Source organism: Ammospiza nelsoni, chromosome 2, assembly GCF_027579445.1.
Source record: "Ammospiza nelsoni isolate bAmmNel1 chromosome 2, bAmmNel1.pri, whole genome shotgun sequence".
In the NCBI taxonomy this organism is placed as follows: Eukaryota; Metazoa; Chordata; class Aves; order Passeriformes; family Passerellidae; genus Ammospiza; species Ammospiza nelsoni.
The window spans coordinates 86,814,018-87,079,061 of record NC_080634.1 but is presented as its reverse complement, the minus strand read 5'-3'; the positions used below and the strand labels follow the sequence as shown (position 1 = coordinate 87,079,061).

Here is a 265,044-nt window from a genome sequence, read left to right as displayed (position 1 = left end):
GAAACCATCCCAGGCTTCTCAAGACATTTAGCCAATTTCCCGTGGAAAAACAGAATGCTATCATACACATCATAAAAAGAGGCTTCATATACATAAATGGGAAACCCAAGATAAACAAAAGTGAAAGAAAATGTAGAGTTACAAAAGCAATACATACCAATATTTGCTAACCTGGGAATATTTTTTTCAGCTACTGCTGGATAAGGAAACAGACAAAATGTTGATTCAGAGCTCCTCACATCTTCTATTCCACAAGATTTCTTGTCAAGATTTTGTTTCAGTTCAAATCTTCTGGTATAGCCACCACCTGACATGCAAAACACAACGTTTAATAAGGAAGTTTTCACTAGAACAAAAGTTCACAATAAAAGGATGGAAGGCTAGGATGTTTCCTTTGTTTTGAGGTGAAGTAAATGTGAACATTTACATCAAATGTGTACAATTTGTTACTTGAGTGATTACAAAAAAGGGAAGTTGTATATAACATAACATAACATAACTTTCCTAAATATAATCTTTTATACAGATTTTTTCTCTATTAAATGCGCCAATTTTCCACGATTAAAAGTGAAATAAATATATATATATCCATTAGAAAGCATCTGGATACTTACCTAAAAATGTATAAAACCCCATAGATTAAATTATAAGGAAAATCTTGAATTATATTGGTACCTTATCCATAGGTACCTTTTCATGTATGTAGAAAAGATCCCTCATATGTTTCTAGATTTAGTGGAGGTTAAAGACATTCCTAGTGTGTATCAAAAATAATTTCTTATGTTAAGTGCTTTCTCTGCACCAAATCCTAAAATTGAAATATGAGTAGCATTACATCATTTTATCCTTCTGATGCTTACTGCCCAACAGTAAACATTATTTTGTTCACACATCACATATTTATATCATATTTACAGATGAATATTTCTTCAAGAGCTATCTGTCCCTTTTCCTTTTCACTACTGTAATCAATAAATACAAACTTTAGAGATGCTTAATTTTACACTCCAGTTAAAACAGTAATTGCTAGGAAGAGCTAGACTCGAAAATCAGGCACCATATAATCCTTGGCACAGAAGCTAGGAAAGCAAATGGAATTTTTAAAATTTTTAATATCCAGGCAAGGTCCTAAGACTGGGTTAATTTAAAACTATTTCTAACAGAACTTCAGATGTCTACAATAAAATAAACCTTGCAGAGGTTTCTAACATAGAATTATCCTTAAGTAAAACCAGAGGAGGCAGGATTTTTAATTTCGCTTTAGATTAAAAAAAAAAAAATGGGCATTTTAAGATACTACTTAACAAAATTTCACCTCTGTGAAAGTTTTTATTCATTGAAGATGTTTTTAATGCACAGGATGTTGGTGAAATGGACTTGCAAGTTGATGCACTTGCACTGTGTTTTAATATTCAACTAAATTAGAACAAAGCATACTGTAAGTTAAATGCAAAAGATGGTATTGATCTAATACAACACAGACATTGCACCTCAGTGAATGACTCTTCTCCTCTGTGGAGAACAGTCTGTGGAACTGCCTCTGTGGTTCACTTCATCCTAAATTAAACAATTCTATTTTCCAGAATTACTTTTACTCTAAAAGCACCCATTGTCTGAAAGGAATCCACAGGGAGCAAGCTCAGGGTTCTACACTAGATACACTTAAGAAACAGTGAAAATATCAGGAAATATCAGATCCTTTATCAGGAAATATACATTAGGGCTGATTTGGATGTCCCAGAAATGGAGCTTGGCTTGGTAAAGTCAGCCTGGAATTGTAGAATCATAGAACCATTTGGGTTGGAAGGGACCTTTAGAGGTCACCCAGTGAAGCCTCTCTGCAATGAGCAGGGGCACCTTCTATCAGGTCAGGTGTCTCAGAGCCCCTATCCAGCCAGTCCTTGAATGTTTCCAGGGATGGTGTATCTACCACCTTGCTGGACAACCTGCTCCTGTGTTCCAGCATCCTCACAGTAAAAAATATCTTCCTTTTATCTTATCAAAGTTTGTCTCTATCTCTCTTATAACCCACTTTCAGGTAGTGAAAGGATGCAATAAGGTCACAGTGAAGTCTTCGCTTCTCCAGGCTGAATAATCCCAATTCTCTCAGCCTTTCCTCATAAGAGCAATGCTCCATTCCTCTAATCATTCTTGTGGCCCTTCTCTGGACTTGCTTCAAAAGTTCTGTTTCTTTCTTTTGCTGAGGACTCCAGAGCTGGATGCAGGGTTCCAGGTGGGGTCTCACCAGAGCAGAGCAGAGGGGCAGAATCCCCTCCTTCTCCTTGCTGCCCACGCTGCTTTGGATGCAGCCCAGGACACGTTTGGCTCTCTGAGCTGGGAGTGCCCATGGCTGGATCATGTCCAGCCTCTCATCCACCAACACCCCTGAGTCTTTCTTGGCAGGGATGTTCCTGATCTGTTCATCCCCCAGCCTGTATTGATACTGATGGTTTTTCCAACACAGGTGTAGGACGCTGCAGTTAAATTTTTTAAACCTCATGACTTTCCTATGGACCTACTCCAAGCTTATGCAGGTCCCTCCAGGTGGCAATCTTGTCCTTCAGGTGTGTCAGCCTCACCCCTCAACTTGGTGTCATCTGCAGGTTAGCTGAGGTACACTCAGTTCCTTTACCTATGTCACTGATGAAGAGACTAAACAGCACTGGTCCCAGCACAGGCCCCTAAAGGGCCACCTCTTGTCATCCATCTCCATCTAGACATTGAGCCATCGACCATCATCCTCTGGATGCAACCATCCAAACAATTCCTCATCCACTAAACAGCCCACCGATCAAATCCATATCTTTCCAATTTACAGAGCAGGCTGTTGTAGGGGATCTTGTCAAAGGCCTTGCAAAAGTACAGATACATGAAATACAGCCATTCCCTGGCCCACTGGTTTAGTCACTTCATCATAGAAGATCACTAGGTTGGTCAGACAAGACAGTCACTTGATGATGTTGTGCTGGTTGTCTTGAATTATCTCCCTGTTCTCCATTTGCCTTTTTCTTGGAGGGTCTTTTCCATGATCTTCCAAGGCACAGAGGTGAGGCTGACAGGTCATTAGTTCCCAGGGCCCTCCTCTCTACCTTTTTATAAAATGGTGTAGTGTTTGCCTTTTTCCAGTCCCCTGGGACTTCACCTGACTGACATAACTGTTCAAATGTCATGGAGAGTGGTTTGGCAATTACATCATCCAATTCCCTCAGGACTCTGAGTTGCAGCTTGTCATGTCTCATAGACTTAAACACAATCAGGTTCTTCTCATCATCATGAACCTGATCTTCTCTTACGGAGAGGGACTTTCCTCCCCCAGTCCCTGCCTCGCAGTCCATCCACTTGAGAGGTGAGGGAGGAGAGATTGCCATTGAAGGCTGAGGCAAAAGACTTGAGTACCTCAGCCTTCTCCATTGTTACCAGTTTGCCAGTGGTGCTCATTGAGGGGTACACTTCTTCTGTCCTTCTCTTTCTGACTGACATAACTGTTATTCTTTACATCCTTCCCGAGTTCAGCTCCAGATGTATCTTGGCCTTCCATTTCCACACAAAGAGGTGGCATGCTCATTCTCCTCCCAAGATGCCCGTCCCTGATCCCCTTGCCTGTGCATTTCCTTCTTGGCCTTAAGTCTGTTGAGCAGGTCTTGACTTAGCCATGCTGAGCCTTCCTTGTCTGATTTCTTACACGTGGGGATCAAGAGTTCTTGTACTCTATGAAAAGGGTCTTTAAAGGTCTGCAAACTCTAGCATGCAGCTGCCAACTATCAGCTTGTCTATGTCTGATACCTGCATTATGCCACAGGGAATATGAAGACTTTTTTTTCAAATCTCAGAAAATAAGGTATCAGGAAATAAATCCTTTTTCATTTCCTGGTTTCCCATGAACAGTGAAATAAGGCGGCTTCCTGTTTGAGATGGGCTGTGGAACAGCTTATTACTCACACAAGCAAATAGCCTGTTGCACTTAATATCTCTCTGAGATAACAAAGCCTGAGTACTAACTAGGGAGAAAAGAGATAGATAGGTACACATCATGGTGTCCCTCTGTACATGAATGCTAGATAGGGGGAGGGGATAATTTGTGGTTTGGCAGTTCTTTGACCTCAGACCTCAGCTGGAGTGATGCAAAATACACCTCAATGCTTCAAAGTGGTGCAGAGCTGATTCATAGAGTGACTCACCCTGTTAAGGATGTTCCTTAGCTGTAGGCTGACCAGAAGTACCAGAGAAGCTGGGGGAGTTTGTGACCAATGCAAATAAATGAAAAACAATCTGTTCTGAAAGTCATAGTTTTTTCAAGAGATACTGCTCCTGATTTTTGTTGGCACAGCTGCTCTTGGGGTGCCCCATGACAAACAAAATGAGAAAGGATAATACAGGGACCTGAACAGCTCTCTAAGAGGGCAGGGAGGAGAACAGCAGACAGAGAGCAATGTGACAGGATGCTATTAGGTAGGACTTGCCTATATAACAAATATGTGGGAAACTTCAATTTTGGACATTCTTTTTAGTGCAAGGAGTGAAGGGGAATGGGGGACACAACCTCTGGGAGTCACAGCCCCTTAATCTCGTTGGGTATCAGCAAAAACAGCAAAGCCTGCCCCCATCTTTGCCAAAGCAAGCACCCAGAGTGCCTCGCTAGTCTGGTGATTCATTCACAGGAAGAGCACAACAGAGCACTAAGGGAGAGCTTTATCATGTGACAAGCTCATTTCCTTCGCAGTTTTCAGGTTTGATGTTTAGATGTTTTCAGGTTTGTTTGCTCTTTATTAATAGTCATGGCTTTCATGGCTCTTAAATGTCTCAATTCACTTTAATTAAACTCTAAGTGTACTAGATCAGAGACCCCATGAACTTTCTAATCCTGTAACTTGCTTGTATTTTTTCCTTGGACTTCACATTCTATTTTCAAATCCTACATTACAGGGCTTTAGAGTGGGATCTTTTTTACAATTCAAGTCATATTTTCTGTGTATAAAACACTGTTCCCCCTTTTCCCAGATCACAGGCAGTTTTCCTTGGCAGGGAAGGATAACATATTTTTATCGTGTTCTATACCATGAATACAATAGCTAAGGTATTAATATTCTGAAATGATAATCTAGAAAATAAGGAGTGAGCACCATAATAATTTGGCTACAGATTTGATTTATAAAGTAAAAAATCGGCATTTTCACAAAGCCACTTCAGAAATAATGTTGGGTTTTCCATTTTTATTCAGAAAAAGTGAAAGAGAAAAAAAGTAACAGCTGGCCCAATCTAGTAGTTTATTTATGTGTAAAAGGCTGGATGTGATTTTTGCTATATAAGAAACACATGGGTTTTCTACTAGTAGCATATGTATTGTACAGTTTGCAGCACCAAAGGCATTAAAAAAATCTTGAAAGCCATAAAGCTTCTGTTCTGCCTGCTGTTGCTCACCTATTGTTCTGTCAGAGAGAAGAATATATTATCCACTTCCCTATGAAGGAGCAGCAGTGGTTTGCACATGGAAGATTAGCGTTGCATGGGATGCTTCCCTGCTGGAAGGTGTTAATAATCTAAAGAGTATGAACAGCTGTTCTCTTTACAGTAATTAGCATAATATTTCCTGATTGACTACACTATGCATTAATTCCTTTTTTCTTAACAAACTTCCATAAGAGTGATCCATTTATTCTTTTGTTGTTGTTTTGTTGTAGAGATTGTTTCCAATTTATAGACTTAGAAAGTTCATAAAATGAATATAAAAATCAGAAAACAGATGCAGTGACTCACAAGTACTGTTTTCTAAGTTTTGATGTATTTTATCTTAATACAAACAATGTGAACAATAACATTAAAATGTAAAGGGCTACCTCCACACAAGAGTTAAGAATGAGAGCCAAAATAATAAAGTTTTTTATATAACCTCCCACTTATTTATGGCGACCTAAATACCAAGTCTGTATGTTCAGGTTCTCCAGACAAGAGCATGGAGCACCTTCAGGTTACTCATATTACCTGGTAGAAAATACAGAAGAAACAAGTGAATTCAACATTAGACATCTCTGAAGTTGCTACATGTCAAGTTTCAAGCCCAAAGAGCTCTTACTCTTACAAGAATTCTAATTTATTAAATTGCTCCATTGCCTCAAATAATGAATTTTGAAATAATTGAGTACGACGAAAACTTACAGTAAAAAGCCTTCTGTCATGGAATTGTGGAATCACTAAGTTTAGAAAAGACCTTTAAGATCATTGAGCCTGTCAGTTAACACAGCCCCACCGTGTTTACCTCTAAACCATCTGTTCAAGTGACACATCCACACACCTGTGCAACACTTCCAGGGACGGTGATTCCAGCACTTCCCTGGTCAGCCTGTTCCAATGCCTGGCCACTTGGTCAGTGAATTTTATCCTCTTATTGAGTCTTACCTTCTGCCCAGTGCAAAAGGAGGCAATCTCCCCTGTTCCTGGCTCTTTCTATTTATTATTGTAAACAGTCTTCATAAAAGGCATTTCCAGCAGGATATACAAATTTGTTAAAACCTACTGTTCTGTTGGTGTTTTGAGGGACATTTAGGAGGATGGACTCCACCTTTTAGAGTAAACACTGTAGAGTAGCTGAGAATGCAGTGCAGAAAGAATGTGCATGCAGAAATTTGAGTGAATAATTTATATTTCCCACTCCACGTATCTTTTCTCAAGGAATTTAAATTCGGTGCTGAATTAGCTTCATGTTTTTGCAATGGGTTGGAGAGTAGTAATCATTACTCCTCCCCAAAATGGCTCATTTTGCTGTTTCTTATTCTGGATAACTATCAATACCTTGCAATATTCTATTTTTCTTCTATGCAATCTGTGAGTCTTATTGTCTTGAAAATGTTTCCTTTTTAGCACATGGCTCAACAAAAAACTATACATCAGTTTAGGTTTGCAAACCTGAGAATAAATGGATTTAGTCCAGCTGGAACTGATTGAACTTATAGCGTGTATTTAAAGTGTGATATTGGAACTTGGAAGTACTTTATATGAGCACATACTAACACATTCTCTTTTTTCCCCCCTTATTCATCAACAACAATTCATCCTCAGTCTGTTTCTTATTTTTATTCTGATTAATCTCTTTAATTTCACAAAAAATGGACTTGCTACTTAGACCTACCCTTGGTTCATTCTGTCTCCTGCCTCCAGTTCTTGGAAGTTGTGCCTTGAATTACACTAAAAAGCACCATAAATCTTGTCCCAACCACTGAGTCCCATCTGGCAGGTTGCCCATACCACAAATTTCTCTTGAGATGCTGAGCTTGGATACTAGCTTGGACCTAGTACAATTGCTTTGGTGATATTTTGGATTGCATGACATGGAATATGACAGCAGAACTCAGGACTTACAAATCAGCCAGCACTAAAGTAATGAGAGAGGAAGATTTATTCTATTTCAGAGACTCACAGGTATTACAAAGCTCCAGTCTGCTCTCACTGAAGCCAACAGGATGCTTTCCTTTGATTTTAATAGGAGCTGCATCAGTAGAGAGAGTGGAAGCAGAGATGTAATTTCTCAAAGTAATAACCTTTCCTTTGCAGGGATAAACTATTCAGCTTCCTATCTCTCAGTGCACTCTTGTAGGTCTCAGCATTTTTGCTAGCTTGAATAGCATCTGTTTCCATTAAGTGCTGTATACAATGTAGGGCCATTTGATTATTCACAATGGTATCAATAATATAATTACTTTTTTTAAAATATAACCAACTTGCACAGAATTTAGACTGGTAGCAGACAGGCATACTAATGCAAAAAAATTATTAAATTAAGCAATCATTCATGTAGGGACAATCTGGAGGCAAAATACATTAGAGTTGTAGCTTTAAGCTAATAAAAGGTCATTTCCCAAATTATTATTCCTATAATTGACTTTAAAATATTTAATCTAATATTATAATAATTTTTACACTGCTAAATGTAAAGTTAAAAAAATAAATCATCTTCATACTGATTTATTTAAACTATCAACCTAATTCAACATAGTTTAGAGTCATGTTTCCACTAGAGCTTTGGAATAAACTTAAGAAAACTCATCAATAAAAGGAGTCAAATGATATCTTTTTTAAAAGCTATGTGTGCAGTGCTTCAATGCTTAAGGACTAGGAGAGACCAGAATAGGAAATGTCAGAGGACAAATTGCTGTGGCTCTTTCACTGGAAAAAAACTTGTTTTGCAGAAAGCCAGCAAGAAAAATAATACAGCCTGCAAACAAAATTGCTTTTTTTTTTTTTTTTGCTAGTTTCATTACTATTCCTCTCAACATCTCAGCTGAAGATAAGTGGCACATTATAGGAAAGAAATGAGGTAGTTTATTCTTGTAGGTTCGGAGTCTTCCCTTTAATTTATTGTTTCTCTTTAGGAATTGTGTTCTTCAATTTAGTGTTCCCACTGAAACTACTCCAAAGTCTCCCTGTTTGCTCACTCTCTCATCTCCTTCTCCCTTCCCTTGCAGGTGGCCTGAGAGGAAAATTGGAGGTACAAAAGGTAAAGGTCACAGGTTGAGATTAGAATAGTTAATTGGAATGAGCAATGAGGTAAGAAAATGAGCAGTATTTAGCAGCAATATTAATAGTAAAGTGTGCAAGAGAGGCAAATTATCCGTATTCTAGCAATCACCATGCAGACAGGCATACAATATCAGACTGTCACCACACTACCCCAGCCCAAAGGGGTATAAAAGCCCTTCTCCCATCTCCAGGAAATGCCAGGAGGTGTTATAGAATAAACTCTGGGTCCTCTGGCTGCTGCAAAAATGAATCCTGTCCTGGTTAGAACAGGACACCTTGTAATTTATAGGTTGTTCACCCTACAGCCATCTATGACTTTAAAAGAACTAAAAAATTTGTTTCAACCGTCCCAGACACTTAATGATAAACAGATATTGGCCTGTATTGTTTCTAAACATGTGAGAAAATGTCCCAAAAATATTGAAAGCCACAATGCCTGTGAACACAATTAGCAAAGACAGCAGGCCATCAGAGCTCTTACTGAGATGTTGTTTTAATATGGGTGTAATGATGGTGCAATTATTTTCTGAAATAACTGATGGTTAATGTAGAGAAGCTTTTAAAAAAGAATGTATAAAAGGTAAGCAAAGATATACCAGCAACAATTTATGTAAATCCATAATCTTTATAGCAAATGAGGCAAATATTTAAATCAGCGCCCACTCAGAAGTCCATAATGACCTCAGCAAAAGATAATAATTCAATGACCTTTCCTGTGAGAGTGACTTGCGTGTACTGAGGTTTTCAATTTCACATAACACATTTGCCATGATTCAGTGTCCATCCATTCAGTAACTACAGGACATGTACAGGACATCTACATATTCAGAAGGCAGCAAATACTGACATAGTTCTGCAGGAATCACACTTCAGTAAACTGTTTAAAGATGAGGTTAACTGTCAGCATGCAAATAAATTGCCTTCAGATTTACAGTCACACATGCAAATGAAGGCATTTGCATCTGAAATAATGTAAATTATTTGTTTTGCCACTGAAAATTTGATAGACTATATAAAGACACATAATAAAAGAGAAGGGGATCCCTCTACTCTTCTGCTGTGATTTCATTGGCCACATCAGAGTAGTATTTGATGTTTTACTTTAAGGTCTGGCTAATAAATAAAATTGCTTACTCTAGGGCTATTTATATGCAAGTCCTTATGACAATCTGAACTCCAGACAATAAAAACATTAAAGTAACACAAGATTTTCAACCTACCAGACAGATATGTTTATGTACACAGAGGCAGGACAAGCTCTGCATACAAATTTTATCTCACTAAAACCCTATTTTTAAGAGCTGAGGGACTTCATAAGTGTCAAGACCTTGGCTTAGAGTGATTTTATCTGAGAAGAAGAGTATATTGGCAAATGGGGATTATTTAAGAGTTCTGTATATCTTCAAGGATTTAGCCCTATGCCTATTGCCAGAATCAGATGCATTTATTATATTTATTTTGATTTTTCTCCAGATAATTGCATCAAACCAAACAAATTAGCATTTAGATAAGAGTTGTTCACATAGACCCAAATAGAAAAGACAAATTTATTGGATGAAGTAGAGAATAAGATAATTAGATAATCATGCATATCTTCAGTTAACTTATTTTTGTCAGAAAGAGAATGTGAACTTCAGGCTAAAAATTAAAAAATCTTTAAGTTCACTGAATATGTCTGTCCAAAGAAAGTCAAAAGATTCATTATCTATAGCAGAGGAAAAAGCAGGAAAGGTGCAGCATGAATAATGTTGAGTATGTTAAAGGCTTTCAGCTGATTGTGTATTTCTTCAATTACTTTGAGCAATAATTGGCACATCAAGTTAAAAATATAATTCAATTAGAACCATCCATTATTTCATCATTTTTTCTAAGTTTAATAAATTATTCAATGTCCATGGCCTGTTTCATATCACTTTACACAGTCCTATCATGTATTTATATTTCTCTCAGACCATAACATATTGGCACATACGAAATACAACTAGTTTCTGTTTCCACTTTACCGTTTAATCTCATTTGTTTAGAAAAACTTGTTAAGGTTTCATTTTTATATAATGTCCTTGACAAGATGAGTCTTACAGTTGTAGCCTGGAGAAATATTGGCCCAATCCTACCACATGCTGTCATTTTATTGTAATAAAATCCTTAAAAACATGTATACCCTTAACATGATTCAAACAGCCTGTGTCAAGGCTAAGCTCTTTTAAGAATTTTCTTCATTTTGGGTTTGGGCGTATGGCTGATTTAAAGACCAAAATAAATACTTGTTTTCCACTCAAGAATGGATAATTGCAACGTTTTTGTATTTTCCATGTATTTCCATTTTATCTCTAGTAAATACCCACAAGTCTTAAAACACTGGCAGCATTTAAATTCAGGTGTCTCATTTCAAGGTTCCCTGTAAACTTGCAGTAGCAACCTGCCCACTGCCACTTATTTACTGATCTGAGCATATGCAACAGTATAGAAGGCAGACAGAATCAGAGTCAACCATAACAACGTGTATTGAAAAATCTCTCAGCTGCCCAAGTCTTGTAGGACTGGCCTGTTCAGGCAAATTTGATTTTCCAAGAAAATTTATGCATATCAATGCAGCCATGACATCAAGAAGACACATACACAGTGTAAACCTGGCTGCTCCCATGGCTGAAATCACTTTTATTACACTAACATAGTTTTGGAGCAAAGTCATTGCCAATATGAATTTCATGTTACTCAGAAGCACAAAGAAGAGACAAATAGTCCCCTTCATTTGGTATCCTTTTACACCTACCTAATTCAAGATACCCCTTGTGTAAGACCTGTTGAATAGAGTGTGACCTAAGAACATGCTCGTTGATGAAGACACTGAATCTTCAGGAGCAGTTATTGATTCCCTCCAGGGCAGAGAGACCTCAACAAATTAGAGAGATGGACAATCACCAACCATATGAAGTTCAACAAGGGAAAATGCAGGATTCTGCAGCTGGGGTGGAGAACAGGTGGAAAGGGACCTGGGGATCCTGGTTGATAGCAGTTTGAATATCAATCAGCAGTGCCCTGGTGGCCGGGGAGGCCACCCATGTCCCAGGGGCATCAGCACAGCATGGCCAGCTGGGCAAGGCAGGGGAATTGTCCCCTCTGCTCTGCACTGGGGCAGCCTCACCTTGAATACTGTGTGCAGTTTTGGGTGCCACAGTTTTAAAAAGACATTAAGCTGTTAGAGAGGTTTCAAAGGAGGGACATTATGATGGTGAAGGGCCTTCAGGGGAAGCTGTGTGAGGAGTGTCTGAGGTCACTTGGTCTGTTCAGCCTGGAGAAGACTGAGGGGAGACCTCATTGTGGTCTTCAGCATCCTCCTGAGGGGAAGTGGAGAGGCAGGGACCATCTCTTCATCCTCATGACCAGAGACGGGGCCCAAGGAAATAACACAAAACTGAACAGGAGAAGTTTAGGTTAAAGAATATTAGTTAAAATTTTTCACACAGAGGGTGGCTGGCCACTGGAACAAGCTCCCCCAGGGAGGTGACCAGGGCACCAAGCCTGACAGAATTTAAGAAATATTTGGACAATACTCTCAGGCACATGGTGTGACTGTTGAGGTGTCCTGTGCAGGGCCAGGAGTTGGACTTGATGATCCTGATGTCCCTTCAGTTTATTTTGTGCTTCTATGATTCAGTGATATTTATGTGTACCCTTCAAAGGCTGAAAGGCATAAAATAAACAAGTCCTGGAAATACCACACAGGTAAAATGGTGAACAAATGATATAGCAAAGCATATATTGATTCTATCATAAGAAAATAACCAGTTCATATTAATGTGCTTCCAACAACAAAGATAGATAGATAAGTACTATCAAATTTTCCTCATGAAACCCTGAAGATGTGTATGAAAGGGTTAAAGGCAAAACTATACTCAGAATGGTTTTCTTTCTGTTCTCCTATTTGTCCATAAAGATAGCTTTAATTAGTACTTGCCTGGAAACAATTTTGGTATGTATTAAGTGTAATCAGTATGAGGAAAAGCTGATGAATAGTTACAAAAATAGCATCCAAACATCAAAGTTGCTTTCATAAGAAAAAATATTATTATATGAGATTGTACAGAAGTGTTGCCATGTCACAAAGTGCTCTATCTGCATGTCACATTAACATAGCAATGGAGCAGTGGTTAATTCATATTCAAAGAATCACAGATCTCAAAATCATTGGGGTTGGAAGGCACCTCTGAAGAGTCCAACCCCTTTGCCCAGGCAGGGCCACCTAAAGCAGGTTACACAGGAATATTTATTCAAGACAATTTTTCAAGATCCACACAGGGAAATCAGAGCTAAGCCTCTGTCTTGGATTAAATTTCTCTTTATTTAAAATTTGTATTTCAATTATATTCATCCCACTTTCACAAGAAAATTAAAAAAAAAAAAAAAAAAGAAAAAATAGCTACATTTTCTCAATGCTTTAACTACATTGCCAGATTTCAAAATATTATAATTTTTGTAATAGTGGGCATTGTCTTAATGTCCTGCTCCTATTACTAAGTGATCAAATGAGAGTCTACTATTTTTTTAATTTGCATGTTTCTTGCTTATGGTTGAGAGCTTATTTGAATACATGAAGCCATATTCCAAAAAGAAGAGGGTGAAAAACAAGAGTGTGTATACATAAAGAAAATCTTCAATGTATATGGGAATTTAGGGGGTGTGGAGTGGGGCAGTTTGTGGGACTTGGAAAACTGCAAATGTTAACAAAGAGTAGGCTCTCAGTATCAAGGCATCACTTAAGGAAATATCTGAGCCTACAGCTGTTTCAGCTTCCCTACAAAATGCCCTTTTTGGTAAGTGGGAAGGTATAGCAGACAAGGAGTGATGGGAGACAGGGAAGTGAACGAAGAAGACCATGGAAAGCGAGCAGAGGAGTAGAGCAGAAGGGAAATGCAAAGACATGACAGCACAGAAAGGGGGAGGAATGTGGTGGGCTGGCAGAAAACATAGAAAACTGTGTGTCCTGTCAAAAAAGGAAGGAGTAAGGCAAAGTAGGAGCAAAAGAGTGGGTATTGTGCATTACAATAGTCTCTGACAGGAGCAGTACCTGGAATGGTCCGTGGCAAAAGGTGTGGACTACTAATCTGAGAGTTGATGCCAATAATCCTAAAAAGCTGACAAGTGCCAGAGTGCCAAAGCAAGTCCCCTGATCCTCTCCACAAAACAGAAAAATTCAGAGTTAATACCTCTTATCTGAGCTCATAAAATATTACAGTACAGTAAACAAAAATAGTATTTGAAATATTAGTGCTTTCTGTGGACATGTGAAGAGGAAGTTGCAGAAAAATTAAATGGGACCTAGAAGATCAAGGTGTCATTGAACTGTGGCCTATCTTTTTTCTGTAGAATAGGAATTCAATGCAAACTTAGGTGGCTGTGAAGATGATATGAAAAAAGATGCTTATAAAGAGCTATAAAACAATGATTTTAGGTTTCTTCCAAGAATCCTGACACTGATGATGGGGAGAGGAATACATAAGTCCTGTTGGGTAGAGACATTTGATTATTTCTACTGAAGACCTGTGTTCATTAATGGCTCAAACTGTGCCTTGAAAAGATGGGAGGGGACCAAAATGAGCTACCTCTACCCTGCCTACTGCTTTTCACAAATAAAAGACTTTCAGAGATATGGAGTGAGGACTGGAGCTGGTTCTAGTCTGACAGCTGTATCTCTGTGTTAGTGCAAATTTTTGTTTGAACTCTCAGCCCACATAAAGGGCATATCATAAATTCTTTACTCAGGTCCAAAGTTAAATGGTGCATTTATATCCACAAGATGCTAAAACCAAGAGGAGAGGTAAGATCTGATTCTGTGCACATCCAGCTTGGGCTGTTGTGCACCATATTCCCCAGTGCCTGCAGGAGTGTCTGTGTTATCCAACAGTTGCAAACTCTAAAGCTTCATGGGTTTCAAGCCTCAAACAGTTACTCTTATAAGCCATGATTATGCTTTTGCTTGCCATTCTATGGAGTTTTCTGGATGCAAAAGGTAATGTTCTTGGGAGGGTACCAGGGACACACCCAGGATTTATTCCCTTTGAATTCCAGGGGGATGTCCTCTGCAGAATTTTTCCTCTTTTCAAGTTAAAAAGCATTTGAACCTACTTTGCAGAGAGATTCTTCAATTCCAACTCTGTAAAATGCAGCTCCTCATAAAAAACCCAAACAAATGAAAAAAAAAAAAAAAACAAACAAAAAAACCCCAAACCAAACCAAAACAAAGAAACCCCACCAACATTCAAACTGGATGCATTTTAATTACCTAGTCTTTTCAACTCTTGAGGAGAGTCATTACATTCAGTCCAGAGGCAAAATAAAGTTGTTTGCTATTCTAAAGAGAAATGAGGCAAAATTCTACAAAACATACATGTGAATTAGTCTGCTTAGACTTTATCTATTCCAGACATTTCTAGTCTCCATGTACTGATGGATTTTTCTACTATGGAAAACTTTCAGAGCTCTGTGTTCCTGGTTTTTCTTTTCATCAATGAATATCACAAGAAAATCCCAAAGTCTAGAACATGATGGAAACAGGACACCCCACTTGACAGACAGAATGGAAAGTAACTGTGTAGTCAAATAAAGAAAATATTAAAAAGCAAAAAACAAGTAACAAATAAAACCACCCAACCAACCCACCAAAAACAACCTGCATCATCTAACTTGGATGATAAATAAAAGCAAAAGAGCTTTTAGGGAGTTTGTAGATTACATTCAGGAGTCTAAAACACAGATTTTGCATTCTCTCCCTGAATTTACTATTTGGACTCAGTATACAAACAGCAGGCTCCTGTAAAAGATTGTTATTTCCCAAAATTTGGTTTGTGCCACTAAAGTGGAGTGCCACACCTTTTCAGAGACAAAATGTTTGGCATAATTAACATGATATAACAATTGTTTTTATTTTTTTAACAAGTGTAATTTCTGCATTTACCCACAGCCATTTTAGTAAAATTTATCCTGATTCCTATCAACACATTTTCTCCTGAAAAAAATTATTCTAGACACAGGGAGAAGAGCACAACAGGGTTTTTTGTCTGTGAAGCCATTGACATCAATAGCATTGAACTTGCTAGTTCCAAGATCCAGTCTCACCTGGGAAGTTAATGGTATGATGAAGTCTTGTGAAGTTAACAGACTATGATGAGCAAAAGAGCAAAAGCAAGGTCTGTGTCTTCCTCTTGCTTCTTTGTTCTTCATTATGTAACTGATATATTCTCAAAAAGAGTGTCAGGTTGAACAGAAGCTCTGCTGTCAGCAGGAAACTATGCAAAAAGAACATGAGTGGGCCTTCTAAAAGGAGCACTTAGTTGTTAGGAAACACCTATGACTACCTGCAACCCTCTTTCAAAATCTCCCTGTTTTGTTTTTCAGACATAAGAAGGTTGGGAACCCAAGTATTAAAAGTTATAGTCCCATCCCCCAGCCAATGTCCTCTGCTGCTGTGCTGGGTCACATAACCTTTTTGCTTCATTTCTCTCTCAGTGAATTATAATAATATTAGTTAATTTTTTTGCTTTTAAAGGATGCCAGAGACTTCATTAGAATAATTTTTCTGCAGCAGCATGAAAGGGAGCAGTATCTGAGATAATCCTTTCTTTTCCTGGACCATTTTTAAAGCATTATCTCCCTAAATTTGCATTCTTTTCAGTGTTAGTTCTTACGATTTCTGTTACTCCCTTGTGCCAAGTGTCAGGTTCCTTCATGTTAGTTCACATTCCCACTCTCTGTATTTCATTCATGTTCATTTCTCTACCAACTGGCAGACATTCCTGAATGTTAAACTGCAAAAGTTTAATTTACCTCTCACATTCCTCTTCCAGCATAGCCAGCACTACTGTAGTATTTCCATCAGAAGGAAGCCCTGGAAATTGTTTTTCCCTCAGCATTTCAACACTCCCTCTTTCTTCTCTGGGCATTCAGAGGTAGCTGTTCAGTAAAAGGTCTTTCATTTGCAACATTGTTTAATAAAAATAGTACAACATGGTGTTCATTCTGATGAGCAGCTTTGATTTTTCAGTCTGTCATGTTTTACCATGGGAAGTTAGAATCACCTTTGCAGTACAAAGAATGGAATTAATGTAAACAGAGAGGCTAGGTCTCGTTCTTAGACCCTGAGCAGTCCAGGGTGGAGAAGTCAAATCTTGCTCTGGTGCATCAGAGAGATATGAGAAAAAATAAGGAAAAATAGATTTATGGGGAAAAAAAACTTGCTGCTTTATTTTTGAAATGAAAATAAACAACAAAAAAAAAAAATTAACTGCAAGCAAGATGCTAGTATTGAAAATTCAGATTTACAAAAGCCAAGGGAAACAACCTACAATACTTGGAAGAATTAATTGGAGAAGAAAGGTGACCTCTGTAAGATTTGCCTACAGTAATTTTGGTGGAAAAGGAAACTGTCTCTCTAGGTAAGCTGTATTACCTGACAGTCAGGAGAATAGTATATCTGCTGTCCATCAGTTTATATCTGCTCATAATTGGTAAAGAGCAGCTGCTTTTCATTCTCCTCATGTTAAGGAAGCCAATGACAATACCCAGGATTTCCAGAGATGTTTATTAAACTGGCATTTGCAAATGTCATACAATTTATTATCTCTACTGGGCACCCAAGTGTTTCCTAAAGTCATGAAGACAAGATAGGACAATGAGAAAAAGGAGGAATATTTAAATGAAATATAAGGGAACTTGCTGGCCCCAGGATGTTTCTAAACAAGTTGTACTGGCATTAATTAAGACTCAGGGTTCCAGCCCAAGCCAAAGAATGTGGTGCACTTTATAAATCAGACTGAGAACATATTTCAAATAAATTGTAAGAGAAGCAATCTCATTCATTGGTCTTCTTTTCAGAGAACAAAAAACAATGTAAAGAGATTTTTCTTTTGCGTAGTGGATGGAGGTTTTCTTAGAAATACTAATTTTACTGTGCACTATATTAGCTGCACTGTAGTGGTGTTTTTCAACTTTTATTAAACTAACACTCCTTTCCAACTGCTGTTCCCTTTTAGGATCTTATTCCCTGCTGGGCTGTATCTGTAATTTTCCTCTCACTCAGCTAGATGGGAAACAAAATGCAATAAGGGTCTCCAGCTTGTAATCAGAGAAGGTCATGGAAGTCCCTTCTATATCTAACAGTTTCTGACAGGGTAGAAATGTTCTGCTTAGGTTCACAAATGAAAAGGGGTTAACCTCAGATTGCTTTCTATATGGCTCTGCAGAAAACAGACAGAACTGAAAAATTGTTGAGGAAAATCATCTCAGATATGTCTGTGTTGTTTGTAAGAAAATTTTCAGGTGGTCTGTCATGGCAACAGGATCCGCAGGGCAGTGGTCACAGTGCCAGAGGTCAAAGTGTGTCTGGATCATGCTTTTACTAGCATGGTTTACTTTTAGGCAGCCCTGCAAGGAGCAGGAAACTGTATTTAAAGATCCTTTTGTGTCCATTCCATCTTGAGAGATTCTATGATTATATAACATTCAAGCAACACAGTCACTCACACCCAGAAATCCTGCCATCTACTGTGTAAAAATACTCTGCTTCACACTGCTCTCACCTCATGCCTCACTAATGATGCTTGCTTAAACATCACCACAGAAACAAACTTTGGAGGAATGAAATCAAGAATAATCTTCACCTTTACACACAGTGCAGGCAACACAGTGGCATAATGTCAGTATAAGAAATGTCACTCTATCTTAGACTATTAAGCTTTATTAGCTCACTGTTTTAGAGGTTATTAACCTCTCCAGTGCATAATTGGCTCAACAGTAACATTTATATAGTCATGAAAACCATAGGTGATTCTTACATTATCATCTCTTCAGACATCTTTTTTCTTCTTTATCAAAGTAAATAGGTCTGGAGCTGCATTTGGAAACATCCTGTGAAAGCTCTTAGCCTATGTTTTGCATTTTAAAAAACCTTTACATGAAAGTACACCTAGGTTTGAACAAGCTGTAGGTATTGGTGTTATAAATGTGCACTTTTAATGTGTTTTTTCTTTTTATCAGAAAGCAGAATGCAGATGTAACCTTACTTCCTAGTAACATCTTTGCCTTACCTAGTTAAGGTGAACCTGAGTGGGAAACTGCAGCCACCTTAATTTTGCCTTGCTTTAGACAATTACAATGCATGTCAACATCTGAGCTTTGTGGGGCAGACATTTATATGTGGATTTAATATTTTTATCATGTCTCTAGGGGACTGTTTCCCTCTACAGCGTATAAAAGAAGTATGAGGTGGACAGTCTAGATTTAGACATCTAGGATGAAATTCAGTTACCTAAAAAGTATTATTATTTCTATTACCATTACCATTTCCTATTACCATTTCCTATTACCATTTCAGATCTACCAACTTATCTCACCTTGTTTTAAGACCTATTTTTCTGTAGGTTCTGCATTATACCTAGCTGAAGAAACTAGAAGAAATTTCAGATAATACTGGATGTCTGAAATGGTCCTAGAAAGCTCTGTCTGGAAACTGAAATCTTCTTCTACACTTGAAACCTCTGGGCATGATGAGATGAATCTAACAATTTGCTTTAGAATTGCACTGGTTGGACCCTTAGGGAATGGGTAAAAGGATATATGTGGAGCAAAACACTGGGTGCCATGGAGACCTCTGCCTGAACAGAGACATCCAGCTTCTATCAGATATCATGCAGAGTCCAAAACGTGCAGGTGAGGCTTGTGGAAATGGCAGGGCTGTGGGTGTAGGGCTGTATGTTGGTATGTAGCAGCCAGATGGATACCTCCAAAGAGCTGAAAGAGGAGTAGGTGCCAATATTTAGACAAGTAAATTATCACATGTGGGGACCATTAAGTCTAAGTTCCAGACAGCATCAGGTATCCTGACATAAATATCAACCTGTGTGCTGTACGTCTAAGTTCTCATTATCATCAGTGGTGAACTGTATCTTCATGTAGTTGTCTATATCAAGGTCACAGTAAAGACAGATATGCCTAAAGATGTCTGGTCAGGTGATAAAACATTGTACCATCCTTTAAGGATGAGGTGGATATGTCACTAGAGTAGACCCATTGTATTGTCTCCATCCTAGGAGCTTAGACATCTGTGTCAATTACAGAAAATTACAGTTCCTGAAACTCAGTGTCTCAATCCACAGCTGAACTTGACCCCTGCATTTGGGGGATTTCTGGGGTCTCTTTATAGTGTTTTGCCTCTAGAAATACATAAGAGATCAACTTGCTGCATCTAAATATTAATGCCGCCTCTCCCAAATCCTCCAAACTCCTGTGGAAACCTCTCAAGCCAAGAAAATGTCTCTCTTCAAGTTCCAGTGGAGTAAGTGTGTCATGCCTCATCCAGGGACTTCATTAGTTGATTTTTTCCTGTAGCTGTGGAGGAGCCAATCCTCTGGACTGCTGCTGGTGTCTTATGATGATGAGAAGGAGTTCTTGTGTGCTCTTGTTCAGCAGTTTGTGTCTTTGCTTTATTAGTCACTAGTTATCAGCACTGTAAATCCCTTTTCGGCATGAGATACATGATAGATAACATCTAGGACAGAAAAAGTTGATGATTACAAAAAAATAACCCTAAAATCAACCCTCAAAAACCCCCCAAAACGTATTTTGTAATTTGAAACACTGGTGTGCTCCATCTGATATACACACCTGCTCACACATTACAGCCCTGGCCACTGTAAATGAATCTTTGTGCAGAGCAGGAATGCTCATGTGTTGCTCAATTACACAGAGAATAAGTAACTATACAAAGTTCCAGCTCCTTTTTTTCACTTGAAGGCCTTGGGCACCCCCTCCCTTTCAACCCTATTGCTCTGCAAAATGAAAGAGAAATAATTTTAATTTTAAGAATGCAAGGAATTGTTGCTTGGCAACTCTATGGATAAAAGATGGTCTGTGTCTGCCTTATAGCATGCCTCTTCTGAAACACTTCATATAGAGAAAGCCCTTTATTAACAAGGATGGTTATTGAGATTTTTTTTACCCCCAGGCCATTTTAATGTGTAATTCCTTTTTCAAAAGAACGTAACAAGAATCTTTTGGCTTTATTTTAGGAAGAAAAGTGTTCATATTTCACAGAGAACTAATAAGGGGGAAAATTTGGTAGGAACTTACCAATGCACTAAGTTATTAGCACAACTATCACAGTAATTATCACATTCCTCAGTTGGGAACATTTACACCATTATGTTCTTTTGACTTCTAAAACCAGTATTTTTCATGCATTATTATCAATTAGTAATGCTGTAGTTTCTGTACAAAGTAAGGGACCCATCACACCTTTTGCCTCTACTGATAACACAGCCATTCCATTCTTCTTCCATTCTTCAACCATTTGTTAAAAAAAGGTGATGATTTATGCAAAAAAAAAAAAAGTCAGCATATTTATTTCAGTTGTTAATGAAAGTCTAGTTGTTATTGAAGTGTGTTTGTGAATTCCAGAAAATAATTCTGTGGGATCATTTTTTAAATCAACCTTGCAGAATTGCTCAAGTTGAAACAGATCATAGAGAGTGGCTTGTCTAGAGCTCCAGAGAAAAACTTTCAAGAACAGTGACAAAAGACAAAGGTGGTTTCTTCCATTTTGGATTTAAACTCAGGGAAGGTACATTCTCAGAGTGCAGATATTCACTCTTTCTAATGTGGCATGTGCACATATGCTAAGCTGGTCTGGGAATTTGAGCCTCCAATATGAACATAGAAGTAGATTAAACTAAGCAAGCAGGTCAGCAGACACTACAGGAAATACCTTGAGATGAAGACATTGGTATGTTTGAAAATGAAATCACTAAAGTCACAAACAGCATCCGTCTAAACCACTGGATTCAATAAATGGTTACTTTGCAGGCCCAGTCCTTAACTCATGAACTGTCTCAGTGTTAGCCAGATAACAACTTTTCCTTACTGAGTCTCTCCTCAGGCCACTGCCAAGCCCTCAGCAAGCTCTGTCTGAGCGAGGAAGTTTCCAGAGCAGAGCTCTGGGCCAGAGGTTGCAGATGTATTACCACAGGGTTTACAGTTTGAAACACCTTTCTGCTTTGTGAGTATAATCTTGCTTATTCTGTATTTATAATTTCTGCTACAGGATCAAGGTTGTTTCCATTCTTTTTGAAGAAGACAAATTTGGCCTAGAAAAACTTGGTGGTGCACACATATTCTCACTAAAGTTTCTTAATTCACAAATTGAAGATACAAAAAGATACACTTCTAGTGCAAAGTTCTATCTGCATATTGATTCACCATTCAAAAGGAGTTATTGTTACTGGATTACAGCATTTTTCAAAAGTCCATTATGAAATACTTTTTGCTGAATATATTTACTCTATGAATTTTCCAGCTTACAAACTGCACACAGCTGGAAACTGTGGACTTTGAATAAATGAGAATATTATTCTAAAGTTGAGGGTAGATTTAAATATCAGATTTGCACCAGTGTCTACTGAAACATCCTTAATGAGTCTCCAGGGCACAAGAAACTGCAGTTATTCTGTACAATTTTGAATGAAAATCCCCAACAATCAAGGCAAAATAGTCTTATTGAAAGACTGATATACTTTTGTCATTGTCCATCAGTTTCACTCAGAACCTCAGATAATCTTCACATGGAAGATAATATTACTTGCAAGTGTAAGTCATAATACAACTCGCTAAGGCAGCGTTATCTTCCGGAGGCTACACGCAATTGACCAGGCAAGAAAAAAATTTCTGTCAAACTCCTCTGACAGAAAGATTTTTCTGGTTTTCAAAGAGTTCGGACATTATCCGGTAAAGCCTACTAAAACAGCCACATATGAAAATTCTGGTCTTCTTAGCTATTATGACATACAATGCATGGTGATTAACACAAAGGAATATGCAAAGGGTCAGTGAGCCAATGGGATAAGTAGCCAAAATCAGCAAGTAATCATTATACCATTTTTACTGCATCCTCTTTTCCTCATTTTCCCTACAATTATTATTCCAGTTTCTTTCAAGCATCTGTGAGATTTTGGGAAGATATTAAGATTCATTTTTCTGAACAGATTTTTATTACTTTTATCACCACAACTTTATGTTTTCCAAGGGAACTATATGATGCAGTTCTCCTTGATCATTCATTCCTTACTAATTTGTGGGCAACAATCTGATCATGAGCCAGCAGTGTGTCCTGAACCCCAGGAACAGCACTGGCAGCAGGTCAAGAGAGATGATTCTGCCCCTTTACTCAGCTCTGGTGAGGTCACATCTGGAGTGCTGTGTCCAATTCTGGGCTCCCCAGCACAAGAGAGACATGGAGATATTCAGGAACCATCTGGATGCAATCCTGTGCCATGTTCTCTAGGACAACCTTGCTTGAGCTAGGAAGGTGGACTAGATGGCTCCTTGTGTTCTCTTCCAACCTTACCTGCTCTGTGATTCTGTGAAAAATATTGCAAAATATAAGACAGTTTCACACCTCCCCGCCCCATCTCTGACAGAAAGATTGACTGTAGTAGGAAGAGAGTCAGAGACAGAGTTCTGTAAAGTCTAGTCTCTATCACATAATTATGTGCAATCAATGCAAGGTTACATATAATAAAGAGAAGTTATGCCTTAAGGCATTTGAGGAGTAAGGGCAAAATAAGTACTATTGCAGTGCTGGCTACACAATTCATGAAATACATACATTTCTTATCAGCTATGATTAGAAAATATAAACTGACTTTGGAAAAGGTGCAGAAGAAAATGTTAAGATAGTAGGAAAATGAAGGCTAAGTTATCAAAGAGGAGATTAGAAAAATTATTGACCTGATTTGATGAAGTTTAGGCCAGAGGGAACAATGGTGAAAGCTTATCAGAGAGACAGAAGGACCTGTAAGGAAGACAATAAGGCAGCACTGGCACAAGAAAAAGATGGGTGCCAAATGACCATGAGCAGGTTGAGATCATCTCATGATGCCCATCTTACACCCAGCACCAGGGAATCTAGCCAGCTCCTCCAGGGGAGCACAGTGCAGGCGGGCACTTCCAAGGTTTACAGAATTATATAAATTCAGATTTTTCTCTAAATAATAAAGGTAATCCTGTAATATATTTTCATTAGAACCACTGGCATGGGTGAAGTAAGTTTACACAAACCAACAAGTATATAACTGTCAACTTTGAAAAAAAAGAGACTGCCTCTTCAGCTGACCTCACTGGCAAGGAGTGAGTTTAGCCATCCAAAGTCTAAACAGTATTTAAACATATTTTTACTGTTGTAAATATGAAAATAATAGACTTATACCTGAAATGAGCCAGAGAGTATGTTGCACTCTGCCAACACAGGTTGTTTTAGTGTCTCAGTTACATTTAAACATGCTCAAAGTGCTACTGTCATTCTATAAAAAAATGCCTGTGTAGGAGACAAACTCATTTGCCCTAAAAGCCATGAATAGAGGTGAGCACTGCATTCTACACTGTACATTATGTGTTTAATCTAAATCCACTCGGATTACAGTGTCCATCCAGATGCAGCCCATCATGTATTACACAGCCATGGACGGTCTTATGCAAGTTTGAATGCCTGAAGAGGGACTTAAAGGAACTGGGTTACTTGGCCACTGAGGGTTTTCCAAGAGGAATGACCAGAAGGGAAGAGGATTTGTCACATGGTAAGGCATTAAAAGAATAAATACAGGTGGATACAGTACCTTTTGACTTTTCCAGAAGGCAAAAATCCATCGTGAGACATTTGATCCCCAAAAAACAAAACAAACACCTTATGTGAAAGTAGATTGCACCGACGGACATCCTGCTACAGGACAACATTCCTGGGTTCATTTAATAAAGACAAATAATAACAATGCTTGGATAATAATTGGCCTAAACTACTTGTACAATCCAAACAAAATTGAGATCATAATTCTTAATTCACAACATATGATATGACATTGGATGGATGGATGGATGGATGGATGGATGGATGGATGGATGGATGGATGGATGGATGGGTTTTGTCTGCCTGTACTTGATCTCTCCCTTTGGTCAAAAGTAACACTGAACATCCGTGAATACAGAAGGTTTTTTTTAATGAGGATGCTAGTAAGAGTCCGCTGCAGAACACCCACAAGAAGGAAGATTAAAACCTTAAATAAGGTGTCATATATTTTTTACTGGATAGCTAAATTAAAATACACATTTAACTTTGGCTACTAATATTATTCTTCCTCTAACACAATTATCTATTTTAATAGATTAATATTTTAATCAAAGAAGCCTAATTTAATTGAAATTAGGTTAATAAAATTAACTGTTTAAAACTTATTTTTTAGCTATTTTAACAAAACTATAGGTGTCCAAGAAATTCCCTGCTTTTGGAGTTCAAAGGCTAGAACAAAGCCTGCACACCAGTCCAGATCTTCAAAAGAAGGTACTCATTTCAGACCAAGTGTCACACACCAGTTAGGGGAGCTTTGGCACAGAAGTAGAGCATGCCATCTCCTTGAGAAGTTAAAATGATAATGTAGTTATTTCTATAATTTTAATTAGTTAATGACAAGTTCTTATCAATTATTAACCTGTACATAAGTCTGTCTAAGAATATTTAAGTGCTTCTCGTTGAAGCTGTCTGAAGTATGGGACCATCCTTCTGCATGACTCCTCCTCACCTGCCTTGTAGATGTGCTACATGATCTGTCAGGATCTCTCTGTTTTACTATAAAAAAAACTCCCCAAGATTAAATCAGCTTGATCAGATTTTTGGCATAATTTTCACCCATTTTGTCTAAGCACCCATCTATTACCAATAGCATGGAGTTGAGTTATCTTTGTTAATCACTGTCATTTAGCTGTTCCTTGACCACGGTGTCCTAATGTTGCCACTTCACAAGTTACCAATGAATGATTCACTGTGAGCTTCACAAATATTTAACCTCCCAAGGAAGGCCCTTTTTGAAACATCTGATATATGACTTAAGTGTATCAGTACATACATACTACATATATATAGTATATTCTGTCTTCCTACTGTAACTCCTGATAAATCTGTGTTAGAACTAATTTTTAGTTTTTAAACCATTAACCATCCATTATTAATAGCACCCTCTGTTACAAATCAGACACAACCAGATTGTGACCACAGAGCAGGATGCGCAGAAATGGCAAAATTCATCTTCTCGATCATGTCCAAGTTAAAATCAAGGCAAATACTTCTTCTTTTATCACACCTATCAACAGTTTCTGTAACAGGCTTTGCTCAAGGTATGCCAAGAAAATATTCTTTTTATATTCTTTAATGAATCAGTTTCTAAAATATGAATCCATGAGCAACAGCTCCAGTGAACATGAGCAAAAGTGAACATCGAGGGTATCTAGGGATACATATCATTTACCTAAATTAAGTCTCTCTGAGACTTTATGTCACAAGCCAGAAATCAAGAAGCAAGGGTGTTAATTATACTCCTGTTTCAAGTCTCTCAAAATTGGAGGCAGAATTCGTTTAGCAGCCCTCAGGAACACCTGACCTTCCAGAAATATCACTGTGTCACTGCCCATGGTATAGGTCTTCCTTGTCAGAGATGAGATATAAAGCCCAAATTATTCATTGTTCTCCAAATTTCCACCAAGCATGTCTTGGCCAGAAATAGCTTTCCATAATTATTCCTATTTCCAAATATTTGTGAGATCATGACCATCACAGTGATGGGGACAATATAAGCAGAAAGATATTATAATATATACTATGCTATAATGTTAAACATACAGGGAAATTTAATTAGCTCATTACTCACTGGTACTTCATGTGCAATTTTTTCACACATTTCCTTTATACAACTGTGGCCTGTTTTCCCTCTTTTTCTTTTTTTTCTTCTGGCTGTCCACCAAAACACAGCACAAACAATGACAACAGACAGAAGGAACAAGCAGAGTTCATCCAAGCATGTTGAGAAAGGATTGGAAACACAAGCAGTGAGTACTGGCAACATTTTTCTGAGTTTTTTGCCCTAAGTTCAGCATTTTAATGAAGAAAAGCAAGTAAATCCTAGCTATTAAAAATTAGGGAAATAGCTGAAGCAAGCATAATGGGTACAAGGACATGCCTTTGACAATCTGTGGACAGCTTTGCACTATACCTTAGAAAAATTAAGTGTCCTTTTTCTGTGAGATGTCAAATCTGCTGTCCTTATGTGGATAGTACTCTGTCAGTCTTGTAAAAAGCTAAATTAGTCTTGCAAGATGGAAGGGGACATAAAAATCTGTCTTGTATGTTGTGATTTGTATCTCTTCTTAATGTCAGAACTTCAGTATTTGAAGAAAGAGAAGTAGGCACTTTTCTCTGCAGGGAAGATGACAAACTTAAGAACTCTCACATGGTCCCTGAGCATCTCAAAGCCACTGCAGACACAGCCACTAGGAAGGAAGTAACCAGCTCTGCAGTGTCTTAATTTTTATTATCTATGCTCAAAAAAGTACTATTTGATTCTGGTAAATTTCTCAAAGCTTATTTTTTCCACTTAAAAGCTGTTAAATAACTACAGCCCTCTTTCAGGTTTGTACTCTACATATCTTCAGACCAAAGAGGAAAAAAACTGGCTTTGGTCCTGTATCTTCCTTACGTATTTGAGGTTTTATTTCTAATTTGACTCATACAAAGCTTAAGTAAGACTGACTTACAAGAGATCATTCAGTTTCCCCCACAGCTGGGCTTGCTGGACCTATGTCATTCATGGCAGATGTTCATAAAGGTCTTCAGTAAAGAAGATTTAGTTACACGCCTAAGCAATCTCTTCCAGTGCTTATCTGCAAAGAGTGCCCAACAGTGGGTTTAGTCCCTTCAAAAGGATACCTTATAAGAGGTAGACTAACATCTGGAAAAAAATGAACTTTCTGTTTTTACCACAGCAAAATTTTAAAAATCCAAGTAGTAAAGAATGTATTAATACAGCATAAGTAAGCTAGAGTACAAAGATTTCCTAACCTGCCTGTTACCCTGTGCTGTTATCCTTATGATTCTGTTTTCTTTGCCTCAACACAGCACAAGAAATTTGAGAAATACCTGTTCAAAAGAACAACCTTTGTAAGGAACACAGAAAATATAGTGGGCAAAGGACCTTGTTGCATGCACAAGATCTCACAGCCTGGCTGAAACTCTGAGGTTTCCTGGTTGACACTTAGACCTAGCTGGGGTTCATCAACTCAATTTTCCTTCAAGCTCAACACCCTTCACACACAGCACCCCAGCAGGCACCTGAGCAGACACAGAACTGCAGCTACCCAGGGGTTAAAGCTTTGCTTGCAATAGATTGACAAATGTGATTCATTGGAGTGCAATGAGTTTGTCCCAAAGGAATACAGTCTGAATGAAAAATGAGAAGGGAGTAAAGTTCAGTCAGTTGGACATTGGTTGTGCAGGTAATTAAAAGAAGCTCCCAGCATTCCCTGAGGATGCATCTCTATGTCCATTAGCAGGATATGGCTGTCATAACTATGTTCCCCTTAGTGTTTTTTTTTTTTTTAACTTGATATCAAATCCTTTTAAAAATGAGCAGAAAAAGAAACCTAAACAATTTTGCTCTCAAGTGCTGGAAGACAGTGATAAATGAACAGTATAACTGCAGAATTACCAGCACCTTTAAATAGCCAGCAGGGACATACTCAATGAATCTCAGAAATGTGGTTCTTGACACACAGCACAAACTTGTGAAAAAAGGAAAGGTCTGTGTCAGTTGGTTTGGGGGATTTTTTAGGGGATTATACTTCAGTCTTTTCCACCATCCAATGAATTTGGCTCCTAGATCACTAAAATAATTATGGCAGTCAATAAAACACATATAGTAATTCCTACCACCTGTTTTAGCTTTTAAATTGGGGTTAAACATTGCCTATGTGTGATCTCTCCTCTTCAAAGTGCAAGTCTTTATTTGGAATGGAGAAAGGTTAGAGTCTTTGGCTGATCTTCAAGTAAAGACATGGACATGATTTTCGTGCAAAAATATAACAAAACTTCCTATTGTTAAATAATTTTTGTCCATTTAAAAATGTATACTTGCTGTGGAACCAGCTACATCACTCCTTATTTAAAATGTAGAACTGCCAGTAGTCAGGATAATTATATTTAGTGAAGATGAATTTTACTCAGTTGACAGGACTCTCCCTTCTGATTCAAGCTCTAATACTTTCCATAGTGCAGTGAACTAAAAGTGTTTTAGTGTGGGGTGTTTTCTCATGAAGAACCACAATCCTGAGCCATAGCCACTTATGATTATTAGAGATTCCTGGTAGTGTTCTAGGTAGTGTTCCAGCCAGTGGTGAGTGAGCCATGTTTTCACAATACCAGTGAAGTTTTTTCTGAATGTGCTACTCTTCATCTACTGTCCGGAGCAGCAAATGAGGAAATACAGGCTACAGCTTCTTGGGTTCTCTAGCTGATCAGAGTGACCCCAAGAAATGTTAGAAAGTTTCTTTTCCCAGCCTGATGCTTGAAGAAGGAGCCAGAGCTCTTCAGATCTCAGTCTCAAGGTTGTTTATTGTTCCTTATCTATAAATTTTTTTCTCCTCTCCAGCTGAGGTCCTCTCAGCAAGACAGTCAGAGGCACTCTGCCTGCCCTGGGATGGTGTTATCTTTTGATACAAAAAACCACGTATACAATATTTACAATTACTTTCCAATACCTGTCACGTATGTTAGACATTGAGCTTCTACTCTAAACCAGTCTAAAAGTGCCATTACAGCAGAAGATTGAGGCCAAGAAGAAGAAGGAGAAAGGCTGGACATGCCCAGTTCCCTCCATCTTGCCTCCTTAACCCCCATTCTAAAAACCCCAATAATCTACTTTTTCACCCCACGATAAATTCATTATAATTCTACTTAAACTGTTGTAGCTTGCAGATCTTCATATAGAGTTGGTAATTTTCTCCATGGGTCATAATCAAAACCACAGGGCTCTGTGCCAGGGTCTCTGAGCCACCTGGCAGGGCTCTTGGCAGTCCAGGACAGTCAGAGGGATGTCCTGAATTCCAATGACAGCTGACATTGACATCATGCCTGAGCCACCTGGGGCCTTCCCTGGGCACTCAAGGTGGAAACTGTGCTTGGTAGGAGGACTGGGCCAGGAAAGGACAAGCCTTTCCTCTGACCAACAGATACAAACCAGTATATTAGAGGAGCAATGAACAGAGTTTCTGTGAGTATCCAAACGTGCACAGGCAGCAGTATTCAGGCCTGCTTGTTCTCTTAATGTGTGGCTCTGCTGAGAACCATGCTGTGCCTGTGGTGTAATGTAAGCAGATCCCAATTACCCTTAAATTGGCTAGCCTGCACACCAAATCAAAGACACTGAGATTAACACTGGCTGCAAAGTTCACCCAAGAAGCTCTTTATAGCCCTGAGCATCCTATGTGACAGGCAGGTAGGCTGAAGCTGCTCCAGGTAGGACTGGGCTATGATTTAAACCAAAGTGAGCGAGGGCAGGTTAACAAAAGGCATGTGATTTCCTAACTCAAATACAGAGATCTGCCTATTGCACCATGGAATCCTGTGGCTGCCCTGGGTGTCAAGGCAAGAAGAGTATGCCCTGAAGCAAGATGCTCCAGACATAGGCCTGCAGGGCCAGCTGCAAGCTGCAGCACTGGTCCCCTGGCTGCCAGCCAGTGACAGGCACTGAGCACCATTTGTACAGATTTGCCAAGTGTTTTGTGACCTTAACGCTGCTGACTTGCTGAAAGTTTAAGGCAGCAAAACACCCAAATGATTTTTAAAATGGAAATTAAATTCTAAGGAACATATGGCCTGTCCACACCACAAAACAAATGTGGCAGATTTAATCTAGATAGCAGGGGCAGCAACAGTAACAGGAGGAGATAGTTCCAATGTCAGCATGTGCTGCTAGAAGGTCACATACAGAATCAGCTCCTGGAGTCAAGAGTTTGCACCTTAGCACCTACCTCAGATAAAGCCTGGGTTGATGCATCTTCACTACTTTTCTTATGCCAGTTATTTAAGCTACTAAACATAAATGTGCAAACAGTATGGATGTATTTATACTAGTGGGTAAAGCAGCACCGCCCTGTGACGGTGTTCACAGGGGTCTTAGGATGAGAGAAAAGACGAGGATCTGACTCCATGTTTCAGAAGGCTTGATTTATTATTTTATTATGTAAATTACATTAAAACTATACTAAAAGAATAGAAGAAAGAATTTCATCAGAAGGCTAGCTAAGAATAGAAGAGAAAGGAATGATAACAAAGGTTTGTGGTTCAGCTCTCTGTCCGAGCCAGCTGGGCTGTGATTGGCCATTAATTACAAACCAATCACAGATCCACCTGTTGCATTCCACAGCAGCAGATAATCAATGTTTACATTTTGTTCCTGAGGCCTCTCAGCTTCTCAGGAGGAAAAATACTAAGGAAAGGATTTTTCATAAAAAATGTCTGCTACACAGCCCTTTATATGGTTAAATAGGTGAACTCTGGGTTTGTTCTGGTCCAAAGGAGTCAGGGTGATACAAATAATTCCCAGGCATAGTTCAGGAGTCAGCACATGCGAGACAATTCCCCACACACATACAGTTTGCAGAAAGGAAAATCTGCTCTGGGAGATGTCATGGTTTAACCCCAGCTAATAATAATGGGCTTAACCCCATCACCATCATCATCATTATTATTATTATTGCTGTTGTCATTGTTATTGTTGTTGTTGTTATTAAATTGAAAGGAGAGAAAGAGAGGAATAGAGCCCAAGGGAGGCAAGTGATGCACAGTACTGTTGCTCACGACACATGCCCAGACAGAATAGGCCCCTTCCACGAGTTCCTATACTGAGCATGATGTTCTATGATATAGAAGAGCCCCTTGGGCAGTTGAGGTCAGCTGTCCTGGTCATGACTCCCCCCCCAGCTTCTTGTGAACCTGCTTGCCTGCAGAGGATGGGAAACTGGCAAGTCCTTGAGTTAGAGGAAACACTAGCCTGAAACACTTAAAACATCAATGTGCTTGTTTTGTTTTTCTCATACTAAATCCAAAAAACAACATTACACAAGAAGAAAATTAACTATCCCAACAGAAACCAGGCCAGGAGAGCGATATAATTTCTTTGCTGAGATGTACCTTGGTATCAGTCAATGCCCATGATTGCTCCTGGGCACATTTTTTTACTGCTATAAAAGTAGTCTTTGATGACAGCATTTTCACTTTACTCTCCAGTTATGCTTGACATTTCAGGCATCTTTTAAAGTATTTACTCCTTAATGTTTTCGCAGCTTTCCCACTTCAACACTTACTGCAACTCTGTTCCACCCTGAAGAGACAGCTGTGACTAGCTTTGTCCAAATAACTGTTTATTACAAACCTACAGCTGCAGAGGCAATTCAGTAACTCACCTCATATACACACACAGTGCTGTCAACAGAAGCACTTCTTATATACTATGAAATTTGTGAATGCTTTCCAAGGATTAAAATTCCTCACCATCCTCAGCAATACATTAAAGCAAGGTCTATGTACATGACCCACACAAGAATGACAGTGTACTCTTGCAAAGTGCTGGTTCAGACCAGTTGCAGATTGTGATTTCAGGTCTTGAAGCAACTTGCAATAAAACTAAAGAAGAGATCGAAGAGGATATATGTTCCTCTTTTTTTGTTTTTTTGTTGTTATTTGGAGGCCAGAAGAACTGTTTCTTGGTGTGTCCAAGCATAGAGGAAAATTAGGACTGCAAACTATTAATCATCTTAAACCTCCCAGAGACTCATGAAAAGCAAATTAGACTGCCTGAAAATGTAAAAATTGTCAACTTCTATTTTATGTGAGAGCATGGACATAAAAATGGAAATAATCCCCTCAGGGCTCAATCCAGGGAGAAAAAACAACATGATCCTGAGTTATAAACAGGAAGAGATTTTTAGTGTACTGCAGAGGATTTAGTGAAGGGATCCCCATTAATGCTAACAGGAGGCAGAGGGATGAATCTCTCGCACTGAAGTGGAAATTCAGCTCTTCACATCAAGTGTTCTGACAACCAAGCACTGCTTGCCACTGCCTATGCACCCAGCCAGAAGCAGGGATGAAAACAGTTAATTGCTCTCTGATGTTGGAGTTGAACTGAGGATACAATATAAGGATAAGGCATCTAGAAATAATGCTCCTTTTAAGAGCATTAAGAAATGTGCGAGGTAAGTGCCTGCTTTGCTACACGGGCATGGGATCCCTCACTCTGCAGCTCTCTGGCAAAGTCTAAAGTGAATGTCATTTAGATTAGATGAGATTAACCTTAAACTTCATTGCCCATGCAAATAAGACCATCTAAGTGAACTGACATATTTGCTAACTGTTTTTATGAAAACATAAATGATTCTCTCTGCAAAGCTTTTTAAAGCAAATCATAAGCCAAAATTACCAAAAGGCAAAATGAACTATTCTGTTGTAAGGACCTTGTGGTTTTTTTTGTAAAATATCTAATTTTTTATGTTTTGTAATGTTTAGAAATGTAAACTATGAAACGTACTGATGTAGTCTTCATTCACTGCATTTTCTTAGCCAAAATTTGTCTTTTTTATTACAGAAGACATATAAGAATCTACTGGACTAAATTACAGATTTCCCTCAATTTTGAAAGAAGTTCAGATTTCATTTGCATAAGAATTAAATCCAGTGAAGGAAATAATGGCAGTGCATACCAACTGGAGATTTATGCCTACTTGTCCATCTAAATTGTGTGGAGCCAGGAAGAATGGGAGGAGTTTTTCCCCTGAAGAGGAGGGAAGTTGCCAAGTCCAGTGAACTGACCACAACTGTCATTCCCCATCCCCCATGCCACCAATAGAGGAGGAGGTAGAGAAATTGTGAGTAAAGTTGAGCCAGAGGAGAAGGAAGAGTGGGAGAAAGGTGTTTTAAAATTTAGGTTTGTTTCTTATCATCCTACTCTGACTTGTTTAATAATACATTAAATCATTTCCCCAAGTTGAGTCTGTGTTGGCCGTGGTGGTAGTCTGCCCTTGCAGATTTTCATAACTGGGTCAGAGCTTTCTTTGAAGCCATCACTCTTTTGAACAGGGTCTGGACTAGAGATCTCCACAGTTCTCTTCAAACCTAAATTAGTCTCTGATCTTGTGTAAGGTTGAAAATATTGCTCAACTCCAAAAACAATTCTGCAGAAGAAGAGACAGTACTATAACCTTTGTGGAAAGATGGCTGGAGGCAAAATTAGAGGAAACTGAGAAGTTATATTCACATCCTAACAGAAGTACAGGAATTACAGGGTGAAATGCAACTGCTACTCCCTGGATGGAATGTGGTTGGCATGCTGGAAACCCGTTCCACAATGATTCCCCACACCCACAATCTGCCACCTTAAGCACCTGCTAAGGGATATGGAATGTGGAGCACTGTGGAGGAACCACAGCCAGGCTCTGTTGAAACCCTTGCAGGGAAGGGAACTCGGTGGTAACTTATGGTACTTTGCAGTTGAATAATCAAAAACACCAAGGGAGATAGGAGATGTCCTGCTGCTAAGCCAACTACACCCTCCTCAGATGGACTTGGTCCATTACAATCTCATGAAAATGTTAACTCACACCTTCATCCCAAAGTTTCCAGCCCCCCAGGTACAACCACCCCTCACTGCTTATATTTTTTTACTGTATCTTTCAGAGTGAAGCAAGGGAATTTTACACCAATCAGTAACAAAGGTTTGACTTAACAAAGGCATGTTTGACTAAAGTCACTCAAGCTCTAAACATAAAGGGCTAGTATAAAAGTGAGTAGAGAATGGGAAGAAGCAAGAGAAAACTCCATGATAGATTCTGGGATCTGATGGACTGAACCTATCTTCTGCTCCATAAGGATGTCTGGTGGGTAAGAATCATACTCTGTTCACACTGAATTGGGGATTAGAGCTTATCTGTGTATTGCTTTGAATACATTTTTGGAGTCAGACGCTATCACTAGCAATCCTTGAACCTTAACCTGTCACAATTTTCAAATTAAATTTTAAATGTTTCAAATTAAAGAGAGTTTTTCCATAAAATATTGATGTGGGTCCTTCACAGGCACTGACCACCACCAGTAGCAGGCAACATACTCAAATAATGTAGGAGACCTGCTGAGGGGTGTCCCTTAAGCTGTTGGTGTGTGTTCCTCAGTGAACAATTCAGTCGGCTGAGTCACCCTCTGGCCCAGCAAGGCTGCTCAGTGAAGGCTGCTCCTAATGGGACACTTGGCAGACTGGTAGAGCACAAGGGTCTCAGCTTTCCTGGGGCACTGACAGACAAGTCAAACACTAAAGGTCAAATGTATCTCCTTTTTTATATGCTAATCTTTATAAAGATCCAGTCTGAGCCAGGAAGGCACCAAAAGACCTGTGAGGCTCAAATTCACATGTGAGGATCATTCCTTATCTTTTTAATTGCACTGCACCTGTACTTCAGAATCACATTTCTAGTACAAAGTAATATATAACACCATTCTCTTTTGAAAGTGGTCAAGATTTATCCCAGAAGCTCTTTCAAATACCATTAAAAGCTGTGTTAAAGTGAAATTTTAGCATGTAGGAAAGTCTTTGCTGTAGTTTCTGTTCCTTGCTTCACTGTCCTTTTCCTGGTGCAGAATATGAAAGGCAAGGTGATGTAGCTCTCCCCCTCTTCACCCCTCTGTAACTTGTCCCAGGCACGCCAGGAATGTGAAGCCTCATAATGATGTGGCTGAATTGCACAATTTTGGCTCAGACTTCTCACTCAGACTGGTTTGAGATTGAGCTGTGAAAAAGTCTGTGGAGAAAAGATAAGGAAGATCAAGTTGCAGACAGGTAAGAATGCTGAGACAGGATCTTTAGTTACTCTAGGATTCAAGAAGGAAAGAACTCTCATGCAAGGTTATAAAACCAAAAAAACCAAAACAAACAAACAAACAAACAAAAAAAAGAAAAACAAAACCACTAAACCAAAAATAAAAAAAAAAAACAAACAGAGAAACCCAAATGCAATGCTGAAATGTAGCAACTCAGGAGCAGAATGTATGCCATGCAGCAAAGCAGTTCAACCCTCTTCCTGACTAATGCCTACCTGGCCTGCAAACACTCTTTCAGAGTCTTATTTGGGTGGAAAATATAATAAACCATGTGGCTTCATAAGCACAGCTAACTTTTGTGTGTGTTGACTGAGACATAATTGTTATATCCCTTGAAAGTGTGTATACCTTGATTACAGGGTTTGATTAAAGGGCTAAACTTGCAAGAAGAACAAGTGTCCCGAAGTGACACCTTCACAGGAGTGCAATTCTGAGCTGTGCAGAAATGTTTGGGTTGCATTTTGGGGCAGAAGAAAGAACTTGTGAATCTTTCATTTTATTAATCAACTTGATTAGATGTAAAACATGTGGATTGTGTGACAAACCCCTTAGGAGCATTAGTGCTGTTGTCAGGGACAGCTTTCTATGTCGTTTCCCTGCCTGGCTATTTTGTAATTAATGTCATTCCCAAACAGGCAATTCAAGGCCAGCATTTCTCAAGTGTTTTCAATGCAGTGTCACTCTTCTTTTTACAAACTTCGAGCACTGAGCCATGAAACCAAGAGTATCAGGATGGGTTTAGAAAATTATGTGTAGCTGATTACAGTTTTAAAATTATTATCCTGAAGTAAAACTGCTAGCCTTCAGTTCATAGTAGAGGAACTCCTAGAACTTGAAAGAAGAAAGAAGTAGCAGCAATGTAGTTTCAATTACTAGATACTGAAAAACCCACCAGTACCTACTGCACACTTCCAAGGACCACCACAGTCTGTGCCAAGGGCATCCCACCATCCTCCAGAAAAACCACTCTCTCTGTCTTCTACCAAATTCCTCAGGTTAGAAATTTCTTTGCCAGGTGCTTGTTCTTTGGGAAGAAACAGCATTACAAACACAGTTCTGGCTGTTTCCTCTTTTACTCAATCTTATTTACCTTTCCTGATTTTTGGCTTCCATACCCATTACAGCTATTGATGTTAAGCAGCTAGATATGGATTCTCTTCAGAGATATTTTTCACAAAACTTGAATAGGATAAGTGAGGATGCTCTGACTTATGAAATACTCCAATAGTCCCCTTCTTTGGTGTATCCTCAGAGGTCAAGAAAATAGAGGCTTTGCAAGAGCTGGCCTGAAGTCATTTACAGCTAAAGCTTGGCTGACCAAACAGCTGGGGCCCACAGTGGAAGGAGACACTTTTGCATGTCAGCAGATGATAGTTGTGATAGCATCATCAGGTCAGCAAGCCCTAAGAAACATAGAATTATTCCAGTTCCAAATCTCCTCAAAGAGGGTCCACTTCCATATCCATCACCCACAGCTGTTGGCATATTTGCCATACACCTGACAATTCCCTCTTTTTCTGCAGGAGTATCTTGTCCATGGAGGGGCTCTAAGCTGAAATCTAAACTCCTCAGTTGAAGCTGTCGAGCTGGCTTCTTAGCAGTGACTTACAGAGCCAGGTGTCATTATTTCTCTGAAAGACACAAAGGGAGGAAACTAAGCAATTAGAGGATCTTGTAAAATCCTGTCAAGCTGCAGAGTGGTCTATTTATTTTCCTATTGATCTTGCCTTTCTCTCTTTGAGGAATAATGACTGTCTCATCAAACGCCTCGAGTTCTCCCGTATCACACTGTGCCTTAACCTTTGTAATGCTAAAGATCTCAGATTTGCAATTCTGTAGCCTTTCACTGTGCAATCTTTCACCTAAACTGCTGGGGTGATATTTTTTCTGCCTCATCCTCCTGCTGTTATTCTCAAGTCCTTGCATCTCTAGACTCAGATATCAGATTTGTCACAGGAGATGATTGCTCTGGCATGACAATTGCTCGTTTTTACTGGTTTTCCCTGTATCATGTTGTTTGAATTTTAGTTTAGCTATATACCAGATATGTATTATTCATTATTATACATGGACATGGACAGTGCTCCAATGACTTTCCCTTTTCTGAAGACGTCCCAGAAATGAGCTTGAAGTCAAGGTTCACTTTGCAGGCTACTACATAAAGCCTGGTTTAAATTTATTTGGCAGTTCTAATTTTCAAGGCAGTTACAGCATATTATAAAGCACTTGAGAAAGGAATGGTGTTTTTCCATGAGCTAGTTGAACACTAAATGTTATGGACACTGAATGTTACCATAATTTTCTAACTGCCACCACTCTATTTGTCTATTCGTCTACAGTTAAAGGTATTGTTTTACTTTTATGTGCTTGGGTTTACAAAAGCTGAAAAAAAAATGGAACATTTTAAATGTGGAAGCCTTTCTTGCAGGCATAATTTTCAGCATAAACAGCACCTTGCACTTGTCTGTGAGAGCTCAGGTAGCTGAGATATTGCAGCTGTCTGTGCTGTGAGAAAACATTGTGCAGGAAAAGCTCAGCCCTTCCAGCCCAGCCACACTCAGTCAGCCACATGGGGTGCTTGCTCCTGCCATAAACTTTTGAATCCTGCTGAGCACATTTTGTGACAGACAATAAATCCCAGACAGGTTAAATGGGACACCCAACCTGGTTATTTACAGTCCTTAAAAATGCTCCAGGCCAGGTGTGGACGTGGGCAATGTCAGTGACCAGCACAGCCCCACAGCACACAACACCCTGCCTCTGGCATCCTGGGGCTGGAGCCAAAGGCATTTTCAGGAGGGCTGTGTCCTGCAGAACCTAAAGGTGCAGAGAGCAGAGTGTCACAAACATAAATTAGCCCCACTGGGGGTCAGAGAGCCACAGAAGGGAGATCAGGAAGCCTGTCTAAGCATTTCTGTGGGTCAGATCAGCTGGGATAATGTTATTTTTGACAAATGTGTGTCTAACATCATGCACAAATCTTTAATACATTAGTACTTTTTGATTTTTTTTCATCACTCAGAAAAGAATTGCTTAATTCAACCTTGGCAGACCCAACAGAACAATATAAAAAGGAAAATCTGAGTAGATTATTTGAGTTTGCATTTGAAAAATGAAATCTCATAGATGGCTTAAATATGCTTAGCTGGCAGCATTTTAGATGACCTCAAACCATGGCCTGATGCCAGACAGGAGGAGGTACTAAAAAAATAGATTTAAATCTAAATATAGGGACAGTAAATAATTTCCCTTTGCAATTACAATAAGTAACAAAAAATTCCAAACCCACTACTTTGATTTACAATGAAGTAAATTATTCTGATTGGCTTGCAATAACTTGCATAACTTGAGGGGAGGGGGAAACGTGTCTAAGCATAATTTAAAACAGTAAATAAATAAATAAGGAAATATATCTCTATCTTTTTTGAGTCTTGGACATCTCTTAAATTGTTTCTCAGTCACCAGAATGAAATGTCTGTAACTTTTCCAGTTACATTTCTGAATAAAATATTTATATTCTAGGAAAAGAAATCTAGCATAGAGTGGTCAAATCTTCTTCTAAAATTATATGTGCAATGAACAGAGTTTTTATCTGGAAACTTGTTTGCTAACCCACATTTTTTTCATTAATTGAAGCCTTATTTTTCTTACTGCCATCTGTGGATCAAGAGAGCTACTGTACCACAGCCAAGCTTTTCTTGTAATTCTACATAATGAGCAAGAATAAAACCAAAAAACCTTCTCTTTGTATGTATACATATATTAAATGGCAGATGCCCCCTGGCAACATGCAGAATTGTCTTTCACCACAAAAAATGGGCCAGATTCTCTGATCTGGTATCATCACCTTGCATTGCATTGCATTGCAAACGTAATCCGGACCTAAAGCCTTGTTCAAGATGACATGGTGAGGATTATCCCGTTGCTCAGATAATGCTTTGGAACAGAGACCAAGTCTGTTCTCCTGGGACTTCTTCCTTTGCCATTAAGTACAGCAAGGCATGGGGCTCTTGCTTAAGGACAAGAAAAATGAATTAGTCCCTTACCACCTCACACTGAGCAAAGCCTTACAATGACTTTTATCCTCTCTGTGATGGGATTGACAGAAGGACTTCCCCCAGATGCAGCCACATGTGTGCAAAGAGGTGGAGAGTATTGAGCTAGGTAGTGTAAGCCTAATTAGCTGCCTAATTATTTTCATTGTCTGGAGCTTTCATGTTTAAGTGATTCTTCATCTTGCCTGAGTACTCAGTGCCAATCTGCAAAGTAACAGCATGGCAAGGTTTATGCTATGCAGGAAGGAATTTAGGTTCCAGATGCTCTGAACATTTTTCAATATTTGTAAGCAGTATGTGTCATGGGATACTCACAGATAAAATAACTAGAGATCTATGTGTACTGAACAGACTCCAAAGGATTTTGACAGCAAAAGTTCAGGACATCGTAAGAGAGATCAAAAAATGTCAGCCAAAAATTATTAGGTACAATATATTGAATTAAGGAAGAAAAGAAAGGATAATAAGGTGATACCCAAACCCAAGGCAGTGTTCTCATACCCACTCAGGAGACAGCCAAGCTTGGAAAGAAAGGACAGTCCAGGTTGGTCTGACACTGCCTCAGCCCCTGCTCCCTGTCAGCAGGACTGGGCTGGGTTTACCACAGAAGCCCCTGGAAAACAGCCCCCTCTTCTCAAAATGCAGGAGAGGTGCTACCCCTGAGCTGCTAGAGGACTTTAGTAGCAGGAGGACTAAGTCACTCCTATCTTTATCTCTTTTACTATGTGAGTTGATGCCAGGCACTTGGAGAGCAGACGATCATTAGCAGAGAAATGAGTGAATCAGAGCTGAAATTGGATTCCCGGGTTGCAAGTTCCTCTGAATTTTCTCTTTGGAAAGGGATGAACTTGTGGATAGGTGATGAGAATAACATTGGAAGAGTTCAGCTCTCCCTGCTGATCCTGTGTGAGCTCCAGCAAGTCACTCAGTCTGTCCATTTGCCAGCTCTTTTATCTGTGACACAGAATGAGTAGTGCTTTGTTTCCCCCATCCTGAGATCATGCATCCTTCCCTTTTCTGAAACAAAGAGCAGCCCAGCTGTGAGCTGCACTGAACACAGGGACATTTTGTTTTCATTTACAGACATTCAAGTAATAGTGTTACAACTGACCAGACACCCCTGGAGGAGTTTAAAGCAGAGCCTTCAAAAAAACAAAACAAAACAAAATTCAAAACAACAAACGACCAAAATAAGAGAAAAAAAAAAAAACACAAAAAAAAAAAAAAAAAAAAAAAAAAACCTGTAAACAACCTATCTGTTGTATGGAAACCAGAATGCTCCCTATTGTAAGTGTAATTTTGTTCATTAAATGAATTTTTAAAACTATGCTTAGTCCGCCATTTTCTCATGTAACTACAGTTCAAAGCACTTGAACTAAAAAGTAGTTTTAATTAAAGCTAAGAGTATCTTAACCAATATTTCAATATTTTCAGGGGGCTATGGCAATATGTTTGAGCTGCTGTATGCATAACAGCAAAAGAGAGGGGATTTTTTTTATGCAGTATGGCTGAACCAAAAAAAAAAAAAAAAAAAAAAAAAAAAAAAAAGGTGAGGAATTGTTCTATGAAACCTACATACTACTTGTGCTGACAGGCAAAACCCAGCAACCTCCCCAGATGTGGTTTTGCACTAGTATTAAGTGCCTGTTTAGGAAAGCCTGGTGCAGCACACGCTGCCAGACCTTTGCTGCTGCTGAATCACTCTGGTTGTCACAGACATGTTTCTTTTCCCAATTATATGAGGAATTAATTGCTCTGTGCTAGCACCTCATTTTCTTTAGACACAGAGCTTCATAAGGTCAGCACGCCTGTGACATTTGAGATTTTCTGCTCATCACTTATTTCCTAGAGATGTATCTGTGAGTGAAATAGTGGATGGAAATATGTCTTTTGATCTTTACAGCACTGGTGTAGGACTGGTCTTGGAAATTTGTTTTGCATTTTCACACGAGTAATTACTGCATGAGTCCTGCAGATTAGTGGGGAATGTGTTTTGTTTGATAAATATTTGGCTTTGGATAAATAATGATAAATATCTGCATCCCATTCTTGCTGTTTTGCTTTTAAGACCCAGGACTGTGATGCCATCCACAAAAATCAATTGAGCTGAGTTGTCATCTCTCTCCCTTCCCAAACAGCCCCCAAATCCACCTCACTGAGTCAAGGCATTGGTCAGACGTGTGAGACACCAGATTCAAACCCTCACTCTGCCTGAATCAGAGCAGTGATTCAGAGCAACCCTCCCCAAAGACACCAAATCTATCAGGTAAGTACAGAGTATATCTTGTTATACTTTATGTAAAATTAATATTCATACAAGCAGAAATTCAAACTGACATTTGCAGCAAGCACCTTTATTAAATTACCTCCAAGATTTTCTTTCTCTTCTGAGACTAAAGAATATTTAGCAATGTGAACTGTAGCAAGCTGTAAGTGAAGAGCCTTATTCTGACAGTTTTTAAATGTTAGTAAATATTTCATTTTAGCGGCCAAATCAGAAATTTAAACACTAGTGCAGCTCAGATGTTATTATTCTCTCAGCTTTGTTGTGGTCTGATAAGCAAAAGGCAGTAACAATGGTTGATTCTGCAAAAGCTTGGCACGTTTATATGCAAAACATTCAGTATGAAGCTCTTCTGTATGGAAGTGCACTCAGTCCTCTGTAAAATTATGAGGTGTGCATTAGGAAGGAAAACAATTTTCCGTACCTATATATTTATTTAGTTTTTAGTATTCTATTGTAAAAGAGAATTCAACAAACCCTTCTGTTCTTTTTTTTTTTGTCCTTTTCTGAATTGTCTCAATTCTTTTGGCACAGTTGGTCTTAGTACCTACTGCCAATGGAAGGTGTCACCCTGAGGAAATATCTTACTGCATCCAATGGATTTATTATAGTCTGCATTCATTCTTCAAAAAACTAAAGAGAGGCCCTGAGGTATCTAAAGAAAGGATATATAAGGGCTTGTGGATCACATATAACATGCAAATCACATTTATCAACTTTCCAGTCTAAGGTCTACCAGGTTTCTCTGAATGACTCTATCTTGGTGTTTCACCAGAAGTGTTCTGAAGCTGATTTCCCTGCTGTGCCTTGGCTCACATTGATGATGTGTCACCAAAGTGCACAAACTACATTACCCACGGATTGAAGTGAACTAGAAGAGTGTCAGGATCACTCATAAAGCACTCCCACTGCTAAAGAGCATGCAGTCCACCAAGAAAGCAAGAACTAGTCCAAAATAAACTCCCCTGAAAGGCATGTCTCAGGTCTTCACAAACATCTGCTTTGATCTGCAGACACACTGTGCTATTTAATTGCTCATTCAGAGCAAATGCAAACTTTGCATCCTACCTGTGAAACAGCACACTCTTACTCTGGAGGGAGCAGGCAGTACTGAGGACACTATTGAGGTGTGTACTTGGGTAAGGGACTCTTGGTGTCACAGTGTGGGAAGAGGTGAAAACTCCTCCATGCCCCTGTGAGGAAGGGTGGAACCAATTGCACACAGGATGGGTTCTTCATTACCTGCCAAAATTCACTGTGCATTTAAGAGGCAGACGCAGGAATTGGTTGCTCCTCACAGAACTCAAGGAAACCAAGAGAGCAAAAAGGTACTGCCTGCCTCACCGGGAGGGACACAGATGGTTTTGAGAGCAGTAGGAAATGCTGCTGGACGTGGGGTCTGGGTCAGGGTGCAGCCCCCTGTGACAGCTCTGCCAGAGAGCTGAACACCAGACACATCCTGGGGGGTTGCATGGGTTGAGGGTGAGTGGCATGAATGGTTGTACTGTTCAGTCAAAGGCTCTGCAAAGGTCCCTTAGAGCAGTGACATCCCTGAGGCTCCTGGGAAACACACCTGGATGGCTTGCAAGAGCCCTGCTGCTGTTCTGCCTGGATGCCATGTGTCTCCACAGCTCTACCTCTGGCCTCCAGGTTACCAGCCAAGCAGCTCAGCGGCAGCCTTGTGCCTGTCAGTAAGCACAGCTCTTCTGAGCCCATGTCCACCACGCCAAACACAGCACAACTCACAAAGCCTGCAGCTCAGGACCAAGGCCTACAAACAGCATGGGAGGAGCAGTTACCCTATTTTGGGGCAATATTCAAACACTTTTCTCTTTCAAACCACATTTCTGCTTTGCAGAATACAATTTTCTCTCTCAGGTTTTCAGCTTGGCCATCACCAACGGCAAACCAAACACCTTTCTACTTTTACAAACCCAGTCTGTCATTTTCTGTGCTTCTACTTTCTAAATAACTGCAAATCCTTAATTTGGACCTAGATTAAAAGATTTGGTTTGCTTCCTTTGTTGTACAGAAACATATGGCACAGAGTGTGGCTGGGCTGCCAACCACACCATCCAATAGGAGCCTCCCATCCATTCTGCTCCATCCCTTCCATCAGCACTGCCCATCACAGTGCTGGGATCTCTTCAGGGTGAAGCTCAGAGTGTACTCAGGTACAGACACATCCAGCTGACACTGAATTCAATTCTGCCTTTTGGAGACATAAAAGTACATGAAGTAAAAGTAAAACTAACTTTCTAAAAGCAATCTGCTCTATGTACGGTTACTTACAGAATGAAACCCATTTCATTCTGAAGTAGGAGACAAACCCCATTTGAAACATTTCCCCTATTTGTTGTCTTCTTTTGAGGGAAAAAGAATGAAGCAGGAGAGTGCTAACATGTGGCAGTATTGAATTACTTTTCTGGCTTTCTTCTTTGTTCATCCATGAGAGGGAATGATGCCTGCAGCTTCTCAGATAACAAAAATCATATATTAAATTTATTGTATAGTACATATTTACTTTGAACAAGCACCCTCATTATTAGTGGTAATGGAGAAAGTCAGATATCTTTATTACATTTATTTATAAATGTACTGAGATGAACTCGGGGTTTTTTTATCAGCATCATATCCATCTACTAGGGGTTTTTCTCCAGAATTAAATTGTCTGCCAAATAACAACTTATCATTGATGGGCAGATTTAGGTGTAGGAGAAATCTTTGTTTAGACATAGGGAAGCCTCAAAGTAGGAGGACAGTAGATAACTTCCAAATGCTTTAGCTAAATAAAAGACTTCTGAAATAGCAAACATCCAATATTTTTAACTGTCAAGGGGAATTCAGTAGGCTGAAAAATGTGTCCAGTAATAAATTTCATCTATAAACTAAAGAAGGCTCTTGAAGCGAGCTATTGCAGAATTTAAATACGTTATGTCTAAACACATTTTGCTGCTCTCCTGTGAAATTACAGCAGGCACCTACACAAAAACCTGCAAAAAATTTAAATATCCTAATTAAAGGTTATTTCAATGCAAACCAGGAAATTTCCTTTCTTTCTTTCTTTCTTCTTTTTTTTTTTTTTTAATTTAATGTATACATTAATTAATTAGCAAACAAAAGGAAAGAACTAAGCAGCAAAATCACTTGGCTCTCTCTAATCAGTCTCTGGCTGCATGGTGCCAGTTGCATGGTGTTAGCTGCAATCTGCCGCTGACAGATGTACTCAGGTTTGGATGCTGTTACTTAACCTATGGGCTGTGACAGTGTTTGGATAATTCTGATGTTATCCTGAGAGGATTAGGATTCTAGATAAATTTAAACTCTCTTCTCCAATGCATATCTGAAGATGATGTGCATTTGCAGGAGACTGGCTGTCACAAGCCTAATTTAGCCTATGTTTTTATTTGAACATATGTGGTTTCTCAGAGGAAGGGAATTGTAGTCAGAGATGAAAGCCATTCAGTGCCTCTGATCTCTGCTATGGCACTTCCAAATGAGACCACCTTCACTGCACATTTTCTTTTCCTGGCAACAATCTGGGGGAATTTACAGAATTACAAACACAGTCTTTTATTTTCAGAGTTTCGAGAAATTAGAGTAGATCCTGATTGATTGCTTTTTCTTCAACATAAAATCAATGTTATAGAAAAAAATTTAGGGCTTTGTTGTTTTCAAGATAATATGATTTCCTGAGAACTGAAGGAATATAGACACAATACCACCAAAAAGATTGGTTTTTCCTCAGATGCACAACACCAAAAAATACACCTACAATCTTTTTGAACTCCTCTTATTGTGCCTAAAGAAAAACAGCAATGCAAGAAAACCATACTTTAAGTAATAAGAGCATCACCACTTTCAGAGGTGGCATGTAGAAGCTAGACTTGTAATTTTATACACAGTTCAGAAGGAAATCCTTAGACACTGGAAAGAGTGAATCTGGTATCAAGTTTTACCACATCAGAAAAGTCAAAAGACCTACTGCTGCTCTTGATAGAGATATGACAAAAGTGTTACCTTTTATTTCAGCTTCTTTTTGTTGGTACATTTTAATCAGAAACATCGCGGTAAGAGCCACCTTTCAAATGACAAATTGAGATAGAAAATATCATCTCTGTTGCTATATTGGCATTTCAGTACATATTCTAATTGTTAAATGCTTGATTTCTTGCATCTAGTAAATGTATTGTGACAGCTTCATGCATCTAATCTTCCTAGATCATTGAGGAAAGAGACAAAATATACATGTAGAAAGAAAAAAAGATAAAAAAGGTATGACATTTCTTACTCCTTAGAGTTTTGTCTTGTAAAACTTGCTATCTATATCTGTTGCTATCTATATATCTGCATCTATAAAAATTGCTGTCTATATGTCTATTACTTATAGCACACTTGAAATGTGAAACACCAACAAGAACATCCACATTTCCAGGTTGTGGTCAAAAGTTTCCAGAACACAGGGAGCTTACTGGATTGATAGATATCCCTGGTGTCTTGCTTATAGACCCATGTGGTTTTAAACTTTATTTTTAGTATGTTATTCCTTTTTCAAATAAAACAAAGAGATAGCATTTGTTACAAGGTTTCCAATGAAATATGGGTTTGCTGAAAAGAAAGATTAGCAAAGAGCACCTACATTCTATGCCTACAAGTCATCACTATTAAGCACCACTTGCAACTAGAAAAAAATGAGTGTTCTTAAGTTTTCGTAGAAACACGAACAATAGCTCGAGTAGAAAGAGTTGTTTAGTATTTACTAAGCTTTGAAAATGCTCTGCTTTTAAGTCTCTGTGTTCTGTCTTGAAATGCTATTTCTGTATGTAAAGCATAAATACCAATTGTGTAGTTCCACCAAGGACCATAAGTACAGAATACCAAAGTGGAAGAGTGAGAGAATTTGGATTTAGGATTAGGTGTTCTATAATTTAGGAAAACGGCTACCTTTTTTGTTCCTCAGCACTCTTTATTTCCAGTTAAAAAAAAATGTTATTTTTTAGATCTCATTGTAAGGATGCTGTCATAGTTTTTGAATTGCTTGTCCTTGGAATCTGTTGTAATTACCGAAAAATAATTTACATTCAAAATTTGTTATATTATCTCTCTACAACACTTTTGCTGCTATACCAAGGTTAAAACAGTGTGTTCTCATGTGAGTGTTCTGTATGTCTGTCTGTGATTTGTGTGGCCAACATGTATATAATGTACATCATGATGCATGTATGTGCTGTGTGTAACTGTGCTAATTGGAAATGCATCTTCAGCCTCACTGCTGGTTGCACATGGGACATGGAGCTGCTGTACCCTCACCCTCTCAGACCATTTTTGGATGCAAATCCAGTGCATTGTTTTTTTCTTAATATTTAGGTACTTCCTCATACAGGCACAAAAGTCATGCTCATTCTCCCTTTATTATTAAACAGACAAAAAAATAAAAGACTAATTTTAAAAAAAGGCACTAGAGCTTAATTTTAGCTAGCCAAGGAACCAGTAGTATTACCAGGTCCAGACAAAATGTTTAAGGTTCTTATGTGAAAATTAAATATCATACAATTAAAAGGAAATTAATTGTAATGTTGCAAAAGGACAATCAGTCTTTACACAAAAGTACTCAGAACCTTAGGGGCACGTGTCAGGGCTGTCTGCAGACTTGGTGTCATTCTGCTGCTCTAGTATTCACACCTTGAATCCCATGTCCAGTTCTGGGTCCCTCCCTCCAGGAAGGACTTTGAGGTCCCAGACCAAGTCCAGAGAACGATGACAGAGCTGGTGAAGGGGCTGGAGCACAAGTTCTGCACCCCAAAGAAATGGTTGAGGGAGCTGGGGTTGTTCAGCCTGGAGAAAAGGAGGCTCAGGGGTGACCTTATCACGTTCTACAACCACCTGAAAGAAGGCTGTAGTGAGAGTGGGAAGAGGGGGCTGAAAGTATCAGGCTTTTCTCCCAAGTAACAAGAGACAGGACAGGCCTCAAATTGCTCCAGGAGAGGTTTAGATTGGACATTTGGAAAAATTTCTTCACTGCAAAAGTGGTCAGGCATTGAAACAGGGAAGCATTTGAGTCACTGTCCCTGAAGAGATTTAAAAGACAAGTAGCTGTGGCACCTGGGGAGAGGGTTCAGTAGTGGACTGGGCAGCGCTGGGTTTACGATTGGACTTGATGATCTTAGGGGACTTTTCCAACCCAAATGATTCTACGATTCCCTCCTCATGTATGTTGGCTTCTGGGTGACCAGATGGCATCACAAGGGTCCCCTGCTTACCACCTGGGGCTCAGGAATGCAAGATTCCCCGTGTAGCCAGCAAAATTTATCCTCTTCAGCTCAAGCACTGCATGTCAGCTCTGCTTTTTTTCTTTTCTTTTATTTTCTTTTCTCAGAAGCAGCAGTGAAACATACAGAACCTTCTCCTGCCACTCATACAGAATCTGCCAACAAGTAGCCAAAAGAAACATCTTCCAGCCTTGCCCCAGCAGCATCTGCTGGTTGTGTTCTAGGTGCCCAGAAAGCCTCTATCTGACAAAAAGGAAAGGAAATAGAATAAAGACAAGTTGTTCCACTGGTGCTTAGGTGAGGGAGGTCTATGTTACAGCAGAAGTTTCTCCCAGCAGTAAATTTCCCCTTGAAAATCTCAGGAAAAAAAAATTCTCTATTCAAAAGCCAGCAAAAGTAAAAGAAAACTTGCCCAGGACTCATCATTCATCTGTATGAAAATGGATTAAGTATGGTAATATAACCCCTATTTTACTGAAGCAGAAATTGAGGCAGTGATTAGGTAACTCCCCTAAAACTTCAAATCTTGCTGTGAGGCAGAGAAAACGAAGAGGAATAAAACCTATGCATAGAATTAATCACAAATATTTGCCCAAAGGCCTAAGACTCATTATGATGCAAAATATTTCTTTATTATTATTTTTATTCAGGAAAAATGCAGGCCTTACCTAACTACATGTATTACTTCTTTTTCATATTCTTAATCATTAGGGGTTTTTTGGTTGTTTTGAATATAAATGAAGGCAATTCTTTAAAATGCTTTAAAAATATTTTACTAACATGGGATAATTTTGTTACAAAATACCACACTCTCTGGTGTCATACAGTAGGTCACAGGCCAAGGAATGGAAAAGACTAGTAGGAAGAAAGAGTCCCAATATATAACTTTATAAATCTTATTAATAAAGGCAAGGAAATGACATTCCTTGCAGCTGAGAAAGACTATAAATGTCTGTGTGCAACTTAAAGAAGCTTGACTCAGAAAAGCATGCAAAAGGTAAGCTCATCACATATTTCTTTGTGTTATAAACATTCAGTCCAAACTTTTTATATAAAGTGAAGTTGTGTGCTAGTTTTGGCTGGGGTAGAGTTAATTTTCTTCACAGAGGCTAGTATAGGGCTGTACTTAAGATTTGTGCTGGACACAGGGTTGATTAATATAGAGACATTTTTGTTATTCCTAAGCAGGGCTCCCACAGAGCCCAGGCCTTTTCTGCTTTCCATACTTCACACTGGTGAGGAAGCTGGGGATGCCTGGGAGGCTGGGAGGAGACACAGCCAGGGGAGGTGACCCCAACCGACCAGAGGGATATTCCAGAGCACACTGCATCATGCCCACTATACAGAGAGAGGTGGAGAAGGAGGAAGAGGGGGATGTTTGCAGTGATGGCATTTGTCTTCCCAAGCAACCTTTTTGCATGGTTGGGCCCTGCTCTCCTGGAGATGGCTGAACACCTGCCTTCACATGGGGAGCAGTGAATTAATTCCTTGCTTTGCACTGCTTCAATGTGCATATTTCCCTATTAAACTGTTTTTATCTAAACCCAGGAGTTTTCTGGCTTTTACCCTTTTCATTCTTTCCCTGATCCTGCTGATGGGGGAGCAAGTGAGTGAGGCTTGGTTGCCAGCTGGGGTTAAACCATGACCAGTTCTCGCTTAGATTGCGCCTGCTCTTCCTCTTTGTTGAGTCACTGAGCCAGTAAGCAAAAAAAATTCACTGCATTTGCAGGATGCCTATCCTTGAAATGTGTGATAAGGAGATCTTGTTTGTCCATGGAGCTGAACAATAGCTGGAAAAATACCAGTTTCTGAGTTTTAGTTTCAGGGAGATAATATGCTGGTAGCTTGGGGGAATGATAGCCCAACAGGGTATCAGAATGTATCTACTTCAAATTGTAATGTACACCTTATAATTTTAAAATTTCTTTCACTTATTGATAGGTTTTATAACATTTTCAAATTTTTCACTGAGTTTGGCTTTGCTTTTAATCACGTGTTAATATCTCATAATCTGTTGTTTCATCTGCATCTGTGCATGTCATCTCCCAGAAGTCTGAGAAATACCATCTATATATTTTCAGCATGAGTTTGTCCCTTTTGTTCAGCAACTTTGAAATTTCAGGATCATAATCTGTTCAGAAATAAAAGCAACTGTCTAAATTTGCAACTAATATTTTGAATAATTTGGGGTTTATTTCTTATAATTTTCTTGTGTTGAAACCCTGTTCAGCAAGATATTATCTGTTACTTAGCATTTGCATCAGAATTAGGCTTCTTTCTTCAGAAGGTTGTTGGAAATTTAAGATGTTGTTTGTATTCTCTGGATAAAGATCGACCTCTTCAGACAGAGTTTTAGTTCCTGTCTCAAGCATTTTTCAGCTAGGGAAACCAGACTATATGAAAACTTCCACTTATCGCCAGTCAGATGCAGTTTGTACCTAAATGCTCTCCAGCACTAGAACTGCTGGTGTCAGCTGATGTCACTGACACCAGAATGATGGAGACACTGAAATTGCTGAACCTGAATGAGCATATCCACCTTCCAAAGTGATTTACACAGAAGGATATGATGTGCTTGGGGAAACAAAAAAGTTAGCTTACTTGATGAAAAACAAGTTTTGGTTTCTTTTTTTAAATCTTTGTTTTCAGTTAGGCAAGATTTAAACTATTTTGCTTTAACACCTTGAAATACTTCATCTTCTTTGCAATCCACTAAATAACTACCCTGTCAGCAGAACTTGTGCAGGCTTGAAATACAGAAATACAGCCAACACTCTCTGAAAAGTGGAAAATTTTATGTGGCCTCTGGGTTTTGCAGCATTCTTTCTTTTTCTTTTATTTGAAGAACATAAAATTAAGGAATAGTCTAGATGCATTACTGGGAGGAGATGGAGCAGCATAAACATAATGCAGTAATAACTTGGATAACTGATTCTGCTAAGTAAAAATCCTCTGTCTCAAGATGCTCTAACAAAGAAATTATTGAAGTTTGACTAACAGGCATGACAGTCAAGTCAGAGACACCCCAAGCTTTGGGTCTTGCACAGTGTCTGGCTTTTCTTTTCTAAGTGAAAGAACAGCCTGGAGTCAGACAGAGATGGAAGGAAGAGAGAGGGGATAAAAGTCAGTGAGAAGACTTGGCAAGTCTCAAAGAAATGGCAAGGCAGTGTAAGATGTTCTCTGATATGAAAACACTGCCACACAGAGTGATGAAAACACATAGCAAAAATTACAAGTGAAGGAAAGAAAGTTTGCTGTGCTTCAGAAAGCTGGGGGACAGGCACAGAACACGCAGAAGTAGATGAAGAAAACCCAAAACAGCATCAAATGGGCCTCCTGGGGAGTGATTTTGCAGCCAGCGAGGGAAGAAAACAGGTTCCCCAGCAAACCAGTCTTCAGCCCAATCAGCAGCAAATGGATGGACATCTGTTCCTGCAGAAGCCCCATAGGACGTCATTTGCTCCACCAGAGTCAGGAACTTCAAAAAATTTTTCCCTTTTCTAATCTGTTCTCCTGTTCTCCTGAATCAGTAAAAAAGGTAGGAAGGCTATGTTTTTCTGCTACAGAGAGATCTTCCCTTAGAGCTGTTTCTCCTTTGTAACAGAGATGTGGACTTTATTACCTACAGAACACTGCTCATGTCCATGCTAAAGGTAACTGATTGTTCACATTAACCTGGTTTTAAGTGCCTCTTGCTTCTTGCTTTACTAAATTGTCTCAGTTTCCTCTAAGTTTGTTGATATGGCCTCTGAAAGGCCCAAATAATGATGACCCCCACATGAATAAGAGATTTTGACAGTAAATGTGGTAAGTGGAGTAAGGGAACCTGGCTAATTAAGTCTTTGGATAGCTTCATAGCTTCGGGTACCTGATCTAAAGTGTCAAATGTGAAAAAGAAAAGAAGAGGGAAAAAAGGAAGAAGGAGTCTTTGGAAGATCTTACACATCATGGAAAGGAAAATGCAAAGAAAAAAGCCATTTTTCTGATTTCCAGCCCACCTTTCAAGTATTTCAGCTACAGATTGTGCTTGATCTCCAGCTGCTCTCTTGACATGTCATGGAACAGTTATTTCTAAATCAACTGTCCTTAGAGGCAATAACAATTTTTTCTGAAAATCGCAGGTCTCCCTTCTTCACTGAATTTCTCTGCAGCATTCCCAACTGCATGACAGGTGTGCAATTATCATTATTGAAAACTATTATTTAAAGAGGTCCAGCTTGCTTCTGAAGCTGCTAAAGGATCTGAATTATAGGACCTGCAGTAAGAGAGCACCAGAGAACATTTCTGCCAGTGTGCAGCCAATTGTGAATTCTTTCAGCTTGATGGAAATGCTTGTACTGTATTCAAATGATGTGCTAGGCCCTTAATTTAAAATTTATAATTTAAGATTTTTTTAGTTTCCCAATCATTTATTTCTTTTAGAATTCTGACCTGGCAGTACAAGAATTCGGGGTGACAGAATAGGAGGAAATGCATTAGACTTACTTTTTCTCTTTTAAGAAAGAAAACTCATGAAAACTTAGTTCAGGAAAACTCATGAAAGCTTTGTTCAAAGAAGATGTTGTCAAAGAGGAAGAGATTGTTCTTTGATATGAAAAAAATTGTAGGCAATTTCAGATATGAAATAAATCTGTATTATCCACTCTAGGACATAACTTTGCTGCTAATGTAAAGAATTCTCTCAGGATAACTCATGTTCTACAGAAAAGATAAATAAAGGAGTCAAAGCTACAAGAGCTTTGACTCTTGTAGTGAGTGAGAAAATATAGAAAACAATGTTGAAGAATGGTAATTTCTACAATGGCTCTCAATAAACAGCAAGAGTGAAATCCTGTAGATTTGAAGATGGATGGGAGTCATCAGAAAGTCAGCAGCACTTGAAGATATCATACAGATTCAAAAGTCTGGGTTTTTCATCACCTCTGTTCCTTTTCTTCCTCTCTACTAAGCTTATGAACCACATTGTTGACTCTAAAGGCTGAAGAATCTCCCCTTAGAAAATGCACACATTTCCTGTTGCCAAGAAGTAGCTGCACCCATAAGAAGCTCAAGGACTTAGATGCTCAAAACCCTTGCTTGATCCTTTGGAACACATCTAGGATTAATGCAGAAATGCAGTGGAAATCTTTACAAGTGGTTTTCTGGTGACTCCACAAACTTTCCTCCTCTTATCTCAAAAGAGTTCTCTAAAACTTAACTGAAGAGCAGGTTGGAACAGTGTATGACTAAAACATGCAGAAGGAAAATTACTTTTCCTCTTGTAATGCCCAGTTACCCAAAGCATATAAATAACTAAAGAGCACTCAGGCAGATACATGGCTGTAAAGTAGGAGCTGAAAAGATCTATTGACCCCATCTGACATGCTCTGCAAAGCACAGCTACAGCTGAGCCAGTGCTGCCATTCAGAGGCTGCTGATAAGAGGCAGCACAGCAGCCCTGGGGGGACCACACTTTGTGAACACAGACAGTGATTATGCTGAAATAATTAACACCTCTAATCAAGCAGAGGATGCAAGGTCCAAAACACTGATTTTGTTCCTTTTGTTGAAGAGAAAGAACCAGTCCTTTTTTCTTAAACCTGGATCAGACCTTTGTTCACACTGCTATAAGTAACAAAGCTCTTATTTTCCTCACAATCCACTCTGAACACAGCAAACTGTGCACAGTATGAGCTGATAAAGCTTGACTTGAACATTTTTTCTGAATGTAAATTGCTGTAGGCTTTAAAGGACTCCAGATCTCCCCGGGGTAGGTACAAACTATTTTTAAAATAGTTTTGATAACACATCTGTTTTAAAAGTCAATTTGAAACAGAGTATGTCTGTGTGCTAATGGGAGTAAATGGGATTGTGAAACATATGCTTCAGGCCTTTTAAAAAAAAAATGCAAGAATGGATACAAATAATAATAGCAATTCTAATTCACTCTGTCTTCCAGTCATTGTCCATACACATCCAAGTGTATGGACATCACAACAGAGACATACTCATGTAAGTCAGCTGTTTGATGCAAACTGCAACTGAATGCCATGCTAACAGCAGCCAGGGCATAGCACGGGGGCAGGGAGGGCTTCCATATTGAAAAGGTTCTAAAAGCTATTTTTAATGTGGGTATACACATAAATATGTATCTATCAGAACATACTTTTTACATGTATCCATACATACATGTACACAGACACGATTTCTGGACAAGATGTCTGCAGAAGATTTCTGCTTACCTGCAGAGTGTCATAGCGCCAGTCCAGCCACTTGTATACTCCCACTTTGAAATGTCTCTTCCCTCATCCGAGCTCTCAGAGGGCACAAAGCATCCCGTGGGGCACACAGATGTCTCCAAGAGTAAGGCAAGGCAGGATAGTAGGGAGCTTTCCCATCTCCAAGGGAGACAGCGACTGTGAGAGGGAGCCCACGACCTACAGAGGGCAGGAGCCCCCCAGACTGACAGTGCTGTCACATTCTAGAACTATCTCATTCAAAGAGAACCTTTTGGGGGAGGGATGGAGAGGCAGGATAGTACCACCACAGAAAAGAAGAGTAAACAGATCAGTGCACTTTAAAATATGGTGGGAAAACTTCCATTATTTTATTGGAGTGAAGGATCTACCACCTTTATAAAACCACCATGGCTGAAGTATTTTCCCACTGGCTGTCTCAGCACAGTGGTGGCTGAAAGAGCAAGCAGCAGTCTCCCACAGTTATGACTTCTCTGCCCTTGAACAGCAACTGAGACAAGTGGAAATTGCAATTTTTATTTGTGATGATTGATTCTGGCTCCAAAACCATCCATGACTCCTTTTTCTGCCAGCATCTGCAATCACAGTTTGCCAAGATCAAGTCTCAATCAAAAAAAAAAAAAAAAAAAAAGTTGCCTTTTCTCAAATTAAAAAAAACAAATCTAAAGAAAAAAGGAAAAAGAGAAAAGGGCACTTTGGAATATCTTAGAGAATTAAATTGTCACATTTACTCTGAATCATTTATCTCATAGAAAATATCTACCTGCACTCATCACTTTGTTCATTTATGCCATTCCTACAAAACTATGCAACAAATCAGTGGGCTTAAAATGACTGTTTCAGTCAATGTTATGTGGAACTGCATGAAGCAGTCATTAAAAAGAGAAACTATATCATTTTGCTTTTTGTTTTTGGAAGAGAAAGCAAAGCTATGATTTAATTTATCTTTTTTTTAAGTTAAGTGCTTTAAATGTTTGAGGTAGGAGTAGAATTAACTTGTTGAAAATGTTATCTCTGTCCTCATGTGCAAGACTCTTGCTAGGTCTGTAGGTCTGGAAACTCCTTAGGCACTGTCCAACTTGGCTTGAAAATTCCCAGAGAGATTATTTTGACTTGTTTAGAATTCCATGGAACTGTCCATTGTGCAGACATGTCTTTTGTAATCTAAATGTCCCTTACAGTGTACACTGAAAATTATAAGGATCTGAGTGCTGTGTTTGTCACCAAGGCTTTAGAAGTGATCAGAGCTATAGCTCTTGCAGTAGCAATGGCAGCATTTAAGTGGTAATAGGAATATTTCCATGAAGAACCAAATTCTTTCTTTTTCTTTCTTTCTTTCTTTCTTTCTTTCTTTCTTTCTTTCTTTCTTTCTTTCTTTCTTTCTTTCTTTCTTTCTTTCTTTCTTTCTTTCTTTCTTTCTTTCTTTCTTTCTTTCTTTCTTTCTTTCTTTCTTTCTTTCTTTCTTTCTTTCTTTCTTTCTTTCTTTCTTTCTTTCTTTCTTTCTTTCTTTCTTTCTTTCTTTCTTTCTTTCTTTCTTTCTTTCTTTCTTTCTTTCTTTCTTTCTTTCTTTCTTTCTTTCTTTCTTTCTTTCTTTCTTTCTTTCTTTCTTTCTTTCTTTCCACAGAATTGAAATAAAAACTGTGGTGCTAAAACTTCAATTTCACAGTACCTAAAAGAGTTTGTGCTCCACCATGGGGGCAGGAGAGTAAAAATGCCTCCACTTCTGAAGTGTAAGGGGCTCAAGACTGGCAGCACCCCAAAGTGTGGTCTGTAGGAGTGTTGTACCACGAGTTACCTTTACTGGCAATACAGGAGAATTACTGAAGAACCTGATCTCAACAGAACAGACAGGTGCTTATGAAACCCTATGGTAAACCAGGAAAATATCCCTGTAGGCAAAGCTGTCAAGTCAACAAAAATCTGCAAGTAAAATTGGTATAAATAATTATCTGGAACCAATGAGGCAAGGAAGACAAATACTGTCAAGAGAGAATAAGACACAAATTTAAATCCCAGGCTGCAGGGAGACACGTGAAAGCCAACCATTGTCATAAAGTACAAGATAAGAGGAACAATGCTGTGGTGATTCTTTTCAGTTGAAAAACAGTAGTCTTAGTAACAGGTAATCAAGCCCAGAATATTTATACATTGCTAGTTAATCTAACTTTTCTTCTCAAGTGTTCTTGCTTTCCATTTTGAACACAACTGAAGAAGATGAATATGTAGATTAAACTCATCCTGGAATTAATTTTCATCATAGCTGCTGAATATTTGTACACAAATACCATATTGCTGCAACACATCCTACACTATTAATTTAATACTGTGAATCCAGGAATGCCTCTTTGGAATGAATGAGGGAAACTTTAAAAAGATTGGTACACTGATGTCAAACACTACACACAAATGTTTCCAAAGAGAATGCAAGAACTATCAAAGTGGGATTATTTTTGCTTCTCTTTCTAACTTTTCCTGGCTTATAAAACCCTTGCTTCTGCACAAGCATAGTAGATCCTAATGCATTGGTATCAGTAGACCATATTCATAAAAGAAACGGAAAATCTGCAGGGCAGGAATACAGCTAATAGCCATAAAAGCAAAGCAACACTCCAGCTGGAAAAGAAAGAGATAAGGAATTGCAGCAGTAGCCACAGAGAAGCTTTTTAATGGAGCCTCAAGTTGTATTGCAGAAAGGTTTCACTTCTACAATCAAAAAATAAATTCACCTTTCATACAAAAGTTTCCAGTCCCTGCATGGATCCTGTCATGCCAAGACACCTCAGATACAGACTTTAACTGCATGCTTTCTGATGAAAAAGGATACTTTTCCTTTGCAGAGAGCACTATTGTCAGTTTAGGCAATTTCATTTCCTCCTCACACACACAGTTACAGCTCTGAGGGACGACTTCAAGCTTTGGGCTCCTAACTTCAGTCCTCTTCACTGCATGTAAGCTCAGGTCCAAAGCAGATGGCAGAAGTACCCAGCCACACACTGTGCAGGGATCCACCACAGTCAGTGCTGGACTCTGGGGAGGTAACCTGCTACTTGCATATTTTGAACATCTTTCAAGTGCAGTTATGAATCACATCAAAGAGAACAAGACTTCTGCACAAACTAATCCTCCTTTCTCTTGAGTTTCATGGCAATTACTGTGCATTTGAGGCACAATGGATATCAGCTGACTGAACCAGTGCTTGCATGCCAAGGGCATCTTGGTAGATGAGATAAGCCAGATAATTCATGCACAGATGGACAGCAGCAACTGTTATGCTCATCCCTTCCTACTACTAATATTTTTGCAGCTGGATTGCTTTCTTAGATAGAGGATAATAAAGATTCACACGATAGAGACCAGAGTCTCTATTATTAGCATGCAAAAGCAAACTTCATTAATGTTTACTGACAGCATGACTACTTAAGTGATTCAGTCTGGTGTCCTTTAGTCACAGACTCTTGAGGACTGAGGCTTTCTACATAGCAGCAGGGACCACTTCCACAGTAAACACTTATGCTCAGTTAATCCAAGTTCTAATTAATTGGTTTTCTTCTACTGTGTATTCACATCTAAAAGGGATTTTTATATCAATTTATCACACTTAACAAACCAGCACAAATCAGAGATAGATCTGTTGTAGTTATTGTATCCTCACAGTTATTGTATCATCACAGAAACCAGTCTTGAGCCAGAAATTTGGAGCAAGATCTTCAGTAGTCAGTCTTAAAGGTGACAGGGCTATATTATGTAATAATGAACCCAGTCCAGCAGAGCCAGAGAGGTCTCTATATTAGAGAAAATTCCACAACAAAGCATAATCAGTGGAGTGAAGCACATTAATAACAGAGGAGCTGAGTGTATGCCAATGCAGTAGCAAGGAGACTATTAATTATTAGAGAAAAGATACTGATGGAAACACAGTATCTTTTTTTGCTTGCATCAGCTTGCTAACCAGCTGTTTTCTCAGAGATGTGTGTAGAAGTAGAGCTGCATCTCATCTGCTTTTTCTCAAAAACATGTGCATTGTAGCATAGGCTCAATAGATTTGCTAGCCAGGGTTTCTCGGGGCAGAAAATACAGGATGATCTTTCTGCATTTGGGTCACAGAAGTGTTACCATTACGGGTGACAAAGATAACCTCTGAGCAGACTTCTATGTGTCAACTTTCTCTGACCCTTCCTGTGAGTTATCTGTAGACGTATACACCATCAGTCCCTTTATGTTACCATATTGGTTTGCATATTCCATCAAAAGAGCTTCTTGATTTCTAGAAAAGGAACTAAATTTCAATTTCTCTTCATATTTTTTGGTTTCCAAGTGTAGTTTCATTAAACATTAGCACAAATTGCAACACTTCTGCACCTACTAGCTTATAGGATAATTTCTTTAGGAGACATTAAAGAGGTACCTATGTAATCTGTATAGGTGAGAAAGCTGCTGGAAAACTAGGGAGGGTTTCTCCTCCTCAGAAATAGACAAGAGGAATCAAAAAATCTTGCTCTATGGGGAGAAAAAGAACAGTTAGCAAAAATTTTCAACAGGACCACTTCATGTTTTCATCTAAAAACCCCAAACAACAAAGCATTCTAGTTTGATCAGAAAAGTTAGAATTAGAATTAAAATGAACCATAATATCTCTTCAAAGGAGAATGACAATGAGGAAGGGATTGCACTAAATTCTGTGCAAGGAAAGTACTGCCACAAAACTATTTACCCAGCTTATACTCATTTGTGCATAGTACACTTGCTAGGTTTATTTCCAGACCTAACATGGGCATAGGCTACAGACCATCCTTACACCACAGGATTCTCTTTCTCCTTCACACCTCCTTGGTTTTTCCTACTCTTTACATTGACCTGTTCCTAAATCCATGCACAGAAACAGAGACAATTATGCACAAGATTTAATGGGTGTCAAGTGAACTCTTTGCACAACCACCTATGCTTGCACAAAATCAGTATTAAACATCACTTAACAGTGTTTGCAATGACATAAACAACTGTAAGGTACCCTGCTGGCTTTTTGGTTGTGGTTCTGTTGCCCTTTCCTTTCCATATCAGTTGCAGCAGGAGAGAAATTGCCATACAAAACACTATTGCTGACAGTTGCTTACAGCAGTGAAGACTCATCCCATTCCCACTGGCCTCTATGACTACACTAACAACAAAGAACAGGTCCTGCCAGCAGCCAAAATGATGCAAATAATTTCTTTCCAGGAAGCGGAGATAGTTGTGCAGCCAGGAGTTTATTGGTGCTTCCCTTGCATCTGTCTTCTCCAGGGAGCTTTTCTTGTGTTCATTGTTTTTTGCTTTTGGTCGTGCAATGGCCCCCTTGGCTGCCCCAAGCAGATGTTTCCAGTTGTCATTGAAGGCAGTGACTAACCATGAAGTTCCAGCAAAACAGAATAACTCACTGTGAAATGAAGCTGAATTAAGAAGCCACTGGGATCTGTGACCCTCAGGATTATATGAGGGAGGTGTTATTTTCATGCTACCAGTCAGAATTGGTTCTTGAGCAGCCCACCAATGACAAAGTCCTACTTCTTGCTCCATTTCATCCCAGAAGAATTCATTGTGCAGCCCTAAAGCAGGTCTTCTGTGAGGAGGAGCTCTCAAAATGCAGGTGCAGGCATGTCTCATGTCAGAATCAATGGCTCCATCCTCAGGGGTAAGTTTGCCTCATGAGCAAGGCTGAAGAAATCCCTTCTCCTTCATTTCCTTCCTTGAGGTTTGCCATCCTTCAGTTACAAAAGTAAATATCTCTGCTGTGCTGTTTGAAGCAGCTCTGATTAATTCACCTCCCCGAGACATAATGATGATAACAAGAGAAGTGAAGAGCTCACACCCAGCTGCGAGGCACCAAATAACCAGAAATGTAGAAAAGAGAGCAGGTCTGACTTTAACTGCCCTGTTTAATGGCATGGAGATTGAAAATTCTCTTTTTTCATCTGCTTCATAAAGAAATCTCATGTCATCCCTTTTCTCTATCATCCTCTGAATTGTAATACAAGATGCAGCATCTTCAGGGCTGCTTACCTCCTGCCACTAAGAGACTTCTATTTTTAAGCATATTGAAAAGCTAAATGTGTATTTATGGTTCAAAAATACTTTGCTTAGCCTTATAGAGGAGAAAACTGTATGAATCCTTTTATGTTCTATCACTGAGATGTGTTTAGCATTCCAAAATCAAACATAATGCAAACTGGCATCAGTTTTACTAAGAATAATAAGCCAAAACATAATGTGAATACATAAAAAGTATTGTTGACAGCCTGTTTACAAAATCAAGGACTTTAATGCAGATTTTGTTTTAGCACAAAACCTACTAACATAATAAGAATACCGTGTTCATCAGACAACCTGTTATCGTCAGCTGCACTTTTTTTGAGAAATCTAACTTTCTCAGACACCCTGAAACTTGGCTCCCTCACTGTCCTCACTGCCCCTAATTCCATGTATTTCTGAAGATTTTATGAAGACTTTTCTACGGATAAATATGGATGATCTTCCCACTTCTCAGTACATATAGGTTTGCATTATTAAACACTTGCTCTTTGGGGACACATCATTTTGTAAACCTCCAAATTCAGATTTGCATGTACAAACAGGGCAAATAGACAAACAGTTCAGTAGTTCAGCACTTCTTCAGGGACAAACCCATTTTCTTTCTCCAAGTTATGAAGGTCATGGTAATAGAACCAAGATAAATAACCTTAAATATTCAATCTAAGCCCCAGTTCAGGAAAGCAGTTACACAAATGTTTCACCGTTCAAGAACACAGATGTCTTTTTAGAAACAAAATATCATTTAAATATTTCTATATAAAAATGTCTTCCCAAATTAAGGACTTTCTCTGAAGAACATATGCTTAATACCTCTGGCTGGAAGGAGATGTTTCACATGAACCTACCTGAACTTTGTATGAGGTCCAGTTTTCTGTGATACTTTAATAAATGTTGAAACAGAAAAAGAACCATATACATTTGAAATCCAAGGAGGACTTCTGCAGCAACAGTACACAAAGAGAACAAATGCAGCCATTTATTACAAAGGTGGTGTACAGGGCTCTGTTTTATCTATAAAACACATAGGAACAAGCTATGTTTATTTCAGTGTTCTCCCTCTCCCGAGTGCTTGCCTCTTTCAATGTTTGTGTATGCAGCAAGTACAGACATTGCCTGCATATATCTATCTCATCAATAGAAAAATTTGTTGATGGGTTAATTCTTAATTTCTTTTCCTGCGCAGAGATGCCAGGTTTGACAGATATTTCACATGGGTAACAAAATAGAAAAATAATTTCTAATTTGGACCACAGAAAATTCATGCAAAATTTAATGATATCTGGTAAAATTTACTATAAAAGTTTCAAAAACCCTTACAACAAATGCTAAACCTAAAAGATAAATATTTACAAATTTAAATATTTAAAAATCTCCAATCTGTTTATATGCAGTATATATAACAGATGTTCTCTGGATTTTGTTGCTATTAAAGGTGTTTATAGCAATTAAAATGCAAAAAAGAATATTAAATTCTCTGTAAATACAGAATATTTACATTAAATTAGAGTACTTATCTAGAAACAACTTTCCAGCTCTAACCTGCTTTGGAGAAAATCTAACCACCTACTTGTTTTTCCAATCTAACAGTGGGAACAAGAATACAGGAAGTATTTTATTGCAAGAGAAAGGATTGCGTGATTATCTGTTTAATATTCATCTTCCCTTAGTCTTGTTCTTGACAAATATCTTGAACTGCCAAGTGGCCTTATTTACTGGCAACACTGAAAACTGTGTCTATAATGACAATATTTATAATCTGGAATGTGCCTGACAAGACTTTGCTTGCAGTCACATCCATGTTGTGCATGTGCATGCCTTACATCATGTGTAGTCGTTAACTGAGGTCTTTGAGCTCAAGCAAATTACTTTTGGACTCTTCACTGACTTCAGCTGGTATAATACAAAAACTCAGCATACATTATTCATGTCCTTCGTCAGCCTGACATTAATATTTCTTCCCATTTTCACAAAATCAAGACAGAAAAATTTCCTCACATAAATTATTGCCAGTCAAGTCACACTGCTTGGGACCAGACCTGGTGGATCTAAAAACAAACATTTTGCACAGAGTTCAGAGTATTTGCTCACATTAATCCCCCAAGTTGTTTTTCCAACTAGATCTTAAAAATAAGCAGTCTTGTTTCCTGAGATCGTGGACTGATCTTTGGCTATGGCAATGCAGAGAATGTGTGGATTAGATTTCATTGCTCACAGCTTTAACCACCACTAAAAATCTAGATCAAAATTGAATAATTTATGTGCTATAATCAAACTAACAGCACTAACTTTGATACATTTCTATCTAGCTGGTAAGTTGCTTCTTATTTATAAAACCTTAAACTATTATGTACTCCACAGGTTTCCTTTTCTTGGGTGTTCTGGGAGCTTAATAAATGAATTCACTGGATATAATCTGTAGCCATCTGAGTTCAAAAGTGAATTCAGGTAAGATAAAGAGAAACAAGACATCCTGAACCATTAACACTTCTGGGTCAAGTAGAGGAAAATCTTAAGTTTTCAATTTATGTTCATGAGCCCCAGCACTGCCAGACTTGCTGTGATTTTTTACTTCAATTGAGTGTCTGTAATGATCTTCATGACCCACGCTTGAAACACACACAAGTGGTTATAGAGTGGAAAGTACAGTAGGTGTATATATTAAATAGAAGGAGACTATGACATTAGGAAAAAACACTTTTTCTTAACGTCCTTAAAATTTAAGTAAGTGGAGGTTTCTCTCCCTCATTAACTTTATTAAGGATAAGCAGACAGAGGCCACCCAGAGAAAAGTGGGGCAGGAAAAACAAATAAGTGAAAGTTTTATTTGACAAAGAGTGTGAATGAACAAGGAATAAGGTTTAAAATAGCAGATAAGTATGAAAATAAAAAATCTGGTGGACAATAAATGCAAGAGGAAAGAAGGAGGCATGAAAGGAAGCAGGAAAAAAAGAAAAATCTGCAGCTCCCTGCTAGATTATGTCTCTTGTTATAGCACTGTGCAGCAGCCTAACTCCCGTTATCTTGTACAGTTAGGCAGCTCATACACCATGGACAAACCAGTACGTGTTGATTTTCTTAAAAATAACAGCAAGTCTTTTAGTCCAGCCAGGATAATAGTAACAATGGCCAAGACCACATCTTGAGAGGGCTTTTTTCCCATTACTGATTCATTAGGCAAAGCACTAACTGAAACTACTGCTAATGAATCACTGCTGCCTATCAAAGTTGAAACAGCAACCTGAAAAGAGAAAATAACAGTATGTGGTCAACTTTAAATATAGTGCAAAACCCCTTTTGCTTTTTATTATTTCGAGTAGCTCCAGGATGTCAGTAATCCTATAATATTCCCCCTAATAAGAAATGTGTGAAGAAAGGTTTCTCCCTCATCCTCTCCCTTTAGAGCATCTATGGAGAAAGATTTTAATCCTTCTCTCAATAAATCACCAACACCTGTTGATTTTCAGTTGTCCTTAATAAATTGCTCAGATCTTAACATGCTGGCTTCATCTGCTCTGGTAAGCACTTATTCTGAATTGCCAGGATTTCATATCATAAATTCACTTCAGAAGTATTAATTTAATACTTCAGCTATTTCTCTTTTTTTTTTTTTTTTTTTTTTTTTTTTTTTTTTTTATTTGGTTCCAAATAATTCTCCTGGAATCCTATTGGAACAAACATAGAGGCTTATGCTTAGTATATTTATTTTTGGTCTACTTCAGGTGCCACTGATTTTCTGCTGTTTGAAACCTATGAATTCTCTAATGTGGGTAAATGTAGGGAATAACCATCTGATAGCTGTTACACTGATGTTTCCACATTTTTATTACTATCTAAAACAATAGATTGTGTTTGCATATAACTGCATATTTTGCTATGTGTTCAATAATAGTTATTTCTTTAGCAAAATTGAAAGCATCCATATAGAAAACGTACCTTTAGTAAGCGCTTCAGAAATCTGGATACAATGAGGAAACAAATACGTGAGCAAATCCATTGACTATGAAAAGTTACAAAGAAAGCCAGCAACACAGCAGGAAATCAAGGCATTTGATTCCTGGACCTGTTCCCATGTACTAGATCTAAAATCATGCTGAGTCACTGGAGGAAGTCTGCAGTCCCAGTTGTCCGAAGACAATTTTTGCAAATACATTGTAAATAATATTTGACTTTTTAGATGACACCTTTCTCTTCCTTTGTGGTCAAGCGATTTTAGTTTCTTACTATTCCTTTTAAATTTGGTGTCTTAAAAATAGCACGCTGTATTTCAACTTTTATTAAGAAAATCAGAATTGTTTTCTGGGACTAGACATAGTGTTAATGAAGACATGGTACCTGAAGCTTTAGCATGTTCTGAAATAAGTTTTATGAGTAGCTGTGAAAAAATCTCTGCAATTAGGCAAGTTTCCTTTTATAACTGTGATTTTTACTTGGCATATTTCCCAAAGAATAAATAAAAATATCTTTCTCAAGACAGTTGGCTGTTTCTAAATTCTACAGTTTAGTTCTATTATTCTAATAGAATTGAGAAACATTTTTTGAATCATACCTCAGTAACATCTTGCTAGCAAGGTGTTCATAAACTCACTGTGCCACAGAAGAAAACATTTCCAGCTTTTAAAGTAATTTTCATTTGACCTGTAGTTGCTATGGAGATTAAATATATCCAGTCTATCAGCTCTCAAAAATATTAAACTACCACAGTATAAGGGGTATGACCCTTCCATGAAGTTCTAGAAGGAATCAGGTTGGTTCTGCAATGCCAAAATATTTTTAAATGGTCTGGAGTTTTAAGTAAAAGGTTAAATGTGGAAGTCTAAGGGTTATTCAGAAGAATAAAATTAATAGTAAAGAATTACAAAAAGCGCTAACAAGAGCAAACAACTAGGAAAAATTGTTCTGTAGTATTCACTGTGGACACTTGTAAAGTAAAATTGACCTTAATTGACATGCTAAACCATGTGAGCTAATAATTATGACTCAGGAAATGCTGTTTCTTAGTGTAAGATGTTCTTCTATAAAAATATATTCCTCAGTTGTCAATACAGTCTTGCCAATATAGTCCAAGAAGGGATCTTAACAATTATTAGGAATAAAATGGAAAATCAGATTAAATAAGAAAGCTGCTGTGTAAATCCATGGTGTCTTGGCTAGCATTGATACTTCTCACCTTTTGAACTCAAAAAGGCCACAGTGAAACTTTGGAAGGTGGAAAAGGGAATGAGCAAAAATATGTGACCATTTCCTTATAGCAACTGAGCAAATAGACTATGATGTCCAGATTGAAAATAGATCTTTAGAATCATGATTCAGAAAAAAAGATGGCTATGTGTAACCCCTCCTCAACCAAAAAAAAACTTGGGAAAGGAATTGGGAGAGAAGTGTCATAAAAATAAATGAGCAAAGGACAGGTACAAAGCCAACATCTGGAATCATTTTCCCACGGTGTATAGTTTATCTATTGATAAACTATTCAACTGTTGAGACAGTTGAAATCACACAGGTTCAGCAAGGAGCTGGATAAGTTTGTGGAAGGACAATCCTTTGGCTGTAATTAATTCAGGTGCTGTCTCGCATTCAAGAAACTTTGGGTGACAGAGAATGCAGTTTTATGTTTGCTCTGCTATTTGCAAGAGGCAGCTGCTAAGCCAATTGCCAGGGCAAGTGCTGGGCTGGGCAGACCCTTGGCCACTCTCAGTGTTGTTGTTTGCTACACAGCTCACTATTTGGTGAAGCTCCAGTATTTTCTTGATTCTTTCCTAGCTTTCAGTGATTGCCTTGCTTATCTACTGGAGATGGCTTCTTTTACTCAGCATGGCTTACTTTGTCTGGTAGTGCTGTAACTAATATGTTGCTATCTTATTGCATTTTACACAGCTCAGAAAGGGCAAGTAGACCTCAGAGAATTATATCTTTATATTTACTATGTGTCTTTAAAAAAACATCACCAAATAGCCTAATAGGATGTCAATGAGAATGAGGAAACCATCCTCTGAGATCAGCCACTAGCATACTAAAGATAATACACTTGTACATTATTTATTACTTAAATAATATTTTATTAAATTATTTAGAGAGAATTTCACTGGAAAAATAACCTCCACCCACTCTTCAGATCCGATCCATTTTTATGGAATCCTGCACACTGATTTTGTCCAGGATGTAGCCACTGTAATTGTGCCCTTTTGATGTGCAGATTACATTGATAGCTATAATGGAAGGCAATGAAAAGTGTACTTCATTACCTTGAAATTATCTGAAGCACCTGGGTAATTTTCATTACACTCACATAAAGCTCTGTGTAAACAAACAATTTTATTTTTTTACAATTTGCTTTTTCATTTAAGGTCTTACTGAGCTCTTGGCTGTGCAAAAGAAGATAAAAGACTGTTGAAGGAAGGAAAGAGTTTATACTAAGAAAATCCTCAGCAAAACAATATGTCATTAAAAAAAATTCCTTGAAGCAGAAAAACTCAAGTTCAGTTGTCTAAAAGTGTTGTTATCAACATGATTTTGTACTCCCTGTGCATTACTTGTCTTCTTTCCACAGGACAAGTTACATAGCAGAAAGAAAATCTCATCTGAGTCCTGTTGATGTAGCACTTCTGAAGCCAGTGAGATCTCTCTTGCACCAAAGTGTTCAGAAGTATTTGCTGACATGAGTAAGTGGATAATATTTGCTGCATTTCTGCCTTCCTCCTTCCAGCAGACTGTAAATGCAAAATGCATTTTTGTACCAGCTAGTGTGATTGCATTATTAGCACAGTTTGGTCAAAATTTGCAGGAAAGTTTCAAGGGTTCAAAAGCAGGATATGGTTTTAGTTTAGTTTTTTCTTTTCTTAAAAACCACAATTAAATTAATTAGCACACTGTTTTGTGTGATCATAGTCTCATTTTTATGTTCATACATGCAAACTGGGTTTTAATGTAACAGAAAAGAAAAAAAAAACAAACTAAAAACGTTGTGTTTTAGCAGAAGCTGATTTTGCATTTTCTAGGGCTTCATACAACAGTTCTTGTGCAATCAATGACTGCACCAATATTGCCCCACTGTGAGAAATATTGAGATTTATAAAATTACCCTGTGGCTATTTTTGCTATTTTTAACCTGAGATCAATGTTAAGCTGATTAAAATAAATGTTTGTTTAATTGAAACAGAGTTCCAGTTATTACACAGTGAGCTACTCTTTGCATTTAGAGTAAGACAGGCCAAATTCAGTTGCAGAAAAACTGTATGAAGGAGTGTCTTTCAGGGTCATAATTTATTCTTTGTTCTGTTTTGTTTTGTTTTGATCCAGACATCACAGAAGTTTGGTGGGGTTTTTTTGGATTGGTTTTGCGGGATTTTGTTTTCTTTTGTTTTGTTTTATATCTATAAAAGGATACAGAAGTTATGCTGGTTCTGGGAGAAGATCTTCTGTTCTACAGGTGGTCACTGTTAGCACAGCCTTGGGGTTTCTCAACAGTGTTGCAAAATTCAGCTCCATCACAGGAGTTCTCACTGCTCTGGGGGCCTGAGCATGGGTGGGGATGGATATCTTGGTGAGGGGTCTGGAATCAGTGGAGACAGCTCTTCCCCTCTGGCTCCACGCACACACTCTGCTATCACTGAACCTGCTAGGAGAGGTGGCAGCCCTTGCTTAGAGTGGGCGCTGTGCCCCATTTGCATTGGCCTTTTACCATTTCCCATTTAAAACAGACCTGGTGAGGGATACAACCTATATATGAGTAAAACAGGATGTATGAATTATCTCACATCTCCTCACTTTGGTGGGAGAAATACTGCTTCTTTCTCACTTACCTGGTTACCTCAAGGACTAAGCAGAAGGAAAAGCCACATTTGATCATCTCTACTGGCTTCCTGTAATTCAGCCTCGTCCACCTGGTGGGGTTGCACTCACCAGGTTGCCAATTTTTCTGAATCAGTAAAATACACCCACCATTAATTCGGGCCAAATCCACAAAGATTTTGGAAGATTTGGAATTGAGCTCTTGAGTACCTCACAGGACTTAATACTCATAAAGACAATTTTGACCTGTTGTGGCAGCCAATTATATAAAACTATATAGGTGGTTTAAAACATTATCACCAGAGATAAGGGAATCAAAGCCACAGTATGAGCTCATTCTTCCATGTAGTGTATTAACCTATTAAAATATTCAGAGTACTCCTTCACAAAAGTGAATTAATGATTAAATGGAAGATGTCTGATGCTTTGTCACTATTTATGTTTGTCCTTTTGTAAGAGGAGTGGCATTGGTTTATTTTAAGAAAAAAAAAAAGTAGAGGTAGCATAACATTGTTTAGCAACTTTAAAATGAAAAACAAAGCCTCTGGGCAATACAATCCTGCTTCCAAAATAATAATTCCTTCCACAGCACATTTCCAGGACATGTGTTTATTTTTAATGTAGATAATGATACATCCTTCAAAGTGTACAGATATTCTGCTTAACTTTCAATTATTACAAGTTGAATATTAATTACTTTCATACAAATAGCTAAATATATTGACAAAGAAAAATGAAGCCCTAAAAAGAAATTACTGAACATCTGCTATTGTGAATGAGTTTTTCATCTGTGACTATACTCAGATTGTGTCAATGCAAACTTTCAGGCACAGCATATTCCCTTGAGATGGCTCCTTTTCATCTGCACAGTAATTGCATTCATAATTAAATATATGAATTCTTTTAATTTTGATTGTCTAATCCTCCATATTGTTCATAAAACAAAAGGTTAAGAATGACCATATCTGATGTTTATGCCAACAATCATTTTGATTGATACCATATGTTGGGATTTTACACATCTTTTTCCTTTCATATGTGTTCTTAACATTCTGATATAAGCTAAACATAAGGGAAAGCTTATCTGAGTCTTGAAAATATAAATTACTATGAGTTCCAACCTACTACAACATGAGCAACAAGAAGATAGCACATCCCAATGGTACAGGACACGATCATCATGGGGAAACCTAACCTGGAACAACAATAAAATAAAGCAAAGATTAATAAAGATACTCTAGTTTGCTCTCCAACCAATTTACAAAAAGGATAGTTTGAATTATCCTATACATTCCGAGCGAAAAAGGTGTTTATAGCAATACCAAAAGCAGAGATGTTCTGAGCATATAACAGTATCATATTCAAGCTCACCTTTCTACTTCCAACCTTAGAGATACAAGGTCAAAATTCACATAGTTTCATTGGTTTCAGAACATCTGTTCCAATTTACACTGTCTCAGAATCTTGCATGCTTTGCTCTTTTGGCCTTTTTCAAGTTTTTTCCCATGCACACAACATGCAATTATACAGGTAAAATAACAATTCTTACAAATTATGCAGCATTAGAAATTACTTTCAAGCTGCATCCCTTCAGATTAGGTGTGTGATCCTGGTATGGCACTTTGTAACACAATATTGGATCAAACCCATTAAATTGTTTTCCTGTTGATCTGAGCCACATACAGCTAGCACTCCTCTTTCATACCTCTCACCATGTCTAACAGACTTGAGTATTAACAGACTGCTGGAAATAAACCCCAGGCACTTGTAAAATTCCTAAAACCTTACTGCTCTACCTGAAAAACTATTTTTTTTCACCACAGGAAAAGATTTTCTGACAACACCCAGATTTAATACGTCTATTTAGACTGACAAATACAAAGAGTAGAGACAGTCAAGTGAAAAGGATGTTGTGGAGCTGGCCAAGTCCTGATGGCTAAATCTGCAGGTCTTTCAGATATGTGAAAAAGAACTTTTCTGAAACTCATTTTTGTATGATACCAGGAGTCTGTGAAAAAACACTGCTGTGGTCACACTATTTTATTTCATGTTACAAAATCACAAGTAGAGCTATCATCATGCCACAAATTATACCCTTATACACTTTCTTTTACCAGATTCAGACAAGCGTTTTCATAAAACAGAAAAGCACAGCAATGTTGTCCGAAGTTCAGCATTTTATTAATTCCTTTTCTTGAACTAAGACCAACTTACACATCTGGGCATATTAATTCTCCCTTTTTGCCTTACTTTGCCCTAAGGAAGTTACTTGAGCCTTTTCCCATCTCTCATTACTGACAGAGTAGTAAGAGATGACCATTTTGTAGGGAACAGGAGGACGTTGTTCGTTGTTCTCTGAGCTTGGTTGAATGAGCAGCTCCCTCCCTTAGCAAGCTACAGATAGAAGAGATGTCTTGGGGCATTAAACGTGGCCCCCACTTCCTCAGGCTAGGAAGCCCTTGCATAAAATGAAAACTAAACTTCCCAATTGCTCATTACCATCTGCTTCTACCTGCAGCTGCAACATTACCCTAAACTCATGAGATCCTCATGGGATGTTTCTTCCATTGCTGTTTCTCTGGAAAGCTGACTAGCAGGGGCATAGATGTGACCAGCAGATCAGAAGTGCCTTTAACAGTCACTGGTTTGAGTTTCTGAGAAAGGAATTCCAGCAGCAGTGAAGGTCACTGCAAACACAAAAATAATCAGCCCTAGCCTATAAAGTTTGTAGAATAACTGGGAAATTAATGAACACAAGCACTCTAAAAAATATGTTGGAATTATTTAGGAAAGAGCAAGTTTGTCCATAATGCCAGCTTCATGGTCACTCAACCCAGTATGGAAGTGTGCTCATCTCACACACCTACAGAAATCGATTCAATCCAAGAGAAGAAAGACAGAAAATGTGCAAAGAGGAGACCGTCAGACTGACAGATGATCTCATTTCTGTGTCCTTGACACCCCTCTGAGGAAGCTGGCCTGGATCCTTGTGTACAAGAATTGTCCCTGTGTCCATCACCCAATATTGCCTGCAAGATCTGCCTCAGAAGGACAGTTACCACCATGCCTGGCTCCAGAGGCTTTCTTCATCATCCCTCTAGGGTTATGGACCGGGTGAGCTGGCCTTTCTGCCATTTTGGCATCAGGCATCATTATTGCTCTTCTGGCTCTGAAAGCATTGATGTTAAGTTGCCATTTGGACTTGGGAAAAAAAATGAGATTAGAGAGAAGGGCCAGCTGAGTCCAAGAGGTGAATGGAGAAAAGTACAAAAGATTGCTAGAAAGGATTAGAGAATTGCCACAGCTTTCAAATATTTCCTGAAAAGTCTGAAATGCATTTGAAGGATTTTTTTGGGAAGTGGAAAGGATTTTTTTCTTATGAACATGCATAAATATACTGCCGAGAATTGTTATTTGTTTTCCAATCCAACTGGTCAGATCCTTGCTTTTGAATGACTTGTTTCTTGAAAGGACTGAACACTCTTCAACCACTAAACTATGATCAAGCTGATTATACTGTAAAACAGAAGAGCTAATGCTGCTCCTGGAGCTATTTTAGGAAAAAGATCCCCAAAAAATACATAAATTACTTTCCTGGCTAGCCAGCTGATTTGCAGACCCTTCCCATTCTTCTGTCAGCCAATCTGATCTGTGGCATTGCCTAATCTCACTTAGACAAAAGTGTCCTGATGGGACAAAAAAAAGCAAATCCAGCAATGGCTATAGGAATAAAATAGGTTAGCTAAAGCTCCCTTAGTGTATATATATATATTAGTATTTATATATATATAAAACTCCCTATACATCCTTTAGTATATTTAATGAATGCCCCCTGTGGCTCTATCTCCATGACAGGCTAGTGAGCTGGAGATTGCTGCAGCACTCTTAAGAGCTGCAGCTGCTGTTTGACAGAAAACATAGATCTCTTGACCTCACACTTGGCAAGCAATGAGCTGGCACTGGGAGGATTGGAGACAGAGCAGATCTTAGTCTGTATTAATGCCACCAAACAAACATCCCTGGAGAATGCACAGTAGCTCAGCAATGAATGGCAATATGATGCCTTTGTGAAGACTGGCAAGGGGAAGAAAGCATCCAAAAAGATTCAAGGGCTACTTGACCACTGAAAACAGAGCAAAAGGGTTTGTTCAAACCTGGAGCAGGCACAGGCAAGAAAATGGATTAATTATACAGGGCCACATGCAGGAATTGGGATCACACCCCCACTGTCACAGTGCCAGTCAAATGTGCAGCTGGAGGCAGAAGCAGCCGGCCTGGGGAGGAACCTCATTGCACATAGAGTGGATGCTTGCACAGGACACAATTGCAAAGCTGTTATTCTCATTGCATGGGCAATTACCCCACAACTTGGGGTCTGAATTTCAGGCTCACTGGCCTGAGCACTAATGTAATTGGATCAAATTCAATGTGGAATTTGTGTACCAGAGTGAGAAGAGATAAAGGCAGTAAGTATTAGTTACTGCAGAGTTAATAGAGTCCTTGAGTATCATGGGATCATGCTATTTACACTACCCATTGCTCTTCCCCAAGGTACAAAAAGTTCCTGTCTCAGGCTACATATGACACAACATACAACGAATGTTTTCTTTAGTTATATTAGGTCCAAAAATGCATATTAAATGATGTAAAAATTACTTCCAGCCACTCTTATTTCCAGCATACCTCTTGGAATCAAAAAGGGCCATGTCATTCTTTTGTTCCTCTCCAGGGAAAAGGATCAGTGGAGTTAAGAAATTACCAAAACCTTTTGTGTTCTAAAACTTCAAATTAATAAGAAACACTAATGATCATATTTGCATAAAAATACATTTTTGCATCCTGCACTGCCCTTTCCTTGTCTCTTCCTCTCTGCAGACAGGGATATACACAGAGCCTGCACGGTTCAAAAAGTGCATCTTGGCACTCTGCAGCCAGCTGAGGGAGGGTTTACCACTGCAGAGAGGAAGCAAGGTCAGATACAAGAGAGGGAAGGATGTCAGGACTCAGCAGTCACCCCTTTTTTCCCCTCCTCCCCTTCAGATTAGAGACTTACATGGAAAACTCCTATCTAAATGAAATCGCCCAGTCTAAATATACACAAAAAGCAGATGTTAGCTCAGTGTGAGATAGTGAGAATGTTTCAAGTGAGAGCCCCAGGGACCTGCCTTGGACAAAGTTTTACTTATTAATAACTTCAGTGATCCAGTAATGAAAAGCTTGCAAATTGTCCCAGTATGGGAGAGATGTCAGACTCTGTGGAGAGCAGAATTCAGCAAATCAAAATGAGAATTTAAAATGAACAAAATGAAACTCTGTGGAGGTAAGTGTGAAATATGTATTAGAAGTCAACTGTGGGCATAAAACTCACAAGAGAAGTGAACCTTTTAGCTGGAAATGACCTAGATATTTCTAATTCTGTCTCACTGCAAGATTTCTGGCCCCGTATTTACTTGGAAAAAAAAAACCACTATATGATTATTCTAGGAATAAAATCCATTTTTAATAAGTTTCTATGGAAGTGAATATTACAGTTTTCTTAGGTTATAAGTTTATCCAATATTATTTGCTAAATAATAATAGTGAAGCCTTTGGGGTTAGAATTGAGTTTTCTTGCACAAACTGGTGTCCTACATTACCTTGCAGCTCTATTTTGTGATGCTTCAAGAGCCAGTAGGATCCAGTCTGTATAAGACCCAGGTTCCTTGCCCTGTTCTGCTTGATCCGGGACACAAAATACAAGATGTTCTTGTGCAATAAAACCTTGCCTATATGCACTACCTTCATTGACACCTCATAACTTGCACAGCCTGTGCCTCCTTGGGGAAATCTGTGGAAGGAGCATGTCTCCTAAGAACTGAGGAACCTTCAGTGGATTCTCAGTGGAAAAGCAACAGCAGAAATTGCCCAAGATCAAACCACTGGCAGACTCGTGGTAGACAGGAGTAAGAGTTAAAAAAGAGTTAAAGTTAACTTCTACTTGTATTTGCAATTTAATGCAAAATTTAAATTCAACTGGTAGAGTTTCATCAGGCTTAAAATTTTAGTTTTTTCTCAATTTGTATCAGTTTCATGCCGCAGGTTTTACAGAGGTTATAACTCAGCTTTTGCAGAAACAGACAGGGCCTGGACAGATGGTGGACACTAATTGAACATGAACCATGAGCTTGTCTTTGCAATGAGGAAGGCTAATGGTATCTTGGGATGCATTAAGAAAATATTACCAGCAGGTCAAGAGAGGTGATTCTTTCCCTCTATTCAGCACTGCTGAGGCTACACCTGGAGGGCTGGATCCAGTTTTGGCTTTCCCAGTAAAAGAGACATGGACATAATGGAGAGAGTCCAGTGAAGGGCTACAGTGATTACAGGACTGGAAGATCAATAATACAAGGAAAGGCCTGAGGGCTGGGGCTGTGCAGCCTGGAGAAGAGAAGGCTCAGAGGGGATTTCATCAATGTGTATAAGTTTTTGAGGGGATTGTGTGAAGAGGACAGCACCAGGCTTTCCCCAGTGATGCCCAGGGAAAGGACCAGAGACAGCACAAAATGAAACACAGGAGGTTCTGTCTGAACATCAGGAAATGCTTTGTTTTTTACTGTGTTGGTGACCAAGCACTGACACAGGTTGCCCAGGGAGATTGTGAAGTCTCCATCCTTGGAGGTATTCAAAAGTCATATGGATATGGGCCAGGGAAATAGGATCTAGGTGGTCCTGCTTGAGAGAGACCCCAGAGGTCCCTTCCAACCTCAACCACTCTGTAATTCTCACACTTTTATTTGTTCCTCTCTTATTCAACACAGGATAAGTAGGCGTTATCTGCACACCTGAAGATTGACATCTTATCAGAAAATACTTAATGAAGAACAGAGGACAGATAATTCTTCTCAATCTTGGACAGTCTCTCACTTTCTGCAGTGTTTTGCTCTGGAATTCTGATAAATACAAACTCATTCTTAAAAGAGGATCTAAAAGTCTCTGGAAGCAGCCCCAACAAAGAGACTCAGGTGTGGGCATGCTTAGGATATACAAAAGGTTAATTCTGAACAAAAGGAAAGTTACACATTTTAATGAAATGTCATAATTCAATTTGCAAAGTAATTTTCTTTTCAACAAAAGGATGTAACCACAAGATTCATCCTATGTTTTCTTTCCCTTTCTATCCATGCAGACTACCTTCTGAGTGCCCTATCATTTCAATTGTATCAATTGAATATTCCATCATTGCTAGTCTTTGACATACTGATCCAGCTTATCTGAAAGGAACGTATGGACTTTCCTATCAGCTTAAAGAAAACATATTCAAAATGTTTATCATATACCCCTTCAAATCTAGACACCTGTTGTAGCTCAGAAAACAGGTGGCTAAAATAGCAAGTGATCATTAAGTTAACATTAAATTACTGTGAATTTCATATAGTCTGAAATTACATAAAATTACAGTGTAGTTACCTACTAGTCACCATACATAGGAGTTTCTGTGAAATTTAAAATACAGAACAAAACCTATAATTCTATATTCCTCTGCTTGGTAAATTTTTAACAATTTCTCATTATATTCTATCTGTTTGAATCTATGCCAAGATTTTCCATAGAATTACTGCCTGGAGTAGACTTAAGATAGGTAAAATCAGATGCTGAGTGAGAAAATAGAAAAGTTCTATCTAGAATATTCTCCTAGAGGTGTTTGGCTCTTATAGTTATATGCAGAGTTATATGCAGAACAAGCAACAGGCCTTTCCTTGGCCTTTCAGAATTCTGATTACAGAAAGAAAAATTTCAGACTTTAATTCTGAGAGAATAGTTGTTCTGCCAGCTCCACCTGGCAGTTTCAAATGACTGTTAATACAATATTTGTTGCAGTCTCTTTCTAGGTCTCTGTGGTGCAACTGAGATTAAATACAAGACTGTCAGAATAAGTGACTCTGATACTTATCTGAAGCCTATTCATATATGGTAAGTTAGTAGCCAGTAAGAAAAATCATGAAAAAAATTGGAAAACACATCACTTCTAGTAAAAAAGATACAGTAATTGGCAATTTAAAAATCAGCAAGACAATTGTTAGATGACAAGAGTATCTCATCTTTCTTTTAAAAATAAATCTACTATTCCAATAGAAAAATGTGAAATCTTGCAGACAGCCAGGGAAGAGCACAATCTCAAGTACAGAAAAAGACCTGAACACACAGAACTAGGGGTAATATTTTACTCAGAAAGACCAGCATAATACAGATAAATTTGTCTGTGCGGATCCACCTAGATGCACATAATGCACTTTGGTCAAACAATCCCATTCAATGCTACAGGTTTGGGAAAGAGTGGATGGAAATCTACCCTATGGAAAATCTAGCCTAGTGGCTGGTCAACAGCCACTGAACATGAGCCAAATGGTGTCCAGGTGACCAATGGCACCTTGGCCTGTATCGGAAATCGTGTGGCCAGCAGGACCAGGAGCGTAATTGTGCCCCTGTGCTGATGAGGCCACACCTCAAGTACTGCGTTCAGTTTGGGCCCCTCACTTTCATAAGGAAGACATTGAGGTGCTGGATTTTATCCAGAGAAACAGAACTGGGGAAAGGGCTGGAGCACAAGTCCTGTGAGGAGCGGCTGAGGAAGCTGGGGTTGTCTAGCTTGGAGAAGAGGAGTCTCAGGGGTGACCTTATTGCTCAACTACTACCTGAAAGGAGGTCGTAGCAAGGTGTCAGTTGGTCTCTTCTGGGCAGCCAGTGATAGGGCAAGATGAAACAGCCTCAAGTTTTGCCAGAAAAAGTTTAGGTTGGATGTTCAGAACAATTTCTTCACTGACAGGGTGGCTAGGCATCGGAACAGGCTGCTCAGGGAAGTGTGGAGTCACTATCCCTGGAGGTGGACTCTGCAGTGTTAGAGTAATGGTTGGACTTGATAATGTTCAGGGTCTTTTACAAGCTAAAGGATTCCAAGTTTCTATGACTATTAGGGGAAAGTCTTCTCTATAGACAGACTACTTCATACCCTACTAAATAAGTGCAACATGCCATGATAAACCGTGGCATTCAAGATAATCTGTTAGTGCTTTTTGTGACTTCATGTCACCCGTGGATCTATCATCACATATTAGCAATGTGTTTGCTCTCCACATCTTTTAGGCAGACCCCAAAACAAATTTTATCCTCAATTTGCGGCTTCTGGTTATGAAATCTTCATGCCATTCTAAAGTCTAGGAAATGCAAATGTATGTAATTGGTTCAGCTTCTTGGGAAAGCTATACTTATTTGTCTTCCACACATCTGGGTAATGAGGTGTGGTTGTGAGTCCGAGCTTAAGAAGATTAAAATCATCATGGCCAGCTAGAAGAGAAAATCAACGAAGTACATCTTATCTGACAGCACTTGTTCTCATTAATTGTTTGAAATGGGTTTTGCAATATTTGCAGTTACAGTTTCTGTATTTTATGAAACACTTAACATATTGTAAACTCACTTCTGACAATTATATGCTTTTCTGCCTTGCCAAAAGCAAATTCAAGGCTTAAGGACATTTTTCTTAAAATACCTTTTTATAGCTCAAATCTCCCTGCTATAGAAATGTCACATGAAATAAAACATTTTGCATGTTTTTAAAACAAACTGTATCTACCCATTTTTTTAGACTACAATGCATTTGTATATGGTTTAAACAAATAAAAGATAATGGGTATGGCAGAAATTTACTGTGATTTATTTTAGTCCCAAAATGGTTCAAATTAAATAACCTTTACTAACTCTTTATTATCTTGATTTTTCTTAGCAAGGATTCAGAAGAGGAAGTTGCTGGAATGTTATTTCCATTAATGTCCTTAATTCCAACTCTCACAAATGGTATCTTGGGGCACTTTTCTTAGGTTTTATTTTCTTCCAAATGGACTCTTTTATTTTGGTTAAAGCACAAGATAAAAGGAAATTACATTTTATGGTAGAGATTAATCAGCCCATTCTTTAATAATTTCATCAGAGCACACTCAACTATTTTTAAAACCCTAGACTTTGTTAAAAAGCCAGATGTTGCATAAAAAGGAATATGTTCCACCCTGTTCCCCTCTTTTTCTCTCCACTCTGTGATTCCCACAATGCCACACAATGTAATGATAGAGAACTCGTGTACAGAAGTTCACCAGGACAAAGGAGCAATGTAATTGCATTTTGAATTAAGAAGTAAAAGGATGTTTCCTGTGCACTAATGATTATTTTTCATTATGAATTCAGCAGCTGCCTCCTGATAAAAGTCTGTTAATGATGTAAGGCCAGTAAACTTTCCACCACAAGTCCTATGCTACAGGCTGTGCAGCCTAAGAGAAAGCAGAGAGTGGAGATTTTCATTCCAGCAGGGTGCACTTGGAGGTTTCCCTCCCACCCACCATGAAATGTTAACCAAAGGTGAATGAGGGGGCAGATGGAGCCTCACAAGCCCTCACTGCCATCATGGTGCACTGCAGTGTACAGGCCTTTCTGCCCCAGAGGAGCCACAGATTTGAGCTCTTATCTGCTCTTTACAGGGAAACTTTTATAAATAGGTCTAATTTTAAGTGCACTAGCAAACTAAGGTTAAATTAAATTAATCCTATTGTAAGAGCATCTATTCTACAGCATGTTAAAGCTCCCATATAAAAAGCATTAGAAAAATAAATAATATATAAATATACCCTCTGGATTGCCACAGATGTATTTACCAACATTTTTAACAAGATGAAAGAAAGTCATAGAATCATAGAATGGTCTGGGTTGGAAGGGACTGTAAAAATCATCTAGTTCCAACTCCCCTGCACTGGGTGGGGATAACACCTCACTAGACCAGGTTCCTCAGAGCTCCCTCCAGCCCAGCTTTAAGCACTTCCAGGGATGGGATATCCACAGCCTCTCTGGGCAATCTGTTCCAATGTCTCACCATCGTCACAGTAAAGATGTTTCTAATATCTAATCTAAGCCTGCTTTCTGTTTGGAGCCTTTATGGTCTTGTAAATAGTCTCTCTCCACCTTTCTCATAGGCTCCCTTCAGGTACTGAAAGGCCACAACAAGGTCACCCCATGGAGACCTAACAGATGGAGAAGATGGAAAAAGTGTAATGTGGGAAAGTACCACCAGCAGGATGATTAAACATGGGCTTAGCTACACGAGCAGTTCACAGCTATTGTAATCAATCAGGCAGAAGTGTCACAGTAATTGTTACAGATGGCCGACTTAGGCCTTAAGGCACTTCCAACAGATAGGGCAGAGCTTGAGAAAGTCCAGTTCTCAATTCCTTAAAACGTACTACGTTTTCAGAAATTATCTGAGAAAGACACATTAGTCCTGGTGCTGTCATCTAACCCACATTATTGTGAGTGTTACTCAGGCTTGTGTTGGGAATAGGAACTAGAGTGTCTGAAATGAGGGAAAAGCAGAAATAAAAGTACTGGATTTTTTTTTTTTAATTATGAAGATAGTATTTATCTTTTCAACAAGTGAGTGAAAACTAAGATGCTTGCTACACTGACTTTTGCCTCCCTCCTCCCACCTCTGACTCTGCAGTGGAAGAGAAGGAGTTGTACTCCTGTAATGCAAGCATGCAAATGGGCCTACACTTAACTGAGAACAGAACACAGGAGGGCAATAGAAGTTCACTAACTAGTGAGTTATGCAGGAGGTGGCCTGGGTCAGCAATTTACACCCAGGTATCCCAGTCTTCATCCTTTTTCTGTTTTAGTCCTTTGAAGAGCTTGGACAGTCAAACAGTTGATTTAAGTGTAATCAAGTAATTCTGAACTGTTTCTAAGTCCCACCATTGAAACACAAGGTTAACTTTCTAAAATATCAGGATTATTATTTCAGATATGTTTAAGATAATTTCCGTTAACTTACTTCTCTAAATTTGGCCTTTCAGCCTAAGGTTAACAGAGTTTTGAATTTTCTGTCTTAGAAAGAGAGGGTACAGTAACACACTTTAATGCATTTTTACTTAGCATCACGAAAAAATCTGGAACAAGCTAGGTATTAATATCCTTACAGTGCCAGAGATGGAATATGAGTATTTCTTGAGTGGAATATTTAGGGGTTATTTTCTTCTTTGCCTTTAGAAAATCTATTATTTAGATAGTTTCCATAATACTAGAAAAACAATTTATCCATATGATGACATTTATTTTGAACCTCTAATAAGTTTTTCGTTTATTATCATCAAGCAGTAAAGAAAATAACAAATGGCTTAATAACAAACACAGAAAAAGAAGAAAAAAAAAACCCCAACATAAATACTTTTAAAATTGTTTAGTAATATTTAGTAATATATGTCAAACAGTACCACAAAGGAGAAAAAAACAAACACAGAAATCCTCTAGCCCAGCACTCTTTTATAAACCTTCTTAGGAATAATCCTTTCCTTTTTCTTTACTGGTCTTTTTTAAGATATGGAATAAAACTGAAACCTTACAACAAAAAACAAGAAAAAACCAAACAAAGAAAACCACAAACAGACAAAACTCCCCAAGAACCCAAACAAACAGCCCCAAAGAAAGCTCCCCAAACCATCAAAATTTTATTTATTTTTCAGGAGTGAGTTTTGTACCTCCTCTCCTAAAAGCAGTTCTTAGTCACTATCAATTTAAAACCACTCTCATTACCTAACCACTATTGCTTTAGCCTATTGAGCTGCTATTTTTCTGTTTAAAACTTTGGACCAGCCCTATTTAAGTAACCTTCATTGCAGCTGAAAAACTGAAAGTAATGATCAGGAAGTTAGAATTCAAATGTTTTACTAGTGATGTTTACATTAATGCAGTTACACACCTGAGTGTAAATATAATCAGGAAGATAATTTTTTTAAGTTATCAAAATTCACTGCTAAGTTCAAGCAGCAAAAAAGCAAGGAATACAGTAAATACTACCACATCCTTTGTGTGAAAAATAGTGTCTGGTTTACACAAGAAAATAAAAATCTATTTCCTCTTCCATAAAAAGCGCTATTTCCTTTGAGCTGCTCTAAATTCAAATGCATTATAGTGAAAAGAATGTAAACAGTAAACCCTCCTTTCTTCTGATTGTGCTGGGAGACACCAGCATAGTCTACTTAACACATTATCTAGTAATAGGGAAAATAATTTTGCTAGTTCTATTAAAAATATCAAATTATTTGAGAAAATTAAATGCCTGGAAAATTATATTATGATGTGACTCCAAATGCCTGTATGATACTTTGGCAGGAAATCATAAACCATTGGATAAAGCAAACTCTAGCTGCAGAAAAAAAAATTATTTTCTCATAAGACGATATATTAATCAGTGTATAAATGGCAAATATATATAAGTTTCATACTGACAATGTTCTCTAAGTTTCCCAGATTTCATATCTCTTTCTTTCATCTAAGTTATCTTTTTGTTTGGATCTCTTGCAAATTGTTCTGCAAAACGGTGTTTGGAGATACAGAATTTCTCCAAGCAAGTATTCTCCAGCCAGCACTGAATAATTCTGGTAATTGCAAAAATACCCTATTTAATTAGAAAATAATTTTCTAATTTCAACAATGTTTGAATAACACTCTTCTTCAGCAACTATAGTGACTGTCTAATCAAATTGAGCATGTTGTAATTAACTAAAATTTTGGCATTTGATGAATCAGAATGAAGCTGAAAAATGTAGGAATTTTTGGGGGGGAAAAAAAGCAATTTATATCAGAATATAAGATATTACCTATTTGAGAATTTAAATATGTATTACTCAATACAAAAATACTGTGTGTGTACTTTATAAAATCTCCCAGGTGACACAGAAACAGAAACTAAGTTAAGGCAGTTTGGCTTTTTTTCTCTCCAAATCAAATAACAAAAATCATGGAAATGAGCAAGCACTTCACTTATTCTTCTCTTCTTAGAATCACCTCTGGTTGCCTGGACTTGTTCCCTTCTCAAGCTCCCTTTCCTCCCTGCTCCCACCAACTCATTCATCCACAGCTTTGGACACACCATTTGTGGGACAGGACTATCTTCTCTTATTTCTTTAGGAGCTCAAGCCCTGCTCCTCAGCACACAACTAACTCATACTCTGAAGTGAATGACCTTCCAAGAGCTGTTTCTCTCCAGAGACTACAATGAGAGCCAAGTATGGAAATAAAGATATCAACGCTGTAGAATGGAAAAGTGAGGTAAGATGAATCTTGCCTTTACTGACAAGCAGCTCCATCAACATCAGAAAATAATGAAGCCTTATTTCCTATCTATTTGTGTCTTAAGTTTGATTGACTTTCTGTCTAGGTAGAAATCTTTCTTCTGTAACATATAATGATGCAAACCTACATGGATTTTTTTCAGTGTGTAAAGAAGTGTGGCCTCAGACTGCTCTTTCCCTCAGTGAGAATATAAATAGGGTTTCTTCCCTCTTCCCAGCCACTAACTTTGATGAGATTTCAGGGGTTTTAATTATAGTTGAGAAATAAAGCCTCCTATCCCCATCATTCTCTCCCCTGCCAAAAGTGTTTGAAGTTGATAAGCACATTCAGAAGTTATTAGGTGGAAAACACAGTGACACATTCACAGCAATACAATTGTAGGAAAAGTTGGGCTTTGATGGAAAGAAAGGAACAAAAATCTTTTCAAAGGCTTTTTATTTTTCTGAAACATATTTGCTACAAGGTGAAAACTTGATATGAATCAAGAAGGATTAGAGCAAGGGACCTAGCTTAGCATGTGCTTCCATTACATAGTTCTAGTCTCCAATTTAATCAGAGTGCTGATAGACATGGGAAGGTAACAGGGAAGAGAAAGAAATGTGAAGTTAAAGTTTGGCATACATTTTGAAATTTCATGTAATTCCTAAGGAAGTGTTAAGTTATATAGGAAGACTAAAATTCTGTTATTAAAAAAAAAGAAAAAATATTATTACAATTTAATTTTAAATTACAATAAGATTTGATTAGTGCACTGCTGTTGATACCATCACAGCATATACTTCTGACCTTAACAGGAAGTAGAAAAGTGAAGTTCCATTTACTGAAATAGTTTTAAAAGCTGTAAGACTTAATGAATAATCTCTAACAAAGCTCAAAGGCTTTAAGATTTTAATCTGTTTACAACTCAGAGGTATACCTATCAAACATGAAAACATTACTAGAGTAGGGAATAATATATAATTATGGCTCAAAGCAATAATACTTCTGCATGCAATTTTCATTCTGAACAGTTACATATTCTGAATACTGTTCAGAAGTCTCACAAAGCCAAAAATTAATATTCCATCAGTGTACCTTAAACTTGAAAACTCCAATTATTCTTATGATGAAGAATATCTGCCAAAATGTAAAGAACAAGTGAACTATTTGCATGCATTGGTTGAAATTGTTAAGGACTAAAAGTGTATTTGAAGACTTTTTGCAAAGGCAAATACATTATTAAGTTTGCACAAAATATACCGTGCCTTGGTAGTTACAATGGAAATAACTTGCATGAATGTCCCTGTAGTAATTTATTTAATGATAAGCTTTAGCACATATTTAGTGTTTCAAAATCTTCCATGCATTGACATACTAATAGCTAGCACTTCAGAATATACACTGACTAAATATACTTTGTGCCAGAAGAATATAGTCAGATTTGTAGTACAATATTGAAAACCTGGGATAATCTTAGTAATCATTTAACTGAGGAGATATTTATTCTGAAGTTTGAATAGAATAATGAGACACCACCGATGGCCATGCAAACATGAGAAGTGGCTGAATACTTAACCAACAGCTTTTTGAATGTCAGTATACCAGATACAAATCTTCTTTTCCCTGGTATGCATGTGCATGCATTTCTGGCAGAGAAAGGAAATTAGTTCATGCTGTAAGTCAAAAATCTCTGTGGGGCCAATAAGAAGGATGTACATTACTTTCTGCCTATTTCTCCTTGTAAAGAGCATTAATCTTGTGCAATATTCACAGCATCTGGTGGCATCGGCTCCACAATCTAATGCAGACCATGCAGTTTTCCTCTATGTTAGTGTATATATATCAAAAAGGTTTTTCCTCAGTAAGCTGTAATGTAAACTACTACAACCAAGAGGAGATTTCATTTCAAGCCTCAGCTTGGTCCCCTTTTTTTTTTCTTCTAACAATGACAGAAACTTTAGAAATACTTGATAATAATAGAACATTTCATTTTATTGCCAACAAAATCACTCTCACTGGAGTCTCTTCCACTGACCTCTGAAGTGAAGGTAGAAGCAATGTTCCTTTCTCTTCCTCCCAGCAAGCCACTGGTTTTGACACATCTGCCTGTACTATTCTTGGCCTTGGAGGCCTCTTCTTCCAGCTCTCCACTGATCTCTTTTCACATCTATGTCACTGTACCCTCTTGCCAAAGAGATGCTCTTCTTGACCCTCTTCTCCCACTTCTCTTGCTTCTCACTCCAGATAATTTCACCACAGACTACATGCAATTCAGCAAAGTCTCCTGTCCTGACAATTCACTGATCTTGCTCTCTCCAATTAATCTAACCTGTCTCTCTTCAAATCAAAGTTCAGTCCATTCCTCTGCCAGGTCTTTACTGATGTCTAGCAGTTTACTCTACATGCCAGCCAGCTCCATTCTCTTTGTTTTTTACCCCTGCAAATCTTTCCATTAATATCCTTTTCTCATAGCACTATCACTGTACTCCTTATCCTCACATATAATTTTAGTCCATTTGGATTCACATTTCAAGTTACTTCTAAAGGTCTTACAGATTAGTTCTGCTTAATTGTTTCTTCCTGACTATTCACATAATTAAAATGCTAATTTATGGCTCTCCTAGACCAGTTTCTCAATGTTGTTTTCTTTGACTGCAAGAAATACCAAAGATTATCTTCCAGCTCCAAAAGTTTGGTCATTGCAGGACACTCTTTGAATCCCTTCACCAGTTCTCTTCTTACAAAAGCACAAGCATTGTCAGCTTACACAGACTAGTACTCCACTGTTTAGTGAAGGTGCAATGTTTCCAGCTGCCTCCTGGTGTTAGCCCTCATCACCATTTGTTATATTTCAAGTTAGTAGCTTACTCCCAAAAAGCTTCCTAGCACTGATAAGCACGTCCCAATCTGCCTGTAAAGTCACCCTGTCAGTATTCTTCCACTTTGTTTTGCCCCAGCACAACTGACGGTACCAGACATCTAGGCAGTTCAGTACTATATTTTTTTGCATTTCTCTCTCTACTAGACTAACATCACTGAACTTGGGGTGTCCACAGCCGAGTGTCGTGGGGTGACAGCCTTTATCCCAATATCGTGTGTTGTGTCTGGCAGCTGTGCCTTTTCTCTCTTCCCCCCCCCCCCCCGCGGCCGTCTTGCCGCGGCGGGGTGGGGAAGAGAGGAGGGAGGGTTTGACCAGGCCTCTTTGGCTTTTTGCTTTTGCTGCTTGGCTTGGCTAGCTGCTTTGCTTGCTTGCTTTCTGCTTTTTGCGCTGTTTTTTTTCTTTTCTCTTGTTCCCTCTTTCTTACCCTCCCCTGAAGATACTGGACCGGCTCCGGACCTGACCTGAGAGCTCCAGGACACCCGAAGCTTGCAAAGAAGAGCGGCGCCCTCTCAACACAGTCTGTTTTGGTTTTCTTTTCTTTTCTTGTGTTGGGGAGTGTTCTTTTGTTACTTGTAAATAAATAGGTTTTGTTTTCCACTTTGCTCCTCCGAGAAATTCCTTCCCGAACCCAGTATTGGGGGAGGGGTGGTTGGAGGTTTGTTTTGTTTTGGGGGGCTCCCTTTTGGAGATTTCCCCTAATTTGTCCTAAACCAGGACACCAAGGCACTCTGAACTGGGCAGCAATCTTGCAGCTAGCAGAAAGAGATATGCACATATACACACATGAGCACTGAGGTCCCTATCTATCTTCAGATCAACTCAGACATTTTTTCCCCCAGAAGTCAGTAAGTCATCTAATAAAAGAAATTACTTCTTTCTACAAACCTTGTAGCTGATATGGCCTTTAAACATGCAGCAACACCTCTCTTCTCCAAAGAGAACAAGCACAGGATGACAATGGAGTTCTCACACATACAGACACAAATCACAAAAGGTCAATTATTCCTGACTGAAGGGAAGCCACCTACAGTGCCAGGTAGAACTGGTTTCAAAGCAAAATAAAGAGAGCAAAAAAGATTTCCAGATATCTAATATATGTGAAACACTATATGTATGGTTAAAATGCAAAGGAGGTAAGAGAAGCTATAAAAAGAGCTACAGCTGGGTATGAACAATAGCAAATGAAGAACAGAAAGGAAACAGCTCCAACACATTGACCCCGTTTCTGGTCAATGACACGACATATCTGTACCAGATTCTTGCTCACTTTTCTTAGAGAAAATGTTTTTCTGTTTGCCATTCATAGATATTTTCTTGCAAATCTCCATTACCATTATCATTACCATTTGCAGTGTATCATCTTTTACTATAAAACGACAGTGCTTTAGGAGTGGTACTCCCCAGTTCAGTGCCCTCACTGAAACTTTCCACACCACAGGCCACTCATCTTTTCCCCACCACAGGACGTATAGGGCAGGTTAAACACCTCACCTCAGTAGCCTAAATTAGCCTTTGCTTTTTATTCACCACTGCTGAACAATCTTATGCCCAGACTACACGTTGGTTGGACAGGTATCTGGTTTTTGATCAGTACTTTACTCTGCCTTGTCTTTTTGACTGTGCTGGACATTGGCAAGAACTTGTGTCTGTGGCATCAGCAAGTGCTAAACTCAGGACAACTGACCCAGGTGGGGTAGGCAATTTGAGTTGAGAACATGCACATTAATGCCATCCTCATGGATGGAAACTATCTGCACAGTAACTGTGCCTTGTGCTAGCATGGCATAAACCAGAAGCACAGTATATTTCCAAATGAAGTTCTTACCAGAAGATACTGGACTCAAGAACTGAATAAGTATCAAAAGAACAATAAAAAATTTGCAGAAAATATTCTGCAATACTGAAAGATTTTGCCTTAACTGTTCCAGTTTACAATCCTGGCAATCAAGAGCAATTCAGCTACTTAACATTGCGCTAGCCTCAGGAACTGGTAGATAGCTCCTACAGCCTGGGGATATGCCCTTTTACATGAATTTATACACCTGCAACTTATGTGGTAATGTATGTTTCTGTGAATCCAATTTAAATTGAACAAGCATTGAAAGGAAAAAACAAAAAAGGTAGTATCAGCAAAAAACAGATGCAAATATTGCTAGATTAACCTGGTCATTTTGGTCCCAAAGCTAAACAAAAGGGCCAAGAGCCATTTGCTGTTCTATTAGCAGCCTTGTAAAAACCTCAGCAAGGCACAGCTCCATCTGGCAGAAGACATTATTTTGCATTAGAATTCAGGTATTACCTCCTGGCTTACACCATGCTGAGCCATCTCACAAGCTCTGTACATAATCCAACAGTGCCTACAGTAATGCTCTGAATGTTTGCAGTACGAAAAAAAATGTGTCCTTTCACAGGAAGAGATAAAACAAATGTACAAGACATTCTGGAAATATCATTAAAAGGCATAGGAAAGATTTTCCCTTGTTCAACAGTATAGTTAGAAGGACTCATATTTTCTGCATAAATGCCATCCTTTAAATAAGCATGAGCAATATCAGAGTTTATCAAAAGGGCATGGTCTGTTTAAATAGATTGACAGAGTTAAACCTGGAGGTTCTTATGTTGATTTATCAATTTTTTATAGTTAAATCCTGCCTTTCCTCCACTATGAGTTTGGATAAAGATGCCAAAAGCAGAGGCTGTCTCTTTGTAAAAAATCACCTTTCTATGGCAGCAACATTGAAAGATAAGCCAGACCAGTATATTCTCTCCCAGTGTCACCACATCCAGGTGCCCCCACTATTACCTAATACTTACTTGCAAGCCTGTCTCATTCATCACTCACCTCTAGAGTAAAAAACAACCTTTTCAAACTTGGATATTTTGATTCCTCTTTATGCAAGGATGTCTTCATTTTCAACTCTACATGTCAGGAATTTTCATGTGCTTACTGTGAAGTGTGTGCTCCCTGATCTTTTGTGATACATATATGTGGCCCGTGAATTGCAGGAAGACCAAAGGTTTTGTCATGTATTTTTCTTGGACTGCTAAATTATTTGCATCTTCATATAAATTCACAATTTCTAGGCCAATTCAAGTAAGTATGGGTATGTTAGAAGAGTTAGAAAAATCAGCTGTTCAATGGAAAGCTAGTTCCAATCTCAACCACTTTGTCATTACATTTCCTGAAACAAATGCTAATGAAAAATAAATCCTCTTCTGTACTTATGAAAATACTTTTAAACTATTCATTAATTTCTTGCTAGCAAGATAGCTCTGTTTTATTTCTAGCTAGGGAACTATAAATAAGGACTTTGCTTTTAATTAAATACAATGTTTTAAGAAATGAGGTGCCAAACTGAAATAATAAAACAAAGTTGATATATTAATATATCTCCATTGGATTCTCTAAAGGTATTTCTCCTTCAAAGCTAATAATGTAAACAGAAGTTATTGTCAAAGATTCTAGAAAGAACAGATGTTTTCATTTCAGATTACTATTTTTGTAATCCAAAATAGCTCAGCACCTAGGCTGTAAAACATACTTTGTGAACACTGGTATGTGGAAACATTTCCAGCTGAAGCAAATGTTAAGAGAATTTTTAAAAAACCAAAATTGGCTAAACAGACGAACATCATAAATTACATATGCTAAACCGCAAACTTTAGATTTATTTTAGTAAGATTCAGCACTAGCAATGCGAACCATGGCATACAAGGAAACTACTACTGAGGAAACAAAACGATCCTCTTACTGACTAACAGTTTCCTTTTTCTTTTGGAGCATTTTAGGAGGCTCTTTGAAGAGGTTGCAAAGCTGAAATTATCCTTCAGGAATCATTAGAAAAATGCAGGCTTTATGCAAAACATAAAAAAAAAATATATCTCACCAATGTGGCCAGCACACTGTGTAGGAAATAAAACTTTTAAATCAAATTATTTATATTTTTTGCTCCAGTTTAATGAAGTTCTTAACCCATCTGACTATTTTTTTATTTGAATGCATAAAATCAGAGATATTACTGGACAGCCATGGGATCTGGTTATTTTCTTTGTCTCCTGTTACTTCTGTGCATTGGTATGAATTTGAGGTATGAAGATAAGTGATATCATGTCATCTATATGAATAAGGTCATGAGAACAGAAGATAAGATTTCAAATTTACCTTTGAATTTCAGCAGAGCTTTTATTGAGTGGACTTGCTGATATTTTCAAATTCTTCCAATATGATATTCAGACTATTCTTTCATCAACTTTGAGAATTTATGGAAATATTTCTAGTTATGCTGCGTTTAATAAAAGCAAATTTCATTGTAGTCACAACCTGGCATGGGTCCTGAGATCCTAAACTACCTGTAACGAGTCTCGGCAATGGCAAACATACAGAAAGATCACACTTTACATCACAAAGACCCTGAGAAATAACCAGACAATATTTGATTTTTTATTCTTGCATGAGAAGGTTTTGATAATTTTAATGTTAAAGGTCATTAAATCCCTAACATCTCTGCTGCTGGAATCCATAGCTCTATGCATACAAAGGCAGAAATTGTTCCTTTCTAACACACACATGCTTCTATGAATTCTTTTATTTATTAAAATTATCAGCACATACATAGAAATGAGAATTCTTTCTTATCAAAATAGTGCATCACTTTCAACAGGAATTCAGTTATCCTAACCAAAAAATTTCTCTGGCTTTCAACCAAATATGTTATATAGAAATAGTCATATTTAATGGTGAAATTTGCAAACAGTAGGTTCATGTCTGGGGTGCAACTGACTAGGTGATCTTCATCTAAGGAAAATTATAGACCACTTCTTTAGGAATTGAACATAGGATGTAGGAAACCAGTCACAGAAGTATTAAAAAGGACATTCAGAGTAAAACTTATAAGATTATTTTGAGTCTCATTGAGAATAATTCCTCTGGAACCACAGGCGTCTCCAAGAACCATAAACAAAAACAACTAATCTTGTATTTCTTGTGCAGAAAAAATTGCCCCTAGTCAACAACTTTAAGATTTCCCTTTTGTACATGATCAGAGTTAAAGATCATGTATATCAGCAATGAATTATTCTCACAAACATTATTCTCACAGAATTTGCTGTATGTATCCAGCATGAGCTTTTAATTTTAATAAATAATAAATGACAAGTGCAGAACTTAAAGGTGAATCTGTTATGTGACAACAGAAGTGTCAAAACATATTCAAAATTTTCCCTGGAATGAGAATCTTAAGGTGAAGCAAACATAACTTTTGCTGAATTATTTTCAGCAGACTAAAAGGCTGACAGGTAAAGAATTGTAGTTTGTTAACAAAATAAACTTTACGTCTGAGAATGAAAAAACAAATCGGTGTCCTTCCACTTCTGTCTCCTAAATATACTGGATAAATGAGGCCTGCTTCCTGCACATATATTTTTAATGTAAATTGAAATGTCTGGGCACCTTTCCATGCACAACCTTCACCAAGAAGGTATCAATAAGGCACAGTAGAAGAATCCCTTTCAAATCCCCATATTCCCAGGGAATCAGATCTTGCTCAGCATATGGCTACACTTCACTGTGAACTGCCCTGGACATTCCAGGGTCAGGAGGGAAAGAGTACATGGAGAGGAGAAGGAGGGAAGGAGAGGGAACGATTACGTGGAGAGGGGAAGGAGGGAAGGAGAGGAAGGAGGGAAAGAGAGCCACCCAGACCTACTGAAACCATGGTTCTGTCTCGTCTCACCTCCACTCAGCCTTCCTAAGGACAGAGCCCTTCCCTCTGTCCTCTGCTCCCTAGAGAACCTGGCCCTGCCACCTGACATCAGAAATGCAAAACATCATAACAAGACCACCAAAGGCCCCAAAACAGCATGTGGCTGGCTAAAGAAGGAGGTTGCTGTTTAAAGTCCCTTTCACTAGCCAGATGAACTATAGATTTGAACCTGGCTAGGGCAGATCCTGGTGAAAAGTCCTGACCATTGACCTAGAAGCCACTCAGGAGCTTGGGAAGCTGTGCCTTGTCTCTGCCTTTCTCCTTATTCTCACACATCGGTGTGGGGGAGGAAAAGGTTACATGCCACTGGGCTGGAAATAACAGGGGAAGAGATATGAATAAAGAGACAGTTAAGGACAAGAAAAGAGACTAGAGACCAATGAAGGCAGATAAATGGATTGCAGTGTCTTAAATTTTCAGTGCATATATTATTTTTTCAGTATACAAAATTGCTATTAATATGTTTCTGTCCTAGTTACTGATTATTTCCTCTTTTGTATTTTCCTTTGAAGGATTTTTGCACAATATCAGGGTATGCCTGATGAGAAACTTATTCTGGTATTCAGCTCCAGATTCAGGCACATGTAGATGAGAACTATGTGAAAGAGGCTTTTTTGGTCTAAGTTCCCACAGCAGAAGGTGGAAAATGTAGAGTGTTTAGGCAAGTGAGTACAGGCTTACATACCCACCAGGAGCTTAGATGGGAGCTTAGACAATTATCTCTTATCAAATCAGGTATTGCAATTCAAGCTGAAGCCCATCTTGCTGTATTGAGGATCAAGATATTTTTGTCTGGCCAGAATAAAAATGGCCAGAATGAAAATCATATCAAGATAGTGCATTCATCCACCTTTTTTCTACATTTTTCTGGAATAAAAAATACCAAGAAAATTTAGTGCTTGATTTGGTCAATAACTGAAGATAGCATTAGGGTAGTTTGAAGACTAAATTATCTCAAAATTGATGTGGGTTTGATTTACTTGTTTTTCAAATGAAGTGTTAATTAAAAATTTTAAATATTAACTTTGAATTAAGTACAATATATTGATGCATAATTATGCTCATTTACTGCAGCATTCATGGACATATCCATACTGGTGTATAAATCATTAAAATTTGTAAATATAAATTGATAGTTTTTACCCTTTAACTCTCATAAATCAGGAAGTAGTAGAAATCAAAATTAGTATTTATTTTGTAATGTGCTCCAGTGAAACCTTTATTTTAGAGCTGCTAAAAATTAACTATATAAGTATGCATTACTTAAGATACAATATGCATTATTTAGCTTTGTAACACAACAGCATAGAGTTGGTTCTGGTCAGCTGAAAAAAGGGGACTTCAAGAAGCTAATTCTCCCTATCTCAGGATATCCCTTCAAAATGTCAGGACAATTCTTCCCTTTCCTTTCCACTGAATGCAGAAGGAATACAAATGAACAGGCTGAATTACATGGATGAACTCGAGTGTGATGAGTCATATTTGAAGTCAAGTATCCTATTTCTAACAGTTGTCTTGCTGCTTATGAGCAAAATGCAGAAAGTTCTGGAGTAACACCATCATAGGAAAAATCTATAACTTCTCTGTGGTGAAGGTGCCCCTCAAAGGTGAGCTAAAAAGCCGCTAATGAGGCTAAAAACCCCTTTAAAACATTATCATATAATTCACACTTATGAGTGTAGGTGTGCAGACTTTTGTGCTGTATCTGATGACCTGATACATACCAGGCAGAACAGCCTGCAGATGCTGCTCATGTTGGGAAATATCTGATTTTCAATTACACTTCAAATTGGCAAGTCCCTGAGGGCACCCACAGACCCCAGTGTCCCTGCACAACCTCCCTGGAGCTCCCTTCCACTCCTGGCCCAGGATCCCATTTCACTCCTCTCCCTGCCAGACAGTCTTAATGTTAGAAAAACACATTCAAATGAGGTAGCAGTGTATTTTAGCAAAGGGTGGATTTTTTTAATAGTCATCTGCATTAAAAAAAGAAATTTAATAATTTTTTTCTACACTAAAATAGTTCAGAAATTAGCTGCCTTTCTGAAAATTATTTTTGAAATTTCTGCATAATCAGAAAACTTAGATATTTCAAAACCTGTAATTCTACTCCACCTGCAACAGTAATTTTGACAAGCACTGGCTCACCACGCTTTTCTTAATTATTTCAGTAATGGCTGTTTATTGTATTTATTAATAGAATTCTATTCACTATCTCAAAACTTATGGAAAAGTTGACCACTCATTTTGAACTTGTTTCTATCTCTTCCTACAGAATAGACATAGAAATTATTATTTTTATGGCAGTTTATTCTGTGCATATAAAAGTGTCAATTATTTTTAACCTCTTAACTAAGAGAAGACATTTTATCTGTCACTGAACTTTTGAGTTTGACATCAATTAAAGTTCTTCCATTAAAAAGGAGTTATTAGAGCAACATCAAGACTTACACAATCAATCTGTCAAAATGATATTACTGCAAAACCTTCAAAAATAAAACCTTTCTTGTCAAACAGGCACAATTTGTAGGTGGCAGGCTTTAACCTCAAAATGGAAGCCCAGAGATCCCCAAAACCCTACTTTACTCTCAGACCTGTGATGAAAGAAGCAATATTTTAAAAATATAATATTTAAGGAGAAAACATGACAGACTTTATACAAGAGAATACTGCTCTGTTTCTCATCACATTCACCACTAAGCCAAATAATCCATATGGTGAGAGGTCTAAAAATGAGACATAATCTAAAGTGCTTTAAGTCTCATTAATTTTATTTATGAAAATATGAAAAAAATATTTTATTAATAGGCTAATGACTACATGCTGGCTGCAATAATCAATGGAAATGGTACATGGAAATATCAATATCAACAACAATCCAAATTCTTTCAAATTTAAATAAAAGATAGTACTGACTACAGTGAGTTTTCACCAAAGCACAAAAAGCAGAGGAAAAGACCTGTATTTTTTTTGACTGTTCTCCCAATCACTGCAAATAGTCTCTACTATAAACAGTCCTCACTGATATACTGTACTAAGAAATACAAAACAATTCTTCTGTTGTTTTGTTTTTGTTGTTGGGGTTTTTTAATTTTACTGGGTTTTGACCTTTGCTGGTTTGGAATGTTCTCAGTTTTCTTTCTTTGCTCCCTGGTTTGATTATTCAAAGCTACATTGCCCACCTTATTCTTTTAACATTTCATTTGTCACTATCATTATAAACTTCTGCTCCTGCTGAGAAAAGCACACTTTCCACCAATAAAAAGGTCCTTGTTAGGAGAAGCAAAAATGCCATTCAGTCTATTTCTAAGTGAATCCCCTTCAAGATACATTAATTCTCCGTCACAATGAAAAAAAAAAAAACAGTAAACAAGGTTTCAATTAATGGCAAGGACAGCAATAAAATTTTCAAAGAGTTCGGCCTGCACTTCAGTAAGACAAATTTTCACAGAAATTTAACAAACTAAGCAACAGTGTTTCAATACTGCTTCTGTATTTGGTTTTCAAAAGGCAAGGATTTAGGCACAAGGCATTAATTTAGAACCTCCCCAGAAAGGCCTACAGGAATAAATCAAAAAGGGTAAGATCAAGAGAAGCAAGTGTAGCAGCCAGTTTTTCTGACAGAGAAATTGGAAAATAGGTGTAAAAACCTAAAGCATGTGAAAGTCATTAAATACAAACAGCTGTGAAACTGGTGTAAAAACACAAGAACACTTCCAGCAAATCCTGTCACATGCACAAGTCTATACACAGAAAACTTGTAATATTTAGAAGGATTAATTTTAGCTCATATTTTTCTTCTTTACAGGTGGGCTATTTGACCTGGCCTTAATGGCCATGTGACCTGGCAGCCTGAAGGACAACAAACTCAGCTCTCAACCCCACAGCTAATCTCCATATGATTAACTACTTTTGGACCAGATACCACTCAAGACCAATTAACGAGACACCAACAGCCAAATTGTTTAGTTGCCTGTGAGAATATCTTTTAACCTACAGGAAGTACTGCCTATAACGCCCCAACAAAGATGGATTTTTTTCCCAGAAAGTCAACAGAAAAGGGCTTTACACAATACTAAACTGTGTCTAGCAGCAAAAATGTATGAGTACTGGAATAACAAATATCATGGAGGGAAAAATTACTTATACCCTAATTACAGGTAAACCAAGATTATCTCATACCCAAGAGAGAGTTCCAGTGAAAAAGAAAGCCAGTTTGGATTAGTTGAACCACAGAAAGGATGGAGCACAAAAGCTGATGTGATTTCAGAAATAAGTTGCGCATTTCAAAAACTGTGCTTATAGGGGCATGGACTTTTTTTTATAATGTATCTGTTCCATTTCTTATCATGTTTTACCTCTGTAGTCTAAAATGTATCAGTAGCTTCCCACATTGGTGGCAAATATCTCCTTTTGATAAATATTTTCTAAAAAAATTAATTAAGATTAAGACTCTGCATTAGATTTATCCTCCTTATATAATATGGAGATACACACAACACCCTGGTCAGTTGGGTAGTACATCTACCAAAAGCTTTTCCTTTTCCATGCACTGGATATACTGAGATGGTAACAAAAAGAAATTCAGCTCAATTGCTAACTCAAAGACATGGTGGAAGAAATCAGCAAGAGCTATTTCAGTCCTAATTCTTTTCTTGCCAGAAAATATACCTCTAATCTTAGCTAGGAAAACAAGTTGGAAATATCAGCCAGCATGACCATTAGAGTGGTATCACTCAAGAGAGACTGTAGACACTCCTTTCTTCTCACTCAGGCTTACTTATGGATCAGGTAAGGCACCATCAAACCTTTTATTTAAAGATCTGCAATGAAACATGAGTGCTAGACCACAGCAGAGCAGAGACAGGGACACAATAGCTCCTGACACATGGCCCACATTCTCGTTAGCACTGCTGACATTGATGAATTATCTTGGAGAATAATGCACTGACCTCTTTTAACTGCTTTCTGATTTAATAGGCTCCATTAAAAAAAAAAATTTAAGTCACAATCATGACAAGCTTAACAGCATAATGGTACATATGACCTTCAGTTTGTGCTTTTTAACATTTAACAAAAGCATATTTACCCCAATGCAAAAGCAAAATAGGCTACAAATTAACTCCTACCTTCTACTGTAGAAGTTTAATCAAATAGAGTTTCTTTTTATTTTCAGTCCAGAAATCCATAAAACTGGATAACACCTAGTTTAATTATCTTTTCTCTAACCATGAAATTCTGTGCATTTAGATACAGAACCTCTCACACTAGTTTGAGAGGATTTGGTAGAAATGAAATGCAGTGAAATGAAAAATGAGGTAATTTACTTGCCTTTTAAAAGCTTGCTGGAAAGGTGAATATTCTCAGCTATGATTTCAGCCCATATTAGTAAAATATGAAACCCTATGGCCAGACATGTCAGCAAAGAGGTTTTATTCAAATTTTCTCACCTCTCGGTGAAAAGTTGTTTTCTGCAGATTTTTCTAGTAATTAATTTTTCCAGTTTTTACATGACTGCTATTTAAAGAGACACTGAAGAAGCACTACACTGCTCTTTGGGGCAGACATTCTGATTTTCAAATCCACCTTTCAGCATAAATCATATCTGCTATAAAATCTTGGGCTTTAGAGATACTTCAAGAAATTTTTCATAAAAACACTATAATCCAAGATATCTTGAAATCTGTTGCATAAAATAGTTTCTATAGGAGTAGCACTGCACAACACAGCAGTATATCTGCTTTCTGACACTGCCAAAACCATCTAGAAATCATTACTCTTAAAATTATTTTCATTCCAAGTGTTTTTGGGAAGTTATTAGGTATTGATTTAGTTGGTAGCCTGTACTTATAAAAGGTAACCAAGAATGGGTTATGGTGTGTGTGAAGAAAATAGAGATATATATTACATTTACCACTCTCCTTGTTGTTCATTGATTTGTTTTTAAGGTGTTAAATTGCTTTATACATTTTGTGACTTATAAGATCCATGGCATACAATTTCTAACAGAATACTCTATAAATATGATCACTCCTATAACCTGTATATCTAGTAGGAACACTAGCATGATCATAAATTCCCAAGAGACCTAATTCTTCCATCCATACTGGATGCAAATATGGTTTTCAGAATAAATCAGGATCAGTATCCTGTGTTTCAGCTTAACAAGAAAAACTTAAATTCTCATTTGGTTTCAGTGTAATCCAAATCAGTTTTTCTTTCTATACTCTATTTTCATTTGGCTATTTCTTTTCCTTACTTAATTTAGTGATATGTGCCAGTAGACTAAAAATATCTGCAAGAATTTGATGGATAATTTAATGCATATTATGTATACATATTTTATTACTCAGAAAGAAAAAGGCATACCAGCAAATGCACCAGAAATGTGAGTAGTTGGCATCCATGCAACAGTTAGGGAAGACCTTGCAGAATTACATTACTCACTTGTATGACAGAGCAGTATTCTTTAGAACTTGTCATTTAATACTCCTGAGCATAACCTTTCAAATTTACGAATTTCTGAATACCTCAAAGACTCTATGTTCCAAAGAACTACTGATTTGAAGAAAAAAAGGCAACACCAAAAAAAAACCAAAAGAAAACAAAAAACAAACAAACAAACAAAAAAAAAAAAAAAAGAAAAAAAAAGAAAGGAAAAACCCCACAGACTTCTTCACATATCATCACTGTCCTATTTAATGTACACTTTCCCCCATTTTACACCTGGCTGGACTTGGGGGTGGCTTGGAGTTTTCTCTTTGTTTTTTTATAGCTTTATGCTAGTGAAAGGGAAAGATACTCCGAGACCCAAAAAGGCAATTCAGAAATTATATATGAGACATACTAAATGGCATATATCATTTCAGAATTTAAAATAAGAATATTTTTTAGCACCAAACCAGTTGATCTGGCTCTTAGATTGGTATAATTTGTGTTCACTCTTCAACTTGCAACTTGCTACCTTTTATTCCCTCTCCAAAAAAATTTTCTATCTGATAGCAATTCCACAGTCAAATATCTTGATGATAGAGTTTACATTTATTTTATTCACCTGAGCATTCATTCTTGACTGTTACCAACCTGAACACAAAATTTATGTCAATAAGATTTTAGTTTAACTTTTTTGTGTGTTTCATGGATATATACATGCACAAACTATACAATTTATAATCAATTTTAAACCAGTCTCTAAATCTTCACTATGAAAGATTTGAAACTGAGAATTTTATGAGCCAGTTCATTCAATTAATTTTGTTTCAATGAGAGCTATAATACAAATTGAACATTTTACTTTTATATATATTATATATACCTTAAACTATGTAATACTGTTGCATTTATCACATTTTACTATTATTTGTTTCCTTGCTTAAAACCTCACCTAATTAACTAATGCCAACATTTTGTAGTCAGATCTATTTCTTGGAAATTGTTTGAGGTATATTTAGGGTTTGGGTTTATTTAATTTTAAATGAGATCAACACAGAGGAGCAAGCAAGAAGAGTTACACATGAGACTGAATAAAATTTGCCATTTAAACACAAATAGATACTTGCAAAGTTCTTTTCTTAATTGGCACCATTTTGAATACTAATGGATATTATCATACCAAAACAATTGTGCAAAACGTCACTGGAATTACTACACTATAATCTCACATTGGTTGGAAAATGAGAGAAGGTAATGAAAGGTTGAAAAATGGTAGAAGGAAATTCCGCTATCCTGCAGGACTCGGACAAAAGGAAGCATTGGAGAAAAACAACCCAAACTTTTTAAACTTGAACAAGGAGAATTGCCAAATCCTGCCCGGGGGGAGAGAGGTCCCTGCAACAGCAACATCTGGGCACAGAGCAAGCGGGGAGCAGCTCAGAAAGGAAGGCTCTGGAGTGATGATCTTCATGTGAGCCAGTACCAGAGGCAGCCAACAGCCTCTGTGACTCTATGGAAAGGGGAAGATCTCCTCCCATCTGAATCTTTCTATGCCTTTTTCTATGATCCTGTGATTAAATACTGCTTCAATGACTTTACCCCATAATATTAATGTGACACATCTGAAGGATCACTGCTTCCTACGGAGTCCAACGAAACACTGGATCATTGCAATTGCATTTATCAAAATCTCTGAGGATGAAACACACATTTCACAGAGTTTAAAGGCTAAAACCATACTAAAATTTTAATACCTGAATCACATAGCCTTATTTTGCGATGAGTGAGACAAGTATTTAAATCCCATTTTCTTTATTGGAAACGAAAAGCTAATACAAAAGAATTCACAATAAGAGAAGAAAAAAAGCAATACTTGTATGTCCACAGGCCAAACAATTCAAAGTTATTAGTTCTCCTCAGAAGACATCAGAACATTATAAGATCCATGAAAACTTCACGGTAAAGATAAATGATGTTTCAAATTGGAAAAGGAAATGTCCTCTTACTTAAAGGCTCAAAATACTACTTTTCATCCTTTTTCTAAAAGTAAAAAAAAAATATAAATGCATATCCATTCACACCTCCATTTACACTGTTTGCATACCTTAAATAAAATCAGAAGAAATATTAAAAAACCAAGCCAACCCAATACTCAGGAATAAATGCTGTGCACCACTGTTGCAGGAATGCTTACTTTCATGAGGTTGCATGCCAGCCATGCAAATACTTAAAATAAGCAGCATTTATTTTATTGAACTTCCACAGATGTTAATATGCCATTTATTTCAGAGCAGTTATTAGATCAACTGTGAAGCTTTAAAATATTGCAATGATTGTTGCTGGATAGCTCAAAGAAAACTGGCATTTTTCTTAACAAAGCCAGCTTAGAACCTAATAATTTAAGATAAATACATACTGATACCACATTTCTCAATCAAATTCTCCATAAAAATTCATATCCAAAATGTAGAGTTGGTTTTATTTTGCTCAGAGTCAGCTTTAAAAGAGCAACAGCATAATTGTGGCATAGGGTGGTGTTAATAGCAAGAAAATAGAAAAAAAAGATACTAAATTATCAGGAATGAAAAGGACTAGAGTTGTCTAACACATAACCCAGTAGAGACATTTATGGGTTTTTTAAAGTGCTATTTTCCACAAGTTGTGTAAATAGGATACACAGGAAGTGGCAAAGAACATCATATTTGTCCTCCCACTTATATGAGTGACACTTCTCATGGGAAGTTCTATTTCACAGCCTTTGCATCTGAGTGCTCTCAAAAACAGATAAATAGGATATCCTACTGAAAATATTTTTGCTGTGAATGCCTCACAAAACAAATCCTATGATAGAACCAATTTTTTTCCTAAGCTATTATCAGAAACCAATATTTTTGACACTTTCAAATTATTCTTATCCCCAGAGAAGACAGAGGATATTAATTCAGCTCTGCAGGTGGTGTATGAAGGGAGGGCACTGACAGACAAATGCAAAACCTGAAAATACACACAATGCCTTCAGGATTATATCCAGTTAGCCCTACAACTGTAACTCTGCATTAGGTTCTTAAGCTCATAACCTCTTCCTCTGGGCAGACTGATTTCCTCATGTATCAAATTATTTCTCCCACATTCTTATCCACTACATAGTTATCCAATCCATTCTTCCCATGACCAGCACTGTAATATAGGCACAGTCGGCCAAAATTTGCTTGACATAAAATTGGAGTATGTCCCATAATACTCATTTTATATTTTTGTCAAATATGTTCATCATTTACCTGTGATTAATTTTTTCTATTGACATCACACATCATGGTCACAGAGGGGTGATTAATAATGAATTACAATAGGATGAAGGAACATAAGTTAGTTTATATTTGAAATACTATGTATCGTTATAAGGTTATAAATGCCTATCTTGCCGAGAAAATGAAAGTCAAGTTGTAAATTGTATTAGCAAGTTAAAAAAAAAAAAAAAAGGTCATTAAAGCCCCTACAGCAATGAGAACATCTTATGTTATGGAGCTGGAATCAATTTTTTAATTTGCAACAAAAAGAATTCTGTGCATCATTTTCATGTTCCACAGGGTGGTCTGACCTAGTCGAATGCTATATTGCAACAAACTCAGACATATATTAGTAAAAATTTTAAAACCTCTATGAAATGAAGCATCTAGATTGAGACATCTGCAATGTTATTTATCACTGAGAAAAAATAAAGAGAAAAAATTGAGAAAACCTTGAGAAAAAATAAAGCCCTGTTGATTATTTTACAGTCTGAATTTATATAAAATCATTGTATTAACCTCTAGAATTCAACCAAGCAACAAGACCACAATGTCTTTATCTGACCATTTGCCAAGAGAAAAGTACTCTCCTAGATTTGGGGTTTTCCTTTATGTTAAGCTCTTATTTAGGTGTAATAATTCTTTGATAACTAGACTAAAATCATAATAGGAATATTATAATTCCCTGCCTTCTGCTTACTCATAAATGCTGTCTCTGAGCAATTACCTTTGTATTATTAACATATCTGATGTTTTCTGAAGGGTCAAGACTATGAAAATAGTTACACTTCTGACTAGAGACATAATGATCACTTGTTTGCTCTGATATTTGCTTGCTCTAATGTTTACTCTTGACCACACACAGCAAATATCCCACTGCTCTCTATCTTCTTTTCCAAGCCCCATGGACTCACAATTTTTTCTATTTCTACCACTTAATTACTTGTCTTTGTGTCCACAATGTAGGAAAAGTATAAGAATTTGATGGGAGAACAGATATAATCACACTCATGTAAGTAACATGAGAACTGAAAGAGACTTGGATTTACACTGAATAGCAAATTGAACAGGAATTTGATATTGCCTAGATTAACAAATAAAAGGCAAATTGCTCCACATTCTGAATTAAATCTTATCTTTTTTAAATGTGAAAAAAATAGGAGGACTGTGACTGGAATAACACATTCAGCTCTATCATGTACAGCTCTAAATTACTAGAAGAATAAGGAAATATTATAGGAAGGAAATATTAATATAATAATTTATATTACTTTATTTAGATTACGTATGTTTCATATAGGTATATCCAACATATTTTTTTCAGGAGTAAAGATTGAACACATAAATACAGTTTGATGAGGAAGCTTTCAAAATGGAACAAGAGCATAATTTGGCTGTACTGATTCCAAAAATGCAAGAGAATCTTTAAGGAAATTATTATTCTGAACTTGCTCTTCTTGTGAATTTCAATTTTGTTTTTGTCATAACATTCCTTTCTTTCCTTTTGAATTAGACTTATTCCAGATTAATCATCCAGTGGCAGTCACTCACTATTTGCCTTCAGATTTGTGGGGCTGGTTAAAAAGTGGCTGAGCTTGGAAGGCACTACTGGGACACATAAGAAGCCTGGGGAGCAGCATTAGTGACTGGTCTCCAGCAGGCTTTTGTGCAGCTGATCACACTGGGAACTTCTGCCTTTTCCACATCCCTTGTCCTTTCCCCATTCAATGAGTCTCATATAAGCCCTATTCATCCTTTTGATGCTGATATATCAGTAGGAGATCCTTTCTCTTTTTCTACCAACATGTCTAACAGATTCAAGGATAAAAAATAATTCATGGTGATAAATTAAACTTTCTACAATATTGTATATTCTAAATGACATGTGAATCTTTTTATTGCAGGGGAACATAATGAATAATCAAAAAACCTAACAGGGCCTGAAAAACAGACGTAGAATTCACAGCAGCCAAATGATCTTTTCTCACAGGCAATTTTGCTCTTTCCCTTGTGAGCACTGTTCAGACAGAAGTGGTACAGGTGTCAATGGGTAATGTCAGAGAAGGGAACAAGATCTGAATGCATTCTGGGTGAGATATTTGGTGACACTTGCCAGCACATTCACAGCCAGGCATGCATGGATATGACCTGGTATCTCCTCATCCAGCAGTGTACTCTGAACACCAGGCTGCTTTAAGATGCTCTAACACAAGGAGGAAACCTTATTCTGTTCTCTCTTCTTTCTCAGTATAATCTTTCCCACCTAATTTCCATCCTACTGGAACACCTTGCAGGCACAGCACTTCCAGCACACGGGCCTGAATTGCTTGGATGGTGAGAATGGGACACCAGACCTGTCTTTCCCTTACATCCATCTGTGGAGGACCAGGTCCTTGAGGCAGTAGGACTCAGGGATGTGAGGGATCCAGGGAAAGAAGCAATTGGTTGTTGTTCTGACAGACACACAGAACTCCCCAGCACAGGATTTCTTCTGAGGAAGGCACTCTAGAGAGAAGCACATCAAGCTGGTAGGACCTCAGCACTCTATGCAAGTTGTCACACCTGGCCACCTCTGGCTCTGGCTGGGCAGCAGAATAGCATTGCACAACACATCTGCCAGGTTGCCTCTGCTACCTTCTTAAAAAGAGAAGAGAAACCTCGACCCACACCAAGTGCCACTGTGCAAAGACACGCAGAGGAAAGGTCATGGGCCCATAAACCCTCTTAGAGAGCAAGGAACCTGCTTCTTGCCTTTTTGTCTCCCTGCACAGAGAGGCATCGTGGTGCCTCTCACCAGGAAGAACCCACAGCTTCCGTAGAATCTCACCCTCAGTTCTATCGAGGTGTACTCACCAGACAAGCTTATCAACCCTCTCTGAAACTCCTCTTACAGACCACTGTGTCAAAACATGATTTTCAAAAAAGCTGCTTCTAGCAAAGGCCTGCCTTAAACGCGTTTGCATGATTTGGCATAGCATGCAGCTAGGAAGGAAGTGTATTATTGAAAGTAGAGTGCTCTGCTGTGTGACACCACTTGAGACAGACATGGCATGGATTTCCTGTGCAGAGACACTTGGGAAGGGCAGAACAACGCCAGCTCAGGCTGATAAAAGACATCTTAACAAAAGTCAGCCAGCAGAGGGTCATCATCTCCCCGCACAAGGTATCCATGCTTTTTCTCTGGTGACTCCCAGGGGTTTGCAAGATGAGAGGGTAAAGATCTGTGTGACTACTGGGAGAAGCACTGCAGAGGACCTTTCAATGGGGATGTGAAACCTATTGAGTAATCTTGGGCAAACAGGGAAATAATGCAGAAAATTCACTTTATTCTTTGAGGCAACCTTCATAAATAAAAGTAAGCAAAATCAAAATCCTCAAGGGATACACAAAACATCTCTTGATGCCGGGAGGAGACTTAAAATATATTCAATTTGTGAACATTTGACTGAAACAAATATTTTCCTAACACAAATAGTGAAGAATCTCATGGTCTGCCTGTTCAGTGGTTAAAAGGCAGCCAAAAAAAGTGAGCTTTTATGTTCATCCTGCTAATTAATATCCATTGCTATCTCTCTGAGACCACTATGTATTCTGTTCTCACATCTTTGTCAAGGTGGCTACAGTCTTTCCAGTATTCATTTCCACCAAAATCATAGGTATAGAAGGCAATTTCAGGGCATCTGTCTGCTGTCATCAGTACCAAAGAATACATTCCAGTAAACACTGCTGAAGAGATTAGCCAGGCTTTACATCTTTTTTTTTCCTCAGTCAGTCTCCAGGAAGTTTTAAGAACATTTCAATACAAAATCTACATAGAAGACACGCTGTAAATGCTACATACAAGTTAAATCCCCAAATGGCAAGGTCAAAATCTGTGAAACATGAACAGTGCAATCCACCTGCCCATTATTACTGCATCTCCTTTTTTTTTGTGCAAGGGCTTGATTTTCAGGAAATCTGTGAGCTATTACTATGTACTACATAAGAGTGTTCTGCAGTCTCAAAGATCCTGACAACCAAGACTTGGTTGATGAATCATATTAATAACGCGGGTTTGAGGGCTTTGAGGTAAACAGTTTAGAAAAAAGCTGATCAGCTGACATGCCATAATACACAATTTAAACAAAGTAAAGAGAAAAAACAAATTAGTGTAAGCTTAACAGTATCCTTTGCCCTAAATATGCAGAAAAAAGAAGCAAGGAATTATGTTTTAGCTAAATCAGCTACACTTTAAACTTGAACTTTGTGTTTTGTCCTTATTTACCAGTTTCCACTTACATCTTTCAACCACAGTCTCAAAAATGGGAATATTTGGGAAAATATTAAATTACTGTATGCATTAAGTACACCTTGTCCCTTAAAAACCTGCTGATGAATGACCTGCAATGAAAACTCCACTATTAAAAAAATTTATTAATTATTAATTATACAATTATTAGGCAACAACTAGAGTTGAGTCAAACTGGATGCTCATCACACTTTCATTCATAGTTGCTAAGAAGCTGGTCAAAAGTAATTACTTTTAAGTAAATAGTTTACTGGTGGGATAATGGAATAAAAATCAACTCAGTCTAAATTAGGACATTCCAGTATCTCCGATGATAGAACATCCATGAATATGTGAAGATGAGAAACTAGGTTTAAACTGCATTTTACAATAAAGCAACAATTTACAATTTCTACAAAGCTGAAGATTGAGGGTGATCAAAGCAGGAATTTCGAAGGCTTTGTTTCTCCTGGAATTCCACTGTGCTCCCACAAGCTTCATGCATTCTATCAACATTATACAAAAATAAAACGACTTGTCTTCCACCTGCATTTCAGTTGCCAAAACAGAATTAGGAACACAAGTATCTTTTATAGACCTTTTCTCTAGATTTTTTTCCTTAGAAGATTCATTGTTTGCCAAGAGAGAAAAAAAAAAAGGCAACAAAACCAGATTGGATGTGAGAAGTTTAAAAATGTACCTGAAGAACTCCATGAAAGAGAAGCCATAACCATGCTGTTCAGCAATTCCAGCACAAACAACATTTGCAGATGCTCCAATCAATGTTCCATTACCTGCAGTTCAGAAAACAAAGACCAGTTTATAGTTGTGGTGTCTTTCTTACTCCTACTCTTTTTATTCTGTGTTGAAGGCCTAAGATGTACTCATTACAAAATGAAAAATCAATTTCTGTTGTATATAGGTTTGGAAAGAAACATACAGTCAATACCTCCACATCCTATAAACAGTTTCATGCTTTGAAATATAAGCCTGGTATTACACCCTGGTTCTACTTAGGCCAAAAAAAAAGGAAAGGAACATAGCCCCAGTAAGAAAATAACACCAGAGACCTGCATTCAGATAAACATGTTGATTTTCAGTTTTACTTAACTAGAAGGTGCCATCAGATGAGGTGAAAAGATGAGATAGTTTGAGAATGCTAAGAAAAATGGATACCTTTTTCCTAAAGCCAACTTGATGTTGACACTGTAGTGCTTTTTTTATTGATAAATTAAGTAATTTGTAAGATTTGTTTGGAGTTTTTTAATAGAAAGTAAAACACCATAAGTGTGATAATGGAGGGAAATGGATCTCTTTCACCTCTCTCTCCTAAGGCAAAAGGATCAAAGACTTTGTTTACCCAATCACCATGGTTCTTCAATAAATAAGGAAACATAATTTTATTCAGTGAAGTTCACCAAATTAACCTATACAAGGCCCCACACGAGAGGAACACAATAAAGAAAAATAACAATAATTTGCCAATTTATAACACACATCTATCCTCACTTCTCTTCTCCCAAGCCTTTTCCAGAAATTAATTTTCTCTAAACTTTTAACAATCTCACAATGAAGTCAGGTATTCAGAGCTCAGAAAGACTGACCCATTTTCTATATCATTCCCATGAGTCATACCTCAGACTTATACATGCTGCATACTTGACTTCCACAAAGCAGATGGCTCCTGCAAATGTTTCTGATCTAAGGCACGACTCAGGAAGTGACAGGGACTCCTACATGCTTTTCTTTAAATGAAGTTTTGAACAAAGGTAACAATCTAAGAGATTTTTTATTATACTCAGTAAGTCATCTCTTTTGCCATACATCGCTACATTAACAATCCATTATTCTAAGCAGGAGCCTTCCTTTCCTCCCATTGGCATGTAGTTACTCTTCTTACTTTAGTTCTGTTAAAAATTTTAGCTCCATAGAAACTCTTCTGGTCTGACTTTGAGAGAAACAGATCATGATGTAATTAATGCTCCGGTTAATTGTTTTGATTCAGTAAATGTTTTGGGTCACCCAGAGATCAGTGTACCAAAAATCATCTCAGAATAAAGGCAGAAGAATTATTCCCTCAAAGTATTCACACATGATATTGTTCTGGCCTTCCATACCTGAAAGTGCACACAAAATTAGCAGATGTCTAAAACTATAATAAAAAAATAATATAACACTCTTAAATGAAAATAAAATAAAAATTAAGTGCTATAATCCAGATTGTTCTGACTGGTCATTATAGCGACAGAGTAACAAATCTGAGGGAAAAAAATAAACCCCAAAAGTCACTCCAGACTTTTTTATTATTATTTTTAGTTGACTTCTTGAAAGCCAAAGCTTTCCAATGAAAAGCCCTGATATGACAAAATTTTTTCCAACTGAGTCCAAAGAAAATACATGATTCTTTTTTATTCCAGCATGGTCAATTCTTATCAACACACATTAGGCAGCAAACTCAGATTTTCATCCTGGAGTAGAGATCTGAACAAAGGCATCTATTGTCTCAAGTGAGTGGCCTAAGCAACACCTATTAGGAGCAATAGACTGGTTTTATTTTCTCATCAGCAGCTCTTGAGCAGATGCCACTATGGAATAAGGAAGACACACATTGGAGATTTCTTGAGATGAGAAAACTCCTCCACTCCCACTCCCTCTAGTCCCAAATAGACATTTTATTTTGTATATTTAATTCTCCCTCTATGTTTTTTTTAAATTCCTTTTCTTTCTGCTCTCCTAGGAGCTGTGCTAGGTGACCTGCTTCCTACCTGTTGTTTTAAAGGTTTTTACACTGCAAAGAGCTGGAGCTCAGTGCAGAGATATCCTGCCTGTCTCTGAGGGGTTCTGCTGATGTTGCTGAAACTGCACATCAATACAAGGCTGTATCCTTATTGATCATAAAACTATTGTGATCATCCTTGTGAGAGACACCAAGAATTTTTTGTAACCTCAGCTTCTTTTCATACACAGAAAGCCACCTCCACAGGTGCTGTAGGTGTGGAGAAAAAAGAATGATTATCATCAAAAAAGAACAGAAACCTTTAAAAAATAGTGTCTAGCACTGGTCATTAGAAACATCACACAGCCTGTTTCCCATGCCCTCTCTCTTTTTGCCTCGAAGTATATCCAAATTACTTTACTGCACATTTTAAAATACAAAACTGAACTTGAACAACTTTCCTGGTAGGTAAGTGCCATGAGAAACCAAGGCACAAGGCGTGTGGCTTAATGTGAAAACAGAACAAATGAATACAACTGATGTAATTAGAGGAGTCAGGAAGGAACACTTCAGGAATTTTCAATTCCAAAATAATCACTAGTCTACAGCATCCAAACATTTCATAAGAGAGTTCTGCTCTATGTGTAGCACAACCAGTCATCAGTCTCAGAATAATGTTACTGCAGACAAGGAATATAGCTCTGGCTTCAAATTAAAGAAATGAGACTGAAACTGTGCTTGTCCCATGGCTCTGACTAGATACAGTCGAGATCTCCAAACAGCACGAGCTCTCCTATACTGCATGGGCTACAGTAATGCCTTCACATAATGAAGTATTATGGAAAGAGTTTCTGCTTCAGCAGTGAATTGATTTCCCCAAGTAGATTTCACTTGAGAAGAAATCGTCACCTTAAATGTTATCTGTGAGGAGCAGCATTACTTTTTCATTTGTTTGGAGCGTGTATGCAGTTTAATTAGGCACTGGCTCAGCAGGCTTCAAAGAACTGCACTCAAATTAACAACAGAAGCAAACTTTTGTTTCACCACCCAGGAACATCTGTCTCCATGGCACGGGTTTAACTCAGTAGTGAAATAGCAACACTAACCTTCTGAATCATGGAAAACTCAAGCCTAAGTTAATATACACAGAAACCTATACATTAAACTCATTCTGATTGATGCAAACTAAGAATAGACATTTTTTAGGACTTCACTCAGTCTTGACTTCATCTTCACATCACCTGCAATCTTAAGAACAAAAAATCAGCTTAAAAAGGCTTCCTTTTGCTTGTTTGTATGCTCAAAACGAAATAACACATGGGTCAACTGTATCAACACATTACAATAAACCAGCCTGGTTTGAGGACTCCTATTGTAACTTTGTTGATGACTCCTACTCGCCCTTTATCACAAGGCAGATGGTTACAGAGAAACTGGATTCACTACAATGGATTGTGATATGTCTAATGTCAGTAGTATGTTTTATCTATGAACTAAGCAGTGCATTTTATTCTGAATATCTTCTTCCTTTTTTCCTTGACAGACTACATGCACTGTTGCCAATACTAACTATGCTTAATAGTTCATATGCATGAAATCAAGAGAGACCTTTTTCTTAATGAAAAAAATAGTAATTCTAATTAACTGCTTATGCTATGACAGAGGAATCCTCACAGATGGTAATCCTTTTTCCACAGAGCTGCCCTAGCTCTGCACAATCATTTCAGAAACCAAGTAGAAGGTCTTCTACTGTTTCTGTCTGGAAAAGCTGATATAAGATCTTCTTTCTGATATTTTTCAAGGCAAATAGCTTCAAATATCTTTAGGGAATGTGGAATCAACCCCAAGTGTGAGACAGTATTTAAGTTTTAGTTAAGAATAAATCTATCAAGAAATATCCAAGCCCCACACATTAAAATGTGCCTTTTCATCCCCAGCTAACTTAGAGCTACAAGCAGGAAGATGTTGACCAGGTTTGGTAAGCCTGATTTGATACCTGCACTATCCACCTGCCCTGCTTCTTTCAGCCTTCTTCTTCCATTTGTAGCTACTTCTCCACAACCCAGCACTTTGATGCAGGGCTCCTTCAGAGACAGCCAAATCCAAACCCAGACCTTGCACACCACACACAATGCACCTCTCATGGGCCCAGACAGCCTTCTCCTCAGTAGAGGGAGTTTGCTCAAAAGTCACTGTGACCTGCAATGCACTGAAAATCAATGCTGGGAGAACCAACTAGGCTAACTGAAAAAGGGGCTGGGAAATCAGATTAGAATCACAGCAAGAAAAGGGAGAGAGTTTGAATCAATAATGTGCATCCTCTGACTTGAAGCCTCATTCTTGATGTTGATTTTTACTTGTCAGCAGCACATTTATTATATCTAAATGCTGTTAATTCTCATGACTCCCTTTGGTATTGCCCCCTCAAGAGCAAGCCTAACCCTTTTGTTTGCTGAGTTAATGTGTTTGCTTGGAGAATCACCTCAAAGTGCCTGGCAGGATTAGTGTTTATTACTCAAAGCACTGAGAAATCAAAGGGAAGGGATTATCACTAATAAAGCTGTTTGGCCTAGCATGAGCAACCATTATAACGGTAACTTCCTTGAATGTAAAGGAGATAATACCTTGGGTAACAACCAAATGGATGGCTAACAGAAAAGTTTGTTTTGCTGTGAAAATTACAGACCATTTCCCCTACACCTTAACCAAGAAGCCCTCTGCATTTTCTCTCTCCTGTATCTTAGGACAGCTAATGCAGAAGTAAAAAAATTACCCTATTTTTGTGCCAACACAAGCTGTGAGAAGAGCTTTTCCCTAGCCTCTAACAAGCATCTGTGACAGGCCCAGTTCTATACAGGACAACTGTTCTGCTTTGTCCAGACAAGGATTCTCTTTCTGAAAAAAGAAATTTTCCACAGTCATGAATAATTTTAGGGTGACGATTCTCAGCCCTGCTTTTTGCTGTAATGAACTGTTCCATTACAGTATCAAAGTAAAACTTACTGAAGGAATTCAGCTCCTTGCTTCCAAGGCATTTTTAAATGAAAATCCTGCGCACTCTCCCATATAATTTATGTTGTAAAAGAAAGGCAAACTGATGTGCCTGGCTTCCTTTCCACAGCATATTCTCTACTTAAAGCACAGGCTGAGCAAATGCAACAAATCTGTCTGCCAAAATGAACACTGACCAGTTCTGGTTTTGATTAGCCTTATAGAAGATAGTCTTCATAGCTTTGATAAATTTTCAGTTTCACACAAAAGTAATACAGATTTGCCTCATTAAAAAAAAAAAAAAGAAATCTACATTTATATTCATCTGTTCAATGTCCACAAGTCTTGAATACCTTCTAATAACAGGCAAGACTTGAATAACTTAATCTTTTTTATGTATAAAAACTAATAAGCCAGATAATCAAACATCGTCATCAATAAAGAGAATCAAGGCCAGTTGAAGAGTAGCAGTCCCTAAAAGGGACATCAAGTCATAGGCATGCATGAACTCACTTAATATTTTTATTTGTGATAAAATGCAGTCTTCTGATATCAACATTTTTGATTTTACTGTTTTGGAAACATTTTGAATGGTATATTTCTACATAAATGCCTAAACATGGACATTGTAGGCGAAAACATGAAAGAACATGAATGAAAGTTTTGAGTTCAGTTTTCAAAAAATGTCATTGAACTGCATTCAACCCAATGCTTTCAATCAGGTGAAATTTACCACTTTTTCTCTACAAACCACTACATTTACCACTACATCACCACCAGCAGGACAGCTGTATAAGAATTACACTGGTAAATGCTCATTGTTTCCTTTTTGCTAAGAGAGGAAAAGGTGAAATTTAAATTTGCCATTTTTCTATCAGAAGTGTGAAATAAATAAGGTGAGTTACTGAACATCCTGCACTTGTTACTTTAGTGACCTAAAGAAATTCATAAACTTCTATGAAATCCAGACATCTCTAAAAAATACATAAAATCTGGGGTGACCACTAAAGCCACTTTTCTCCTCAGAGTCAACCTACCCAGTGCAAGTGTAAAAAATACAATTATAATGATGGATAGTGCCAGCTGTCTGACACTCCATTCCCCAATGCCCTGAGATACATATTCAAGTAGCTTTCACTTAATGTTCTTAATACTGCACATATTTCAGATTTTTAATGCTGCACATATTTAATCTCTCATTTTTAGATTCAAAGACTAAAACTATGTCTCATTTTCATAGCTTTGCCACATGTCATGTTAATGGGGACAAATATTGAAAAAACATTTCATATACAGAAACCTGACATAAGAGTACATTATTCATTATTTATCATAATATACTTTGAAGATAACTGTGCTAAATAGATTTATCAATATCTATATAAATTATATCTAGACCGTGATTATAACATTCCTTAGTGTCATACAGATTCTCTGATTTGTCAATATAAATCAATATGAATATTGCAAGATTTTTTTTCCTCCTCAAGGTGCAGAAGAGGGGGCATTGCCTGGAAAGTGTCTGGAAAGGAAGAAAAGTAGATAATTCAGTATTATATTCTGCACCTAAGTGTTTTGAGTCCTGCTGTAGCTTCCCTGCCTTATTCTGTCTGATAGTCCAAGTGCTACCTTCTAACTGAATATAACTCTTCTGATGACAGTTATTCTCATACTGCAGCAACTCACTGATACAACAAAATCAGTTTGCCTATTCCATATAATTCTGAAAACAGAAGTGGCTAATGCTCCTGGAAAGAACTTTCTGTCATTTATAATAAAGAAATGCACAAAGCAGGTAAAGAAAATTAAAGACATCTCCATATATACTTTGTAGGAGCCCCAGTGCCATATCTGATCATTATCCTATCTCTAATTTGCAGAACTTTATAGCTTGAAGTTATTTTACACAGGTTGAAAACCATTAATTGAAGCATTTCAAAGTTATCAGTAATGCAAGCATTATAACCAAGTGAATTTGGTGTTTGGTATAAATTTATTTTCTAAATCAATATTACACATAGCTGTCTCATTTCCAATTTAAAGTCTAAGACCATCCAAACTACAAATTCTCATCAGTGCAGCTGAAACATTATCCTTTACCCCATAGGCTTCATATTTCACCCTTAATGGTATGCATATATCTACATATGAATGTCTGCTAAGGTAACTCTTTTCAAGCCTAGAAAAATGTCCTTGCTGAAAAAAATATTCTAGTTTCATTATGGGGATTATTTTCCATATTAACTCAGTATCTTAAAACCAAACTTGTCTCTGATAGTGCCTTCATACAGACAAAGGTATGTCTGTCAAATGGTCACGCTCAGTTTTTCCTGGTTTTATCTTTTAGGCTCAAATTTTTCTTCTGCATGCCTTCCATGGCCGAGGGGACAATCTTTGGCAATCTTAGATAATATCCTTTAGTTGCAAGGAATCTGGAAACAAGCCTGGGTCTCACACCAGGGACTTTTCAGCACTGCTGGGCTTTAAGAACTTCACACTAAAAAAGCATGAAGATATCTCAGAGCTTGAATGTAATTAAAGGTCTAAGGAAAAGAGCAACTGAATTTTTATAGAAGGTTACAGATTCTGGCTTTTACATAAAAAGAGGACAGTTTGGGCTCTCAGGTATTAATTGAGTGAAAAGAGTCCTCATGCTTATATCTAATGTTTTTCACACTACAACAAATCCCAAAAACTTTCAGGTTACGTCTCTGTGAGCTCAACATTAAGAAAAAGGAAAGAGCACTACCATTTAATGGACAGCAGTCACTGTTGGATTAATTTCCATCACTGCAAACATCATAGAAACAATGTAAAGTACATTTAGAAACCAAATTAGATATTAATGGAAAACATAAAAACATGCTTCTAGATATGTACAATTTAAAGGCATAATGCTGCTAAAGACTGGCCTGAGGTTTTCAAATAAAAACTATGATGTGTTTCTTAAATTTCCCTATTTGATTTGCCTGTCTTTCAAGGTCAAGAGCAGCAATATCCTTTATATTCTGAAAGATTGCTCTCATTCCTTACAATACCTCTCTTTGATTTGAATTGAGTTTTATATTGATAAAAAAATATTTATCAGAATCTGGACTGTCTTGCCCATAAGACATGGAACTGAGCCCCAGGATTTCTTGTCATTAAAAGACTATTTTAGAACCAATAGGATCTGCCAATATTCATGTCCTGGTTAAAATCAAGCTCAGGTAGGTATATTGTCTCTACCAGAAAAAATTTCCTACAGTTTCAGTTGCACATTTTATACAACAATAAAGTTCAAAACCAAAGCTGCTCCTCATAAATAACAGTTATATTTTTACACCATGCATTCATTTTTTGGTAGACATTTTAATCTTTCAAATTGAAAAGTGTTATACAAATTTGATCTATTATAACTATAAATGAACAGTAAAGTAGCTACAGTTTTTTATAATGTTAATTATCATACATTTATTACATTTTATGCTTTCTGAAGGATATAACTTTTCCTCATATTACAGAGAAGAAGGGTTGGTTTATGAATATAAACAATATTTTTAGCTTTATATCTTCAGTGTGTCTGAAGCTTTAAACCTAGTTTAGGATCTTATTGAGCAGAATCTGCAGGAATAATAAATCAGTGATACTCCACTGTGCAAGTCTCCATCTGCACCAGGGACCTAAGGAGGGCTGCTGAGAGGCAGAATAGCTATAGCACTGGACTATTGAGAGAAATCCCACTGTTTAGCTACACTGTGGGATAGCTGTAATAGCTGTAATTAGCACAATGTCCTGTGGATAATGAATTTTATTCACACCTGGGTTTTGACCCTGTAAGGTTAGAAGAAAAGTGCCAGCAATACTCTCTTCTTACCTTCTGTCTTGACATAGAGCCTACAACTGAATTGTGTGGACAGAATAGCACAACTGAATGCATCCTAGAAACTGCCTATTTCTGTGGAATTGTAACAAAAATGACTTTCAGGTATTGTCCTTCAGGAAAATATACAGAGAAGGAAAATAGTGCAAAACTATACATTGTAAAAAATATCCCCTCTGGACCACATTAATAGTCACTGCAGCAGAGTTTTTGCACTTTTCTATGCTAGCAACTGAGATCTCAGAAAGTAGGAACTTTCAAAAATTAATTTGATTTTTTTTTTTCCAAAAGCATACTGTTTATAAATCATGGGAAAAAAAAAATAAGAGAGAGAGAAAGAGATAAAAGGGCAAATAAATGCCAGTTCTTTAAATGTCAAATGTATAAAAACCCCTCAAATAATATTTTAGCTATAACCTCTCAGCTCAGTAAATAGTCTAGTTCTACACAATTGAACAATCTTAACAGGTGAATTTCTGACTGTACACTTAATAAATTTAAGTTGAATCCTTATTTTATGCTCTTTTAAAAGTCATGAGCCAAAATAAAAAGTGCAATTAAAGTTTCTCTTGTTCTGAAATTGCTGTAGCTAGCAACCTTCATTTGCTCTCCAGAATTTCAGCATTCCCTAGACACTATTGAAAGGTCTGCATAAAACTCAGTCTCCAGAGTGTTGTAATTCCATCAAGTACTAGAATACAAAACACTAATGAATGAAGCCTTAGTCAGAGCCCTCTCATGCTAAAGTAATACAGATTCATCAGAGCACCCCGTAAGTTTCTTCCTTGTATATTTCCTTTAGTACCTTTTATATTTCCTGTTTTCTTTCCCTTTATTGTTAACATGTAGTTGAAATACTGGTGGATCACACTTAAAAAAACTCCATGAGCAACACAATTTTTTCAGATACTTAGTCAACCTGACCTCTAACTCCCAGGAAGATGTGAATTAATAGGGTTGTTCAGTATCCAGAAGATTTGTCTAATCAAAGTCCCCAAAAGCCTGAATTCACTTGACTTGTCTTTGGGAACTCCTCTTAGTCACATGAGGGGCTCCAGTGTGCTCTGCAGAGATCATCTGGCAATTTCAGTGGATGAATGAATACCTTGGTTGTACCACTATCTCCATCACTAAATATGGATGCTGGGGAAGCCAGACTCCTAACTTAAGTACTAAGTTCTTAAAGATACCTGGGACAAATATAGATCTAAATTTCCAGAACCAGATCTCCTGGAAAATTATCATGTTTATTTCTTAACTGTATAAGATTGATCTGACCTAAACAAGAAAACTTCTGCCAAAAAGAACAGCCCAACTATGAGCAGTATCAAAAAAAATTTGAAATTGGGACACTCTCACCAGGAACTCAACATGGTCATCACTGCCCTTGGCTTTCTGGATTAAGAGACAGGATATTTTCTCCTTCTCACCTTCAGAGACATTTCACAGAACAAGGAGTATCTATGTGATTTCCTTTACTCCTTTTGTCTGAGCACCAGGCTATGAAAGACAGAAATTTAGCAGCAGCATCTCTCTTTCGGGAGACAATGACAACAACATGACAGTTACCATCAAAGGCCTTTTCATCTTCTTTGAGACTGACTCCATCCTTCTCTCATTTCCAGGGCAACAGCTAAAGCAATGAAGGAAAATTACTGCCTTTTCTCATCTTATCATCTTCCAAACATGTATCTGTCTGTGCACTTTGTGGCAATAGGAATAAAGTAATTGAAACCACTGGAAATTTTTTAGGAGAAAATGGATGCTGTTTTCCAAGACAGGCACAAATGCTGATGCTCCCTTTACTGACACATTAGCAGTGTTTACCCTACAGAAATGTTATCAAATTACTAGAAATGAAGTTCTGTATTATGTACTAAACAGCTAACTCTACAATATGTAGTTGTAATGTATTATTTCATAGGACTCTTCTACAAAATGTCTTGTTTCTCAAGTTCCATTGGTTGCATAAGCAGAGATAAGATCCAATCTTTTGCCCTAAGCACCAGGCAGTAATGATATCTTTGTCATCTACTCCGGCAACTGCATTAGCCTACCTTGAGGATTCCTTCATACACTTCAGGGATGATGGAGATTCTTTTCTGGAAATAATCTTTAAGGACCATCAACACTTCCTTTTTTAAGTAAGAAAAGCCTTTTCCCCCCCATTTTTCAATGCTGCATCTTTAAAAGCTAAAGCTTTCACACACTTATTCTCCAACCATAAGTTCCTGTCCATTAGCCTTTCGTCAATGGAAAATCAGAAGCACATGAAATGTGAGCCTAACACTCCTTAGAAGACATTTGCCAGTCTAACTCAGCATATGCTCAGCTTTATCCTAATGGAGAACAGTCAGGAAAGTTTAAGCTTTTGCTGATAATGATCTAACTTTTATCCAAATATTTGTATGGATCTGAGCACCTAGGCACCTTGTATGGATCTCTAATCTCTATAACTCAAATCATTCTCATGCTACTGTTATTTTTAATTTTGTCTCATAGTGTATACACACAGAAGTCTCTCAAAATCCAGGCAGCCCTTCAGCAAATCAAATTTAAGGAATTTGGGTTAAGATGATAACTGATAGTTTAGGAAAGTCAGCTGAAACTGGTAAAGGCTCCAAGGCTGGTAAAGCACATCCCATTCCGAATATGTCAGCATAATCTGACTAACTTTATATTCCTTATGCTTTTTTTTTAAATCTGGAATTTAATGAAATGAGAGTATGTTCAGTGATCAACAAATTCACAGAATCATAGTGTCATTTAGGTTGAAAAAGACCTCTAAGAAATCTGCGTTCTATAAAAAGGTGAAGAAGTATAATATTTTTCTGACAAACATCTATATGAAGATATGGTGATCATTCCAATCACTGATATTAAAGAGGAACAGATTAAAGTCACAATATAATGATGAGTAATGACAAGCCAAAGAGATATTCCTCAAATTAATAACTGGTGTGAAATTGTCCTGCCTTTGCAACATGCTCTTAAAATTCAATCTGTAAATTACATCACTGTAATCATTGTTAGGTATTAAGGTCACTTGTACTCACAATCACTTAGCTGAATAAACAAACCTGAACTTATATTGCACAAAAACTGGGTTTACTTATCCCTGTGGAGTCACAGGAACTGTTTGGAGGGGCATGGAGGGGAAGAAGGGGTGGATTCATGGTGGAACACGATGTTATTAATTTTAATTTTATATAACTTAACTACCTAAATATTTAGGGATCAGCCAATAGAATGTAATTAGCATTTAAATTCTAAGTAGTAAAAAAATAATACTAACTTTCTTTCTGATTTAAAACTCACACATTTTAACAGCACTTAGTGGACTTGTTATATGGAAACATTGTATTGTAACATCTTCACAAGCCATTTCCAAAATGTAAAAAAAATCCTTGCAAGAATTAATTTTAAAACTACTGGATTGTTATCCTCTTTTATTCTTAGAAAAAATAGAGACAAAATCAAGGGCCTACAGTACATACATGCTACCTTTTTAATTAAAAAAATTAAAAACAGTCATGAAAACATGTCCTTCTTTTGTGCTAATATACTGACAATACCCACAATCCCAGTTAACATCAAGATGGATACTAGAAGAATGGCTGTTAGATTCATTATTAAAGGTACATTTCCCAAAGACTTAAAAAGTATTTTCCTTACAATGACGAGTAATAAATAGGTCAGCAAATGGATACTGGAATAATTTCTGTATCCAAAACCAGCCAGAAAACCTTCCAGTGACTTCAGCAGATTTTGAATCAAGCATTCAGATCTTAGCTATTATACATTTTCTGCATCTTTTCAATGAGCAATGATGGCTTTCTGTTCTGAAAGCCAAATGTATCTTTGTCTTTTCTCTCACAAAAGATCAGAGCCATATAAGCACCATCTGGACTGTTTCTATGTCTGTAGATTATGCAGATACAGACTTCAAACACAGACTGCAAAAATCCTATTGTAGCAGCAGCAACTCAATGGGATCTTCATCCAGGAGTGCTTTGAAGTCAAAGGAGTTGAATCAGGCCCTCCATATGCCTTGCACAGTAAAATGATTGAACCAATTGTGCCAGTTTATACATGCAACAATTGTTACCTTATGTCAGCTTTCTCACATGAACTCTTACCTCCAAGGCATGCACCCATAGCCAATGAGAAGATTAATGGCTTCATAGGCAAGTTAACATCTGGATCTTTACTCAGATTGAGAAGCACAGGAATCTGTGTTCAAGAAGAAAAGAGAGAGACTCAGAAGACATAATCCAACTATCAGCACCACATAAGCAAAGTTCATTAAAAGAAACAGTTAATACCACCAGTAAGGCCAAAGAGTAATTGGGGGGGAGGAATTTTTTTGTTCTTGATGTTGTTTTTCTTAATTAGTTTCTTTGCAACATATGCTTGACCTTTGTTCATTTTTCCCCACTGACTGCGCTAGTCCCATACCTGAGGAGAAGCTATTGACATTAGGTCAAGCCTGACACAAGTACTGCTAACAAAACTGAGACTGTCTTCAGGGTTTTGAATGCCTTCCATGAGACCCTTCTAGGTCTACAGGGACCTGACAGTGACTATAAATCAATTCCCCTTTCATTCCATGAAAGCTAAAGCACAGAGACGCATCTCCTCTTCTCACTGGAGATGATGGTAAAGGATGCCCAGACCTTCACAGTGAAGATGGCTGTAGATCTTGAGTTAGTAACCAAAAAATTACAAATCCTTTTTAAATCAAAAATATCTGATTGATTAGGGAAAAATTGAGAAAACTCCATTTTGCAGGTGTCTGAATTCATAAGCAGATCAGAGTTATTTTACTTCTTATTTCAACATTATATTTACTAGAGAATGCAGATTTAGTTGACTGGGAAATATTTACAAATGGTCTAATGCCCACCAGCAACTAAGCACCATGTGGTTCCCATCTCATACTCCCCCCACATCTCCCCTTAGAGAGAAAGAATAATCAGGAAAAAACTTTAAACCTTATGGGGTGAGATAAAAACAGTTTAATGATTGTAAAAATATTATAGCAATAATTAATAATTATCACAATAGCAAATAAGATCATTATTTTTATTTTTATTGTTATTACTTATTATATTAATGAAAATGAGTGACAGAAAAAGGAGTACAGTGGAAGATAAATTAATTCTGTATAATACAATTGGGTCACTACCTGCTGACTGCTGGCCAGCCCATCTCTCAGAAGCAATTGGTGACAACTGGACAACTCCCTACTTAGTGTGTCATTGTGTGGCATGGAATAACCCTTTGGCCAGTTTGTGTCAGCTCTCCTGGTTATGGCCCCTCACCCACTCTCCAGTTTCTTGTGCTCCTGCTCCCTGGCACAGCATGGGAAAATGAGCAGTCCTTGACTGGGGATAAGCACTACTTAGCAATAACCAGAACATCAGTGTGTTATCAAAATAATTCTTGTAGTAAATCCAAAGCACTGCACTGTAGCAGCTATTACTAAGACAATTAATTCCATGCCAGTCAAAACCAGAACAGGCAGTTTTATGGATTTCATTTAATTGCTTTAGCAAATAAAATAAAATTTAAAAAAAAAAAAAAAGAGAAATATAAAAAAACCCTGAAAAGTGAAATAAGATTGGTAGGAAGGCATCATAGACTTCATTAGCCAATTGGTATAGAGCCGAAAAATACAGCAGGCAGGTTTTCTAGCCAGATCTAGCACCAGTTCTCAGCCAGTAACATTCTTCAAAGCTAAACAACTTCACCTTAGTTCAGAAAAATGGTTTGAGTTCAACATAATTTTGTGACTACTTGGTTTGAAAAAATGGTGTGACCAGTACCTGTAGAGAGAAAGTTATTGGGAAGGGGAGAGGTGACAATATCATTCTCCTGTTTTTAACATGTTCAGGGTTTATGGGGAAAAAAGGCAAAGAGAAAGAATAAGAAAATGTGGAACAGTAACATATGAAGCAGGAAAAGATTTGAGAAAATAACTGTGATATATCTTAAAATTAATGCTTTCTCAGAGTCTAGGAGTTTTGGTAGTGAATAGAGTTATGACTTTTAATCCTCCAATTTGTCATTTTAATGTATTTCACAGTTCATTCTCAAGGGGTATGATCTCTTCTGCTTCCTGAAAAATGCTTTCACTTTGATGGCTGAGTGATGCTCAGCTTTATTGACTGCATGTGTTCTTTTGGTATGGAGCAATATACAGGTTTAATGAAGAATTACGACCCTTTCCTCATTCCTCCCACCAGTGGTGCTACTCAGCCCTCTTAAACCCTCTTATCGATTAGCCTAGATAAGCTAATTTCTAAACAATTATTCTTTAATTTTACATTGCCTGAAGATGTCTATTTCTATTTTAAGGCCTAAAGAAGGTTCAGCATGCTCAATATCTTGCCTGTTCTGTGCATGAAACAGTAAATAAAGATGTCATTTCTTATCACAAACTTTATTCCTTTCAAACCATCACAGCTAGAACATGATAAGCAGTACAAAATTAAGTTATATTTAATTAAAAACAATTTAGTTCTCAATATTTACTATTGTTGAGATGAGTCCTAAAGCCATTGGCGGACAGCTCCTGAGTGCAGAGCAAATCATGCCCCACACCCCACCAGTGCACCAGATATGCAGAGAGACGACCAGAGGAGGGGCACTGGTACAGCTCTATCAGTGAGCATCTCCTCCTGGGATGAGCAGCAGGCTCACAAACAGGGAAACCCTCTCAGCTATTTCTGCTTTCCAAGGACAGCACTTGTACAAGAAATTGCACACACCCTCATTGTGCAAGAAGAGTCACCTAAGCAAGTTACCAGGTCCTATAGCTGTGCAGTAGAATTCAGCAGGTAAAGAGTGGCCCAAAAGCACTGGTTAATATTCAATGACCTCCTTCTCCAAGCTCAGAAGCACATCCTGACAAAGAAAAAATCAGGCAAAAATGCCAGGAGGCCTACATGGAACTCCTGGACAAACTCAAACACAGATAAAAAGAATCTTACAGAGGGTGGAAGCAGAGACAGGTATCCTGGGCGTAATAGAGAGAGATTGTACAAGCAGCCAGCAATCAGGTTAGAAAAGCTAAAGCTCTGAGAGATTGAAATCTGGTCAGGGACATCAAGATAAAGAAGAAAAGCTGCTATAGGTACCTCAGTAATGAAAGGAAGACTAGGGAAAATGTAGAGCAAGGAAATAGGAGACCCTGTTATCCAGGACATGTGGAAATGGCTGAGGTACTCAATAGCTTTTCTGTCTTGGTCTTCACCAGCAAGAGCTCCAGCCACATTGCTCAAGTCATGGAAGGCAAAGGTAGAGACTGGAGGAATGAAGAACCACCTGCTGTAGGCAAAGATTAGGTCTGAGACCATTCTAAGGAAACAGAAGGTGCCCAAATCCATGGGACCCGATGAGATAGATCTGCAGGTCCTCAGGAAACCAGCTGAGGAAGTGACTAAGCCACAATGCATCATATTTGGGAAGTCATGGCAGTCTAGTGAATCCCACTGATTGGAAAAGGGGAAACATAATCCTCATTTTTAAAAGAGAAAAAGAAAGACCTGGAGAACTACAGGCCAGCCAGTCTCACCTCAATACCTGGCAAGGTCATCCGGCAGATCCTCCTGGAAAGTATGCTAAGGCAAATGGAAAACAGGGAAATTATTTATGACATCCAATATGGCTTCACTAAATGCAAATGGTGCCTGGCAAATTTGATAGCTTGGGCCCAAATTGGAGAGGCATGGATCTGATGGACCATTTGGTGGATAAGAAATTGGCTGGATGGTCATACTTAAAGACTTGTGGTCAATGGCTCAATGTCTGAGGGGAGCCCATTGACAAGTGTCATTCCTCGGGAGTTGATATTGGGATTGGTGCCATTTAACACTTTTGTCTTCAATATGGACAAAGTGTAGAAGACCAGGTTACACAGGGCTTTGAAAAGCTTGGTCTGGTGGATGGAGTTCCTTCCCATGGCAGGAGGGTTGGAACTGGATGATCTTAAAAGATCTTTACACCTAAAGCATTCCATGTTCCTATGACATTTTCTGGTTTGTCTATTTGTGCATGTCTATGAAACAGCAATTCACGCTGTTGTTTTAGGAACTCATTGCAGCTCTACACCATGAGACTCTACTACACACACTTCACTAAGAACTGCCTGTGGCAAAGATGTCTTCTGTGAAAACTGCAGAGAATATGCATTAATAGAAAACAAACTATTTGTAGCTTCCCAAATTGTTGATGATTGCTCTGTCTCTGCAGACAGGTACAGCCTAGTCTTGCACTTTTACCGAGCAGTGAAATGCAGGACATTATAGATAATGCTGGAAGGGCAGAGGGCAAGGAAATTCCAAAAATAGAGCTGGCATTAAGAACATGAGATACAGGAGAAACATTCAGCACTGCAAGAGAAAAGCATCCAATAGTGTTAGAGACAATAAACAGTGGGCCAAAAATTATTTACTTTCTAAGACCTGTCAGAGACTAAGTCACCTTGTCAGCCAGATGATTCACAGAAATTGCTGCTCTATATTGAAGAAATAGTATTTAAAATCAGTTTTAAAAACAGGGATTTACTGTGGCTGTTTTTTTATTTCTGGTAATAAAAGAAAAATACAAAGAGATGGCTTCAGCATATATAGCTGATAAAACATGTAAATTAAACTAAAGAGCATACTGGTAATAACACCATGTCACTTAAAAATCTATGGCAGAAATTAATGGCTATTCAAACATGACAATACTAGGAAAGTCCAGGCCTTGAAAATCAGGAAGTCTGCCTGTCAAAGAATCATTGTGAGTTTAGCCTATTGATAAAGGAAAAGAAATATCAGAGGTTTAATAGAATGTCACATAGGGCATCAATAGAGCATCAATATGTTCATTCTGCAGACAAAGAAAGCTGGATATGCAACATTACAAAAACTCTTGCCATTCAAAAATTAAAATGTGAGAAATATAACAGCCAAGCTCCTGGTTTATGAATTTTTTTATGATAGAACATTATCATGGTGTTTCTTAAGCAATTCTCAGGTATAACTATATATACTGGATTTTCAGCTGGCAACACAGATTATATTTGCTGCTGGCAACACATCCTTTTACATGCAAAGTTCACAGAGTTTCACACAAAGTATTTCTCAAACTCAAAAGTTGGGACCCTGAAACTGTAAAAGGACCAGTCGTATCAGCTGAATGTTCATAGGTCCATGAAGCATGATGGGAATCATCCCAGAGTACTAAAGAAGCCAGCAGAGGTTATGGCAGAACCCTTCTTGATCACCTAAGGTCTTGGAAACCTGGGAAGTTCCCTGCTGGCTGGCAGCTTGTCAATGTTATTCCAGTTTAGAGAAAGAGCATGAACAAAGACCCAGAGAAATACAGACCTGTTAGTCTTACCTCAGATCATGGAAAAATACAGAAAAGATCATACTGGTTACTGTTGAAAGGCATTTAAAGAGCAATACAATCATCAGGCACAGTCAATAGGGGCTCACAGTGGGAAAGTCCGGTTTAACTAATTTGATATCCTTCTATAATAAAGTCACCCTCCTCATGGATGAAGGGAAGGTAGTGGATGTAGTTTTTCTGGATCCTAAGAAGGCTTTTGATACTGTTCCTCACAGCATGGACAAGCTGTCCAGCTGTGGGATGAGCAGGTTCGCGGTGCACTGGGTGAACCCCTGGCTGAAGGGCAGGGCCCAGAGGGCTGCAGCGTGTGGGGTTACAGCTGACTGGTGAGCAGGCACCAGAGATGTTCCTCAGGGTTCTAGGGCCAGTTCTGTTCAAAATATTTATCTGAATATTTAACAATCTGAAAGCAGGAGTTGAATGCACCATTAGCAAGTTTACTAATGATACTGTACTGGGAGGTGCTGTTGATTCTCTTGAGGGACTGTATGAAAGTCCTTGAGTGTGTCCAGAGGAGGGCAACAAAGCTGGTGACAGGGCTGGAAGCTGTGTCCTGTGAGGAGCAGCTGAGTTGGTCCAGTTTGGAGAGAAGAGGGCTGAGGGGGTGATTTCATTACTTTTTACAGCTTTCTGAGAAGGGGAAGTAGAGATGGATGTGCTGAGCTCCTCTGGGATCCGGTGACAAAATACGGAGCAATGGCTCAGAGATGCATCATAGCACATTCAGACTGGACATTAGGAAGCATTTCTGTACTGAGAGAGTGGTCAAATACAGGAAAAAGATTCCTAGAGAGGTGCTCAGTGTCCTAAGCCTGTCAGGGTTTAAGAGCCATTTGGACAATACCCTAAATAACAGGCTTTAATTTTTGGTCAGTACTGATTTGCTCAGGCAATTGTTTTGGATGATTGCTGTGGGTCTCTTCCAAGTGAAATAGTCTATTCTATAATTCTACAATACTTTTATACAGTATTTCTTTTACTTGGTGACAAGAAACAATTAATTGTCCTATCACTTGGAGATAGCTATCACAGTTGCCAGGCATGCTTATGCAAAGAAATGCAATAAACTCTCATGCAGACATGTATTTAATTAGGGAGCTGGATTTTCACTTTTCAATTTAGAGTGAAGAGGAAAGTCCTGGGATTACAGTTCATTGGGCAATTCTCAACTCCTCCCCTCCCATCTTGTTTTGAGGCAGTTCATTGTCTTTGCATACAGGACAAATTATTAGAAATAAGCAATTAGACGACATTTCAAAAACTGTTTTGTCTTCATGCAGTTCCAATGCTCTATTTTAATTTCTGAAAACACAGAATTTTGGCAAGACCGAAACAATAAAAGTACTCAACCTATGATGAGCTAAGTGCACTCAGAAACTCATTCAATTGTTTCTTTAGGCTATTATCTTTGTACAGCATCCGTTGTAGCAAAAATAGATGCTGGGTTCTGCCCTCTTCACAGAGTTTTCCATTTAGCAACTTCCGTACATGAATTCCATATGGTACTGACATTTTTGCTTGTAGGCTACACCAGATTTACCCTTGTATAGAGCAGAGAAGAATTTCACCAACAAGTGTTGCACTGTAAAGGTATTTTCAGGATAAGGCACTTCAGATAATACACTGATCTGACTTTTGTAATTTCAGAATATTTAGTAAGAGAGAAATTTTCTCTATGTTGCGGAAGGCTCCTGAAAATATGTTCACTCTGTTTAAAGACATGAATATTTTTCACTCTAAATTATACTCATCTTAAAATAACCAAAAATATTTGTGTTTTGTTCTTAAGACTGCAGATAATGTGTTGTGTTTTAGGATAAGGAAGAATCCTAATTTGCCTACATAGATACATAGAATCTCTTGGAAATGCCTTGAATTTCTTCTAGGAAATAATTTTCCTTATTGGTTTTCATTACTTCAAATCATAAAATAGTTTATTTCCTAGAATTCTGTGTAATGCTGGCTCAGGTAATTCTAATTCCCTTTTTAAAATATCAATCTACAATTTCCACTTTTCACATCCTCTTAAAGTAAGTTAACTGACTGTTAAGTCAGCTATACAGTTTCACGTTGTCAAACCTGAAACTTTACATGAAGCAGTCAAATTTAACCAAACACAGATAAAGTGAAACTTTCAGTCTCAAGATCCATTAATTAGGCATTAATATTTCTTCCTTTTTCTTTTCTATACACATAGGAAATCATTATGAATCTGATTATCTCACTAATTCAAAAACAGAGACTGAAAGAAAATTTTGGACGGCAATTTTGGACATCAGCTTGGTTTTTTAAAGGAAACACAACATCACAGTTACAGAGCTATTTGAAGGTTTTTTTGTTTTGATTCCCTTCAGCTATTCACCTAAGTCAAGACTCAGGCTCTAATGGAATTGTGTATTTCTTCCATTTCTCATGTAGTTCCTGGGTCAAAACACTACACACAACAGAAAATTGAAAGAGTTCACATCCACAGAGCCTCCAGCCTAGGGGGGCAGTCACCTCACATGGAAGACTGTCGCCTCCTCAATCCATTTCTGAGTTACTACTCTGGTTGTTCAGCCCATCTCCTCTCCCTGTTCCAAGTCTGGACAACATGCACAGCATATTGTTTTAGGGGATGAGGGGAAGACCTTATCCAACAGCACAGAGGCAGCATTGGGGGACACCTCACGTACAAATTGATGCCTGTCTTGAAGCTTCCCACCCCTAAGGAACAACACAGTGTAGCTTTCCAGACTCCCTCACCATCACAGTAGTTTTTCCCACAGTCATCTGGGGGCTCAAAATCAAAAGAACTGGCAAGACTGGCTCATTACTGAAACATGAGACAAAAATCATGGTATGCTTGTCTTTCTAATGTAGAAATGACACTATTAGCATCCTTGACTGTGAGCTGCCACCAGGCCTTTCATCATCTCTGTATGATAATTAAAGAATTCACGTACAAGTCAAGCAAGCCATTATCCCATGAGACTGGTTTCCCTTAACTCCTTCTGGTCTGTGGCAAAGCCAATGTAGGCAGAGGTCTGGGATGTCACCCTCCAAACACTTTAGTCATAGTACACAGCTGATATCTATGAAACTGCCCAGATATTTTGTATCTGAAAGAACTTGATGGATTCCACATCGCAAGCCAGCACCTGGTCCATCAAAGCTATAACTAATGAAAAATGCAGGAGAGATTGACCCATTGTCACGACATTGGTTCACCACTGAAGGAGACTTGTGGACACCTGGATGAATTCACTACGTCTGTCTTTCATTATGATGAGTGCAGGCTCATTTGTGGAGCTGGAATCTTTTCCCAGGAAAGGACAGGATCATTCATGGCTACATCACAGCAGGTGCCCCATACTCCTACATCACTAGGGGATGCCAAACCAAACTCACATATAGAAATTCCTGATTAGTGAAAAGTCATTCTACAAAAGAGTTGGGTTCAATATATTTTATACTCCTCATCAGGAGTTCATAACTTTGGTGCATACCCTGAAAAATAGCCTTCCAAAACTAAATACTGCTTGATTTAAGAGTATGAACATAGTATTAAAGAATCAAAAAGAATTTTAAATGGAGGTTTAAAGACCTTGGGACTTAGTTACTTAAGAACATTCTGTAAGTATTTTCTGATGCAGAATGACAAAGGCTAAAGTGCAAGCCTATTCACAGAAGTAGATCAGTCTCAACTCTAGTTTGCCAAGTAGCACATTAACATCTTAACACCTCAGCTAATGACTGCTTTTACATAGGTGAGAATATGCATGCATTTTTCTTCTTGTCTCTTCTCTCTGCCTATTAAAATAAAATTAGAATATTGTAGCAGTCTCTTATGTTCATCCTATAACAAAATTAGAAAAATACAAATTTTAAGTAGCTTAAAATGTTAAAAATGGTTCCCTTCCTGTCATTCTGTTTTTGCCACCTTCAAAGATACAAAAGAAATGGTCCTCAGGCATCCCAAAAGATTCTTGCACTTCAGTCCCATTTCCCAAAACACACTCATTTCATGGTGCTGTTTGGTACTACTCCAAGCCAATTTTTATGGACTAGCTGGGTATAAGACAAAAATCTTCTAAGTGAAGATTTCTGCATTATTGCTTAGTAGTCCTCAAGCATTTGCTGGGAGGTGACTTACCCCAAAACGATCTTTCCTTTCACGCCTGTTGCTCACAGTCTGTTGTGGTTAAATCAATATCATTTCACAGGAAACACCATGGTAATCAAAGCAAAATACCATAGCAATATATATTTATAGAGTGGTCACAAATCTGCCCAATTTGTCATATGCCCTACAAGAAATGTCTTAAACCTTAGCACAGGTTGAGAGTGGACATGAGCATCCAATAATGGACAAAGAAATGTGAAGAAAAGATATGCTGAGAAAGAGCTGTAACAATGAAATATTAGTATGGTATAATGAATGAATTATCACACTTTAAACAGAGAACTTGATTGAATAAACCTATCTGAGCATGCCATAATTTGTTATAACTTGATACTTTTCTGATGTTAAAGCTCAGCTGCTGACAAGCATTTGTTATGCTTAACATAATTTGGTGGTTTCTAAACTAATTACAGAAGTAAGGCAGCAATAAAAGGTATGGGTGTTAAAAAGGCATTAGCATAACTACTGAGCACATAGAGGAAAAACATTTATAGCAGTGGATGGATCACGACATCTTTTCTTTCCATCAAAAAGAAAATTCTGTTTTTCAAGTATATATGTGGATATAAGAGGAGAAAAAGCAGAAATGCAGCCAAAACAGTGCCTCTGGTCCCACAGCTACCTGCAGCTGCAGGGGTCAATGGCCAGCAAGATGCCTTAAGAGCATGAGCTAGTTTCTAATACTGATTCAATCTCACAGGATAAAGTAAGCTACAGCACAGCAGAGGTCAAAAAACCCAAGAAACCAAACAGCAAAGTGTAATCAGGAAGCTCAGCTCCCTTGCCAGCACCTGGAGGAGGATGTGCAGTGCTGCACAGAGCTTACCATTGTAGCTGTGAAGGGGATGTTGTCAATCACGGAGGAGGCCAGAGCAGACACCCAGAGCACTAAAATAATGGCCACTGCCAAGCGCTGATCCTCAGGAACCACCTGGAATTGAGAGAGAGAAAATTATAACTTTGAGATCAGCGTTGTTCTCCGTGTCCCCCATGGCGTAATTGCACGTTCTTTACAGTTTTAATTTATCGACAGTTATTATTCCTTTAGGCTCTGAGATAGGAAAGGCATCTTAGATAAAATAGCCTAACATTTAGTAACACAATTACAGTCCTTCTTCCAAGAAAACAAGGACAAATAGAAGTACAGAGATTGATATTTCTAATACTCAGATTTCACGCAAAAAATACACTGTACAACTGTGAATTTTGACCTTTAGATGTTTATACTTTTTTCACCTTTGCATGTTGGAGTTTTAGACTATAGAAAAAGCTTTTCTATTGCATTTATGGCTATATTTATTCTGGCTGTGGACAGATATATACATATTAAATATCATCCAGCCAAAGTATGACATTCTTTCTTGATAGTACTGATGCAGGAATGCAATCACTACCATCAAATTCAAAACAAAATTATTCTTTATTGTTCTACTGGAATAAAACTATTTTTCTTGCCTGTTAAAAATTATAAATATTTTAAACATACCTTTATCAACAAAGCTGTCTGCTCTCCTATATAGTCTATTAAGTGCAGATGAGCCAAAGCCTGGGGGAAAAAAAAAGGACATGGATATCAACTAATGAAGTACTTACTTTTTGCATTACGTACTTACTTTTTTTTCACTGGATGTAAAAAAAGGCAATAATTTAGTCTCATTTACAAAATATTTATATTCAACTCATGTTGCTTGTACAGAATTCATTTTAGGCAAGAAAAGATACAACAGAAATTGATGGATGTATTTGCAGAAGTGAGCAAAGGTTGCACTGAAATAACTTGTTGTGTCATTCAAGAGCATGGGACACAAGATCAGAGAATGGCTGAAATTTGATTACATTATTCAGTGGATACATGTCTTCCGAAAACCTGAAGACAACTGATTTTAAACCAACTTCCCCAAACCCACAATATAATAGAAGTATATCATGTGTTTCAAAGGCTGGATGAAATCAGGCATCTCATGTTCAGTCTCAGAAGAAGAAACAGGAAAACAAATTATATTTCTATTTTATGGCTATCTCTGACCCATTCAAAAAGAGACCCAAAAACCTACAACAAAAACAACCAAAACCAGTATCCATCAGCTAAAACCGGGACAGAGATATTGGGTCAATGGAAATTGGCACAGAGGCAGCAGCATCTGAAAGGCAGGAAATCCATCTCTCCAATGTCCAAGTTAGGCACATGGACTAAGGAGGTGATCCCGTAAGGCCAGAACCCCAGGACAGCCTGGTCAGAGTGCTCTGTCCTCCCTGTGAGAACCATTCCCAGTTGTACAGGACATTTAGACAGCATCCAGTGGTGCTACCACAGATGAAAAGATAAAGGAAGGCTTCAGCCTGGTGGTATTAACTCAGATCTCTCCTTGGGCACACAGAATACAGACTGAGTCTTCACACCCAAGGACAGTGACCCATGCCCTTGACCCACAAGGTAAAAGGGTGATTTTAACTTGTGAGTGCTAGCCCTTAATTCACTTTGGTTATGTTTTCTTTTCTTGTAGGCATGAAGAGCGAAGTACTATTTTCAGGTTTAATAAGGAATATCTATTTGATGATGTCTCAGTTTCTCAAGGGAGAAAATCACATCATTTTTTATTTAGCCTAGACCACGCTGGTTGCCTTGCTTTCTTTTTTTTTGTCAAGAAAAAGAAGCAGTCAGCTGCAATGCCTCCCTTACTGACATCAGTCCCTCACAGAGCTGCAGGAGTCAGTATTCACACAACACAAATCTGTATAATCCCCCCACCTGGCAGTCAGACAGAGACTGCAGTGGGGAAAAAAGCACTCAATTCACATGCTGTCAAATTCCATGACAGATGCAGACAAAGATCCCAATAGGCATCGAGTGGTGTGGCACAGGACACTGGCTTGTCAGTGACTAAGGTGCTTTCATTCAGACTGGCAATTCCTGTACCTGCAGCTCAATTGGACCACAGCAGAATAACAGTGGTTTGGGTATCACCAGATACCAGATACCAGATACCAAAAATTTGGTAAATTTGGTAAATTTGGCCCAGAAATATTAATTTTTTAACAATACATTGAACAAGAAAAGGTTTATCTACAATTAAAGATACAGCATGCAAAAACAAGCCGCAATATAGGCACATATCACTTACACTTAAAAAAAAAGAACATTTTTTCATTATTTTGTCTTCCAAGGAGAATGTTGCCTAAGAAGTTAATTCTTGTTGTTGATTTTGAGTTACCGTTTTCTTTCTAAGCTATTTGTGTTGCTTTATTAACTCAAAGGATATGACAGTGACTCTTTAAATGTATGTAAAAGCAATATTCTTAATGAACAGCAATAATTTTTGCATCGTTGCTGTGTTCATGCTTCAAAATAAACTTCTAAACAGATAGTTGCCAGCAATTAGGGCCCAGATTTACATTCAATTAATATTGCTGCCTTATTAATTATCTACTAACAGTAACAGTAACACTCCAAATTAATTCTGGAACTCAAAAAGAGACATTTAGGACACACACATCACTCCTGCAAGAGAGTCTGCAGGTAGCCCATGTCATTAGAGATGGTGACAATATTAATCACATAAATAATTTTAGGATGTCTCTATGATCTCCAGGCCAATCTCCTGCAAGCACCTAAGTGCAAGTCAGCAATTAGCACCCTGCCCTCCCCTACATGCAAACTGCACAGAGGGTCTCCTGGACATTCCTGTGTCTTTTAAGAGGAGTAAGCATTATTGCACTAATTGGTGTCTTCAGGCACACTAGTTCCTGTGGGGGAGTTCACAACAGAGCTTTTCTGCAGAAAGACATCTTGTGCCATTTTAAAACAAAGTCTAATTTATGCATAAAAATTTTCATTAATCCTCTTGTGGGCAGTATGTCATGATGACTCTTGTAAATAAACTCTGCCTGAAGGAATTAAGGTAACATGCCAATTTCTACTATAAAACTGAACAAAGAACTGTAATCCTGAGAAGCATAGGGACTTATTTTACAGAGAGAGAAGAAGCAGAAAGATTTTTATAGCATGTAACAGCCACTTGTGGATAAAGATTAAAAAGACAGTTGTAAAGATTAATTACCCAAGGGACACAATAGATAACAAGAGAGTTCCAAGGATTTCCAAGTTTTTAATTGTAAAAGATGCACCAGACTGGACTGATGGACTCCCAAAGGCAGAACCTTCAGGAGTTCCCCCATAGTTCAGGAACTCAAATAATGGTTTCCAAAATATCTGGAATTCAAATCACATTTTCCAAAATTACTTGCAGCCTAAGTCCCTCATAGGTTTTTAAATGTGCCTTTTAATAGGAAAGAGAACATTTACAGCAGCAGGACACAGCTTCAGACTGGGAACTATCCAAGCTGAAGGATCACCAAGGGTGAGCAGTATGAGCTGGCAATTTCTGGATACCCTAGACTATGGAAAGATTTCTTATACTTCAGTGTATGTCTTTGTTTTGACCAGTCTCTTCTTGACACTGGTAATCTAAAGGAAAGAAAAATACCTTGGAAAGGACTGCCACCTACTAATCCAATAGATTCAGATAAAAATTAGCAGTGATGATATACACAGAATATTTTCTCATTCATTGTGGGGAAGAATTTATTGTCTCATATTTTTGTCTTAATTATCTGGACAAGTTTCTTCCATTACCTTAAACTGCTATTATTCTAGAAAGCCAGAAAAATATTATTTCATTAGCAAACTGTACACTGGTGACATGAAAAACTGAAAAAATGAAGTTCAGTGAATTATAATAGTTGTATCCAAAGTCTGGCAGTAAATGGCAAATAACTTCCTGTGTATTTTACTATGGTATTGTGCAGAGCACAAAGCACTCAAATCAGCCAGTCAATCCAAGTTCAAAAAATAAGTACATCAGGGAACACAACTAATAAACTGTTACAACAGCAGTAGACAAAATAAACATGGCTTCAGCACTGATTGCCTATAAGAGGTAGAAATTCAAGGTTATATGGAACCTCATAAAATGGAGGACTAAAAATTTCCTGTTCTGGTGAGCATACAGTAAATCAATACTTCCTGATTAACTTTAGACTTAGTAGCTCGCAGAAAATTTCATAAAGATAATCAGAGTTTCCACTCATCTTCTTGAAGGTTACCAGATTTTGACTTCCAGCTTGGCATTAATTAGAGTCAGTCAGATTGGTTCTTGTTTCCATTTGCTTCAAATGTTGTCCCTGTTACTGCTCTTGATTTTTTAAAAGATTTCAATTTCCAGATTCTTGGGATCTTTACAATTATTGGGAGGGAAGAGGGGAGAAAAGGAGGCTATATGAGCAAATTAGTTACCGCAGGCTTTTCCCAGGCTTCTCACTCAGGCAATTCACTAGCCATGGCAGTGTCAGTGGTCACTTGGGTATTGTCAGTCATGTGTCTACATTATTACATCATTTAAACCCAACAATTAACAACTGAAAAACAGTCAGCATTCTAGAAGCCTAATTAAAAAGTTAATGTGAGCATCCACACCAAAAAAAAAAAAAAAAAATCCAAATATTTGGTGTAAGAATAAACCCTCTCAAGCCATGCAAAACATCAAATATGGAATAAAAGGGGATACAAACATGAATGGACATGGATGCTGTCAAGCAGACAAGCATACAGCAAATACACAGCAAGATATCAAGGCATTTCAAGAGCTGAATATTTTTTAAATTAGCATTGCAAACTGAAATTCAGTGTTATTTTCCTTTCAAATCACACTCCCATTAAATATCTTAGACCATTTGGTAGCCAGCATGTAGCAAGCAGACAGCACTAGAAGCATTTTTCAACTCTAGTTTAATCTTGTTCTATTATTTTTCCTATCATCTGTATAAATAATTGAAAACAAACACATAAATACACATAAAATATCTGCATACATGGACCAACAATAAACCCAGAAACTAAAATTTAAATTATAGAAAAATGATTGTGTCAGATACATTCAGCAAAAACAGAATATGGAAAGAGAATGAGATCAAGTTTATAATGAAAATTTAAATAGGAAAGTGGTCCAACTAACTTTCATTCTCTGCTATTCCTCCCTGTATTATCATAACTACATTTGATCAACAATATTCCAGTGGGATTGAACCAGCAGAGGCCTCTCTCCAGGACCATAATTCACATTTGAAATCTTTTTCAATTCTTCAGGCTTTAGAGAATATTACCTCCATGAGAACAAACAATGCTGCAAAGAAAAGAAGGGTTGCCCACTCAACTCTGTTCAATATCATCTCAAAATCATGGATGTCTGCTAGCACCAGCAGCCAAAGGGCTCCCAACATGGCAATCCAGCCTGCATGACAGAAAAAGAGAACAATACTTTACACTTTACAGACTTGTTATGTGCTAACAACATGTAAGTTACAGTATTGTGATTTTCAAAGATTTTCACCACATTCTCACTTTCAACAAGGAAAAGTTCACAGATATCACAGGATGAATGGTCTCTGCTTTCAAATTAAAATAAAATCTAAAATAAAAAGAACAATGCAAGTAAGAGAAAGTTGGGTTATCCCAATGATCAATGGGTTTGGATCACAGAGAAACCTTTAGGTATTTAGGAATAGTGAAAGATTCTGCAGCTCCTGAAAGGCTGGCTGCATCCCCTGGACCTTGAAGACTCAGTGGCTGCTTGCTTTAGAAGATAACCAGGAAAGGAAACTCTCCTTAGAAAGTAAGAGAGATTTGGAGCAAAAGAAGCTCTCAGAATGATCCTTCTGTACATCCTGAAGTATTTTAATACACATATTTAGGCAACTGACAGAAAATGCAAGTCAAATGCACAATTAGCCAGAAAATGTAAGTAGCAAATCTCCTGTCTGAGCAAGACTCACTTTCCCTCTGCACAGCTAAAATTCTTTCTAGAGCAGCTTGATCCCTCTGGTTCATTTATCTTATAACTCACAGAGTTCCCAAAGCAGCAGAGGAAAGAGAACTGTCAGTTCTATCTACCACAATTTTTCAATAGCAAAGTTGATTTGCTGTATTATAAAACAAAGCAAATCTCTTAATGAAAATTTAATTTATTTAGTCTGTACATAAAGGAAAGCTTTATGGAAATGCACTGCCTAATTTTCTTCTGACTGTTGTCTTGGCCATTTTTTGAATTCTGTTTAAAAACAGTGGGGCCAACTCCACCTTAAATAAATATGATGGCAATTCCTGCAAGGGAGAGTAGGTATGTGCTGATTTGAAGCTAAGTAGCAGAATTTTAAGTACTATTTTCTAAAAACCTACTTGACAACATAACATTTTCTCACATGCATTTTGAATGTAATTACAACAAAGTGAAGAATTAAAGAATTTCTCAGTACTTATGGGACAACCTGTGCAAATATCGTGGTATTATTCCGACCCTTCTGTCTCCAATAATAATGAATCAACTAGAACATGCTATATGGAGATAACAATTAATCACTAAAGTTAATGAAGTAATACAGAATTGCAGAAGAGGCGGATGGAGCCGGGCATTTTCTGTTACCATGAGTGTTATCAGCACACATTAGCTTCAAGCATGCAGCTTGGCATGGGGGAACAGTGCCTGGCCTTACAGCATTGTTCCCTGAGAATGCAGACAGGCAAGGGAGGTGTCATCCTGCCGTGCTTCAGCAAGTACAGCTCTCCAGGGGGAAGGGCAAACACATCAGCTGCCAGCTGTGGCTGCACAGGGCTGATTTCAGTCTGGGAGGGGAGAGGAGGGGAGGGGAGGGGAGAGGAGGGGAGGGGAGGGGAGGGGAGGGGAGGGGAGGAGAGGAGAGGAGAGGAGAGGAGAGGAGAGGAGAGGAGAGGAGAGGAGAGGAGAGGAGAGGAGAGGAGAGGAGAGGAGAGGAGAGGAGAGGAGAGGAGAGGAGAGGAGAGGAGAGGAGAGGAGAGGAGAGGAGAGGAGAGGAGAGGAGAGGAGAGGAGAGGAGAGGAGAGGAGAGGAGAGGAGACTTCATTGGAATTTTTTGTTCACTATGAAGAATTTTGAAAGGACTAGGACACATTAAAGACTGGCTTCTCTGTTTGTCTTTTTTTCCCCTAGCTTCCTGGATCACAAAAGATAGCCATGAGAAAGAGAAATAGAAATAATTTTTAAAAATAACTTCTCATTACTCTAGTGAAAACAAAGCCCATTTAGTGCTCCACAGACCACTTCCTTTACTGCCTTTTATTGCCTCTGCTTCATAACAATTGATGTCCCAGAAAGAGAGCTTAGACAGAAACTGAACCTAAATTCTATTTCTACCTGTTGAAGAGGATGACAGTTTCTATTTCTTTTAGGGGAAAGGAAATAAAATTTTATTATAAAATGCAGCTTGCAAATTTATAATGCATTCTTCATAAGAAAAGATTTCCATGTCTTCTGCCTGGTGCCAGGAGAAAAAAAAAAGTACAGTAGAAATTGCTTAAGGGTTTTGCTTTACTTATACCCAGTAGGCAAAACCACCTTTGGAATAATACTTAGCTCGTGCTGAGTGGAACACAATTGCAATCCTACTAAAAAAAAATATTTTTTTTTTTAAATAATCAAGTAAATGACCTTGAAAATATAAAACAATCTAATAGAGTAAAATAGAAGTTTAGAATTTGGAGGTAGGCAGGAGAAAGAGAAAGAAATTAGGGAGAAAAATTGCTGTGTAATTTGTAGGCCTTTCAAATGCTCATTAAGAAGAATGTGCATTCCTAAGCAAAAGTAATTTTGACCTACTACCTCATAGTAATAGGTCAGAAGCATAACAAGCTTCCTCTGAACAAAGTGAAAATGTGGACTCTGCATGTTCACTTTATATGCACAGAATTTGGGGTAATGCATTTAAGAAGACTGAGAAAATTTCACTTTTCTGGAAACTGAAATGGCACTTGAGACTTTGAACTGAAAACCAAAGTCAGGGTAACACTGCATGCTCCCTCTGATGGCCTGGGCAAATCAGCAGGCTACTCAAGATAGGTCAAGAGAATACATTTACATAGGAAGAGATAAAACTGCAAAAATCCAGGATGGGAAGCAACTGGATGCCAAATAGTCCTCCAGAAAAGACTTGAGGAAGACAGTGTATCACAACTAAATCTCATGGCCCACTGAAATACTGAACCAGGCTATAAATAGTAAATTCTGTGAAGCAGCCTCTGCTTTCCTCATCCCTGCAAAGCCTGAGAATGTATACTGTAAGGTGCATACCCATTAGGAAATCTGAGGCAGGGAAGGAAGCACAATCAACAGCCTGAAGAGCTGATTTTGAGGAAAAATGTAAACAATCCAGGCTACTTAGCTCAAAAATAAGATGATTTAAGAGGTCCTGACAAATCTTCGGGTAAATACCAGGCTTCCCCAAAGGGCAGAGAGCAACCCATTTGTGTCAGCAGTAGTGGGTAGGACAAGAAAGAGTAAAAAGATGTTAATAGCAGTGACAATGATTAGGCAACGCAATATTCAGGGTCACACGTTTATAGTAATTGAAAAATATTTTTTTTTAAAAAACATCTAGACCAGTTTCTGCCAGATGAAAATATAGTACCCTGCTCTGCAAACAGATGGGAGAGACACACTGATTTTTTATGTTTTTCTCAAAATATGATTTTAGTTTTCTGTGCTTTTTAAAGTTCTTTTTTTGTCATTGTAGCTTAAGGATGCATGCCAGTCCTTAATGTAGTATATGCTTCATCATCCTCTTATACAAGTCCATAAAAATATTGGGGTGAAAAAGTTAAATCAAAGACATATGTGCAGTAGTGCTTGCTCTTCTCATAGAATATGTTTTATCAATACTTCTAAATGTGAATTAAAATGTTCCATATTTTGGTTTATTCAAATGATGATTTATTTTATCAGGAATCCCTGAAAATATACATTCTAAAATCTTTCTGAGTATTTCTAAGAAGCACTTGCTGCCCCTGGTAAGTGCTCTTTTATCTTTAATATTATTTTTTTTTAATATAAAGTTACCCTCTCACAAAGCAAGTTGCTGGTCTTTTGAGCAGTCTCTTTTCACAGGCTTAGCTTCATGGAAATAATTTTATATTCTTTGCTATTTTTAGCATCATAGTTTAAGGCAACTCCTTGGGGGAGAGAACAGTGAAGGTGACAGTCCAAGACTTGCACCACACCAATAAATACTTGGTACAATACAAGAGGAATAAAAGGATATGGGAAAAAACGGTGGAAGCTATAACCCCATGCAAGGCAAAAGAAGCAGGATCCTATGCTGATACAAGGTAATTATACAATAAAAACCAGAAGCATTGTGTAAAACAAGGTAAAGAATTGACTTCTCTGTGATCCCAGATCATCCCATGTGCCTTAGGATGTGCTGGACTTTGTTCAATAGCTGTAATAGCATGAAGTCAGAATGTGAAACCATATTCAGCATTGCATTGTAATGCCAACCCCCAGCTTCATTAACTCTCCAAACACAATTTTATAGATGAGGCAGGATGGCTCTCAAACAGAGAACAGAACACTGTAAGAAAGAAACCTGGTTAGACATTTCTACAGCTGGGCACTCCATCTCCAGAGATGGGCTGACAGATATATAGCTGTCTATATCACACCAGTCTGTAAGTCTGAAAAATTACAGAGTCGTCTCAGTAAAGGTCACTGCAAACAAACATACTCTATTGCCATAGCCTTACTGACTCTAGTGAACAAAAAATAATTTGAGGGGCTGCAAATATCAAGATAAGGGAAAGGTCGGCTTCTCCAGAAGTGAGCAATAAAGATCAAAGGCTGCTCTAGCAGATGCAACTGTTACTGGTCCTTGGTTATGCTTGTCAAGTGTGTGGGCAGCTGCAGGGACAGGGGGTTTTGTATAATGCATGCATGATTATCTATTTTTAATGACAACCGTGATATTTCAAGGCAGAATTTTTGAAAACTATCCTAAAATAAATTAAGACTGCAAGGATCATGGACATCAGATCTCTTGTATGTTCACAAGCAAGGTGTTATGCTGACAGGAATGAATAACTAACATCTGGACCAGACTTTCTGAGTTCGAGTCAGTACTGACTGCATTGATGTAGCTTCGTTCCCATTCTCATTATTAAAATATTACCATCAAATTTATTTTTAATTCATGTTCATGTACACTCTAAGAGGAATGCTTTTGACACAACTATGAACAAAAGATGTATGGAGTCTCTCTGATACAGTTATGTCCATTCTCATTTTTAATAAACAGTTTCCATTTTCACAGTGCAGTCAAGTCTCTATGCCACATATCAGAGGCCAGCAGGTCAGTCCCATGCAGAGCTCTTCTTGACCTCAATGTAAAAGTACTAGACTACCTAAACTAACACCACCACATGCCATGACAGATAACAGAGTAAATGCATGAAGCACAGGGAGGGAGGTTAAAATCTCTGAACAAGGACAAATATATCAAACTCCACTGGAAATGGTAGCTGATGACACCTGGGGAAAAGAGCTGCAAGCAGCCCCAGCAAATACACCTACAAGGATCTGGAGGAGTCTCCAGAAAAGCCTGAAGACTTTGAAAGCGTACAGCTTAAAATGTTGGCTCTAATCTTATTATGTCTTTCTACCTTGTACTGGATGCTTTTATCAGAGGCTACAACACATTGCTTTATTTACTATTGTCAGGTCAGCAATTAAACAAAGAACTTTAGTCATGAAAAGCAGCATTACAGCTTCATTTAGGTGGAGCATTAATGGAAAATAGTAAAGGAAGAAAGAAATTGCCACAGACAAGAGTCCCTGAGTACCTGCAGCTAAAAGAAATACATTAGATGATAAAAAAGACTCCAGGTTTATCAGTAACTCAGCTGTGGTTAGTTATAGATGATTGAGTAAACCTATGAGGTAGTCAAAACCTGTTTTAGGGGTAACAAAAAGAACAAGAAAAAAAGCATATAATATACATCACATCTCATAAAGTAAAATCAGGTATAATGTAGAGCTGAAAACCAAATTTGAATGAGTAAAGTGTGACACTTCAAAAAATATATTAAAATGGGCTCAAGTGAACTGAAGCACAGGAACTAAGAAACCATCAACACCAACACTATTTACATTTTGGCAAAGAAGAGGAAGACACCCTTAACCTGTCATCTCATCCCAGCAAAAACCTCAAGTTATCATCACTGCGTTGTGACTCCTTCCAGCCTAAATGTGTGATGCTTAGCACCCTGGAGAACATCCAAGGGAGACCATAACAACAGGGGGGAACAGGGAGATTATACTGGGATTATTCTTTTGGGTTTTGAGTGGATTTTTGGATGGAGGGATTTGAGTTGGGTTTTTTTGTGGGGGGAGGAGGAGAAGTTGTTTTGTTGCTTTGTTGGTTTTTTACAGCAGTTTATACTGTATATTATTAATGAGGTGGGGATTTTTGTATTGATTAGATATATTAGACTCTAAGTGTTTGCATTATCAAAACATGAACAATAACTGCTTGCTTTGGTTGCACAGGTTACAACTTTTAACTTTTTACTGATAACAAATTCTCAGCTCCAGGTATAGGAGATATTCCCTTTTTTGCCCAGAATACCACAAGCTTAAGAAGACCATAGAGACTCTGAGAACAGGAGCCTTCCACCATGTACAGAGAAGGCAATCCAAACGTTTTGGAGGCCAAAGCCATTTACATTACTGAAATATGTGAAGGAGTTTCCAGGCAACTACAGATTATTCAGGATGGTATTTTTAGCTCTACAGAAAAGGTCCACAAATGTTACATCCCAAGCTTTGCATCTGTTTGCCTAGTTTATCAATTCATGTAAGAAAGCTTTCCAAAATAATGAAACAAAATTTAAATTAAAATGAGGGTGGGGGTGAAGAAGGGGGAAGAGAGACGAAGAAAAGAAAATAGTCATTGTGACAGCTGTAAATGCAGTTGACAATAAAGTATCATTTGAGCCATTACTTAGGAGTCAACACCTACAAGCTTTTATCAGCTAAAACTGATTCATTTCCTAGTCCTAGCTAATTTCTAGATAAATGTTAGCTTTAGTGACAAATTAAAGACCAAATATGCACTTTTCACAATGAAGATATAGTGACATAGGAAGTGAAATATAAGATGTGCTAAACTTAATGTCACTCTTGGCATCTGGCCGACGCTTCCTTAAATCTAAATTGTTCATCAGTTTTTATATCTTAATAGCTGTCTGTCTCAACAGGATTTCTTTTTTCTTAGACATTAAAAAATTATACATCAGCTTATTAAACTAGTCTATGGTTTTTGTCAGATATTTTATAAAACAACTCCTCAATAACACTGAGTAGCTCTATAATAAACATTGCATAATCACATAATTTAGTCAAAGATCCCTAAGTTAAAGACTTCTGCCATTGGTTGCAGCACTGCAACTCATGCAAGCTTTTACACACACACATACTGACCCTACAGATCTGTCTTAAAGCTGTTAGCAAAGAATCATCCCTGCAGTGAGCTCCTAATTTAAATGTTACAGAAAATAAATGGATTAACTAGTTGTTAAAATCTTAGCAGGCTGCAGTAATGGAGAACTGGCATCGTTGTTTCTAAGTAAATATTTGTTTGAAACTTCATACATTCTAAAACAAATGTAAGAAAGTTTGTGAGGCTCTCTAGGACTGTGCAGCCCTCTCTTCCTCACCAAGCAAGCTATCTGATAAGTGCCACTCAATTTCAACTCTATGATAATTATTGGTTCATCTATGTAAATTACAGTGTAAGCTGAAAATAGAGCATGTCCACTGAAACATGTGAAAATCAAAAGTACGACAAAAATCAAAAGCACATAAAGAGGAGAAACTTCAAATCTTATCCACTTCCCTTAATTTGAGAAATGAGTCCTCTCTCCAGTAAAGACAATATTTTTGTTATAATTTGCATAATAGTCTCTGTAGACATAAAGGAGCAGTGTTCGACTGAGGCCCTTTCCCATTGGGATATTTAATTTCTCATGTAAATGTGAACAAATTTTCTGTAAATTATGGAAATGAGTCAAAAAATATGGCAACTGGTATTCAAAGGAGTGACAATATAACAAGAGTCTTCCATATCTACACCGAGTACATTTCTCCTTTAATGCTCTGGCAATAAAATTAAGAGAAGTCTGCACAACATGGTGTACCAAAAAAACAGAAGTCAGTTTATATTAAATGAAAGCAGTTATTTTCCTACTTCTCCACTATTTCAATCACAGTTTTAAAACATTTCAAAAATGCAAGATACAACTAATTGCCACAAACAGTAAAAAGAGATCTTCAGACCCTCACAAGTAGCTGTAGCAGAATTTTCAGACTTAGTCAGAAGTTGAACCACATCAATATAGAGGACAAGAGAAAGTTTTGCAAGAGAAAGAAGTCTCATCAAACAAGATAACCTTTGTTTGTAAATATTGAGGAATTTTAGCTTTAGTGCAAGAATGATGAGGGAAATTTAGATCTAGGATGTTTACCTGACTGGAGTGACATAGAATATTGACTATACACCTTGTCATAGTGCCCAGAATGGTCATAGTGATCATGTTAGTTGCTTGAATGTCCCTAAAGTTAGTTATAAGTTCCTCAGCTTGGGGAGTTTGCTAAAACTGCTTTGGTTAATCATACAAAAGATGAAACCAGGCTGAATCACAGCTGTTGACCTCCTCCACTGATTAGTGACACCCCCCAAAGATAATTCTGAGGGCAGATGAAGGTAATTAGCTTAAATATTGATGGCTGAAGGATCACAGATGCCCATGGCACCAAAAATACCAGAATGGGCTCAGACAGTAGCATTAAGACACCACTCCTCTGTACAAGTGAAAAAAAATCCAAGACAGCTCCCTCCAGTGAGCAAATGGCAGTCCTTTGTTATGGAAGAATTCAGTGAATCCCAAAGATCTCTCCCTGTTCCCTTGCTTAAATAATTCATCAAAGGAACATGAGAAAAGCCATGGATGGTAACACCATAGGTTCACCTGTGCAAGAGTTGTGTCTTTAACAGGAAAAATGGTGGTGATAAGGCAGGAATTAATATACAAATAAGGCAAAACCACAATTGTACTTCAAATAAGGCATAAAGCACAACTGTATTTCTCCTGGCATTCCATCCCTATTTCCAGCAGCCAAAATTGAGGCAGCATCTCCTCTCTGAAACAGGAGCTATCTCATCTCTTTACTCTTGGGTTTTCACCTTGTTCCTTGAATATGAGAGCAATAGAGTTTGTTGCAACCTCTTAAAGGAGAAGAAGACATTCCCATGTCTCAGAAACTAGTGGGCCTGGCCTGGGAAAGAGGTGTCCAGAGGTGGAAGAGAGCAAGAGTGAGAGCGTCTGCAAGAGCAGGCTGCCTGCATTTCATGCAGAAAGCAGACAGGCTGGCAAAAGCAGGGCCATGGAGATAATGGGTCCCTCCTCACAGATACTAGAAGGAACTGCACAGAGTTCACAGCAGCTCAGCAACTCATTGAACTGACTAAAACCAAATCAAAGATAAAGCAGCTTCCCCACAGGAGAAGAAGGAATTGAGCTATAAATTGATTTTGGTATTTTTTTCTGACCCAGTCACTTTGAGCGCTCCCTTCAAAAAAATCTAGCTTAAAATTTCAGCAAAATCTTGCTTTATATTACTTTTTAAATCTTTTTTCGGGCATATGAGTATAGTCCAAAGCTCTAGACATGCTCCCCTAAAAGATAAAGTCAAAATAGTAGCCAGGTAAAATCCTCAAATGGGCTTTAATTTCATCCTTTGTTATCTTTTCTCAGATGTTTTAGTAATGCTTTATCAATAAAATAAAATCTCATGGGGGCAAGTGAAAGTAGTGTAGGAGTCTTACAGTTTTTACTATCTGGGTTTTTTTAAGTCTCAGTACTAATCTTTTATTAACATATGTATTTCATAGAATTACACTAAATAAATTAATGAACAGGCACAAGAAAACCGAATAGGAAAGATTTGTGCATTTCAAAAGGCAGTTAAGTATTCAAATTTTATTATTTAAATTAAAATGTCAGTACCTTCAAATTATATTAATGATTCCATGTTCATAATGAAAATTTGTATCAAGGCTTAGGACTGATACAGAATTTTAAAATCTTTCTAATTCTCTCTACTAACTGCAATTTAAAGTTATTAGATTTCTAATATTTCAACCTCTGTATAAACCAATATTCTGGTGGAAAATTAAACACTGAACTGCAATTTTTATGAGAAAACCATATTGAACAAATTTAGCCACCCAAGCCAACAGAGTACAAGATGTAGTGCACATTAGGAAGTATATTTCCATGCTTTGGAAGACTAAAATCCATAGAGCCTCACAGCAGCCCTACTTCAGTAATGATAAATAAGTGACAGCTATCATCAAGATAGTGAAATTCAGGAAACAAAAATGAGAACCTGTGAATTATGGGGCCTGTAAACTTATCAGTAGAAGTTTACAGGTTCAATTACTTTTCAGTAGAAATTATGTGCATGCTTTAGTAACATTTATTCATTAATATGACAGGTTTGCCATGAATGCAGAACAGGGAGAAATTATACAGAACACATACAGCCCTTATTTACTTTCAAGGTTGTTATTCGGCTACTGAACAGAAACCTATACTGCAAAACATTCTATTTATTTTCATTTATTTTACTGGCATAAAGCAGGACAAGCGAAAAAGATCAATAGTTACTATGTTTCCTCTAGCATTGACTCCTTTGCAGTATTGAAAAAAAATTCTTACCAGGAGCATACACAACTAGTACTGCTTAGTCTTTAATGACTGTCTGGCTTTTCAAAACCATTTAGAGCTGTTTGGCTTAATTCAAGAAGTTCTACATGGTTCAGTGCCACTTATCTGAGACACAAAAGTAAGAGTGTAAATTGATTTCTTAAATTGTCAATACAAAGGCCTTTTTTATGTTTTCAGCCACCGTGACTTCAAATGCATTCAAATATTTTCAGCTTCTGCATTTTCCCAGACCTTATTAGCATAGCACATTTTTCTGTTATAAAACAGCATTTTACCTTTTAACTTCTTGGCAGTAATTTTCATGGGCTAAAATTGCCCATTTGCATGGCAAATAGTCTGTCAGCAGCAGATATGGAAGGTCTTGCTTACAACCTGATCACCATTGTAGAGCTATAACTGGCTCTATATCTTGCACAGTAAAAATAAGTGTCAATGTAATATCTATGTATATGATTATTGATTTATTCATTATCAGCTCTTCCTCTTCAAGACTGCTCCATCTTTCAGCCACTGAGATAGAAGTATATAGTGTGTAAATTCAGATTGCATGGAAAAAAATTTATTTGAAATTCCATAATCTTGAAGAGCTAAGCAGCTAAAAAAATTTTCATTTTTTAATGGTCAATGGATAGGTAGGTTTTATGACTATCTTTAAGTTAAATGTGAGATTCTACTTGGTTCTGTTTTCAGGTTATGTGGAGCTTTTTCTCATAGAGATATACAACTACCTGTATAAAAACCTCCACATATAGATCTATATATAGAAATTACACACAGAGCTACTTTCTTTTCACCCATATGCAATGTCCTCCAGTTTTTATTTTTGGAAATGAATTACTATGGTGATAAGGTTATGGAGACTGTAAATTATACACAGAGCTTTCTATACTTAAGAAATGATGCCAAACTGCTTCTTTGTTCTCCCATTGAGTGATTATCTTCTGATCTCCCTGATGCATCTTGGTCATTCACTCAAACAGTGCAAATGATGCCAAGGTCAAATTTGCTCATTCTGTAATGTTTAGCCAGCTCATTAGTATTGGAAATCCAGAAAATGAAGTCATGAGCACTCTCTGTTACTCCTGCTGGACTAACTGGGATGTGACTGAATTTTTCAAACCTGCTCTTCTCTTCCCAGAGAAATTGCTGCTTAACCTGGTAAGATTATGAGGACAGAAACATATGAAAAATTACTTTCTGAAAAGATCAGGACTCAGAAAGATATGGCTGGCTTTTTTTCAGGGAGTTTGCTTATTTTACTTAGAACAAAACTAGGAAACTTACCAAGATCTAGGTAGATGCCTGGAACAAATGAGTTGAGAAAAAACATAAGAATAACACATCCCAGCACTGTCAGACATTTGATGAGCAGAATTTTGTCTGTTATTCGGTGCTGGAGACAGACAAGAAAATAGAATTAGCAATTGTATTAAAGAAGAAGCTATGTATTATGCATAGAGTTCAGAAAAGCATGCGTGAAGTGCAAACTTCTGTTCCTGTATTGTATATTCCTCTTTAGCATAAAAGACAGAACTACCTGAATAGTTTTTATAGGTGTGCTTCTTATGCATACCTATAAAAAACCATGAATATGTGGTCCAACAGGCTTTAAGAGATACAAGTATCTAGCACCTGCTGCATACATTCAGCTGTACTCAGGGACCCCCTTCACAGCTTCAGTCCAGAGGGTGAAGCACTGTTGAAATGCAACTCCTACCAAAGAGGGCATTCAGAGCACTCTGTGGTTGTGTGATCTGGGACAAAATCACCCTTCTTTTTTCAGGTGTGCTTTGAAAATCTGTAAACCACTCTAGAGGTCAAATCTTTCACACCTCCCGTACAGCTCTCATGTAATTGCCAAGCCCTTCATCTCTACAGAGTTTGTACACCTCTGTGCCCAGCTTCTGTTTCACTGTGTCAATCTCCTTGTGTCCTCAGCCCCCACACCCAGTGCTTTCTGTCGTGTCTCTGCTTTCACTATCACTCCCAGGAATCCCTTTCTCCCAGACTGAGTTTGCCTCCTGTTTCATGTAGTTTAAAGCTCTACTAAAATACAAGTAAATCTCTGTTCTTTAAAAAGTTTGCCTCTTATCCAATGCCTTGAAACAGGCGTAAAGAAAATCTGTTGGGTTTGGTCTAGGTTGGTGTGACACTTAGGACAGTGTTCTCGCAGTAAAGGACTTGCACACCAAGGAGTCCAATCAGGGACCTGAGCTCTCAGACACAGGCCTGATTCATTAATGATGCCGGTGAGGTAGAGAGAATTTAGATAGAGAGACCCTTGGATAATTAAATTAATCCCACTACAGAGTCTCCATCTTCTCAGTTTCAGCATAAAGACTTAAGCAGTGCTAGTGTGTGCACAGCTAGAAGAACAGGATTTATCAAGTGGTTTATCCCTATCTGAATAATAAAAGCAGTAGTGTCACCAAAATGCATTAAATTAGAGTCAGCATTGGGAACATTAGGAGGAGTGTACTGTATTATCATTCATCATGGTTACAATTTATTGACATCTCCTAAGCCTTTCTGATCATGGACTTAAAATTTGAGAAAACACCTCTAAGCCATTACTGCATTCTTTAAGTTATAGTTTTCTAAGGAACAAAAGTACAAAACCTCACCATGTGGTTCAGTGATCTTGTCTGACCAAGAAGACAACCACCCTGGCTGGCTGCTAACTTTTTGGCAGTCAAATTAGCTACTGAATTAGCTAATAAATTTCCATTAGATTTAAAGCACTATCTCTCTATAAAGGCACAGCTTCATTTACATGAATACTGGGGAAAAAAATGGTATCTACTTACGTTTTTCTGAAGTTCCTGTATATTTGTTTCCCAGTTTTTATCTTCTTGTGAAATTTGTCTGAAAGAAAATGACACCTACTTTTTTCCAGAGTGAAATCAGAGCTCAGCCAAGAGCATTGGAATAGATCCCTCTCATCACATATAGATCACCTCTTTCCCTGTGTGGAGTAACCCATACCACAAAGGAGTCGTGGCCATCTTACATCCAGCAGCAAAATTCCCATGAGCATTCACTTCAGACTCCACTTTTGTAACAAGCTCCGCTAATACACAAACCCTTCTGTTTATTAAGAAAGCCACAGGCTGAGAAGGAGCTGGACTTCAGGGTATGGACCTCAGTATAGGATCTGGCTATCTGCAATGTGTAGCTCCCTTAACAGTTTCAGGAGCTGGTGTGTGTGTGTCCCACTGTGATAAAACAAGGGTCGTGTGCTAACATCAGCAAGTCAGAACACACGTGTTGCACATTTGCATTTTATAATGAAGTTTCTAAGATCCAAATAACTTCACTGTGTTATCGGCGCAGTTAGGCCTCCAGCAAAAAGCCTTGGGCTTTGCACTTCAGGAGCTCTGTTGTTAATGCTAATGAATTTTTACATTTCTGTAAATGTGCTGTGCTGGAGGAATCCTGATTTTCAAGATTAAATATACAATTTTTATTTGTAAGTCAGTAGGATTCTCTTTAGAATATCATAAACTCTGAGAATCTTTAAATCTTTCGAAAAAGAGGCAATTTTAACAGCCTTATTTGTCTTGAAGTATTAATACTCTCACTCAATTCAAAATACACAATATCAGCAAAAATTATGCAAACAATCTTATTTTTGGAATAGTTCAAGTAATCATATTTACATTTTCTTGCTCAAATTCTTTAACAAAGTTATTAATTAAAATTAATTATTCCAATTTCACTTTAGGAAATTAACATCCAAAATATTTATCATTGCTATTTTCAATCATCAAATTCCATGGCATAACATCTGTTTTTACTAGAATCTAAACAAAACAAGGTTATTATTCTTTTTATCATAGTTTACGTAAACTTCTTTTCTATACATAAAAATATGTCTGCACTCAGGTTCACAATGAAATTTTGATTATTAAGTAATTGTAAACCACAGCAATTCACTGGTGAAATATTTTTCAAACTGACCCATTCACTGCAGACAATTTGAAATTTTCAGTAAAAAAAAAAAGAAACTCCAGCATCTTACTGTGCTGAAGCCACAACTGTAAGGGGAAATGTAGTTATATATTTGTGATCTTTTTAAACCGAAAGCTGCCTGAAATTTCTAGGCCTTTAATTTTGGGCCATATTGACAAATATATTTTCCAGGCCTTACACATCAGTTTTGTCCTAAAATAGTTTGTGTTTCACTGAGGCTGAGAGTGGCTGTTCCTATCGGTCCAGGCATCTGTCTCCTCAAGACAGAGCTAGGAATGCAGGTCTTGTTCCAGTGAAGATCCCTGAAATGGGAGATTAGACACACTGGTCCTTGCTTACCTGTGAAATGTCCTCAGCTTCTTCCTCAGGAGCATCTCCAGAGTCAGCACCTTCTGCATCAAGAGACATTTCACAGCAGTCTCCTCTCTGCTGGCTGGGTTGATGCGCTGAGCTGTCAGCCTCCAAACATAGATCTCATGTTTCAGCTCTGAAAAAAAGCAAAATTGCATCAATGTGGAGTCCAACACGTACAAAACCAGAGATGGGTAAAATATGTGTAATGTGCTCTGGACTCAAAGCTGTTAAAGTTATTGGGATGGTTTCCCAACACATTTCCACTCAGGAAGATGCTTTTGTCATTCATTTTGCAGAGCTGAAGTGAATGAAAAATTAATAGAAATCTTTCAAAATTTTAAATAAATGAACCACAAAGTCTTTTTTCAAAGAAAAAGAAGCACTGTCTTCAAATGCTTGCAAACATCTTCAACAAGCTTAAGGGCTAAAATTGTAGCCCATTCATTTTTCAACAGAAAACAAACTGTTAGTATCCATTATGATACTGCTAAGAGATACCAGTTCCCAGTGTAGTCAGGAATTACAGCAAATGCTCATTCACAGTATTCAAAATAGACAGCATGTTTCCACTCACTCTGTTCATACAAGAATTTTATCTATGTAAGGCAAAAGTGAAATTTGGCACTGTTATATGGATTAACATTCAATAGTATTTTAAAGGTTTCCTAAGAGGATTTAATTCTTAGGCACCGAAAATATGCGTAAACACAGCAACCATCAGTTTCCTGCTGAGCTGGATGATATCTGATCCTATGTAAATTCAGACAGACTGATAACACTTCAAAATCAGACTCTAGAATCTTCTCAGAAATTTCAGTCCTTTTTGATTATTTTTTTCCCTGTACTATTGAGGCCTTGGAGAATGACCAAAAAAAACATGTTTCTGTTGAAGAGGGATGTTAAACTGGGCATGCCAAAAAACCCTTTGAATTTTACAGGAAACCACTAATGAAATAAAATCAGAATACTCATTGAGAAACTATCTGTGAAAATGTTTCCTGTTGAAGCAATGGGATGTTTCCTCACCCTTCTTATCTGTTCCACTCAAATTTCATGTCATTGAAGAGAATATGTCAAGAATCTGAAGTTTTATATTTTTAGATTCCTGTTTAATCAGCAAGATGCTCTTGTTCTGAAAATGGATACGTAACTCTTTACATCATGTAAACAAGCAATTAGAATTATTTAAACAAAAATATTTAGTTACATAAGAAAAATTTAAACACGTTTTGATGTAGGCCATGTTAACATTTTATGCTGCAACCCTCTAGAGGGTGATGATATCTGCTATCAAACACGTTCAATTCACCAGTTTCCTTTACAACTATTCATAATGATAATGCAGAGTGAATCTGATAAAGATTGTCCATGAGAAGGAATTAGACTCAACAAAACTCAAACATTTAACAACAAAAGTGTGTCCAGAGTCTGATTGGTTGACACTGAAGAAAGGGATTTGCACAGCAATTGACATACATCTTGTATGGTTTGTGTCTATAGATCTGCACTCATCTCTCAAGGTGGTTGTGCTTGCCTAAATTTTACAGTGTAACACCACAAATATTAATTCACACTGTCAAAAGACAGTTTATACCTCAACCACAGATTCCAAAACTATGCCAAATCAACCACTTTCCTTTGTAATATATTTGGTGGTTCTTGCCAGAAGCATTATCTGAAACAAAATTATATTACAATACAGAAAGGTCTTGCTCAGCAAAGGATCCACATGACTTCTGGCCATCATTTATTTTTGCATAAACATTTGTGACACACACAGATATAACAGCAGTAATTTTCCACTCACAGAGGGGAAAAAAAGGCCTTTCTGTACTTCATTCTTATGTGATTTTTGAGTGACTATGACTGCAGCTTTGAAACTGTCATCAGTCCAAGGGAGTGTATTTGTCTTTTTCTCTGGCAAGGGCTCAAGAAGCATGAGCAACCAGTTTGCTGTTCTACTTCCCTACAGTTGTCTTTTCTGCAACAACTTTTCTGATGACATCTGCTCATCCTGCATTTCTCCCCATCTTTTCCAAGTGAAATTTCATCAAGGGTTTAGCTGATAGAGGGAAGTTGAATCATGTACCACCTAAATGAGATGCAAGTACTCCACAGTTATTTTCATACAGAGAATCTCTATCTTCTCTCCTTCAGAAAGAGGCAGCTATCTTCCCTGTATCTGTGCCACAAACAAATCCACAGAGTGGAAAGCACCATGACTCGTGTTGCAGATTCCTGTTCCACATCTGAAATGCCCTGGGGCTAATCTCCAGGTTGAGCAAAGTTGGACTGGTGCTTTGTGATCTGTGTTAAAAAATATATGTGTGTCTTCACATGGCTTTGATCGTGCCTTTATGTACAGCAAGTGCATGCTTGATTTTTCAGTCATTGGTTTTCCAAATCTCCCAAGAATGTGAACATCTGACCTGTGGAGTTAACTTCAGAGCAAACCGTACTTGGAAAATCAAAACTGTTGATATAACTTCTATACCACAACTCCTGTTGCAGTAATGATTTGTGCAGAGGTTTTCTAGGTCATCCACAGAATGTTTCTCCTACTTCTCTTTCATGAACACTCTTATAGCCCATCGTGGCATCGGGTGATACGCATTTATTAGAAATAGTGCTTTTTTTGAAGGAAAAATAATGCAGAACCTTGAAGTCAGCAACAACATTAACATGGCCAAAGTCCTTCGGGCCTTGCTATACTTTTCCTATTTCATAACTGCAAAACCATTTAGGCAGAAACCCCCAGAGACTGGGACCATCTGATATATTATGACATACTGTTTTAGACATGGACAGGGACTTAATGCTATCACAGAGTCTTATCAATCAATCTTTGAAATTACGGCCAAGACAGCACAAGGGCAGGATGTGGCTGCCACTGAACAGAATCACAGGATAGTCCCACACTCTGTTTCTCCATGTCCATAAGTTCCTGTGCCCCCCTCAGATGGGATCTAATGGTTATATAACACCAGAGTGAGCTCTCTCCACTCACTTTCCAGCCCAGTGTGCAGGGTTTTTGTAGGGTCAGCTTTATGGTGGATCAGCCTTCTATCCAATGTAACCTACCACTGTCAGGTCTGCTGCCAGTAACTGACATGGTGAGTCTGTGGCACGGCAGTTTCTCATTAAAGCAGCTAAATTAACATTTGACTGCAACCGTAGCACCAGTAGCCAAAGTGATAGAAGCAAAGCTGTTTAGTATGTAGTGATCTGGAGCACAAAAAGACAGGAGGGCTGCAGCTCAGCTCAGTCAGAGAATTCAGCTCATTATGATAACTAAAACCTTTGTGAACGCCATACATTCATAAAGCCCATGATTCACAACAGCAATACACCTAACATTATTATTTCCAACAAGAATATAGAAAAAACTCCATTTCTAACAAGAAAATAATAATTTTTTGCTTAGTTATAGGATCAGATAAAGGCTCCTCAAACATGTAAACCCTATGTTGCTAATCTGTTCTGACTTTGTTGTTGATCATATTTTGCCCTGGAAACCACAAACATTACATCCTGGACCCACTGAGTTTAACAAAATTTCAACTGTTGACCTGAACTATGACAGTTAAGATAAAATTTCTTCATTTTAGAAAATATTCTTTATTTGAAAACTGCATATTATTTCTGCAATCTGACAATTAATAGTCAGATTGATTTTCACTGGAGTAATCACGCATTCCCTCCCATCCAGCTGCCAATAACAAAGAAGACATCCTCAAAACCTGAGTGTAATTAATTCCCAGTCTCAGAATCTGAAAAGGCCAGGTTGGTTAATTGAAGATACTCAGAAGAGCATGACCAGCCTTGATGAGATGATAAGAATTATCATTAAATTACAATTTTCAATTTGCATGTGCACTAACTATGTAAACTATCTTTTTGCAAGAAACCCAAGTTTGCACTGCTGGGCTGTATCTAGCAGCATTCAAAGTACGTTCATCTGAATATTTGTTTAATTTTTTTCTCACATGTTACTGTAGCTTACCTATTTTCAGTAAAGCAATTATTTTTCATAGCCAAATTCTCAGAATGAGAATATTTCTGTTTAAATGTTAACTGTAAAGCAAATTAAGTATCATGAATTCTAGCTTAACTAGTGATAGTAATACCTATAACTTTTTATTATGTAACCAATCTTCTAAGCATTATTAGATGGTGTCATCTCCATTTTGTAAGTGCAGAAACTAAATCCAAAATTCAAAACCGATGAGTAGAAAAAAATCACCTTGAGGGATATTCCATTTCAAACACTTATGCCTCTCTCCTAGAGGCAGCACACCCCAACAGGACACAAGCATGAGGATCTAAATCTAGAAAAACCAACAAACAAAACAAAACAAACAAACAAAAACCCCACCCTGGAATATTCTTGTTTTTATTCCTTTGAATAGTGCAGTTGGTCAATAGTGTATAAGGTAAGCATAGGTATAAATATTGCAGAGTCTTCAAAACTACATCAAAACTTGTTTTGCCTTATTCACCTGAATACATGCAAAGGAACACAAGAAATGTGCACAATGCTGCATAAAGCAGTGCAGAGAATTTATATAAGCTTTTCAACTTAATGTGACACCTGAGGCCCCATTTGGTCATAAAGGCACCTAATGCCAGCTCAGCTACCCAGCATGGGATTGCATCCATCACATAGGAATTACAGGGCATCCTCATCCTGCAGCAAAGCAGCTGGAGCCTGGGCAGAAAATCACGTAGTTCATCATTTCAAACACCTAAATTACTCACCAGGAGTCATCTTCCAAGTAAGCTGGAGCAGGCTGCAGCAGGCCCACGAAAGAATCTACAACATTACAAGCCTAACCCTGATTTTATATGGAATAGTCAGTTTAGTATGTCTATGATGATCACTAAGGACTCGGAGTAATCCACAGATATTAAGGTGAATTAGAGTTCTCATTACATTTCAGGATGGTTGATAAAGATATACATTAACCTTCAGTTGGCTTGTTCCTAAATGACATGTTGGATATTTCTCTCTCAGGTAACATGGGCTCTGTTCTCATCTCTGGGCAAGTCAGGCTTTAGAGACACAAACTTATTTTGGTGCTACAGCAATTCCCCATCTTTTAAATACATCTCAATATATTTAGGTTCTCTGTGTGCTCATTAGTACTTACTTAATGTACTTAAAATTCTTTATTCTGTTACACTGAGAATGGCACAAGGAAGTCAAGAGCCAAGTATTTTGAGCATGCATTTATCTAAAATTCTACTCTAGTTTGTTTCAGGAAATTTTTCTCAGGTGTGAAATCTAGAAAGATGACTCCAGCTTATTATCAAATAGTTTTCATTCAGACTTGCCAATGAGAGCCAATTTTGCTGATGTCTTCCATTAAACTACAAGTCTCCCTTAGAAAAAACAACCTCTCTTAAATTCACTGTACTTTCCTCAAACACAACTAGATACATTCCAATCCCAAAACATTTAGCACAAAATTTAACTACTGCTGATGTCCTTTCAATATGAGAAAAGGGGCCACAAGCCACCACTTAGAGATGGCATTCCTAAGGATAAGGAAAAAAGAACCATAAAAATATAAAGCCTCAAGAGGACAACAGTCTTTTGGAAAATTTCAAAGGGTAGTGCCTCTTCTAATGCTTTTAAGAGGACAAGATGAAGAGCAATACAATGCAGCCTGCTTCAGACTCACCATAACTTTTATCAGTGGTTTAGAAGTAAAAATGGCAATATATTGAACACGCTTTGATAAATGAAAATAGCAGAGCAATTAAAAGTCTGTCAAGCTTACACTTGAATTTGAAATGCCATCACAGTGAAAGCTTTCTGCAACAAATAAACACAGATAATGTGTTGCATAGAACTAAACAGTTGTTTTAAGCTCTCTGTATGAGGAAGACCTTATGATCTTCAGAGCCATGAAAGTGGAAAAACTGTCATAGCTTCACTCAAACACCCCAATGGAAAGGCTCTGCCTTGCCAACCACTGTATACCTGTGCAATCCTTTCACAGCTGAGGTCTGGATCCAAAAACAGAGGGGCACAGAGGCTGTAAAAGAAACAGGAGCTAGCACTAAGTTTTTCCCTCCCATCAGTGATTTTCCAGTACTCATTCCTTATATGCAAAATGAGTATAATAAATTGTGAGGTGCTGCTCTATTGATTCAGAATGACACTATATTATACCTTCTTTCTGCATAAGACTGGTAAAGTAATATTACAGCTGCCTTCTTATGATGGCTGCATTATCAATGCACTAAGCAAATAATATGAGATTGTCATACTCTCCTTGTTTTGCAATGTCAGAATACTATTTTTATCATATAAAGACAAGAAGAGGCAGATCAATGTTTTTCTTTTTCCAAGGGGAATACTCCATCAACTCTAAAGCAGTTCAAAGGACATATACAGGAATTAAAGCATAAAATTATTGAAAATATTTTAAAATACAAAAATCTTCAATCTGTGGCAAGTAAATAGCTGTACTTCTTTTCATTCCTGATCACCAAGAGAGCTATTCAAGGTGCAAATAATTAAAGACAGCTTTTGCTTTTCATTTTCAAACATAAAGCCATGGCCCTGGTAGATTCTGATATATTATCCAAAAAGGACTAAATACGGTGTCTGAAGGGACATTGAGACTACCTATTTTGTTTGAAACTGATAGTCTTACTGTTCTTTCAAATAAAAGACACAATATGTACCAGAAATATATTATCATAGATACCAAGAGAATTCATAAGAAAGCTGCACCTTTTAGCTCAGCATGCTAACATTCACAGTAGGAGAGTTAAAATGTTAACTATTCACTATTTGGTGTTAATATCTACAACTGAATTGCAGAGAAGAGAGAAAAAGAGATCACACAAAAAAAACAAAACAACACACATTTTACTGTCCACATTGGTACTCAAAATTGAAAAATATTCCCCATAAAATCCAATTAAATTAGCATCTTCATCGAGGACAGTAGAGTGCAATGCATATTGCAAAACTTTCATTCAGACTGAGCCTAAAGTTGAATTCTTGAAATGAAAACATATTGAAATATTCCTTTCTTTGGACATTACTATCTTCATAAACTGCTTGCTGCTTTCCTCACTTGAACCAGCTTCCAACATCTAAAATAGTTGGACTATTTCCAACAACACATTAAATACCAACTATGCTTTACTGGCAGTTAGTAAAATACTTACATAGGCACAAATGCACCTCGGGACAGAGATTTGCCAATTTACTTAATTCAGCTACATCACTGATGTACCTTTCACTGATTCTAGTAAGAAATGGTTCCTGAAGTTACAAATATCTTACCAGCAAAAATAGGACTAAAGACTGTTCTTTGACCCTGAGCAGCACACATAGTGATGTTTCACTGCACCTTATCCTGGGTGCCCTCTGTGTCCCTGCAGTGTCCTTGTGGCCCTAGACTTAACTATTATTTTAAGTCAGCTTTTTGCATTTCAAAGTGTCTAGCATTAAGTATTGTAGGTTTTTTTGCAAGTCACCACAGTGATTCTTTCCCTCCTCCTCTCCCTTTTCTTCTCTTTGAGAACATCTGTAGAACTTCACGTGGAAGAAAGAAACAGATTTGCTCACTCATCTGGTTACTGCATTTCCCATTGTGGGAAACAGCTCTGTGTTTTTCACACATTAAGCACTTTACATATGACTATGATTAATTAATTCCTTCTGTTGTCAGCTTTACATGCTGACTCTCATACTACCATCAGTATTTTCCCAGCTGCTGCAGTCAGTGAGTTACACCAGAGGGAATAACACGCTCTCCCGTCTCCTGCTATTACCACTCCCACTTAAAGGGTGGATGTCTTTCAGCCTTGGAAAGTTGGAAAAAAAGAGCAAGCAACAAAGTAGAAATGGGGGGCTGGTGCCAAAGTTGTGCTAGGAGAAACATCTTCCTGTCTGGCAAAAATGGCCAGTATAATAATATTTGTCACCAGAACATGTGCCAGTCACTCTCCTGGGGATAGCAACCTTGCCAAACACTGAGGTCCATGTCTCCACAGCTTGACGGGTGAGATATAGTAGTGTATTGCTACACTTCCCAGGAACTAAATAATGTATTCTTAACCCTTAAAGGAAGAAAAAACTCTGGTTTCATCTTTTCAGAGTGGCAGTAGAAATGGTCAATTTAATTCCTTGTACACTCAGATATTATTTCCCTTACACATTCTTTTGTGAAAATGTAGATACATACCAACTTTTCAAACCTTCTCAGATTACTCTTCTAGCCCTAGCATCTTCTGCTGCATCACACAGAACAAGGAGCAGGTTTATCAGCTAAAAGACATTCTCAAAAAAGTCCTCAAAAATCCCTTAATTCTTGAAGAATATTCGATTTTCTCTCTCATGGATGAGTTCTTCAGAGTCTTTTTTTCTTTTGTTAGCTACCTCACCTAAAGCCACTGCAGACAGACAGTGGCTCCTGGGGAAAGAACAGGTATTTTTACTGCAGCAGAGGTGCTGCAAATCAGTCTGAAAGCCAACAGATTAAAAACACTGGTAACACATAGTGTTGAAATTAAGCTAAAAATGTATCTTCATAATAAGAACACTGTCCATTTTAAAATTCATACTAATCCATTTTAATAGTCTGTGTATCCTAAAGCAGCAGAAAAAAAAAAAAAAGCTTAAAGCACATAGTGCACAGGGATAAAAAAAAATCTGGGGAGAATAATATACCAATTAAATCTCACATCACTTGTTTAATTGCTAATTGAGGGCAAGGTGAGGAAAGACTGGTATTTAGTTGATTAAAACAGCTGCTTCAAACAAGGCATTTGAAGTTATCACAGAACCATTTCAACTGGAGATGAAAGGACCCCCAGAAGCACCTTGGAGGCTATTCTGCAAATCCAAACCATGACAGCTATCTCCAAATGGAGCTGTATTGGTCTCTTTCTTTCTCTTCCTCACTCACAGAAATTTTCAATGGAAAGAGTGGCTCTTCAGCTTTTGCTCTAATTGAACAGCTCCTGATTAGGTTTGCAGCCAAGGGCAAGCAGCTGATTACAAGAACACATGGTATAATGATTAGGAGACTGCTAAATCTGACCAGACTAAGGTGCAAGCAACAAGAATTACCAAGAAATTAATTGAAGGAAATAGGCTCACTAGAGTTTCACTGGAAAAAAATAATATGTCAGAGAATAAACAGTACTATTCAGATTAATTTGAAAAATTTTCATACATACTGTATTTCTTAAAAATCCAAAACATATGCTTTAAAATTTTATAGCCAAAAGGAAAAAAGTAGCAATTCCATGTTCTAAAAGATATATTTATAAAATAATGGTATTATATTGGGATCAATACTGTTTACATTTGGGAGAATTAATTTTCTTGATGGCTTTTTGAAAAATCATAATTTGTAGGGTGTCACTGGGAAAGAATCTAAGCATGTTAGGGTCTGAAATAATTTCTTTATTTCTCTTGCTCTCTGGATAAGACCTCTAAGGGTGCAGAAAGCCACAGCAGTTTTAAAATGAAAATGCCTACTTTGTACCAGACAGATATATAGGAGAAAGAGAAATTCTCCTTAAATGTCTTAGAAAATAGTTAATATAATATCTATAAAACCTTAAAAATATTTTTGATCTAAATTCTGGGAAGTACTTTGGCCTTTAGCAATACAGACAGGTAAACTGAATGCACCTCATGCTGAATAGACACCGAAGTCAAAACCACAAATCTTCAGAAGATCTTCCTAAGCAGGGAAATTTTTTCTCTGACTTTTCCATCAGATGGGATTTGAGACACATGGTATAATCTACTGAGGACAGAACTGTCACTTCTGGCTTTTAATAAAACCATAATCCTCAAGCAAATTTCCCCTGGAACAGGGCAAGGCACTACAGGTACTACTCCTTTTGCCTAAAGGAGATACCTATCATTAAAGTCTCTGCCACAGTTAGTCACCTTGGAGGCTCCTTATAAGAGAAAAGTAGACTTTTAAGGCCTGCAATATATCTCTTCTAGCACAGACAGCTCCATTAGTCTTGAAAAGCATTTATCTTTCTCCACAGATAACAAATGAAGCCAAGATATATCAGCAGCATCAGAAGTTGTCCTCTCCATGATAAACAGATGCCACACACACAGGTTGAGAGACATCATACAGGACATAAAAACATGTGTGGCATGGTCAGTGGAAGCCTAGATCTTAAGTCTTCTGCAGCCAAAGGTGAAACAAGCATCAGTCCCAGGGAAGAAACAGTTCTACTTGACTGTCTTTGTAAAAAGCTTGCTAACAAATTATACTTACTGAAGTATTTCTCACCTTGTAAAGAAATGGTGAACATTTTGGAGATTAGTATTAAATTTCAGCACTGAAAGAGAAGCCCTAGAACAATAATAAAAACTTCAAAATGACTGAATTGAAAAACATAAAAGCATGAAGACAAAGAGGGACTGACACAGTCGACAGTCATTGAAACAGCTTTAAGAAGACTTCTGGAGACTATTGAGGTGAGTGACATAAAAAGACATAGATTTAGTTCTACTGAATTGTAGAAATTATGCACCAGGGAAATTTAAGGTAGGAAGAGCCACAGAGGCAAGCTGGGGAGGACTTGAAAAGTTCTTCTTTGATGAAATGTCTTTCACTGACCACAGACCAGTAAAAGATTGCTGAAAAATTCAATGGAAGAAAATCATGAGCAAAGGAATACATCAGTGCCCTGTGTTTGTTGTAAGGGAAACCTGGAATATTTTTAAATCTGCCTGTGAACTCAGCACCTTGAGCAGATATCATCTGTTGCAACACAGAACATCCTGATACTCATACCTACGACTGTAATGAATGATGAAAAATATTCCTGCAAATTTTGTAAGATATTTAATAACTCATGTCAAAACCTCAGTCTTAGCACCAGAAAAACATCCAGTTGTAAAAATCAGAAAATACCACAACTAAAAATAAAATATTAATTATTAGTTGAAAAATTAATGTTCAGATAATGAGGGGGGTGGGCACTTCCATCTGAAGACATTGTAGAAGCCACTACTCGGTTTCCATTTAGCACATATTCTGTGTAACGATATAACTTTTTTTCACACTTACCAACAATTTCACTTGGCTCCTTATTGTAAAGTTTTTTGTTCCAGTAAAGAAGTCTGAGAAAAGGAAAGGAGACCAGAACAACAAGGCAGATACCCAAAAACATATGCCCTGTGAAGGCTGCAAAATCCAATCCCTGAAAATAAAAACAAAAACCTAAATTAAAAATCACTTATTTTTCTATATTACCTACAGGGAAAAGCATTCAGCTTTATGTATGTTAACAATCAATAATAAATATAAAGCAATACAGTAAGTTCCAAGTACAGTATCTGCTGTATTTCATCTGTTTCAAGGAGACAAGCCACATTAAAATTTAATTCAAAGAACATTGCATTACAAGTTACTCTGAAACACACCTAGTGTTCCTGAAATGTACAGTAAAAAATCCAAACTGAATCATTAACATTTACTTCTCACTTAAATTACTTTAAATTCATTTCAAATCACTCAAAGTCTCAGGAATAGTTGAATTTTAATTACCAGACTTTGTTTAAACTGGTGAAAACAGAAATGCTTACAATAATTCTATTTGAACCATTCTTCTACAACAAAAGTATTATATATCAATATTGTGTTTATTCCTCTTTCTGGTTAATAAATGAACCCAATTCTTTGTATTTTGCACAGTGAGACCTTAAAATGAAGGGGTTTTTAAAAAACAGAACGTATTAAAAGGCTGAACATATTAACTTCCAAGCAATAAGGATGCACAGTGACAGTTTGTCCTAAAACTTAGAAGTTTGCCATGCTGTGAGTAGGACATTGGACTAACTGACCTCTAGGGTCCCTTTCAATTGAGTTTTTACATTTTAACATGTTGCACACATTGTAGTGGATCAGGGTTAGCCTTTGGGCTGGGCTTTTCTGGAGCAGCCATGACTTGCCTGTCCAAAAGAAGTTACCCATGAAGCTCCAAGGAGGATCACATCCAAGGAGTTTGGTAGGAGGGAACTCTTTTATATCCAAAAACAGAGGCTGTCTGGTGATCCCAGCAGAGCAGACCTGTGACACCTGGAATAAAGCATGGCTCAAGGCCAGGATAGTCCAGGTTGTCCCAGCTGAAATTTCAGAGCAACCACTGATTTCCCAGAGACTCTGGAGAGTTAGTTGATTGTAGGATCTCCCTGTGACACACCACTATGTCTCTATTGTTCCCTGATTTTTAACTATGAGCTTCCTATAGGCCCTTTGGTAATTCCAATGCATATTAAAAACAGCTTCCCTTGTAGTATCAGCTGTTACCTCCAGTGTGTTAAGACTGTTGGAAACTTGCTGCTTTAAATATGTGTTCTTCTATATTGTCAAATGTTAAAAGAATTTATGTGGAAATTTCCTAGTTGAAGTGTCTCTGGTTCAAAAAAGGAAGAAAAAGTTTCTCTATTGCACCACAGGGCATAATAAAAAGACATAACACAAGAAACTGATGGCAGTCATAAAGAACTTTCATAGCCAGATAAAGATTGGTGCTCTTTGGCAAAAAAAAAATCCATAGCTTGCAGACAGTCAAATAAATCTCAAACAATAAATATGTAGACCTAGGATTAGAATTTGATCCTATTAAAATACAGGTTTAAGCTTCCTGAGGTAATATCATCCCTACTTGCTATTTAATAGTAGATTCCTTGACTCTTCTACTCTGCAGACACTGAAAGGTGAAACTGTACCTGTCCATTCATTGGCCTTTTGCTGTAACTTAACTACAGCCATTGCTTTTATGGAAGCAGAAGGAAGACTCTTCAGAAACTGGGATGAGATCATTTTAAGAATTTGACAGAAAAAAGTGACACCACAAAGAAAAATAATGTACCTTCATTCAGTTTGCCTACACAATAGGTCAGCCACTTAGGCGTCTTACATCTCTGTAAGACAGTTTTTATAAAACAGTTTTTACAGAGATTGGCCTCTGGGCATCAAGGTAAGATTCAGAGCTACAGGAGACATTTCTATGAGGGATGAAAACAACATTCATAACTCTAGGAAATTTACAAATGAATAAAAAAAGGATTCCTGCAAAGGCTCGGTGTTTGTGAGACCAATCCCCAAAGTATATAAGCTCCATATCCCCCATGTTTATTTCCTAAATGAAAACCATTGACAATAAATTGATAATAAATCTATATAAATATAAATATATTTAAATATATCTAATATATCTAAATATAGATATGATTCTATCTGAACCCATCTCTATATGGATTGCCTCTAAGATTATAGCCTAAAAGAAAAATCATAAAATTTTGGCCAGAAAAATAAGAACTTTAAACCTAAAAAGTTGAACTGGCTTTAGTTCAGAAATTTTCCAACTTTGACAGTGTGCCATTAAACAACTCAGGAAGTAAGAAAAATCATTATTGAGTTTTGTACGGTCTCTAAAATAGCAAAGAGAGGTAGGAAGTCAAAGCTATTTAAGCTGTAAAAACACTGAAGCGACACCAGCCAAAATGGAAATGCCTAAACCCAACTGAAAAAAAGAACTATCCTCTTAAAGAAAAATGACTGGAAAACAGGTGGTTGAAGAGCAATAAAATAGTTAGGAGTAGTCAGATTATACTCAGTACGGAATTACCAGAATGAGGAAAATTACTTTTGCACTCAGACTAGTCTCATAAAAAAGCAGTGGAGATGAAACTTTTCTTAGACTGGCCAGCTACTAGGCCAAATATGATGGTAGAAATTCTCTGTAGAAATACACAGAAATAAAGATAAATGCTAAAGTAGGAAGTAAAAAAAGATAAATAGGAACCCGATGAATTCTTGGTAGCCCTCAAGTTTAAATATGTGATGTCTTCGTCACATATTAAAGGATCTTGACTTTAAGGAAGTAGCTTATTGCAAGTAAATACAAATACAAAAAGCCAGTTGCCTTTACATTTTTTATTATCACACCTATTTCCTATTTCAAAGGAAAAAGAATTGTGTCTGGTTCCTGAAATGCCACGATGCAGAGGCTTCTCAAAAAAATGCAGAAGAAGAAATACATCACTTGAAACCCACAAAATTAATTTCTTGATGAAGATAATCAGCTCAACCTAGAAGGCAAACTAAAATGCTGAGGTTTGACTCATAGCTGAAAGGAATTGAAATAAGATAGAGATCACAGTACCCTGAAAAAAAAAATCAGGATTAACACAGCTTCATGACATAAGAGCTGACGTAGATAAGCCTTGAAAGTGATTTGCAGACACCATCACAAGAAGAAAAAAAATATCTACTAGATTTTTTGGCATCCTATCCAAGAGCTTATCCAAAATTTCAGAGGGAGTAGCAGGGCTGAGATTCAGGATTTTGTTGAAGTTCATAATATCAGCACATTGATCTTTCATATCTCTGAGATCCCTGGTGAAAAAGAAAATATGCTGCTCTGCTCTTACTGCATAACAGCTTTCCAATTCAGCTGAAACAAAATGTTTTCTAACATGGAGTGTGCCTATTTCAGGACAGAGCTTGCATGACAGGGTTGTCAGTGATAATGTGAGACTGGATTCAGCTCTCTTCCCACCCCTTGCTCCCAGCTTTCCTCCCCATTACCTCCTTGCCTTGATCCACAAGAGACAGTGAGTGAAAATGAATCCTGATCAGCCTTGGACAGCTGATGCCCTGTAGCCATGGAGGCTGAGGGCTACCAAATGCACCCCATTTTATGGCTGATATCAGAAAGGCTGAAATACAGTGAAATACAGACAGCTGCCTTCCTTGATGCTTTGGGCTGGGTGCTTAACCCCAGTCTCTCTGCAACACAGGGAATATGTTTTCAGGGAAAAGGAAGGCTGATTTCACACCAAGCATTGTCAGATCACTGGTAGCCAGCTGGCAGCCTCTTGGGGAACTTTAGAAGACTAAAAGATTTTCGCTGTACCACAGATACGATGGATGCAGCAGAGGATACCTAGGTCATGGCGCAATTGCTTCATCAGTTGCCCCTGTTCCTTTTCCCACACCCCAGAAAGGACACACAGCTTCTCCACAGAGCCTACATTCATAACCTTTGTGGCTGTGGATAGCACATTTTATACTTCCTGAGTCTTCTGCGTTGCTGGGGCCAGGATTCAGCATTGTAAAAAAGCATTAAAGTGCTCCCCATGTCTCCTGCATACAACAAAAAGTCATTTTCACAAAGATTTTCTTTTCCTGCACAATAGACTAGAATAGAATTGACATGCACAATAGGCAAGAAATATTTTTCTTCCAGGAGATTTCAATCTATGAGATAAATATAAAACATGCTTCAAATGTCCCTTACTTGAGGCTATGATGATTGTGTCAAATTCTTCGTGTTTCCCAGTCAGGAGAAAATCTAAAGATTTTGTTTTAGCAAGACAACAGCCTAAAGGTTCTACTGCCTACAGATTCAGAGCTGAAACAGAGTGGCAATCTTTACTTGGTTTATAGTTTAAAATGCAAAGTCAAATATATCAATTTCATATTAGGAGGAAGCATCATATTGGTCTCCTAAAATTCTAACTTCTTATCATCTTGGTAATTATTTTTTTCATTGCTTCTGGAGATGTGAAATTAAATTCTAGTAATTCAGACCTTTCCATAAGGAATCTGCCTATTTGGAGCAATGAGAAAGCAAAACTTATAGCTTTCTATGTGCAGCAATTTGGGGAGCAGCAAGTACTGTTTCTAGCCAGAATTCCCTTACTTAATATTTTAAAATTAATAAAATGAAGAAGAGCAAGAGTAATTTATTATTTCTACACTGGCTTAAACATCCCTTCTAGCTGAGTGACTAAGATCTGCATTGTCTCTCATGGGAGCTGCTCATGATGTCACTGAGCCAGAAACCACTGATGGTCTAACACAGTTACATGAAGATAATGTTTATTTGAGACACTGATGAATCTCCTTTCTTGTGTTACATTATACTGTTTAATGATTACTACATGCATAGATGGTAAAAATACTGAAATCAGAGGTAAGCCCATACATTTTAGTTCATGCACTTTAATTGCACTAATAAATGTAATTTTCTCTTGAGAAAAGGAATCAATCAAACATCAACAGAAGGGGTAGAGTTCTACAAATTGATTAAAAGTTTTACCAAGCTTGTATCCAGAAAACTCAACAAAAATAGCCTACTAAACTATGGGAATCCATTTTACCAGTGCTTGAAATATCTGTAAAGCTTCATAAATAGGATTTTCTCTTTTCTTTTTTTTCAGAAGTACCTACTTTCATTCATAAATTTTTGATACCATAATTTCTCATTAAATATAACCAGCTAATATCACATCATGCTAAATTCCATCATGAAGGCTGAAAGTCTGTAAAAGGCAGCACAGGAAAACCTGATGTCTGTCAGTTTTGCAGGAAATTCCTGTCAAATGGCAGGAATGCCAGTTTTGTTCAATATTTTTATTGACGATATGGATGAGGGCTTAGAGTCTTTTATTAGTAGTTTCGCTGATGATACCAAATTGGGTATGAGTTTAGATCAACTAGAGGGGTGTAGGGCTCTCCAGAGAGACTTGGAACGGCTGGACAAATGGACAGAATCAAATGGGATGAACTTCAATAAGTCCAAGTGCCGAGTATTGCACTTCGGCCATAATAATCCCCTGTACCGATACAAGCTGGGGATGGAGTGGCTGGATAGTGCCCAGGTGGAAAGGGACCTGGGGGTGCTGGTTGACAGTCGATTGAATATGAGCCAGCAATGTGCCCAGGTAGCCAAGAGGGCCAATGCCATCCTGGCCAGTATCAGAAATGGTATGGCCAGCAGGAACAGAGAGGTCATTCTTCCCCTGTACTCGGCACTGGTGAGGCCTCACTTGGAGTGTTGTATCCAGTTCTGGGCCCCTCACTTTAAGAGGGACGTTGAGTTACTTGAGCGTGTCCAGAGGAGGGCAACGAGACTAATAAGGGGCTTGGAACACAAGCCATATGAAGAGCGACTGAGGGAGCTGGGGTTGTTCAGCCTGGAGAAAAGGAGACTAAGGGGCGACCTCATCGCTCTCTACAACTTCCTGAAGGGTGGCTGTGGTGAGCTGGGGGTCGGCCTCTTTCTCCGGGCGACAACGGATAGAACAAGAGGACACAGTCTCAAGTTGCGTCAAGCTAGATGTAAGTTAGAAGTAAGAAGGAAATACTTCACAGAAAGAGTGGTCAGAAACTGGAATCATTTACCCAGTGAGGTGGTAGAGGCATCATCCCTTGAAGAATTTAAAAAAAGACTGGATGTGGCACTTGCTGCCATGATCTAGCTGAACAGTTAGAACATCGGCTGGACTAGATGATCTTATAGGTCTCTTCCAGTCTTGAAAATTCTGTGATTCTGTGATTCTGTGATTCTGTGATTCTGTGATTCTGTGAATAATTCTGAGTGGTATGCTGAAACCCCCAAATCCTCATCAGACATCTGATTAACAGCACAAGCTTTATCACATGCTAACAAAACAGTAAATAAAAGGATATAACCTAGTGGCTAGCATTTGCTAAAACTGCCTTTGCTTTTATGATTACTTCTTTTATTCAGATTTAGCTCGGACACACCAGTGCACATGTTCACTATCGCTTTGTTCACAGCATCATTTTGCTCTGGAGACCTCTTTGCCATCCATTCTTTAAAGAACTGGAAATCACACCCTATGCTTAGAGCACAGCAACTTCTGATCTCAAAGGTGTGTTTGTAGAAGTTCATGAAGCTCCCAAATACAGAAGATTTGCTGTTCAATCCTTCTGAGAGCAAGAACCATATCTAACTGGTTCATGCTCTATTGTGCATACACACATGGAGTTCCTCAAGTCTGAAGCCCATATTTCTTCAAAATAAAAATATAATTTTGTTAACAGTGGCCATTCTGTAGCAGCACTCTGAAGATGATAAAACATTAAAAAATGTTTTCTATTCACTAAACAAGTTTTCCATTTGCTCTTATCCTGAAATCAAAACATAAAAGCTGTTTTGTGAAAATTCTTCCAACTTCAACTAAGAACAGCCAAGAACACAACAAATCTTCCTCTCCTATTATGCAAATGTTCCACTGATTCCAGTCATGATGGTAGGGAATATGTCAGGATTATAAATTAACAACAGCTAAAAAGAAAATATCCTTTTGACATTCATTTGCATCTCAAGACAAGTAAAGAGACTTATTGCTACATTTTAATGAGCAAAATGTTACAAAAACCTTATTTATTCAAACATGGTTTAAATAAAATATTTTTAATATTATGCTAGTTTTCCCCAGAAGCTAGGGAGAAAAGTCTCTCCATCACCACAGTAAACAGAAAGTAAAACATTTCTAACACTAACCAGATAACAGCACCCAAAGTAACAAGGCTGCATTTCATTTCATATTGATATAAAAGCCAAGGTTTCCTACAAAAGTGTAAACTTGCATAATATTTTACTTGAATACTTTTAGAGGTTGATGTACAGCAGTAAAAGTTCAGGAAGACTGGTAAAATTCTCCTCCTGACAGCACCTAAACAAAGTAGAAAACCAGATCATCTACATAGGACAGTTCACTATTCAACTTCCTGCAGGGGCGGTTGTCCAAGTACTCCTGTACTTACTGTGCAAAAATGACACTGAGAAGAGAATGAAAAGAAGAATTTCAACAAAAATATCAAGTAGAAAAAATTTCTAGAATTTCTAGAATGTCCAAAAACATGACCATAATGCTAAGAAGAGGTAAAAATCAAGTATTTTCTATAGAAAACACCGTAATAGAAACTATAAAATATACTACATGAAGGAGTGTTTCTAAGATGTCATTAATGCATTCAAGAGCTTCTACCTCTGAAATAGTTTAAAAAAAAAAAGAAATAAAATAAATTTTACTTGGTATTAGTGTAGTAGGCTCTGCTCTCCATGCATTTTAGACACAGAACTGTGCTAGCTCATGTTACCCTTCTGCACAGCACCTTTTACTAGAAGTAGTTTCACAAACAAGACAGCAATGTCTACATTTCTCATTCTGATCTAAAGAGAGCATGCTGGAGCAGGTGGACAAAATTAGGAATGCAGCTATTAGTTGAACAGCTCAGACTGTAAGAGGCCAGATGGTCCAGCTCCCTCTCTGACCTCTCTCTTGGCTTTATCCAGTTACCCCAGCCAGCACTCTCCCAGGCAAATCTCCTTTACAAGGGGTGAGCCCTAAGCAGTGAGGACATACCCCAGACCATGACACTCTGCCTCAGGACCAAGGATAGGTCTTTGACCCTCTTTTGTTTATATACATAGATATAATAATTGAGAATATAGAACAGAAGCAGTGTAAATTCTGTGACCCTGTGTTGAACCTAATCTATTTCACTACATTCTTATTCCTGTGATGCAGCAGAAGATCTGAAAATAATCCAGACTGAAAACATCTGGAAAGATTTTTGTGCTTGTTTCTGATACAGAATTTGCTATAATATCATATTTGCCAGGATATTTATACATCTGAGTTCTCCTAAAAATATCAATAGCTCAAACAAGAAAAATGTAACATGGTTTCTTTTCAATTGCAATTGCTTAATTATCTCCCATGTTTATAGCCACTTCTACAGAAATTATGAGTTTCTGAGTATTTAGGAAAATTACCTGCATGGCAAGTGCTAATTGTTCTCTTTTAGATCAGAAGTTTTAAATAGGTGCACAGATTTCACATCTAAACTTTAAAACTTAGCTAGCAAGTTCTCAGCTAACAGTAAATATTGCAGTCTTCAAAGCAGCCATCCAAACTAGCCAACTGCAGGACATTTCAAAAATTTTGATGGCAAACATTCAGTTTATTAAATACTACAAACTTTCAAAGACCATTCACAACCTGGACAGTACTTAATTAATTTGAGTGCATTCAATTAATTAGAAGAGATCTTTCTTTCACAGAGCAATAGAAACATAAGTGACTCCAAATGCAAAAAAAATCCAAAACATAAACTTAGGATTTTGTACTACAACTCCCTCATCCACTTGCACAGTTGTTTTTACACTAGCTCAATGAACACTAAATTTCTCTATAATTTTTTTTTGGGGGGGGGGTGGGTTATGACACCTGCCCAAAACAGAAAGCTCCTCCCTGGTGTCCTTACAGATGTGCCCATTACATATTTTAGTGCCTGTTCCATGGTGCTGCATGTTGGTGAGAAGAAGGGCAGATCTGCCCCATGCCAGGGGATGCTGCCCCTTGCATCCTGAGCAGACTGCCTCCCTGCTGCCCCACAGCACACCAGGGAAAGGGGGTGGCAAACTGTGCCAGAGGCAGAAGGAAGGCTTGATGCCCTCATGTTCAGGGGTAGCAGGGATAGCTGAAAGCACAGAAAACTCAGTAAACTCAGCTCCATGCTGATGCTGAGGGCTGCGAACACTTGCCAGTAGCGCCACAGCCACTCCACATGGCAGAGAGACCCATGTGGGTGGGAAGAAATGGTGGGACTGGGATGCTCCTGCTGGATAGCTCATGTCCTGCAGCCCCATCCAGCACCGTAGCTTTCCCATTGGCACCAGCCACCCAGCAAACAATAGAAGAGCCAAGAGTTGGAAGCTGAAATCTGTCTCTGCAGCCTGGAGATAGCAAAATGTTGTCAGGAGGTGGGAGCCAGCTGCAGCCTGTGCTGCACGGGAGAAGCACCCACCCCCCTCTCACACCCCACATCCCCTTGGGCTGTGCTTGAAGGATAAAGTGCCTTATGTGTGTCATGGCTCTACAGGGGCAGAGCAACCTCTCTGTAAAATGTCAAATTGTCTCAGATTTAACTTTTGGAAGCAAACCTATACAGAGAAAATGGATGGATTTTCATCTTCATTTTCACATTTTTGTTTTTTTGCAACTTGTTGCCCTGTCTGCAGCCCTTCCTTGTTCTGCTTCTTTCCTCACTTTGCCATTAATAAGGAAATCCTCATCAACAACAAAAAAAGGAAACTGGTATTCTCGGTCCAGATCAAAAAGTCTATTCTTCATCACTATTTTGTCCCCAAAAGATCACTCTCTTCTGTCTGATAATCCTACTAAAAAAGAAGTAGCATGGCAAAAAAAAAATGGATTATGTTCTGTTTATATGGCTGTCTGGGGGAAGAGAAGAATCAACATTGCATAAGTCAACATCACTACTTAATTTTAGTAGCCAAACAACTGCAGTACATACCCTCCTCCTCAGCTCCTGCTTTGAAACAATAATCACATTTGGAGGATCCCCAACAGCAGTGGCAGCCCCCCCAATATTTGTGAAGATTACTTCTGCAATCAGGACGTGCCTAGGATCAAGATTAAGTACTTCACAGAGCCTGCAGTGTAAAGACAATGAAATTAACTTCTTATCCCATGGATAAATTACCTTAAATATTAAAATGCACAAAAATTACAAAATGCAGTCATTTCACAGACAAATGGTAAGATTTTAAACATAATGTGTCAATAAATGTTACGTTAAAAAGCATTTATTGTGCTAAAGCAACTATAACAATGTAAATGAAAATTTATGGATTTTCTTTACATTTAAAATGCAGTTATTAATGCCAACAAAATTGAGGCATTTAATTCAAAGTAGTCAACTATTACAAGAATCAGACTACACAGAAAATAGCATTTCAAATTTTCACTGTGATACAGCTTCTGAAACCATGGTCCTTAAGCTGCACTGACCTGTGGAAAACTATTCTGGTCAACCACAAGCTCTGCACTCAGCAACAGTGATTAACTTTCTTATGGGAAGCAGTGGTAGAGGATTGTGCAGGCTGCCTATTAGCCATGAATCATCTATTAGAGACTTCAGCTTTCAGGCTAGTTTATTCAGTTTATTCTGTTCCTATTTTCCTCCTTCTCTAAAGCTTGATCATGAGTATTTCTATCTGGGATGAAACAAGCAGAAAATACACATTCCTTATGGTTAAAAAATTCTCAAAATGTTTTTAGCAGTTCAAATATATTAAATACTTCTTTGGTGGGATGACGCTTTGATAAGAAAAATTACTTGCCTCTTTAATAAGAAGCCTCTTAAAGTGCTCTGACAAACACAGGGGTTGACTCAGTAACCTCATGATCTGTTTGAACTCAGAGCCCACTTACGCAGAGTAATCTTCGCACAGATTACTCCAACTCACAAATTACATTTACGCACACACCCGCGTAATCCGCTCTGTCCTGAACTACATGTTTGACTTTAAACTGGGGCTCTGCTAATAAAAGCTGAAAGTTAAAGTCACACCTAAGCACTTTGGAGTAAGAAACAACTGCTTTCTTCCTCTCAACTTATCAAAAAGTTCCTCCAGAATGTAAAGATGGAGGCCACACTTAAATTATTGTCCCCTATATCTCATAGTCAATGGGGGAAAGAGTGTGCAGGAAGAATGCTTTCTCACTGCAGTGCTCTCACACATTTCCCTGAAAGAAGGGTTGAACTTCACTGTTTAGCCTAAGTCTGTGTTATTAAAACCTATATTTCAAAGGGAAAAGACTATTGCAAAAAAGCTTAACCTGATTCACTTACACTATCACCAAGAGTGCCAATTTAAAACTCAGAAAAAACACTCTGAGATGGCGTATATGTCAGTACATAAAGACTCTGGAAAATAATAACTGTGCAAAAAATACACTATTTCCTCAGCAGCATGAAATCATTCAGTTAAAGGGCACTTTGTAGCGCTACTGGTTCAAATGTATCAGTTTTGATACAAGACCACAATTGTACATGCAATTTTGACTCCATTGCTCCTTGATTTCCCAGTATTTCCAAATATAAGCTAAAATTTTCTTTAGTGATTCTTTCTTTTTGATGGGCCTAGTGGTATTTTAAAAAGAGAATTCTAAAGTAAGAGAAGGTTAAGCCCAAAGTGTAAATCCATCAGAACATCTTAGCTAGATGTCAGGATCTCAGTTCCTCAGTTTACCTATCCTGGTTATATAATTCCTCGTGTGTAAAAACATTAGCCATTTCCACTTCTCAATAACAAAGTATCTTGAAAATAAGCAACAGCCAAAAGGAGGTAGTTATTACTTTTTTTAGCAGGCTACTACAAAATGCAGAGTGAAACAACTATCATGTTTTAGGCCTTATCATAGGAAATATAAGCCCTAATGTTTGCAGAGTCAGTACGATTTTCTGCAAGCTTTATCTCCATGGCAATGGAGACCGCACAGTGCAACACAGTGAAGCTGCAGACAATGGCAGTAAGATAAAAAAGAATATGACCCCCAGCATGAAGCTTTTTGAAGTAAGCAATTATTTGGTTTTAGTAGGTGAGATAAAATTTTATTTTAGTTTTGATAGTGATTCAAATACAAATGTTTCCCACATACTGAGTTTCCCCTTCTTCAGTCTTACAGGCTCATTTAGCATAAAACAAAAGGACTTAGTACATATTTAGTACAAAAGTCCATTACTTAAAGGTGACTGCAAAGGCAGAGGCTCTCCCTTCACAAGGATCCACATGGAGAAGATAAGAGGCAACAAGTACAAGGGAGAGATTTCACCTCAACATAAAAAAACAAAATTATGGTGGAAACAGTTAACCACTGGAAAAATGTCCCCAGGGATGTGGTAGAGTCCCCATCACTGGAGGCTTTCAAGATGTAATTGAAGAGAGTGCCAGATAATCTCATCTAGCTTTCCTTTTCCATGAAAGGTTGGAACAGATGGCCTTTCGAGGTCCCTTCAACCTAGGCTATTCCGAGATTCTTTGAGAACAGAATAAATGTTACCGTAGTTCTGACTACGGTGAAAGTGAAAAGCTTTTTATGCTACATTGACTTCTGGATTTCAGTCAATTTCCAAATTATATTTATCCAAAATATTCTGTAACACAGCTAAAGAAAACTTGGTGTTTAATAGCTCCAGTGCTGCTTACTGCTAGAAATGCAATTATTGATTAGGGTGTGGCAAAGCCATGTCTTTAAAATATAATCAGACAGAAGACAAATGGACCTTTCATTCACCAGCTGTTTCCAGTCTAGAATAAATTTCACTTGCAAAATTGGGTTTTACTGCTTTACACTGCATTTTAAAGAGGGGGCATATCTTAATAGAATTTTGTGTACTTTAATGTGATAATGTCTGCAAGCATTACATCTCTCAGGATCATTTCTAAAATACACTAGATCTTTCCAAAACTGAACTGGATTAAACAGATTTGCCTGACTACACACAGGTTAAATTCAGGTTAAACAGTTATTTATAATCCCACACTGATTAAATGTAGCTGCATATAACATGTTATTAATTTACAGAAATCTGAAGTAATTAAATTCATGGTTGTCTGCTCAAAGTTCCAAATATCTAATCTCAAACTGTGCAATTAAGCAGTAGCCATCCCAATGACACGATCACCAACAGGAATAAAATTCAGATTTCCATATTCAAGAGAAAGTTGTAAGACAAAATATGGACTTTTCAAAAATTTGTTTGTCACTAATATTAGAAGGGATAACAACTTCACTAAAACATAATTTACTATCTAATATTGTATATAAATATCAGCCAGCAATTAATAAAGCAGCTTTAATTAAAAAATTCTGCCTGCTTTACAGGAGAAAAAAAAATCATCTACTAGGGATCATTTGGTGCAATATGCTATTGCCATTGAAATATGAAGACAAGCCAGAACAGTTAGCTGCCAAGGCAGTGTTCACAATTTTCAGATATGTTCTCAATATTAATGCAAAGGCAAAAGACAATCCATTCTTCTGAAAGTGCTAGCTTTTTATTCTACTACAATAAGAGTATTTGAAGCTCTAATTTCCATTTAAATGATTAAGAAAACCTCCAAACAAATATTTTGCAGACATGTCTACTACTGATTGCTGGCTATAAAAGACCAAGTCCAAATCCATAACAATAAAATACCTTATGGTTACTGGAGTAAAGAGCAGCATAGTGGTAACATTGTCCAAAAATGCAGAAAGAATTGCAGCAATAAGGCATAGAAGCGTAATCATGGCCCACACCTTGCCTCGAGAGAACCGATAAGCCTAGGAAAAACAAACAGAAGCAGAATTAATGGACTGCATCCCTCCAGCTTAGATTTCAAAAAATTGTAGATAAAGCAACTTGATCAAAGTTGAACAACAATGAGCTCAGAGCATTTATTATTCCTTTACTATTACTCCAACAGCACCCTCTCCAATACTAAATAATTTGGCAAGAAAATAATTCATGGAAGTGGGCAAACAATCCCATCACACAAACAAAGAAACAAGTCTGAAGAAGCACCACATTCTGCTGCCAGTCATAAAGTGGTCAGTGGCAGGAGAAGGGCTGAGCCTCCAGCCTGCATGCCCAGGTGAACTAACAGGGTTTAGACCTCCCTTCCTCTCCACACCTGGGACACATTGCCCATCCTCAGAGCAGCACTGCTGGAGTGACTCCAGAGGGGGGCCACAAACATGATCAAAACACTGGAGTACCTCTCCTACAAGAACCAGCTGGAAGAAGTCTGCATTACTCAGTCTGGCAAAGAGAAGGCTCCAGGGTCACTTTCCAGCACCTAAAGAGGGGCAATAAGACAGCTGGGGGGGAGACTCTGGGCAAGGGTGTGTAGTGATCAGACAAGAGGGATTGGCTTTAAACAGAGAGAGTAGGCTTAGATTAGATATTAGTTAGAAATTCTCTACTGTGAGGATGGTGAGACTACAACAGGTTACCCAGAGAAGCTTTGGGTGTCCCATCCCTGGAAGTGTTCAAGTCCAGGCTGGATGGAGTTTCAAGAAACCTGCCCTAGTGGAAAGTGTCCTTGCCCATGGCAGGGGGATTGGAACAAGATTATTAACGTTTCTTCCAACCCAAACTATTCTCTAATTTTATAGTTGTGATGCTATCAATTACACTTTTCATGTAAACTTTTAAAAAGAGAATTCTTTTTACTGTGCAAAGGTCTGTGGCCACTTTTCATATGTGGTCATACAGTTAATGATAGTTCCCTGCCCCACTGCCAGGCACAGAGAGTTCAGCTACAGCAGAACTGCAGTCCTGGGGAAATCAGTGAAATATTCAGCTTAATAGTGCCCAAATGCTTGTGTACCCTACTGGGGACCTTTAACATTCTCCTGTAGAAATAGAATTTCATTAAGGGCTTCCTTTTATCCAAAAGGATTTTTCCAGTATTGCAACATGACCACTGTAATTTCTAATATGATAAGTATACGCTGACCTTAGAAGGGCTCTTTAAGATTTTGCTTGGTGTGACAGATTTGAATAAATATTAACTTGATAAATCTAGTACCAAATAAACCCACCTTTACTGCACAGTAGTCAAAAAATCCAGTCTCTGAAAATATGGCCACCAAAACCATCTGCCAAAAGATGGGGAAAAATATAATCACTTGGAACTGATATATAAAAGTAATTGAATTATTACTCAAAACTAAAGCAAAGCAGATTGGGATACTGACAAATGGACTTCTTATCTGACACAACTTTGAGAATCTAATCACCCTTATATTAGAATATCCACTACAGCTGCCAAATATCTCTAGTTGATACATCATATGGTGAAATATACTTCTCAACATAAGCAGTCTGTAAATGTCATACCAGTCTAGTTGAATTTCATTTTTAGTGACTAAGTGGGCATCATACATTAAGTACTCAAAGTATCTCTCTTACATCATTAATCAAGAAGAACCAATAAGTGTCTTTGCTCTCTGCATTAATACTCTACAGAGCACAGAAGATAATGGCTTCAAGAAATGCTTGCATTTTCCCACATCTGGGAGGTCTCCTGTCCTTCTGTCTTTGCTCTAAACATAATATATAATTTTTTTTGCTTTCTTTTTCTGTGGGGAATACAAGGAGCAAGGACCAGTGTCAGGAAATAAGAAAAGCTCAGAATGGAAACAGATAATTGTAATTTTGTCTCTGTATATTGTATATTTTGTGTTATAGTCTAATAGCACTTGGACAATGTTTTTTACCACAAATAGCTCCAGGCAAAATTATTAAAATAATATATGATTAAAATCTCATCAGATATTACTTCTCTATTTCTGGCTTGCTTTTTTGTAGCTTCAGACAAAACAGTGAGACAGGAAACAACTCTTCCAGCAGAGTGTGTTTGACGAAGGCTTTGAATAAACAAAATTAAAAAGAAAAATGAGAGTGATAATACTTGGCCCTTAAACAAGTCTTTCTGTTTATAAATCCCAAGGATGTTTTTAACATGTTGTCAATACAATTTCACAGATTAAAAAAAAAAATAGTAAAGGATCAACATTTCAAAAGACTGTTTCAGAGGTCTGATCCTCATCCTTTTCAGTAAATTCCTTAAGACACAAATGTTTGTCATAAGCTGTCTGAGTAAAGTACAATCAACAAAGTGTTCTAAAAGGAAATATCTCTGTACAGAACGTGATTATTTTGGCACATTTAGAGCAAAAGATACATTTTAGTTACCATTCCAAACAATAATGCCAGTGTCTCATAGTCAATCCACTCGACCACTTTGACCATACTTGGCCTCTGCAATCAAAAAATACAATTACAAGTGAATGCCACCTAACTTGTGATTAGCTATGACTTTTAAACTCCACTTAATTGATGAACTATTTAAATAAATGTGATGGAAATTAATAAGTGTTCCTACAAGCTACATAAAAAGGACTCTTTATTATTGCCCTTACTACTATTATTATTATTACTAATTCAAAGTACTGCTGGCATCCTAATCAGTCATTAACAGGCTATTGGTTGGTCTAATTGTTCCTTCCTTAACATTACAGAAATAAAAGATAACCAAATTACATGGTACACTGCAGTTCCCTTTTTGGTAAAAGAACAAAAGCATACCAATTCACCTGTGAACAAACTGGAGGGTATTAAAGGGAACATAGTAATGATGTGGTTATCACATCATTACTGAGAAAATCAATCTGATGTTTGACTATATATCAACCAAGAGTAAGCAGCAGGCGAAACAAAAGGGTTGGAACATGCAGGCATGAGATGTAATTATTTAGGGTAGTATAAAGTGTATTTCCATTTATGTTTGCTTGGTAGCCTAACATTACTGAAAATAACAGTGTTAAACTAACGCTGGATTAAGCTGAAAATGCTTGCAGTCAGCTTCCTGCAAATCAGAATAAAAAAGGATCAACTGACGTTTTTGTACTCCCCTTGTCTACACATTAGTCTGACCTCTTTTCCCATCCCAGTGTCTGTCCTACCATTTGTCTTAAAAAAACACTGCTTTGCCATGTGCTCAGTAAGAACCGGGCAAGCATGGAGATTAATGATACCTGACACCACAGCCAGGGACAAAGGGAGCACTCACAGTTTGGTAACTTACCTCCCCAACAATAGCTAGGGCGGCTAAAGCGGCCAAAGCGCCCAGCATGGCTGCCAGGGTCCTGTGAACAATCTGCAACAAAGGGTAAGAATTGACCACAGACTCCTCCAAGCATCTCCTTACTATTAAAAAGGAGGTGGGGAAAGGATAAAACTTCATGTACAATTATTTTCTTGGCTTGCTTGAGGGTTTTTTCTGACTAGAGGATGGTTAATTTCTTTGCTATTAAAAAAACAAACCAACCCACAAACAAAACCAAAAGTAAAACAAAATTAAGAAATCAACCAGGTTAAGCCTTGACTGTGCAAATGCTGCTAGGAAGTCTCATCTCTAATATCCAGGTAGAGAAGGGACTTCAGCACCAGTTTCTTACATCTGCCAGTAGGTGACCCAAGAAGGAAAGCAATTCATCTTCCCTAACTTAAGGATCAAAAAGCCTCGTCCTGTTGGCTTCCCTTCACCTCCCATGGAAAGAAAACACATGCCCAGGAGGTGATCCATCTCATTGTTAGTAGAGGCTTGTTCAGCAAGTGTGCCTTGAAAATGTGCTTTATTTCTCCAAGAACTCATCTGTAGTTATTTAATCCCCTATGTCTGGAAGATCACAGATTGTGTAAAATAACTCGGCTAAAGTAAGCATGTAATTAATGAAAATCACACTACAAAAGACTGAATCTAATTACCAGCTTTCACTATTAATGTGTTTAAATATTATTCCAACAGAAGTTAAAATTATTGTTGAGAAAGAAATAAAAGAGTCTAGAAATATTTCATTTGCCTCTAATTTCATAAGAAATATTTTGCTGATAACAAACAATAGGATGAGAGCATCTCAAAGCTCTCCTCCATGTTTCGAAAGGAAAAGGAAAAAGGAAAGATTTGGCTTTGTTTTTCTCCTTGATTATAATTTTTTAATGGAAATAGTAAAGAACTAAACAATTTATCAAATTACTAGAAAAATAAATATATAAATGACTAACTCAAGAGTTAAAAAAATTATCTGTCTTATTCTCCTGTTTTCCTTAAAAATGCACTGAAGATTAACCTATTCATGGTTACAAAGCAGGAGATCAGACCAAGATTTTTAAGCCCTAATGATCTACTTGTTCAGAGCACAGACTACAGCTCCCATCAGCTCCTACAGAAATGTGTGTGATAACCCACTGGCTCATTTTTGATTTCCCATTTCAGTGCATTGACATGTAAGCACATATATGGCCCTTCTGGTTCTGCAAAGGTGGGAAGCATTTGATAACATTCCATAGTTCTTCTGGCTGGAAAGCAGGTACAGCAATTACACTTTACAGCTTTCTCCAATAATAGATGCTAAGCAGAGCTGTCCATTAGGGGAGGGGATCAGCTTCTTAGCAGAGCAAAGCCCAAGTGTAGGCTACAGGGAAATCCTCAGCTGTCCTCAAACTGAGGGTTTTCTCTTCATGCAATCTCCACCCACGTTAGGTGGCTCTTTTGCAGTTCTCAGAAAGATATCTTAGGTTTTCTGAGATTTGTTGAGCTACAGATTTTTTACATATTTCCACATAAGCACTTTTGCTGTCGCTGTTGTGTGCTTAATTGCTCACATTGGGTTGACTACAGTTTCAGTTTCCAAGAGTTTGCTGTCACCTATGGGTGAAATTTGCTTTAATTTTTGCAGAAAGAAACTGAACAAATTAAGTCATCTGTCAGTTCCTTCATTCCGATGATTTTTCAAGAAGGATATACAAAGGAATATCCTGAAGAATGAACAAGGTGCAAAGTTTTATTACAAAAAACTTAGTAAATGTACAACACTCCATTCCAGTAAACTATCAAATAAAAGTCATAAAGCCTAGAAAGAACACTTATGTAAACTCTGAGACCTGTAAATATTCAAAATTTTATATTCAGGAAGCTTAAGGAAAAAATAGATTACTCTCTTTAATTTTCTTTTCACAGAAAATAAACCCCAAAAAATAACATATTTGCACAGGTATTTTTAAAAACTTACAAATATAGAAGTTAGGAGGTGCAGGTTATGAGTTCTGACATTCTTTGAACCACAAATCCATCTAATACACATTTGGAGGGCTTTATATCAAGCAAAATTCCATTATTATTCTTTTGAAAAATACCACAGATGAGCCAACCCTTTTGAAGACTGGCAGGAGGATGAATATTTTTCAGGATGATTCTTGGAGTGTACCCATAAACAACAGCTCAGGTACAGAATTGAAAGAGCTTAGAAATTGTCGTGGTTTGACAGCCTTTATCCCAATATCGTGTGTTGTGTCTGGCAGCTGTGCCTTTTCTCTCCCCCCCCCCGGCTGTCTTGCTGCGGCGGGGCAGGGAAGAGAGGAGGGAGTGTGTGACCAGGCCCTTTGGCTTTTGGCTGCTTGGCTTGGCTAGCCGCTTGCTTGCTTGCTTTCTGCTTTTTGCGCTGTTTTTTTCCCTTTTCTTTTGTTCCCTCTTTCTTACCCTCCCCTGAAGGTACTGGACCGGCTCCGGACCTGACCTGAGACGTCCAGGACACCCGGAGCTTGCGAGAGAAGCTCAGCGCCCTTCACAACACAGTCTGTTTTCTTTTCTTTTCTTGTGCTGGGGAGTGTTCTTTTGTTACTTGTAAATAAATAGGTTTTGTTTTCCACTTTGCTCCTCCGAGAAATTCCTTCCCGAACCCGGTGTTGGGGGAGGGGTGGTTGGAGGTTTGTTTTGTTTTGGGGGGCTCCCTTTTGGAGATTTCCCCTAATTTTGTCCTAAACCAGGACAGAATATTTTTTGGTGCATTGGCCAGGAATCGAACCCGGGCTTCCGGCGTGGCAGGCGAGAATTCTACCACTGAACCACCAAAAAATATGCTGTCCTGGTTTAGGACAAAATTAGGGGAAATCTCCAAAAGGGAGCCCCCCAAAACAAAACAAACCTCCAACCACCCCTCCCCCAACACCGGGTTCGGGAAGGAATTTCTCGGAGGAGCAAAGTGGAAAACAAAACCTATTTATTTACAAGTAACAAAAGAACACTCCCCAGCACAAGAAAAGAAAAGAAAACAGACTGTGTTGTGAAGGGCGCTGAGCTTCTCTCGCAAGCTCCGGGTGTCCTGGACGTCTCAGGTCAGGTCCGGAGCCGGTCCAGTACCTTCAGGGGAGGGTAAGAAAGAGGGAACAAAAGAAAAGGGAAAAAAACAGCGCAAAAAGCAGAAAGCAAGCAAGCAAGCGGCTAGCCAAGCCAAGCAGCCAAAAGCCAAAGGGCCTGGTCACACACTCCCTCCTCTCTTCCCTGCCCCGCCGCAGCAAGACAGCCGGGGGGGGGGAGAGAAAAGGCACAGCTGCCAGACACAACACACGATATTGGGATAAAGGCTGTCAAACCACAACAGAAATAAATTAAGACAGAGACTTAATCCCAGGAAAGCTGAGAGATTTAGTGGACTTCTGATCTAAAGACATTTTTAAAGGTTAAGTGAAAAATCATCTGTATTCATCTGATTGTTCTCTCACTTGAGAAAGGGCACACCCTTGTGCAATGACCACGGAGATGAGAAAGACAGAACTGATGAGGAGGAAGATGCAAAGCTTTTAGTGTATCAGTTTGTGTGCTAGAGCTCCCCACCTCCCATTCCAACTGCAAACCTTATAAACTCTTTGCAAAAAGGGCATCCACCATCACCATCATCTTTACTTTTGTCTGAAGAATACCTAGCTGTGCTTAGTGCAACAGCAAAGGAGAGGGCTCTTGCCTTTGTCAAAGGGACAGTAACAGCAATACAAAGTGCTACTGAAAACTATGCAGTACAGATTTCACTCTTTACAAAGCAGGATTCAGTTTAGAGCTCACTGACGTGGGACATTACAAGTCTAAGAGATGAACAAATTGAAAAAAAATAGGGAATGGATATTTACAGTATTTTATATAAAAAATTAAAGTACACAAAGCTACAACTGTGAAACAACAGTGTCAACAACATAGGTGTGTTGATAAAAGCCTCATAGAGTCAGTCAGAATAAGCAAAGACTAGGAAAGGCTACTATAGTAATTTTGTTCCATAATTCTCTGTAGAAAGTTCATCTCATGATTGCCTGCTGTGTGATAAACACAATGTGCTGAATGCTGATTCTAATAGTTTCCATACTCTTAATTCAGGAGTTCATTTTAAAGTAAGACATTAAAGCTCTCCAAATAATTTATGCCACAAGTCTTTTTCCTTGATATTAATTAACAATATACAATTGCAGAACTATAATGGAAATTGGATTTAGAAAGCCTATACCTTTCCCAGATTTAAATTTCTTTATCTATTTGAAAGTGCTTTGGAATTTTTGCACTGAGTTCATCAAACCATTTGGTAGACTGTAACAGCATCATTTTAAAAATTAATCTGAATTCTAAACCCTAAAACTTGTATGGTGTTCCAGGAGGCAAAAGAAAATATTTAGAAGCCATTTGAGTGACTACCTGGGTGCTATTTCAGAGAATATCTTTCCCAGCTGAAATCCAGGACACATGCATTTCTATAATGTATTTCTGAAGATACTTGGTAAATGATTTATCATACCAAGCATTTTATTTCCAGAAATCCTTTGTTTTAAGTCATAAATAGCAGTTGAACTATAAGTGTCAACGATTTTCATGTAAAGTTTCAAACAAAACCCATATTCATTTCTTATCCATTTTGTCTCCAGTGAAGCATGTATTATTGAACTTCTTATTTTACTGATAAATTAATTTACATTTGATAGAGTGGCAACACTGCTGCATTTCTACAATTTATTACCAAACCTATATCTACATATGAGTTTTATGTATTTTTCACCTACCTTCAGAATAGCTGAGCTCTTCCTTATAAAATCAACAGCCAAATCCCTCTTAGACTTTATAAAGTCTATAGTTTATTTCTTTATTCTCAGGTGCCAAGGAAGGAGAGAAATAAAATTTACCCTAGGATAGCTTTTTTTCTGACTTTATGTTTTGTATCTGTTCCTTTTTATGTTTTAATAAGGATTGATTTGGTTAAAATAAAACATCCTCAGCAGTGGAAGAGATTTTTTTCCAGTTTTTCCTAAAGATGATCAAGACATTATTAGCCTGAGTGCCTCTGAAAATGTGCTCCTCAGTCACATCCCTTGATGGAGTTATCTTATAATTTGCTGTCACGCATTTTACAAATTTTGGTGGCCTGCTATTTTGTGGACTATTCCAGTTGTTTTAGCAGGATACAGACGAAACTTCAGTACACTTCATAGGTACACATATTTGATTCACTCTTTAGTGGATAAAACACCCCATATTTTGGAAAATTAATGCAGAAGTCTAACACTAGAATCAGAAGCTGTAATCAAAAATGGAAATTGCAGAAAAACATTGGTAATTTAACTTTAAAATGTAGGTAATTTTTGCTAACTGTCAAGCAACATGACTGAAAATTTGGGCTTATGATAGAAAACAAGAGCAAATAAAAGCCTTGAAATACTTTGAACTCTGCCTTGCTGTAGATCCACTTCAAAGCTGAATGGCACCAAATTCTTAATCCATGGAAATTTTCTATATTTCTGGCAAATTTTAAAATTTGGACACATTTCAAGCAACAGACTAGAAATATAGGATGTAGTCAGATACAAAGGAGCTCAGAGCAGAAGATAGGGAAAGCTTGTGACGCCAGATATATTTATTTGATTTTCCACATGCTCACCTCTGGTAAAGAGACTGAGCAGTACCAGTTAGTGACAGCATAGTAGCATATCTCCCTTTCAGCTGGCGATGGCAGCTAATGTTTTAGCTGTCCTCACCCTCCTGCCCTCAGTTTGCTCCTGACACCAGCTCTGCAGAAGCAAGAACTGCAGCTCCTTCAGCCTTGGGGCACTGTGTCCAGCACCTGGGAACCCCTCACAGGGGATGTGCTCAACAGCTTGTGCAAAATGAATGATAACAGAAAATTAATTGACTTAGAATTACCTAGTTAAGCAGCAGAAAGTAAACTCTGTAGGGATTTTAATGAGGCAAAAAGGAGCTGCTTCACATAGCTTAGAAAGTATGACATGCTGGTGCAGTGGGCAGGGATGGGCTAAAGCAACTCTTGAAGTAAGCATGTAAGGTACACTGGTGAAAGATGATGTGCATCAAGAATCCCAAAGTGACTCCAAGTATCACAAAAATCCGTGACAGCAAGAACAGCTCTTTATATCTTCATCTGAAGATTAGGAAACTCTCTATATGTATTCTATATATGCAGGCATGAATCGTAAAATAACACTTTACACTAGGTTCAACATTTAGGAAATCTAATAATGAATCTCATTTTTATAAGTCAAAATATGTCAAAACTGCATCACTGTACATAAGTATGTCTTGCAAGGGAAAAAAAAATCCTGGACCAAAAGTTTACTCATTTTAAGAAATTCATGGTGGATCAATACTATAGTACTGCCATTTGCATGAAATGTGTGACCAAGACCAGTTAAGAGAAATCTGTGGATTCAGAAACACTATCATATCTTAGTACTAACATGCATTCTTATTCATTCTTTGCATAATAAATATTTATGCTTGTAACTGTGAAAATAATATTCCATATATATTCATATATATTCAATAAGCTCTTTTTAAAGACAAATACCAAACCTTAAATTATTATTTTTAAATGGAAACACTAGACTCTGTAGCAAATTTTATAATTTCTGAACATCTACTCAACCCTGAGGAAAGAAAGCACCCATCTATAATATTCTGCTATAATAACTATTTCTGCTTAGATAGTGTGCCAAATTACTTGTTCTGATTTAATGTCAGTGGAGGAAGTCCTGGTATAAACAACCCTGCCTTAGGGGAAGTCATGGAAGGCAACAGTTTGTCACTTTCTAATACAATGCTACTCAATATAAAACCTATACAAGATGATTATCTTAAATAGAAAGTGATTAAAAGTAACGCTATATGGTCTCCAAGTAAATGCCTGTATTAGTTCACTTTTATCCCTATGATATGTGTGCTGGTTTTTGCTGGGGTAGAGCTAGTTTTCTTCACAGGAGCTGCAAGAGGGCTGTATTTTGGATATGTGTTGAACATAGGGTTGATAATGTAGAGGTGCTTTTGTCATTGCTGAGCAGGGCTTACACAGAGCCAAAGCCTTTTCTGCTTTTCCTACTGCCTGCTGATGAGCAGACTATGGATGCATGGGAGATTGTGAGCCAGGACAGCCAACCCCAACAGACCAAAGGGTTATTCCAGACTATATGACACCATGATCCGTATATAAAAAGAGGGGAAGAAGGAGGAAGGAGGGGCATTTGGAGTGGTGGTGTTTGCCTTCCCAAGTTCTGTATGATGGGGCCCTGCACTCCTGGAGATGTCTGAATGCCTTACTGCCCTTGGGAAGAAGTGAAGTAATTCCTTGTTTTTCTTTGGTTGTATGCAGCTTCCACTTTGCTTATTAAACTGTCTTTATCACAATCCATGAGTTTTCTAGCTTTTGTCCTTTCAATTTTTTCTCTGATCCCTCTGGTGGGGGACTGAAGTAGCAGTTTCCTGGGACTTGGATGCTGGCTGGGGTTAAACTACAGCAGCACATTGACTAGAATAAGTTAAGAAATACAAGGTAAGGACATCTTACAATTCTTGTCTAGGATAGGCAGTCCTGAAATCCTGTGATTAAGTAACAGCATTAAGCTAACATCAATTTTTTTCTATTCATAAAACAATGCAGAGAGAGAATCAGGGACAGGGATAGACAGAGAAAGAGGTTTAAGAAATCAAATTATTTCCTGTGAATAAATTACCAGATCAATTCATTCCCCTCTTCTATATCGAAAATCTGTAGGCTGATTCTGGATTCTGCAGAGATATTTGTTACTCCAAAGCTCTGTCAAAGGCTTTGAATGAACAAGGTGCACAATTTACAATCTTTTCAGAGTCTATGAGTTTTCTTCCTCAGCTATATCACTGCTGTTTGTAGAGAAAACTGAATGACTAAAGCTTCATGCTGATATGGAACATTGGATTAACTGGTTCTTAACTGGTTCAAAGAGATCCTTGAATGATGCAAACAAAAATATACCCTTGATGCATGAGATGAAACAAACAATTGAATTTTCATGCTTTGGAAACTTGAGAAAAAAGTAAAGCTGGAGAAAAGAACATAGAACTAGAAAGGAAGGGGGGGAAGTATCATTTGTAGAGATGATGGACAGAGGACCCAGAAGAGGATGTAATTCTATGAGATGAGGGTTGCAATGACTGCTAGATTGAGTTTTGTCTTGAAATAACCTCTCACCTCAGAATACTAAGGTAAAGAGGGATAAAAAAGTTAATATTTCTATCAGAAATAGCTAGCTAATATTTCTATCAGAATCATATGAGAGAGAGAAGTTTGTCATATCTATATCACTACAGTCATAAGTGGATGCTTTCCAGACTCTGCATGTTGGAATGGTTCTGATGTTAAGAAAATCCATTTTATATATCTCCATAAAACTCCAAAAGTAACATCTGATAGCTTGATAGCCCCTCTGAGTCAAATTTTAAAAGCAAATCTGTACTTGGTATGAATTTTGGGATTTTGCCTTGTTACAGAAGTGGACTGACACACAGAGAAATGAACAAACTCATGTTCTGTAAATCAGGGCCTTGAGTCCAGTCACATTAATAGAAAGGTGAGCCCTGCAGAAAGAGAGGATAGTGATCATTTTTATGTACCAAGGTACTCATTCCTGTAATAGTTTAGCTTCATAAAACATGTTTTGCATGACTTAAGTAAAGAGATCTGGTCATGAGCCAGTAAAGAACCTAGAAGGTAATAAACCAAACTGCTTCTGTGGGCCAACATGACCAAAGCCACTGTTTACCTACAGGCTGGCCTAGGAACAAGCTTTCAGTCTTGCAAGGGTCAATCCAGCTCTCCAGCACCTACCTCAGAAGCTTTGCTGAATCCATCCCCTTCAGGCACTTTGACAGCATTCCCAATGCACACCCTCATTCTTTGTGTCCTAAAGACACTTGTGAGGACCGAGTGATGCTCAATTACATTTACAGTTTCAGAACATTTTCTGAAACTGAAGAAGATGCCACCATTTGTATTTTCCCAGTTGTCTCAGTTATCTCTATTCTTGAGACTAATAAGACTGGGAATTTCTAGTAAACAAATGACATGGACCAAATAACTAAATTTTACCTTCCCAGTCTGAATTTTTGTCAGCCCTCCTAAAACAGTAGGTTAATAAACCATACAGAAACACAGCCATGCACTACGAACAGTAGAGCAGGCTGCAGTACTTACATTACTTTTACAGAGAACTTTCTGCTCTAGCTAGCAGTTCCTCTGGAGAGTCTTTCATCCCTGACATCTCCTGTCTTTTTTCACTCCACTTTTTTGCTCTGAATTTTTTTCCCCTTTAAATCATGTCATCATACCTTCCTTCAGGCCCACCACCTACACTTTCAGATTTTCTTCCACTTTTGTCTTTGCTCTTGCTGAAGGAAGACACCATCTGAGGCCCCAGAAAGAGCTGAGTGTTTCTCATCCCTGTTTGTGTGCATTAGAGGAGTTCTAACAACTTGTTAAAATTTTAAGACTTCATGGCTCTCTACCCCTCTGGTTGCCGTAGGCAGGGTAGAAGCTGAACGGCAGCATTCAATTAAGCTAATTTAATGTTCTGTTCCCTTTCTCAAACAGAAAGGAAGCACACCAATCCACAAAAAAAATAGTATGCAAGGCAGGACAAAACATTCATATTTGCCAGTCTTTCACAAATTGAACAAAATACAGCTCAGAATTAGATTTAAAAGGCACAGAAATTAGCAAACAGGCCTTTGGAAATTAGTTTTTGCATTTCGTGTTGAAAATATGAGTGGTATTATTTCAAAAAATAACATTCTGTGAAAAGAGAAGCCTGACTACACCTTTCAAAGCAGACAATTCCATCTAGTCCTTAGAATAGTGAGCAGCACCATCCAGTGGCTATTTTTTTCCTATTTCATTCTTAATTAAAGACAGTTTACATGCTGCTGAAGTACCACAGCGCCCAAAAGGAGTGTTTTCTTTAAAACACACATATTCAGAGCACAGCCAGACTTCTACAAAGATAGATCTAACAATTAGGCAGGCAATAGTCAGTGTAAAATCAATATTCATATTGGATTAATAATACAAAATTGTTATTATAACATATCAAGCTGTGATCCAGCTGGGGATTTTGCTTGCTATTATATTGCATTTTTGTTTTAATTGAAACCCATCCCTTCCTCGTCTTACAGGATTTTTCTTCCTTCAAGCTCTCTTCCCTTTGCTGTAGCTAGGGCAGGTAAAAAGGACTAGTTTATCTTACTGGTGCTGGCTCTGTCCTTTTAGACCCTCCTATTGTTAGCACTGTCTCTACTCTAAACAAGCAATAGAAATCCTGGCACCTTGGGAGTACTGATAAAATCCTCCTCATAAGGAGCAACTTGCAATGCTCCTGCACAGCAACTTGAAAGTAATTCTGATCTTCTCAAAATGTACTGAGATCAAAATACAGAGAGGTCACAGCCTCCTCCTCAATTAGGGAAAGGCATTAGGGAATTGTCTGTACTTCTTAACTGGTAGCTCAGTAGCAGGCTGTTCTCTCTGGAAGAATATATAGGTACCACTTGTTGAATACTTCACTCTGGGAGACAGGATAGATGGATCTGTCCTGTGTCTGGATCTCCAGGCATCCAGCATCTACCTCAGCAAACTTTAGTGCACACCCTCAGTTTATGTCCTAAAACCAGTTCTCGTGGGGATGGCAAGAGTGCCCTCATTAAAGTGCACAGTTTCAGCTGGGGAGCTAAGGAGGGAAATGGACTTTTGAATGGTAAAAGTGCTTTAGAGTTATGGGGACTCCAAACAAGATCCAAAACCATTTGTTGCCAGGGCAGATGAGGTTAGACTGTTCCAGAGGAAGCTCAATTTCTATTTAAGGTAAGTTTTACTGCTGGATGTTATGTTTAGGTTTCATTACCCTAATTTAGGTTCTGTACAACCCTCAGAGTCCCGGTGTTTAAAACTTCTGGGTTCTTTTACTCCCTACCACCTGCAGACACTGGGGCAGATAAGAGGAAACTTTTATTCTTGGCCAGGGAGAAATGGCTTGGACGCTTATTAAGGAGAGTATAAGGTTTGTTCTGATAATCTGTCCCTGGCAAGTTTTCTGGCAACCCTACAGCACTGTTTTAATTCCTCTTCACATTATTTTTAATCCTAAAGCACATAAAATCCATAGCAGCAGGAATATATTCTCTCTGACAAAGGGCGAGGGAGTGCATCAGCTACTACTTCCTTTTTCTCATGGTCTTTTGCAATAACTGCTATGGATTTTCTTCGGTTCCTTTGCTACCAGTCTTTTGGGAGGACATATCTGGAGGTGGGAACATTCTAATCCACACTCTTCTCAGTCTGTATCTAAAGACAGATCAATACAAGAATGGGTGGGAAGTCAGAAGCCATGCTGACTAACTTCTGTGATCAGTCACATTTTCTGTTACTTTCCTTATCAGGAAAAAATATCTGATATTTTAAGATTAGCCTATTTCTATCACTCAGTGTTATGCTTCATAATAGCCAAGGACTGTTTCTTCTCTTTTCCTATTCTCTCTCTAAAGCATATTTTTTCTGATAAAAAATCTGGACTGTGTGAGTGTACACTGCCGTAATAACCCCTTATTCCAGTTGTAAAAATGTTTCCTACCAGTAAACACTGGTTCAACCAGCCTGCAATGACAGAAAAATAGTCAGACTGAAATCACATAAAATTTTAGTTCTCTGGAACCAATTTCTGGTTGTTAGATGCTATTAAAAATCACTCTGATATGAGTCAAAGAAATTAAGCTTAGGGGATGTTTATTCATAATTTAAGTTAGTTAATAATAGAAAAGTAATATGGAGAGAAACTGACACATTCCATTTCCATTAAAGTAAATTAAATTGTGATTATAAGTCCATACTTCATGTTAGTAACAAAATAAACTTTTAAGACCAGATCTTGCGCTGTCAATTATTTGTGTTTTAAGAAGAAATACAGACATGTAAATGTCATTCAAGATGTCAGATCATTAAAATGCCACTTAAAAGATCCTGGCAAGATCTTTCTTAGTGCTAATTACAAGACAGGGTATGAACGTAAATAATCCATTTGTGATAAGTCCTATGGAGACTCTCATGTGGAGAGCCTGGTTCAAGCATGGCATAAAGAAAGAGGCCATGAAGGTATACAGCTGATGGGAAAGTAAAAGGCAGCTGTAAAGCAGCAGTTCCCAGGCTTGATTTTGTAAATAACTAGGTTCTCAGGCACCTTTTCTATAAACAGCAGGATTCTCAGACAGTCTTCCCATAACAGTCCTTGGCTGCTCTGGGAGCAGATATGAAGGTTTTGAGAACAGATATGAAGGTTTTGAGAACTTTTCATATCACAGTGAGAACACTAATTTTGGTTTCAATAAACAACCACGGGTATTGTAAACAAAAGGAGGGGTTAGAGTTTTCTCTGTAACCTATCGTGAGCTCAGATTTTGTAATATGCATGAAGTTAATTAACACTATTATAAAAGGTGACTGATTTGATCAATAAATCGGAGTCGATGCTGATCAACAAAGATGGGTCGTCTCCCTTCGCTTTCAACACTCTCAGAGAATTTCTGATACTTGCTTTTTGGCTATTTTTTCTGATACACTTTCCTCCTATTTGACATGCTATTGGTATCTTATTTTTTCTTCAATTTTTTAAATTAACTTTGTATAATAAATGTTATTTTGCCTTTTCTCCTGATTAAATGTAATGTTTTACAAAATAGCTTTTAAAAGGCAATTACTTTCACATTTGCTTCTGTTCATTCAAGTATCATAAACAGCTAACACTGCATTTTAACACACAACACAAAACAAATATATTATTAGGGGAAAGTGTTGGACAAGGGCACACATTAATTCATTTCAATTAAGGAGCTCTATCCTTTAATAATTGATGTCTAGCATTCCTCCTTACATATTTCTAATTAATGCAGATTCAACATAGCTGCAAATGTGCAGTGAATAATTACAAATAAGAGCTTTATAAATGCAAAAAAAAACTTTTTTGCATACCAGCAAAACTTTAATATTTTAACAGATATTATAAGACATGGATGGGCAGATAGAGTTCTCTTTAGTTTAACCAGCCTATTATCCCATTTTGTCTAGATAAAAACAGGGACAAGGTGAGAAAGCAAAGGTATCTAACTGTATTTCTCTGATATCTAACTGATAGCTAACAATGAAATTTTATCTGCACTGCTTTTCCTTGACCATGCCTTATGACCAGAAATGATACATCATTCAGTTAATGAGCTACAAGTAATCACTTTAGTCACATAGCAAAATGCTTTTCTGGAAGAAATTATGGAAATCAAACAAGGCAAAGGATCAAATAGATTCAGCTGAAAAAAAATTTGTTTGGAGCAAGGGTTTATAAAAATTAAATTTTCTATTTTTTTTTCAAGTTTACAGTCAAGAGAGTATATGCATTTTGAGGATCAAAAATAGAAAAAGCCTGTCTGAAAATGCATTGTAAACTGATTTAATACAGCAACATCAGTGTAGAACTCTGTACATCCACCTTTTACACCAGATGTCCCTGTAGACCAATGTGAAAACATACTTGCAACCCATTTTAACCAGTGTTTCCACAGTAATCCTGAAGGGTCAGACAGAAGAGCTGAGATCAACAAAAGTAAACCTGCCACTCTTTCTTTCCTTCCTTTCTTCCTATTTTAACATTCAGTTTTTTTATTTCCTGTGCAGTTTATGCTTTCAAGAACAAAATTAAATACTTTGTGGTTTTCAACAAGTCTATAAAATGGTATAGATTAGATGAAAGCAGAAGCACCACAGGAAGCTGAATGTTTTTCTCCTTTGGGACAAGGGGAGGGAATAGGAGACTGAAATGCTAAGAGAGAGCAGATTGATATTTGAAGAAAACAATTTTCAAGAGAATTAACACCTAATGAAAGAACAGATGATTGCATAAAGGTAAAAAAAAAATAGCCCATAAACTCCAAACAAAAAACTAAGGCATGATCAAGGGAGTTAAAAGCAATATAAAAAATTTCAGAGATAGAGTAGCAGAATTGTGAAGTAACAGAATATTCATATTTGTGTTAAGTCTGAAACTAGAAGTCACTGGAAATTAAAGAGGAAAATGGGCATCTTATTCTATGAGAAACATATTTGTTTTTTATGAATACAAAACAAGGAATCAGTTTCAAAAGGAACAACACTGAAAATCAATGCCTGAAGAAATGAAGTTCAACATCTTGTTTTCTGAAGAAGAGCACATCCTGAGACCTCCGCTGTCTAGGAGGGGTGCTTAATTGAGACATTTGATGCTAACATGGAGGCAAACAGCTGCTTCAAAGTTTGGAGAAGACAGCTGTTTACAGTAAATGCACTTCAGTTTCCAGCTGGAACTTCTTACTTGACAATCTTCACCCATCATCCTGTATCTGCAGGAAGCAGGAGCTCTTGCACAGTCCCTGGTGACTGAGGTAGCAAAGACCAAGAGGAGAAGGCAAGAAAAGATTAAATCGTGAGGACAGTGGGGCTGAGGAGGCTGTGGGCAAGATCTACCATTCATACTTGGGGAAAAGGGCTGTGCTGGTGGAAATAGAGGCTCTTGTGATTTGTAACATATAAAATGCTTCCTTTTTCTTCATTTTTAAAGAAAATATAGCTCTAAAACTGGTTTGGATGTCTACTGAATTTGAAGCTGTATTGCAAATAATAATTAATAAAATGCAGGAAAATAATAAAGACTGATAAAAGATGGAGAGCAGCAACACCAAAGTTAAAATCTATCTCTTTAAAAAATTAAAGAGGTAGTTTCGCAGTAGCATTGATTTCTTCAACAGTGATAATAACTAAAGGGATAGAGAGTGCAATGTGTTGAGAAAGCAGGACTTCAGGCATTGAAGTTATAAATACTGAATATGATGGAAGCCAGTATTACATATTCCAACAATATTAGCATCCACTGCCTGCAAGAAATCCACAAGGGAACCATAGACTCATTGTAGCATTTGTCATTTCTATAGATAGTATGGAGAAAATAACTAACATTATGATGCAATATACATGTAGCTTTCCACACTCTAAATTTCAAAAAAGTTTACTTATGAAAATCTATTTCTACTTTTGAATTTGGAGAAATAATTTTTCAGCCAACAATAGAAATCTTTCCCTGATATTTTGACAGAAAAAATAATTTAATGAGTTGTTTTAAGTCTTTTCCCTCAAAGTAACAGGAAAACTAATGCTTTCCTTGGCTCTGCTTTTCAGTTTCAAGTTTTCATTTCCTTTTCCACATTAATTTTTCCAAAGCAGATTTTCAGGTTGCAAACACAAAACCCCCCCTTTACTTATATTTAAAACCTGATGTTTTTACAACTGCTGAAAGGTTGCATAGTTGGGGTTGGGGGTTTACGGGTGTGGAATTTTGTTTGGTTCAGCTTTTTTGAAAAAATAAGTTGCATTTAAAAGTATTAAGACTATTTTGAGGCTGTGCTGCATGCCTACACATACTTATAGAAAAATCTAGTTCAATCCCCCTCTACTTTTAATATAACATCTCTTTGTTCATTTACAATGTACACAGAGGCATTTTTAGGTTTAGAAAGAAATAATCATTGCTGAACAACATAATCTAAATGTCTAAAGCATCTGCTGTGTTGTGTGCATCCATTATTGGTATTTGATTAGGTGAAGTTTTACAGCCTTACCATTTCAATGGGGAACGGGCTGAAAAGCTCAAAATATGCAATGGGTGTGGAAGAAAAATGAGCATGCTGGACATATGTACTGTGGAGTACCTTGTAGACTTGATTTCATTCATTTCTTAGTTTCATACTAATGTAAATCAGGCCTGATTCAACTCAGAGGATTGATAGTGTGGATCTCATATGAATTAAAAATATTTTTTTTTAAAAGTGCTCCTCCCCGTTTGCAATTCATTTTAAGATAACAGTAAGTGTTTTCATTTCAAAGAATTCAGTTTGAGTTCTGTGTTATTTATGATATGTTTTCCATTCTTAGTGTGATGCAATGCATTTTTATTTGATTTAGTACCTCAAGGTTTTGTAATGTTGCTGCAATGTATGCTAAAAGTTCCCTGTCCCTTGATTCATATTAATTCAAGCTCAATTTCCTCTTTAAATAATACAGTTAAAGAATGCCTAAAAGGCACTTATTAAAATATACGTTCATTTTAACCTGTTGAAGGTACACTAAGTTCATAATTTGAGGTACCTTAGAGAATGTAAATAACGATATGTTTTTTTATTATACTTTATAAAATACTTCAATACTAAAAAACAAATTTTCCACACCTTTTGCAATTCTCACCTATTTTTACTCTCACAACAAAACTGTAATTCTGTTGACATATTAGAAAACTTATAGACCCTAATAGAAAAACATACAAGATCACTGTAACATGAAAAGAACTTGGCAGAATCACTTACAATGCAGAACAATTTCCCCACATGTATCTTATTCATATCATTAGCAACACTGATGGTGTATGAAGAAGTTAAATACACATTTTAAAATTATATCAAAGCCCAAGACTGAAAATTCTTCTTGTGCTCCTCTTACAGCTTAGGAAAAAAATAAAATCCAAGTACAAAACTGACTTACTTCCAATATGATCAGCACATAGACACCTACTAAGATGATGGATGCTACTGTTACTTGTGCCTCTATATTTGCATGAAGGTACTGATGTTTCATGGAGAGAGGAACACTTCCAGACTCCTGCAGGAAAGCTTGAATGTTTATGAAGATGGTGCCTCTGGTGAAAGAAAAAGAAGTTTTGTTTATTCCTGGAATGAAGTACCTTTAGTTTTATTTGTGCATTATTTATATTGAGAATTTATAAATATACTTGTTACATCTTTACTAAAGCAAGCAACTCCTCAAACACCTTCAAACAAACTGTGTCCTTCTAAAAAGCATTGTTTAGAAATTAAGTACAAACCAGTCTTGTAAATCCTTTCAAAGAACAACAAGAAGTCATCCTTTCCTGCCCTTCTGAAACATGCAGGGATAATTATTTTTAAAACGTTATCTTAGTCAAGTCTATGGAAACTGCTCCTTAAATGCATCATTTTTCAGTCTCTTAGCCAACCTGTTTGGTATCTGAAAGGTTCTAGTTGTGAAGATCTGCTGATTTCTTCTTGAACTTAAGGGTAGAGACCAGTTGTATACCACCTGCAAGAGAGTCATATTCAGCAATATTAGCAGAAGTCAGTGATAGTGATATGTCTCTGATACAGGGTTTTATTCCTATTTTTCTCTCTTCTGACAATTTTTGTGGCTTTTTGTGGGTCAGGAATAAAATCAGCCTAAATCAGTTCTCCCTGATTAGGTTTGTTAGGGGTGCTCAGGTTTAATCAAATTAACTCATGCTCATACTCAATCAATGAAGTGAGAGACACCTCCAGGATGTCCTCCAGAGGGAGGATGCCAAAACACATTTTGCATTGAATATAGAGAACAAAATTTTGAAGCAGAAAGCCCAGAGAAGCCTTATAAGGCAAAAGGAAATGCAACTTTAATTACAGTAAGTTTTCTAATGCTGAAAGTGAAACACTTTGCAACAAGAAGAAGCATGGCCACTTAATCCACACAGTAGTGATAGAAATAAATGATAAAACACATCTCAAAAAAAGTGAAAGAGAGTTTAAAGACTATCACCTGCTGCTGGTGCCTCCTCCTTGATCCTGTGTCTTCACTCTGGCTGATTTGTACAACAATGTATTCCTCTGTTTGCTCATCAACAACCTGTGCCCCAAATGGGCCTCCTATGTCTAACTTTAACAGAGCAGAATCATGAAAGTCAGTCAGATTCATAGCTATTAATAAAGTTGTTAAGGTGCAAATTTCCAGTAAAAATAGTATAGGCTGTGTAGGCTGTACAAATTCCAGGAAAAAAAAAAAAATAGTCAATTTATGTTAAAAAAATACATTCTTCAGCTAAATTTCAGGAATTTTGAAAAAAACCCGATGTCTACTTTCTCACCAAGTAGTACTGTTTTGACCAAGTTTCCTAATAAAATAAGAGTTAAAAGTTCAGAATAATTATCTTCCCTAGTGACTTTTGGGATTACCAGTGCTTTTACCTGATGTATCAAAGATTAAAAATAGCATACAAAATACACAGAGAGACAGAGAAGTAAGGCTCTGTAAGAACTTGTACTAATGAAAGGCAGCACCATTAGCTCAGCAATTTAAACATCACAGAACTTGTACTGGTGAAAACAGTGTAGAAACTGCAGAGGATTTTGCCTGATTATTTGCTTTTTGGTCAAAGTTTTGCTCACAATGTTACAAATATCTGAAAGATATTTTCAACCTCCTTCAGCTGAAGTACTCACAGAGTGTATCACACTCAGCTCCCTCATCTGCTTCTTTTTCTTGAGATATCTCACATAAGATGTGGTCAAACTACACTCCTAGTCTAGTATAATTGAAAGATCAGCCAGCCATGATCCACAAATCCATTGGAAGTCTAGTTCTATTAGTTCCAATACATCCAGGGCTTTTTAAACCTAGTGTTGTAATAGTCCACTTCTGGCATGGTTGAAAAAAGCATCCTTGTGGCTTGGTGGGTGGGAAGGAGAGGAGATAAGGAAAGCCCAAGATTTTTAACCCTTCACAGTTTGTTTGAAACTGTAATAGAGCAATATTGTAATTGTTTTGCTCCTGTCTGCGACAGGTAGAAAGATAAGGCATAACCAACAAAACAAAAAAAAAGCTAACAAACAAAAATAACCCCTTAGTTTTTCACACACATGTTCCACTGAAATCATGAGACTTGATGACATGCTTAATGTCACCCTGCTTAGCAAGGCAAGCTGAGCAAACACCACCAGTGACACTCACATGCCATTATTAAAGAATTAAGCTCCCAAGCTTAAGCTTTGCTTAAAGGAATCACACAGGAAAGGATAAAAAAAAATTATCTCACATGTAACAAATCAGGAGCCAAGTCCAGTCCAAAGAATTTACACTCACAACCCTTAGCAAACATAAACAAAAATGACAACAGTTCTCTTCTGTTTCTGAAAGTTTTAAATACAATTTGGCATCACAGTTTTTCTGTGTCACTAGTAGATATATAATAGGAGTCTCCATAGGACCTATATCCATACCTTTAACTAGAGATATTAATTAAACCTTCTAAAAGGTCTGCTCACCTGAAGTCATTAACCCTACAATTTGGGACAACTTTTAATAGTCAGTTTTTCACAAGGCATGTAGCCACTTAGGTCTTGAAAAGCTTCAGGTGCATATAATTATGGCAGCTTCCTTTTAAGCAATACTTTTAAAATAAATCCTGTAATTACCTAGATGACACATTCAGGAGCTATTAGAAAGGATGTCTAAAATTAAACCTTATTTTTAAGAAGAGTGGCTCATTTCTTCTTTTCCTCTACAGATAAGGATACTTTTTCCATTCCATTCTGTGCACCTATAAAACCATTATAAAGAGCCATAGGAAAAAAAAGGGAGAAAGGTTCTCCTTTGATTTCAAGTGCAACAGAACATCATTCACCAGTCTGCATTGAGGCTCTTAAATCCCATCAGAGTTATCTTTTTCCAAACAATATTTAGGGACTCTGTCATAATTCCATTGTTACACTGCAGCAGATCACAGCCTTTATGAAAGGTGGAATCATAATAAACCAGAAGAAAACTTCAGACATGCTTCCATGAAAAAAAATATTTTTTATCAAGCTGCACTTCAGAATATTTTTGTTCTGTCTTACCTTGTTTTTATATTTCCCTTAAATTGCCAGAATGTGATTTCCTCTAAATTTTAATCATTCACATATGGACAACTTTTGGGAAAACTCTCTTTTTTCTTCTAATATTCCCTTTTATTATGCAATTTAAGCATGCTTTTCCTTTCCTGAACTTTTCTTTTGTAATGCATCCTCCAGTTTCCCCCTTTAAAGCAAAAATCTCCCTGGGGAGATTTACAGACAGAGCTGATATTTTTTATTTCACTTCAGCTAAACTGCTTCATTTTGATCTAGTTCTATTCTTGAAATCGCATTATTGCTGTGAATTAGCCCGTCAAGGGATTTGGGTTTGTGTTTGCTCTGTGAAGCATTACACTGTGGCTGTCTGTATTTATACCTGGCACCAGAGCAGGTCTGCTGCTCCCAGCTGAACCAAGAGCCGTGCTTCCTGATCCTGGTTTTCTGAAGAGGTTTTGAGGAGTGTGGGACAGTCACCTCATGTTACTTTATTTTTATGTGGCCTGTGTAGACAACATGATGGAATGGGATGCATTGGCTGAACATTTAAACTGGTATTCATTCACCACAGTTCCTGCTCCTGTGCTTTGGACATCTGCATCTGATGGTTGCTTCCCTAAAATCAGTGATGAAAGGGTGCTTCGAAGATGGAATTCATGGCTTCATTTTGGACTACCACATGAAGATGAGAATAACTGCTCACGAGGAACATCCATTCTCTCTATTAGCTGTAAAGAGAGGTTAGGATGACTAACTCAGGAGTAGCTGAGTCAGTCCCCAAAATACCAAGTCCCTGCTCTCTACCCTCCATCATGTAATTATTTCAAAATGTACAGAGGCAGCCAAAAAGCCCTGTTTGACAGAGATTCTCTGTTATATTTGCACACAGATGGCTGACTTTATGCTTTCTTTAATATCTATTTGTATATCCTATTCTGCATACTGTAGAATGGACCTTGAGAATGCTATGTCTATGCATTACTTTTCAAGTTTCTGAGGTAGTTATACATCATTTATCCTGATTTATCACCAGGTCACTTATGCTAGTTTCTCTAGGATATCACCATTTTAAAGAAGGCCTTTTCCCTAGATCTCAGTGTCCATATTTGCATTGTCCTTAACTGGTGTTATTTCTGTATTAGTATTTGTGCTTTTCTTTTTTTTCATTTCCTACCCCTGTTCTCATCTCTGGTGAGTATTTTTCTACATCATCTCTTCATAACGTAAGTTAAACCACACACTTCTCTGTCCCTGTTGGCTTCCCCATCTGATGAATGCTCTATGAACTTTTTATTTTCCTCCTTTTTGGAGTGCGAGTAATCCAGATCCATTATTGTCTACAGTGGATACATCCTTTCTCTCTGCTCCATCAGTTTGAGAAGTTCTGTAACAAACTAATTTCTACAGCATTTTATCAATTGTGTCTTGAGGTTCTGTTTCTTGGCTGCCTCTGCACGTGGTCCTGGTCTTCATTCATCTATTTAACAGCTTGAACATTGCCTGCAGGCCTAAATGCTTAGTACATTTCCAACAACATTGAAAACAGAAACAATTTTTGAATGCTTTCTGCAAGGAAAAATTATGGAGGAGAGTCTGCCAGCACAGAACTAGAGTTACAAAATAAGAAAATATTCAAAGGGGGAAAAGAATTAAAGGGATTAGAGAGGTTTTGTAATTAATTACATCAATTTATGCTCCCTGGAGAAGAACCTTCAAGGAAGCTGAAAATTCTGCTAAAATATAACTATATTCCTTGCTTTACAATACTTCTTTCTATATATACACCTTTTGCACAGGGAGCGGGAAATATTCTTTTCCATGTCACTAATGGTCACGGCATGACTGCAAGTTTTCTAGTAACTTTTCCTTGCTCCAACAGTTGCACCAATAACACAAATTCATTAAGAAATCATTCAAACTCATACAAATTCAGCAAGGAATTTGATAATAAGGAGTCTTAAGTCTGCTTGTCCAGAGACTCCTCATCCATATACGGAATTGTTCTAAATAGTTCCACTGAATCCAAAGAAAAGAAAAATCTAGCTTATGATTTAAAATTTAACATATTTTTACTATTTATATACATCTTCTACTTTCTAAATTTGAGATCTTAATTCTGGACTGGAAGTGATAAAATCTTTCATGGAAAGAATAGAAATGCAGCCATGAAAATGGCCCCTGTCTAGTCAATTTGGTATCTCTGGTTTTGTCTGATTTGGAATAAGCAGATACACATTCAGATGTGACTTCAGGTCATGTACTTCTATTATTGAGTTTTATTTTGAACATAAAGAGCAAGTGAGTAAGAAACTCTCTATGCTGGGTGCGGTGAAAATATATAATTTTCAAAATGTCATCCTTTGCTCAAAAAATTTAACTGGGGAGATATCAAACACCTAGACAATAAGATAGTCAGGTCAGGACTGAAGGACTTTAAAACATATTTACAAAAATGTAACATCCTTGGCCAGACTCAGGAAGAATTTACAGCCCACTCTCCAGGTAATTTCTGACAATCAGTCCGAAAAAGCAAAATGAAATTGCTTTGCTCACACTGATCTAACTTTTCCTCACCTATAACATGACTGGCTGCAAGTACAAATGTTGAGAGGGAAGAAAAGGTTGTAACTGAGGGGCAGAGTAAAGACAGAAATTCACACTTCATTGAGGTAGATGTGAGATCCATCACACTGAAATGAGCTGAAGACTTACCATTTTTTGAAAAATAAAATATTTCTACTATTGAGAAGTGTAGAAATAGCTATAACTGTATGAGATACAAAGAAAGCAAGAAGGCACTGTATCAGGGAGACAGACATTTCTCAGTTTGCATTATTCCTTAAAAGCATGATGAATCTCAATGACTTTTTAATTTCATAAAATCTAGTTCAAGTCAAAAAGTGAGTGTCTAGTTCTGCTCCAGTTGTCCATTCCCTACTGCTGGACAAAAGCTTAAAATTTGCTTAGATCAGGGCAGTAGTTATTAGAAACAAAAGAATGAACAAAAAGTATATTTAGTACTTCAGAAAAATTTTCAAGTCTGAAAATATATGTAAGTTGTGAAGAACAAGAATATTTCTCATTCACTCTTTGATCACCCAGAGATGAGAGACATTTCCTGAAGGTCTGAATGGCCAAAGAGTTAAGAAAAATAAGAATGTTCATGTCTTAGAATAGGTACATGTAATTAAACAAAGAAATGCTGAAATTTATTCAGACTCTATATCTCTTCTTCTATCATCTTAATGACTAAAGATGTTCTCCCCTTAACATACAGCCTTTGAACAAAAGATCTGAAAATGCTTCACACATTTTACATCAACAGTGACATTGAATCTTGCTTCCTGCAGAAAGGGTCCTCAAGTCAGGCTTCAGTATAAACTTCCTTCTTTCTGGTATTATAGAGCTGACTGTTAGAATTTAAAAACTAATAAATCCCAAGAATTTATGTTCAAAGAAAGATATTACCAATAAAAGCTATACTAAAATCATTGAATTTGTGCCTGGTGCCTATACGGAAATCAGTATTTAAACAAAAAAACCAAACCAATCACACACAAAATTACAGACTCAGAAAGCTTCTATTAATTCACAGGGGGCAAGATGTTGTTTCCAGAATCTGCAGCCAGCACGCCTCTGTGTTACATGCCAGATTTGTACCCATGGGGATGGACAAAGCCATGGGAGATGCATGTGTGCTAATAATAAAGAAGGTAATGGGAAGAAAAAATGCTAGAGTAAAACCAAACCAGAGATACAGGTATAGGAACACAACCAGAGATCTCATCCGAAAAGCAGGTCACCTCCACACCAGCTATTGAAGGCCTCTCCAAGCACCAGAGAAGGAAAGTCCTGCCCCTAAGCAAACCTGAGATTTCATGGGCATGGCAGAAAAAACCAAAAAAATCCGGGCGACACTACGATGACAAAGGACATGAACTCCAAAAGTAATCACTCAATTTGTTTTTTAAAAATATTTCACACTTTGTTTTGTCTTTTTGAGTGTATGGAGATACATTGCATATGTGAGCACACACTCACAACAGTGTGCTTGGGCATTGCTGGAAATAAACAGATCTGTGAGGAAGGAGCTCAAAAAAAAAAAAAAAGAAAAGAAAAGTGGTTAATACCTATTCAATACTTCTAAACAGCTTTTGAGGCAGAAGCAAGAGGTAAAGTTTGCTCATTTGCAATTTTGGCATCATATGAGCTAAGATACTGATTTTCCACCTGAAGTCTCATATGATAACCTCCAAGGGTTTTGTGGCAAGGACTGCTGCAGCACACCTGCAAACCTACCATTAAAATCTTGTGGTCATTCAGAGAGTAGCCCATAGTGTCCATTGGGAGCACTGCAATCTGTCAGCCAGCAGAAATTGCATCTTCAGCACTGCTGGCTGAATGGTTAACATTACTTAGGACTAGCCAAGAAGGGGAATCCTTTTTTCACTATGCAATAAAGTGGAAGGCAACCACATGAACTTACTGCTGAGCAAATGGAGACTGCCAGCGACAGTAAGACGACATTCAGGGTGGCTGGTGCCTTTTACAAAACTCTTTTAGAAAGGCAATCTTTCCCCTTGATTCTTCTACTCGAATTACTACATCATCTTGAAAAAGACGCTTGGCTTTCCTGGATTGCTTGCCTTTCACTTTTCCCCAGCTCACTGACATCAGACAGTAGACAGAATATCTAGTTTTCAAGACACATTACACAAACTAAAAAGCTCTAGTTTTGGGTTTTTCAAGTAAGACATGGAAATGCTATATTCTGACTGTCTGACAGCTATTTGTCTCAAAGTGTCCTGACATGATAGGTAAAATGCAAAATTCAGGAACATCTCTTCGTCTAAAATCCCAGTCCCAAATGCAGCTCCCTGAAACAAAGGGAATATTTGGTTGCAGAGCTGATTTGTACAATGCAACAGCTATGGGTCCAACCCAAATCTGAAAAGAGAGGAAATCTTCAATTTATGCTACGACAGTTGACTAAAACTTGAGCTCAAAGACCCTCTTTGAATTCATTCTCTTGGCAGATAAGGCTGTGACAGCTGTGGTGCTGTTCAACACTACACCCCCATAGGAACTTTTAACAACAGTTTCAAGAGGGACCAAAACCACTGATGTGAACAGGATATTGATGGGAGTTTACAGCTGAAGTTGTCATTTGTCCTACTAAAAGTCCATTTGCTTCCCTTCAAAAAGCAATCTCAACTTTTAATTATAAACTGCCCTAAAGCACTAACATTTTCTTCCTCATTTACCCTATTAATTAGTGCATTATATAGTGTCATTATTGGTGACAGTGAGAATGCTAATAATTAAATCTATTTAAAATGGACTCTCCCTGCCCAAAGCTATGGAGCTGACCAGTTATATAGAAGAACAGAGCATCTCAAAAATTAAAACGTACTGCACCTTTTCAAAACAAGGGACCTTGCAGGAGCTTGTGAAACGTATCTATAGGTGCATCTTCTTTTAACACTTGTGAAATAAGAGCCAAGAATATTTCAGATCAGACTGATTTAACTAGAAATATAGTGGGAAGAATAAATGTAACTAATTTACAAAAATTTTTTTGTTTACTAACTGGATGTTGAAGCCTCAAAGACTTTTCACATTCAGATCTGCATTGACCTATGATGACTAATTTTTATTTGGTGCAGTTCTGTTGCTTCTTCTTCTAAACAGTTGCTTGGCCCGACAAGTGCCAGTCAGTACAACTTGGAGAGGGAGTACTTGGGCCAGTGGCAAGGACCATTCCAAATGCAGCCAAGGCTCTGAGATCACCCTGTCCTCTCAGGGTGCAAGAGAGGAAACACACATCCTTTCAACTGCTTTATCAATGAAACGTCAGATCCCTTTTTTTCCAATGAAAGAAGGATACAGAAGCTTTCCAGAGGCGATACAGCCAACATCTGCCAGGGCATACCTTGATCTGGATAAATGCCAAATAAAATCTAGGGCAAGGATAAAGAATAAACATTCATTAGTAACACAAAAACTGCCAAAGACCTGCTAAACTTATCTGAAATAAAGACTCTTTGCACATTCAGTTGTGAGATCGTTTCCGTATTTTTAAGTATAATTCCACCACAGTTGAAAAGCATCTCTGGGATACTTAACAAGGGTAAGTAATATTCCTCCAGTTAATTTACAGCCAAAGTCCCATATTTTATGCACTTTTTCAAAATGTCTCTTAGGTCAACCTTCAGGATCTGTCTGGAGAGCAGCACCCATACCTGGGGAAATGCAGAGTGTCATCTATTCTCTTCCTGGCACAGAAGCCCTGCTACCCCAAAAGGAATTCCTCACAGCCACTAAAAAAAGAAACTCCAGCTTTTTAAAATTTTTCTCTAGACTTTCAGTTGAAGATTTTGCTGAATTTGAAGATTTTGCTAAGGGAGGGCAGCACTTTGGCCACCTGAAGGAGATGCCAATCTCCTCATCAGCTTCTGCCTTTGACACTGAAGCGCTGTCATTGCTGCAGCATCCTCCCAAGCACAGCTTTCCCTGTGAGCATTCCTCAGGTGTCAGGATCAAAAGATACATCCTGAATTCAAAAAGCATCCTTAAGGGACCTACAAATTTGGGCTTAAGCTGCTTCTTCCTCCAAATCAACTGCTTACCCAATCACATTGTCCCGAGAGGTGACAAGTGCACCAAACAGGACTATGAGTAGGCATGAAGCCCTGTACAGTATTGTCAGTTTTTGCCTCAAGACATTTTCTGTGTGCTAAGAGAAAATATCATAGCTCATTTTGAACTAATTCTAAAGAAATGGGGGCCAGGGGAAGACTAAAAATTCAATACTTACAGAGCAGACAACTACGAAGATAAAGAGGCCTGAAACTTTCAGGAATTTGAGACAGCATCTGAAACACAAGGAAACACATATTTACCATCTGGCTAGTTTAAGAACAACCTTTCCTATTCTCTTAACAGCTCTGACATTTCAGAAACACCATGGTAAGCACTTATGGGTGATAGTACATCACATCGGAGTGCAGACACAACAAAGCAAGGTCAGCAAGGGTTTAGGAAGCCTTGGTGACCATCAGGGCTCCTGCACCAGCTCTGCTCACAAATGGATCTCAGTGGACAGGAAGGAGGATTTGTCCCTTGGAAAATCTAAGGGAAGGCTGCAGAATGAGCTGGTGCTGGATGCTGGAACCACTTGTCCACTACTGCTGCTGGCCCCTGGGAGACCCTAATCCCCCTCAGGTGATTCTTGTCTCTCCCAGAGAGGCGAAGGAGCACTGCTATCTCAGGGAGGTGGCATGGCTGTGCTGAAAACACAGGTTGTTGCATAGACAGATGGTGTCAAGAGAGAATTCCTCAAAACTGGACTTATAATACACACCCTGAAAAGTATTAGGAAATGCAGTTTGAAGACAGGAACAAGATGTTAGAATCTTCTGGGTTTAGCAGTGTCTTTTAAAACCACATATACTTCATGACCATACATCTACTAACAAAACTGATTTTTTTTTCCCACGGCATGCCTGTGCCCATTGAAGGAATGCCCTGTTCCGGAAATGAGATGCCACAAAATATTCTGAATCGTTCAAGCTTACTACTGAGTGGGTTAGGCAAGAATAACTCTAAATTAAAATGTGGATATTGAAGATGCATGGTCATGAGAAAGAAATCTTAAGATTTAACATTTTAAATTACCATTTTTTAATCTTACTGAAAAGACAACTCAACTAAAAATTTTCTGACTGCCCATCAATATGTTATACTGATGCCTTAATTTACAGAAGCCTTTGTGTAGGTTTGACCTCGTTAGATATTTTCATTTTGAAAGCATCAATATTCTTATTCTGTTTGGGTTTTTTTCAAGTAAACATTCCAGCCCTGGTTTTCTGACAGAATGACAAATGCAGGGCTTGATTTAAACCTGATGACAAGCAAGAAGGAAAGCATTTCAAGTTACCAGGATAATTAGTTGAAAAACAAAGAGTGCAATAAAAAGCTGCATTGACAGATGCAACAGGACAAAATATTAAATCAGAATAGTCTGAAGAATGTTAGAAATAATTTTTAATCACATTGGAAATAAGTCCCTAAATCAATTCATTGACAAAAAGCAACAGAAATTACTGGAGACCGATTTTTCAAAAACACTGTTTTCCAAAGTTTCCCCCCTCTCTAGAATTGTCCAAGCAGCAGAAAATAAAAACCAGCAGCGAATAAAAATGTCTTGTCACAAACTGGTACAAAGGGGCTAAAGTCCTCTATTTAATACAAGTGGTAAAACTTTACCCAAACTTTGCACAGTGTGAAAATCTAGAGAAGGAGGAAGAGGAAGCAAGTTAGGCGGTTTCTTCTAGAAATTCCAAGTAGCCCTGATCTACTGAGGGCAGAGAAAGGAAGAAAGTGATACAGGCATGAAAAGAAAGGAATGATGACACAAGCCATTTATTAGCACTTCATCACTGATAACGTCTTTTGGTATTATGTGATTTATGGAAAATAGTGACAGTTTAGTCATAGATCCTCTATCCTGCTGGTCAATTCTGTCCATCTTTACATTACAGTTTCCTTCTGGAATTTTGAGAATTTATTAGGTTATGAATTAATAAATTTTAATCCAGACTAGTTTAATTTTTATGTACTTCATATTTTTTGTTTTCATTTTGGACTTACAATTTATGATAATAAAGTATTATTAAAAACATTTTGATTTTAAGACACAAGTGAAATAAAATATTAATTAAGCATTTATAAATTAGTAACCAGTTGTTTGTAAATAACAGAAACTCATCCAAAGGAGCTGGCAAGATATAATAAAAACAAGGTTTTGGAAATGGTTTTAATAAATACAGCATTTAGAAGGGTCTTTTCCTCCCGTCTGCTTGTTTTCATGACATTTTGTATTAGGGAAGCAGCATTTTTAACAGCTTACATTTGAGACATGATCAGCTTTGGACTCACCCGTGGTTCACAATCTGTCTCTTCCTACAGTGCTAATCTGGCACAGTGATGCAAGTACAAGCCCTGTGCCAAATCCTATGCTCCATATATGATATATGCCTCCAGTACAATCCTATCTGACTTCAGTTGGAAATGCATGGAGTATAAATCTATGAAGAATTTCACCCTCTCTTCTAAGCCAAATGATTTTTGATCTGATCTGCATATGGTGTTGGGCAGTTTAGCATCATTTGTTATCTCAGCAGTGCTGTGCTAATTTACAACAGCCAAGGAGCTGATCCCATATGTACAGCCTGCACTATAGCAGTGAAAATATTTCAAGGGAACTTCTGCCAGAAAAACTTGCTCCTCTCCAGATTATAAATCTATGCTGTACTGGAAACAATGGATTTCACACTCCCAATTGATACCTTTGTTCCATCAAACACCAGGGAAATCTACCACAAATGTGAAGAAAAACACCTGCCAACCTTCTTTGCATGTGCTCACATTGCACTAATTGCAGTCATTGGAATTCTCTTGCTCCATTTGCTCAGCAGCAGAGCGGGAGAGCACAAAACCATATGCACAGTGAGAAGAAAACAATTGTGAAGTGATAAACTAAAACAACATACAGATTGGGAAAAGACGCACTGACATTCTGCTGGAAAGGGGCAGCAGATCAACAAGGAGATGCAGACCTGTAGTGCTGGGCTCCATGAAAACCCTGCAGAGCTACCTACAGACACCAAAACAAACTAGAAGAAACATTGAACCTCTAGAGAGGGCAGAGGGAATTAGTATCCAAGATTAAAGGTTCTGCTAGTTAAACCCCCAGCAAAAATGTCCCAAGAAAATCTGAAGTTATGCTCTTATCATATTGCTATCTTTTAATATATTAACAGGTTCAATTTCCTCCAGCCATAGCCCTAAAAGACTACTTTGGGGTAAAGAATGAAGTATATTAATGTTGTCCAAGGTGGAAAAATGCCCAGTTATATTTTGCTTTGTGCATATGTGAAAAGCTACTGTAATGACTACAGAAGAACTTTTACACACATATTTTAATTAAAGTGAAGCAACAAAACACTGAAGAAAAAAATGCTGTGGAATCAACTACAGGTCTTTTAAAAAATGGTTAAAAATAAATATTAAAAGCAACATAGAAGGTATTGAATTGCAAATTTAGAATAGGTAAATGATTGATTCTTCTTAGAAGAAGGGGCTCTGGATCATTATGGAGAGTCCATAATCAGTTTCAAACTACATACAGTCTAAATACGGAATCCTATTCTATTAATTTACATAAAATAATTTTCTAGATATCTATGTGTAAAAACAAATACATGCAGAAATTTAGAAAAATAATGCTTGAATTCAGACCTCATCTTTGATAAATTTAACTTGACATGAAGGTTGTCCAATATTTCATATTTCTCAGAAGAAGCAGATCTGGGAAAACTTGTCATTTCACTTTCCAGTTGAAACCTTTGCTCAAATTCTGCAGAGTTGTTGTCCCATGAATCATCATCTGTGGTAAAATCTGGATTATGAAGAGCCATACACTGCAACCTGTCACACATTTTCAGTAAACATAATAAAAAAAACAGGGTTTTATTTCAACAGGTAGTAGATGCAACTGGCCTTGCAGAACCTTACATTCACTCTGAGAGATTTTTATGGAAAATTTCATAGAAAAATATTTATTCAGTACAGACCAAGCTTCCCTTGGTGACACAGTTGAGTAGACTGGGGATCAAGAGCAAAGACCCATGACATTTAGGTGCACCTGAGAGTACAAGTTCTCTGACACACCAGGCAGATGTATTTCAGGATCTGGTGTGCAAGCTCCATCGTGAGGGCCTTCCCTATAGTTCTGCTGTGTCTTTCAGTGCACTTATGTAATAGTAATGGAGGAAATAAGAGCACAGAACCTACAGCTGTCTATGCTTAGGGCTCTCTAATGACCCTGACCTCACACCTTACATCCTTCCCTTTTTTCAGCCCCTTCTCTGCTACCAAGGTCCTCCAGAGTAATCCTCTGCTTACAGTCCTAGCTATTCCCTTTATTTCCCAGCAGGTTTGGTGTTAGGATATAAAAAAGAACCATATGCAACTAAATAGAAGAGAACTTAGAAAAAAAATATTTTGAGAAAAATGAAAGTAACTCACCCATTTTCCTCTGAGGAAACCTTCAGTAGTGGTGTCTTCTCTGTAAAAACAGTGTTTTTTGACCTTGAGCTGAATAATTTTGAAAAATTGAAGTGATATCTTTGGAGGGAGAAAAGAAAAACAGAATACTAAGTCTGCAGCAAAATGATTCACTTAAGATCTACAGAATATTTTGCTACAAGCCCATCTAATTAGTTAAATATTCTTTAAGAATGGTGTTGACCTAAATTAGGGTTTTCATTCATTAAGTCTGAACTAGTCATGGTAGTTACCTCCTTATACTCACAGGGGACTCATTCATTTAAGTTTACCCTAGCATACTTCATAAAATATGAGATAATAGAAGAACTTATTCATTTATTATAATAAATGCTATTTGAGACATGAGTCATCAAGTACAAATCTCTAAATCAAATCTCACAGCAACCTTGGTACTCTTGGTATTGGGGAAGAAAACCTGAATACATGTACTTAATTTCTGCATTTCTGCAGCACAGTCCCTTCCAAATGGTTTCTGTCAAGTCTTGGTCCTGGTGTTGCAGATAATTAAACAGTGTGAGCTACTTCTTGCCATATTGCAGCTTAGCATTGTGAAGGAGCTTTTTGCTAAAGTATAAATCCCCAAACTTTAGAAGCAGCTAAAGACAATCAGTCACAATCACAGAGGTCTGGCTTTGAGGCAGACTTCTGGTAGAGACTAAATAATTGAGCCATTCTAGAACATGTTCCCACGACCACGCTCTTTCAGAGAAATTCCCTATCAAAATCAACATTATTCTGGTACACTCAGATTTATTCCATTCAAAATTGTAGCCTCCCACCACCAGAAAGTTCCAAAGAAATATGCTAGACATACAGTCAAAATGCAGATCTCAATACACTTAGAGGAAACACAAAATTTCTTCCCCTATTGCTGGACTGTGAGGGGAAAAAAATTATAAAATCATCAACTTCTAAATAAATACACAACAGTGACTAGTTACTCAGTCCTCTAATTATAAGTCAGCTCAAAAAGAAGGTACTGTGTATTTGAATTTATAATGCAATGAAGATTCTTGCAATTTGTAGAGCTGTGTCTCAACTTTAAGTTTGTAAAATTAAAACCTCCAAGTACTGCTTTGGCTTGTTTGTTCAGTAGTGTTCTCAGTCAGAAGATGTGCTAGGTGCAGAGTAACTGGATAAGGTTATTTCAGCCTTGAATGGCCACAACATCCATTCAAACTCTGCTGTAAGTCACATATTTTCAGTCCCAACTGAAGAAAGTGAAAGAGTTAGAGAGATTCAATTACCCAATACCTCATGTCAAAAGTTGGGCAGATTACAACTCAGGTGCTACATTGCACTGACACTTCATCTGTGAAGAGATGATTGAATAATCTGTAGCTATCAAAGTGCTTCCTTTTTTAAGCAGGAGATCATTCACACAGAAGAAAGTATAAGTGGAGAAACTGTTATTTTGAAGCAAGTACTCCTCCAATCTTATCATAGCTTTCAATGTGAAAAGATATCTAGAGCTTTTACAAAATGGAGCCCATAGGTATAGCAGGAACACTTTCAGGGCCTTAAATGTGTCCTCACCATGCATTGCTGATACACCTCTGGCTAATCCCAACATCCCACTATACTCAAAGTCTGCATCCAAATGGGGCAATTTTTATAACAATTCTGATGGTGGACCTTTCATGTGTGAGTTCAGAAATTTGACTAATGAAATGACCACTTACTGTTTCTGCTTTTAAACACAACAATGTCACTTGTTCCACAGGAAAAAAAGGCTTCAAATAATATATAATATATGCCATTCTGACCTTACCTCATCTCGTGCACACTATTAACCCTTCTGCACTTCCTTTTGTTCTTTTCCTTCTGGGATGTGTAAAATCTGAGACTAGTTACCAGACACTTTCTATTAAAACTTCCATTTTCTTCTGATTGTTAAGGGTTGACACTAACATTGCTTTGTGTTACACAGGCATATGTATATCCACTGACAATCCACATCTCAGCAGCTCTTCACCACTACTGTGAATGACCAGTTTGCAAAAAGTGCTGAAGGGCAAAGCAACCACAGGAATGGCAACAAGAAAAGGAGTATAAAGGTCAGGTGAAAGATGGCTTAAGTGACAGAACCTGAGGTGAAGAATCCAGAATGCTAATTAAACATATCACCTTCACTTTCTTCTTACACTTTGTTATCCCCACTTGCTGGTATAGGTCCTGTCACTTTTAAATGGAACTATGAAGCTGAACAGATGGCCAAGAATGATGAAGACAGGCAAAAAAGGAAAAGGTCTTCAGATAAAGTAAAAACAATTAGTAGATGACAACAACAATTTGCAGAGAATAAAAACACATGGACAAGAATAAGCAGCAGGAAACAGCCAGGCTTGACAAAACAAAAATAATTAGAGAAAAAGCAGAAGAGCCTCAACTCCCCCATGATGTGATTACTCTAATTAGAGAATGAGAGTAATATAAACAGTAAAGCTAATTAGGGCATAAAGGAATCTGGCAGGCTGAAAGATCTAGAAAGAAAAGTTGCGAAAACATCATTTCAAAAATTGCAGGGACTATAAAAATGAAAGTTATCCTTGAATAGAGAGCCTGGCACAAACCCCTCATACTTCTGCAGAGATGCTGGAGGTGCGATTTGATCATCCACTTAATCCAAAGATAAAAGATCATCTGCAGCCAAAACCTAGGAAGGCCCAAAGACCCCCTGCTGATAGAGGAAGTCTGCAGAGCTCAAAAACCATCTCAGCATAATTCTTAGTGCTCCTCAGCCCTGCAAGTAACTGGTAATTGGGAAGCTGTGTAAATAGGAAACAAATCAAAATGTAACAAATTTCAAAAACTGGGATCCGGTCACACTTTGAATGTTTCCTCCTGAACAAATAGCTAGAAATTTTGCTTATATCCATATGCTAGTATGGAGTGCAATCCACCTCTACTGAGCAATTCAGTAACATTACCAAGAGGCTAATCACCAGGTCAGCTCATTAACCAGTTGTGGGTAGGCCTGTTCTCAGGATGAAAAGACCACTCTAGATTTGCAGGCAAGGATCTGGTAAGCTGGACACCGCTTGCGTTCACAGTTCTTCTCTCACAGTTCAAGACTCAAAAATCATTAGCATTTTCTACATCAAATATAGAATAGTTTGAGTTGATCAAACTGGCTTTCAAGAGAGGTACAGTGAGAGCAGGAGATGGAAGGAAGAGATGTGAGAGACTCCAGTTTCTCCCTCTGATGGGTTGATGACTCCTCAGACATTAGTCAGAGATGGTGGCTGATGAAGTCTGCTTCCCATTACCTGCAGGCGATACCTTCCTGTAGTCAAGCCCTAGACCTGCACTCTGACCACATTTTCAGGCATTTCCTAATGGTGTTTACACCTGAAATTTTAAACAAAAGGAAAAGGAAGACTTTGTGGTGGGCCCTTATGTTCAAAGCAACGTTTCAATCCCAAATGCACAACAGCAAAGGTCACCAAAAGAAATATACATCCTACAAGAGCCTGACCAAGTAAAAAATCATGCTCATCCTAGTTAGGCTGCAAACACTTAAAATAATCACTAGATCTGACTGGAACCTATTAAATAGCCCTGTATTGAAAAGATTAATCATGGTACACAATGTACTGCTTTCATTCCCTATAATAAAAAAGATACATTTTAAATATCAGCTATATAATCCTTCATCTCCCATGTGATATGCTGTGCACACAACTATCGTTTGGGGAGCAATTTCTGTGAAAAGAGAAAACAATAATTCTCACTTCCATGGGAAAGATTTGGTCAGAATTGAAGGGGTGAATATGGAAGTATATATGTTATGTAAGAACATCAACAGTTTTTACCGTAACTTATCAAAAATTTCATTTTATAAAACAATTAAAAGCAGAATCTCTTCAGGGGAAAAAAGAGCTAGGATGCTTCCCTGAATTAATAATCTGACTCAAAGCTAGTAACTAAAACCATTATAAGCATGACCTTATCACTCTCTACAACTTCCTGAAAGCTGATTGTAGTCAGGTAGGGGTTGGTCTCTTTCATCAGGCAGCAGCTGACAGAACCAGAGGACACAGTCTCAAGCTGTGTCAAGGCTGACACATTCCAATATAGGTTGGATATTAGGGAAAAGTGTTTTACAGAAAGGGTGATAAAGTTCTGGAATAGTCTGCCCAAGGAGGTGGTGGAGTCACCATCCCTGGATGTGTTTAAAAGACTGGATATGGCACTCAATGCCATGGTTTAGTTGAGGTGTTAGGGCATGGATTGGACTCGATGACCTTTAAGGTCTCTTCAAAACTTGTGATTCTGTGAATGAGGTTACCTCTTAAACAAAAGCTTAAGAATACTACTGACCCAAGAGTTTATAACAAGTACAACAACTAAGTAAAGTTTCCTAAAAGAGAAGTCCAGAGTAAAAATATGAGAGATAATTAATAATGAACGACACTAGTCACAACAGCATGAGTTTCATTTATCATTACTACATTCTTTTAGAATAAAGTCTAATTTCAGAAGCTTCATCTTCTCTAAATAGAAAACATTTATACAAATCGTATGTACTGAACTAATTACTCTTACCATAACTTTAAAATCAAAACAAAAACAAAACAAAAGCCACAAAGAAAGAGATTCCCCAGACCAGGTTTTGATTGCGCTTAAACACATTCTCCCACCAAGGTGATATTTGTGGTTTTCTGATGAAGTCCACTTTTTGGGGAACAGTTATGTGGTACAAACTGTGCTGACCGACATCAGAGTATTCACCTCTTAAACCTTTACAGTGCACTAAGCAGCTGTATGCATACATTGGACAACTTTGTCATATACATGTGCCCACACAAAGACACAATCCTCTGTGACGATTTCTCCTCAGAGGTAGCACACCATGGGGAAATTGTTATGACTACCCATCACAAATCAAGCGTGGCAGCTGATACAAAATCAAGAGAAGGATCAAAGACTCCAGAGCTCTCATCTCAAAACAGTTTCTAGATATTTCCTGATGACTTCTTTATGTAGCTTCACCAAGTCATCAAACAACCTCCAGACCTTTTAAACCCATGCCCCACTAAGATGTGAGAAAAAAATGAGCAATGAAAGCATTATTTAATACAGACTCATTTTCTTTTTTACTTTTCTAATTTTCAATTGGACAGGACTGTACAAGATCCTGAAGGGCTGGCACTGCCTGATGGCACGACACTGTGAGAGGTACAGCCAACTGGCAGGCCTCATTTTGAAAGACACTGAGGTGCTGGAATGTGTCCAAACAGTAAATAAGGTGGTGAAGGGTCTGGAGCAGCTGAAAGAACTGTGGTTTTTTAGTCTGGAGAACAGGAGAAGGAAAGGTCAGGGAAGACCTTATCTCTCCCTGCCTGAAGGGAGGTCATAGTGAGGGGGGCATTAGTCTCTTCTCCCAGAAAACAAGTGACAGGACATGAGGGAATGGCCTCAAGTTGTTTCAGGGACATTTCAGACTCCCTTTTTGGAAATATTTTTTTCACAGAAAGGGTTGTCAAGCATTGGAACTGACTGCTCAGAGAGTGCTGAGTTACCAGCAGGTAACTCAGGTATTTAAATGACATGTAGATGTGACATGCAGATAGGGCCAGGGTTTAGTGGTATACTTGGTAGTGTTGGGAAAGCTGTTAGACTTGATAATCTTAAAGGTCTTTCTCACCCAAAATGATCTTATTATTCCAAACTGAGAATCATATGCCATGCCAAGACCCCAGGCAGTTAAAGAACAGGCTTAAGAAATGTGTAGGGAAATGTGTGCTGAGCTTATCCTAGATGGAAACGATTCCTTAGCTAGAGCACACACAATGTGCATGCTTCATTCATTTCTGCTGGATTTGGAAAGTGAACGTTCTTCAATGGCAATTTTAAGCTCAAAAACAGCCTGGAAAATAGAGTGCTTCATATGATTCATGTTTTAAAATCAAAGCAGGCTTTGTAGGATTATTTTGCTTCTCTGAAAAAAAAAAAGGGGTATCGCCACAATTTGGTAATTTGTTTACCCCAAGAGTCTTTGCCTGCCTCTGTCAGGGAAGGTCTCCATCAATAAGACATTGGGGTGTAGTAAACAGACCCTGACCTCACTCTAGTGGGTGAAGATAAAAGAAAGGACTTAACCTCTAAGCTGCCATGAAACACTTCTACCTCAGAGGAAAATATGTGTTCTCCACACATTTTCTGCTCCCATGTCAGGGCATCATGAGGTCCATCTGCCTGTGGGAGGGAGCCAGGAGCAGGGACTGGCCATGGGTCTGGCAGGGCCATGATCTTCCCAACCAGAGCCTGTCCCACAGCGTCCAACAAGGGAGCAGGGATGGGGTAGGGATGGAAGAACAAGTCAACTCTGATTTCATGAGAATCCAGCAGGACCACAGGGATACAGCAGGTCCAAAAACTACCATTTGAAGGAGTGAGAAGTTGCACTGAAGAGGGTATCTGCTGTTTTCTCCTCTAAATTTTCTGCTTCAGCAAAGGAAATTAAAAAGCTACAGGAGACCACATGGAAAACTGCAGAGAGTCTGAAGGAGAAAATAAATTTCAGGAGCTGCCAAAAGAGTTTAGCTGTTAGCAACTGCCAGCAAGCTGCAAATTTGAAAGAGCCATCAAGAGCCAGTATGGGTAGCAGTCCAAATTCCAAACCCCTAGTTCCTCTATGGATTACACTGATAACCTGTTAAGAGGTATTATCTGCAAATGCTGCAGGGTATAGTGAAAAATGAGTCTGTAGTAGGGAAGCAATTTATCAAGAACACTTAAAGCATGACTACATTTGTGACACTTAGTATATTCTGCAGGTTTGGCTTTTAAATGCCACCATTTTTCCTTGACATTCGCAATGGGCTTTCAGCTTAACCAACTCTGACTGACTTATGACAAATAATGGGGGATCACACTTTTTTCTAGTCCATAAAATCTCAAACCTTGAAAAAGTGGTCACAGCTTAATTCTTTAACTTTATGTCTGATCAGACTCTCTTATAGATGCAATATTGGGTGCTTGAATGATGGAAATATGAGCAGAAGAGTAGGTCTGAGATAAAACTAGGTGGTGTAACCATGTCTAGAGAAGGTTTTTATTCATCAAGCATTGAAGTGATAGAATGTTGTCATCTCAAAGGTTTGGGGAAACATATGTTAAAACATGAAGATTTACTTGGAGAGCAGCTGAATTCCAGAATTATGCAAGAAAAGGAAACACTATAAAAACAAGGCTAGTGGCCACTTCCAAGATGAAGGAACACCTTCATACACAACAGTGAGGGAGAATTTTCCTTAATCCAAGCAACGTACTGACAAACTGTGATATTTATTTATTCTTCTGGCTTTTCATATATCTTTATGCCACTCACCCCAGTTTTGGAGACTGAAAAGAGTAATTAGCTAGCGATACTTAGAGATCAAGAAATGAAAAATCTATTTTTTTTCTTTTTTAAGCATTTCTTAGACTATTGTTTTTCCATATATTTTATTCCAAGAATCTGGATATAGGATTATTCATAACTGTAACTTTTAGATAAAAAAAGACTTTGTCACTAAAAAAGTATCTCCATTCCTTGTAGTTTAAAAAAATAAAGGCAGACATCTACCAAAAAAAGCATTCACTAAAACCATGAGAAAATGTGGCTGATTTCTGTGCCTGGAGAAGTGTTACAGAGGCAGGCCACCACACAGCTTAAAAAAAAAAACAAGTTGTCATCAAATTAAGTTTTATTTCAAAAACCCAGATGACTGATTCAAAGTACTGTAAGTTTGCTGGGACTAGTATTTTGTCCTTTGGTCACAATAAAATGCACAGTAAGTTCAAGTATACTCCTATCTGTTAAGTAGTTCAGTGTTACAACTACTAACTATCTGTTACAAGTTCAGTATTACAAGTACTAACTATCTGTTAAGTAGTTCAGTATTACAAAATATCTTGGACAATTTATGTAGCCTTTATGTAAATTATAATCTTGGTTGACTGGACCCAGCAAAAATGCTAAAATTTGCTTCAAAGCTAGAGCATGACACCAAGCAGAAAAAGAAGAAACAGCAGTAAAATTTGCAGATAAATACTTTCTAGTTGATAAAATAATGGCATTTTTTCACTTGGAAGTCCTTCCATTAAATTTAATTTTTGAATTCTTTTAATTACAATGGATGTACTAAGAATTTCTTTTCCAGTTCTGGCTGAGCATAAGCACTGAGGTTATTCATATAAGCTTTGTCATCTGAAAGTCTGGTTTAGCATCATTACAGTCATTGGCAAGAGAGAGATCTCTTCAAATTATTTTCATGCTCTACATCTCCCATGTTGTCTCTACGAAGAATTAACTCTGGTGAATTAACTCTGACATAACAAAAAGACTTTTCACTGAATGATATACAAGCCTTATACAAATAATGTCTATATTGCAATGTAATAAAAAGTACTTATATGTACATTTTATTTGCACTTAAATCTCTTTTTTATACATAAGATTTATCATCAAAAAAGTTATTCAGAGTTGATTAAGTTTAAAAAAAAAATCTATCAACAAGTCCTTCCAAAGACAACTTCCTTATAACTTCCTAGCAAGTAACTTAAAAAACAGAGTGATTCCACATAACTGGTCGTTTGCATTTCACCTTGAATTATATCAGAGCCAAAAACTTTTAAAACTTTGAAAGTCCCAGAGAAACAAGTTAAAAACCCAAACAGAATAAAAAGACAGCTCACATCAATAAAATATTTTCTCTTACATTTGGGTGATACTCTGTGAAATTATTCAAGAGTAAATACTGTTTTATCTCACAAAGATGGTGCTCTTCCCTGCAACAGTCCTTCACTTAGATCACTGTTACATATTAACATACACCTCTTACAAGCTTCAGGAAATTCATTCCATAGCCTTGAATTCTGGTTTGCTACCCAACATCTTTTTTGCCTTAAAAGGCCTTAGAGGTCCAAGACCCTCAAGAATACAACATCAGAGAAGGAGCTTCTAATCTGTGTTAACAAGCAGCTTTGAAACACATATTTTTGACTTGTTACTGACCAAGGGGAGACAAATTTAAGACACAAGATTTGAGTCCATTAAAACATTCAACTGAAATTCTCAAAGTAAAAAGAAGGCAGGGAAGAAAAACAACCACCAAACAAATCAAACCAAGCACCAAGGATTATAAATAACACATTCCAGAAACACTCTGAGAATTTGATTTTCTCATGCAGGGTATCATGCAAATTATATTTGGCAAGTCCCCACTAAAGTGGACTAATTGACCACAAAAAAAAAAAAGAAAAATTTATTTCATCTTCCCTTCCTCCTGATTTAAACTCTAATCCTTCTCCAGGTAAGAACATGCTGCTGTGCACTGAAAAACCAAAAACAGGAATCACATCTCTCAGGATTCAGAAGGAAATTCTGCTTCCTACACAGCAGATGGCTTTGTTTCAGCAGTATAGCTTAACTGTACATCATACTTCTTAATACACTTTTCCCTCCTAGTCAAAGAGATGGCAGACTCTTTCCTCTCAGACACCACATTCCCTTCAACCCTATACAGAATGGAATCATTTTGGTTACTCCATAGTATCACACAGGTGACTTCCTTCCATGTTGTTCCTCAAAGAGCATGAATGTTCCTCAAAGAACATTTGTTATGCATGTTTTAAAAATTATCACCATCCCAAAGCTAAATAAATCCTGAATACTGATCATCAAAAAAATAGATAGAACAATAACTCTTCACATAGACATGAAAATCTCTAGACTCACAAAAATGAGGTTACATAAATAAAACTTCATTCTGTGCTCCCAAAGAAAAAGAAAATGCAAAAAGGGAAAGTGCCAGTGTGCCTGACTTAAAAAGAAAATTCTTCATCAAGGGATTATGTGCAGAAAAGGAGAAAGCCCATGCTGACATGGCTGCCCTATGTTAGCAGCAGCAGAACACAGCTGATACAGACAGTTAAAGACAGAAGAAATTTTACAGGTGTTTTGATTCCTCAAGCAGATACAGTGCCTGAATAATGTCCTACTTTTTCAATCAAAAACACTTGTTAGCATTCTTAAAAGAATGAACTGAAACCACTATATATACATTAAATAAGCAGTTCTTGTCATTTGCCATGTGTTGAACCAGACAGTTACAGTTATTTGATTATCAACTCAAATGGATCAAACAGGTTTCGTTTTCTTGAACCAACAGTGCCTCCAAATAAGAAAAGCTTGAAACATAAAGAAAGGTGCTGACAAACACAATTCTTGCATATGTTTTTTTAATAAAACATCTACAGAAATTGTTGTCAACAGTTGCTGCATCAACAACTTTTTTTTAATACCATCTGCACAGGCACTTTGCCAAAAGAAAATATCCATAGAGTGGGACATAGCAGGAAAACCAAAGGATATTCTGACAAAATGGAAATGCAAAGGAGTCAAGTAAGTGGACACTCTTGACAGCACAGCAAAAAATAAAATAACAAAACAAAGCAATAAACAGCAAAAAAAAAAAAAAAACCAAAATAAAAAAGACACTAAAGTGCCCATTAATCAGACACTTATTAAAAGTTAATGTGGAAGTAGACCTTCTGCACCTCAAGGACTAACACAGAATAATGGTTGTTCCATTATACAAAAATAAAAGTTTAGAGAGCAAATAATGTAGGTTCATTTGAGTCATGGCATTTAGAAGTAGGTTCTAATTGAAAAGAAATGTTTTAAAAACAGACAAATATAAAATGTTTATGAGAAGTAGAGGTCCATAGTGGGTTGTCACAGAGAAAAAAAACCACTTTGTACTATTTTAAGATTATGGAATATGAACATTAATTAGAATAGTGGAAGAACTGAAGGTATAGGAATTATTTCCTCCAGTAGCATTAGGAAAAGGAGTGGGCTGAAGAGAAACAAAAATAACATGACACATGGCAGAGCTAAAAGGACAGATTTTAACCTAAGAGAAACTTAAGAAAAATCATGTGGACAAATTTTTAAAAGGGCATTGTTTAGAGAGGATGGACTCCATCAACATTTTTTATTTGTCATGAGGTATGGCTGCAGTCTCAGCTCTGAAGCATTATTCCAGTTTATCTATTAGTTTATTCTGGTCAATAATCAAATGCTGTAACCACAATAGGATAATGTATGTTCCTACTGGCAACTTTATTGTTAATGAAGACCCTCATTCCTGAAGAGATACAGGTGCAACAACAGGTGAGTTCCAGATGATTAATTTTGCATCCAAGTAAATAAATTACATTACATATAAGGAAGCCAGTGTCAATACTTAATTTAGATGACCTCAAAGTATTAAATGCATAACCTGAATCTTCTGAGGTTCATATAGAGTTTAGGAAGTGAAGACCCAGAATTCTCTGTTCTCCAACCTATCTACTTAAGCCTAAAATATTTTCAGAGTGGCATATCAAGAAAATTAAATGATCAGTCCTACTCCAAATTGTAAATAGATCAATACATTTGTTAACAGCTTTTGATGTAGAGTTCCTGTGTGTTCTGCCTCACAAACATCAGATTTCCAGCTCAAGGAAAGCATGTCAGGTCTAACAACTACAGTGTCACTCTATCAACTTTTGTCAACAGAAAAATAGATCCAAAACTGTGATTAGTACAATGTCCATACATGCAAGTGCTTATGAAAACCTATCATTCTCTTCTGCCAAGAACAGTCTGTCTTCCGTCAAAATAGGCAAGTTGGAATATTTCTGGCTATGTAATTCTCTTCAATATTTCCATTCAAGAAGGAACAGATTTGTAAGGAGTACTTGTTGTCATTTTATTTAAGGCTAAAAACAATAGTTTTTCAAACACTGATGTTCGATGTTTTCACTCTGAAACATCACTACTTCTTACAGTTCTGATTTGGCTAAGTTTTGGCCACATGCCAAGTCAATGGAACCCAAAAATAATGTCTAAAATGCATGAATTCCATTGCACCACTTTGTAGAGCATTTTTTTTTTTTTCCATTGGCCTGTACTAGAAATCACTGGGAGGCCCAAAGTACCAAGCACAGAGCAAACTGGAAAAGAAAACATGCTGCCAATGGATGCAACAAAACCTCACATATTTATATAATGTTACAACATAGCTCTTCTCTTTTAGCTTGTATGACTAAAGACACATCAGAGAAAACAGAAGGGAATCCCTTGGTACCCTCATTCTAGGCTTATTCTTCCTTTTGGCAGAACAATTCACTAAATTCAGGTTCATCCTTTTCACTGTATGAGGTTTACATGCTGAAGCAGCTGTGAATAGACTCCTAAAGAGGATTGCAGGTCACATGTCATTGACATGGTGGAGGAGGTAGAATTGCTCCTATCACATCTAGGAAGATTAGAAACAAAAGAGTATTTGAAACTGCCTTTTTTTTTTTTTTTTTTTTGGCAGTAGAGAGAATGAATTGCATCAGACCACAAGAGTGGGAGGAAAAGTCACTGCAAAATATTTACTCTATGCTACTCAGGATTAGACTTGTTACAGTAAATTCCTCAAAAGCATAGTTTTTCCTCCTCAAATAGCAAGTGCAAAGCCCTGCCAGACATATGAGCTCAATGTAGCTGCCAGGGTGGCCATCTGACGGAGATGCTTTCATATTTCACCTCAGAGATCTCCACTTCAGGCAAGGGAGCTCTTGCTCAAAGAAACTCTGCTCAAGGATAGCAGGGAGTGAATGGCAGATGGACTGTGTTTACTGTCCTTACTGACTAGCACAGAAAAGACAGTAGCTCTGAAAGTGTGAGCAAAGCCTTCAGCCTTTCACAGCTGCTTCTGAATGATGCTAATTCACACAGTACTGATTCAACTGCTTCTGCTCCACTTTTTAAAACTGAGGGGCTCTAACTGCCAATCTGTTTTATATTTCACCCTGTCCAAAAGAAATATTAAAAAATGCAAAGAAAAAAAAATAAAAAGGAAAAAACAAACACAAGTGCATTACTTTGGAACCTACGCAGTTCTGACAGCCCTGGCTCCAGCTCACAGTGCTGTCCTTGATGTAGCTCCGACCTGCTGTGGGCAGAGCTCTGTGTGGTCCCTGACTGCCGCTGGTCCATTAGCACAATTGTTGCAGTTTGTCCCTGCAGCCCCATTAGCCCCTATCAAGCAGAGAATTGCTTGCTTTGTCACTGTCTGTAAGCATTTTGGTGACTCATTTATCAGTTTTTGCTCTATTTCAGATAGTAAATCACTTGAGCTCCTTATGTACAGCAGGTTTTTTAAAAAGCCATATGATTTGCCAGACTACAGACTGTGACCTTTTTTTTTTCTTACTTCAGTGACTAATTTCTCCCATCTACATTAATCTATTTTTCCATCAACTACATTCAATTTAACATGAACCTCAGTTCTTTATTATATGACCATCGCTATCTGGGAAATTTTTGCTGCAGCTGAGGAATGATTTCCAGTGCTTTTAACACAAAAGGACAAAACACTTTAATGCCAATTAATTCTAAAGAGAGAGACATTTACAATTTGGGGCAGACTGAAAGATCCCCATTGCCAGCAGAACTGTGCTCTAAAACATCTGCTCCTGACAGCAAGCTATGAAAGGAAAAAAAAAGAAAGGAAATATTTCTTTCTGTACTCCCTTGTGGGGTGAGATTGTTTTATTTGATGAGGAATTATAGCCTTCCATGTCTTTATCTTGTTAACACGTCTTGCTTTTGTTTGAAAGACCAAAATGTAAATAATTATGAGTGCAAGATATTCAGTGTTAGCAAGGAATGCTGCTTACTTGGCTGTCTGGCTTCAGGGTTTGGGACCAACAAGTTCATATTCTTGTTACCTGCAGCTTTGGGTGGAGTTGAGATTTTTTTCACATCTGAGGACTGATTGCATCAGAGTCTAGCTTATAAACACAGCATTAACTTGTTTTTGCCTAATTCAATCCATAGCTAAGTACACCCTGCTCACACTCAGTATGTCGTGCTGTATTTCACCTTCACCCAGTGTCTCTTTGTAGCTGCATGGAAGAGTTTCCATTTGTCTTTTTCACTCCTTCTACTGCCCCTGCATTTTACTCATATCTGTCCATTTAAAATCTTCTCCTTCCATTTCTGTCTCTACATCTTCACTCCTCCTCAGCAGCTCCCCAGCAGTCTGGGCAGAGGATGAGACAAATTTTTTAGCCAAATGTTCTGTATGAACTAAGCTAACCAAGCTCTTATGTCATCACTGGGTATTAGACTAAATATTGCAAACCCTTCCTCTCCTCTCCCCCATCACGCCTTTATATTTTCAACAAAATAACAGTCATTGGAAAGAAGAATCAAGAGTATATAAACAAAACAATGCTGATTAACAAGAAATTTTCTTATAAAATAGAATACCTGAGTAAAAGTTTCTGTTTTAATTGCTGTTTCATTATATATTTTCAAAGTCACAATTAAAGAAAAAAAAAGAAAATATGGTCTTGGCAGACTGCGTCTGGCAAATGTATGTGGATCCATACACTTACCAAGAGCTGGGAGATGTGTGTTTAATGCTACCCAGAGCAAAGCAGAAGTTGTGTATCCATTTTCTACCAAACAACTACATTATGTAAGTCCCACTAGCATTACTCCTTTTTTGATTAGACCATGAAATCAAAATGCTTTCGTTCCTCTCCCTCTTTGCTCTGCAAAGTTCATCGGCTCCTGTTCCTCCTCAGGCTCATTGAGGTCCACACCTTAAATTTCAATAGCCCAAACTTATGGTCAATCATTAGATTCCTCTCCACTATTCCCTTTCTCAACTATTTTGGCTTCACTTTCAGGTCTTATTCTACCCCTTCAGCTGCAGATCCTGGGCCCACAGAAAAGTTGCCATTTTATCATGCAGACCATTTACCACCCAAAACCAGTGCTGCAGTGCCCGCCTATATGCATGTCCACCTGATGCAGTAATGTATGTAAGGACCATGGTTTTCTTATGCTCTTTTTCCCTTCTTCCTAGTCACTGTCCATGAGAACTCAATTATTTTTCCTCACATAAAACATGCACATCTACTTGGCAGAAAAACTGGGACAAAACTGAAATCTTATTAATTAGTATAACTTGTCCAGCTGCTAATGAAAAGTTATGATTTCTGTAAATCAGTCAGTATGTCAGAGGCTGCACACTTGCACATCAGCCAGGAGCAAAGCACACAGATCCATTTTCCAATTAAAAGCTTCATGGAGAGGTGTTGAGTGTCTGAGTTTATTTGCTTCATCACAGATGGCCAGCTACTCCTCATGTCAGCTATTTAAGCCCCAGGCATACCCCCCTGCTCAACAGTGACTGGCCCTTCACACCACATTTCTTTTCAAAGTTTGACTTGTTGGCTTTACTCTTCAATGTAAAAAAAAAAAAATTCTGACAATAAAAGCCTTCTCCTGTTTAAACAGGGAAGTGTATGTAAGGGAAGTGCTGTGCAGTCCCGTCTTGTATATGACTGACATCTTTCCACAACTGGCCTAAGAGGTCTCACAGAGACAAACCCCATATTACCATATTATTAACTATTAGTAAAAGGGCAGCTGCTTTCAAAATTCAACAGCTTTGTGGAATGTCACAGGCACTCAAATGAAACACTTGATTTTTAAAAGTTAGTACACTTCAAATTCTTCACTGAGTGCTAAGCTCAGTGTATAGCCTGACAATTGGGAAAGTGTGAAGCAGTTAATTAGTATCCCCCAATTCTTTCAACAGAGCACTCAGAAACAAAAATTAATAATGGTGGGTTCTTGTTTACAAAATGTTCTGTCAGAGCAAAAAGCATTTGAGTGGCTACATGGGAGCATTGTGATTTTAGTCTGTCAATGGCAGAATAGAAATTGTAGTATATGACCAATCTGAGATAATGTGAATAATTATAAGCAATTAGCACTGAAATGATGAATAATACAAAGCAACAAAAAAATTAACTTAGAACACAGAGAAACTTATAATGAATGAAGGCTCTTTCTGTAGGCTTCATTAATAGCAGAAAGTATGTCAAAATCAGTCTTTAGCTGAACACACCTCTTTTGATCAAATGAAGTCAAACACTCTAAGTTACATCATATAACTACATTTCAGTCTTGTTTCTGTTACCATGGCAAGGTACCTTTTTCCCAGGAAATGCAGAACAGCGAATTAGAAGAGGGCAGCAGAATCCCACAATAACTTATTTATTTGCCTATTGTGCATAATATGGTCTTTCTGTTTTACTCCCTACCATTTAACCTAAAGTTTTGCTAGAGCTGCTTATTGCTTCTTTTGAGCTTTTCAGGCTTTGAATAGTATTTTATAATATTGTAGAGGCAACAGCAGGAAGCTTTAATCTAAGCTGAGAGAGTCTCAGCAGTTCCATGCCCCTACACAGTTTGCTCATGATAAGCTGTGTTGCAGCCACACACCTCCATGTAAGCAATAAATGTTTGAGAGGGTGAACCAAACTAAATCAATTGGCAGAGTTGGACTCTACAACTCCTTCCATATTATTTGTTTACTGCAGTGTCATGGCATTTAAAGATCCACATGGGGAATCAAAATGCAGAAACATTTACTATGGATAAGAAATGAGAAGGAAGGCAGAAGTGCCATCTTTCAGACAGCAAGCAAGATAACTTGAGAATGATGAAGGTGGCAGTTTGTTATGAAGTCATTTATCTGTCCTGGACTCTTCTCTAATGTTTGTGTGATTGACACTAAAATCAGAATGGTTGTTACACAAACAGGCAATTATGATGTGAAAATGATGCTTTCTCTGTTTGACTGTTGAATAGATGATCCCATTTTGTTCTAGTGGCCAAAGATCAAAATCAGCCTTAGGATGCACAAAAAAAAAGTAGTTTTATTGTTTTGAAGAGGATTTTTTTCCCTTAGTCTTTTCCCCTGTCTTTTAAATTGTCACATAAATTAAAGAAGCTTTTAAATTGTCACATAAATTTTACTTATTTAGACAGCAAGCATGTCTTCTTGACATCTAATTCTAAACCTCATAAATGTCTTTTAAAAATAGCAATATATCAACATAATTAAAAATCAAAATTGAGATTTATAATCCCTTATGGTTAAAGGCATAAATTCACTCTCATATAGACTTTTCACTATACAGTACCTTCTCCTCTTCCAGTTTCTCCTGCTAACAGCAAATAAAATTACAATCTTCCTGCTGTTTGATACAAACCAAGGATTCAATAGACACGTTTAATTCACTGACCTTCTCACTGCAAACCGATCCCCCTACTGATCCTGGGAGATTCAGGAAGAGGTGGATTTGTTTGATTGTTTTTACTTTTTATTACATAAGTGAAACTGAGGGACAGGAGAAATGCTGAAAGAAATAGTTTTGCTTGCTGAAACACATTTTCAAGCAGATTTTTAAAATTTTGAGGGTTTTGCTTTTTTGGTTGTTTTTTCGTTATCCTTTAGATGGATTTTCTTAATGACTCTCAAAGAATAGAGTCTTCTAAGGACTATCATATTAAATGATCATAAAACTCCAGGGCCAAATTCATCCAAATATAACTTCAGTGGAGTAATGCAAAGTAATTACTTACGTGGAATTAAGAATTACTATTCACTTCATTTCTACAGATTACCTTTAATGCTCATGAACTCCTAAGACAAAAATAGCTGACTTCACCCTCTTCCTGAGAATCACAAAGGAGGATTTCAGATTTGGTTCTTATGAAATTATGCTGTTAAGTTCTTCCCATGCAAATAGCACTGATAATGATGAGACCAAAGAGCCTTTTTGGGGGCCACATTCTGTATGTACAGAGACATGGTGGAAGGGAGCAGCCTGTGTCTTTAGAGACATCAGTGCTGACCTAAGAGTGTTGCCCTTGCTGCCACAAAGCAGCGTGGAATCTTCATGCAAGGTAAGAAGCTCATGAAGGTGGTTTGGACCAAGGTCCATTGACTGTAAAACTCACTTTCATGTAACTGTAATGAAAAGGATCCTGGTAAAGCCATTGTTTAAAGTCTGAGGAATCTGAGAGAAATTAAAAATCAAAATGCAGACTTCATCACCATATTTTGGTACCTTAAAAGCTGCATTTCTGATAGTTCAAAGTACACCACAGTTCAGTGCAAACATACACCTAGGCCAGCTGCATTCCAACTGAATAGAATGTCACTGGAGCTCATTCTTGGTCCACTTCAGAGAGGCATGCCTACACTGGCCACAGCAAGCAGGACTGAAGAAACTGTGTTGTTCACAAGAAGGCAGACAGGCTTATTTCTAGGGGAAGGACACTCAGGAAATACAGGATCATTGGAGTCACCATGGTGGATGGCCCAGATCTCCTCACACATAGTCAAAGGAACCTAAGGCAATGCAGTAAAACCTGGAATTAGAAGGTACTGCTCTTCAAAATGGAAAGTAAATAAGAAGGCATGCTGACAGGCAGGCAGCCCAATAGGTACACTAATCACAAAATACCTGCAGCGCTGTGCTGCAGTCAAACAGAAATGCTCGGTCCAAAATAGAGTGGACATCTCTTACCGAGGGTAAATGGCCCTGCTTAAACAAGAATACTTTCTTAAAGTTAACTTTAGAGAGCAAGATAAATCCCCTGTTCCATTAAGTAGATTCTTTGGAAAGTCTTGTCTCAGTATACATTTGAAAAACTTAGAGAACCTGGGAATCTTATCCTGAAAGATAATTCAGCAATTTAAGTTAAGTAGATACATTAAAACAAACCATACAGATGTGCCAATTTAGTGAATCACTTTATGGGGAAAAGAAATATTTGGTGTCCTCTCTTTTTTAATTATCAGTAGTTTTATTTGCAAGCAAAAGAACAATTTACATTGAAAACTAATTCTAACGAAACTAATCAAAAAACTTGTGGCTTTGCAAAAGATTATCCAGGTTTTTACCTGCATTCTGTTGGGTAGTCCCAATGATTTAAGGGTAATTGCACACATAGAGTGGTGATACAGGTCACATCAGTATTTGAACTGTACCTGATGTATATTGGTTAAAACACATGCTAAGGAAGTTTAATCTTCATGCCAAAAAAATCAATAGTGGAAAAGCAATAGGCAAAGATCAACAAGAAAAAATTTTGAAAGATCCTTTTCTGAGCCCTAAAATACTGCTATTGAAGATTAGATATACACTTGTCTGAAAGGGAACATGGGTATGGGTTTGTCTATTTAATTGTACCTCTCTTCCTAAATCACACACAGTAACTCAAGTTTACTCAACGCTGTGTTAGCAAAAGACTTGGAGTTACCCCCTGTGCTCACAGGAAGGAGAGCTCCTCCATGACCTAGTATTTGTCATGTCTGGCATCTGAGACCAGAGATGACTGCCAGACTGGTTCAGAAGTTCATAGAAGTTGTGTATCACTACAACATGAATTCATATCACTCACTGAAAAATAATAGGAAGAAGTTAAGCCAGAATGGTGAAAGCTGGTCCATAGGAAGACAAATCTGGATTTCGTTCAAGTGCCAGGATAGTAAACAGGACAGTAAATAGCACTGGCAAACACAGCTTTAGCAAGATATAGGTGTGAATTCACAAAAGAAACACCCTGTCTTCAGATGCACTCAGTCCTTACCTTCTCTTGCCTTGCCTTCCTCCCATATATATTGTACTTACCATGCTCTTTCAGAATAGGACATTAACTCATGCCTTCACATACTGAACTGAAGAACTTTTAAAAGATTTGTTTCTGCCAGTAAAAATTCTTAATCAACACAAAAAAATCCTCAAATACTCAAAGAAAAATCTAAAGGATTTATGGGACTTTTTGATCAAGGTGATAATTTGATTACTTTTTTAATATTTGGAAAGCATAGCTATAATGACTTCCAATTCTCACTCTGACAGAAACATATTAAAAATTGACTGGGTTGGCTGTAGATCTCTATGCCATACTTATGATGTGTCTAAGTAAAAGGCACAACAAAACTCACCCAGCTAGCCTGGCTGTCCTTCGCTCAGGTCAGGGAACTTACCAAAATGTCCCAAACTTTCTTTCTTCCCAAGATAAGCACATTTCCTTCTAACTGAGCTGCAAGGGCATGGGACAGGTCTCAGCCCTGCTCAGAGATGTCACTAGCACAGCCACAATTATGGGGAGCCCCAGGATTGCATCTCCCACATTACAGGATTTTCCTGATTTGTAGCCACACAACAAAGGTCTCCAGCATCAGGTTCCAGATATTGTGCAGGCACTCTACTTCACAACTGCAGCTTAAGCCTTGCTCAATGCAGACACTGCCAGGCAGCACTTTGAGGCCTGTGCTCTGTACCCAATCTGGAATTTGGATTAGGTACAGCACTTCTCTCTCACTTTAGGTTTCACTCTAAAGATGCTCAAAACTACCAAAAAAAGTTGACAGTCCACCCTGGATGCCTTTCACTAACTGTGGTTGCTGCTGGTTCAAAGCTTTCAAAATCCACCTGAAATATTTTGGGGTCTATAAATTATTTCTGAGTGTTCACAAATAGAATTGCTGATACTGTACCCGTCTCAACAGGAAAGATTAACACCCCTGCCCAGCAACCTGGACCTTTCCTGGTGTGGGAGAGGGTGCATGAGAAGCACACACTCTGTCCATTTGATGTGTGGTATGTCAGCTGTCAGAGTGGTGCTATATTGTGCCATTTTAGTATTTGCAGCCTCAGCTGTAGGGATTCTCTCTGTGTCTTTATGATGCAGTTTTCTGAAAGAGGCATGTTGTCATTATATTGCAAAGGCTTCATATTGTTGTCTCCTTAGTGCAAGTTTCATACCTCCTTGATGTTTCTCGTAGGCAGCTCCTCCAAACACTGCCTCTTTCTTCATCTGGCAGCAGCAAACTGACTCCAATTCCCCTCAACCAACCACTCTACCCTTTTATAACACTCTTCTTATTGGCTACAGCTGTGGCCTGTTAAAGTCAGGCCTGTTCCCAATCTCTAATAATTAATCCAGCTGCAACTCTTTAGGGGGTAAGATTACTTTCTATATTTTCTTATATTCTATCCCCCTACAGAGGTATAGGGGGATGTGAAAACTATTTAATCTCTGTGTGTTTTCTGACACAAAGTAGAGAAGAAAAACCAATTGTCTGATCTTGAAACACAGCAAAATTGGAGTGTGGTGGCAATTAACACTGAGATTAATTTAGAAATCTGGTGATCCATGACCCCTCTATGGCAATTACAACTGCCCTGATGTTCCATTAAGGTTTTGCCTTTTTGTGTCAGTGGGAGAAATATTGACTTAATGAACATATGTATCTGTCCTGCAAGGATATAAAAATTAATTTTGATTTGCAAAAAAAAACATTCTGTTTGTTTTCATTCTTACCTTCCCTGCATGGGCACAGGAGTGAAATCCTTCCCAAGTGCAATACAGCCATCCTCCCTTATTGCTGACTTTTCACACAGGGTCTGTGACTCTCCAAGGCTTGCTACCATGCCATGATACTCCTTAAATAACTGCAGCTCATTGCAACTTCTGGTGACTGGCTTGGCTGCCACCTTTGCAGATAAAATGGTTTGATGTGACGATGTCTGATTCAGCTCCATCTCTTGTTTAGAAACTGTACTGTAATCTTTGTTATCCAAGTACATCTGTCCCTGGGGGGCGTTCTCCTAAAAAAGTGAAAACAAATATACTTGGATTAAATTGAATGGGCTCAATGTTTACTGCAGTACAAGCACGTTAAAAACACCAATCAGATTTCTTTGAGTGCATTTTTGAGAATTTCTCTTGTTCATTTATTTACACCAGGAACAATGTTTCAAACGTCTTTGCAACTTCAAAATTAGCCACTATAAGCACTGAATTAGATAAATAGATGGGTCATCTACTTCGCTCATGTCTACCATTATTTTCTCCCACAAATCTCCCAGTGACTTGCACTGACTTATCCCATAAAGTAAGGCAAAAACATCTCTGTATTAGTGGCACAAGAGTCGCTGCTGCAGAACATCTTCCCAGCTTACAAGAGCACTGCTTCACCACCACCACACAGCTTCTCTCCAGCAGCTGTGGTGACAGCAGCCTCATGGAAGCCATCACTCTCCACCAGGCCTTGTACTCCCTTGGAAAGCCTTATCCTGCTGCAGATGGTGGACCCTCATGAAGCAGAGCAGGTACGTGAGTTTTATGAATAGAGTGTGCCATTCCAGCAGTTGCCAGAGGCTTTTATGAAATGTGAATCAAACCTTGATGAAAATGAGGTTTTATGATATGATTATTAATGGTGATTATAACAAAAAATAGTGCATAACAGTCGAAAAGCTTTTATGTTCTCATCATTAAAATTCAATCTGAAAAGTTATAAAAACCACTTCAGAATCCCACAAAGTGCACAACTCAGACATGACGACTGAATTAAAGATCAGCCTGTCTCAAACACATGCTGTGGAGTTTAATAATGGGAATATTTCAGCATAAAGTGCCAAAGCAACTGCAGAGGACAGCAAAAGCTTGGGAAACAGGCCTGTCAGCCTCCAACATCCTTCAGGTGGGGAACATAGCCTTGTCAGAGCACATACCTGCTCCTCCCTGCAGAGATCTCAGCACAGGACACTTAGCTACTCCTGCAGGGCTGTGGGGCAAAAATAGCACAGTAATAGGCTCTGCTTCAGTCCCAGTGGGAGAAATCACTTGAAACTGAAATGACAAACAGCTAATTATGATTTCATGCAGGTTTGAGTTCTCATGACCTTACAGATTAGACGGGAGTGGAAGTGACTGAAACAAAAAAGACTGCACATACAAGCCACCACAAACCCAGGTCTTGACCCCAGGTAAAGGCAGGCTTGATAACTAAATCTAAATCAGAAATTTCCCAGGTGGCAAAACCTTCCTCAGTTCTGTATTTCTATTTCTTTCTATTTTCAATGCCCTTAGTTCTCATCTCCTAATATTTTTCACCTGTTCTTATTGTCCAAGCAGATTGACATACTGGACTCTTCCCATCATTGCACAGTAGCTGGAGTACTGTGTCCAGTCCTGGTCCCCACAATTCAAAAGCTATGCACAGACTAGACAAGTCCAAAGGAGGGCCATAAAGATGATCAAAGAGCTAGAGAACCTGCCCTATGAGAAAAGACTATAGGATTTAAGTATTTTCCTCCCTCAGGAAGAGAAAGCTCAAGGAGGACCTCGCTGTAGTTTCAGTAGTCAAAAGGCGAATACAAAGAAGACAGGCTCTCTCTTCACAAGCAGATGCACAAATAAGAAAAGAGGCATTGGACATGAGTTGCATGAGGACAGGTTTCATCTCAATAAAAAGAAAGAAATTTTTTGCAGGAAGAATAACAGCAACAACATCTCCAGGGGTAGAGGTCTCATCACTGCAGATTTTGAAGGCACAACTGAACAGGCTACATGATCTTATTGAGGCTCCCACAAAAGGTTAGACCAGATGGTCTTTTGAGGTCCCTTCCAACATGAGTTGCTCTATGAGTCTATAGTTTACAGCCTGAAAAAGATCAACATAAATAAGTTTTTTCTTAAATGTGTTTTATTGATTTTCTTGGAAGGGAGAAAATGAAATGAAGGGTAGGGAGAGTGTGGTGTACAACTGAAAGAAAGAAGGTAGCATCTACTGCTTTCACAGGGCTCCCATATTTAGATATGGCTAGCATACACCAAAAAACACTAAAGACACTTCAGTTTTCAATGGCTTATACCTCTCCTCTAGATATTTCTATCAAGGGACCCCAGGTGTAAGGAGCACAAACCTGGTTGAGGTAAAACCAAACATACTGCGAGTGAGCTGGTCCAGTGCTTCTCCATGGTTTGAAAATCACAGAGCTCTTGTGATCAAAGACAAAATCCTGAGTGAAAGTGCTGGAAAGCCAGGTTTGCCACTCGCATGGAATCTAAAGCTGGGAGGTGTTGGGAGGGCAAACACACTGCAGAGAGGCATCACTGCTCCACCAATATTTTATTGTCATCTCTGGCAGCCTGCTGCCCTACCAGGCAGTAGGTTTGTCTGTCCTAAAATTCCAAACTCTCTTTCTTCCAAAAAATAACTTTGAAATGCAAATACTTCCAATTCCAACAAGAGGAGATAAATGCTTTTGTCTTCAATCTCACTTTATATATGTATATACTGATTTTATTAAGATACTCTGCAAATCATAAAAGAGACATTTATTCCATTTATTGCCTATTTATTCCATTTTTCATAACATTTGGCTTGTCTGAGTTCCTACGGTGAAAATACACAGATTTTAAAATTATGTCATGCTGTGGAAATGCTAAATATACAGCAACTCAGGCTGTACTAGTTTTTTAAAAGACAAAACTCTGAACACAACCTCTGAAATTGACCCTTTTTGACCCTCCAAGTGGAACTTTTTTAACTTGACGTGAACAGAGACCAAACCAGACAGGCTCTTGTATGTACAAAAGCCTTAGCTTGAAAGACATTTATTTTCAGAATTAACATCAATGAAAAAATAAAAGAATGTCAAGGACGAGAAGCTTGAGAGAAAATCTGATGTCTAGTTAAAAACTCATAAACTGCTTTATTGTACATTCACAGAAGCTTTGCAAAAAAAAAAAAGTAACACAGCATCATTTTGCCACAAGAGCAGGCATGATTGTGAATGCCTATGTGGCTAAAACATTGCTAAGGCAACTATCTCCATGGTATCTAAGCTTCTAAGACATCAGTGCATCCAAGAAATTCTCAAACGATCACATCTCCCTCTAGTTACACTTCAATATCTTCTTCTTTTCTCTTACCTTGCAATGCCTCAAGCAGCAATGAGACATAGATGAGATGCTATCTTGTGAAGGTAAGGAGAGATTTTAGCCAAGAAAAGCCTATTTTGGATAACTTTTGGAGCTATGCGCCAGCAAGAGTTTTTAGCCACAACTAGAAACTGGTCCAGCAACCACCCATCCTGTGTTTGGCTAATACAGTGATACTAAATAAATTGAATAAATAAAAGAGCTAATACAGTATTTAAACCACATTTGTCACCCTTTTTCATCTCTTTCATCCGAGCAGCTGAACATCCACTCTAAAAGTACTAGTGGAGAAGTAATTTTTTAGGTGCAAATAAGATCAACAGGTTATGTTATTTTATTTAAGAGACTTTTTGCATTTAAAAATTAAGAATTTTATCTTAGGGTCGAGAATTTAATCTTAGAGGCTATGAAATATCACATCTGCTCAAGGTAATGCCCAGAAATAATGTTTCCTGTCTTGCTCATGCTATTATTTATCAAAGCCTTTTTACCCCAAGACTGGAAAAAAGAAATTCCTCTGCACTGTCACCTTCCCATTTTCAGGCAGAAACTGAAATTCTAAAAATTTACTAGCTGAGGATAGATGCGTATGTACTATACATACATTCTCCTACAGACATGCATTTCCCAACAGCTTCCCCACAAGTCAGAGCTGATGTTGTCCCTCCTGTGGCAAAGACACCTGCAAGTGCTCACAGCAGCATGGAGGAGAGTTGCTGCTCTCAGCCTGTGGCCCACAGAAACAGAGCAAGGCTTCAGCACTGCAGCTCAGAATTCCTCCCACCACAGGCTTATCCTCACATGGCCATTGGTACACATAACCCTGGTCCTGCCATCCTGGGCACAGGGAGATGAAAACTCAGCTGAAAACCTACCCCTAGAATCACAATCTAAAATCACACACACACTCCCGCAATGCCATTGCCAAATCATTAATTTATACCTATTTATTTCGAGTAAAGTACTGCAGTATCTAATGTTGCCACGTGCAAACAAGAACTCTTGGTATTTAATTGGTGTGTTTTCTCTTATAAATTGGAAGTGTCTCTAGCTGTAGGAAGGCAGGAAGGCTGGTTTGGATACACAGAGTGTAAGAAATCCCTCTGACATCTAGGACTTCACAGTTCCAGTGCTGCTATTCTCCACAAACCCCTGCCTATCCTACATAAATGATCTCCATTATCTCACAGGATGATGTTAGAGACTGCAGAGAAAAAAGCTGTGCAGAGCTGTGACTGTGGTCACAAGGGTTTGCAGGTGAAGAGAGAGGCGAGAACGTTGATTCCATGATCAGAAGGCTTGATTTATTATTTTATTATATATATATTACATTATAACTATACTAAAAAGAAAAGGTAGGAAAAGTTCTCAGAAGGCTAGCTAAGCTAAGAATAGAAAAGCATGATAACAAAGGAGCTCTCTCCGACTCTGTCCAAGAGAGTTCAGTCCTTGATTGGCCATTAATTGTAAACATCCAAGATGGGCCAATCACAGGTGCACCTGTTGCATTCCACAGCAGCAGATAACCATTGTTTATATCTTGTTGCTGAGGCTACAGCTTCTCAGAAGGGAGAAAAATCCCAAGAAAGGATTTTTCACAAAAGATGTCTGTGACACAGAGCAGACCTCTTGCATGACTGGGAAGATGACAGAGCATGGATGTACAGAGTGGGGCTGCAGGACAGCCCACAGCAGATCATCACCACTGACCTGTCCATGGTTTTGGGGTTGTCTTTTTTTGCCATCCTCAAGTGCCAGAAAAGCAGTGGGGTAAACCTTTCTCATAATGCACCAAACATACAAATAAGACTCCATTACATCCCTGTCTAAGATTCCTGTCTAAGACTCCCCACTTTTGTTCCCCATGATTTCTTGGCCCAGGGCTGCATGGAGGGCTATTTAGCAGGTGGAAGCAAGGTGATGGCTTGTAAGAGGCCTTGTCTCCCTCAGTCTGCCCAATAAGAAATGGTTTCAAACTTCCCCCAAGAGAGCTGTTCCCAGGTGGTGGCTCGCAGGCACACCCAATGCTTAAACCCTGTTACCTTATATTCTCTCTCTCATTGGGTTTTAAAGTGTTTCAAATACCACACTTGCAAACTGGCAGAACTTAACAGCTTTCAGCAAGTTGCTGCATTTCCTTAGTCAAAAGGAGGGTGTTTGCCTGAGAGCAGTTCATTTTCCTAATCCATGTACTAGATGCTGAGACCTACTGGATGTGGGGCAGCATAGTCATCCCTGTGACCTCACATTCCATGCTGTTGATCTGGGACAGACATTCTCGTGTCCAGGAATGTGAAAAAGGAGGACTTGAGGACTTCAGCAGAAGACCCTAGATCTCAGGGCAAGATGGTCTTTGCTGCACTTTAGTGCCTTCCTGTAGCTGGGAGGCAGCCTGTGCTGGCACAAGGCTCGTAGGGGTGTTCCAGCTCAGCAAAAGCAGGCCTAACTGATGAGACCCTGCTGCTCAGACCTTACTGCTGTGTTAAGGCAGCAGCCCCTGCTGCACACAAGCGGCCTTGGCTTCATCAGTGCCTTAGCTGCTCTCAGGGCTGATGGGGATCCAGCACCACAGCTCTACTGGGGGATGCTGACTGAAATAGGACACAGTAGTGATCTTGCTGTGCTCAGGGCCAAACTTGGCCTCTGCAAAGGCTGAAGTCCCCAGTCTCCTGATGCTGCTGTAATCCAGCAGCTGCTGAGCCTGGAGACATGGCATTGCCTTCTGGGGACTGGCACTGCCCAGACTCCCACAGAATTCAGGGAGGCCTGGGAGTGGAGGCCTTACAGGATGGAGGTTCCTCCCTGCAGTGAGGTGGTAGCCAGGCTAGAGAGCCCTGAGAAGAGAAGGGAGTTTGTAAATCGGGATGGGGGTTAGAATAAGTGGGTCTGCAGCAGAGGGGAGGTGAGGGAAGCTGAGGGCTTTGACAGAGTGCATGGACGGAGTTCAAGGGCTTATTTGTACAGACATGACTAACAGCTAAGAGGGGAGACAATTTGCAAGAAGAAGAAACAAACATACAAACACACAAAAAAAAAAGAATCCACAAAAAAACCCACATCAAAAAACCCAACAAACAAACAAACAAACAAAAAACCAGGAAAAATCCGCATAACATTGTGGCTAAAACTTCGGCAAGCCATACGCGTGCACAGGCTGCCGCCTGCTGGCTGCCTGACCACAGGCCACAAACCGGTTTTCCCCGGTTTAAAAAAAAAAAAAAAAAAAAAAAAAAAAAAAAAAAAACCACAAACAAAAAAAAAACTCCTTACAGAGTCCAATTTTTAAAGCCTGCAGCACCCACCTGCTGGTACCTGGGTAAAACACCTGTAATCAGCCAGCGGGAGCTGCTGCTGCGGGCACGGGAATGCTCTGGCACAGCATCCCTTTGTGTGCAGGTGCAGTGGGAAGCAGGTTCCTGTATCCTACAGGGAACTGACAGCAGTGGCTCACACACCAGCTACTGCAGCCAGGCCAGGCAGACCTTAAGAATTTCATGGCATCACTGATCTGTTTGGGTTGGAAGGGACTTTAAGAACATCTAGTTCCAACCCCCTCTCTGGTAAGGGGCACCTTCCACTACACCAGGTTGCTCAGAGCCTCATCCAACCTGGCCTTGAACATTGCCAGGGATGGGGCACTCACAGCTTCTTTTGGCAACCTGTTCCAGTCACTCACCACCCTCATAATAAAGAATTTCTTCCTCATATCTAATCTAAACCTACTCTCAGTTTGAAGCCATTCCCCCTTGTTCTATCTCTACATGTCCTAGTACAAAGTCCCTCTCCAACTCCCTTGTAGCTCCTTTGGGTACTGGAAATTGCTATTAAATCTCCTCAGAGCCTTCTCTTCTCCAGGTGGAGCAATCCCATCTATCTCAGCCTGTCTCTACAGCATGTGCAGGTTACTCTGATTAAAAGATGCTGAGAAACCAGGCAGTTATAAAAGGAAAGTAGACTCACTCTACTTCCTGTCATAACCCAAGTGTAAACCTAGAGATGATTTTTTTTTTCTCCTTAAGCTATGCTTTTTATGCCATAAAGTTAATGTTTCTGTATTCTTTTAAAAATGAGATTAATATACCACATCTCAATAAAGATAAATAGCCTGCTAAGGAGTCCAGGGCCTTTCATGGCACTTCTGCACAAGAATGTGAAATGAGTCACACTCATTAGTTAGACTTCAGTACTCAAACTCTGCTAGAGGACTTTTGAGAGCCTTCTCTTTTGCCCTTCATAAACTTTCCTTACATGGTCATGGGAAGACAATGAGATCTCACATTCTTAGCTCACTTTGAAGAGCTTCTGTGGGTTACTGTCAAGGGCTGAAGGTAGAAACAGGCAAGAAATGCCAAACCCTGAAACCTCTGTGAGGGTCTTCAGTCTTTGAAATCTTTTAGTACTTTGAAATTTTCAATGTCTTCCAACAGATCTCTATTGATTAATACAGATTGATGAAGTTATTTTATTTTAGGCATGTCAGACTAAGTATTTAGTAGTGTTCTATGCTGTTATTTGGTGCATATGAAAGTATTCATAGCATCCTTTTTTTAGTTATGAGCAAGACAGTAGGAAGAGGTTGATTAGCTGGCACTATATTTTGAAATTGTTAAAATAAACTGGTTACTTTCTGCTTCATTTCCAAAATAAAAAAGCAGGATGACAGGTGGAAAAGAAATATCTTTACAGGGTGAGTGGTGGAGGACTTTCTTAGCTTTATTTTTCTACTGAATATTTTTCTAATAAATATTACATGTCCACAACAAATTTTTCTTTAGACATTCAAGTTGAACACTAAGGTCCTAAAAACAAAGTGCAAGGAAAAAATGTGTTATTACCTCCCAAATGGCATGCCTAGATGATTGTTATTCCCACAATGTCAATTGTTTTTATGTTTAATTTGATAAACTGCAGGTGCTTGAAATTGCTGCAGCAGCTAGAATACTGATACACAATAAGGGTTCATGTCACATTTCTCCTGTACGCTTTTAGCCTAAATTTACTTCATATAAAAGGTGATGAAAAGGAGTCTCTTTGCACTAAGGAATTAGAGCCTCCATATGCCTTGGCAGCTGTATGATGGAAAAAAAGATGCTGCCAACAGCTGCAGAAGAGTAGAGTTCACAATATTGCTGGTGTCTCCTTATCACAAACATGCAGCAAAGCAGAACAAGACGTTTTCCTGGAGGAGCCAGGTTCAAATGGAGGTAGCAGTGGGATAGACTTGAAGTTTTCAGCTGTCCTCTTTGCCCTAGTATTATCAGGACTTTGGTTTATGAAATACCCACTGGTGCAGCAACTATTTCAAGTGGCAAACAAAGCCGCATACTACTTTGGATTATATAATTATACTTTTAAAAATTATTGTAAAATTTCCATAGCCTGATAATATGGCTGGAATTTTTATTCCACTGCAGGTAAGAATAACATTATTTGTTGATATTGACCATAATACATCCAAGATAATTAAACCAAAGAGTGGACATTAAGGGAGATAAGTATTTTACATAGATTCATTTCCATATTCAATGCTCAAAAAATGTTGCAGGTTTTGTTTACTTTTTGTAAATATTGCTTTATCCATTTAAAAATTTGTTTCCTTCCTGTACTAAACAGTTTCATGGTTATATTCAGAAATTAATTATCACCACAGGACAAAAATATTTCCTGTTCTACATTTATTTTTGCAATGAATACAAAAAGAATATTCTTCTGAGACAGTCATGGCAAAAAAAAAAAAAAGCATTCTGGGAGCCAGACAGTGACTTTGTAAATGGATGTAGCTGTACTGATTTCAGGCATCAGTAGTACTTCTTTGCAGACAGCCAAAGGGATATGGTTCTGTTCCTATCAAATTTTGCTTTGATTTTAGCCAGGAAGGGGTCAGACCCAACTGAAATAATAAGTCTGTTTGGATTAGAAATTTCAGTGGTATTCTAATAATCTGTTCTGGTATAAATCAAAAACAAACCAAACCTACATTGAGAAAGCAAGGGTGAAAATAAAAACAGATGCATTTACATCTTTCTTTTTTGGATTTGAGCACTCTGTTTGCACCCTTCTGCTGAGCAGAGCTTTTTACCTCCCTCACTGTAAATGAACCTGCTTTTATGTGCATTCATATTTCTTAGACACAAATGTTCACACAAGAGAAGGAAACACAGCATCTTCAATGAAAACTGGTGTGGTGTGGAGGTCACTGGTTCATGTTATAGTCCTGAAAAATTCATTAACTCCTCTCTCAACTTTAAGCATTCTTACAAAACCAAGAAGCTGGAAACATACTATGGGATGTAGATTTCTGAAACTGGCAGCTTTCTGGAGTGTTAAAGCTTATGAAAATCCAAATCCAAGCTAAAATGTATGGAATGTGAGCCTTGCCTTAGGGCTTTATCCAAAACACACTGAGTTTGGGGAGAGTCCTTCCACTGACTTCATTCAGCTTTGGATTGAGCCTTTCAAAAACGTAAAACAGAGGCTTGAAATGCTTAGATTGTGAACGAAGGTTGGTTACAAAAATAAATTGCTCAAGTTCAAAACTCAAAGGGGAAGCCTTCATTTTGGAATCTCAAAGCCAGAATGTCAAAATTACACAGAGAAACTGCATCCTTCATGTTGGCAAGGTGGCAGCATGAGCAGAGGAAATGTGAGAAGGGGATGCCAGAGCAGCCCCAACCCTCAGTATGAGGGAGCATTCTGGGAGCATCAGTATGTTCAGACTGATATATTTCCACTTTCTATGGCTGCTCCCTGCCAACCACAAAATGTTCTCCTCCTCCCTCACCCATGGGCAGCACTCTTCTCATGTTGATTGGAATGTGATTATTTTATTTAGGTGAATTGTGAGTTATTTTATTTAGGTGTCCCTAAGAAGAAGATGCTTCAAATTTAGCACAGAAGCAGAACTTTCATACTTCAGTAAATAGGAAGAGCAATAAAATCTCTGAAGTGTTCAAGCAATTTAAATGTTCAGCAACTGGGGATTGATTTAAGCATTTAAGAGGAGGGGGTGAAGCCACAGCCTAGCAGCTGCTGGAGACAGGATGGAATTCTCCCTTCCCTGCTTTACTATACATTTGAGCTCGTCTCAGGGCTAAGGTGTACCTTGTCTGCCAAATAACATTTTTCCATCAGATTTCATTCAGGAAAGCTATAAAATATTTTGATACTTTGAGGAAATACATTACTGTAGGAACAGGAACAGCCTCTGCTCATCAAAATGCTCAGCTTATGTGAGAGTACACCTGAGTGTATTTTCCTGAAATGGGGAATGAGGGTGGTCTCTCTGTTCAGATTATCTTAAGCAAGCCGCCCCCAGCGAGTGATTGTGTTGGCTGGCGCTCACGGGAGACAGTGCGTTCCTGGGCAGAAAGTTCACTGCACAGGAGCGTCATTAGCGAGCCCTTCTGAGAGTCATTCCAAGTCTCCAGAAGGTCTGCAGCAAGAATGCATTTCTGAAGCAGCTGCTTAAAGATCTGAGGGAAACTTGGCTGAAAGAACAGCCACATGATCCTCCAGCCCCTCGAGTATTTTTGGCTTTCAGGCGCTAAGTCCAACGTGACATGACAGCCTTACACAAACCAAAACCTTACTGTCAACCAACAGAGTAAGCGATGGCTAAACAGAATGAGGAAGGAGATGTTCACCCACCTTTCCCTTTCTTTATTTATGCTTATCAAAGCTTTCTAGCCTCTAACAGTTTGTATGGAAGTGAAAACATCTCACAGTGGCTCTGGCTGTGGTGCAGGGCAGCCCGCCAGCTGACAGCGAGTTGTCCTGAGCATGGATGAGCGCTGTGAACATCTCGTGTCTGGGCAGACCTACAGGCACAGACAGCTCTGGGCTTTTGGAAAGTTTGGATGAGTTTGTTTTATGTCTAGGTCTAGCCCTCCATCATCGCACTACGCCTTTAAAAATACCTAATGGAATATAGCCCCTGAAAAATATAACTTGCAGGTCGTAGAGCTCAACAGAGGGCTGCAAGAAACTATCATCTTGCTGTGTCACAATTGGTATCACTCTGCTCTTGGTCCCTATCCTTATATTCTGGAAATGACACCCTCTTCCCACTATAGAATACAGGTATAAATAAGAGGAAATGAGATAAAACTGTAGGACCTGACACTCACACTAATGGCTTTACACCCAACCATGAAGCTAGAGCTAGATATATTTGCACTTACTCTAAATCCTATTTTCACAGTCAAGATGGTGTAAATGAATGCTGAAGTTGGTGGGAATAAGGGCAATTTATCTTCAAAAAGATAAAATGACCTCTCTAAAGTTTACAGAATACAGATTTTTCTTTATCTGATACAATCTAGAAATCTTAGCCTAGCAGCAATAAGAAAGTGGAAGACAATGACTAGATAATTTTGTGCATCCCAAAGTCTTTGATTTAAACACATATCACTCTTTAGGAGATCTGAAGATATTATGTATTATTCAAAGCTATGTATGAGTTTCACATTAAACTGCAGATATTTGTCTCTTTTTGCTTCATACACAACCATTACTAGAGTGTGGATAATTGTTAGATAAAATAGACTGCTTTGGATTTATGAAAGTTCACAAAAAATTCCACATAGCAGAAATAGTTCTGAGTTAGCAGAGCAACAAAGAATTCTAAATAATTCACTTCTTCTGACAGCCAAGTAGTCTGTCTTTTAAAACAAAATATCAGTTATTTGAAAGTAAATCGAGTCTCCTTGATGCTCAGAATTGTAACTCAACTAATGTATTGTTTAGTACAGTCCAAAATTCTTTGAAAGTGCTCATGAAATGTGTTGCATCCAAAATTACAAACCTTTTTCTTTGGGGAGGATGGGGGTACTTTAAAGCAGTCTGCAGGTAAATACAGAATAATCTGATTACCAAAAAAATTAATTAATTTCTCATCTGTTTCATTAAAGCCAAGAAGTTGGAGCTCTGGGTTAATTTCTACAACACAGTATAATATGCTAAACAAAATCAATAATCATGAAGAGGGGAAAAGCTGTCTGCAATGTGTGAATGACTGATAAATATATGGAACCCATTTATAAAAGAAAACATAACTTTGTTCCTTTCAAAATTTAAGAAAAAACAGTAACAACTGCTGCAACTGGTATGAGAAGTTTCTCTTTAAAGACACAGACTCATTTGGTTTATGGTTACATGCCCAAAAATTATTGAGATACCTTTACTTTATGGACAGAAATTTAATTTGAATTTTTATGGCTGGAAATTGTTTTTAAGGCAGTCTGCTGGGCCCATTTAGAGAAAACATCTCTGCAAAGAGACTCATGCAAACAATAAGTCCAGGAATAGGGATTGAAATCTATTTACAGGAAAAAAAAAGTTTAATGAAGCTGTATCTCAAAGAGCTATGGCCCTGCAAAATGGCCCGACATTGAACGGACAAAGCAAGGCTACAATATCCTGCACCATGTAGCAAAAGGATGAATACAATCCTGAAGGTGTAAGTGGGTAGGAACTGAGATTGGTTTTTTCTCTCCATGTAAGAATTTGTTACTCTCCAAGTTCTGCGTAAATTTCCGGGGTCCCCTTTTGGAATAGAATTTGGAAGGAGGGAGGCAGTATAGGGGAAAAATAACCAAAACAAACCAACCTCCATGAAAATAATTCAAGAGCTTGAGAAGTGCCATACCACAAAAGAGATTGTTGGTATTCCATCTGCTTCCACTTTTCAAAAGAAAAAAACAAAAGGATGTAGCAATGGCACAGTTACTGGGCCACCTTCACAGAGACAAAATATCTGGTTCTAAAAGGCTTTTGCACTTAATGGAAAAGGCATGACACAAAGTGAAGGCTGGAAGCTGACAGCAATTAAATTCAAACAGGAGATACAGCCTGATTTTTATTAAGTTTTTTTTAAGTCATCACACTGATTATGTACTGAAACAAACTGCTGAGGACAGCAGCCTGGAAATGTCTTCTGGACTGCAGCTATCAGTGGGACATCTGCTTAGACAAGGCATGACTCTCAGTCCAACACTTGGAAAACTGTCCAAAATGTGCAAATGTGTGATAAGAAGGTGAGAGATGGAGTCAAGATTCCCCCTCCAGCCCCAAATGCTATGAAAGTCCAGCTGTACAGATTTGCTTTTGGTCCATGATCTCAAATTCATTTGAGGTTAATTTTCCAGCTCAGGAAGTAAATCAGCCTCAGTATCAACTGAAATTTGGTTTTTTAGACCTTAGCTTTGCAGATCTCTGATAGTGATGAGGGAAAACAAAAATCGTTATCACAGCGGAGAAAAGTTGTTTCAAAAATCCTTAAGAAAATCGGTTCCTTTTGGACCTATAAAGCCTTAGGAGGCCTAGGTGAAAAAAAAGCATCTAGCTATTGGGGAGGGGTTTGTACATTTACATGTTTTAAAAGCAATACTTCTGCCAGCAATTTTCATTGAATACTATTATTTATAGAGCCACTCAGCAATAAAATAGGAAGCTGTAATCACTCTCTACATGCCTTGCCAGCCCTCGACATGGGCTGAATGTCTGAGAGGTACTGTATTAAGATTATCTTTTTTTTCCTTTCTTAATAATAATTTTAAAAGATAATAAAAATCTGTCTTCAGAATTTCTCTATAAAAAGGGAGAACTCATTAGCTGAGAGACACACAAAATGCAGAGAGCCTATTATTCTTTTGTGATGAGGATACCACATTTAGCCAGACATTGTATTTTAATTGGATTTTCCAGCAGTAAAAGTAAAAATCTCTAAAAATGAACCCTCCAAAGGAGAAGAAGAATGACTCTGCTTTTTCCCTTTGAGCCCCTGTGCCCAGCAGGCTGTCTCTGGGTCTTTGACCCTCATGATTCCAGTCCCAGTGGATTGGCTTATTCACCCTCTCTGTAGAGGAGGAAGATGATGATGATGATGATGATGATGATGATGATGATGATGATGATGATGATGCCTGCAGCCTCCTCTCCCAGCCCCGAGCTGATGAACCAGCAGAAATGCCTCCCAATAGGTCATGCCAGAGAGAGACTTGATTATGTGCTCCTCTTGTCAGTCCAAATCTTGTTTCAAAACTGAGAGGCCTCAGGCTCTGTTTCTCTTGGGAAGCTGCTAAAAGGGACTCTTGTGTGCCCAGGAGGAGCTTTCTGCGCTTGGTGGGATGCTAAGGCATGCCCAGGTGGGTCCCACCCAGCACCCACACATGCACAGATGCTTTACTGCAGCTCATGCAGGGACTGCCCAACAGCCTTGCAAAGGATGTCACTGACTCATGTGTGGTTCTAATTCTCTGTATGGCATAATAAGAGATTCTGGGAAATGAAAGTAGAGTGACTTTTCTTCCTTTTAACACTCAGAGTATGGGTAAAAAGCTCATGGCAATCTACTTTCTCATGTGACTTTCACATCTTTTGCACTTTAATGTTCCTTTCAATGGCAATGAAATCAAGTATTCCCTCAGCAAGTCTGCAGATGGCACAAAATTGAGCAGCACAGGTGACAAAACAAATGGAAGGGATGTCATCCAGAGGAACATGGGCAAAGCCTGAGAAGTGGACCATAAGAACCTCATGAAGCTGAACAAATCCAAGTGTAAGGTGCAGCACCTAGATCAGAGCAGTCCCAGATATGAGGATAGACTGGGAGAAGTTGTCATTGAGAGCAAGCCTGTGGAGAAGGACTTGTAGGTTCTGGTGGACAAAAAGCTGGGCATGACCCAGCAATCTGCACTCACAGCCCAGAAGGCCAATTATGTCCTGGGCTGCATTGAAATCAGCTGGCCAGCAGGTCAAGGGAGGGGATTCTGCCCCTCTACTCTGCTCTGGTGAGACCCCACCTGCAGTGCTGCATCAGCTCTGGGGTCCCTAGTACAAGACAGATGTGGATCTGTTGGAGCAAGTCCAGAGGAGAGCCAGAAAAATGATCAGAGGAACTGGAGCAGCTCTCCTCTCAAGACAGTCTGGAATAGTTGAGGTGGTTAAGCTTGGAGAAGAGAAGGCTTTGGAGAGACCTTATAGTACCTTCTACTACTTAAAGGGAGTTTATAAAATAGATGGAGAGGGACTTTTTACACAAGATAGAGATAGGACAAGGGAAAATGGTTTTACACTAAAACCACTAAGCTTCATTGTGTTTTCTACATGTATGCAAATGAATTTGTTTACTATTATTTAATTTGGACCATTTAAGTTAGTTAAGCTGAAGCATGGGTGTCATGACAGAGTTGAGTCTTATGCTTACTTATGCTATAAACAGTAAGGTAAGAAAGAGATGCAAAGAGGTGCTATGAGAGAGGGAATGGAGTAAAAAGAGTGACTGCTGACATCCTCAGTGATACAATCTTCTGTAAATGCAGGAGTTTCATCAGGATCTTATCAGACACATAACTCAGGATCATTTCCTTACCACTTACCTTACTACATACACAGCTTCTAGCACCTGAACAGCCTCTATGTCCAAGACAAGAAAAGGACCAAGTATGAAATCTGATGCACAGAAAATGCTAGCAGAAAAGTGCATTCTCATGGCATCAATGACCACACAGCCTTTATAAAGATATACACTCTGAAGTTACAACCTTCATATATTTGGCACATATGGGTGCTAGCATGTGGGTACACAACACCAAATATGTCACATGCTGCCTGGAGAGAAGTGACCAAGTGATGCACAAATTAGTACCTACCTGCTGAGAATTTCCTTGAAAAAAGAAAAAGGAGTGTATGAGTGTCTTCTGATACACCAACTCCTTGCTCAACACCAGACCAAGCTAGGTGTGATTGTATGCAAAGTTTTCCTAGTTTTTTTGATGACCAGCTGCAATTTAGATTATTGTGAGACTCTCTAGCCTCTAACTAAAGCAACCAGTGCCACTGCAAAGCAAAGTTTGCCTGGTTTCAGGGTTTCAGAGGCTTTGGGTTTTGATTAGGAGTTGAAACATCAACTGCATTTGGGTGCATCACACAGAGAGAGTGTAAAAGGGAAGCAAAAAACTGCTTTCAACGTGGCCAACGAGATATTAGACAATCGACCTAGTAAAGAGAGAAGTACACCATTTGTTCTGGGCTGGGAAAACACCATGAGGAGTTAGGAACAGAAGCACATTACAATATCTCATATATCACCTTGCACTGCATTTATTGTTCCAAATAGTAATAAAAGAAGACAAAAGTACTCCCTGAGCCATCTGTGGCCACATCTGTGTTAGTAATTGGTGTGGCACAATAGGAATGAATCTATAGGGTGAAGGACTGGTGCTGAATATCTAAACTGTACACTATTTACATCTCAAAAAGCTTTAGTGTAGACTGTCCCTTGTGTGGTCCGATGGACCCAGCAGTAGTGAGAGCACATCTCTTGGTTAAATCTCAGCTGCAAGTCAAGTTTGTGCACTCTGAGACTCTTCCTCCACACAAACAAAAGCACAGCACTGGGGGGGTGCTGTGGAGATTTGGTTCCGATAAACACTTCTAACCCACCTTCCAATGTGCACAGTAAGACTGGAACTGACATCCACTAGTCATATAAAATGGAGGAAAGGAAAATGTATGAAAGATTAGCACACACATCCCAAAGAGAAAAAACTACAAACTTGCAACACACAGCTAGTTAAGAACTCCTGAACAACTGTCCTCAAGGATGGATTGGAACAAGTCATCCTGTCCCCTCTGGCAGATGCAGATAAAACTGCCATAGATGGTGTGAAAAAGTTCACTGCTTAGTGGGTTTGGAGAGCCAACAAGGACAATGCACAGAAAATGTCAAGGACAAAAAGAAAATGCTTTACCATATGGTACTTTAAAAAACCCATATTAGATTATTCATTGATATCAAAGCTCATATTGTTCACTGAAATTACTCAGGCTCCTTCTTCAGAAGAAAAATGTTACAGAATTGTACAATGCTCAGGAGGAAAGGAATGCTCCTTAACAGGCTGACACGAAATGCCAACACATCAAAGGTCACCAAGGTTACAGGCATAGAGCAACAGCCCTTAGATTCTTAAAACAAATGAGAGTTCAAACTGTAAGTACTTGTGTATGTGTGATTGTTATATCTCTTTTTTCAAAGATGCTTCTCTGAGTCTAAATTCACATTTACTTGTTTTGAACTCCATGCATTTCCTGTTTTTTATTTTTACTCAGCTAGGAAAATTGCTTGGAGGCAGGCACAAGCATGATGCACTAGCTGCTGCCCAAACTTGCATATGAACTTAAAAGCCTGCAGCTGAACAAAACAACAAATACACAATGACACAAGAAGCTCTCCTTTCATTCCCTTCCTCTATTGAAGTATTTGCAAAAATATTTCTACTCCAAAACATGTACATTAGTAAGACAGTCATTAGGATACATGATCATGTGAGGATGTAATATGTGTAGGAAAAACCACAGCACTGCTGCCAAAATGCAGCGAGATTAAAGTTAAGGCACTACTCAGCAAATCTGCTCATAGGCATGCAATGCCATGCCTGGAGACTGTCCATCCCAAAACAGCTCATAGCTACATTCCCTCTGCCCTAAATCCCATATCCTGCCTTCCCCAGCCTACAGAGACTTGCAGCTCCTCAGCAGATAGCTTTGTTCTCCACAGCCCATTTGGACTTCCAGGGCACAAACACACCCAGACACCTGGTGAACCCATGAAAACACCAACCATCCACAACTTCCTGCTCCAAGGAGCTCCTGACCCATGACACTTCATTGCAATTGGTATTTTATTAGAACAAGGTTTTTCCTAGACAACTGCAAACTTTCTGGTTAAAAACAAACCAAAAGAGGGACTCTAAAGTCCCTCTTGGGACTTCTTTGGGAGACCATTTCTATTTGGAAATAGAGGGAAGCTGGGTTAAAATGTCTGGTCCAAAACTAGATTTGCATTTGAATGTCCCACCAACATTTGACTTGATGTTAGATAGTCTCCTGCTAATATGTACCACTACAAGCTGTTGGAACTACACCAGTTTCTGCAAACTGGTTGACCATACCAGTTTCTGTGTATGTCTTCTTTCAAAGAAAAGGGAACTTGTCAGCCAGTGGTCATGGCACTAATCCTGTGGGTAAAATGAAGCTTGAAGTTTCTTCCCTGGAACATCAGAAGCCATCTGAAGCCTCACTGTTGGGGAGGAAATAGAATCAAGAACAATCCAGACCGGAAGGACCTTTTCAGATTACCTAGTCCAGTCCCTGCTGAAACCAGCCCTGGCTTCAAAGTTAGCCAAGGCATATGACAGATCACAGTCCTGTCAGCTGGAGTACCCAAAACAGATCAATGTTTGGGCCAGACACTTCCTGAACATGTGAATCCAAGAGAAGGGAATGGGCTCCCAGTAGCCAGTACATTTCTGTCTCCTGGGAGACACAGATATGAAGTTTGTGTATCTTGAGGCCAAGTTCAACCATGAGAGTGTCACTTAGAGAATCTTCATGATGCCTCCTATTTCTGAAATCTTTATTCTTGACACCAAGACACCAATGGCAAATGTTTTTGAAGTGTCTCAGTGTCTAAGGACCAGGAACCTAATCCCCTCTCTCTAAGGGTTTAGGTCTCCTTATCAATTCACAAGGTCCTTATTTTATCAAGTGACTCATGAAAATTATTCTTCACACCATCTCTGCAAGCCACCACCTGAAACTATAGCACAGGCATGGAGGGGAGGGCCAGACCCCCCCATCACACAGGAGAACAGCCAGAGCACTTGGCTGACTGACACTCAGCCCTCAGCTGACCAGCCAGACCGTTATGTAAAATTCCTCAGAGAGCAGTGAGGCATTCCTGGCCACACTCCAACAGTCTGAGGAGCAGCTGGATGCAATACCCGTTGTGGGAGGAGGTGGGGATCTACAAACAGATTCCTATTTCCCCACATGCTTCCTGAAACCCCCCCTGGTTCCCTGCTCTGCCAGAGCCTCCCTCAGGCTGCTGCATGAAGAGACATTTGTGGGCAGTGACTTGGTCCAGCTCAGATAAAAGATAACTGTCCACTACTGGCTATAGTTGAGCACTTTTTCTCCTGTGCTTCTGAGCTTCTTCATGTAACACTAAGGGTATACAAGCACAAGACTGCCAATTTTGGGAAAAAAAAAAAATAAATGTAGCAGTTATAAAAGTGAGTATGAAACACCAGCAAAAAAAAGCCAAAATCAAAAACAAACAAAAAACCAAAACCAAACAAAAATCCACCAACAAAAACAACAACAAAAAACAACAACAACCAAACCAAAAAAACAAAAACAACCACACCAAAACCTAAGGTGCTTTTTCTTTCAACAGACTGTAAGAGACTTAGCCTATTGTTGAAAAACTCAGGTCTTTGACTGAAACTTGAGCCATGTTTGAGGATATTTAGGGCTCTCCTCACAAATTGTCTTGTGCCTATTAGTAAGTGTGTTCAGCTGCCTCATTTTTTACAGAAGCAGTACTGAAGTATTTCTGCCTGTCCCCTCCTTGCCAATTTTCAGAAGCTTTAGCTTTGAGGTACTCAGCTCTCTGTCCATGTATATTCCAAGGCCTAATTTCACAAAATAAGTGAAATATCACTTTCCAATTGTAGTGATATTTTATCAAAGCTCTGTAATTAGCCCCTGGTCATTCACAACTGCCAGGTAAATTTCTTCCTGCTACTGGTGAGAGAGAGCAAGATTAATTACCTAATAAGGAAATTAGAAGACAACAGTGATTTACAAAGATACACTTTGTCCTTGAAAAGGTAAAAGAAAGTATATTGCTGGAGCTACCAAACACGTAGAAACTATTTTTTGCTCTAAACAGCCCCTTAACCACAAATCCTCCTGGATGCATTCCTAAATACAAATGACAAACATTCAAAAGTGCTTTGAATGAACATTGTTGATGATGACCATTGCTGATCAAAAGTGATACTGCTTTAACAGATATTTCTGCCTCCAGAACTCTGATTAGACTGATTAATGCAAATTTCCAAACTACTCATTTATCATGAGATCTCCACAGTTTTGTGGAGTTTATGACAGCTTTTATAGCATGAATTGTACTAGGAACTAAAACTAGAGGCCCAAATTAACAGACACAGTTTGTAAAGATAAAGCAGTACAGACAGGCATGCAAACACTAAAATGACTCTTTCATAATCATACATAATCATTGGATGATGTCTCTACAGATGAAGAAATATTGCCTCAATTATGGTTATGCCTATAGACTGTGATTAATGTCTGAGTTAAGAGAGGATGTAGTTTAAGAGGAGTAGCAGCTTGTCAGCTAGATCCTGAACAGTTGTGACACCTCTCCAATTTATACATAGTGTATCTTTTGCTATTTATCACCTTGTCCCTGCACTGTTTCCAAGAAAATGGAAATACCTCAAATATTTGTTATGTTTGTGCTATGAACTAAATACGGTTTTCACAAAACAGTTTAACCAATCCAGCTGTTCTGATTAAAAAGCAAATAGCAAACTTGTAAAATGACAGTTATAACAAAAATGCATTTCTAGGACAAGCAAGTACAAAATGCTGTATTTCTTTACTTCTCTTTGAAAGAGAAGCACTTTCAGAGGAAAAATCACCCATAAATGCCCTTTGATGGTGTTCAAGAAAAAGAGTCTGGCACCAAATATCACACTTATATTTCTGCTTTGATTTAGTTTCAAACAAACCAGTAAACTTCCCAGCACTCCCACATGGTGCAGCTGGAGCTGTGCTTCAGTGCCCTCACTGTGCTGCTCCTCCTTTCAGAGCACAAAATACATCCCAGCTGTGCATCACACCCTATGGGATAGCTGCTTCCCTGTGCAGTAATTAACAAATCTATGATAATCACAAATCCAGAAATCAAAAAGTCATGCAACTGTATTGGCTTACTGACACTGGACTGGGATGAAAATATACATTTCAAGTCCTCCTGTTCTCATAACAGGTAAAAAAAAAGAGAATTTTAACAAATTATCCCATGAACAATAGAAAAGAAAATATTACACAATTAGATGCAAAGCCTGAGGGCAGAGCAAGCCTCTGTTTTTGGGTCAACCTGGGACTATCCCAGCATAAGAGAGCTCCCCTCTCCTTTATACTTGAGTAAACATTTCTCAAGAGTCATTATAGCAGTCAGGGAAAAGCAATGGCACCACTTCTAACCCTGCTGGTAGAGTGCCCTGTAGGGCACCCCTGTTAGGCTGCTGAGAGCTGCAGCCCAGCTGTGGCATTAGCTGAATAAGGCACTACCTCGTTTTCCAGATCCAAACCTCTGGTGGCTGAGCTGCAAGCTGCAACACCACAGCAATATTAACAGAAAGCAGTTTTGCTGGGGACAAGCAGAATTCAACATATGGAAACCAGTGGGGAAAAAAAAAAACAAAACACAATCCCTCCCCCCCCCAAAAAAAAAAACAAGAAAAAACCCCAATCCTATTGTCCCTTTGTGTGAAGCAACCAGAAAGACCAAAGACCAGTTTATTAAAAAAGAATAATCAATGTTGTTGTCAGTTTAGAAGCTGCAAGTTGTAAGACTCATCATGTCTAGATTCTTTATTTAATTCAAAAAGGAATGTAGCAGATGCATTGTCCATGTTACCATAAGCCAAAAATTGTAATTATATGTGTAAAAGCGGTGAAGTTTTCTGCTACAAGCATTTGATGTCAGAGGAGAGAAATGGTTAGAGAAGGCTTCAAGCATGGCATCCACAGGGTGTGCTGGCAGTGCCATAGATCAAATAAAAGCAACAATTACCTCCCTCCAACAAAAGAGTAAAAATTTGCATGAGTTTATGCAAATTAACAACAGCAATGAGCATCAAATGAGACCTCTACAGCGCTGAGCTGCTTTACGCTGCGAGGCTCTGAAGTGACATATCACCACAAAAGAAGATAAGGACATCTGCTGTCAAGGGATAGAGGGAGAGAGGGGTGGTAGAGATGGCTGGGGATTGCAAGCATACTGAAAAAAACCTATGGAGGACAGATGTCTCCATGCCCTACTTGGTCCTGTGCCATGTACCTAAAGAGAAACCTCAATAGCCCCTTGTCCTTTTGCACTTTCAGATGCTCTGTTTTAAAAGCCATCTTCTCTGACAGAGATGTCCAAAGCCCCAGAAAACCTCACTGTGGCTGTTGCTACCAGTTATCAAGGACTCCTCTTAAATACTTGTTTCACTTTTTTTATAGGTTCCTGAAATACCACAGACCTGGTACCTAAACCAACTGAATGCTGCAGAAGGATTTTGGCCAGCCTACACCTTCTTTTGATTGGTGCCATGAAGATGGCTTCAACACAAGCTGATGCATGCAAGAAAAAGTCATTCATAACCAGAAGATACTGTACCCTGCACAGAAGCATCCATTCATTTGGTGAACAGGAACACAACTTTTATTTTATTCCAGGCTATCTTTACTCATCCAAAAAGACACCCATTTTCTGCTCTTTTTTGATAGGAGAATGATGGGTGCAGTCATGTTTCTGCAGAAATCAAGACATTCAATCTTTTCAGCAAGATCACAAAATCAGGGCTAAAGCGTGGAAAATATGAAAACCCAGATGTTGATTTATGGTTGAACACATTTTTATGGTAATCATATCTGAGACTGAGTGGATGGTTTTGGCAAGAATTATATAGCTTTTTTAATGGTCGCAGAATGGTTTTCTTTCTCTCAGGAAAATTAAAATATCACTGGGTTCACTTCTCTTTCCTGTTTGATCTATTCCTAGCTGAACACACAGACTTTAAAGGAACTGATGATCCTACTATGATCACATTAAAAAAGTACATCTGCCAACCATTACCACCAAGCTTTCTGGGGCTTCTGAGATAATGTTCAATTTGTCCCTGCTCAGAGCAATGACACACAGAGTGTGCCTGTCAGAAACAGCAGAGTTATTGCAGTATTCTGTCTCCTTTGCCCAAAAATTGTAGGAAAGGTCATCTAAACTTTACCACACAGATTTCAGCAAGTTTGTTTTCTAAGTAGGGTTTTGTAAAGCTCTTGCAGAAGAAACCAGGTCATCACTGAATTGATAGGCAAACTTCATTGCACTATTAACACAATGTGCTCAGAGCAATATTTGCTCGTCTCAATTCCAATTTTTGCCCTTTGTTTTTAATTCAATGAAATTAGCATTAATTAATACAGTTCCTACCTTTTGCCTAAAAAATATACTGACTTTGTGGCTATCCTACAAAATGTACGAAAGCAATTTACCAAAATCCCAGCAGTTTAATCTATTATGTGAAAGAGCAATGGCCAAATCTTAACAGTAAGAGCCTGAAGGCTTTCTGCTGTAACAGGATTTAGCAATAACTTTTAATTGGCAGTTCAAAGTTAATCCACAGGGGAAAATGTTCTCTGGCAAAAGCATTCAGTCAAAGAATGAAGAAAAAAAAAAGAAAAATAAACAACCTACAAACTGTGGGATTTTTCTCTCAGTATTTTTGTAGATATTGTTATTGAGAAACATTATAGAAATAATTGCTGCATTGTCTCAGTCTAACAAGGTTCTTCTTCTGTGATACATTTTATCCCTTTTGTACTTTCCCAGTGAAAAAGTGGGCAAAATTTAACTTTTCAGTTCTCCTAGTATATATATCTATTTTTTTTATATATGTAGCTTTATTTAACGTACCTTCTGAATGAAAAATCATAGAAAAATCCCTTAGAATAATGCTCTCCTCTTCCCTATTTCTCCTTTGACATCAGGCCACGAGCCTGAATTTTTCTTGTTTCTACTCAAGCAGAACCCAAAATGTTTGCAGCGAGGAGTCATTTCTCCTCCTAGATTTAGCCTAGGAAAAGCCCATAACACAGACAATTTTTCTAGATTGTACTCACTAGGATCTGTTCAGCTCTAAATGTCAGCAGTTCTGCCATCCATGGTTCCTCTTCTTTGTTCCAGTGTTGTTTCAGACTAACTCATGGTGTCCTGCTTAACACAGAAGACAACACAAGGGTGCCTCAAGAGAAAACTGAGGAGGTCCAAACCAGCCCCCCACCATTAGACCAAATTCTGCATTGAAAGCTGAGTTTTGGCAGCTTATGGCAGTTGCCCTCATGGAAATGACCAGCTATTTTTGTGAGAGTTCAGAAAACAAGTGTCTGTGTTCCATCTATGAGTGCATTAAGAAACACAGAATGTTTCCTACATGTTAGCTGAGCAACTCTCAAAATCTGCAGGTCTTCAACATCTATTTCACACGAGTTACAGATTATATTTTAAAAAATATATACATGTAAAAGTTGCCCTTATAAAAGGTTATAACTACATTTAAGTGACTGATCCCCTGACTTCTCACCTCAAGTCCCATTGAAAACCAAACATCCAATTTATAAAACCTCAAGCTCTTGGGAAGCGGGCAAGCTTTGCACTTTTACTCTTTCAGCAAAAGCAGGGCTGAGCAGAACAGACCAGCCCATTGTTGGTCTGCAGACTGCTTCCTTGCTGGCAAACTACTCCAGCAAGGTGACTGGAAAAATCACAACAGCTTGTTACAAATACAGCCAACATGAGTAAAATCCATTAAAAGGAATGCTTAAAAAAGTGATTCAATTTTCACTAAATCATTTTACCTGAGAGATATATTCAGTCCACATCAATGTGTTATCTCCAAACACAGAGATAAATAAACTTTTTTTTAGCATGAGTTTATGCAAAAAATGCATTGTTTATGCACAAAGCTTCATGTTTTACAGAATACCACTCCAAAAATAAGCCTGAACTTCATCCCTTATACATAAATGGAGTAAGAAGGGCAACAATAAACTATACTAACAATAGCAAGAAGTGTGAGTCCTTGAAGAATCTACAATCTAAAATAAGTTAAAACAACATTTTAAATATAAATATACTAAGAAAGGTTCATTTTTGAGAAATTGAGTAATGGTAAATAGGAATACAACTAAAAAAATTTAATATTATAACATACACTCCATGTTTTAAAACACTCACTGATGTTTTAGAATGCTGAACACTCAGTTACACATAAATGCTGTCCAGAGACCTTTCACTAATTGCAAAGTTTGATCAGCTTTTAATATGAAATATTTTATTGCACATATTAAAAGTTATCCTCACAAAATAAGAGAACAGCATTAAACTATTCTAGGAAACATTTCTTGTAGAAAAATTGCATTTTACCTGCTCTTTTGAAGAATTCTTGAAGAGGTTCTTTTGTTTGGAAAGAAAAACCTAAAACAATTTTAAAAAAAGAAGATGCACAGATGTCAAAAGGCTTGGTTCAGCTGCAGGAGTCAAGAGATGCCCCTTGCTTTCTGAAGAGAGAGTTTATTTAGGTAAATAACTTTGTTGCTGTGGAATCCAGCTCAGTTCTTTGTAGTAAGCATCTCTGGATGGGGAGAGAGTGACATTGCACTCTCTGCACACTCATAAATGAAGCAGGAATTCCCAGATTTGCCATCATGTGATTTCAGTGAGGAACTAGCACTCGACTTTCTCCCAGCACCCGTTACTCCCTGCCCAAAGGCAGCCCTTCCAAAGCCTCCCACGGCTGCAACAGGCGGCAAAGAGAGAAAGAGCACACAGATCAGGATTAGCCTCACTGAGCAGACACTGAGACACTTTGGGCATGAAGCAGGAGGAGAACAGAGCAGAAGTGCCATTGTTAGACTGCCACAGAAATTAAAAAAGAACAAATTTAGCAATTTTTACTAGGAAAAACTGGGAATATTGGGGAGGGGTGGGTGGTGGGGTGAGATTTAAAGGTGGGGCAGAGGGGGAAATTCACTTTTTCAGCCATCAGAAATTACTAACAAGATTATCCTGACAAACACTCATTCTTGTTCTTTATACCAGAATTTCAGAGATTTACAAATGCCACTGCAGTGCTCAGTGGGATAATAATTAAGCACTACATCAGGCAAAAACTTTTTGTCTGTATCAGACAAAAGCTGATAAAAGATAATATAATCTACACTCTGCATATAGTATATGCCAACTGGAGGAACAGATGCTACGGTAATTTCATGGCTACAAGCAGAATAGAGCAAAGGAAAATAATGCAACATTTCTTCTTCATAAAGACAATGATGCTATTGACATTTTGCCTTGAATAGCTGCATGTTATTAAACATCAATTATGGTTTCTGCTAGCTGAGCCTTCCTAAAGAAGCAATTGTTACTGAAAGATGAATAACCATTTTTGACCTTCTAATATTTAAATATGAGATGAACACTTCCAGCTCCCTCAAGATTATCCATAAGGTCATCAATAGTTATCTCCAGTGTTCTAATTTGACGAGCATCAGGGATGTACATCCGTGGCCTGTCTCCCTGGCTTCTGGAGGGAGCAGCTTACTACAGGAGTCTGGTGAGAGGATGCAATAAGGTGAATGGACCATTGTGCAATTTCTGTTAGTGTTCCATTTGTGCTGGGGGTAGTTAATCATCAAAAAGTGTGTTTTTCAAAGCTTTTTCCATTCTTTTTTATATTTTCCCATAGGCTGTAGAGTACATGCAGCAGATGCAACACAAGTTCCAGTTTAATCTAGTTGTCTACAAACACCAAGGGGACAATAAGTCAAGATATAGAAATTTATTTATATTCCTGTAACTCAAGAAGTACCTGTTCATGTTTTGTGAAGGTGAATCTATTTATATCTATCCCCATTATCACAATTCAACTACCCCCTGCCTGCAGTAGTGGGGCAATAGATCTGCCAGCATGAGAAACATCTTTTTAATCACAGAAAATATAATTTCCATTATGTACAGGTGTCCTCCCATCCAATTTTAAGCAGACAAGTAAAACAACTTCTTCTTTCAAAGATTATTCTGATACCAAAAAAAAAAAAAATCCCTTTATTAAGATAAATTATTTACCTTCAACTTTATAATAATTCATTTGTGTTTCCATTGCTTGGGTGCTTCAGCCATGGATGAGGACCACAGAGCTGCAGATGCTGTAAAAACATTAAAAAAGGTGAAGTGTCCCTCTTTAAAATCATGTAAAACACAGAAGACAGCACAGCAAAGAGCAAGTAAGACATCCTTGATTTGTATAGTAATTGCAGGGTTTCCAGAGGGCACTCATCCAAGGGATACAGACTGTTCTGTGTACTGTGAGAGTTCACCAAACAGACACCACCCCATTTAAACTACATTTTCATTAAGACTCATGCTACATCACCAAGTTAGCCATGATAACACTGAAGGCCAGGCAGAAATCCAGAGTTAGCTGGAGGATGCCACACACGATGGAGCTGGCAGAAACACTCCAGTTTACTGGCAGGTTATTGGCATGTGCAGTACTGTGGCCTTTATTACACTCATGGTAAACATTTGTGATATTCTCATTTATTCTGGGAATACACTGGAATTGTGAAAGCTGGGGACACAGTGTTGTTAGATGTCTTTGTATTGCTAGGAAAAAGTCTTCCCTAATTCTAATATTAAATTTTATATTCATACAAGACAAAGTGGTGCTTGCTGCTGATGTCCCAAATGGAAGGAACATGAGCCTTGCACTTGCAGAAGAATCTGCAATGGGAACAAAAAGATGCAAGAAATACTAGTTAATTATAAAATCATATTTAGAAAAGACTAGTGAAAGAAAGCAGTGATGCTACTCCTTTGATTAAAGATTTTAAGTCTGTAAATCTGTAGAGTGAAAGAGGAGCTAACTGGAGTCTGGACTCAGATCATTTTTGTAATACCAAATTCTTACACGTCTTGGTTCCCACAGAACTCGCCAGAGCTGTGTGGCAAACCAGGGTTGGTCCTGGCTGTTTGTCTTTTCAGAGCAAAAATGGGGGTTCCAAACCTGTATCGAGGTTTTTATGGAGAAAATTCTGGGTTTGAAGCTGAGATGGATAGCCAGGTAAATAGATAGATTAGATAGATAGATAGATAGATAGATAGATAGATAGATATAGATTAGATAGATAGATAGATAGATAGATAGATAGATAGATAGATAGATAGATAGATATAGATGATAGATAGATAGATAGATAGATTAATAGATAGATAGATAATAGATAGATAGATAGATAGATAGATAGATAGATAGATAGATAGATAGATAGATGATAGATAGATAGATAGATAGATAGATGATAGATAGATAGATAGATAGATAGATAGATAGGATTATAGCCCATGCATTCTAAACAAGTGCCTGCTAGAAGTGAAGTTCGCACTCATTTCTCAGTAGGGAGCAAGTTCCTGAAAGCAGGACGGCTGTTGTGTGAAGCTGCAGAGCTCAGACCAGCGCAGAGGGGCTTTGGCATTCCTGCGGGGCTTTCCGGGGGCAGCTGTGCCCGCCCAGCCCGAGGGGCCGCAGGGCCGCCCGGCAGCGGCGCCTCCCTCCGCGGGCAGCGGCGGCTCCTCCGGCCCGGCCCCTTCGCTCCCGGCGGCGCCCCCGCCCTGTGACACCTGGGGGCGAGCAGCACGCCGCTCTCCTCGCCACACCGACACCTGGAACTCAGGAATTGTGCCAGCCTGCCGCTGGGAGGAGGCCGCCTTCTGGCAAACCTTGCACGGCTGCGCGAAAGTCACAGGTCTAAACTTCCCCTTGCAGTCCCTGGACATGAACGATCAATAGAGTCCAGAACTGCTCAGCAGAAGGATCAGCAGTTTAAGAAAAGACACCCTGACCACGGCTAGCTGTGGTCACCACTGCAGGATGAGAGTAAAAACTTTCCAGAATGTATCAGCTCTATTAAATAAGCCTCCACTCCCAAAATGTGGAAGATAGACCCTGAGTTCGCCTTCGGCTTGGACACCTGGCTTATTCCCCCTGGGTTGTGATGGTGGGAGTGTTGCCACTTTGGACTGTACCACCCAAGTCCTGCAGCCTAAAGCCTGCCTCACCAAGCTGCCCAGCCTGCTGCCAGAGATTCCTTTGCCTTTTCTAGACAGGTGGATACCACCACTCCGAATAGGCTGTAGTATTTCTGAGTAGCCAGTTGTAGTTCTTGAAAAAAAAATGTTTCAAGTGGTCAAAAAATGGGATTTGCTCTTAATGGGCTTTTAGGTGCAAATTCCTAGTCTGAGAAGCAAAAGGAATCAATCTTCCAAAACTACATTCAAACGCTGCTAAACAACCTTTGAATAAAGACAGAAGGTCATTGAGTCCCATCAGGGAGTTTAGGGGATGTGACCCATTTATAATCATGGTATATATTCCTTAACATATTAGTGAAAAAAATCTTCAGGCCAGTATATACTTGCTTCCCCTGCAAGCATCTTTATCAGCATATGTGGAAAAGTGAATCATGCAGTACTCTTCTAGAAAAAGCAAAAGCAGTGGATTCCAAAGATCTCATTGATAAAACATTTTCCCTTTTTAAATCAAAGAAAATGTATAGATGTAGAGTTTCTTACAGATGTTGCATTTCAAGGCTAATCTCCCAGCAAACCTTTTTATTAAAAATTGTGGTGTTAACTAAAGCATGCTAACACAAGTTCTTTTACTCAACTGGAGTTGAAAGGTGTGGAATTGGTGGAAAAAATATTCATGGTGTCATGTTATTGTCCTAAGGGAAAACTGCAGCAGAGCAACACAACTGTGAATGTGACACAGAAACTATTTGTGAATTGATGCTCCTGATACTTGGAAAAGATTCTGCTGATCTGAGTATCCATCTCAAATGTGAATGCTACTGGTATATCTACAGGCACCACTCTTCTTTGCATTTAGTCATCTGACAGTCAGCGACTACGATTGGGCAAAGATTACTCCAAAAGACAGAGTAGAATTGTTTCAGTTGTTTCCTGACTCTGCTCATCTTTGATCAGCTCTCTCCACGGAGTTCACGTGTGGTGCACTAGCATCATATGTGAAAAAGCTTTCAGCATAAGCATTTTGAGAAATTTGTTTGGAGAACATGGATATACTGTAAAATACTCTAGGACTCTCTTCTGGAAATGGTCAGTGTTTGAAAAGAAACTTTAGTTTTACTGGGCACTTGCATGTACTTATTACTGGCAATTAGCCATAATTAGGGTGTGGTACACCACTTCTAGAAAATAAAGTCTAAGCTAGGAGTATAAACCTTCTTGTTTACCTGTGAAAACTTCATCAGTGTGTGGGGACAAAAAGTGCCAATGTGGTTTGGTGGTCAGCTGAGCTTTGTTAAGCTCTTTGGCAGCAACACATACGAGAAAAAAAGCAATAAAGTGTAACATCAAAATTTTGCAGGTAAAACTACAGGCAAAATGTGAAGGTTTCTCCTAAACTGGAAAGACCTTCTGAGCAAGACTCCTGCATATGTCCTTCCTGCTTCTGCTGTTTCTCATGTTTTTCATCAGTTTCCTCACATTGACCCAGCAACATCCTGGAGAACAGGGTTGATGCCCAAAATTAAGTTGATAGGAGAAGTGCTGTCTGACCTGAGCAATGCAGTAGTCAGTAGGTTATGAAGTGCTGTACATAGCAGGAGGAAGAAATGAAATGCATTTAATATCTGTGTGGGTATATGTAGTGAGATTTGGGCTGCCTTGGGTGAGTTGCTCTTCCTCCATGGTCCTGCAGAGGACAGGGATGCCTGGGCAAAAACTGGCTGGACAGAACCAGGAAAGAAATGAGCTTTGGAGTTCAAATCAGACACCTTCCTTCTTGTGATCCTGGCACTGTTGTCTCCTGGCAGAGACACTGACCAGGCTTCAGTCTTTGGTACTTGTGACCAGAGTTACCCATGTAGGGCACCACCTTTGGAATTTTTCAGTTTGGGACAAAGGAGTTAAAGACCCTCAACTGTTCCAGCAGTGATGCCAAGGCTTCACTTGTGCCAGCAGCTAGCACCACCTTTCCCACACAGATCTCACTGGTGTCTGGCATCCAGCCCTTGTGACTGAGTGTACACATGGGATAGAGAGTGCAGTCATGGCAGAGGGAGAGTTACTAAAAAATTTAAAAAGAAGATACAAGATGACAGGACAAACTGCCGGAAATTACTTTTGGCTTCAGACCTGGTTTTGCCTCTCAGTCTGGATTCCACAAAAAAAATACTGCCTTGTGTGCTGCAGGATGTCAGTACTGCGTTGGTGGTTGTTTCCAAGATGGTCTGGCTTGGTCTCAGGCAGTTTGCAGTGTGGACAAAATACCCGTGTATAGGGGAGGAAAGGCCCGTGGGAGATTTTCAAGCTTCCTATGTGGTTAAGGCACAGGACCAGGAGTCAGGAGATCAAAAGTTCCTGTTTTGTACAGAAAGGCTGTTTCATCACTTAGGCTGTGTTGATAAAAATTATCTGTACACACAATTCTTCGACTCAGCCAAGGCTTCATTCTTGCCATGCAGTATCGCCTTCTCATGCCGTATGGAGTGGTAACAGTTGCTGCTAAGGCCTCACAGGAGATGGTAAAACAACTCTTTGTGGCACTTGTGGGAGATTCAGTTATTTTATGGCCTTGATACAGCTTTGAGGCAGCAGCATTTGCAGGAATAGTCAGTGCCCCCTCTACCCATCTGAGCCTGCATTCACTTCTGCTGCTTTTGGGAAGGAGGTGAATTGAAACTACTGAGCACTCATTTACTGACATGGCTGGTCTTGTGGCAATTTCAGTTTTCAGAAACTTGTCTGTTTCTGATGAAGACAGCAGTTCTTAATAACATCATAACCCATAACCGTGGTCCTGCTGGGTGGGGAGGGTTTGCAAAGTATCTGCCCTGGGTTAAGCATCCACTAGCCTGAAAAGCCAACTTGGGAATGACAATCTGCTCTGAGAAGGGACTATTCTGTGTAGGGGTGCAATTTTGGCACGACAGGGGTCCTTCATCTGGTGAGCTATCCATGTTGTGAAGTGACATGATGCTTTCCTGCCCCTGAGATGGACTTTGCATTGCCAGGACTGAGCAGTCCTCAGCACCCTGTGTCATCAGATCCACCCTTCAGAGACGAACGTGTGTGCAGCTCAGAAATGCAAAGTTGGCCAAGGTCCCTGGAGGTCAATCCCTGGTGATGTTGCAGAGCTGTTTTCCTTTCAGTATGGCTTTCTGGTCTGATGGATTTACATCAGTGGAAAGTAAAGATCAGAAACAAAAAACTGTCAAGTTTTTTGAAAGTGAGTGTCTTGTGAAATATACCTCCTCTGTCCAAATCCAGCGTGGAGACAAGGATTTTATGGTGAGATGTTCTTACTGGTGAGCTTTTGGGAATCACCTCTTCTTTAAAGAATCTGGGAAAAAAATTCTTCTTACCAGTTTGGCAAATGCTGAGGTAGAGATGTTTCTGCTCAACAGAACTGACAGAATGGATTTTGTAAAACAGACTGGGACATGTTAAATATTATTTAATAATGTTATGACTTTCCTAGCAGAATCATATATAAAATAGGTGTGACTCATTAATTATCACAATGCATCGCTATTAATTATAGACATATTTTGAAAAAGGTGGTAGAGGAATATATAACTTTGAAGGGAGGGAAAAGCCTTGTTGATCACTATTAAACTTTACTGAAAAATCTTGGCAGTCAAGTAACTTCCTTCATGGAAAATTCAGAAAACTTCCCAGTTTAAGCAAATTAGTTTCACCTCTGCTAGAAGCATTATTTTCTGCTCTGCCCCACACACAGAAATAATGTCTCCATAACCCCATTCAAGACTAAGATTTGCCTCTGCATGGACACCAGTGTAACAGTCCTGGAGTAGTTATTTATCTTGCCCTATTCCACACCAGTGCAGAGTGGGAAAGTGGAGAGGGGGTGTATGTGGTTACTCTGGAATAGATGTGGAGACCAGCATAAGTGCAGTGAGATGCAGAATTTGAAGCCATTTCCTCTATATAAATAAGAGATCCACACAGAAAAAGGTTTATCTTTGTAATTGCCTCAGCTGATTTATGATTAATCCTAAGGACAAGGGATGACTTCTGGATATGAAGCTCCCCTTATGAAATAAGTACTGTCTCATGCTTCTTTTGACGTATGTGCTCGTGCACAAAAGGGCGTTCGCTCTTGTATCTTCTTGTACAGAGAGTGATGTAGTGGTCCTTCCACTACAGTACTGCAGGAAGGTAGACCTTCCTGTATCACCTGGACACTGCTGTCCTGCCCTTGTGCTCCTGAGGCAAGGCATAAATGCCCAGCAGCTCCCTGGCCTGTGAAGACGGGCAGCATTTGGCCTGTGGAGCAGCTGCATGGCCAGGGGCTGTGGCCAGGAGCAGGAGGAGTGTCAGGCAAGCACTGAATGCCACGTTTCAGAGCCCAGAGCTGAAAGGGTACTCTTGTTATCTGCATTCCTTCCTGACCGCATCCCATGACCTGCTGCATGGAGCCTTTCAGATCACATCCAGGCACAGTCAACAGGGCTGGGATGTGCGTCGGTGCCTTTGCCAGCGGCACACTGTGAGCAAAGATCAAAAGTTCATGGATGCTTTGCTTTTCCTGTGGCCACCCCACACATGCACCCTCGGTGCTGGCCTGAGCAGTGCAAATACAATCTTAGAATGATATGAAACACTCCGAGACCTCCAACAGCAGCAGAGTGCAGGGTAGGTTTCCTTAATATCACGAAGGATAGAATGAACCACTAGCTCTGTCTTAGCCTCATTCAGAAAACAAAAGTCATGGGATTGTCTGCCAGAGTTTTCTTCTCCTTCTCCTTGCTACGCCCCTGCCTGGAGGGGTTGTTTTTTCCCATGTTCTCTGGAAAGGTGAATCTTTCATTTAACTTTGTTGGCTCATAGAATAGTTTTGGGTTGGATGTTAGAACCCAAACCAACCCGAACCATCTAGCTCCAGACTCAAGCTGAGACAAATATTCCTCAGGACTAACCACCTCAAGTGTATGTATATCAATGCAAGCAGCCTAGGGAACAAGCACAAGGAATTGGGGCTCTGCACCCAGTCAGAAATTCATGCTGTCACAGGAATAATGGAAACATGGTGTGACAACTCACATGGCTGTAGGATCACACTAGATGGGTACAGGCTAGAGGAAAAGGGAATGAATACTCACTGAGAGCTACAAGGGCATTGTCAAGGTTTGCAGAGATGCAGTTAGAAAAACAAAAGCTCAGCTTGTCAGCTTGAATTGAAATTGGCCAGAGATGCAAAAAAAAAAAAAAAAAAAAAGAAAAACACAGAAAAGGTTTCTTCAGGTACGTAAACAACCAGTAAAAACAGAAGGAAAACATGGACTTGCTGTGCAACAGGAAAGGTGAATTAGTCACCAGCAATGCTTAAAAGGCAAAAGTTCTCAACACTTTCTTCACCTTGGTCTTTACCAGCACTGTTAGGCCTCTGGCCTTTGGAACAAAAATCCAGGTTGATGCAAACATAGGCTCACTATCAGTGAAGAAGGAGTTGGTGTGTGAACTGCTGTAGGAGCTCAACCCCTACAAATTGATGGGTCCTGACATTATCCACCTGAGAGTGTTTGAGAGAGCTGGCTGACATAATTTTTGGCTTTCCACAACCTTGGAGAACTGTGGAGATCAGGGGATATCCCAGAAGGCAGCGAGAAGGCTAATGTGACTAACATGTAAAATAAGGTCTTAAAGGATGATCCAGGAAGTTCCAGGCTCATCAGACTTACTTAAGTCCCTGGGGAAATAATGGAACAAATCCTCCTGGGGGGCTATCACAAGTCAGATGAAGCCCATGACTGGGAAAAGCAAGCAGGGATTCATGAAGGATAAATCATGCTTGACAAACCTGCTCACCTTTTACAACACATTCACTGGCTTGGTTGGTGTGTGGCACGTGGTTGACATTGCCTGCTCAATATGAATGAACATATTGTGTGCTGCTGCAGCAAAGAAACCCAACCAGATACTGGCTTACATCAACATGGAGTCACCAGCACTGATAAAAGTAGTCTTTATCCCACTTGGCACTTACGAGACCACACCTGGAACACTGCACGGTTTTAGTTCCTACTGTGCAAAAAGATGCGTACAGGCTGCAGAGGATCCAGAGAAGGACCACAAAGGGGACCAGAGGATTGGAAGGCCTGTCATGTGAGGAAAGGCTGTAAGAACTGGGTTTGTTCAGCCTGGAGACCCTATCAACATGTTTCAATACAGAAAGGGTGCTTACAAAGATAGAGACTCCTTTTTTTACAAGGAGTGACACGGAAAAGGGATAATGGTACAAATTATTCTTGAGATTATTATTAGAAGAGAAAAAAGTTTCACAGCATAATCTCACCAGGGAGGTAGCAGACTTCCCCAGCATGGACACTTTTAAGATTCAGCTGGACAGAATGCTGAACTGTCTTGTCTAAACTGTGCTTTTGCCAATACAGGCTGGAACAGATGACTCTTGAAGCCCCTTCCAACCTGATAATCTATGAAATGCTGTAAGTCAGGCCACAGGTCACAAGCATCACAGTGTAAAAGTTGCTTGACACTCTTCTGTTAGGATGGGAAAGCAAAGAAGGCCTAAGAAACTTCTTTTACAGTTCAATGCAACTGTATGCAACAATACAATATTTAATGCAGCAATGCATGC

The 265,044-nt window shown here is 38.2% G+C and overlaps 1 protein-coding gene across 1 annotated transcript; it reads right to left on the bottom strand.

Moving 5' to 3' along the window:
* Window positions 1-68,633: 68,633 nt before the first annotated feature.
* Window positions 68,634-254,977, bottom strand: OCA2 (OCA2 melanosomal transmembrane protein). Its single transcript, XM_059465987.1, has 25 exons — window positions 254,766-254,977; window positions 253,463-253,553; window positions 229,289-229,575; window positions 208,012-208,110; window positions 207,223-207,411; window positions 203,738-203,795; window positions 202,808-202,880; window positions 194,852-195,009; window positions 194,283-194,365; window positions 193,793-193,946; window positions 177,145-177,216; window positions 176,253-176,318; window positions 175,097-175,153; window positions 173,709-173,833; window positions 170,016-170,154; window positions 159,936-160,068; window positions 148,846-148,993; window positions 147,342-147,399; window positions 145,819-145,927; window positions 134,049-134,176; window positions 129,376-129,435; window positions 128,716-128,820; window positions 118,459-118,552; window positions 105,451-105,544; window positions 68,634-69,189 (listed from the first exon to the last, which is right to left on the bottom strand). The coding sequence occupies exons 2-25, from the start codon at window positions 253,499-253,501 to the stop codon at window positions 69,102-69,104; spliced, it is 2,616 nt and encodes an 871-aa protein (XP_059321970.1). The 5' UTR covers window positions 253,502-253,553; window positions 254,766-254,977; the 3' UTR covers window positions 68,634-69,101.
* Between the last annotated feature and the right edge of the window lie 10,067 nt (window positions 254,978-265,044).

What these genes read in the sequence shown, in the direction of transcription:
- OCA2 (XM_059465987.1), bottom strand. Translation starts at nt 253,501, where the DNA reads ATGGCAGAACTGCTGACATTTAGAGCTGAACAGATCCTA. An exon ending in TTAGAGCTGAACAGATCCTA is followed by an intron (nt 229,576 to 253,462) that starts GTGAGTACAATC and finishes TCACTTTTTTAG; the next exon opens with GAGAACGCCCCCCAGGGACA. An exon ending in AAGCTGAGGACATTTCACAG is followed by an intron (nt 147,400 to 148,845) that starts GTAAGCAAGGAC and finishes ATTTTCTTTCAG; the next exon opens with ACAAATTTCACAAGAAGATA.